Source organism: Dama dama, chromosome 22 (genome assembly GCF_033118175.1).
Source record: "Dama dama isolate Ldn47 chromosome 22, ASM3311817v1, whole genome shotgun sequence".
Lineage (NCBI taxonomy): Eukaryota > Metazoa > Chordata > Mammalia > Artiodactyla > Cervidae > Dama > Dama dama.
In genome coordinates this window covers 30,998,259-31,286,616 of record NC_083702.1, presented here as the reverse complement: position 1 = coordinate 31,286,616, position 288,358 = coordinate 30,998,259, and the positions used below count along the sequence as shown (strand labels likewise).

The 288,358-nt window shown below is 39.0% G+C and overlaps 2 protein-coding genes and 1 long non-coding RNA gene across 6 annotated transcripts; 2 read left to right on the top strand and 1 right to left on the bottom strand.

The window, feature by feature from the left end:
* The first annotated feature begins 69,260 nt into the window (after positions 1-69,260).
* On the top strand, positions 69,261-218,602 carry ABCC9 (ATP binding cassette subfamily C member 9). Of its 3 annotated transcripts, none has more exons than XM_061125119.1 (40): positions 69,261-69,770; positions 70,120-70,235; positions 74,738-74,899; positions 77,875-78,016; positions 83,857-83,978; positions 89,225-89,391; positions 90,461-90,676; positions 93,910-94,104; positions 96,258-96,410; positions 96,911-97,066; positions 97,636-97,770; positions 100,471-100,633; positions 106,187-106,227; positions 107,126-107,268; positions 119,426-119,534; positions 125,241-125,348; positions 135,822-135,894; positions 137,051-137,156; positions 142,904-142,942; positions 144,416-144,517; positions 147,478-147,562; positions 149,087-149,167; positions 156,293-156,430; positions 156,556-156,681; positions 163,757-163,853; positions 167,730-167,959; positions 168,897-169,045; positions 169,250-169,319; positions 171,385-171,542; positions 177,217-177,309; positions 183,682-183,784; positions 194,068-194,169; positions 195,081-195,201; positions 196,907-197,037; positions 197,783-197,861; positions 201,130-201,238; positions 205,632-205,735; positions 208,383-208,516; positions 211,096-211,158; positions 216,213-218,602. In XM_061125119.1, exons 3-40 carry the CDS (start codon positions 74,758-74,760, stop codon positions 216,348-216,350), a joined length of 4,623 nt encoding a protein of 1,540 aa, XP_060981102.1. In that variant the 5' UTR covers positions 69,261-69,770; positions 70,120-70,235; positions 74,738-74,757; the 3' UTR covers positions 216,351-218,602. The 3 variants fall into 3 exon arrangements, with proteins under 3 accessions (XP_060981102.1, XP_060981100.1, XP_060981101.1); XM_061125117.1 differs by having other exon boundaries at positions 90,434-90,676; XM_061125118.1 differs by lacking the exon at positions 69,261-69,770 and adding an exon at positions 69,820-70,014 and having other exon boundaries at positions 90,434-90,676.
* Positions 218,603-235,625: 17,023 nt separating this feature from the next.
* Positions 235,626-243,289, top strand: KCNJ8 (potassium inwardly rectifying channel subfamily J member 8). The gene is made up of 3 exons (XM_061125120.1): positions 235,626-236,004; positions 236,806-237,246; positions 242,218-243,289. The coding sequence occupies exons 2-3, from the start codon at positions 236,873-236,875 to the stop codon at positions 243,116-243,118; spliced, it is 1,275 nt and encodes a 424-aa protein (XP_060981103.1). The 5' UTR covers positions 235,626-236,004; positions 236,806-236,872; the 3' UTR covers positions 243,119-243,289.
* On the bottom strand, positions 243,064-284,121 carry LOC133043835 (uncharacterized). 2 transcript variants are annotated; one of them, XR_009689776.1, is made up of 3 exons: positions 283,949-284,121; positions 282,326-282,456; positions 243,064-243,192 (listed from the first exon to the last, which is right to left on the bottom strand). It is a non-coding gene; the product is annotated as an uncharacterized LOC133043835 (long non-coding RNA). The 2 variants fall into 2 exon arrangements; XR_009689775.1 differs by lacking the exon at positions 243,064-243,192 and adding an exon at positions 272,367-272,573.
* Positions 284,122-288,358: the final 4,237 nt, after the last annotated feature.

Genomic DNA, 288,358 nt, shown 5'->3' with positions numbered 1-288,358 from the left:
TCATGAGGAATACTGGTCTCTAGTTTTCTTGTGATATCTTTGTCTGGCTTTGGTATCAGACTGAAACTGGCAGCATAGAATAAGTTGGGAAATGGTTCCTCCATTACTGCTTTTTTGAAACATTTTTGCGGGACTAGTTTTAATTCTGTTTTTACGTACATCTGTATTCCTAAAGCTTATTTGAAATTCAGAAACTTTATCTGTCTATTTCATGATGTTGACTGCTCTGGATCAAATTTTCCTGAAAAGATTCATGTTTATTATTTCAGGACAGTTTTCTTGAATAATATAGCTTCAAATAACATATTATGTTCTTGGAGTTTTATTTTAGATGGGAATTTCAGTGATATGTGTGTTGCCTGACTATTGTCCTTTTTTCTTTATTTTTCTCTCATCATTTTAACTCTTCATTTTATTTCATTTTGTGGGCTTACCTTATTTTTTATCTTCTGGGCTTCCCAGGTGGCTCAGTGGTAGAAGAATCTGCCTGCCACTGCAGGAGGCATCAGTTCATTGTCTGCGTCATTGGGAAGATCCCCTGGAGAAGGAAATGGCAACTCACTCCATTATTCTTGCCTGGAGAATCCCATGGACTGAGAAGACTGGTGGGCTACCATCCATGGGGTAGCAAAGAGTCAGACACGACTGAGCAACTGAGCATACATGTAGGCTCCTATCAGCAGTACCTATTTTCCCTTGTGCTTCTTCCAACTTAACATTTTTTTATTTTGTCCACACTGTGAGGCATATGGGATCTTAGTTCCCCAACCAGAGACTGAACCTGCACCCCCTGCAGTGGAAGTGTGGAGTCTTAACCACTGCACCTCCAGGGAAGGTCCACTTCCAACTCACTTTTGTTCTGTGAATGATTTAATATTTTCTCTTCTTATTTCTCTCTGCTTATATTTCATTTCTAGTTCCTCGCAAAATCTTTGTTGAACTGCTTGATCTCTGCTCCTTATTCTTATTTCATAGAGGCAATCACTTACTTAGAATTTTCTTATTTATATTAACTGGTGATAATTTAAATTTCTTCCTTGGTGATATCATTTTAGTGAGTGTCCCTAACTTGTCAGTTGATTTTTTTTCCCCCGTTTTTTTCTTCTTCTCCTTCCCCTTCTTCTCCTTCTAATATCTTTATGTAGATCCTGAAAAGATTTCCTTTTTAAAATTTATCAAACATGTCATTTATGAAACAGGTCATTTCCTCTAGCTATTTGCAGGAATTTGGGAGAGTGCAGAAGAATCTACACTTTGTGGAAAGACCTAGACTTTGTGGAAGAACCTAGGCTTTGCAGAAGGACCTAGGGTTTGTGACAGAATAGCTGGAAAGACAGCCACAAAGTTCAACAGTTTAGCAAGGGAAAATCTCTCTTCCACTATTATGGAGACAAACTGCTTCATTAAAAACGGAGCAGTGTATGATTCCGTATTTGGCTTTGCCTGCACCAATATTTGGAACCAAAGTTCCTACAGTTGATGCATTGCTTCGCCAGGCGACACTCATGGTAAAGAGCCTGCCTGCCAAGTGCAGGAGATGTAAGAGACACTGGTTTGATCCCTGTGTTGGGAAGATCTCCTGGAGGAGGAAATGGCAACCCACTCCAGTATTCTTGCCTGGGAAATCCTGTGGACAGAAGAGCCTGGCGATCTACAGTCCATGGGTTTGCAAAGAGTTGGACATGACCGAGCACACACATGCAACCTCCCTCCTACTGTTGTTGACCGGGATATAAGATTTTGTACTTGGTGTGTACACTTCTGCCTCGTCATATGTACTTTTTACTCCGGATCTTTCAAGTTACACAGTTGCAGCAGCCCCTCCAACCCGCACTTTTTGGTGGGCCTTTTTCTGCTTGACCCTTATTGCTTTTGAAAGCCCTTTCACCTATTTTCTGGTTTGGAGTTTCAACTCTCTTCTAGTTTTGCCAAAAGCAACTTTGGTGTTTATATTTCTCTTTTTCCTTACTGCTTTTGGATGATTTCCATAAAGAGAAGGCAGAAATGCCAGCTTTGGAAACAAGATAGGTCTAGCTTAAATTTGAATACTTTTTTATCCTTTCTTTTTTCACTCTTGTCTTCTCTTTACATTTTTCTTTTTTTAACTTCTTATTTTATATTGGAGTGTAGCCAATTAGCAATGTTGTGATAGTTTCAGGTGGATAGTAGAGGGACTCAGCCATACATATACACATATCCATTCTCCCCCAAATTCTCCTCTCATCCAGGCTATCACATAACATTAAACAGGGTTTCCTGTGCTGTACAGAGTCCTTGTTGGATATCCATTTAAAATAAAGCAGTGCGTATGTCGATCTCAAACTCCCTAAATATCCTTTCCTCCCATCTTTCCCCCGTGGTAACTGTAGATTTGTTCTCTAAGTCTGTGGGTCTGTTTTGTAAACAAGTTCATTTATTTCATTTCTTTATAGGTTTCGCATATAAGGGATGTCATATGATATTTCTCTTTCTCCGTCTGGCCTACTTCACCCTGTATGACAATCTCTAGGTTCATTCATTTTGCTATAAACGGCATTATTTCATTCTTTTTAATGGCTGAGTGATATTCCCTTGTATATATGTTACATTCTTCTTTTGTAGTTTTTCTGTGCTGTTTCATCTGAATGAATTACAATTAAATTTTCATCTCTACCCTGGTTTCTGTCCTTCTGACTATCTTCTCCCTTGCCTGTTGTTAACTTCACATGGGTCTTCCTCAGGAACTCCTTTTATCATTGTCCTTCTCTATACTTTGAAGGGGCTTCCCTGGTGCCTCAGCTGGTAAAGAATCCTCCTGCAATGCAGGAGACCTGAGTTTGATCCCTGGGTTGGGAAGATCCCCTGGAGAAGGGAAAGGCTACCCACTCCAGTACTCTGGCCTGAAGAATTCCATGGACTGTATAGTCCATGGGGTCCCAAAGAGTCAGACAGGACTGAGCAACTTTCACTTTTACTTTCTTCCACTTTCGTACTTTGATATTCTTGATCTTGGTCAATGGCATCAGAGTTCTTTCTCTCAAGTAATTTAGCTGAAAATTTTACAATTGTGTTTGTACTTTATTTTGTCCATCCTGTGTTCAAAGTACCTCCAACCTAACCTTCTTTTTACTTCTGCTGATATTACTTTGCTTTGGACCCTACACCTGGATTCTGCAGGCTGTTATTCTTGGCTGTCTCGGGTGTATGCTTAGTTGCTTCTGTCATGTCCAACTCTTTGCAAACCATGAACTGTAGCCTGCCAGGCACCTCTGTCCATGGAATTGCCCAGAAGAATACTGGAGTGGGTTGCTATGCCCTCCTCTAAGGAAAATATTTATGATCCAGGGATCAAACCCATGTCTCTCACATCTACCTGCATTGGCAGGTGGGTTCTTTACCATTAGCACCACCTGTGCCAGAGTTAACATCCTTAAATACATCCTATCATATTATTCCTTTCCTCAAAACTCTCCATGGTTCACCAATATAAATGGAATAATCTCTTTAACCTTCTGTAAATTGACATCTGAACTCTCTACCAACATAAAGTTAGCTGTTGTTTCTTAAGACCATCCTTCATTATTATCATAACTCTGTTTATCTTTGTTCCTTTGCCTGGTAAGTATACTTCTTCATTTTAATTTGCTAATGTTTTGGCTGTTTTCCAAGACATTATGCTTAATAAATCCCTTTCAAAATATCCATTTGCAAATAATCTCTCCTTTCCCACACTCTTATAAATTTTTTAACCTATTTGTTACACACATCACATTATGCTGTGCCTATATTTGCCTTTCTCATTACTCTGAGCTCCCGAAGTACAGGAGCCAAGCCTTCTCAGCTTATATTATTCACATCATATAACATAGGTGATGCATGGCGGACACTGTTCCTTGATATGAATTTAAATAATGTGTGTTAATGGGCTTCCCAGGTGGTGCTAGTGGTAAAGAACCCACCTGCCAATGCAAGAGACATAACAGATGCAGGTTCAATCCCTGGGTTGGGAAGATCCCCCGGAGAAGGGCATGACAAACCACTCCAGTATTCTTGCCTAGAGAATCTCAAGGACAGAGGAGCCTGGCGGGCTACAGTCTATTAGGTCGCAAAGAGTTAGACACTAATGAAGTTACTGATCACACACACACATGCACACAAGATATGCTAATAGATATGTGTCTAATGGATGGAGATCTCTCTCTCTCTCTCTCTCTCTCTCATACACACACACACACACACACACACACACACACGGCTTCCATCAGGCTTGCATTGAGCCAAAGAGCTGCAAAGTCCCTTCCTGAAAGGAGGACAATTAACAACACCAATCCAGGTTTGGTGGTCCGAGGTGATGGCTGGAATTATGTGAAACTGGTAAAAATCCAGGGAGAAAATATTTCAGCTTCAGCCCATCCCGAAGTCTCCTCTGAACTGGTCTTAGTAGTAAAAACTCTCCATTTCCACAGGGGTGAACTGTGGCTTCTGGGCGGCTGACAGGGAAAGGTTTCTTGAGGCATTTATTTGGGACCTGTTTCACATGGCCAGGATCTGAGTCACTGTAATTGAAATCTGAATCCATTTTGAACCCTTTGGGTTCTAGCACTAAACACTTTTATGGTGTTTCTCATAGTTTGGACTGTTTCTTTGACAGTCTACATTGCAACCCACCACTGTCTTTTGAGTTTTGTTAACCTTAATTCACAGACCTTGTTGGCAGAAAAGTTACTAAGAAGCCTTCCTCAGAGATGATTACAAAATGTAATTACTGTATATATTTAGCTTCTGGATGGTACAACAGATTTTCTAATATTGTTCAGTTTTCTCAGTGAACAAAATTGTGCAAATCTTATATCTTTTTGTCTGCTTTTGATTTGATCTTTCAAATATAGGTACTCTTTTGTATGCCTCATACTCTTTGGGAAGGTGGGGGGTAGTTATCTCCTACTAGATTTCAGATAGCCAAAGAATTTTTAATCACAACTTTTATTTTTCTCATAAAAGTTTATGAATTGAAGATGAAAGCCAGCTTAGTAACCTGGAAAAAGATTTTATTTCATTCAATGGGATCTGTTTGAGAGCACTCATGAAGTGACTTTTTATATTTGAAATGATCCCTTGGGTACTATGATAGAGGGGTTTATAGACTAGAACATTTCATCATATGAAACATATATACTTGTATAAAATATAAATGATTGCATTTTGTGTATGTATATACACGCACACAGAATTTTGAATTGAGTGCATTTATATTGTAAGCTTTTAAAGGGCAATAGATGCTAAACAAGTCAGTCTGATTTGTATAACATTTGGTTGTAGGCAGATTAATTATGATTTTAAAGACTCAATCTATAAAAAAAGAATGTATATACATGTATTAATATAACTGAATCACTTTGCTGTATAGCAGAAATTAACACAACCTTGTAAATCAACTATACTTCAATAAAAAAGAAAATAAATAATAAACTTTTAAGACTAGAGTTAAAAAAATTCAATGTAATCAACATTTATTGGTTTTATTATGTAGAAGATACTAGAATGAGTAACAGACAGCTTTTATCTTCAAGGAATGATTGAAGGGCATTATGTAAATAGAGTTAACAGAAGGTGGGTGGAGAAACGTGAGTACCAAAGGATAAATAATAGAGCTTAGTATTTAAAGGGGAAGGAAAAGGGAAGTCACTCAGTCCTGTCTGAGTCTTTGCGACCCCATGGGCTGTAGCCTACCAGGCTCCTCCATCCACAGAATTTTCCAGGCAAGAGTACTGGAGTGGGTTGCCATTTCCTTCTCCAGGGGATCTTCTTGACCCAGGGTTTGAATTCGGGTCTCCCGCATGGCAGGCGGATGCTTTACCATCTGAATCACCAGAGAAGCCCAAAGGGAAAACTACCTCCAGTGAGAGCATCAGGAGACTTAGAGGAGGACACAGCCTTTTGGAATGAGCCCTACAAAGGGCAGGAGGGGACAGATGCAACCCAGCATGTGCTCTCAGTTCACTGTCATGACTACATTTCTTTTCCCCTGGCCCTCCTTTCAGGCTTCTTTCTCTTTACCTACTAAGAGGACACAGGTGAGTTTGAAAGCCCTTGTTTCTTTAACACAATGGAGTCTTAATGTGGGCTGAAGATGAGCTAGTTGGAGTAGAAATAAAAATGACCAGGATCTTCAACTTGTAATTCTGTCTCTGTCTTCTCCTTGCTGTTCCTGTTCCTATGATTCATTCTTATTTCCATGAACCATAGTTTGCTCACCATTGTAAACCCAGAGCCTGCACGTAGCAGGAATTCAGTAAATATTTGCTGAGTGACTGAACAAATAGAAAGATGGAGGAAAGGAAGGGAGGAAGCACTGTAATTTCTTCATTTGACTTTGGTAAAGTTTGACTTACCTTTAAAGTTTACTATTTACCATTCTGTAAATGATTTGTAAAATAATTAAAGTGTTGGCAAGTGAAGATGATAATATGATTTCCTTATAGATGAGGGGTGCTTAAAGCACAGAGAAAAGAGTAAACAATGATCTTCTACTATCATAAAAACACAAAGACCTATATCCTAGTGGAGTCTACAAATTGATCTTACCAAATGAATAAAATATTTCTCTGTTGATTCCAAAGGGAGAAAAAATAAGGAAAGAATAAGGAGAGAAGATGTTGAGTATAAAATACACTCAAGACAGATTAAAAACTTAAATGTAAGGCCAGAAACTACAAAACTCTTAGAGAAAAACAGAGGCAGTACACTCTTTGACATAAATCACAGCAAGATCCTCTTTGATCCACCTCCTAGAATAACGGAAATAAAAACAAAAATAAACAAGTTTTTGCACAGCAAAAGAAACAATAAACATGATTAAAAGACTGTCTTCAGAATGAGAGAAAATAATTGCAAACAAAACAACTGACAAAGGATTAGTCTCACAAAACTTATAAGCAGTTCATACAGCTCAATATCAGAAAAACAGCCTCCCCACAAAGTGGGCTGCTGCTGCTGCTGCTAAGTCACTTCAGTCGTGTCTGACTCTGTGTGACCCCATAGAGGGCAGCCCACCAGGCTCCCCCATCCCTGGGATTCTCCAGGCAAGAACACTGGAGTGGGTTGCCATTTCCTTCTCCAATGCAAAGTGGGAAGAAGATGTAAATGGATATTTCTGCAATGAAGACACAGAGATGGCCAATAAACACATGAAAAGATGCTCAGTATTACTAATTATTAGAGAAATGAAAATCAGAACTACAATGAGGTATCACCTCACACCAGTCAGAATGGCCATGATCAGAAAGTCTACAAACAATAAATGCTAGAGAGGATGCGAAGAAAAAGGAACCCTTCTACACTGTTGGTGGGAATGTAAACTGATGCAGCCATAATGGAGAACAGTATGGAGATCCTTTTAAAAACTAGAAATAAATGTACCATATGACCCAGCATGCTAGTAAAGTGATGCTTAAAATTCTCCAAGCCAGGCTTCTCAATACATGAACCATGAACTTCCAGATGTTCAACCTGGTTTTAGAAAAGGCAGAGGAACCAGAGATCAAATTGCCAACATCCGCTGCTGGATCATCAAAAAAGAAAGAGAGTTCCAGAAAAACATCTATTCTGCTTTATTGACTATGCCAAAGCCTTTGACTGTGTGGATCACAATAAACTGTGGAAAATTCTGAAAGAGATGGGAATACAAGACCACCTGACCTACCTCTTGAGAAATCTGTATGCAGGTCAGGAAGCAACAGTTAGAACTGGACATGGAACAACAGACTGGTTCCAAATAGGAAAATGAGTATGTCAAGACTGTATATTGTCACCCTGCTTATTTAACTTATATGCAGAGTACATCATGAGAAACACTGGGCTGGAAGAAGCACAAGCTGGAATCAAGATTGCCAAGAGAAATACCAGTAACCTCAGATATGCAGATAACACCACCCTTATGGCAGAAAGTGAAGAAGAACTAAAGACCCTCTGGATGAAAGTGAAAAAGGAGAGTGTAAAAGTCGGCTTAAAGCTCAACATTCAGAAAACTAAGATCATGGCATCTGGCCCCATCACTTAATGGCAAATAGATGGGGAAACAGTGGAAACAGTGGCTGACTTTATTTTGGGGGCTCCAAAATCACTGCAGATGGTGACTGCAGCCATGAAATTAAAAGACATTTACTCCTTGGAAGGAAAGTTATGACCAACCTAGACAGCGTATTAAAAAGTAGAGACATTGCTTTGCCAACAAAAGTCTGTCTAGTTAAGGCTATGGTTTTTCCAGTGGTCATGTATGGATGGGAGAGTTGAACTATAAAGAAAGCTGAGCGCTGGAGAATTGATGCTTTTGAACTGTGGTGTTGGAGAAGACTCTTGAGAGTCCCTTGGACTGCAAGGAGATCCAACCAGTCCATCCTAAAGGAGATCAGTCCTGGGTGTTCATTGGAAGGACTGATGTTGAAGCTGAAACTCCAATACTTTGGCCACCTGATGCGAAGAGCTAACTCATTTGGAAAGACCCTGATGCTGGGAAAGATTGAGGGCAGGAGGAGAAGGGGACAACAGAGGATGAGATGGTTGGATGGCATCACCGACCCAATGGACATAGGTTTGGGTGGACTCGGGGAGTTGGTGATGGACAGGGAGGCCTGGCGTGCTATGGTTCATGGGGTCGCAAAGAGTTGGACACGACTGAGCGACTGAACTGATTGACTGACTGAATGACCCAGCAATCCCATTACTGCACAAATACCCTGAGAAGACAATTCTAAAAGACACATGTACCCCAGTGTTTATTGCAACACTATTTACAGTAGCCAGGACATGGATGCAACCTAAGTGTTCATCTACAGATGAATAGACAAAGAAGATGTGGTACATATATGCAATGGAATATTACTCAACATAAAAAAGAACAAATTTGAGTCAGTTGTAGTGAGGTGGATGAACTTAGAGCCTGTTACATAGAGTGAAGTCAGTCAGAAAGAGAAAAACAAATATTGTATATTAATGCATATATATGGAATCTGGAAAAACAGTACTGATAAAACTATTTTCAGGGAAGGAATGGAGACACAGATATAGAGAACAGACTTGTGGACACAGTGGGGAAAAGAGAGTGGGACAAATGGAGAAAGGAGCATCGACATGTAAAACAGATAGCTGCTGAGAAGCTGCTCTATGTAACAGGCAGCCCAGCCTGGTGTTCTGTGATGACCTAGCAGGGCTGGATGCGGGAAGGCAGAGAGGCTCAAGAGGGAGGGTGTATGTGTATCGCTATGACTGGTTTGCGTTGTTGTATAGCAGAAACCAACCCAAAATTTTAAAGTCATTTTCCTCCAATTAAAACACAAATTAAAAAATTAGCTTTTGCTAAGTTCTGTGGATATTTGAAATGAACTGATAATACTTGAACTCAGGTCATCGTCTATTAAAGATGGGAAGAGTGTGTGTAACACACGTTAACAACAGAAATGTGTTCCTTGGTCTTCTCAGGGTGTCCACGTTTACAGACAGACCCCCTTCAAATCCTCCCCTTTTAAACATTTTCCAGTTATAAATGACCTTGGCTTTTTATACTTCAGTTTCATAGAACGTCTTTATCTCTCCTTAGAATGTTTTTATAAGAATATTTTTAATTTATACAACTCAAACTCAACATAATTTTTCACTCCTTTCACCTTATTTATTGGAATTGCTTTTCATATACAATAGTGCTGTATGGTTATGTTGGTGAATCTACTAAACAAAGTATATGTAATGAAGCTTTGCTTCTACTTCTGTTTCCTCTGCTCTAATCTCTTCTTCCTTCTACAGAATACTGCATTTAAATCTTTAAAAATAGTTTATCTGCTTGTTTTTAAAATAGCACATACATATGTGTTTATAATACACATTATAAATGTATATAATATGTTTACAATACATATTATAAATATAACAATACATAAAGTCTTATCCCTATTCTTAGAGAAGTTATAGCTTATACACAATTTTTTCTAATTTTCATTTAATGTTACACTCTAGTGATAATTCTGTAGTAAATATAGAACATTAAACAAATGATTAGAGGAAAAGCTAAGTTACATTTCAAAGAAAATTGGAATTACTTGTAGACTTTTGAAAAATTTGGCAACTAATATTACTGGATGCAAAGCAGTTGTTTATTAAATAACCAAGTCATTTGTTCAGTAATCAGAAAGTGACATTTTAAGCACTAATATCCTAACATAGTTTGTTTTATACGTGTGTATGCATTCATACATACACACATTTGTTTTGGGTTTTGTTACATTTTATAAAATTGGTAAGAATTTTGTCTTGATGTGTAATGTGTTAGTTGTAATTTTTCCTCAGACATATTTTTTGGATTACTGTTATTACACAGAATGTCTGATTTCCAGAAAGGGATTACTGATACACATATTTTATTTCTTTATCTTAATTCACGAGTATGTTATGATCTTACTACCAAACAGTAGATGGCACTCTAGGAAAGCACTTGTGTGTGTGTGCTAAGTCACTTTAGTCAAGTCCAACTCTGCCACCCTATGGACCACAGCCTGCCAGGCTCCTCTGTCCATGGGATTCTCCAGGCAAGAATATTGGAATGGGTTGCCATTCCCTTCTCCAGGGGCTCTTCCCCACCTAGGGATCAAACCTGGTCTGCTGCATTGCCTGGTAGGTTCTTTAGCACTGGCACCAACCTGGGCACCCCGTAAGTATGGACTCCTTAGAGACCAAATCAATTTCTGCTAAACTGCAGTGTGTAATTTATATTGTAATATTTGTGGTTGTTTACCTAATGTTCAAAATGGATTGTTGCCTGAGGTCTAGAAATATATTTCTCATATATTCAGAATTTTTACTAAAACTTTATTTGAAGTACTATCAGTTGTAACTACTAAGTGCTTTTGTGTAGATAAAGTTGATGTGGATAAGACTACACTCACGTCCTTATTTTGTGTAGATAAAGCTATTCCTTATTTTGTGTAGATAAGGCTATTCCTTATTTTGTGTAGATAAGGCTATTCCTTATTTTGTGTAGATAAAGCTATTCCTTATTTTGTATAGGTAAAACTATTCGTGTAAATCTATGGCTGATTCATATCAATGTATGACAAAACCCACTGAAATGTTGTGAAGTAATTAGCCTCCAACTAATAAAAATAAATAAATAAATAAAATAAAAAATTAAAAAAAAAAAAGAAGGAATGAAACTGAAAAAAAAAAAAAAAACTATTCCTTATTTTGTGTAGATACAGTTGACATAGGGACCTCTGTTGGCACAATAATGTCTCTGCTTTTCGATACACTGTCTAGCTTTGTCACCACTTTCCTGCCAAGAAGCAATTGTCTTCTGATTTCACAACTGCAGTCACCATCCACAGTGATTTTGAAGCCCAAGAGGAGGAAATTTGTCACTACCTCTACCTTTCCCCCTTCTATTTACCATGCAGTACTGGGGCTGGACGCCATGGTCTTGGTGGTTTTTTTTTTTTTTTTTTTTTAATATTTAGTCTTAATCTGGCTCTTTAACTCTCCTCTTTAACCCTCATCAAGTGGCTCTCTAGTGCCTCTTTGCTTTCTGCCATTAGAGTGGTGTCATCTGTATAGTCAAGGCTATGGTCTTCCCAGTGGTCACGTATGGTTGTGAGAGCTGGACCGTAAAGAAAGCAGAGTGTCAAAGAATTGATGCTGAAAGTCCTGAAAGTCCCTTGGACAGCAAGGAGATCAAACCAGTCAGTCTTAAGGGAGATCAACCCTGAATATTCACTGGAAGGACTGATGCTGAAGCTGAAGCTCCAGTATTTTGGTCATCTGATGAGAACAGACAACTCATTGGAAAAGTCCCTGATGCTGGGAAAGATCGAGGGCAGGAGGAGAAGAGGGTGTCAGAGGATGAGATGGCTGGACAGCATCAGTGATGCAATGGACATAAACTTGGGCGAACTCCGGGAGATGGTGAAGGACAGGGAGCCCTGTGCAAGGCAGTCCGTGAGGTCACAAAGAGTTGGACAGGACTAGGCAACTGAACTACAACAACAAAGTTGATATAGATAAGATTATACTCACTTCCTTATCTGCACTCACTTCCTCACTGATACCATCTAGGTTTACAGTTTTAAATACAAGGAAAATGTCCACATTTTAAATGGAGTTCAAAAGATTCCATTGTGTAAAAAAAGTCGCTTCATCAGTTTAAGGCTAACTGATGCAACCGAATGGGTGGCGCTAGTGGTAATGAATCCCCCTGCAATGCAAGAGGCAAGAGATGTGGGTGTGGTCCCTACATTGGGAAGATCCCCTGGAGGAAGGCATGGCAACCCACTCCAGTATTCTTGCCTGAAAAATTCCATGAACAAAGGAGCCCGGCAGGTTGTAGTTGGTGGGGTCACAAAGAGTCGGATGTGACTGAACCTGCCCGGGGGCAAGTAGGTAACCAAGTAGTGGTTGCTAATCAAGTTATAATTAAATTCCAAAAAATCATGGGATGTGTTGTTGTGGGTCATCCAAATTTGGTGACCATCTCTTTGGTGACAATGTTCAAATTAACATTTCAGGCCTGGACCTCCTCTCTGAATTCTATATTCAACTGTTTATCTGGAAATTCTACTTTGATGTCAAATAAAAATCTCAAATATGCCCAATTTTTTTTCCCATTTCCAAATCTCCATCTTAATCTGATTTATCTGTTTATTGTAGCTCCATACCCTTTCAGCTGACCAGGCTAAAACATTGAAAGTATTCTTGTCAATTCCAACCTGTCAGGAAGTCCTGTTGACTCCACTAACTTAAACATATGCCCAGAAAATGACCTTCTCTCACCCATTTCTGCTGTTACTGAATTGGTATGATCCATTATCATCTCTCACAAGAATTACTACAATAGCCTTCCAATCCATCTCTCAGCCTCCACTCTCACTGCATTATTTTTTTTAAAACTCTTGCATGTTCCATGCAAAAGCATTTGAACACACAATTGCCAAATCGCTTTATAGTTATTTATTTGGCTGTTCTGGGTCTTAGTTGCAGCATGTGGGATCTTTAGTTGTGGCATGTGGGATCTATTTTCCTGACCAGGGATCGAACTCAGGTCTCCTACATTGGGAGCATGTAGTCTTAGCCACTGGACCACCAGGGAAGTCCCTTTGACTCCTTCACAATCTATTTTCAGCACAGTAGCCAGGGTGGTCCTGTGTATGTGACTTTTCTGCTCAAAACCCTGCAAAGTTTCTACCTTTCACTCACAGTAAAATGCAAATCCTTACATTGAACTACAAGGTCAAGTGCAATCTGGCCGTCATTCACATCTTTGTGTTCGTCTCTTACCACTCTTTCTCTCCCTTGCTCCACTCCAGCCAAACTGACCCCCTTTTTTTCTCAAGCACAGCTGGTCCACCCCCTACCTCAGAGCCTTTGCGCTACTTACTCCCTTTGCCTGAAAGTCTCTCCCCTCTTTGTTTACATGGCTTGCTTTTTTTGCTTTTCACATTGATAAGCATATGGAGGGTCCTCTTTACAATGCTGAACCTTATCCCTCGCCCCAGCATCCCATCTCTTTTACCCTAGTCTCTATTTTTCTCCAAAGAACATAGCACCTTTGATACAGTATTTATTATATTATTTCCTAGGCTAATATATAAACTTTATATGGGCAGAGGTTATTGTCTTTGGGGATTACTTTTCTGTCAGTGCCTAGAACAGTGCTCAACTTATTGTAGGTAATCGATAAGTATGTGTTAAATGGCAAATGACCAAATGAATGCATGATGAGGAGGATAAGATACCATAATCTTGGCAATATTTAGGGTCTTGGCTTCCCAGGTGGCTCAGTGGCAAAGAATCTGCCTGCCAATGCAGGAGACGCTGGTTACACGAGTTCTATCATGGATGGGGAAGATCCTATGGAGGAGGATATGGCAACCCACACCAGTATTCTTGCCTGGAAAATCCCATAGACAGAGGAGCCTGCCAGGCTAGGGTCCAGGGGATTGACAAAAGAGTTGGACACGATTAAGCAAGTAAACAACAAACAACAAATATCACTTGTTTTTCACTTAGAAAGCATCACTTATTTTGAAGGTAAACTTCCGCTAAGAATAGATTTTTTTCTGGGTTTCTCTGGTGGCTCAGCTGGTAAAGAACCTGCCTGCAATGTAGGAGACATGGATTTGATCCCTGGGTTGGGAAGATTTCCTGGAGAAGGGAAAGGTTACCCACTCCAGTATTCTGGCCTGGAGAATTCCATGGATTGTGTAGTCCATGGGGTTAAAAAGAGTCGGACACGACTGAGCAACTTTCTCTTCACTTTTGAATCTGAGTGAAGCAATAGTGGACTCACTAAAATGAAATTCCAAAATATTAGACAGCTGGCCTAGTGAAAAATGTAATTCACACAATTTAAGGTATATTAGGTAGGTGCTAATATCTGAGGAATCTTTACTATCTTAAAAATCTAGATGTTCTAGTAAGGAAGGAAATTGACATTAATTGGACTGCTAACATATATACATACAATATATAACATAATACATATGACATAATAGGTTTTTCACATATACATTATCATTTATTCTTTGCAGCTTGGAGAGGGAGGTATGGGCATAATTCTGACTTGGAGGTTTTGACTGAGATCTAGACTGGGTGGGAAAGAATAAAATTACTTGACAAACATCACATATGGTAGCTAGTAGCAGAGCTGGGATTCAAACCCAGTTTTGATTCCTAAGCTCATGATCTTTTCATAACATTCACTACAATACCTCCCTTAATTTTTTAAGGGGAAATACATTCACACTGTATTATACCAGGGTTTCCCAGGTGGCACTAGTGGTAAAGAATCCGCCTGCCAATGCAGGAGATCCAAGAGATGCAACTTCAGTCCCTGGGTCGGGAAGATTGCCTGTAGGAAGAAATGGTAACCCATTCCAGTATTCTTGCCTGAAGAATCCCACGGACAAAGGAGCCTGGTGGGCTATTATCCATGGAGTTGCAAAGAGCTGGACACAAATGCAGCTACTGAGCGCGCAAGAGTGTATTATAACAAGACATGGTATAAATCAAACAGTATAAAAATCAGGCATGCTAAAAATCAAATAGTATAATGATTCTTGACAATTTATATCTCAGAGACGCCTCAGTTTCTGGTTCAGTTCAGTTCAGTCGCTCAGTCGTGTCCGACTCTCTGCGACCCCATGAACCGTAGCATGCGAGGCCTCCCTGTCCATCACCAACTCCCGGAGTCCACACAAACCCATGTCCATTGTGTCGGTGATGCCATCCAACCATCTCATCCTCTGTCGTCCCCTTCTCCTCCTGCTCTCAATCTTTCCCAGCTTCTGGACTCACCTCTAATTCCAACCTGGTTCAGAGGAGCTTGATTTTTTGTTGTTGTTGTTCACTCAATCATATCTGACTGTTTGTGACTCCATGGACAAGCATGCCAGGCTTCCCTGTCCTTCACAATCTCCCAGAGTTTGCTCACACTCATATCCATTGAGTCATTGATGCCATCCAAGCATCTCATCCTCTGTCATCCCCTTCTCCTTCTGCCTTCAATCTTTCCCAGCATCAGGAGCTTTTCTAATTAGCTGGCTCTTCACATGAGGTGGCCAAAGTATTGGAGTTTCAGCTTCAGCATCAGTCCTTCCAATGAATATTTGGGATTGATTTCCTTTAGGATTGACTGGTTGGATCTCCTTGCAGTCCAAAGAACTCCCAAGAGTCTTCTTCAACACCACAGTTCAAAAGCATCATATCTTCAGTGCTCAAGCTTCTTTATGGTCCAACTTTCACATCCATACATGACTACTGGAAAAAACCATAGCTTCAACTATATGGTCCTTTGTTGGCAAAGTAATAACTCTGCTTTTCAATATGTTGTCTAGGTTTGGCACAGCTTTTCTTCCAAGGAGCAAATGTCTTTTAATTTTATGGCTGCAGTCACCATCTGCAGTGATTTTGGAGCCCAAGAAAATAAAATCTGTCACTGTTTCCGTTGTTTCCCCTTCGATTTGCCGTGAAGTGATGGTACTGGATGCCGAGATCCTAGTTTTTTGAATGCTGAGTTTAAAGCCAGCTTTTTCACTCTCCTCTTTCACCTTCATCAGGAGGCTCTTTAGTTCCTCTTCAATTTCTATCATAAGGGTGGGGTCATCTGTGTATCTGAGGTTATTGATATTTCTCCTGGCAATCTTGACTCCAGCTTGTGCTTCATCCAGCCTGGCATTTTGCTTCATGTAACCTGCATATAAGTTAAATAAGCACAGTGACAATATACAACCTTGATGCACTCCTTTCCCAATTTTGAACCAGTCCATTAGTTCATGTCCTGTTCTAACTGTTGCTTCTTGATCTGCATACAGATTTCACAGGAGGCAGGTATGGTGGTCTGGTATTCCCATATCTTTAAGAATTTTCCAGTTTGTTTTTGCTGTGATCCACACAGTCAAAGCCTTTGGCATAGTCAATAAAGCATAAGTAGATGTTTTTCTGGAACTTTCTTGCTTTTTCTATGATCCAATGGATGTTGACTGTTTGATCTCTGGCTCCTCTGCCTTTTCTAAAACCAGCTTGAACATCTGGAAGTTCACGGTTCACATATTGCTGAAGCCTGGCTTGGAGAATTTTAAGCATCACTTTACTAGCATGTGAGATGAGTGGAATTGTGCGGTAGTTTGAGCATTCTTTGACATTGCCTTTCTTTGGAATTGGAATGAAAATTGACATGCTCTAGTCCTGTGCCCACTGCTGAGTTTTCCAAATTTGCTGGCATATTTAGTGCAGCACTTTAACAGCATCATCTTTTAGGATTTGAAATAGCACAACTAGAATTCTATCACCTCCACTAACTTTGTTCATGGTGACGCTTCCTAAGGTCCACTTGACTTTGCACTCCAGAATATCTGGCTCTAGGTGACTGATCACATCATTGTGGTTATCTGGGTCATTAAGATCTTTTTTGTATATGACTTTCTGTGACCTCGAGGACTGTAGCCTGCCCGATTCCTCTGTCCATGGGATTCTCCAGGCAAGAAAACTGGAGTGGGTTGTCACTCTCTTCTCCAGGAGATCTTCCTGACATAGGGATTGAACCCAGATGTCTTGCGTTGCAGGTGGACTCTTTACTGTCTGAGTCACTGGGGAAGCCCAACTTGATTTTATTTTAATTTAGATATAGATTAAAACAAAACAGTAGTGTTAGGTACATATATGTGTACACATACACACACACACACATATATATGTAGATATATATCCTAGATTTGGACAAATGGAGGTAGAATATTTCAAATCATGTTGCTCATTGAATACTTTGGTCTTTTCCTAAAAAATGAAGCAGTTCATTCCACACAGTAAAATTATCCTGACAAGGATACAGTTCCCCTGGTTACTCTGACCATTCTAATGAGCAATCTAGATTTATTTTGATTCCCATAAAACATCAACCTAGCTCTTGACCTAAATTTGGGTGGGAAAATAATAATAGAACAAAATACTTTTGTCTGAAGTCGATTCTCCTTCCGGTCCCAGACTCTGGATGATAATGAGTCAAAGGGCAAAGCACAGACAAAGTGCGTGCAAAGATCACAAGCTGTTCAGAAGTGCAGCGAGGTCACCCAGCACTCCCAGCTGCTCCCCACACCTGGGTCTCTGGAGACTGCTGACGGTCAGACAGAGACCACGTTCTCCCCATTTCACAGCAATACCACCAGGAAAAGTGTTCGTCCCCTGACACGTAAGCTAAGGTTGGGAGTCACAGAGAGTTCTCTCCTCTCTCATGCCCCGGTGTTAGTAGAGTGACTTTTAGGCCTGGAGATGTTTCACGTCACTTTTATTTTGGGATCCCATGTCTGGAGACAGCTGGTGAGTGTTAATGACCGGGCCACTGTGCTCAGGTCTGCACGTCCACTCTCCTCATTTCGGAACAAGGGAAACATCCTGCGATGTGGTTCTCACAACACAAAGGAGACACAAAAGCCTCGGATGGTCCTCAGTGGGAGAGGAGCTATTTTTCAACTTGGCTTGGGACCAAGTGCTGAAAAACGTGAGACCATTGTTACATATTATTCCTTTGGCCAAAAAAAATAGAAATTATACAAACATGTAAGAAAATCATATTATATTTTTCCCACATTCTTTCTTTTCCCCAGATATATTGTTTAAAATGTGAACAGTCGTACAAATATCCCATGGGAGTGACACTTTCCACAAGGACAGCTTCCTTGCTTGTGAGATTCAGTTCAATTCTCTGGTGGATGAGGGGCCAATTTAGGGCTTTGTTTTAACCATAGAAGTCCTGATGTGCCATTAGGTGGGGGAAGGGAAGGGAAGAATGATAAATGCCAAATCTCTGTAAGTTGATTAACTGAATTTAGTTGTCTTCGTGTTATGCCTGACTGCACCAACACAAAAGCCTGGTGACATAAGATAAAAGATAAAGAGATCTCAGACATGCTGTAATTCAGTTCAGATTTAAAAAACCACACATTTAGATCCATATTCTAGGAATTAATCTAGTTGCTGAAGAGCCCAAGATGAATTACATTCAGTCCCTGTCATGAGCTTTACCATCCAAGGGGAAAGAATGAAAGGAAGCTCAGTCATGTCTGACTCTGCGACCCCATGGACTATAGCCCGCCAGGCTCCTCTGTCCATGGAATTTCTCAGGCAAGAATACTGGAGTGGGTTGCCATTTCCTCCTCCAGCACATACATGGAAAGAATGGGCTAGAATTTAAACATGGTATCCCACAAACCACAAGAAAGGATCATACCTAGAGCAGGTAGATATGATTCATTACCTTACAGTTCCTTTCGACCCAATTGATACTACCCTTGTGGCTGCTGTCCATTGCAGGGATGAAAATAACGAAGAATTTCAGCTATGAAATTGCACTGACTAGATGAATGAACCATCCAAAGTACATTGAAAATGAGAAGCTGGGCTTCCCTGGTGGCTCAGTGGTCAAGAATCCACCTGCAGTGTGGGAGACACAGGTTTGATCCCTGATCCGGGAAGGTCTCATGTGCCAGAGAAAATAAACACGTGGGCCACACTACTGAGCCAGTGCTCTAGAACCCAGGAGCTGTAACTATGGAGCCCACATACCACAACTACCGAAGCTGCATACCTAGATCTTGTGCTCCGCAACAAGAGAAGCCACTGCAATGAGAAGCTCTCACACTGCAACTAGAGAATAGCCCTCACTTGTAGCAACTAGAAAAAAGCCTGCACAGCAAAGAAGACCCAGCACAGTAAAAAATAAATAAATAAATAAATATGTGTATATATATAAATATATATGTATATAATTGAGAAGCAAACTAACTGTAGTTTCAGGAGATAATTTATATTGTTGTGTAACTCTATTATATTCTTATAAAATTCAAATTACGCTCCCTTCTAAACAGAAAAAGATTTGGAATAGGGATACAATTGAAAAGGTTTAGGGAGATATTCCAGTTTTATTTTTTTTAATAACCTTTGTTGTTATTGTTTTAATCATTACTCTATCAGAGCTTTGTAGGGCTACAATCCTCTTATCTCTAAGAATGAGGAAGATCTGATTTCTTTTATGCTATGAAGACTTACTTTACACAAAATCTTGATAGCTCCCATTTGAGCTACAGATGTCAACCTACAGCAAAGCCTAAAAACACAGACATTTCTTGAACGTTACTTTACACCAGGCTCTAAGTTAATTGTTTGTCCATACATCATCTTATTTCCTCTTTGTAAAAACTCTCCAAAGAAGCTAACATTGCTTGTCTTATTCAAAGAAAGAAATTGTTCGAGATTAACTATTTGCCCAAAATTACTAATCAGCTAAGTGGTGGCATCAGGGTGCAGAGCCACAGTGTCATAAATAGTGGAACTTAATTGTGAATATGACATAATAAAGAAATTATGCTCAGATTTTCAAAAAAAATCATTACAAATACAATTTATCATTAAATAACCCTTTTGCTTTATATGTAATTGCTCTTTGAGAATATCTGTGCATTTTCCAGAGTAGCTTTGAACTTCGCAGAGCTTTAATTCAGCTGGAAAGAGCAGTTTATCCTTGTAACAAATAAAGGTCAAATATTTTTCTCAAACAAACAAATGATTTAGGGAAGAAGATTGCAAATTTAAGAAAGAGCTCTGTGTATGTTTTCTAATCTTTACTAGGAAATCAACCAATGCTTTCCTGTTGACATAATTTCTGCCTTGATTGTTAAAAGTACCATATATCTAGAATACATATGCTTTATAGAACAGATAAGGAAAGGGAGTAATTTAATCACAACTAAGTGGCTAAGCACGTTTGAATGGGAAACAGGAAACTAGGCTTAAAATAGAGTATGTGATTCAGTTGGCCTCAAAGCCTAAAACATGCTTTCTCTTTTGCGATCTTAATAGCTTTCCTCATTCTTTTTCCAGTGCATAAATTGCTTTTTGCCCTGTGAACAAAGTACTTGTTTGGTAAAAGTATAGGTGAGGATTAAATTTTAATACAGCAGTGAAATCCTACAGAGCACAAAATCCATAAAAAATGCACAATTCTTAGAAAGACAGAGAAAATAAAAACAAATCAGCTTCATGTCTGTGCTACATCACTATTTTATCTGCTTTCAGTACCCACTCAGGCTGGAATGAGGGTGGCTGGAAACCACTTCAGTCTCTGAACACTGGTTCTGGAGATCAATTTAGTTGTACCAATGGGTCAGATGGTAAAGAATCTGCCTGTAATGCAGGAGACCTAGGTTCAATCCCTGGGTAGGGAAGATCCCCAGGAGAAGGAAATGGCTACCCACTCCAGTATTCTTGCCTTGGAAACTCCATGGACGGAGGAGCCTGGCAGGCTATAGCCCATGGGGTCGCAAAAAGTCAGACACGACTGAGGGACTACCACTGTCTTTTTAGTTTATTATCTCATTTCACTGCTTCCATAACATCTGAAGAAAACAACTTCCTTTGAAGTCCTATAGCGATGAGCATCTGTGTGATAATGGTAACATTGACTTTTAATATAATTAGGTGTTTTATCTTTAAAAGAGATTGATTTGTGATATTTAAGCTGAGAAGAAGATTCTTTCCTTTGTTAGTAAAGCTGGGAGGGTGTGAACCTGCAGCTGCTGCAGGCCAGACGCCCTGCCATGTGTAAGGAGCTGGTTCCCATTGGGGAAAAGCAACATGACACAGAATGATGCAAGAATGAGAGGCAGAGAGAGACATATACACACTCTTGCCTGGCCCTGGATTCTTGTTTCCAGTCCCTGACAGCCGAAGCTACTTTGACTTCCGGTTTCCTGATACCTGGCTTTTCAGCTTTAATTCTGCAAGTGGCACCAATAGCTTTCCAGTAAATATCATTTGCTTTGTTATTGCTACTGTTGTTTTTATTGTGAATCTTGAGTAAGCTAGCTCAAGTTGTGTGTCTGTGACCTGCAACTGGCAGTCCGGATACACAGAGAAACATTTTCATCTCATGAGCTGAGGTATGATCTGGACTCCAGAGGTTCTGTGGCCAAGAAACAAAGGATCACACAGGCTGTTGCCCCGGCCAATGAAATTGTCTTCAGGGGCTGAAAATCAAAAGGTCTAGAAGAGTCCATGGTAAAATCATGCTGAATAAGATTCATGATAATAGGGCTAAATAGGAGGTAAAGCTATATATTGTGGTTTTCCTGGGAAGTCCAAGTTTATATGAATTGTCTTGGTCTCCTGTCTAGTTTAGCATTAGTCTCAGAGATTTGATTTTCCAAATTAAGCATTATTATTGATAGTTCCATTAAAATTGTCCAACATTGGTTTGTTAGAGTGCTGCCATTTTTCATTTCTAGCTTCTGCAGCACCTGCCTCATCAGGTAGTATGTGAGATGTGTGTGATGAAGATGCTTTCTAACACGTGATGAGGATGAAAGGCTTCCAGCAACGGCCTGTCTCTCTTCTCCTTATCTATCCACATGTAGTGTGACTCACGTGTCTCTTGAAATGGCAGAATGCAATGTGACTAAAGATACTTTTATTAACAAAGCAAACTAAAATAGCAAACTATTGCCAGTCTTTAGGGGTGGTTGAGAAATAAGCAAACTTACTGCCCTCACCAACCACTTAAAGGACTTGCCAGTTATGTCCTGGGCCATGCCATTGTCCAAGAGGCAGGAAGCTGCCAGGCCACAGGTTAAGGTACCAGGGTTACAGTGAACTGAAGGAAATTGTAGGTTGTGTGTGTGTGTGTGTGTGTGTGTGCACGCACATGTTCAATTGTGTTCAACTCCTTGCAACCCCATGGATGGTAGCCCACCAGACTCCTCTGTCCATGGGATTTCCCAGGCAAAAATACTGATTGCCATTTCCTTTTCCAGAGGAACTTCCTCACCCAGGGATTGGATCTGTGTCTCCTGCATTGGCAGGCAGAGTCTTTACCACTGAGCCTCCAGGGAAGCCCATCTATTATGTTATAGATTTTTAATAAATACTTGTGGACCGAATAAGGCAGGTCTTCTACAGGTCAGTTAGATAGATGTTTAATATCTTTCAAGAGCCACTACACTCTAGCAATTTCAAAGCTTGCTGGTGTGTTCATCAACTTGTGCAATGACAATGTTGAAGTCATTAATACCTGCTAGCTTAGAGATTTCACTACCTAGATTCTAAATATAACTGCAGTAGTTTCTTTTGCTGGTACAGATTATTTTGCAATGGTTACTGGCAAGTTTAAAGAACAACACAATAGCAATTGGCCTAACTCCAGGTTAAATTTAGGAATCCTTTTCTGTATGGGGCTACCATTTCAGGATCTTCTTGGGTGGTATTTTGTCCATAAGTAGGGCTGTATTTCAATTTATTAGATTTGCCTCAAAAAGTTCAATAAAAACCTAACCTTTTAATAAGTCTTCAAAATACAATGCTAATTTTTTGAAATTTCTTCTGTCAATCCTCTCCTTTTAGTGACCTGCAAATAAAAAATTACATGCTGAAAAGATCTTTAGAATCCTTTTAGAAATTCAGAAAGTCCTTTTATCATGCTAATAATTTCCTAATTTAATAGTTTTATGGGTTGAGTTATTTCTATATTATATCTTGCATGTCATTGAGTAAGGACTCAAGATGAAGTTTATCTTCTAAAGAAGTAAAAAAATTACATAAAGGTTCACTTTTCTTCCTAGTTCCAGCCTCTCTCTCTCTCTCTCTCTCTGAAGTGTATAACTTCAGACATTTAATGTATGTCACTCCCTAATTCTTTAGAAATCCACGGCAAGCTACGTTGAGGAGTGTGTTGGGCAATTTTCAATGAATTTAGTGAAAGGAAATAACTCAGGCTGATAATTAGCTAATAATTATCCTAAACTCATTGCCTATCCTAAAATCATTGCCTAACTCAACTGATAATTGCTCATAACTTTATTTTTCTTTGTTTAAATATTGCATATTTGACCCAAGTGTACCAAAATATGTTGCTGGTGGGGAGAATCGTACCCACTTTAGCACCCAAACTTGCTTTTACTCTTCCCCGTCAATGTAAGAAGCAATGATAATCAAGACAGAGGCTTAATTAGGTATTTCAATTTATCATCTTACTCAAGAAGAGCTATGGTCCGGGCAGGATATCACTGGCTCGTAGTTCTCTCCTGTATCCTCTACTCAAACCCTCTTCACAAAACCAAAACTTTCCATTGACGGTTCCTGCATGTGAAGGATAAAGAGGGAACATTTTCAAGTTAAGATAGCATTGTGATGTGGAAGCCTAAAACCTCACTCCCCTAATACCCACATGCGAGTAGACAAAAATAATAACGATAAGCAAAGCTAAGGAGTCACCAGAAGAAACCAACTACAGGACAAGATTGGGGCAAACATTTCCACCTTTCAACCGTTTTATTTTCTAATAACAGAAGCCAAAGAAGCTATGGTGGCCAGGCTTCTTTCTGAGCAGCCTCATCCAAGAAGCAAAAGGGGAACCAACAAGATCCTGAGAAAAACCTCTTAGATTCTTCAACTTGGAAAGAGGTTGGCTAAAGGGGCTGAGAAGACAGTGCAAAGCAAGAACCCATGCACAGGTCAAGCGAAGTCTCTCAAGAGTAGTGACCTTGAATGCCATTGGAAGACCTCAGTATAAGCTCCATGTCACTGAGTTGAGACAGAGGAAATGAGTCACAGCCCAAAGGGATCACCTCCTGTGTGGACAGAAGAGTCTCTGGTATAGAATAATTAAAGGGGATCTTAGAATATTAAACAGAATCCTTTCATTCAGTTCTTTCATTCATTCTCAACTGAGTTTTCCCACTTCCTTTCTCCATACACCAAGGCTATAGCCAGTATTGAGACTTTTGACAGACTATTGAGTACTTTAAGTGTAAAATATAAGGGGGTGGAGGGAATAGCCTGGAATAACTGGGGAGAATATTTTTCTATCCCTTTCTAGAAAAATTTCAAATTTATGAAAATGTCTTTCTAGTGCAGAAAGTTCTGGGATTGGCTTACAAGTTAGTTTCACGTGGACAAACAACCATAGGGAGAATTTTGATATTAGCTTTTTAAGTTTGGATGTTAATTCTTCAAGTAACCCATAGTTATTTTTTTCTAACCCCAAAGTGTATTAACACGCTTTCCCACAGTCATTTTGACTTTTCTGACGTTTCCTTTTAATCAAATTGTCATTAACATCTGTTTCAGGCAGAAAGACTTTCCCACGATAGCAAAACTATGATGATTTTTTCATATGGAGAATGTAATGGAAATGCGTGAATTGAGGAAAACAAACCAACAACTTGAAAAATCATGGGATGAAGGAAAAATTTGGTTGAAATATAAATTGAATATAAACTTTATTCTGTGGGGAAGATTATGAGAAAGATACGTTACTCACAGCAGGTTTTTCTTGTCTGAAAGCTTGCAGAGGACCAACCAATAGTCGCAGCATTTTGCTTTTCCTGGACAAGCCTCAACTAACTCTTCTGTCTTACTGCCCTTCCTGGGTACTTTCCCAAGATGAAAGAAGCCTTTGAAACAGTCTCTCTTATCATTAGTGGGTCTTTATTGTCATGAGCAATGAGGCAAGTCAAACACTTTTTCCTTAATAATACAAGGTAAAAAAAAATATACAAGATAAACCAAGGTGTCAAAAACTGTTGGATAAGGAAATTCCCTGGTGGTCCAGTGGTTAGGATTCCATGCTTTTAAGCTGGGGTTCGATCCCTGGGCTAGAAACTAAGATCTTGTAAGACTTGTAGCACAGCCAAAAACCAAATAAAACCATTGAATGATAACTAGTGGGGCACTCGTCTTTGTTATTATAGCCATTTAATGGCTAAAACTGTCTCTAACTCTCATCCCCACTGGCATAAACTTTTACCCATTTACCCATTCCCATCACCAAGAGAAGTACTGAAAAAGGGCAGGTACCACTGAACTAACTTTGTTCATATGTTCTTTTTAGAACAGGTTCTTGATTACTTTCCATGAACAACAGACTTCTCAAGCTCATCAAAATTTACCACAAGGCTCCTGGCTTCTTTTAAACACCATACTTGAGTATTGTACCCAAAACAAGTTTGCTTCAAAAAAGGCGAAGGAAGGATTGTTTAGCAAAAGCATTCTACATAATTGCCCTGAGAGGTTGGCTAACATTCTAGAAAATTCTTTATAGATTAAAAATTAAACAGATCAGAATCTTAGAGCTGGAAAAAATATCCAAGATATCTAGTTTCTCTCTCGCTCTCTAGTATACTGTTGTTTGATATGCAATTTTTCTTAATAACCTTTCTTCATTCATCTGTTCTACAGGTATTTATTGGTGGTGGTGGTTTAGTTACTAAGTGGTGTCTGACTCATAGTGAGATAGCCCACCAGGCTCCTCTGTCCATGGGATTTTCCAAGCAAGAACACTGGAGTGGGTTGCCATTTCCTTCTCCTGGGAATCTTCCTGACCCAGGGACTGGACCTGTGTCTCCTGCATTGCAAGTGGATTCTTTACCCCTGAGCCACCAGGGAAGCCGCAGGTATTGATTAATCTCTGTTAATCTCTGCTAGGTACTGGGTATAGAGGGCTGAGCAAAACACATAGTCTCTGGTCTTACGGATTTTCAATTCTCCTGAGAAAGACAAAACCAGATCATCATGCAAATAACTCTATAATCCCAATTTGACAAGTTTTGGTTGCTCCGGTTGTAAAGGATTTATTATTTTTATAGGTAGCTATTCTATTTATATAGTACTGACTATGAGAAAGTTCTTCTAAATCTATTTCTATCTCTTGTAACTCAGGCCATCATTTTTACATGCTTTGAGGAACCTTCGTAACACCATGTTTGCACCATCTTCTTCAGTCTTTGCCAGGGTTTTAAATCCTGTATGTCAGGAGGGTATTTCTTAGTTGAGTTCACTTCCACCCTTATTGATCGAGCACACTCAGAATCCAGCTCCAAATAGAAAATATGGTCCAAAAGAGTACATGCTCTCCACTATTCATTGCAGCACTGTTTACAATAGGCAAGGCATGGAAGCAATCTAAATGTCCACTGACAGAGGAATAGATCAAGATGTGGTACATATAGACAATGGAATATTATCCAGCCATTAAAAAGAATGAAATAATTCCATTTGCATCAACATGGATGGGCCTAGAAATTGTCCTACTGAGTAAAGATACGTCAGACAGAGAAGGAAAAATGTCATAAGACATCCCTTAAATTGGGAATCTAAAAAGAAATGATACAAATGAAATTATTTACAAAACAAAAACAGACTCACAGACTTAGAGAACAAACTTAAGGTTGCCTGGGGGAAGGATGGGGAGAAGGGATAGTTAGGGAGTTTGGGATTGACGTGTACACGCTGCTATATTAAGAACAGATACGGGCTTCCTTGGTGGCTTGGTGGAAAAGAATCTGCTGGCCAATGTGGGAGACTTGGGTTTGGTCCCTGGTTCAAGAAGATCCCACATGCAGCTAAGAAACAGCCTATGCACCACGACTGAGCCTGTATTCTAGAGCCCAGGCTCTCCACTCAGAAAGACTGAGACCCTGCACTCAGAAAGACTGAGACCCTGCACTCCAGCTACTGAAGCTTACACGCCCTAAGACTGTGCTCTGAAATAAGAGAAACCACTTCAATGAGAAACCCATGAAGCGCAACTAGAGAGTAGCTCCTGCTCGCCACAACTAGAGAAAAGTCTGTGCAATAACAAAGACCCAGCACAGCCAAAAATAAACAGATAAAAAAAAATTTTTTTTTTTAAAGAATGGATAATCAACAAGGTCCTACTGTAGAGCCCAGGGAACTCTACTCACTATTATGCGGCAGCCTGGAGGGGAGGGGAGTTTCAGGCAGAATGGATACATGAATATGTATGGCTGAGTTGCTCTGCTCTGCACCTGAAACTATCACCACACTGTTAATCGGCTACTGTTGTTCAATCGCTAGGTCATATCCGACTTTGCAACCCCATGGACTGTGGCAAGCCAGACTTCTCTGTCCTCTGCTCTCTCCTGGAGTTTACTCATGGTCATGTCCACTGAGTCAGTGATGCTATCTAAGCATCTCATCTGGCTGTATATAATCGGCTATACCCCAAAACAAAACAAAAAAAAGAATCCAGCTCCCTGGGAATTCTCCCAACTTCTGCTAGTACATGTTGGCTGGATGCTATAGCTCTGTCAGAGTGGAGTCTCTTTTCTTCCTTATCAGGTCCAACACATTCCAGCTGGGTTATAGTTGTCTTTGTGGACAGTGGGGGAAGTGGGGGCAGATCCTGACTATGTTTTAGACTATTTCACAGGAGGACATCTGCAGAAGTAAAGAGTGAAGTTCAGTCCCTTAATGGGAAGGAGTAGGCCATTCTGGGCTCACAAGCAGGGGAATCTAGAGACTTAAGAATTTCAGATGACCTCACCCATATGTCAGCATCTCATTCTTTGTCACAAAAAGCCTGATCTTGGCCCAGCAGGCTGAGAAGAATCTTGAGCTCGTCTCCTCTTAATCAATGCTGGGCCTGGTCCTCTGCTTTCATTGCCCACTAGCTATAGACATTACAACCTTTCATATGTTATTTATACAAAAGACGCCCTCGGGCTTACAAACTCAACTTTTCATTGCCAATTAATAACTTTCTGCCTTTGATCTTTTCCAATTTGTCAATCAAGCTTAGCACTCAATTTTTCCATCCTTATAGTTATGTTTACCTCTATTTCTCAAATGCCAGGAACATCACACATGCATGTGAAATTTCTTTCACCAGGATCCCATTTCAGGTCACCATCAGTGAAAGTTTTAGCTGTAGCCCAGTAAACTACTTCAGGGACTGTGTTTCAACTTCTGTCAGTGCTCCTCATTACCAGTTAGGGGCACATAATCTAATCCCCAAATCCCATTTTAGAGTCTACTTTCTTAGACTCTGTTTGGTACGGATAGTTGTACCATTGGGTTTCCCAGGTGGTGCTGGTGGTAAAGAATCTGCCTACCTATGCAGGAGGCATAAGAGACATGGGTTCAATGCCTGGGTCAGGAAGATTTCCTGGAGGAGGGCATGGCAACCCACTTCAGTATTCTTGCCTGGAGAATCCCATGGACAGAGGAGCCTGTGGGCTACAGTCCATGGGGTCGCAAAGAGTTGGATGTGACTGAAGCAACTTAACACACACATTGCAATATTAGTCCCCGAGGAAGCAGACTTCTAGACAGAAATTAGAGAGAGAGGAGTTTATTAAAGTGTGCTGTTAGGATGGTGACTGCAGACATGAAATTAAAAAACTCTTGCTCCCTGGAAGGAAAGCTATGATCAACCTAGACAGCATATTAAAAATCAGAGACATTACTTTACCAACAAAGGTCCATCTAGTCAAAGCTATGGTTTTTCCAGTAGTCATGTATGGATATGAGAGTTGGACTGTAAGGAAAGCTGAGCACCGAAGAATTGATGCTTTTGAACTGTGGTGTTGGAGAAGACTCTTGAGAGTCCCTTGGACTGCAAGGAGATCCAACCAGTCCATCTTAAAGGAAATCAGTCCTGAATATTCATTGGAAGGACTGATGCTGAAGCTGAAACTCCAGTACTTTGACCACCTGATGTGAAGAACTGACTCATTAGACAAGACCCTGAGGCTGGGAAAAATTGAAGGCAGAAGGAGAAGGGGATGACGGAGGATGAGATGGTTGAATGGCATCACTGACTCGATGGATGTGAGTTTGAGTAAACTCCAGGAGTTGGTGATGGACATGGAAGCATCACGTGCTGCACCATGGGGTTGCAAAGAGTTGGACACGACTGAGTGACTGAACTGAACTGAATTTAGGATGTACATCTATGAAATAGAAGAGGAAGAAGGGAGACAGGACTGTACAAAGGATATATTGGCCTTGCCATAGTCTCAACAAAGGCCTCAACTCATCCTGAGTGAAGTTCTGAAACTGGGATACTCTTTAGGGCTGTCCAAACTTGGGACAAGGGGGCTAGACTTTTATACTCCTGAGTCAACCCATCAGTGAGTACAGATCACCCTAGGAAGGCACCCTGACCTTGGGTGAGATGGGACTCTTCAGTGGAACCACTCACCAAAGAGAGAGCTGAAGCTGTCTGCTGGGCATTCCTCCAGCAGCTTGGGAAAGAAATCTTTCATTTATGAAGGTGGTGCATCATATCTATCGGGCTTCCCAGGTGGCACTAGTGGTAAAGAATCCACCTGCCAACGCAGGAGATGTGGGTTCAATTCCTGGGTCAGGAAGATCCCTTGGAGGAAGAAATGGCAACCCATTCCGGTATTCTTGCCTGGAGAATCCCATGGACAGAGGAGCCTGGCCGGTTACAGTCCATGGGATCACAAAGAGTCAGACACAACTGAGCCACTGAGCATGCATGCATCATGTCTATTAGAGAGAAAATGGGAGAACTTCTGAATTTCAAAGTCAGTAAAGTGGCTGGGGCTATCTCTAGTATTTTCTGTTTAAATATGCTTCACCCCCATTCTGGGCTTCCCTGGTGGCTCAGGTGGTAAAGAATCCGTCCGCAATGTGGGAGACCTGGGTTCTATCCTTGGGTTGGGGTGATCTCCTGGAGGGGGGCATGGCAACCCACTCGTGTATCCCTGCCTGGAGAATCCCCACAGACAGAGAAGCCTGGCGGGCTACAGTTCATGGGATCACAAAGAGTCGGACACGATTTAGCGACCAAACACAGCAGCAGCCCCATTCTCCTCTGCACTAACTGCCTCATGATACAAAAGTGCATCTGTATCCACGAAATAGTCTTTTCAAAATATCATAGAGAACCTGTTTTATTTCTCTTATTAACCTGTCTGAGCTTTATACCATCTTAAGAAAACAGATTTTTTTTTTTTAGTACTGAGAAAGGGTGTAGGAAGCTTTGAATCCAAAGGTTTTCTCTTTCCCCACTCTGTCTTTTCTAGTTGATAGTATTCCTTATGCTGCTGTCCCTAAATAATCTTTACTGTGAGTGATAGATATATAGTAACAATCATTCCATTGTCTGTCAGCCAGACTTGCCTTGTGATTTATAAATGCAATTTTGGAATTCAGGAATTCCTTTTCTCTTTATCAATTCTGGCTCTCAAACTCTCTGCAGAGTAGAAATTTAAAAATTAATTTGGGAGACTTCCCTGGCTGTCCACTGACTAAGACTTGGTACTTTCAGTGTAGAGGTTGGAGTGAGGGCATGGGTTCAATTCCTGGCCAGGGAACTACGGCCCCATATGCCATATGGCCAAAAATAAAAAAAAAGCAAAACAAGTAAACAAAAAAAATGCCCTGATGACCAAAGAAACTTTATAGCAACTCTGAATGCAGATCTTCAGTCCTCTTCCATATAAGAGAGAAATAAATTTAAAAATAAATAAATAATAAACATTTATTTGGCAATAATAGTTGACTAGGGAATTTATGGTTCTCCTAAAAGTCAATGTTTCAAAGGATGGAGAGTTTTAAAGAATTACTAATTGAAATGAATATAGCTGTGTTTAAAGTTTTCCCAAACACTAGTTATTATACAGTAGTGTTCCATGCTTTACATATATATTTGCATAATATATTTAAAATGTAAAAAATATTTGCATCTCATCCCTGTTTTTGTATCCATTGCTAAACTCCATTCAAGTGGTAGAAAGAATTTTTTATATGTACTTTCCTGAAGATTGGGCTGATACAACAAACAAGCCAATTAAATGCTTAATAGGATTTTTAAATCTATAGGAGGAACAAGTAATCTTGAAAACAAAGCTAAAATTTGCAACAGCAAGGCTCTATTGGAAAAAAAAAAAAAACCCAAGGATAAGTGAATTCTGACTTCTCTGAGCTGGTATAACCTGAAGCAGATTCAAAGGATACAAGATGCGACTTGCGTGCTCAGTCATTCAATTATGTCCAACTCTTTGAACCCCATGGACTGTAGCCACACTCCTCTATCCATGGGATTTTCCAGGCAAGAACACTGGAGTGGGTTATCTTGATTCAGTTCAGTTCAGTTCAATTCAGTCGCTCAGTCATGTCCCACTCTTTGTGAACCCATGGACTGCAGCATGCCAGGCCTCCCTGTCCATCACCAACTCCTGGAGCTTACTCAAACTCATGACCATTGAGTCACTGATGCCATCCAACCATCTCATCTTCTGTCATCCCCTTCTCCTCCCGCCTCCAATCTTCAATCTTCAATCAGAGTCTTTTCAAATGAGTCAGTTCTTCACATCAGGTGGCCAAAGTATTGGAGTTTCAGCTTCAGCATCAGTCCTTCCAGTGAATATTCAGGACTGATTTCCTTTAGGATGAACTGGCTGGATCTTCTTGCAGTCCAGGGGACTCTCAAGAGTCTTCTCCAACACCACGGTTCAAAAGCATCAATTCTTCAGCGCTCATCCTTCTTTATGGTTCAAATTTCACATCCATACATGACTACTGGAAAAACCATAGCTTTGACTAGATAGACCTTAGTTGGCAAAGTAATGTGTCTGCTTTTTAATATGCTGTCTAGGTTTGTCATAGATTTTCTTTCAAGGAGCAAGTGTCTTTTAATTTTATGGCTGCAGTCACCATCTGCAGTGATTTGGGAGTGAAAAAAAACAATAAAGTCTGCCACTGTTTCCACCGTTTCCCCATCTATTTGCCATGACGTGATAGGGCCAGATGCCATGATCTAGTTTTCTGAATGTTGAGTTTTAAGCCAGCTTTTTCACTTTCCTCTTTCACTTTCATCAAGAGGCTCTTTAGTTCTTCTTTGCTTTCTGCTGTAAGGGTGGTGCCATCTGCATATCTGAGGTTATTGATATTTCTCCCGGCAATCTTGATTCCATCATGTGCTTCATCCAGCCCAGCATTTCTCATGATGTACTCTGCATATAAGTTAAATAAGCAGGGTGACAAGATATAGCCTTGACGTACTCCTTTCCCTACTTGGAACCAGTCTGTTGTTTCATGTCCAGTTCCAACTGTTGCTTCCTGACCTGCATAGAGATTTCTCAAGAGGCAGGTCAGGTGGTCTGGTATTCACATCTCTTGAAGAATTTTCCACAGTTTGTTGTGACCCACACAGTCAAAGGCTTTGGCATAGTCAATAAAGCAGAAATAGATATTTTTATGGAACTCTCTTGCTTTTTCAATGATCCAACAGATGTTGGCAACAGATGTTGGATTATCTTGATACCGAAGTATAAATTAAACTACCCCCAGGAAAGATATAGGAACTTAAGATGAAAGAAGGAAATAGAGATGATGTATCATTGATGAGAGCTTAGAATAGTTGATTTTTAAGAAAAAGTTCTTTCCTACCTGTTTCTTGCATAGGAGAACTGAAATTCTAGATGGGTTTAGAAGTATTGGGGAACACATAGTCACCATCCTCTGGACTCCTGAAAATGATGTATGAGACCATAAACTTCACAGAGAAGTTTCATGTGTAACTTTACTGTACCTTAGGGATAGATCAGCAGTGACTTAGGGGGATGACTAGGCTGATGGGCTAGGGGTGGCCTTAGAAAGCCACTTGTAGCTCAAGCAGTAGACATTACACTTTTATCCAATACCCTTTCTCCTTCTCTGTCTCCCTGTTTGCATGTGCAAGAAACATTTCCCAGTCTTCTTGCAGTTAGATGGGACCATGTTCCTAATTGGGCCAATAAAATGTAATTAGAAGTGATGTGTCAAGTTAAAAGTTGAGTTAGTGAAAAATCCCAAGTTGATTCTCTAGTTCCTCTCTTACCCATCACAGTGACAGGGAATCATGTTGTCTAGATACTATGGCTACAACATGGTTAGTGAAATCTTCGGCATGGTACCTGACAGACTCTATGGAGCAGAGTCCTCCAGAAAAACCTCAGCAGGCATGCAGCATTAGTTAGAAACAAACTTTTGCGTGCTCAGTTTGAGCTCAGTGCTCAGTCACTGATATGTGGGATTAGTTTTCTTTCTTCCTCTCCTTCTTTCTTCTGTATCCTATCAATAGGTAAATAGATGAAAATTCTCAAAGTCCCAAATGGGGAGAATTCAGAGGGCCTTAACAAACTCAAGGTTAGAATGTAGAGGATTAGCATATATGTGGATTTGGGCAGTAATTCCTGTCTTTATGATGGCACCAAAAAGCCTACATGTGATATGCATAAATGCTAAGTTACTTCAGTCATGTCCAACTCTGTGCGGCCCTATGGACTGTATGCCACTGGTCTCCTCTGCCCATGGGATTCTCCAGGCAAGAATACTGGAGTGGGTTGACATGCCCTCCTCCAGGGGATCCTCTTGACCCACGGATCAAACCCACGTCTCCTTACGTTTCCTGCATTGGCAGGCAGGTTCTTTATCTCCTAGCACCACCTGGGATATGTGATATAGCAAAGGCCAAAGACCCTAATTCTTATTGCAGAATAATATGTATCATGTAAGTAATAATTACATAAGTAATATGTATGTAATATTTAAAGTGTTCTCTGAAAATATACATTTGCACTAAAGGAAAGGAAGAAGAATAAAGGTAAGAGGGAAATTTTTGAGCAACTGATTTTAAATACTGAATGGTCCACTTTTAAAATCGTATATAATGGCATTACCTTAAATGAAGAATTAATTGTTTTCCTGTAGTCCACAAAAAGTGAGAGCTCATAATGTAAGCTGAGTAGACCAAGCAGAGTCAAAGATAGTACCAAAAATCAATAAAAGGCAGAGTTGGCTTTGTAGAAAATTGGCCCGTGAAGAATACTTTAGAAACCTGAGCATGAATGAGGCACAATAATTAAAAAGAAGAGACAACATTAATTTTATTTCCAGATGATGAAATGACTTTCTTAATATTTATTTTTAATTGGAGGATAATTGCTTTACAATGTTCTATTGGTTTCTGTCACACTACGTGAATCAGCCATAAGTATAAATAGGGAGTGTCCCTATTATAACTATAATTGAACCTCCTATCAAACCTCCTATTGAACACTCCTTATTGAACCTCCCTCCCACCCTCCAACACATCCCACTCTTCTAGATTGTCACAGAGCCCTGAATTGAGTTCCTAGTTGATACAATTTCCTGCTAGCTATCTATTTTACCAATGGTAATGTATGTGTCTTAGTGTTACTCATCCCACCCTCTCCTTCCCTTGCTGGGTCCATACATGTGTTCTTTATGTCTGCGTCTCTATTCCTGCCCTGCAAATATGTTCCTCGGAACCATTTCCCTAGATTCCATATATATGCATCAATATACACTATTTGTTTTTCTCTCTCTGACTTACTTCACTCTGTATAACAGGCTCCAGGTTCATCCACCTCCCTAGAACTGACTCATTCATTCCTTTTTATGGCTGAGTAATATTTCATTTTATATATGTACCACAGCTTCACTATCCATTTAGGTCGATGGATATCTAACTTTCTTCCATGTCCTGGCAATTGCAGATAGTGCCACAGTGCACGTCGAGGTACATGTGGACAGAGGAGCCTGGTGGGCTGCAGTCCATGAGGTCGCTCAGAGTTGGACATGACTGAAGCGACTTAGCAGCAGCAGCAGCAGTTTTCTTTTGAATTATGGCTTTCTCAGGGTATATGCCCAGAGGTGGGATTCCTGAGTCAGATGGCAGTTTTATTTCTAGTTCTCAAAGGAATAAGATGACTAACTTTAAAAAGTCTGATGAGTCAGCAGCAAAACTATTAGAACAACAATAATCTCAGTAACTTATCTAATTTCAATACAAATAAGCATTGATTCAATACAAATGAAGCCACCAATTTCCCAAATTTAAGAAGCAGAAGTTATAAAACACAATGTTAAGATGTTCTATTCATACCTCTATATCAATTATGTATTTGTGTTGCATTTTGTTGCTAATTACAGAGTTTGGTAAGATGTCTAGCATTTAAATGATAAGTAAAATAATTTTTCTATATAAAAAAATCACAAGCTATGATACACAACTTTAAGAAATTCCCTTTACAATAGTGTATCAGTTTACGAAATGCACTTTGCTGCTTGGGACAGGGACTGAAACATAAAATCTGTGTGAACAAAATGGAAGCCCCTTTGCTTTTCAGTAAAAAACGTCTAGAGATAGATAGTCCAGGGCTAGTACGGCTCTAAATTTTCAGGCTTCTTATCTCTTTCTGTTTTGTCATCCTTGGAAAATGGCTTTCTATCATTAAGTTTGCCCCGTGTTAATTATGACTGCTGGAACTCCAGCCATCATGTCTATAGTCCCAACAGCAGGAACAAGAAGGTTAAATGGTACCCTTACTCTAGTTGTCTGTCCTCATTGTAATAAACCTTTCCAGGGGTGTCATCTGAAAGCTTTCACCCATTGGCCAGAAATTAGCCACAGGCTAGCTATAAGGGAGAAGGTGAAAGTGAAAGTCACTCAGTCGTGTTCGACTCTTTGTGACTCCACGGACCATACAGTCCATGGAATTCTCCAGGCCAGAATACTGGAGTGGGTGGCCTTTCCCTTCTCCAGGGGATCTTCCCAACCCAGAGATAGAACCCAGGTCTACACCATTGCAGGCAGATTCTTTACCAGCTGAGCCACAAGGAAAGCCCATAAGGGAGATAGGGGAATGTAATCTTTGTGGAAATTTCTTCAAGAGATGGGAATAACAGACTATCTTACCTGCCTCATAAGAACCCTGTGTGCAAATCAAGAAGCAACAGTTAGAATTGGACATGAAACAACAGACTGATTCCAAATCGGGAAAGGAGTACGTCAAGGCTGTATATTGTCACCCTGCTGATTTCACTTCTATGCAGAGTACATCATGCGAAATGCTGGACTGGATGAAGTACAAGCTGGAATCAAGATTGCCTGGAGAAATATCAATAACCTCAGATATGCAAATGACACCACCCTTATGGCAGAAAGCGAAGAACTAAAGAGCCTCTTGATGAAAGTGAAAGAAGGGAGTGAAAAAAGATGGCTTTAAACTCAACATTCAAAAAATGAAGATCATGGCATCTGGTCCCATCACTTCATGACAAATAGAAGGGGAAACAATGGAAACAGTGACAGACTTTATTTTTGGGGGCTTCAAGATCACTGCAGATGGTGACTGCAGCCATAAAATTAAAAGACACTTGCTCCTTGAAGGAAAATCTATGACAAACCTAGACAGCATATTAAAAAGCAGAGACATTACTTTGTCAACCAAAGCTATGGTTTTTCCAGTAGTCATGTATGGATGTGAAAGTTGGACCATAAAGAAGGATGAGCACTGAAGAATTGATACTTTTGAACTGTGGTGTTGGAGAAGACTCTTGAGAGCCCCTTGGACTGCAAGGAGATCAAACCAGTCAATCCTAAAGGAAATCAATCCTGAATATTCATTGGAGGGATTGATGCTAAAGCTGAAGCTCCAATACTTTGGCCACCTGTTTCTAAGAGCCGATTCATTAGAGAAGATCTTGATTCTGGGAAAGGTCAAAGACAGGAGGAGAATGGGAACAACAGAGGATGAGATGGTTGGATGGCATCACTGACTCAATGGACATGAATTTGAGCAAGCTCCAGGAGATAGTGAAGGACAGAGAAGCTTGGAGTGCTGCAGTCCATGGGGTCGCAAAGAGTCGGACAACACGGAGCTACTGAGCAGTAACAACCTTTTAACTGAGCACTTTACCACTTCGAATCAAACCAAGATAATTTTATTAAAGGAGAAAAGGAAAATGGATATTAGTTTTGGCAAGTAGCCATCTCTGCCATAAGAACCATTTGAAAGTGCATAATGTTTAGAATTATGGAAAATCTGTTCTCGGGCATGTAAAATAAGATTTGAATAAACCAAATTTCAGCGAAGTTGAAAAATATCTGAATGAAATTAGAAGTGCAAGGGTGGCCTTGGGTGAGAGAGACCTGAGGATGGAATGCATTGCGGTCAAGGTTCTAGCTTTTGTTCAGGGTGGCGTTTGCAAGTGCTTATTTCATTATTAAAAATTACTGGGCTTCCCTGGCCGTCCAGTGGTTAAGAGTCTACCTGTCAATGCAAAGGACACAGTTTCAATCCCTGGTCAAGGAAGATTCCACATGCCCTGGGACAACTAAGCCCATGCACAACTACCGAGCTCACATGCTGCAACTACTGAAGCCCTAAGTGCCCTAGAGCCTGTGATCCACCACCAGAGAAGCCACTCTAATGAGAAACATGTGCTCTGCAACTAGAGGGCAGCCTCCGCTTGCTGCAACTAAAGATAGCCCATACACAGCAATAAAGGCCCAGAGCAGCCAAAGGTAATACAATAAATTAAAAATAGAAAAATAAAACCAACTTTATTACAAAAAAGAAATCCTAGGAAAAAATTATTAGCTAATAGTAAATAGAAGCAGACCCCACATGAGCGAACAATAAGAGTGTGTCATGAGTCAACGTTTTGTTACTCATACATTTCAAAAAAAGGTGCAATTTTCAAATTTGAATTTTTTTAATTCAAAAACAACTTTAGAGTTAGAGCTATGCATGGATGAGAAAGCCAAGAAAACAATGAGAAAAGAGAAGAAAGAAAAAAATGTGCACTGTCAAAATTTTAATACTCCAAACACATTATTTTAGCTAAGCACTTTGCTTCTTGGAAGAAGGAACCAGATCCTAGTCATAAACCCACAGTGTTGTAAATTCACGGGTGACATCTTGTGTGTATTTTATTGGGAGTAATGGAAAGGAATTTATTGTTCATCTTTCTGCACCAAAGAAAGGTGCTCCTTGCTGTATTCATTCTACTACATTCTGCCATGACTCATCTAAGGATTTCAAGGTCTTTTTTTTTTTTTTTTTAATGCTGTGTCATTATCACCTTCTGCAAAGACTCTTAGTTACTTAGCCCAATATCCATCCTCTCTTTCTGCCTTGACCTTGTTCAGAACCACCAGTGGCATGGAAGTGAAAGCGTATAACTTCTAGGAAATTCTCTGAAAAGCATGCTCCTTTTGGCTTTTCTACTGTGTCTTCCCTCCTCCTGCCTAAAATGCAGAAATGATGCATTTGTGAGCCCCATGTGTGACTGAAGCATGAAGTCTGTGACTCCACAGAGCCCCTGTATCAGGCTCGGGCTGCACTCGCTGAACTTCCTCCAACACCAGAGCATAAACTCATGCTTTTCTATTTCCTTAGTAGGGTCTCTGTTATACGCAACTGAACCCAATCCTAACTGACAGTTACCTTCTCTAGGTTATTTGCATGCGTGCTCAGTTGCTCAGTCCTGTCCGACTCTTTGTGACCCCATGGACTGTAGCCCACTAGGCTCCTCTGTCTATGGGATTCTCCAGGCAAGAATACTGGAGTGGGTTGCCATGCCTTCCTCCAGGGGATCTTCCAACCCTGGGATCAAACCTAAGTTTCCTGCGGCTCCTGCATTGCAGGCGATTCTTTACCCACTGAGCCACCTGGGAAACCCTTTTCTTGGTTAGATATCAAGCAATTTTGTGTGTGTGTGTGTGTGTGTGTGTGTGTGTGAAGCAATTTTAAGAATCACGGGAAGCCAGCAGGAGAATGCTAAGCAGAATCTATATTGTGAAGCAGGATCTTAAAGACAGTGATGGGAAAGATTCTTTCTCCTGTGCATTGGAGAAGACATCCTCTAAGACACACACATATTACATTTTACTGTTCAGTTCAGTTCAGTCACTCAGCCATGTCCAACTCTTTGTGACTCCATGCACTGCAGCACACCAGGCTTCCCTGTCCATCGCCAGCTCTTGGAATTTACTCAAACTTATGTACACTGAGTGGGCGATACTGTCCAACCATCTCATCCTCTGTTGTCCCTTTATCCTCCTGCCTTCAATCTTTCTCAGCCTTCAATTTTTCCCAGCATCAGGGTCTTTTCCAATGAGTCATTTCTTTGCATCAGGTGGCCAAAGTATTGGAGTTTCAGCTTCAGCATCAGTCCTTCCAATGAATATTCAGGACTGATTTCCTGTAGAATGAACTGGTTGGATCTCATTGCAGTCCAAGGGACTCTCAAGAATCTTCTCCAACATCACAGTTGAAAAGAATCAATTCTTCAGCGTTCAGCTTTCTTTATAGTCCAACTTTCACATCCAGACATGACTACTGGAAAAACCATAGCTTTGACTAGATTGGCAAAGTAATGTCTCTGCTTTTTAATATGTTGCCTAGTTTGGTCATAGCTTTCCTTCCAAGGAGCAATCATCCTTTAATTTCATGGCTGTAGTCACCATCTGCAGTGATTTTGGAACCCCCAAAAATAAAATCTGTCACTATTTCCATTGTTTCCCCATCTATTTGCCATGAAGTGATGGGACCAGATGCCATGATCTTAGTTTTCTGAGTGTTGAGTTTTAAGCCAGGTTTTTCACTTTTCTCTTTCACTTTCATCAAGAGGCTCTTAGTTCCTCTTCTTTCTGCCATAAGGGTGGTGCCATTTTGCATATCTGAGATTATTGATATTTCTCCCAGCAATCTTGACTCCAGCTTGTGCTTCATCCAGCCTGGCATTTTGCATGATGTACTCTGCATATAAGTTAAATAAGCAGGATGACAATATACAGCCTTGACATACTCCTTTCCCTATTTGGAACCAGTCTGTTGTTTCATGTCCAGTTCTAACTGTTGCTTCTTGATCTACATACAGATTTCTCAGGAGGCAGGTAAGGTGGTCTGGTATTCCCATCTCTTGAAGAACTTTCCACAGTTTGTTGTGATCCACACAATCAAAGGCTTTGGCATAGTCAATAAAGTAGAAGTAGATGTTTTTCTGGAACTCTCTTGCTTTTTCGGTGATCCAATAGATATTAGCGATTTGATCTCTGGTTTCTCTGCCTTTTCTAAACCCAGTTTGAACATCTGGAAGTTCACGGTTCACTTACTATTGAAGCCTGGCTTGGAGAACTTTGAGCATTACTTTACTAGCGTGTGAGATGACTGTAACTGTGCAGTAGTTTGAGCATTCTTTGGCATTGCCTTTCTTTGAGACTGGAATATTTACTGTTATAGTCTTACAAATAGGAAAATTACCTCTTCCAAAGCAGTCTCTTCCATCTTAAGAGCTCTTATACTTTCAATGTGGAGACAAGATTTGTATTTACAAATATAAAATGGAATGTGAGTAAACAAAAATTATCTGGGATTAACTAATATTCATTACTCAAAATTAAATCTGCAGGCCAGAAAGCATGTTTGATGAAGTGTAAATTATCTATATAATACTCAGGCCCAGGGAAACATGCCATTCCTAAATGTTTGCACCTCAGCAATATTTTTTAATTTTTGTTGATTAACACAAGAAATAATCTTGTCCAACAACAAAAACAAGAGAAATAGGCTTATCCAATTCTTTTAGGTTGACTACTAGTCTGAAAGGTAGAAACCCTCAGTATAGTGCCACCTTGTTTTTTGGTATATACCCTTGTGACTAACCTGATATAATATTACCTGACTTTAAACTTTAAACTGGCCATAGAAGCCAGTTGCTGCCAATGCCAAGGCTTGCTCTCAAATGAGGGTTTGTAAATATTGGAGGGAAAGCTAAGAATTAGCCATTACTTCCATAATTGAAAGAGGCATTGAGAGTGACTTTAAACCTTATGTAAACATTCAGAAAATGGGCAGAGTAGAAATTACCAGAGATATTTTGTTCCCTCAGGGTTGTAAGAGGCTAAAATATTTTTATACAATTTCTGTTCTCCAAACCTAACAAACACATTTATGACATGAATTAAAACAATTTAAATACATGTATGTTCTTAACCTCTGTTTTACTTCTACCCACTTAAGTGGTACCAACTCTTTCTGCCACATTGCCTCTTCTCCTCTATCTCTGAGGAAAGTTTTGCCTTTCCCAGCTGGGTTACCCTCAGAAATAAGGAAGAAAATGATAGGCACAGGACAAATACTATGAAAGATTATAGAATTAAGCAAAGATGGAAAAAATAGAGGGGCCAGGTATACAGTATTTACCTTACAGTGTTTGTGGGAAAAAAGCAAAAACATGGAGTTATTTTGAGATTACTATTTTTGTATATGGATTGTGTAATTTTGAACTATTGCTCTGAGACTTTAATAAGGTAATGGACTTTAAGCCCTAATCTAGACCTGTATTTGTCGACTGTTGAAAACCCATGCTTTTTTAGATGCATATAAAACTAACACTGCTACCCTACTGCAGGGATGCTGACAAGGCCCCCCTAAGGCATAGTTGAAAGTCACCGGGTATCTACCAAGGCAAACTTGTCAAGATTTATTTTCTGTAGATTGAATTATGAAAACAATAGATGCTTTTTAAAGAATATAAGTATCCTGTTATATGTCAAGTGATATATGAGCTCTCATGCCAAAATTGGTTATGTCCCTTATGATCAAGACCATCCCCAAGAAAAAGAAATGTAAAAAGGCAAAATGGTTGTCTGAGGAGGCCTTACAAATAGCTGGGAAAAGAAGAGAAGCTAAAGGCAAAGGAGAAAAGGGAAGATATACCCATCTGAATGCAGAGTTCCAAAGAATAACAAGGAGAAATAAGAAAGCCTTCCTCAGTGATCAATGCAAATAAATAGTGGAAAACAATAGAATGGGAAAAACTAGAGATCTCTTCAAGAAAATTAGAGATACCAAGGGAACATTTCATGCAAAGATGGGTACATTAAAGGACCGAAATGGTATGGATCTAAGAGAAGCAGAAGATATTAAGAAGAGGTGACAAGAATACACAGAAGAACTATACAAAAAGATTTTGACCCAGATAACCACAATGGTGTGATCACTCACCTAGAACCAGACACCTTGGAAAGCAAAGTCAAGTGGGCCTTAAGAAGCATCATTACGAAAAAAGCTAGTGGAGGTGATGGAATTCCAATTGAGCTATTTCAAATCCTAAAAGATGATTCTGTGAAAGTGCTACACTCACGTGCCAACAAATATGGAAAATTTAACAGTGGCCACAGGACTAGAAAAGGTCAGTTTTCATTTCACTCCCAAAGAAGGGCAATGCCAAAGAATGTTCAAACTACTGCACTATTGCACTAATCTCACATGCTAGTAAAGTAATGCTCAAAATTCTCCAAGCCAGGCTTCAACAGTATGTGAACCATGAACGTCCAGATATTCAAACTGGGTTTAGAAAAGGCAGAGGAACCAGAGATCAAATTACCAATATCCATTGGGTCATCAAGAAAGCAAAGACAGTTTCAGAAAAACATCTGCTTTACTGAGTATACCAAAGCCTTTGATTGTGTGGATCACAAGAAAATGTGGAAAATTCATCACGAGATGGGAATACCAGACCACTTTACCTGCCTCCTGAGAAATCTGTACGCAGGTCAAGAAGCAACAGTTAGAACTGGACATTGAACAACAGACTGGTTCCAAATAGGGAAAGGAGTATGTTAAGGCTGTATATTGTCACTCTGTTTATTTAACTTATATGCAGAGTACATTATGTGAAATGCCAGGCTGGATGAAGCACAAGCTGGAATCAAGATTGCCTGGGGAAATATCAATAACCTCAGACACACAGATGACACCAACCTTATGGCAGAAACTGAGAGGAACTAAAGAGCCTATTGATGAAAGTGAGAGAGGAGAGTGAAAAAGCTGGCTTAAAACTCAACATTCAGAAAACTAAGATTGTGGTATCCAACCCCATCCTTTCATGACAAATAGATGGAGAAAGAATGGAAATAGTGACAGACTTTATTTTCTTTGGCTTCAAAATCACTGCAGAATGTGACTGCAACCATGAAATTAAAAGGCGCTTGTTCCTTGGAAGGAAAGCTATGACCAACCTAGACAACATATTAAAAAGCAGAGACATTACTTTGCCAACAAAGGTCCATCTAGTCAAAGCTATGGTTTTTCCAGTAGTCATGTATGGATATGAGAGTTGGATTATAAAGAAAGTTGAGCACCGAAGCATTGATGCTTTTCAACTGTGGTGTTGGAGAAGACTCTTGAGAGTCCTTTGGACTGCATTGAGATCCAACCAGTCCATTCTACAGGAAATCAGTCCTGAATATTCATTGGAAGGACTGATGCTGAAGCTGAAACTCCAATACTTTGGCCACGTGATGTGAAGAACTGACTCACTGGAAAAGACCCTGATTGATGCTGGTGAAGATTGAGGGCAGGAGGAGAAGGGGATGACAGAGGATGAGATGGTTGGATGGCATCACTGACTCAATGGACATGAGTTTGAGCAGGCTCGGGGAGTTGGTTTTGGAGAGGGAGGACTGACGTGCTGCGGTCCTTGGGGTCTCAAAGAGTCAGACACAACTGAGTGACTGAACTGAACTTACCGGCACTGTTACTTCAATGGAAAGGACTTGCTCACAGTCTAAAGTGAGAGATGCATGGATCCCAGCCAACAACCCAAAAGTCAAAGAGTGAAGTATGGTAGACTGGGGGATGGAGCTGCATAGATGTAGGAAAGTTAGGGAGGAGAGTGAAAAGTAAAGACTGGAAACAAATGGTGGACTGTTGAGTACAGAGTGCAGGATAACTCTTACAGGGCTTTGTTAGAAGCTACCTCCAGCTTTAAAGGATCATGTGATTCCTGGCTATTCCGTAGCTCTTAGCCTATGACAGGCAAACAGATTCCTCAAAAGTCTGGGGACTCCCTTGGCAGTACAGTGGTTAAGACTTCACTTCTAGCACAAGGGACAGGGGTTCCATCTCTGGTTGGGGAACTAGAATCTCAGATATCTCTTGGCCAAAAAAAAAAAAAAAAAATCTATGGGCACAATATCCAATGGTCAGAGTCACTTCTAGGTTGAAAACTGCTAAACTGCTTCTTTCCAAATGTATCTGAATCCTGTTTCTCATCCTTTGAAAATATAAAGCAATTTTTAAAGAATTAATTATTCCTTTTTTCATAGCTAGTTGGATAATGCCATTTTATGATAAGATGTTTCAAAAATGTGCCAAAAATAAAAGACATATCTTAAATTTAAGATGAAAAAAATAAAAATTTAAGATAGAGGCAGTCTCCATATTTTTCTGTTCTGTGAATATGTTCTCTCTGCAGTTTGGTTCAAAGGCTACTTGTTAGGAGTCTTATGCTGCATTCATTGCGGGAGACACATTGATGAATAGGATCATACCCCTGCCTTGCAGAAATACTTTCTATAATTCTGTAATTCTTTCTCCAATTACCTTTTTTATTCATTACTGTTGTTCAGCTGCTAAGTGGGGTCTGATTCTTATCAACCCCATGAACCCCATCAATCCACCACCCAGTGTGAAGAATAAATTAGGGTTAGGTTTAGGGTTAGGGTTAGGGTCTGCAGCACACCAGACTTCCCTGTCCCTCACTGTCTCCTTGAGTTTGCTCAAATTCATGTCTACTGAGTCAGCAATGCTATCTAACCAGCTCATCTTCTGTCACTTCCTTCTCCTTTTGCCTTCAATTGTTCCTAGCATCAGGGTCTTTGCCAATGAGTTGGTGTTTCGCATCAGGTGGTCAAAGATTGGAGCTTCAAGTTCAACATCAGTCCTTCTAATGAATATTCAGGAGTGATTTCCTTGACTGGTTTGATCTCCTTGCAGTCCAAGGGACTCTCAAGAGTCTTCTCCAACACCACAGTTCAAAAGCATCAATTCTTCAACACTCAGCCTTCTTTATGGTCCAACTCTCATATCTATTCTTTAAATAAGCAAAATGCTTATGTTGTCTCAGGAATACTCAGTCCTTTTACTCAGCACTAGAGGGAGCAACACTGCAGAAGAAAAACTGCGAATCTTTGAGCTTCCCAATCACTGTAGGACTATAGAAAATTACCAAGTTTCAGAAACAAATGGCTGAGAAGTGGTAGAAAATCTAACAATCTATGTGATGAGCAAATTCTGTAACCAGACAGGAAGGCACTTTCTAAGTGAAGTTAGTGAAAGTTGGGGATCCTGTTTTGGATTTTTAAAACCTTTTTCAGGAAATTTTTTCCCAAAGACTGAGACTGTTCAAGTCCATACATCGAACAGTATCCAGGAAACGAGGACAACACTCTTTAAGATTTTACTGCCCAGTTCTGCTAGTTCACAGGGATAAGGCAAGAATAATTAGGTAGAAAAGTGTTTGGCTGAGAGCAATACAAATATGTTGCTGTTGTTGTTCAATTGCCCAGTCGTGTCTGGCTCTTTGCAACCCCGTGGACAGCAGCATACCAGGCCTCCCTGTCCCTCACCATCTCCCGAAGTTTGCCCAAGTTCATATCCATTGCATTGGTGATGCCATCCAACCATCTCATCCTTTGATGCCCGCTTCTTCTGCCCTCAATCTTTCCCAGCATTAGCGACTTTTTTTAATGAGTCAACTGTTCACATCAGATAATCAAAATACTGGAGCTTCAGCTTTAGCATCAGTCCTTCCAACGAGTATGCAGGGTTGATTTTCCTTAAGACTGACTGGTTTGATCTCTTTGTTGTCCAAGGGACTTTCAGGAGTCTTTTCCAGCACTATAGTTTGAAGGCATTGATTCTTTGGCATCTGCCTTATTTATGGTCCAACTCTCACAACAATACATGACACTGGGAAGACCATAGCCTTGACTATACGGATCTTTGTCCACAGGGTAATGTCTCTGCTTTTCAACAGACTGTCTAGGTTTGTCAAAGCTTTCCTGCCAAGAAGCAATCATCTCCTGATTTCATGGCTGCCATTACCATCTACAGTGATTTTAGAGCCCAAGAAGAGGAAATCTGTCATACTTCTACCTGTTCCCCTTCTATTTGACATGAAGTAACGGGGCAGGATGCTATGATCTTATATTTTTTTTTAATGTTTAGTTTTAAGCTGGCTCTTTCACTCTCCTCCTTCACCCTCATCAAGAGGCTCTTTCATTCCTCTTCACTTTCTGCCATTAGAGTGGTATCATCTGCATATCTGAGGTTGTTGATGTTTCTCCTATCTGTCTTGATTCCAGCTTGTAACTCACCCAGCCCAGCATTTCTCATGATGTGCTCAGCGCATAGGTTAAACAAATGGTGACCGCAGACAGCCCTGTCATACTCCTTTCTCAATCTTGAACCAATCAGTTGCTCCATACAGGGTTCTAACTGTTGCTTTTTGACCTGCCAAGAGGTTTTCAGGAGACAGGTAAGATGGTCTGGTATTCCCATCTCTTTAAGAACTTTCAACAGTTTGTTATGATCCACACAGTCAAAGGCTTTAGTGTAGTTGATGAAACAGAGGTAGATGTTTTTCTGGAATTCCCTTGCTTTCTCTATGATTCAGAGAATGTTGGCAATTTGATCGCTGGTTCCTCTTCCTTTTCTAAACCGAGCTGGGACATCTAGACATTCTTGGTTCACATAATGCTTAAGCCTAGTGTGCAAGATTTTAAGTATGACGTTACTAGCAAGGGAGATGAATGTAATTGTCTGGTGGTTAGCACAGTCTTGGGATGAGGATTGACCTTTTCCAGTCCTGTGGCCACCGCTGGGTCTTCTAGATTTGCTGACATATTGAATGCAACACCTTGTTGGCATCCTCCTTGAGGGTTTTGAATAGCTCTACTGGAATTCCCATCACATCCACTAGCTTTATTAGCAGCAGTAAGGCCCACTTGACTTCACACTCCAGAATGTCTGGCTCTGTGTTACTGACCATACTATCCTAGTGCGTGCGAGCATGCTAAGTCGCTTCAGTCATGTCTGACTCTTTGTGACTCCATAGACTGTAGCCCACCAGGCTCCTCTGTCCACAGGATTCTCCAGGCAAGAATTCTGGCCTGGGATGCCATTTCCTTCTCCAGGGGCTCTTCCTGACCTAGGAATTGAACCTGTGCCTCTGATGTCTCCTGCATTGGCAGGCGGCTTCTTTACCACTAATGCCACCTGGGGTGCTCCGTTGTAGTAATCTGGTTCATTAATACAAATATGATTTGGTCATAATAAGTAGGCATCTGAACACTAAAGACTTTTTAAATGAATGATAATTCTATTTATATTACACAGAGAACATACTATGTTGCTCTTGATTTAAAACATTTTTTTAAAAAACTGAAAGTGTTCGAATCAAGGATAAAGAATTATGGGGAAAATATTGCAATATTGAAGACAAAAAAATAACTAGCATGTCCTAAGTGTCTGTCCTTGTGTTTTATATAAGTTATCCTTTAGGTTTCTCTATGATCCTAATGGGGGCTTCCCAGGTGGCTCAGTGGTAAAGAATCTGACTGCGAAGCAGGAGACACTGGTTTGATCCCTGGGTCAGGAAGATTTGGGGAGGAAATGGCAACCCACTCCAGTATTCTTGCCTGGAGAATCCCATTGACAGAGAAGCCTTGAGGGCTACAGTCCATGGGTCATAAAGAGTTGGATGCAACAGAGTAAGCATGCACACGCATGACCCTAATGAGGCAGGCAGTGCCAACCACATTTTTCAAATTAGAAAAATGCTAATTTGAAATGCTTTGTATAATGCTCCATACAAACCAAGCATTATGTTTATACTTAATTATGTGATCCTCACCCTATATTTACATAAAAATATGATCATAATTGATATAAAACATGGTTAACTTTATTTTGAAATTCTGTAAAAACACTAAAACTTTATTGTCTAAGAAAAGCTAATTGTTGGTGTTTGACATTTGGTAGAAAAATTAATCCTTCAAAAGTAAATTGTACAATTTATTACAAGAAGAAAAAGCTCAGCTCATATTGTTCTTGACTTTTAAATGTGGTGGTTTTAATCCTAACTTATTTGATCTGAGCATGTAATAGGATGTGTTTATAATCAGAAGTCACTAATACCCTGTAAAGTCTCTGTAATTCCTTATGACCATTCCAGTGGTGTTGATGTCACTTTCTTTTGGTGCTTTTGTATTATGAATGTGCTAACACAGACATGAGGATATGATGTACTGACTCAGATCCTTTCTAGTAATCCTGTGGCATTACTGACTGGTATGTGGGACTTCCTAAACTCATAATGGAGATCAAAAGATATTATGAGCTCACATTTTAAGCACAAAAAAATGTCCCCTACTCAATAATCCCATATCATTCTACCACTGGGTTTGCAAAGTAGTGGGTTCCCACAGAACCTTGGGTGAGGGGAGAGGAAAGTGATCACCCTCCTAGAGGATACAGTTCCTGAAGCATTTAGCTAATCCCCAGTCCCCAAATTGGAAGAGGCATTAGACTTGCATATTCTGAAATTTGAAAAAAGTGAGTGTTAGTTATTCATGTCCAACTCTTTGCACCCTCATGGACTGTAGCCCACCAGGTTCCTCTGTCCTTGGAATTTTCCAGGCCATAATACTGGACTGGGTTGCCATGTCCTTCTTCAGAGGATCTTCCTGACCCAGGGATCAAACCCGGGTCTCCTGCATTGCAGGTGGATTCTTTGCCGTCTGAGCCACCAGGGAAGCCCAAATGTCTCATTGCAGAGGAAACAGGTAGTACAAATGGAGATGCCAAGGCCCCATTACCAAACCCAACCTCAAGAACAGGCACAGATGGGGTTCAAACCCACGGTCTTTGGTTTACCGGACCAACGCTTTACCAATTGGCCACAGCACCTGACAGCTAAAGGTGAAGCACCTAGCAGTTAAAGCTGTATTTGGAGGCTTCTAAAACAGGGGGATGTTGTTGGCTTTTCATCTGGAGATTTCTGAAGACAGGAAACACGCTGATGAGGGGGTTCACTGGAGTAGGAGGCCGGCAGGGCAGGAGGGTGTCGAGTGTCATAAGGTGATATAAAAGGGAGGCGTGAGGGCCACCTTGTCCCTGTTCCCAGACAGCATGGAAGCCAGTGCTCAGGGCTCCACCTGCAGGAGTTCAAACCTGAGCAGAGTGACAGGAGCCGCTTAGACTGTGGTTCAGCAGAAGAGCTTGTGCACCACTGGTGAGGGCCTTGGAGAGACGCATATTGGCTAAGAAAATCCCACATGCCACTTCCATGGAGGCCCCCACATCAGTGGAGACAACTGACATCTGACCGAATCTCCTTCCTCTGAAAGGACCTCACTGTGACTTTGTCTTTGCTCAGGAGCTCCAATTCCTGGGCCAAACCAGAGTATGACATCAGCGGCCGAAGTCCAAGGAGAGGAACAGGATGGGAGATGGGGAGAGAAAATCAGGGAGGCAGAGAAGGAAGTCATGAGAAGAGGATGTACGGGACACATTTCATAACATCAGAGGACAAAGCTCAGAGTTGAATTTATCAGGAAGGACTGAGTCAGCAGGGAGCAGTGGTTCATGGACTTCAAACCAAATGGCCATGTTCAAAGCCTGGCTGGCTACTCCATTGACAAACTATGAGACCTAAAACAATTAATTGTCCCTGCACCAAGGTTTCCTGAGAAAACTTAATGAGTTAGAACAGTGTCTTGTACGTAAGAAACACTCAGTACATGTTAGATGTAATGATGATGTTGACAAGTTCACCACCCAGACACAAGTGGGCTCATGAAGTTGACCCTGATCAGGAGAAAATAAATTCTAAGTTTGTACATAATTGAGTTATCAATGCTTGATGTACACCTCTTTTGATGTTTATGTTTAAATAAAGCATGCTTTAAAGTTGTTGCTAATAAAATGTTCTTTCAGCATTTATATAGTTATGCAGTCATAAAATATTATGCTAATTAAAGTCACGTTCATAAAAATAAATTGTAACCAAAGAGCTTGTTTTGTTTAAACAAAAGAGAAACATTCTTTACTTTCTATAATCAAATCTCAAAACATGGATTTAAAATTACCATCTTGTGTTGAAACAAATGGCCAATCACACACAAGACTTACAAGATGAAATGTTAATTCCTTTGTGTGGCACACAGACCAGCTCCGATCCCTGCCTGCCTGTCTAACCACTTATTCTTCTATCATAAAATCCATTCTCTTGACTTTATGTTTTTTTTTCCTGATTACAGACACACAGACAGATACACACAGAGACACACAGACACACAAACACACACATCTTTGCTGTAGACAACTTCTTTTGTTTCCTTCAAATATAACTGTAACCATCCATGAATTCATTTCTTTGTCATTTATTTTTTACTATGGGATATAGTGGTGGGTCAGAGATTAAAGCATCTGACCACAATGTGGGAGACCTGGGTTCGATCCCTGGGTCGGGAAGATCCCCTGGAGAAGGAAATGGCAACCCACTCCAGTATTCTTGGCTGGAGAATCCCATGGACAGAGGAGCCTGGTGGGCTACAGTCCACGGGGTCGCAAAGAGTCGGACATGACTGAGCGACTTCACTTTCACTTTCATAGTCACTTTACAATGTTGTGTTAGAGTCTACTCTTCAGCCAAGTGAATCAGCTGTACGGATACATGCATCGCCTCCCTCTTGGACTTCCCTCCCAGCCCACCCTCATCCCATCCATCTAGGTCACCGCCAAGCTGAGCTCCCTGTGATACACAATAGGTTCTCACTAGCTATCTGTTTTACACGTGGCAGAGCACAGATGTCAATCCCACTCTCCCAATTCATCCCATCCAACTGCTATGTCCACACATCCATTTTCATTCAACATTCATTTTCACTCTTTACATTCATTCTTTTAACAACTATTTCCACAACACATAATTGGTTCAGGCAGCATTCTGCCCTTGAAGTAGAGTGATGAACAAGACAGACAAGGTCCCTCATCTCAAAAAGTGGCACATATGTGGGAATAGACAATAAATAGGAAGACAAAAAACTCAATAACATTGAACTTCAGATTGGTGATCAGAAGAGACTTCCTGAATAATCAAAGATGCCAGCTGCTAGGACAAACACTCAGTAGGAGCAAACTTTTGCCTCCTCTGCCCACTGCTATATCCCCAGTGCCTAGAACCGTTCCAGGAGCATAATTGAGTCTCAGTAAACATTTGTTTGATACAAACATGTATGTAATGGATACTTTGGGAAAGCAAGGGCAAAGTGATCCACACAGAGGAAAGAGGGAGTGCAAAGGTCCTCCAGGAAGAAGGAGCTTAGCATGTTTGAGGGAGACAAAGAAGACCAGGGAGCCAGAGGAAGAGCAGTAGGAAGTGGGGTCAGACAGGGAGACAAGGCTTTGCAGATCCTCGTCTGGAGTACACTTAGAAAATCTCACAGTTGCTGTCTGAAATGTCTTTATTTTCTCCTTCTTTAGTGATAATTCAACTTAGTTTAGTTTATTTTCCACTTTGAAGGCATTCTACTGCTGTCTTCTGGCCTCTCTCACAGCTGAGGATTATATGCTCTGGTGGTCTAATTATTGTTTATCTTTGGATAATCTGTCTTTCCCATCTGGTTACTTTTAAGATGTTCCCTCTGCTTTTGTGTTGTGTAATGTCTCTTTGCGGCCCATTGACTTTTTATTCATCCTACTGAGGAATCGGGTTGTTTCCGACCTTCCATGACTTCTGTAAGCCACTCTGACAATATTTCTTCCAATAGATCTTGCCCCTCCACAGCCCTCTCTTCTCATCTGAGGAGCTGCTACTATCCCTGTGGCAAACATTCTCATTGTTCCCCTGTCTTTCTTAAACTCTGTCATCCTTTCCATTTTTAGTTCTCTCCATCTGTATCCTGGATAATTTATATATTCTGTCAACTTGTTTTTCTATTACACAAAGCCCTGAGTAGCACTAATACTTCTGTTATGTTTTTGCAGACTATCTCAGAGTTTTTGCCTTGCATATTTTATCATTCTTTCTCTAGAGTGCTTGTCTTTAGAGGTGCTTGTTTGTTTTTTTGACAGAATTCCTTGGGAGTCGCGTTCTCTCAAACCAGACACTTGAGATGAAAATTCAGCGACCATGCTTATTAAGGAAGTGTTCCAGGGAAACTGGCAAGGGCGTGCGGGGAAAAACAGGACAGAGAAGAGGAGGAATGGGAACAAGGGTGTGATCTCAGGATGATCCTGCAAGAGACTCTGGAGTTTAAAGTTTACACCACAGAATTGTACCAACTGAGGCGAGATACTATGAAAACCATGGGGTGGAGATGTGTATTGGAGGGCAGGTCTCTGAAAAAGGAGATCCAGAAGGGGCTGGATGGGAAAGTGCAGCAAAGAGGGAGTCCCCCACCCCAAGGAACAGTCGAACTGGGTCTCGGGGATCTGGGTGAAGCACAGACATTGACATAGTCCACTGCAGTGTCTCCATGGGGTAATTCTGCATTTGATTCTGCCAGGCACTTGAGAGCATGACTGGCTGAGGACCAATATTTATGTTTGCTTCTCAGCTTGGTGATATCATGTAGGTTTCTATTCTGAAAAGTAAAGGCTCAGGGAACTGAATTATCGTTTAAGACTTGTTTTTGCCCTGAGTACAAGCCAAGCTGAGTTTGCAAAGTCAGTTCCCTGGGCAGCTGAGCCATTTTTTTCTTCCTTCTTTACATTAAGGGCACATCTGCAGGAAAGGCTTTTAAGCTAGGTTTCAGTTCCAAACCCTAATCTTCTGCTCTCTGCAAGGATTATGTTTCAATCCAAGTGTTAGCTGGTCTAACCACAGTCCTTCCAACATTCCTCCCATGTCACTCTTAGGTATAAACTCAATATAAACTGTCAACCTCTACACCTCTTTTTTTAAAAATTACTTCGGGACACCTGAATTACTGGTTTACATGTTTATTTTTATTTATCTACTTGACTGTACCAGGTCTTAGCTGTGGCACACGGAATCTTTAATTGCAGCATGCAAACTATTAGTTGTTGCAGTGGGATCAGTCCCCTAACCAGGGATTGAACCCCCAGGAGCCCAGCATTGGCAGCATGGAGTCTTAGCCGCTGGACCACCAGGGAAGTCTGTGCACTTACAACTCTTTGATTCTGACATTCAGATACTTCCTTTTCTTTTGGAAGAGCTTAGCTATGCATCTATCTTTTAAGTCTAGATTTTCTAGCAGATTGTGGTGTGGAAGATTTTTCACGTAAGATTTGTCTACCACCTTATAGAACTGAGAAGTCTTACTGTAACTTTTGCCGGTTATCATTATAAGAATAAAATGTAGGGAACTATGCTCAATATTTTATAATAATCTATAAGGGACATAATACACACATATATATAAAGCTGAATCACTTTGCTGCACACTTGGAACTAACACAACACTGTAAGTCAGTTACATTTCAATTTAAATAAATAAAAGAATATATTATACCCTCCTTGAGGGTCTACACTGTATTTTTTTTTTTTAACCTCTATAACCTGGGCCAAATAAACAGTCTTTGATAACTATTTTTCCAAAAATGACTAAGTGGCTCAGGAAACATCTACTTTTTTTTCCCAATTATTTTTATTAGCTGGAGGCTAATTACTTTACAATACTGTAGTGGTTTTTGCCATACACTGCCATGAATCAGCCGTGGGTTTACATGTGTTCCCCATCCTGAACCCCCCTCCCACCTCCCTCCCAGAAAACATCTACTTTAAGGAAACAAACACTATTTTGTTAATAGTCCACAATCGAGACCACAAAAACATTTAAATATGTATCTGTGAAAGGATAGGGCTTCTCAGGTGGCTCATTGATAAAGAATCTGCCTGCCAATGCAAGAGAAACAAATTTAATCCCTGGGTGGGGAAGATCCCCAGAGCAGGAAATGGCAACCCACTCCAGTATTCTTGCCGGAGAAATCCCATGGACACAGGAGCCTGGCAGGTTGTAGTCCATGGGGTCACAAAGAGTTGGACACCACTGAACGGCTGAGCAGGCATGCACACGTGGAAGGATAACACCAGGTGTGAACTAGCAGTAAAGGCATAGATTCTGGCACAGAAAAAGAACTCAGTGTTATGATTTTTCAGTCACTAGGTTAAAAATGAGTTGAAGATAAAAGTGTCTTGGTACTTTCCTCTCTACATCTATTACTAAATAGCTTCACTTTCTCATTAACTCAGAGTAACTGGATTCTTTAAGATACACATTGTTCTGTTAATAGCTCTGTCTCAGAAATTTAGGTCTAAAACCTGAGACAGCTTTTACTTTTTTCTCACTTAGCTCCCAAGTGTGTCAAGTCTACCCTTCTGAGTCCTTCCCTCTCAGCCTGACATCTTATTCTTATTTCTGGTCAGTGAAAACCAAGCCAGTCTCACAGCTGGTAGATGTCTCTGCCTCTAACAGGTCTCTTTTCCATCATCTAACATGCAGATACTATCAGTTTAATCTACCTAAAACACCATTTTAATCATGTCTTTTAATTGTTTAAGAATCTCTTTTATCTAAAGAGTACAGAAACATCACAATCCCTAGAATGTACGTCAGTATCATGATTGTTTTTATGAAACACTGATCCCTAAATAAAGAACATGATAAACTAAAAATAAAAAATTTCTAATCATTTCATGATGAAACAATGTATTTTCTAATCTGCCATTGAAAGTTCTCCTGGATTTGGATCTAACTCATTTATTTTTCATCTTTTCTTCTTCTCCTTTTTATTCCCCACACCATCCTCAACCCACACTCTGATCAAACTGAATCTTGTTACTGTTTCGATTACAGATCTTTTCCCTTTGCTGAGTTTAGTCCTTTTACTTGAATGTTCTTGGCTTAACCAGAAGTTTCAGAAGTTTCAGTTCAGAAGTTTCATGAAACAGAAGTTTCAGTTCAGAAGTTTCATAAAGTTTCAGTTATGCTCAGCTTTTTAATGAGCACATACTTTTGGCATTAACTGTTCTTTGAATTAAGTGTCAAGTCCTGAACTGTATATGATCCTTTGGCTAATTTGCCCTGCATTTATTTTATTTATTTTTTGCGGGCGGGGGGGGAACTGAAAAGAATTTTATTCAAGCCAAACTGAGGACTACAGCTCAGGGGACACAGAGTCAAGAAGCACTTGAATTGTGTTCCTCTGGACTAAAATATGGGAGCGGCTTGTATATAGGCAAAATCCACTAAGTTACATAAATTGTTTGTCAAGAATTAAGATTGGAACTGGCAAGTAATAGTGCTTGTGAAGCAAAAATAGGTTGTTTACCCTGCATTTAAATGATAGTGGATGTCACTGGATGTCATCTTTGTCTCCAAAGGTTTTTTGATATTCATTCGGCCAGGAGTTACTGTAACCAAAGAATGTTATATGCCATTAGCACCATTTAATGAGCTCCTGTTTTCACTCTATGGAGTAAAGCAAATTGACTGTCACGTTAAATGCCATTAGCACCATAGTAATGAGCTCCTGTTTTTCACTCTATGGAGTAAAGCAAATTGAGTGTCGATGGCCAAACATGTTCGCACTCTAGTCTGGATAGAGACTTGGGGCTGTGTCCACGAAAAGTCTCTTTTGGTTTTTCAGCTTATTTAATCCTTCAATTTTGGATCTTCTGTCTCTTTTCTTTCAGATGAGTTTTATTTGGAAAGAACTTCAAATTCAAACTGGCAGTAAGATTCTTGCCCCGCTAGTCTCAGTTTGGACACTAGGAGTCCTGAATGAACCCTAAATAGGTCCTGTTAAGCTCAGTGATGGAGAAAAACTGGAGAGAGGAAATAGAGATCAAAGAGTTCCAGGAACTGAAATGTGGAAAAGTTGATATTCCTGAGAAGGATAAACAGGAAGGACACGTCACCACTATAACCAGAAGTGGGGGTGGATGCATTTGTGTGCTCCATGGCCTACAGCTGTATTGTATTTCTTAGCATGAAAACAATTGGTTTAAATTGTTTTAATTAAAAAGTCTTAATTTTTATAAAGTCTTTAAAAAGTCTCTCGTTTATACCCTTTTTTTCCTAGAAAATAATATGTTGCCCAGCTGGTTGGAGAAACAACTGAAATAAAACTTTTCTTAGTTTTCATTTTATCTCAAAGAAACTGAAAAATCCCCGTTTGTTGACAGTTTGACAGGAATGAGACTGAAGTCTTGAATTCTGATTTCTTCTTCTTTAGCACTTTCTTAAAAGTACTGACATCATATTATCTCTTCTAGTTTTGCCCCTCCTAACATTGTCTTATAAGGTAACAAACAGCCCAAGGAAAGCTGTGTGAGAAGCATTTAGGTTTCCAGAAAGAAAATATTTTAACAAATGATTCAAGTGCACCTGACCTCTTCAGCTATGGTTTCAAAGTATTAAGCATTATTTTGATTTCCTCAAATGCAAGTAGTTGGGCTGAAAACATTCCAGCTTGTGTTAGTGTAACACATAGAAAAGTCAAATAAAAGCTTAAGAGTATTTATGAGGAGGGTTACTCATGATTCTGCCCAGCTTGGCAAACAGACTTGTCTCCATCCTGGCTATGGATGTCCTGTATGGACCTACCATTCTTGCTGGAAGGGGTTTTTTGACTTTTTATAAAGACCGAAAAAGGATTTGTTAAGAATAATTCTGTTTACGCCATAGATGATTGTTGTCTTCAATTTCTTACAGAGATTGCATGCATGTTCTGTCGCGTCCAACTCTTTTGTGACCCCATGGACTATAGCCCACCAGGCTCCTCTCTCCACGGGATTCTCCAGGCAAGACTCCTGGAGTGGATTGCCATGCCCTCCTCCAGGGGATCTTCCTGACCTGGGGATCAAATCTGCATCTCCTGGATTGCAGGCAGATTCTTTACTGTCTGAACCACCAGGGAAACCCCCTTACAGAGATTATGCTCTAGCAATTTTTCATTCTCTAATAACTGGAGAAAACTCTTAAGCAAATGCCCTGAGAATTTCAGCTTGCATCCTAACGTGTAAGAAGAGCTGCAAAAGGCTGGAAGGTTAGGAGTGCACTGCACAACCAGGAGTTGTTTTTCCTACTAAGGAAAACAACAAAAACAACAACAACAACAAAACTCCTAAGATAAGAGTGAAAATGAACACAGAGTCTGGTCAAAATCTAACGTCACTATCAGAAGGGGGAGTGTGTTTGCATTTGGCACTTAGATGATCAATCAGCCCAGTCTTCCTCAGCCTCAGAGGAAGGGAGCTGCAATGAAATAGGAAGCAAGATCTCAAAAAGCTGTACGTCTACAGATTCCATAAGAACTTGGGTCCTCTGGAAGTGACGACACTGGTGACACGGTGATAGAATGTTAGCGGTGTTGAAGCGGCTGCACTGGTGATATGGCTGATGGTGAAGGGCTGGCTTTAGCGCCTTCTGCTCCTGCCTATGGCTTCTGGTGACTCAGCAGTAAAGGACCTGCCTGCAATGCAGGAGCTGCAGGAGACACGGGTTTGATCCCTGGGTCAGGAAAATCCCCTGGAGGAGGGCATGGCAACCCACTCCAGTATTCTTGCTGGGAGAATCCCATGGACAGAGGAACCTGGTGGGCTGCAGTCCATGGAGTCGCAAAAGAGTCGGACAGGACTGAAGGAATTTAGCATGCACACACTCCTGCATATGAGACATCAGCATCCCTGACTCGAGATCAGAATTCTTAATCTTGGGCAAATTGGCATCATCAGGGGTACTTCCTGTGGGGCAGTATCTGGATAGTCATGCTGTCCATGGGTAAAAATGGCATAGCTGCTCTTCTTAACTTAGGTGTAATTAGACACATTCTCTTAGATCTGTACTGGGAGTTAAGAAAAACAGTAGGTTCCCGCATGGCAGTCAACAGAATGTCATTAGGGCTCATGTAAGACACCCACTGGATATTCTTAAATTTATTTGGGAAGATCTTCTGGAGGATAAATTTCTTGAGGGGTAAGTAGGATTACAGATGGGCTTCTCAGGTGGTGCTATTGGTAAAGAATCCACCTGCCAATGCAGGAGACATAAGAGATGAGGGTTCAATCCCCGGCTGGCGAAGGCCCCCTGGAGTAGGTACTGGCCACCCATTCCAGTATTTTTGCCTGGTGAATCCCATGGACAGAGGAGCCTAACGGGCTATGGTCCATGGAGTCACAAAGAGTCGGATATGAGTGTCTGAGCATCATCAATGTCAAGTAGGATTACAGACAGCTTTTTCTTTAAAAAGAGGTTGTTTTTGTAATCTTGTTCTTGGATCCAGACTGCTGTGATTCAAGAAATACAGGTGATGATCTTAAGAATGATCTCTGCTTTCTCTTCACTAGTTTTTCAAGCTCTGCTGCTCTTCCGTGTATCTGTGTAGACGCTAAAGTGAGCTGCTCAAGTCTCCCTTCCAAATGGTCTGCTGCCCAGCCATGACGAATGTAGGAGCTGATGGTCTCCAGCAATTGGCTCCCTTGGGATGTGCCTCAGTGTTTGAACAGAGGTCAACTTCTCAGAGTGCCCCTCCAGCCAGTGATGGAGCAAAGTGATGCTACAAGGTGGTACAAGGGCTTAGCATTGGACAGTCACTGCTCCAGAGAGCCCCAGTGGACTGGCAGAGTTTTGCCGTGTCTGTGACATGACCCGACAGCAACCCCTGCAAAATCCTACCTCCTCCTGTTTCCTTTTAAGGTATTATACTTGTTAATAAATCATTCACACACACAACTCATCTCAGTATCAGCTTTATAGAGAGTCCAACAGGAAGGGTAGCTCTCACTGTCCTCCTATCCTTTGACTAAGTTACTGTTTTGTTTTCTAATGTGGAGAGGAATTAGCTCTTGGTCTTTATAATTAATAGGCTGGATTTCAGATGTGAATTTTGCCCATTGGGTTATTTATTGCATTTCAAAAGAGAGATCTCACTCCATTTAGCTGCTTCTTTGTCTTTTAAAATAATTAATTGAAATATTTTCCCTGATGTTTTTCCATAGAAACAAAAATTTGGGAGAGACATAGAGAGAGGAGAAATACGGAAAATGTTTCAACTGAAGTTAGTTTTTCTTTTGTGCTTTTCACTTTCCTTGCCAAGTTTAAAACCATGAAATCTTGACTAGATACTAAATACAGCAAAGTCCCAAACAAACTGAACCTGGTTTAAGTATGTTTACGTATTCCTATATTATGTTTTGAGAAGGGATCTTTTCAATGTAATGAGTATTTATAATAAATAAACACTAAATAATACTAACATCTTATGATTTTTTGGTGTTTTACACTTTGCCAAGGACTTTCACTTTATCTTATTTTAATCTTGTGTAAAAATACCCCAAAAGGCTGAACTGTTCCTTCTAGACTTTCCAGTCTTCTTTATACAACACTAAGAAGATTGAAAATGTGTAATAGAACATTAAAATGAAAGTCTTGCTTAAGATTTTAAGACCACAGAGCCTAGAGACTCCAGACACACTTGGGACAGTCCTCCCCCAAAGAAATATATATATATATGTGACTTCCGTGATGGCTCAGTGGTAAAGAATCCACCTCCCAATGCAGGAGACACAGGTTTGATCTCTGGGTCGGGAAGATACCCTGGAGAAGGAAATGGCAATTCACTCCAGTATTCTTGCCTAGAAAAGCCCATGGACAGAGGAGCCTCAGTTCAGTTCAGTCGCTCAGTCGTGTCCGACTCTTTGCGACCCCATGAACCGCAGCACGCCAGGCCCCCTGTCCATCACCAACTCCCAGAGTCCACCCAAACCCATGTCCATTGATGCCATCCAACCATCTCATCTTCTGTCGTCCCCTTCTCCTCCTGTCCTCAATCTTTCCCAGCATCAGCGTCTTTTCAAATGAGTCAGCTCTTCACATCAGGTGGCCAAAGTATTAGAGTTTCAGCTTCCACATCAGTCCTTCCAGTGAACACCCAGGACTTATCTCCTTTAGGATGGACTGGTTGGATCTCCTTGCAGTCCAAGGGACTCTCGTGGACTACAATTCATGGAGTCACAAAGAGCTGGACATGACTAAACAACAATAATATATTAAATATATTATATATATATGATATATTAAATATATTAAAATATAGTATAAGAAATGAAGATATTTCTACCACTTAAATCAGTAAGCTTATTCTTAGTAATGCATAGAAAAAATAATCCAACACAAGAAAGTAGATGAGTACAAAAGATCTCTATATGGGTTTATATAAAATAGAAAAAAAAAAAGAACAAATCACTTAAATGTTCATCTGCTGGTTGATTTCCTACTAAAATTAGAATAAAATTCAAGATCTTTATTATGACCTTCCCAGGCCTTGCCCATCTGTCATCTCTGACCCTTCTTTGCCTTTACCACACTTTAGCCACTGGCCTTGTTAGTGCCTCAAAGGCATGCAGTCCCTTCCACCACAGGGCTTTTGCACATTTTCTCCAGGTTTGTTTTTGTTTTTTAAATTATTTTGTATTGGAGTATATTTGACTGACAACGTTGTGTTAGCTTCAGTTATACAACAAAGTGATTCAACTATACGTATACACCTATTCTTTTTTAAATTCTTTCCCTGTTTAAGTTTTTACAGAATATTGAGCAGAGTTCCCACTGTGTACAGTAGGTCCTTGTTGGTTATCCATTTAAAATATAGCAGTTGCACTTATTCTCCTGACTTACAACATGATTATCCTCCCTGACCTCTCTTCCTCTCTTCCACTGCGCCTGACTTACTCCTTCTCATTCTCCATGCTACAGCTGAAATGTCGTTTCCATGGGGAAATTCCCCTGGCTAGGTCAGGTCTGGCAATAACAAGCTGTCATCATACTTTGTATATTCTGTTTGTAGCACTTAGGACAGTTTTATCTTTAACAATGTTTCTTCTTATTTAATGGCTTTCTTCCTTGCTAGACTTAAACTTCTAGAAAGACAAAAGGCATGTCTATCTTATTTAGTGATATTTTCTCCTGCCACATGTAAGACACATAGTAGACCACCAGTAAATATTTATTGACAGAATAAATTAACCCAAGTCTTCATTCTCTTCATTTCAAGAAGCGAATGCTCTGAGGGCTGGTGGAACCAGGCATATCAACTGTGGATTTTCAGAACTTCATTTTCATCAAGCTCTAATGAATTGGACTGTTCTTTTGCTTAAGACAGATATCTTTTTTCTCCCCCTAAATGAATCATAAAAAAGGGAAATGCACTCTCTAAATGGTTCACGTTTGCAAAAGAATAAAAAATCTTTATTACGTGACTGGGCCAATGTAATCTTAGTGCTTATCTGAGTTTATTAAATGCCCTCAGGACCTGTTTCCCAGATTAGCCTCTGTGATCTGCTATTCCAGGAACAACATTGGATTTTTTTTTTTTTTTTTACTCTAACCTTATATCCTTTTATAGTATTTCCTAAGGAAGTTTGTCTGTATTCGCATCCTCAGTAGGAGTGTGTGAATATTCAGTATTACATGCACGTGTCTGAGTCTGTATTTCCAGATTTGCAAGACATAGTTATGGAGATAAAGATCTTACTCATGCCTTTACTTTTGTATAAACATTATGAATAGCCTTTATTCCTACAAACCATCTCTGGGAAGATGGTTCTCTGGTTTCTACTGCTCAACTCATGTAACTATAGCACAATTCAGAACAAAGCTCATTGTTTTATAAACAACACACTGGGTTCAAAATCCTGTTGGGCTCTTACCTGCAAGAATCCTCACTGATAACTCTCCGAGAACACAGCTCACCGCTCTTAACCTCTGTAATTCTTCCCTCATGAATCTCTGCTCTCATTTTAAAAAGACTTTAGGACAGGAGAGTATCAAGATGCCCATGAAGCTTGCTATGAGGTAGTGGGAACAAAAAAAAAGATACAAATTAACTTATTTACAAAACGTAAATGGAGTCACAGACATAGAGAATAAGCTTATGGTTACCAAAGCGGAAAAGGAAGGGAAAGGATAAATTAGGAGGTTGCAATTGACATGTACAAATTATCTGTAAGATAGATAACCAACAAGGACCTGCTATATAGCATAGGGAACTATACTAATGGGGTAACAAAGAATTGGACACAACTGAGTGACTGAGCATAAATGCACATAAGGGAAAAGAATCTGAGAAAGTATATATATATATACACACGTGTGTATATATACATATGTACATACATGCATGTACATATGTATACACACATGTATATACATTTATGTATACAAGTATATATGTATACACATGTGTATACGTGTGTGTGCACATGTGTATACATATATGTGTGTGCACACACATATATGTATACACACATGATATACACCTGAAACTAGCACAACATTGTAAATCAACTATACTTCAAAAAAATTTAAAAGATACTTTATTGTTAAAAAATGCTAACCATCCAAATTAACACATTTAAAAGCTGACTTACTAGAATTTGTGCATTCTAGATTGAGACCCAAGTAAGAGCAATGTTTTCTTCTGTGAATCAGCACATGCTTTTGTAAACAAAAGTTTGTTTCCCATTAAATTGATCTTGTACAGTTGACTGCTTTTGGTAACTATAGATGTGATGGGAATAGGGAAAAATAAAATATGGATAAAAATGGGGGAAAAAATGCTAACCATCATCCTACAGCTCAGGGTTGCCACAAACCGTCAATTCATAAAAAACATAACATCTGTGAAGTGCAATAAGGCAAAGCACAATAAAACCAGGTGGGCCTGTAAAAAAACAAATGTTTGATTAGAGTCCATTGGCCTTTTCTCATGTGTCTTCTGGATCATTTACACTTTGCAATTGAAGGGAGAAGGGAAGTAGCAGGAGACACAAATACTGCTGCCTCGAGGCCAGCTTGATCTGGGGAGGAGTGCTCGGACTGAAAGCAGAGCCCATGCTGTGTGTGTGTGCGGGGGTGGGGGGGACACTGCGAAGCCACACTGAAGTGGCGCCATGACTGCAGTTTCAGAGAGAAAGGGCTGTAGCAATCCATTTCACATCTCCTATGCGACAGTCACTGTACTCGATCCACAGGGGAGTGATGCAATTTATGAAGGCATTCGGAACGCAGGTTAGAATTCAAAGAGGGAAAAGGATCAAAGAGATCATTCAGCAGTTGCATAAGCAAAAGTAAGGGTTTTGAGGTGGTCAGAGCAGGGGGTGTACTGCAGCTATGTGTAGTTAGAGTTTGGTTGGAAAACAAGGGATTAGGGAGGATGAGGCAAGCTTTGCAAGGACCTTAAATGACAGAGTGAGTCATGAGAGATTTGGGAGTGTGGTTATTTTATAATTGAAGGTGCCCTGTAGGAAGATTCATATACTATGTATGTGTAAAATGCTTTAGGGTGTGAGAGGCCATAATTAAGTCTTAAGCCTTGAGTGGTTGACGTACTAACTAATGAGACTCTAAGATACAAAGGAGGCCGAAAGAAAGGAAAAGAGTCAGGAAAGTCATTGCTAAGCATAACTTAAGTGATTTAATAACTTTATGAGGATGCAAGATCGCACCAATGCTTTAAATCTGAGTTATTGGAGCAATTTAAGAGAGAATTGGGAGATGGGGCGAGTTTGGCGAAAGAGAAGGAATATTCTACAGAAAGTTTACATTTTGATTATGCCTACTGTGCTTAGTCACTCAGTTGTGTTTGACTCTTTGCGACCTCATGGACTGTAGCCCGCCAGCCTCCTCTGTCCATGGGATTTTCCAGGCAAGAATCCTGGAGAGGGTTGCCATGCCCTCCTCCAAGGGATCTTCCCAACCCAGGGATCAAACCCAGGTCTCCCACATTGCAGGTGGCTTCTTTACCGCCTGAGCCACCAGAGTTTACTTTTTGATTATGCCTGTAGTTCACTCTAATAGAAAAAAATCTTAGATTTTATCAAGTCCTAAAGATATGGAAACAAGTTTTCTGCCTAGTATCTTGGTTTCCCCTATAGCCCTCCAAAATTAAGTCTAACCCTTATGGAATTGTGAAGTGAGCATGTTGCATTTGCTTATTTACTTATTTCTACTCTGCAGTGTTCTCTGTGCTAGTCAAATCCCAGTTATATTCCCAGTACCAATAGATTGTTGGTGGGAGTGGCAAGAAATACATTTATTATCTTTTCATTCATTTCTTCAATAGATAAGGGATTGTGATATACTCAGCTGATACAATAGTAGTGAGGTTGAATAAGATGCTTAGTGTAGTGCCTGGCACATAGCAATTGCTCAAATTACCTGTCACTGTTGTTACTTCTCATGAATAAAGGAGTGAATTTTTGTGCCTTCCAAGGCAGCGCAGAGAGATTTTCTATTGCCCCCCCTCAGACTCCTTCTCTATTCAAATTATCTGTATTATTGTATTATTTCCCAATACTTTCTACTCTTATCTAAGTCATAAAGACGATTTTTTTTTTTCAGCTTTCTACTTCGAAAAGACTGGACAGAGAAAGCGCTGACAATTGGCAGAAAGAAGAGAGGCACTAACAAACCACCTGGGCAATGCAAAGTGTGGATTTGACAGTTTAAATAGTAATTTCATTTTTCCATGGTGAATTGAATAAGGAAATGAAAATGAAAGTTAAATTGTATTCAGTTCAGTTCAGTCCAGTTCAGTCGCTCAGTTGTGTCCGACTCTTTGCGACCCCATGAACTGCAGCATACAAGGCCTCCCTGTCCATCACCACCTCCCGGAGTCCACCCAAATCCAATTCCATTAAGTCAATGATGCCATCCAACCATCTCATCCTCTGTCGTCCCCTTCTCCTGCCCTCAATCTTCCCAGCATCAGTGTCTTTTCTAATGAGTCAGCTCTTTGCATCAGGTGGCCAAAGTATTGGAGTTTCAGCTTCAACATCAGTCCTTCCAATGAACACCCAGGACTGGTCTCCTTTAGGATGGACTGGTTGGATCTCCTCGAAGCCCAAGGGACTCTCAAAAGTCTTCTCCAACACCACAGTTCAAAAGCATCAATTCTTCAGTGCTCAGCTTTCTTTATAGTCCAACTCTCACATCCATACATGACCACTGGAAAAACCATAGCCTTGACTAGACGCACCTTTGTTGACAAAGTAATGTCTCTGCTTTTTAATATGCTATCTAGGTTGGTCATAACTTTCCTTCCAAGGAGTAAGCATCTTTTAATTTCATGGCTGCAATCACCATCTGCAGTGATTTTGGAGCCCCCAAAAATAAAATCAGCCACTGTTTCCACTCTTTCCCCATCTATTTGCCATGAAGTGATGGGACCGGGTGCCATGATCTTCATTTTCTGAATGTTGAGCTTTAAGCCAACTTTTTCACTCTCCTCTTTCACTTTCATCAAGAGGCTCTTTAGTTCTTCTTCACTTTCTGCCAGAAGGGTGGTATCATCTGCATATCTGAGGTTATTGATATTTCTCCTGGCAATCTTGATTCCAGCTTGTGCTTCCTCCAGCCCAGCGTTTCTCATGATGTGCTCTGCATATAAGTTAAATAAGCAGGGTGATAATATACAGCCTTGACCTACTCCTTTTCCTATCTGGAACCAGTCTGTTGCTTCCTGATCTGCATATAGGTTTCTCAAGAGGCAGGTCAGGTGGTCTGCTATTCCCATCTCTTTCAGAATTTTCTACAGTTTATTGTGATCCACACAGTCAAAGGCTTTGGCATAGTCAATAAAGCAGAAATAGATGTTTTTTGGAACTCTCTTGCTTTTTCGATGATCCAGTGGATGTTGGCAATTTGATCTCTGGTTCCTCTGCCTTTTCTAAAACCAGCTTGAAGATCTGGAAGTTCACGGTTCACGTATTGCTGAAGCCTGGCTAGGAGAATTTTGAGCATTACTTTACCAGCCTGTGAGATGAGTGCAATTGTGTGGTAGTTTGAGCATTCTTTGGCATTGCTTTTCTTTGGGATTGGAGTGAAAACCGTCCTTTTCCAGTTCTGTGGCCACTGCTGAGTTTTCCAAATTTGCTGGCATATTGAGTGCAGACTTTCACAGCATCATCTTCCAGGATTTGAAATAGCTCAACTGGAATTGTAATTACTGTAGCCTAAAAGGGTATTTTGGTATGATGACTCAGCATTATTATCTGCTTTTAGAAATATTTTCTGGGGACTTCCCGGGCGGTCTACTGGTTAAAACTCCAAACTTCCCCTACAGGGGGCATGGGTTTCATCCCTGGTTCGGGGAGCTAAGATCCTATATGCACCATGCAGCATGGCCAAAAAAAAATTGCTAGAGCTATTTTCTGGAAGTTATCCTGGTAAACAATTAGTTGTGAGGCCACTTTACCACCATGTTTCTAAAATGGGGATATGTGCACTCAACACTTGACACCACAGAGCAATCACGGAACATGTACTTAAGGCATGGATTTTGCTTGAAGATACACTTACTACCCCTACCCACCACCCCATTAATGTCAATTTGGATATATTACTTAGTCATTCAACAAGTATTTGCATTCAGGCAGAATGCTGTTTGCTGGGTAATACTGATTTAGAAAGCAGAGACATCAGTTTGTAAACAAAGTTCTGCATAGTCAAAGGTATGGTTTTTCCAGTAGTCATGTACAGATGTGAGAGTTGGATCATAAAGAAGGCTGAGTGCCAAAGAATTGATGCTTTTTAACTGTGGTACTGGAGGAGACTCTAGAAAGTCCCTTGGACTGCAAGGAAGTCAAACCAGTCAATCCTAAAGGAAATCAGTCCTGAATATTCTGAAGGACTAATCCTGAAGCTAAAGCTCCAGTACTTCGGCCACCTGATGAGAAGAGCTGACTTTCTGGAAAAGACCCTGATGCTGGGAAAGACTGAAGGCAGGAGGAGAAGGGGACGACAGAGGATTAGACAGTTGGATAGCATCATTGACTCAATGGACATAAGTTTGAGCAACCTCTGGGAGATAGGATAAGACAGAGGAGCCTGCTGTGCTGCATTCCATGGAATTGCAAGGAACTGGACGACACTTAGCGACTGAACAACAAAAACAATAACAACTGATTTAGAAAATGGATATGGCTCTTGGTGGTGGTGGGGATTGCAGGATAAAATGCAAAATTTTATACATTTTTAAGTCACAATATAAGATGACAAGAAATTTTGACTTTGTGGGGGACCTCTTTGGATTAAACTGCCAGGTCTATGAAGGTATACATTCACTTCCCTTAAATTTTGAGGATGACTCTAAGGAAAAGCTTGGCGAGTAAGTATGGAAAGCTGGAGAAGCATAAGAGAAACAAGCCCTGATAAGGTTTACTGAAGCAGACACAGCAGTATAAGTTCCCTATTGAGCTGTGAGCTTCCAAAACTGTGAGAGGCCAGCAGCCTTCAGGAAATAATATTTTCACTGAAACTAGTGATTGGTTTCTGACCCAAAGAATTCACTGTTCTTATGGCTTTTGATTTAGAAACCTAGACAAAGTATTAAAAAGTAGAGACATGACTTTGGTGACAAAGGCCTGTATAGTCAAAGCTATGGTTTTTCTAGTAGTCATGTGTGGATGTGGGAGTTGGACCATAAAGAAGTCTGAGCGCCAAAAAATTGATGCTTTCGAATTCTGGTTCAGGTCATTAGTGGACCACACTTTGAGAGATTGGGAAGGAAGGCCATGATTAGATCCTTACAAAGATAATTCTGGAAAATGTGGTAGAAAATGAGGAGGACAGTTCAGCCACAGAATCACCAGTTTGCAGGTATCAAAATAGTCTTAGCGAGAGACATGAAGATCATGAATTAAGGCAGCAGCAGTGAGATGGGGAAGGGCTTCTCAGGTGGCACTAGTGGTAAAGAACCTACCTGCTAATGCAGAGGACATAAGAGATGTGGGTTCGATCCCTGGGTAGGGAAAATCCCCTGAAGGAGGGCATGGCCACCCACTCCAGTATTCTTGCCTGGAGAATCACACGGACAGAGGAACCACAATGGGCTACAGTCCATAGGGTGGCAAAGACTTGGATATGACTGAAGTAACTTAGCGTGAGCATGCATATATATATATGCATATATATATATTTGTTGTTTAGTCGCTAAGTCGTGTCCAACACTTTGCAATCCCACGGACTACAGCACGCCAGACCTCCCTGTCCCTCACTAACTTCTGAAATTTGTCCATATTCATGTACATTGAATCAGTAATGTTATCCAACAACTCATTCTCTGTCTCCCTCTTCTCCTTTTGCCTTCAATCTTTCCCAGCATCAGAATCTTTTCTAATGAGTTGGCTGTTTGCATCAAGTGGCCAAGGTACTGGAGCTTCAGCATCAGTCCCTTCAATGAGTATTCAGCGTTGATTTCCTTTAGGATTGACTGGTTTGATCTTGCTCTCTCTATATATATAGATAGTCAACTTGATTTTGTGTGGTCACACTCAAGAGTCTGTCTCTTGGGACTATCTGCACCCCTCAATTCCAATTCGCTCTCCCTAGATGCGCTGGGAGCCTCTGGTCCCTCTAGTGGCTTCTTGACGGGGTCCCTGGGTTCCAGCCACACTCCCCGGATCCCATCCTGGAAGCGCGCTCTCTCCCTGCGCCTGCGTCTGGGCTAACAGCTTCAGGCTGAGCTAGCCGAGCTTTCAAAGTCCGCGGGACCGGAGTCTCTGGAGCCCTCCCGGGCGCCGCCCCTCGAGTTCTCGCAGACTCCTAGCGGCCGCGGCTTCCAGATTCAATCGCCGGCGGAGGCCAGGCCTCACTAGGGGATGCAACGACCTTCCGAGCCGAGGCGCCCGGAGGGAAAGCCCGGGGCTGGCAGGAAAGAGGACGCTCTGCTCCAGAGTCGGAGCGGTCGCCAGGGTTTGGGGTTCGGGTCTGGGGACCAGCTCCAGCTGCCCGCAGCCCTGGAGCTCTGCCCCTCGGGGGTTGCGCACAGAGCCCTGGAGGCCCCAGCTCCCTCCCCCACACCCACCACCTCCCACCCAGGGCTGACCATCCTTTATCAGATCAAAACAGTGGACGAAAACAATGGTTATTTCAAGTTGACAGCTCGATGACCCCTGATAAAAGCGAGTGTTAATTACAATAGTTGCCTGGGACAAAGTTTACCGCTTGCATAAAGAAGTGGGGGCGGGGGGGGGGGTTTAGATCTTGTGGGGTGAGTGTATTTTAAACACGTGATCGCCTTGAGACTTTGCGATCTCTCTGGGGGAGGGAGGGCAAGAGTGAGGATAACTGTCTGTAAAACAGTGGAAGGAAAAGCCCCAGTTTCGGGGGGCAGGTGTTAAGGGTCCCCTTTTGGGAGCGCGGTGCCGAGCAAAGAACACCAAGTTTCCCTAATTATTCAGCTGGAGCCCGCCCCGCAAGGGGAGACATTCTCACAGCACGAATCCAGCCCGGCAGCCGGCTGCTCCGGGTGAAATGAGCCCTTCATTTTCCCGATCAGCTCAGGAGGGGAAATAGTGAAACCCCCAAATCCGCTTCCTTACGTGGTTGCTAAAAGGGCACATGCAGAGCCTAGGGGGTGGGGAAATTACAAGTGCAAGTGACTTTGGGTATACTAAGGTTAGTGATTTCCCCCACCCCCGTTATCTGGGGATAACGGAATCGTAGGTTGTAAGTTTCAGTGTCTAATGAGTTGCGGGGGGCGCACATCACTCGTAAAGTCCTTGTCAGGCGCGCCCCAAGTTTGTGGCTCGGGCGCGGACGGCTGGGCCGAGCGGGGGTGGGGAGGGTCTCCAGTCCCAGGCATTGCGCTCGGGGCTTCTGCTCAGTTTCCTGCCTTGGAGTGGCCGCGTCCGCCCCAGCCCAGAGCAGTGTGTGCAATCCAGAAACTCGATAGGAGGCAGCAGCTGATCACCCACCGCCCTAAAAATAATCCGCTCGGCGCCCGGCGCGCTTCGGCCGGGGGAAGGAAAGCGCTGGCTTCGGGGTGAGTGAGTCCGTGTCTTTTTCATAAATCTCATTTCAAGAGTTTCAAGGATAACCCTCAGTTGTCGATTTTGATCTAACAGCAAGCGGAAGGCTCCCGCGTGCTCTCGCAGCGCTTCGCCGTCGCTATTTCTAGGATCGAAGCGACCGGGCCCCAGCCCTGGGGAAGAGAGGGCGTGGGGATCAGGTTTCCAGCTGGACTTAACAAAACTCTGGCCGGCTCCTGCTTAAACCAAGTGGATAGAGTGCGAGGAGTTAATACAATTGTGTTTTGTTTTTCCTTTTAGCTATTTCCCGTCTTGTTCACGAAGTAACTTTCTGCTTAATTTCTGTCCTTCTTTGCTTTGTAGGAGTTCTGCGTCCGGCTTTGAAATTTATACTTAAAGACAGAGTAGGAAGCTGGTGTTTTGAAGGTAAAGCAAGTGCACCAGTGGGGGTTTGAAGCAACGTCAAGCCATTGCCCAAGGTATCTATTTGTTGCTTTATTTCTACAGATTGCGATTTAAAAAAAAAAAGTCACTGGAGTGTCTGTGTAAGGAATCTTATCTACTTAGTAGCTCCAACATTTCCTTTGGTGTGCAACAGAACTTGGATGGGTGCGTTGAGATCAGACACTTAATCAGATGTCTGTCCTTGTTGCTAATGATTTCCTGCTTGGTTCTGTAGTTCATAGATAACTAGACCGATATCTTTTAATTCGTGTTTTATAAACCATGGACTGAATAACTTCAAATAACTTATTATTAAATATTAACATTGGTTTTCCTAAGTGATCCGATCCTGAGCATACCTGAGATGATGATAAAGCCCTGAATGAGTTCTTTGAAATGTCGTGTTTCTGTCTCACAGTGTAATTTGGTTAATCTCTGAATAGGTAAAGGATGAGTTATTTTGTGTGTGAGAATGAAAGCTTTTATATTGCATTTAGTGTGCTTTCTTCAGGGGTCCCCAGCTTGTTAAATTCTCTGTGATTACTCTTCTGTCAGAACTGATACTGTTTGCTGGGTGAACAGTGAAGAGTGCTAGTTTTCACTTTACTTTATATTCATCAACTGCATCCAAATGTTTTCAGTCCTGAGGGTGTGGAACTTTATAAGATGCATTTCAAGGCATCAGAACACTGAGAGTAGTATCCATGAAATCATAAATTTGGTCGCCAAGACTTGTAGAAAGTTCTGTTCTACAGACCATTATTGTAATCAGAGTTTCACTTTTGGTGTTTGTGTTTCAAGTTCACTCGGGCAAATTCTCCAACCCTATCAACTGTCATAAACACTTGAACGTCCTTCTGTGGATTTATGTTTGTGGGGAGAAGAATGTCCTGTCTTCTTCTCTGGCCTGCTTCCCTCTCTCTCCTCTTTGATGCTGGGGCCTGTCAGTGTTGGCTGAACTAGAAAGCTGGAAGGGGCGGGGCTGTAGGGTGTCACGTGATTTATCTGGGGAGAGCAGCAATTTATACCTTCCCAAAGTATCCCCAACTTAACCTGGGTTCCTGGAGGGAAACCCTGAATGACAGTTGGAGATTTAAGAATTAGTTTTAAAATCCTGATTGAATAAAATGCCTCAGGTGAACACAAATAATGTCAACAGGTCTAGAATAAGTTTACTTTTTCCCTGTCTTTATTCATGCTGAGTTCTAAGAAGAGTTGGCTGTTAAGAGTGTGCCACGTGCAGGCTAGGTGTCTAGAGGAGGGGGGACTAAGGGGCAAGGGGAAGAGGATGAAAGAAGAGGCAGAGGAAAAAGCAAAAGGAGAGATGCCGTGAGAGACAGTGAGCAGGTTGGGAGCCAAGGGGAAATGTGAGGTTTAAGATTATGGCAGAAGGAAAACATCATTCTAAAGTTTTTCCTCTACCCATATGCACTTTAATGAGATGATGTATTATTATTATGTATTTCCCAGTCTTTTGAATCATAACCTTTACGTTATACCAAGACCATTTGGGTTTTGTCTAGTCTGATTTATGCAGCCTAAGACCATAAGGACTGTTTCTGCCATGGGCACCGTTGAATTCCTGGTGCTCAGGGCATGGTCAGCATCAATAAATATTTTTACACTTAATTCATGCCTGAAGTCCCAGACATCAAGTGCATCGCTAAAAATGTTCTTGGATTTTTTCAGGTTATTGTGTTTCTCTGATATTTTCTTTGCACAGTTATACAGATTTATCCAGAGGTTACTTAATTGGTAGGTTTCAGGATTGATTAGACAACAGGCAGGCAGTGCTAAGCTAATTAAGTATATATATATATATATATATATATATATATATATATATATATATATATATATATGTTATATATATGTTTTGCAAATTCAGATTATGGTTTAGCAGCTGCCTTAATGATCATGATGAAATATCAAGTCTTAGCATTGAATATAGCACTGAAATATAGCACTGAAATACTATAGCTTTCAATAACATTATAAAATTAGTTTAAGAAAAATGGGAAACCCCAATGGCTCAAGAGGTAAAGAATCCACTTGCAGTGCAGGAGATGCAGGAGATTTGATTCTTGGGTCAGGAAGATCCCCTGGAGAAGGAAATGGCAACCTATTCTAGTATTCTTGCCTGGGAAATCCCATGAACAGAGAAGCCTGGCGGGCTACAGTTCATGGGGTCACAAGAGTCAGACACGACTGAGCATGCACATGCAACGAGAAAAAAAAAAGTAAGCAAAGAAAAAAATAAAGCAAAAAGAATTTCCCAGTTAGTTCTAGGAAACAGTTTATGCATGCCTTTCAATTAAGTGAGCTTAAAGTTTCCTTTTATCATTTCTATTAAGTAAAGGAAATAGTCTTAAAAATTCCATTACAAGCTATTTTTTCCAGTTTCTGTTTCCTCTATTTTTATCAGAAATATCTAACATATAATTATAAAACTCAGAACTTCCATTTTATTGATAGTTTAAAAACCTCAAGTCCTTTTGATTCTCTTATTAAGCTTCGAATCTTAACAGTTGGTAAGGTTTGGCAAGTGTATAAGCTGATCTTGAGGGGTTTTTTTTAATATAACATTTTTTTAAAAAGATGAAAAAAGGTCTCAACTAGAGAGCGTATAAAAAAGTATTTCCAGAAATAATGTATGAGAAGAATTCCATATGACTGTTGACAGACTGTCAACACACAGACTTTCTAACTAGTTCTATTCATATGTTTTATAAAAATTTTGTTTAAAATTTGGTTTCTCCAATAGTTTGCCTACTGTTGCCTATCTTTTCTGTGTAATACCCTTTGTTTTTTTCTAGGAAGCTATATGATTCCTGGCCATTGCTAAATCAATTATGAATGAAAGGGAAGAGAGAAGAGGTGCTACTTTAGTTATCCAAATTGTTGCCAACCTTGAATAATCTAATTCAGAATCCAGGGTGACATAAATATGGAAAAGAAACAAAGTCCAGGGAGGTTGAAATCATAAAATACTACTTATTTTAATATGAATAGATAAGAAGTTTCTTTAAAAAATATAAGTCGGGAGCTATATGATGGAGTGGAATGAACATGGCTTATAGTCAGACACATGTGGGTATGGCTTCCGGCTACTCTACTGGTTGGGAAGTTACTGAACCCATCTGAACACCCAGATCATCATCTGTAAAATTCGAAGAGCTCCACAGATACTGCTTCATTGTTCTGAGGGCTTAAACGGTGTATGCAAAGTTCGCAGAATTTAGTAGGTGCTAAATAAATAGTGCTGCAGTCCATGCGGGGGACTGCTCTGTCCATGGTGTGCTGCGGTCCATGGGGTCACCACGAGTCAGACACGACTGAGCGACTAAACAACAATAGCAACAAATAAATGGTAGGCATTATAAAGAAGTTTTCTGAATGCTAAAACTCTTGGTGGCATTTTACAGTAGTTTTTTTGGATGAAATAGACCCTTGCTTTTTAGACTGTCTGTTTCAGCACAACAGTAAGAATTCATTTAAAATGTAAGTCAGAGTTTGTCATGCCTCTCATCTCCACCAAGCCGGAGTAGAAGCTCCGTCTCCCACGACGGCTAAGAAGACCTCCGCTTCTTCCCCCAGCTTGTCCACCTCCCCTCTGATGGAATACAGCCTTCCAATAAAAAGGCATCCTTTGTTTCCAAACTTGAGTAGAGTGTGTTTCATGTAAAAATATTGTCTGATTCTGGGAGCTGTGTAGTTTCATTATCTTGTCATTTGAATTATATTTAATTGGTCTTAAACACTTGATTTTACTGTTGTTCAGAGAAAGGCTGTATGCTGGTGGCCTCCACATTGCTCCCTTGGTATTACTATTTCCTGCAGTGAATGAAATGCTACAGTAAATTGTGTTCAGCTGAAGCTGTTTGTGAAAGCATTTTCAATGAATGACTGTGGGAAAGGATTTGATATTGTAGCGTTTTGACTCTTCAGTCAGTTTCATCTTCCCCCTCCTTTTCCTGGATAAACAACCATTTTTGGTTCTTGATAATTTATTTAGACAAACACTCCTTGGAGGTAGCACTGTTGGTAGATATCAGTTATAATGTATTTTCCAAATTAAAATGGAATATTTTAATCAGGAAAAAAACTATTGACAAGTGGACCTTATGGGATGTATAAGCCCTTTCTAAGTAACTGTTAAACTTTGACCATAAAAGTTTCCTATTTCTTCAGCTACAAAGATAAAGGGGGTTGATTTTATGAAATAAAGCCTCTTTAAGGCTATATCCATCATAGCTCGGTTGGTAAAGAATCTGCCTGCAATGCAGGAGTCTGCCTGCAATGCAGTAGACCTGGGTTCGATTCCTGAGTCCAGAAGATCCCCTGGAGCAGGAAATGGCAACCCATTCCAGTATTCTTGCCCGGAAAATCCCATAGACAGAGGAGCCTGGTGGGCCACAGTCCATGGGGTCACAAGAGTTGGACATGACTTAGCAACTAAACCACCACCACCAAGGCTATAATTTAATGAAGGAGAATTTTGTAGTAAGAGGCTTTTCTTCCTTTCTCTCCCTTTTAGAGTGAACTATATAAGAAGAAATGAGCCTTTCATTCTGCGGTAACAACATTTCTTCCTATAATATCTATGATGGTGTGTTACAAAATCCCTGCTTTGTGGATGCCCTCAACCTGGTTCCTCATGTCTTCCTGCTGTTTATCACTTTCCCAATATTGTTTATTGGTAAGTAACATACTGTCCTACAGTTCACCACCTAATGGTTACTTTTTAATGGCTTGAGATTAGGTGTAACATTGATGTAGCTTCTCCAGTGTGAGAACTAGCATGTAAGTTTATGGGAAAAGAATGAGCAAGTGTTATATTTTCTGTTTTCCAATTACTTATGTTTTTGGCACTTGATATTCTATAGGTAAGCTTCCCTGTTTGCTCCTGCCTGTCAATGTAGGAGACTTGGGTTCATTCCTTGGGTGGGGAAGATCCCCTGGAGAAGGAAATGTCAACCCACTCCAGTATTCTTGCCTGGGAAATGCCATGGACGGAGGAGCCTTGTGGGCTATACAGTACATGGGGTTGCAAAGAGTCGGACATGGCTTAGCAACTAAAGAAAAACAAAATTCTATAGATAAATAACAAAATTATTATTTTTTTATTCTATTTATTTTTTTAACCATGAGGCATATAGGATCTTAGTTCACTGACCGTGGATCGAACCCAAGGCCCCTGCACTGAAAGCCCAGAGTTTTAGCCACTGGACAGCCAGGAAAGTCCCCACAAGCCTTCTTAGAAATGGACTTTAAGTAGCAGCAGCTTCTAAAAAGAGGGGAAAAAATTATCAGAGATAGATCAAAAGTATTTGTTGCATGCTTTCTTTGTGCTGGGTGAAGAGAATGGAAAATGGGTAAAACACAGTACCTGCTTGGAATAGTCGCAGGAGTTTTCCAGTGAGACAATAGGTAAAAAAATCAAAAGAAATGCCTGTACCACCTTGTAAACACGTTTACAGATACAGGAACAGATTATCCTGAGCTTTAACCCCCTGGAGCAACTAATTCTCAAGGCTGGTGGGGACTATGCATAGAGAGACATGTTTGGGGACTTGAAAGATACAGAGAGTGCATGTAAAAGTAGGGTGTGTTTCAGGTAAAAGGAGTACATGAGCAAACTATTTAGCAAGAAGTTAACAATATAGTTTGCCTATTTTAAAGTTTGAATGTTTATACACACAAAATCCAGTTATTTAGAGCACTTATGTATAATTTGTGTAACTTTTCCAAAACAACCAAAATAGACCTTAGAGCATTTTAAAATTATAAAATATTTTTTCATATATAAAAATGCATAGACTAATGTAACAAACATCTATTGACATTACCAAAGTCACTTTAAGGGATCTCATCCAATAAATACCATTTCCTGACCCACTTACTTTTCCCACATCCTCTCTTCCTATCCTTTTTCATAATGGAGAAATGATCAGACTGATTAAGAAATCCAGCATAATTTAAGGATCTGCTTTAAAGAAAGGTTTAAAAATAATTTGTAAGCTTCTTTTTCTTCATTGAACAAATCTTAATATAGAGATTACTATGAGCCTGGCATTCTAACAGTGACCAAAGGGTTTCAGTTATGTGACATACATTATGTAGAGGCTAACATAACTCTTGGTATGTAATTATTCACTGCAAACAAATGCATAGACATAAAATATATTGGGACCAGAGTGGCCATACACTTATTGTTGAATGTGTGGTGACAAATTTGTAACACATTAAGAATGTCCTCTGGACACAATTTTTGAGGCTCTAGCCTACTGTGTTCCCTCTTTGCCTGGCAAAGAAATAAAGCCACTCTTTTCTTCTCCATTAGAAAAAAAGAATGCCCTTAAGCCCAAAGTAGAGCATTATTTTTTATTGTATTTCTATGGTTAATAATTCCTTTTTGACATCCAGTTAACTTACTAAGAGCAGTTGTTATGGCAGTGTTGTTTGCATCTCTAGCATGGAACACAGAAGCTTGCAAAAGGGTATTTGAATCAATGGAATTGAAACTACCATTGTCAAAGAGAAATGGCTAAAAATGCAGACTATTTATAATGTTGGCTATTTGGGTTAGTGAGAAACCACAAATAAATCTCAAAGAAGTATCAGGTATAAGGAAAATACAGTGATGCAAAGAAGGCCAAAGCCTGCCTGCAAGAGTTTAATAGCATAAATTATAGTAGAATATGTTAAATGTAACTAATTTTCAAATAATGAAGTTCTTTTCGGAATAATTTAGAGGTGAATCAGTATTCTTTTCAAAGAATGCTTCAGGAGTCCATTTTGTCCAGAGACAGAAATATCTTCTTTCAGTACTTTTAGCACTCATACCCCTCCCAACCCTGTTCATTCTTGAAGTTTATGGGACTTCTCTATATTTGAAAAGTTGAGGGAAAAAAAAACAAAAAACAATGGTGAGAAGAGACACAGTAGGGTCTTGTCTTAGCATGTCATATATGAGTTGGCATTATGCTGTTTTTGAGGGGAAACCAACAAAATTTTCTAACATATAATCTGGTGACTTAATTTTTTTCTTCAATGAAGAGCTAAAGGTGAACCTGTAATGTTCTTGAGCCTCCTTAAAGTCTCATCAATGAACAAAGCTTTAGCTTTCTTTCAGAAAATATCAGTAGTATTGCTGAATGGTGCCAGCTGAGTCGTAGGTTATCATTTTTGTTCCATGACATGCATGTGGGTAAGAGTTGACATAGCGAGTGGGCCCTGTATCTTGTCACCAAGTGTGGCCATTGTATTTTTTTGGCTAGGCCTCCCACAGATCCCATCTTTTAAAAGATTTGAGACTTTGAATTGCTTTTATTAACATCATCACTAATTTATTTTTCTTTCGAATGAATGAGATCTGTCAATAAGAATTGTGATGAGCATTAAATAACCAGGTTGTCACCCAGAGTTTGTTATTCCTGAGCTAGACAACAAAGTTGATGTATTAACTTAGGCAAGCTTGGAAAAATCCTTTGAAATTATTCTTTTTTTTTTTTTCTAGCATGACAAAAATAGAGAAGGATTTCTGTTGCTACCCTGGAAAGAAATAAGGTTTCAGGACCCCCTCTCCCCTACCCGCAAAGCATATCACAATGTAAATTATTTCCGTGATTATAGTTGATTCCTTATTTCCTTACCTTTTCCTCTTTTTTTCAGGGTGGGGGAGTCAAAGCTCGAAGGTACAAATTCATCACAACACATGGCTTCATTTTCCTGGACACAACCTGAGATGGATCCTTACATTTGCCCTCCTGTTTGTGCATGTTTGTGAAATAGCGGAAGGCATTGTTTCAGATTCGTAAGTGACTCCACTTAGTTTATGGGATAACGCTATCCTAGTGGACATGTTGATATGGATAGTAGCTAAGAGCGTACCAGCCTTAACTTTTTGGTTATAACGTATTAGGCGCCACAGCAGTCACCCATTTTATGCAGTAAACATGCATATTGTCCTGTGTTCAGTACTGTATCCTTTCTCTGCTAACACAAGTTCAGATCCCTGGGGTCTGTGATCACTGCTATGCTTTCTGTTTCTTTATCTACATAGCGCTGGCAGAAAGTTTTCTCCATTTAAACACCTCAATGATTATCTTATTTTTCAAAACAAATATAAATGGTAAGAACGATTGTCTATATTAACATAGAGCTCTAACTGGCGTATTTGTTGTTCAGTCGCTAAGTCATGTCCTACTCCTTGCGACCCCATGGTCTGCAGCATGCCAGGTTCCCCCGTCCTTCATTATCTCTCAGAATTTGCTCAGATTCACACCCAGTGAGTTGGTGATGTTATCTAACCTTCTCATCCTCTGTCGCCCCTTTCTCCTCCTGCCCTCAGTCTTTAAGAGCATCAGGGTCCTTTCCAACGAGTTGGCTCTTTGCATCAGGTGGCCAAAGTATTGGAGCTTCAGCTGCAGCATCAGTCCTTCCAATGAATGTTCAAGGTTGATTTTCTTTAGGATTGACTGTTTTGATCTTGCCATCCAAGTCTAATATATTTATGTATAAATATATAACCAGTTCTCAGATATTTTGATTTATTTTGTAAAACTGCAGAGATAGATGAGGCAGGCATTAAAAGAGTCTGAGAGTCAATGAGGATATGACTACAAATTGAGGCAGAGTACATAGTTATTTCAAAATCATGATTTGTGATAAAACCCCCATTTTTAAAGGAATTTTGTCTTTCTTATTAAAGAAGTTTATATTAAGCAGTTAGAATGTAATGAATTCTATTTATAAAGCTGAACATAATGCATGATAATATTTTTATTACATAATAGAAAATAAACTCAAGTAATAGGAAAACTTCGATTATTATGCTAAATGGTGTATCTTTCATTGAAGAATTGATAGAAAAAGATCTTTGAAGTCTACGAAATGAAAGCTTCAAAACTCATTTTCTTCTCATCTAATAAGAACCTCCCCTGACATCTGTTTATGTTTTTCTGTTGTAATTAACAAGGAGTGAAACTTGGAGACTTTTGTCATGGAGCCATCTATTTTGTAATGTTTTATGACAGTTCTTTGCATACATGTGCACATCTTAGTTTCTGATTAAAAGGAAAATTAAAGACCCTAAGTCTCTCCAAGCATTTAGAAGCTTATCAGCCATTGTTTTATTGAGAATTGCTTACAACTCTTTGGCATATTGGTATTATGTTTTATTAGCATAGCCAATTTTAGTCTTCATTTTTTAATTCCATTACCATATGGGCTGACTCTCCATGTTGTTATGTGTTTGTATAAAGTGGAAGGTAGTAGAAGTCTCATGAGTCCTATGCTCCTCCTTTCCAGCCTCATGTTTAATGTGTAGGTTCAGAGACTTTAGGACAGAGGCTGAGGACATGTACTTATGGGGGAAACCTGTTTCACAGCGGTAGTGATGCAAGAGACCCATGCTTAAAACAAGCAGAAGTACCCTCTTGATCTTGTGTACCCTCTCCTGTTCTTTAGCTACAGACTCTTATCCTTGCCCTTTTCATACAGAACTCCTAAAAAGATGTCTTTCAGGGACTTCTGTGATGGTCCAGTGGTTAAGACTTTGCATTCCAATGCTGGGGGCATGGGTTCGATCCCTGGTCAGGGAACTAAGATCCCTGCAAGCTAGGGTCTTGTTAAGGCAAGAGTGGGGGCGGGGGGGAAGACATCTTCCAGTATTTCTGAATAACTGGAAGATTTAGTTTGGTTTCTCTCTTATCTTGTCCTAGCCTGGAAGCTGCTTCTACAAGAATGCTAAAGAACATTAATGACACTTTCGTGGGTATTTTTTCTTCTTTAACACACTTATTATATTAAGACCCTACTGATTATGCCTTCCTTCTTTCCTTCTTTTTTTTTAAAACAAAACTTTATGAACTATTTTTTACTTAAAATAGCACAGATGTTTACTGTAGTTTCCCTGTAAAGTGAAATAATGCAAAGACTTTCCTAATTGAATATTGGATTTTTTTTATTAATAGTAATACAAATATTAAAGCTATTAATTTTTCTTTTGAAACATCCTATTTTACACAGGTTTTCATAAGAAGTGTTCTCTTTTTTACTTCTGCCTATATAATTTGTCATTCTGGTGGAGAAACACTCCTAGGCCTAGGAATCATTTTTAGTTTGCTTTTCATATAATTTGATTAGTTTATTACTAAAGCATGTCATTCATTAAATGAATACCTTTGGGAATTTATTAGCATTTTCAAGACAGTCAAATATTTGGTTAATTAATAAAATTAACAAGCATTAAGAACTAATATATATTCTTTTTAGAAGACAAACTTTTATTGAATTTACTGATTGGATTACTGAAGTTCTTGTGTTGATTATTTTTTACTATTTAATTCTTCAAATTATAGAAGTGTGCATTAAAATCACTATTATTGTGTTTTCCTTTAGGTTTTTATTTTCCATCATTTTCTCTTTTTTGAAATTGTTTGTTTTCTGTGATAAATAGGTTTTGGTTTTCTCTTGAACTTTCCTGACTAAAGATTTTCTACCATAATGGGATGTATATGCTTCAATACTATATATCTACCATTTGATTATATATATCAGAATATTAAAGTCTGCAAATTATTCTCTAAAAATAGTAGTGTAGTGTAGTATTAGTTGTTCAGTCGTGTCCGACTCTTTGTGACCCCGTGGACTGTGGCCCGCCAGACTCCTCTGTCCATGGGATTCTCCAGGCAAGAACACTGGTCTGGATCGCCATTCCCTTCTCCAAAAAATAGTAGAGGTTAAAGGAAAGAATAGGGTTTGGGGCACCACTCAAACCCTATACCACTTTGTAAGGAGAGCCGTAACACTATGAAAGGAATCAATAAAAGCACTAGTATGGTTAAAGATCACTAAAAAAGAAATGCTATAAATATAAACCTCACTGTAGCTTCTGCTGTCTTTAGTAATCCTTCATTACTGCCTTCCTTACTGCTGTTTGTTACTCTTTTTCTAACATCTTGAATTGACTACTTAATTTATTTATTATAATAATTTCTTATTGAATTTGTTTAAGATTACAAACTTTCTTCTGGGTATGGTTTTAAACTGCATTATATAGGCCATCACAGATAATATGCTTATTTAAAAATTTTCTAAATATTAATTATTTTTTAAATTCTTTCTTTTCTTTAATAATTAAAGAGTATTAGAAGCATTTTAAATTTTTTACTGATGAAACATTTATTTTCTATTTTTTCTTTTTGATTATTTGAACTGTTTCTGGGAGGTGGTGGGTGGTTTGTAAGCCAACTCTTACATGATCATAATATTATCCCATTTTCATTATCCTGCCTGTATTCATAACTCCAAATCTCTGCATACACTTGCCTGTTAGACAGCTTCTTTTGCAGATTTATTAGAAACTTCACAATCCACACATTCCTGTTGAAACGTGTTAGCTTCCTCTCTCCAATGGGCTTTTCCTCTCAAAATCTTATTTGGTCATACCATCATCTACTCAAGCACCCTGGGGATTATTCACCCCATTGCCATCACCGTCACAGTCATACTCAAACACTGTTAAAAGTCCTATCCATGTTGAGAGTCTTTTCCAAAGGTATTATTTCCTCCATGTTACTGCTGCCAAAGCTTAACTTGGGCTTTCATCATCTCTCATCTGGCCTCTCCCCATAGCTTCCTAACTGCTTTCCTTCCTTTGTGTCTCTGCTCTCACCTCAAACACGTATTACCTGTCAACTCCATTATCGATACTACTAGTACCAGATTAATCTGTTTCTAAAACCCTAATCTGATGGCCCCACTTCCTTGTTAAAGTATTTGTGTTTTCTACAAGATTAGATTTCAGCTCCTTACCACAACACATAAAGCCTTTCATAATATATTCAAACTCAAACTTTCTATTTAAGGGACATTAAACTGCTTAGAATTTTGCCCATTCTATTCCCTGCTTATTAAGTGTTCTTTCACCAGTTTCCTGATGAGTGGATTCCCTTTTATATTTCAGTTCCCATTGTCAGCTATACCTCTCCTGAAATGACCTTCCCAAATTGTTTCTCTTTCCCGCATTCTCAAACTACTTACTTTCTTCTTAATATCATTTGTGTACTAATCCATTTAAATCATTTGAGAAAATGTAAATGTTTAGCTGTATGGCATTTTTAATACAAATGGAATTGAGGGCTATCTGCACATTGTCCTGGCATATTTCTGATCTAACTGAAGCTCTTTGTTGCCCTCAGAATGAAGTGTCGTGTCCTTGCAGTCACACTGAATTGCTTGAAGTACCCTTGAATGTATGGGCTTCCCAGGTGGCTCAGTGGTGAAGAACCTGCCTACCAATGTAGGAGACGTGGGTTCGATCCCTGGGTCGGGAAGATCCGGTGGAGGAGGAAATGGCAACCCCATTCCAGTATTCTTGTCTGGAGGACCCCATGGACAGTGGAGTCTGGTGGGCTACAGTCCCTGTGGGTGCAAAAGAGTCTGACACAATTGGACGACTAAACAACAGCAACCACAACTCTTGAACATATCTAGACTCTCTGCTCGGAACAGTCTTCCTCTCCTTCCTCTGAGTAGCAGTTCCTCATTCTTAAGGTCTCAGTTTAGAAGTCACTTCTTTCAGGGCTTTCTCTGTTTCAGGCACTAGTTCTACATGAATTCCCAGTCCCTTCCCTTATGTTATAATTTCCTGTTTCCAGTTGTTCTCAGCGGATTCTAGACTTGTGATCACAGACACTATTTCTTATCTTGTTCATTGTCGTATCCCACAAGCTAAGGCAGTGTCTGGACCAACAAACATATACGTGTGTTGAATGAATTAATGAACATGGAGAAATCATTGAAGACCATGAATGAGTGAGTGAGTGAGTGAAAGTCAGTCAGTCGCGTTCGACGCTTTGTGACTCCATGGACTAATACAGTCCATGGAATTCTCTAGGCCACAGTACTGGAGTGGGTAGCCCTTCCCTTCTCCAGGGGATCTTCCCAACCCAGGGATCGAACCCAGGTCTCCAACCCAGATCTCTCACATTGCAGGAGGATTCTTTACCAGCTGAGCCACAAAGGAAGCTCATTGAAGACCATAATGTTTGGGAAAACTATCAAAAGAATAAATGTATTTTCACATACAATAGCGTTCATATTCAGTTTATTGTTTTTACTTGCTTTAGGTTAAATTATTTCAGCAGTTCTGCCTTTCAATATAGGAATAGTTATCTATTTGCTTTTGTTGTAAGCATTGTAATGTCTTGTTTAGCTGTATTTATCCAACCTTCCATGTTAGGATAAACCCTTTCAGCAGAATTATATTTCCTTGGGCTTCCCTAGTGGCTCATTGGTAAAAAATCTTCCTGCCAATGCAGGAGGCATGGGTTTGATCCCTAAGTCAGGTAGATCCCTTGGAGAAGGAAATGGCAAACCACTCCAGCAATTTTGCCTGGGAAATCCCATGGACAGAGGAGCCTGGCGGGCTATAGTCCATGGGGCCACAAAGAGTTGGACACGACTTAGTGACTGAGCACTCAATGTAGTCTTCCTTATCTGTTCTCTTAGCATTCTGTATATAAAATACCTCATTCTGCATTTTAAATATTGGTAAGGGAGCATTTTAATGGAAAAAATTGGAAGCAAAAATGAGAAACTGTCTGGAACCTTCAGCCGTAGTCACTGACACTGTACCACTCTCTGTAGACGGCGGGAGTCGAGGCACCTCCACCTCTTCATGCCTGCGGTGATGGGATTTGTTGCTACCACCACATCCATAGTATATTATCATAATATTGAAACATCAAATTTTCCTAAGTTACTTTTAGGTGAGTATGATCAAGTGCTGTTCCCCCCCCACCCCAAAGAACTATTTGATTTTCTTTTTCCTCAGAGTAAATGCTCTCAGCACTGGTTGGACTGGAAGGCATGGGAAAACCAAAATAATTAATTCTCTTTAGTCTCCCATTCAATGTGGAGATGAAGTCAGCTGTTTATTGCTCTAGGCTGTGAAAACTCTGTCCCCTGAGGACATCTAATGAGCAAGTCATCTCAGCTATTTCTGTGTATTTCTGCCTCTGGCTTGGGAGTCTTGAGGCATTTCCAAAGACCCAGGTCTTTCATGATGGATACTGTGGGCATGTCACACTCTTCTTGGGATTTCTGTCCAGACAGATATAGGGGCACAGGGGGAGGCTCTTTGCAGCAGAGTGTGCTCCATTGTATGCTGACAACTATACTGTCCTGAGCAACAGCTGCCCCCAGGGCACAGCCCCTCACCTCGGCATCCTGCTTAGCGTTATTTTTTCTAAGCCTCTCTTGCCTTCTTGTCCTGTGGAAATCAGAGACTGTCTAAAGTTTTCCATATTCTGCTTTATGCTGAAATGATTGAACTCATCCCCAATAGTTATAATACTCTGATCCATCCTTGCATTCCTTGGTGGACACTTTCATACAGAAAGCTGAGATGAAGATTACAGAGCATGGATTATGCATGGGCTGCGGGGGCCTCCATGTCCTCTAAAATGGTAGGCAGGATTGTATGTGTTTGCGTGAATGTTTAGTTTTCTAAGGTTTATGGATTTGGTTTGATTGCTATTTGATGAAAATGACATCAACTACTGATATTGCAATTAGGAAAAGGAATAATTAAACCATGCAATTATTATTTTATTTGCCTATCCAGCAGGCATTAAAATTTGAAGTGAATAAGTGATAAGTGCTGTTTATTTAATTCTGTGTTGCATCACGTTATATGATTTGGTAAAGGTAATCAAACAAAGACAAGTTGTCAGAATTAAAAATTAATTTAAAAGCCTTGTCCAAATCATAATTATCTTAATAGAAAGCGGTTTGGTTCAACATGGTAGGCAGATATTGTCAGAGAAATCTTTTGATATAGATGCCCAGAAAAGGCACCAGCAAAAATAAATGTAACATTGGGAATTTGATACTCTGGACAATGTTTCTGAAAAACTGATGAGTATATAAGAGTTATAAGATGTGATTGGAAAGGAAATGTGCATTTTAATAGTATTTTGAGAATTTAGAGTCAAAATCCTGCTCTAAATTTTTATGTAGATACAAGGCAGAGGGCACAATCTGATCATGTTTCTGGAAGGACTTATAGAATTATAAGAATTATAAGGACTTATAGCTTATCTAACTTTTTATTTACTTTAGGAGAGGAATATTTGGATCTAGAAGAGTCACACATTTTTAGAACACAGAACTAATAATTTTGTCCCAACATTACATTATAAACACCACCAGACATACAGAAAATGGAAAGAATTATATGAATACTCATTTTCCTACCACCTAAATTCTTCTATTATTTTCTTCTATTTATTTTATCAAATATCTGCTTTCCTCTGTTCATCCACCAATTCATCCTAATTTTTTGATGCATCTTAAAGTATGTTCCAGGAATTGATATTCATCACTTCCTGATTATTTCAGCATGCACATTATTTACTAAAGTTAAATATTTGCAATTCTTTTTGTGAGATAAAATTTACATACCAAAGTACAGAAATCTTAGTTTACTAAATGCACACACCTGTATAACTCTGTAATGATCTAAAGTGTTGCGATCATCCTTGAAAATTTTCTTGTGCCCCTTACTAATCAGTCCTTTTTTCATCTCTGTAGAGGAGCATCTAATCTGATTTTTTCTCACTGTAGATTAGATTTGCCTGTTGTAGAGCTTCACGTAGATTGAATCATACAATTACATACAACTACATACAAGTGTAAACTCTTCTCTCTAAGACTACTTTCTGTCAGGAGCATTTTTGGAGGCTCATCCATAACGTAGTTTTAGTTGTATTTTGTTCTTGTGATTCTTGGGTCATATTCCATTATATACCACAAATATTCCATAAATATGCTACAGTTTTTCCATTCTCTTGTTAATAGACTCCTGGACTGTCTCCAGATTTTGACTATCATGGAAAAAAACAAGCTGCTATAAACATTCATGTGCAAGGGTTTGTGTGTGTGTGTGTGTGTTTGTGTGTGAATCTGTGTTTTATTTCTCTTGGGTACATACCTAGGAGTAGAATTGCCGGGTCAGTGGGTAAGTACATAAATGTTTATATTTGTGAGAAACTATCAAATCATTTCTCAGTGGTTTATTTTACACACACTAACAGCATATGGGAATTCCAGTGGTTTCACATCCATTTGAAGATCTTGATTTTCTAATTTAGCCATGCTGGTGTTTACTAACGCATTGTGGTTTTAATTTGCATTTCCCTGGTGACTAATGATCTTGAGCACTTTTGATGAGTTTATTGGCCATTTGTTATCTTTGTGAAGTGCCGGTTCATATTTCCTGCCCACTTTTTATGGGATTGCATTTTTATTATTGAGTTGTAGCAATATTTTGTATATACTAGACACTAGTATGTCATTAGACACATGTTTTAAGAATATTTCCTTCCCAGTCTGTGGCTTGCAAGCTCATTTACTTAATAGGGTCTTTTGATGAGCAGAAGATTTAATTTTAATGTGGTATAATTTATTATATTTTCATGTAAAATTACTGCCCTGTCTCTTAAGAAATCTTTGCTGTCCCTCAAAATATATTTCCCACATATACTCTTGTTTTATTTATTTTTAGAACCTTTATAGTTTCAGTTTTTATTTTAGGACTGTGATCCATTTGAAGTTGTGTGGCTGGTATATACGGCTGGTGTCAAGTTACTTTTTTTCCCAAATGTACGTCTATGTGTTTGAGCACCATTTGCAGAATAGACTTTCCATTTCTCATTGGATTGCTTTGGGACCTTTGTAAAAGATTAAAGCAAGTGACTGTTTAAATATAATCTATTTCTTGCTTCTATGTTTTCCATTCTTTTAATCTATTCATGGACTTTTATGTCATCACTATTCTGTCTTTATTACTATAACTTTGGAGGTCTTGAAGTCATGTGTTTGATTATATAGCTTGTTTTCTTTGTTTTTCTCCCAAGACTACTTTGGAGAGTTTAGTTCTTTTTCATTGCCATGTGCAGGTTAGAATCAGGTTATCAGTTTCTACTGAAAAAAAAAAAAATTCCTGGTGGGGTTTTGATAGGGATTGCCCTGAATGAACAGAACAATTTGGGGGAAGAAATGACATCTTAAAAATGTTGAGTCTTGCAGTCCATTCTCTACTTTTATAGATTTTTCATTTCTTGTAGCAATATTTTTTAGATTTTAACGTAAAGGTTTTTTATGTTTTACTAAAAATTATTACTAGCTTTTTTGTTTACCATTGCTATTATAAATGGAATTGTATTAAAATTTTTATTTTCCAATTGTTCTACCATTATATAAATGCAATTGGTTTTGTATATTGACCTTGCATCTTGCTACCTTGGAAATTCAATTAAAAATAATTAAAATTACTTTAACTTATTTCTCTGTAAGTTTTTTGGGATTTTCTATATAAACAAACATACCATATGAAAATACAGGCAGTTATATTTGTTCTTTTCAAACTTTATGCTTTCTTTTTTATTTTTCTTGCTGTATTGCACTAGGGAGAATCTCTAGTAAAATGCAGAATAAATGTGGTGAGAGGAAGTCCTTATCTAGCTCCTGATTTTAGAGGAAAAATAATCTTTTGTACTTAATTACAGAATTGATATAGACTTTTTATATAAGACTTTATCAAGTGAGTGAGTTTGCTGCTGTGGAAAGCTTTGCTTTCTCAGAGGTTTCTTTTTTAAAAATCATGAGTAGCTGTTGTAATTTATTGACAGACTTTTTTTCTGCATCAGTTGTAACTTATATTTCTGTTAAGGTGCTTCTGCTGATGTTCACTGATTGATTTTTCAAATGATAAAGTAACCACGCATACTGGACTAAGCCACATATGATCATGGTTTGTCTTCCATGCTATATGTTGCTACAGTTTATTTGTTAGGGTTTTTACATTTATCATGAGGGATATTGGTTGGGTTTGTTTTTTTTTTTTTCCTCAAAATAGTTTTGCCAGGTTTTTATATGTTGGGATACATAAATGAATTGGAAAATACTCGCTATTTCTATTTAATGAAGGACATTGTGTGAGATTAATTTTATTTCTTTCTTAAAAATTCAGGAAGATTCATCAGTGAAGTTATCTGGGCCTGGAGTTTTAACTCAGGAGGGATTTTAAATTATAAATTTATTTTTTTATTATAGACTCTTCAGAGTATCTGTTTCTGTCAGTTTTGGTAGTTACAGTTTTTGAGAAGATTTCTGTTTCATCTACATTTTTTGATTTATTGTCATAAAGTTGTTCAAGATACTCCCTGATTATCCTTTTTAAGTACATAGGAGATATAGGGATAATTTTCCTTTATTCCTAATATTGGTCATTTGTGTTGTTTTCTCGATCAGTCTAGCTGGGGACTTATCAATTTTCTTGATCTTTTAAAAAAATCAACCTTATTGGTTTATTTTCTCAATTATTCTTTTTCTGTTTTATTGCTTTTTACTATTATCTCTCATTTTTTAATTTTGTTCATTGTTTTTTCCCTACCTTTTTAAGGTGGAAACTTAGATCATTGATTTTGGATATGTCTTTTTTTTTCTAAAATAAATATCTAAAGCCATAAATTTTCCTCTCAGTATTGTTTTAGTTACAATTCCTAAATTTTCAATCTGCAGTATTTCCATTATAATTTAGTTAAAATATTTTCTGACTTCCTTGGTAATTTATTTTTTAACATGTGGTTAATTAGAAATGTATTGTTTAGTTTCCAAATGTTTGGAGATTTCTAGATATCTTAGTGTGTGAAAATACCCCTTCCATCACCTCTGGCTACTGTTCACACTGTATGATCCTCCACCCTTGAGTGTGAGTGGACCTCTGACTTCCTTCTAGCCAATAAGGTTTGGCAGTGATGAAGATACCACATCTGTTGAGATTGCAGCCTTTGTTCATATCTGGATTAATTCAAACAAGATTATCTGAAAATTGAATATCTTAAATTGTCTTTGTTATTAAAAAGTATTGTATTTATTTTGAGATTTCAGTAAAATTTTAAAAAATAGCAGTGACAGGTTGTATCTTTTCTTTTTCTGTTTAATTTTCCAGCCTTATTCCTGTATTGGGTAATGGCCTTTATCACAAAAACCATAAAGCTGGTCAAATATTGGCAGTCTGGTTGGGGAATATCAGACCTGCGTTTCTGCATCACAGGCATAATGGTCATTTTGAATGGACTCTTGATGGCTGTGGAGATCAATGTCATTCGGGTCAGAGTAGGTATCTAATAATTTTTGTTTAGTTACTGGAGTTCAGAAGCAAATATTAAAGATCATGGTCAGCTTGGCATCATTAGTATTCAAGAGCCTATACAATGATATATCATTTATATGTACAAATATAAAGTTGAGCAGTTACTAAGTTCAGACCATTAGTTTTCCAGAAATCTCAATATGACCCTGGAATCTATTGATTCATTCGCAAATATTGATTGAGTGCCTAGGATGTGCCAGACATTATGCTTAGTCCATATTATAGGTTAAACTGTTTTCATCAGGAAGTTCCATCACCTGTAACTGGTCCAAAGCAAACCTCGCTCAATCAAATTAGTATATTCTCAGAAATGTCAAGCTGATAAGAAGATAGCTTAATCCACTTTCCTCATTTCACTGATGAAGAAACTTCTGTAGACAGAACTCTAGCTTTATAAACAAATTAATATGATCAAATCTCATACCCGGTCTGTGATTACAAACCTATTGTACTTCCAGCCACATAACACTGCCTGTTACATTGTGTGACATACCAGTGATCTGTTTTTCAATGTTCATTTTCTGTCAGAGCACTCTGAATTTGCTCTGAATAGCAAGATGCATGTTGCAATGGATAGTGGAAACAGTAAACATCAGCCAGACCACAAATTAATAGAGAGTGACTCAACAATGCTGTTGATAAAACATTTAAGCAATCTGCACAGTGTAAAAATCTTCATTTAGTTGACTAAATATCATGAAATATCAGGAAAGGATATCATGAAAGACTGATTTTTAATGATAACTTTTTTTTAAAGAGATAATTGATTTTTTTTAACATTCGCCTAAGTGTATTAAATATGAAATTCTGGAATTTAACTAGAATCTAGTCATAATAAAAGGGAACTTTTTTCTCAAAAGAATATTTCAGAAAGGGATGGAAAGAAGTATGAAAATATAAAGATTGGCCTCATGAAATGAAAATGTAAAAAAGGTTAAAAATTTATTTTTACTATGTGGGAAAAGAATTAGGTTAATTGTTACTCTGGAATTTTTCTTACCACAGAGATATGTGTTCTTCGTGAATCCGCAGAAAGTAAAGCCCCCTGAAGACCTCCAGGATCTGGGTGTGAGGTTTCTCCAACCGTTCGTGAATTTACTGTCAAAAGCAACCTACTGGTGGATGAATACACTCATCATATCCGCTCATAAAAAGCCTATTGATCTGAAAGCAATTGGAAAATTACCAATAGCAATGAGAGCAGTAACAAACTATGTCTGTTTGAAAGATGCATATGAAGAACAAAAGGTAAGTCAGTAACTGTTTTTCATGCCCATGACTGTAGAGAATGGGCCTGTTAATACAAAGGCACTGAGCTTAAATAATGTTAAGCTTTTGTTGTTTAGTGGCTCAGTCTTGTCCGACTCTTTGTGACTGCATGGGCTGTGGCCTGCCAGGCTCCCCTCTCCGTGGGATTTCCCAGGCAGAGAATACTGGAGTGGGTTGACATTTCTTTTCTCCAGGGGATCTTCCTGACCCAGGGATCAAAGCCCTCTCCTGCATTGCTGGTGGATTCTCTTAAGTAATAGTAAATAATATTTAGGGAGAGCAGATTTTCTCCATCTGTCTTTCCCAGTAGTTTTGAGTCATGTTAACTGGACTGCTGGAAATATACTGGAAGAACCAAGAGGAGGGACAAAGAGTGTTGTCTTTTCTCTGGCGCCTAATGGAAAGTAAGAATTAAAATCAGTAGTCATGTATGTCAAATCCTTGTCACCATATAATATTAATAATCCACGGAGTTTTCATTGTTTTGTTTCAAGTATCTTAATAATTTTACTATTTAAAGGGAAAATAGATCATATCCATGAATAACTTTTGAGAAATGAAATTCTTAATTATTAATTCAAATTTGGACTCTGCATTTCAAAATTGGGGAATTAAATAAAGGGGCGTCATCTGCCTATTCCATATATCACTCTATATGTCTGGCAGAATTGATTTCTTCTGGTATTTTCTGCGGGTATTTATAACTGCCTTTAAAAATTTAAATATGAGACTCTTTGGATATTTTCAATTTGTCTTTTTATCATTCTGAGTAGTCTTGTGTGCTATTCACAGTGGAAGATGTATTTTATATTGCTGTCACCTACAAATATTATTGTAATTAAAATATGAATATTTACACCAACATTGGAAGGGAATACTGTATGGTGGATCAGTTAAAGAGTTTTTGGCTGTTCTAAATCTAGATCAACAAAGCATTTATGGTAAATGATGAAAATGACCTCTGTTCTGTGTCAAAAATGTGTGTTATGAAATTAATAATCCAGGAAATGGTTACTACAGATGAACCTGAGTCATCTCTCTGGTTTCACCTCTGGGAAAAGTATTGCATAGTTTTTTAAAAACTTCTAAATAAAGATTAATAATATAGTCTAAGCATAGCTTTAGTTTTCTGAATGCTCTTGATAACCCAGATTTGCTTAAATATCAGTAAGCTTTAAAATATAATCGAATTATTCATCTCACAAGGAGTTGAATATGAAACACAATTGAACTCTACTGCATTGAGTTAGCTTCTTTGCCAAGACAATTATGATTGTTCAGGTCTTGAAATCTTTTCAACAAATGATTATAGAGGTATGAAGCCACGAGTTGGCCTAAGCAGATATACCATTCTTCATTTTGCGTCTCTTTAAGTAATAACTAGGAAGCATAAGTCTAACATAACTTTAAAAAGTATTGACCGCATTTAATGGAGATAGGAAAAAGCAATTTGAAGCTGGAATTGATCTCAGAGGGAGAACCTGAAGAGACACGAGAGATCCTGAAGGGTGGGTTCCCTGCCCGGTAATTAAACCTGGGTAACCTGGATGAAAACCAAGAGTCCTATCCACTAGACCACCAGGAGTTAAAGATAGAAGCATAGTGGCCCTGGCTGTTGCCCCTATTTGAAAGTGAGAATGTTTCAAGGAGGGAAAAACTGTAGTAACCGGTACAAAGTTTATTATTAGAGACATAACACAATGCATGGGAGAGCATACAGGAAAACAGTTTGCTTATCTAACTCAGAACCAGGGCAGAGATACACACCCAGAGAAAAAGGGTATGGGCATCCTCTCTAGTGAGGAGGAGGGCAGTAAGTCAGAAGCTAGGCAGAGAGACACACCTGGAGAGGAGGTGGAGCATCCTGAGTGAGGAGGAGCTCAGTACAGAGGTGATGTAAATCACTTATATAGAACAGTCTCTCTGGGTCTTTGTTTACCTTTGGCCAATTACTTTATTTCTTTCTTCACCCCTGACTGGTCCATGCACCCTCCCCAAGATGTGTGAGCAACTTTTCTCTAAGGTGGATCCCACCGCAGAGGCCTATGTGTGCATGTCCACACTTATGGGGAGGGTTCCCCTCCCTTTTCAACCCCCAAGAAGCCTTCCGGCACATGTGCAGACAGGGAAGTCTTCCTTGACCTCAAGAGTGGGCACTTCATCTCTTTGCTTTAGCAGAGCTCAGCTTTTGCCACTAGCTTTGTCTTTGCAGCGTCTGGGTGAGAACAAAAGCTCCACTTGACAAACACCAGGTGTCTGGCCCAGAGGCACGTGGTCTCCTACCTCAGGATGATCTCTTTTGCTTAGCTTGTAATAATCTGATAAGTGAATCTCTTGTGGCTTAATATCTTAGATCTTAACTAAACTTCAGAAATCTTAACTAGACTGTCAATAACCTGTACTTTGTATTTCACTATTTTCCATACAGCATAGTTTGGTAATATTCATAACTGATATATTCATTTTCTAAATCAAAGGGAATTAAGCTTAATTTGGACTTTGGAAATTTAGGGTCATCCTTTGACAACTAAAAATAATACAAAATGTTACTCTTCATTCTCTTTCTTTCCTTAAAATGCATTCAGTAATGCATATTTATGGAATCTAGAAAAATGGTGATGAACCTATTTGCAAGAGCAAGAATAGAGATGTGGACATAGAGAATGGACTTGTGGACAGAGTGGAGAAAGGAGAGGGTAGGATGAATGGAGAAAGTAACATTAAAATGTATACCTTACCATGTGGGAAATAGAAAGCTAGTGGGAAGTTGCTATATAACACAGGGAGCTCAGTCTGGTGGTCTGTGATAACTTAGTGGGGTGGGATGGGGGTGGGTGAGAGGCAGGCTGAAGAGGCCGTGGATGTATGTATACTTATGGCTGACTCACGACCTTGTACAGCAGAAATCAACACAGCATTGTTAGGCCATTAAGAATTAAATACATATATTACATACATATAAAATTTTGGAATGTGTTCACAATTAAAATAACTAGCTAAATAAATGGAAATATATACTTAAAAATTAATTGTCTGTTGGTTGCGAGAATGCAGGGATACCAAACTATATGTAGTATATTGAAAGTAACTCAGTAACATTTATTTTTATCTTTTAAAATATAAGAAATACCAGAAGAGATTTGCATAGTGGCTAAGATTAATTGCCACTCTATCATTTTATTTTGGTTCATCAAATTTTTTTTTTCTTTCAGAAAAAAGTGGCAGATGACCCAAATCGGACTCCATCTATATGGCTGGCAATGTACAGAGCTTTCGGGCGACCAATTCTACTTAGTAGCACGTTTCGTTATCTTGCTGACTTACTGGGTTTTGCCGGACCTCTCTGTATTTCTGGAATAGTTCAGCGTGTAAATGAAACCCAGAATGAAACAAATAACCCAACAGGAGTAAGTTTGTGGTGCCTTTGAATGCAAATATATTATTGGCAAATTTCTTTTAATTGTTACTTTTTTAAAATGCAGTTTTATGAGCAGTGCAAACAATCTTATTAACAGAGAATTGAATGCTTTTTAAAAGAAAGAAAACTGTAATTTTTCTTGTAGAGAAAAACATTACTGTATGTATTCATTGAATGGATTTGGCCAACAAAATTATTTCTCAGATTCAGAGGCTATAAACATTTAATAGCATTTAATGTGTTCTGCAAATGATACTCAGAAATTTCACATTGGTTATTTTATTAGATCTTTTTAGCAATCTTGTAAAGAATTTTCATGCATGAGTCCTTGGGGGTGGCTGAGTCACTTTTTTTCCCCTGATGGCTCAGATGGTAAAGAGTCTGTCTGCAATGTGGGAGACCTGGGTTTGATCCCTGGGTTGGGAAGATCCCCTGGAGAAGGAAATAGCAACCCATTCCAGTACCCTTGCCTGGAAAATCCCATGGACAGAGGAGCCTGGTAGGCTACAGTCTATGGAGTCGCAAAGAGTTGTACATGACTGAGTGATTTCACTTTCAATGGCCAGTGATGTGGGCGATGTGATTTGATTTGGTTTCCTACATAGTGAAAGCCATTACCTTGTTTCATAATGATCAGGTCAAGTCACACTATATTTTTATTAGACATTATGTTACTATTGGGGACTATATAGTGTAAAATATTTGCTGTTATAAATTTACAACCTTATATTTTCTGTTCTTGAGAAAGTCTGCATCATGAGCTTCCCAATTTCCTTCTAAAATAAGAATTGATTTCCCTAGTTTCACGTGTAGAAACTCTAGTCCAGATGAATCAGTTTTCCTGTTTTATTGTCTCAATCTGATTTCCAGTCCTCTTTTTTTACCTATTGGAATTGTACGCATTCCTAAAGCCTTCAGCAAATGCTGCCTTCTCATTGACGCTTTTTCTGATTGTCCTTGTTGGTGGAATTTGATTCTCCTTGGTCATCTCCTAACACATTGTTCGCTTCACATTGGCACTTGCCATAAATGCCATTTATAATGAAGCATGTTAGCTATGGATATGCTTATCTTTCTAGGTTGTGAGCTCTCTGAAGAGAATGACTATGAAGTTCCCATTTTTGCCCTCAAAACCCAGTTCCTTGAATATATTAGTACTCAATTGTTACTAATGTGAACCAGCTATTTTACCACTGAATACATGTTTGTGATGTTTTATCCCTACTAGCCTGATTATATACAGATATTGAAATTCCACATAGTATCCAATCATCCCTTGTACTTACGTGTATTAATCATGTATTTTTCTGAGAAGGAAGAAAATTTACACATATGTGTATATCCCCCAGAAAGAGGAGGAAGGGACCAAAAGTATTTAGAATTTAACTGATCGAAACCATAAAAAAAAAGTGGCTCAATTGACATGTTGTGTTTATCTAACTGTTATTTTTCCCTCGTTTCTAACAAATAAGTGACCATATGCTACTGTTGCAAACAAAAAGCTATCAATTTGTATATCCTTATGATGACTTCAGTTATAATCTGACTGAAATAGTTTTTAAAGTTATGTTTTGTCACTGAAATTGTCTTGTGGGCAAATAGCCAATCTATGTTTTTTTACCATTTATAATTTATGTTTTCATTATATGAATTAAGATGAAGATCAGAAGAAGTCAACTGTGTATACTTTATTATTTTAAATTAATAAGGCTATGGAAATTGTATATTTATCCCATTGGTCTTGCTGACGTTGTAGGTTCTACTTCTAAATTACATACAATCTAAACTAACATCTGTCTTGGTTTACTACTAATATTTTCCAGTTAACCAAGGTAGACTGTATCTTTGTAGAAAATGTATTAACTTAAAAAAATTTAGATGTACCTTTTTTCCTACAATCAGGCATTTCCAACAATCTTAATGATCAATTTGAAATTTTTTATGTTCAACTGGTTTGTATTTGTATCTGTTGACATTATGAGGAAAAGCCAAAATTGCCTTGCTCTGATTCATTCTACTGCTGTATTATAAAGACATTGAATTTTTATATTAAGCAAGCATGTATTATTTGATAAATGCAACTACATACTGGTATATGAATAATTTTAATTTATATCTTTTTTTTTTTCCTTTTGGGATAAGGCTTCAGAAATCCTCTCATCAAAGGAGTTTCTTGAAAATGCTTATGTTCTAGCAGTTCTTCTGTTCTTGGCTCTTATTCTGCAAAGGACATTTTTGCAGGCTTCCTACTATGTGACCATTGAGACTGGCATTAACCTCCGTGGAGCCTTGCTGGTACGTACAAGCTCTGAAGGATCCTGACCACAAACCATTCAGTGATAGGAATAGTTGAGAATTCAGTTTTATTTTTCTCCTTCCATTTTCAGTTTGATATTATGACATCAGTACTTTCAGGATCTACTTAATAAAAAAAAAAACAACAACCTATAAAGCTAATTAATAAACCCACTGAATTAAAAATACTTCTAGTAATATATTAACATATTTTGAAATCTTGCATTTATTTACTTCTGTTACTGTTTGTTCCAGAGATTATGTTTAAATTTGAATGTATGTTGAGATTATATCATCAGGAAAAATAAGTTTGTATTTAGTTGAGGACTAAAAGTACCAATGCTGAAATGAAAATAATAGCTGACTTAAGATGGCATTATAAGAGTTTTTCCTTTTTTTCGGGAAATTTAAAAATGTTAGTTTTTTCTATGCAAATAAATAAGCATAGTGTTGATTTTAAAATTTTGAGCTTCAAATATGTTTTTTTCCCTTTTTTGCAGGCCATGATATATAATAAAATCCTTCGGCTTTCTACATCTAATTTATCCATGGGTGAGATGACCCTGGGTCAGATCAATAACTTGGTCGCCATTGAAACCAATCAGCTCATGTGGTTCTTGTTTCTGTGTCCCAATCTATGGGCCATGCCTGTTCAGGTAGATCAATATAAGTAAGATTCTTATTTGTTGAGGAAATAATAAGAAATTATCAGTTTTTAAATGTGTTTGCTTTTTCATTTGAAAAGCTAATATAATTCCAAGAAAATATGGAATGCTGATTTATGGTGGATGACAACGTTTTCCAGAAAAAGTTTGTGTCCTTTTAAAAGTTTGCTAACTGTTTCTGGTCAAAAGCGTCTTGGGACCCCTCTGCAACTTCATGTAGTAAATTGGTTCGACACCAATTGTACACATCATGTTGCTAAAAATAAATTCCTACTGCTTAGCCTTCCCCAGATAAATCATCATGAAATCCTGCTGTCACAGCTGAGTTGACTTCCAAATAAACTTAATAGTCCTTCAGTTGCTAAGTCGTGTCTGACTGTTGGCGACCCCATGGACTGCAGCATACCAGACTCCCCTGTCCTTCTCTGTCTCCCAGAGCTTGCTCAAATTTTTAAACTTAATAATTAAGAAATACTACAATTTCACTAAAAAACACTTCCTTTTATGCAGTGGTCCCCACACCCCTGTTCTTTCACCCCTTTCCTTGTGCTTTCCTTCAGATCATCATGGGAGTGATTCTTCTCTACAACTTGCTCGGGTCCAGCGCGTTGGTTGGTGCCGCCGTCATTGTGCTCCTCGCGCCAATGCAATACTTCATCGCTACAAAGTTGGCAGAAGCTCAGAAGAGCACTCTTGTAAGTAACATCTCTTGGAAACCTTATTAGGAAAATCTAGTAATGCGGTTTCGTTTTTAAATATATAGGAAATTAATACCACTCAGGGTTCTTTGGAAATCATTAGATTGAGATGAAATACCAATATTTCTTTTCCCTTCTTGGGCAGTGAATGTGCATGTTCTGTGTTGCACAACAGTTTTTAAAAGGGGATTTGACATCTAAGATTTAATGACCTTAAACGCTAAATACCACCACAAAGCCTAATGTTTTTACAAGTCATGACGTGATGATGAGGCTTTAGATCTTGTAGGTCACTTACTTACGCTTAGCATGTACCAAAGAATACACTTACTTGTGCATTTGATTACGTGTATATTGGATGTCAATTACTGATGTGGGATGAATGGATCAAGGAATAAATAAAGGGTCAGATTTAGTGCTTCTGAAATTAAATGCTCTCAGGGTTGACTCAGACCACGTGATGAGCTATAGAGTTACACTGAAATGTTTCAGTAGCAGCTGCTCTGCCTGAGTATGTTCATGGTCAACTTGGCAAGCAAGTAAAAGCTCAGTTATTGCCCCTTTCTGGCTTCAGTTGGGTTTCCCAGGTGGCGCAGTGGTAAAGAATCTGCCTGCCAATGCAGGAGATGCAAAAGATGATCCCTGGGTCAGGAAGATCCCCTGGAGTAGGAAATGGCAACCCACTCCAGTGTTCTTGCCTGGAAAATTCCATGGACAGAGGAGCCCGGCGGGCTGCAGTCCATGAGGCCGAAAAGAGTTGGACACAACTGAGCTCGTGCACACACACACACACACACACACACACACTGGCTTCAGTTTGCCATGAAATCATTTTATTTGAGCAAGAATTGGCTTCTTTTAAAGAAATATTTGCAAATAATTATTGACATCATGTTTAGAAATAAAGTTTGATTAAATATGAGCAAGTTTGCCTACAAGTCAGGCATGAAATGTAGAGATGCTGCCACTGGTGGACCATTTTCCAACCTGGTGTTTCCACTGTGACAAGCAAGTCCCTTGTCACGCAAATGGTTTTTATCACTTGTTTTTCTGCTGCTTCTGGTGAGCTTACCCATTACTCTAGGACGTGAATACAGAAAGGTGTGGAAGAGAGACACAAAGAGGGGACATGACAATCTAACATCTGACTCTCATGTTGCCATTCATACTGTCCTCATTCACTCACCAGCAATCATGGATAGGCAGTTAAGAGCCTCAGGAGACAAAAAGATGAATAAAATCAGATCATTTGCTAATGCCATTTGCAGCAAAAGGGATGTGACGAGATTATCATCATACTCAATGAAGTAAGTCAGAAAGAGAAAGACAAATATTACACGACAACACTTAGGTGTGGAATCTGAAATATGACACAAGTGAACCTATCTTTGAAACAGAAACAGAATCAGAGACATAGAGAACAGACAGGTGGTTTGCAAAGAGAAGGACTTGGGAGCGGGATCTAGTGGGAGGTTGGGGTTAGCAGATATAAGGTTTTATATACTAAATGGATAAGCAACAAGGTCCTCCTGTATAGCACAGGGAACTGTATTCAATATCCTATGATAAACCATAATGGAAAAGAACATTTAAAAATAATGTATATGTGTGTGTGTGTGTGTGTGTGTGTGTGTGTGTGTGTATATATATATAATTGAGTCACTTTGTTGTACGGAAGTAATTAACACAATACTAAAACTGTACTATACTTCAAAAAAAATCAGATCATGCGCTACTTTTGCTTTTTCCTATCTACCTTCTGCCACTCTGCGGCTCCTTTTAAGAGTTCACAGGTGATACTGTACTTTCCTAGTAAATCTAATAGAATTTGGAGGAAGCTGGAAGAGTAGACTAAAGAGAGGCTTTTGTATCAGCCATGTCTCTACAGTTAATCCAAGTTGTTAGCAATGAGTAAATCTAATTTAGCAATATGTGAGACCAGGTTTGATCCCTGGGTTGGCAAGATCCCCTGGAAAAGTGAATGGCAACCCACTCCAGTAGTCTTGCTTGGAGAATCCCATGGACAGAGGAGCCTGGTGGGGTCCATGGGGTTGCAAAGAATTGGACACACCTGAGCAACTAACACAACACAATAACAACAAAATCTAATTTAGGCTCTGTGACAGAGCTTATGAAAAAGGAGGTAGGAATCTCTTGAAGTTAAAGGTAATAGGCTTGGTTTCACTAAGTGTCTTATGAAGACTCACTGCGAATACACACAAAGTGTACACTCACATTCCCAAATCAATAGTGACCTAACTTTTTTTTACATTCATTGTTTCTCATCTCCTAAGCATGACTTATAGAGCTGAGGGGAGAATTAAATGATTTAGGTCTGAGAAGGCACCCTTGGAAGTCTCTTTATCAACTCCTTACATGTTTGTGTGTGTTATCTGCAGACATCATTCAAGGAAATCATATGAAACTTAAGACACTGCTTTTATTTAAACCAAAGCAACAGAGGCATAAACAGTTTCTAGGTGGAAAGAAATTGGAGGCCGTCTCATTCAACTCTTCATTTTCACGTTGGAGGCAGAAGCACAGAGTTTCACTGTTTCTCCTAGGAGTCTCACAGCCATCATTAGAGCCCAAGCCAGGCAGAAATCAAGTTCCTCTCAATCCATATCCAGTAATGGCCTTGCCTCTCTGATTCACTTGGATGCAGCTTGCATTGTTTTGTATTCCTTCCTTTTATAGGATTATTCCACGGAGAGACTGAAGAAAACAAATGAAATACTGAAAGGCATCAAACTTCTGAAACTGTACGCCTGGGAGCACATCTTTTGCAAGAGTGTGGAAGAGACAAGAATGAAAGAACTCTCCAGTCTCAAAACCTTTGCTCTTTATACATCACTCTCCAGTAAGTTGCTGTCGCTCTGAGGACCACCAAAAACATGTGGTCTGTTTGGTGTGACTTAGGATCACTGAGACATTCTAGACATCAGAGGAAGTACATTTATTTTCTCCATTTGTGAGGTTCTGTAGTCACTAGCTAAACAAGTTTATTTAAATTTAATTTTTCTTGATGTGGACCATTTTTAAAGTCTTTTTGAATTTGTTTTACGTTTTGGCTTCTGTTTTACGTTTTGATTTTTTGGCTGTGAGACATGTGGAATTTTAGCTCCCAGACCAGGGATCAAACCCACATCTTCTGCATTGAAAGGTGAAGTCTTAGTAACTGGACAGTCAGGGAAGTTACTATTTAAATTTAAAGAGCAAAGTCAGGATAAGCTTAAAGTCAAGTAGAACTGAATTTGACTCCTTACAAGTTTGTATCTTTGCCATGTTACTTGACATCTGAAATCCTTGGTTTCTTCATCTGTAAGCTGGGGATGGTAATGATTAGGAGTCTGATCATTGAAACCCTCATTTCAGTTGCAGTTGGGATGCATAGTGGGTTTTCAGTAAAAATTTGCTTATAGAGAATAGACTTGTGGACCCAGGAGGAGGAAGGAAAGGTTGGAACGAATTGAGAGGATAGCATTGAAACATATACATTGCCATATGTAAAATTAGATAGCAGTGAAAATTTGCCATATGGCACAAGGAGTTCAAATCCAGTACTCTGTGACAATCTAGAGGAATGAGATTGTCACTCCTCTAGAGGAAAGTGGAAGGTGGGAGGGTGGTTCAAGAGGGAGGGGACATATGTATACGTATGGACGATTCATGTTGATATATGGCAGAAACCAACACAGTATTATAAGGCAATTATCCTCAAATTTTCAAAAAATGTAAATTAAAATATCAATTGGAAAAATATAAATAAATAAATTGATTTGGCTATATTACTATTGATTTTATCCCCTAAAATCCTTAAATATTATCTGTGGTTGTCTTCCCTGTCTCTTGGGGGAGCTTATGATATTATATTTCCTTGAACATTGCACTTGAAATACCAGTTTTGGAAACTGAGGAGGAAAAAAAGTCAACATTTCCAGGTGAAAAACGCCAAACTGCATTTACATAAAACCCTCTTTTTCCAGTACATGCTTAAGACTTTTTAAATACAAAGCTTTTCCTCCACAACTCTAATTTTTAAAACATGATTGTTTCAAAAATATTGTTGTTGTCTTCCTCAAAGGGTGACACGGAGTGCTTGTAAGAAGAATGAGTTCATGTTAGTAGAATTCTTATGAACTTGGCCAAACTACTCCCACTAATGTTTGATTTAGTTTGTATGTCAGTTTTGCTCCTTTCTATTGTTCTCAAGGCTTTATTTGGAGCTTTATAGATGGTTTCCTCTTGAATTCTAAACTCCTTGAGTCCTTAGAGATTATAAACACTTCTTTTGTGAAATGGATGTAAGGAAAGTGTTTGGTTTATATAGCTCATTTATTTTAGCCCTGATGCTGGATACATTAGAAAGGAAACGGGAAGGAGATTTATATTCCAGCTCTGCACCACGACTCATAGAGTGTCAAAATGCTAGAGGATGAAATGATTGATATCTGCTTGCTTATATATGATAAAACTGTAAGCTGCTGGCCCCTAAAATCTATTTCTGTCTGCAGTATACTAAAGTTCTCATGGGGTAGATGGATGTGGCCAGAAATGGTGATGATGATAGTAATAGTAATTATGATAATAATAACAAAAACATTTTGAGATATTCAGTCAGTTTTGCTATAAGTGACTTTATATATATCGTCCTATTTAGTCCTCACAGCAGCCCAGTGATTTTGATTCCATTATTAACTTCATTTTGCAAATTAGAAGATTGAGGTTAGAGCTTAAATAACTTGAATTTCCCCCAAATCATCCAGCGGCTAAACAATAGAGGTGGGTTGTTTAACTCAACCCAGTTATATAAGATTTGGGTTAGTTTTTGAAAGTCAGAGACCAAAGAGGAGAGGACAGAGGAGACCATATTAGAAACAAAAAGCAAAGAAATCATGAAGGTCAAAGAACGTAGTCACTTTTTTATGATTGTACGCAGCAGGAATTCTTGGTGCAATGATGCGAAGTTCCACTTACACCATGTCCAAGTTTTATAATTTGATTACTTAGAGTGTTGGTGGTAGTGAAGAGCTTCCACTATGTGAGTTGAATACAGCTGGTTGTAAATCTCACCTTTGCCACTACATAGCAGGTTGACTTTGACCAAATCACTACTTCTGTTCTCCAAGCCTCAATTTTTTCATCCGTAACAGTGGATGATAAAAATCCCTATCATGTAGGATTGTGATAAAGATGACAATAGATTAAAGAGTGCTGCAGATGTTGGTTGACTTGTTGATTGACTCTATTCCAGGCAGTATGTCAAGTGCTTTGTACTCATTGTGGATAAAGCCCCTGGCAAGTGGGCTAGTGTTCAGTAACCTCACTCCCTCAGTTTCCTCCTCTAAGAATTGGTATAATAAAAATAATGCCTTTCTCAGGACTTCCCTGGTGGTCCAGTGTTTTAATATGTCACCTTCCAATGCAGACGGTGCAGGTTCAACCCCTGGTCAGGGCTCTAAGATCCTACATGCCTCGCAGCCAAAAAACCAAAACGTAAAACAGAAGCAGTGTTCTAAAAAATTCAGTAACATACTTCAAAGATGGTTCACATCAAAAAATCTTTAAAAAAAAAAAAAGAAGAGAGAGAATACCTTCTCACAGGCATATTGTGAAAATCAAATGAAACAGTGAATGTGGCACTGTTCTATAACTGTTAAAAATATTTTATAAATGGTATTTGCAGAAAACCATAAGAAAAAAAATGAAAGAAAAAAGTCAACCATACAACGTAGTGGGTATTGCTGGGTCTTGGAGTGCAGGCTGACCTGAAATGAAATCCTGCCTCAGTGCCTTGTCCACTCTGCACCCTTGGTCAGCGTTTGGTGGCAGCTCAGTTTCCTCATTAGGAAGTTGGGCTGTATTAAGCATACCTGGGGGAATTAAGTAAGATAATGTACATAAAAATGCTCAATCCATGGTATCAGAAAATATTGAAAAATAAAGTTAAACGGGACAAATGCTAATAGAACTGAAAATCCATCTCTATGAATCAGTGTTCTTTCCACTAGAGATGATATCTGGGGGCAAAAGAAATTCTGTTGAATCATTTCCTAATCTCCACTGCCAAATGGATATGTGCTGTTTATGGATTTAATTTATTGGCAAAAAAAAAGAATGAACGACACTTTTATTTTTTCTCCCTTCACTTTGATAGAGTTTTACATGGAGAAGTGGGAAGAACATGAAGCTTTTGACCAAAAAAGTGTGGGTTTTAATCCAAGCTGTGTCATCTCCTAGTTTAGAATCTTGCCTTTTACTCATCCTTGCTGTTTTCTTTATTGCGCGGGGGTAGTTGTCATCATTAAATAGGAGAATGCACGTGAAGGTGCTCCTATCATGGGTGAGTAATTGTGAGTTGCTGGGTAGTGGCAGAGCGAAGTGGTGGTGAGCACGGTCTGAGAAGCCCACCTGGGTGACCTCCTGCATCTCATTCTCATCTTTATGCTGAGATAGAAATAGTCCCGCTTCCTGCATTGGGTGCAGAGTGCCAGATAAGTAGTTTTTAATAAAATAGCAGCTGTTCTCGCTCTCCCTCATCCAGAGATAACTTATTTAAAGATATTTAGAATGAGTCATAAACAATGATATGAAGGAAAAGAAAGAAATACACTTAGAAAAAAATAAGGTAACACTAGGCAGAGAAAGATGATGGAAACACAGCTCTTCATCTGTACTATTATGATCTCAGAGCTGTGTTTGGATTGCTGGTACCATACAAGAATTCAGATTTGGTAGCTAAGCCTCTTCTGGACCTTTAAAAGCATAGGCTGAGTCTGTACGTGGTGGTAAGGACAGTTCATGAAAACAGATCATGAGAGCTGGTGGTGATTTTTGGATGGAATCTCTTTTTTATTAATTAATTTTTATTGGCGTGTAGGTGCTTTGCAGTGTTGTGTTAATTTCTGACCTACAGCAAAAAATGAGTCAGCCATATATACATACATGTATCCCCTCCTTTTTGGATTTCCTTCCTGTTTAGGATAACAAGGTACATTAAGTCGAGTTCCCTGTGCTATGCCATAGGTTCTTGTTAGTTACCTATTTTACACATAGTATCAATAGTGTATATGTATCAATCCCAATTTCCCAGTTCCTCCCACCCCACTCCTTTCCCCCTTGGTATCCATACATTTGTTCTCTATGTCTGGGTCTGTTTTTCTGGTTTGCACATAAGGTCTTCTATACCATCTTTCTAGATTCCACATATATGCATTAATATACTGTATTTGTTTTTCTTTTTCTGACTTTACTCTGTATAGATGGACTCGTCTGAGTGTTGAGAAAATTAGATTCTAGTTCTTACTCTGCCGTTGCCTGGCTCTGTTACCAACAATGCAGTTGCTTTGTGGTTCTCTGTCCCTAAAACTCTATGTTTTATGACAAAATAACTACAAATCATCAACTTGGCTTTTGATTTTTTTTCCCTATTACTTCCAAATGCAAGTATTTTAGCCTAAATCTGAGTTTTTCTTATTTCAGTTCTGCGTATCATGCTTATCAAATGATAGTGCACTATAGTCCTGGAGAGAGATTTAAACAAGCAGAGTGTCCAGGATATGGAGTTATTTTATCAAACAAAAGGTCTCTAAGTGAAAACTAATATCACTTCGGGAGAGAGATTTTTCACATAATGTCAAATTCTTGCTTTTTGTCTGTGTGTGAAAATAAAAGTGTTAACCGCTCAGCGTGTCTCTTTGCAAACTCATGGACTGCAGCCCACCAGGCTCCTCTGTCCATGGGATTCTCCAGACAAGAATACTGGAGTGGATTGCCATTCCCTTCTTCAAGGGATCTTCCTGACTCAGGGATCAAACCCGGGTCTCCTGCATTGCAGGCGGATTCTTCACCATCTGAGCCACCAGGGAAGCCCCCTTTATCTGTGTAATATCCCAGCTTTCATATTTTTAAATTAGTTTAGTGGAAATAAAATGTGGACTGTAAATACTCTGAAGAATGTGTATTTGTTAAATTCTAATAACTTAAGTTATTAAAGGATTATTTTATTTAAATTTTGCTCTTTGTAACATTTCATAAAAATATAATTGGGGGGGACGTCCCTGGTGGTCCAGTGCTTAAGATTCCACACTTCCAATGCAGGGGGTGGGGGTTCCATGCTGGGGAACTAAGATCCAGCTTGCTGTGTGGCTCAGCCAAAAAAAGAAATCGATGCTCAAAAATAATTTTTCAATAAACTAGAACATTTTCTGGTTAAGACTCATGTGTGGGAGTTTACAACTGTGAACCAAGAAATACCAACTGGGAAATGTTTGTGGACTCAAAGACAAAATGTTATTTAATGCACTCAGTCCTTGAATGTCTTCAAGGGAAGTTAAAATAATAATGATTAATTAAAGCTCCTGAAGATGTTTCACAGTTCAATGACACTAATGCCTTTGCTTTCTTTCCACAGTCTTCATGAACGCGGCAATTCCCATAGCAGCTGTTCTTGCTGTAAGACATATTTTCTTACCTTTAGAAATGGAACCAAGTCAGTGTTTAGAAATGACTTAGGAATAAGCATGTGTGGGTGGTAACATGTATTACCACCTTTTTGCTGTCTCCACTGGGACGGTTCTAATCTGGGGTTTCTCAACCATGGCACTATGGAACTTTGGGCTCAATAATTAATTCTTTGTGGCTCTGCATTAGGATGTCTAGCAGCATCTCTGGCTTCCACTTATTAAATGCCGGTAATACTATCAAAAATATCCCCAGACACTGCCAAATGTGCCCGGGGAACAAAATTAACAGAGGCTGAGAACTTACTGTTCTAACATCCATGACCTGATTCCTGGACATTCTTACAACAGGATTGTACTAGATCAACAACCCAAATATGTTAAATGATTACATTTCAAAAAAAAAAGGACAAACCCCGGAACTAGTATTACATTTAGAAATGTAAGTTTGCCTTGGATGCCAGTGTTGGCGATTTTAGGAGAGAGTCACAATAGGGACCCCCAAACAATGGAATTTTCTTTTTTCTTTCTCAAAAAATTTAGTACTGGTTGGAAAGAGCCTGACCAGGTGTTAAGAACTCTGGATTCTCTCATAGTTATTCCCCCTTTTCAGTAATTCGACAGAAGTCAGTTTTCTGATCTTTAGAATCTGTTTTGCCCTTTTCACAAGTTTACTGCTAGAACTAATGTAGACCATTAAGTACTCTAGTATTTTAGTACTTAAGTACTCAAGTGTTGTTTTTCTTAGGGAGTAATTTGGATGAAGTAATAGTATTTTTCAGAGTTGCCGTGGACCTGCTGGCATAGAAGAAGCTGTTTGGTTTGTGAAATGTAACATAAGTATTTGTGACACTTTCTCCAGCTTTCTCTAAAACGCTTTCTTTGCACAGACGTTTGTGACCCACGCGTACGCCAGCGGGAACAACCTCAAGCCCGCAGAGGCCTTTGCTTCGCTGTCTCTCTTCCACATCCTGGTCACCCCTCTCTTCCTGCTGTCCACCGTGGTCAGGTTTGCAGTCAAAGCCATCATCAGGTACGTGCTGGGATGTCTGGTGTGTTTTGCTCGATTTTACAGAAACACTACTTGCTCATGTTGGCAGTGGTTTAGGCACTTCTGTTGTGTCCGACTCTTTGCGACCCCACAGACTGTAGCCCAGTGGGCTCCTTTGACTACAGGAGTCTCTGGGCAAGAATACTGAAGTGGATTGCCATGCCTTATTCCAGCGAATCTTCCTGACCCAGGGATTGAACCTGCATCTCTTACATCTCCTGCATTAGAAGGCAGGTTCTTTACCACTAGCACCACCTTGAAAGCCCACATGCTCATGGTAGTAAGTTAGAAAATGTATAAAAAGAACATCTTAATCACTGCCCAGAGATTACTTGGTATCAGAGATAACTTGTTAAAACTTTGCTATGAGACCTTTCAGTCCCTTATTTCATGTAAAAATAATTATTCTAAAATAAAAATTTTGAATTTTTTGGTTATTTTTTCCCTCATTAAGACCATATGCATGATATTTACTGGCTACGTGATATTCCACTATTTGGAAGTATTTGAATTTACTTAACGGTTACCACTTCATTGGACATTTAGAATGTTTCTGTTTTCACCCTAACATAAATAACATTTGAGAGAAGCATCTCTTTATCTTTAAACTTTTCTCTGATTATTTTCTAAAGTCAGACTTCTAGAAGTGCCAACACTCATTCTGATAGTGTGCATCTTCTTAAGGCGTTTAATGAGTATGGCCATGTGGTTTTCCATTAAAGGAGATCTAGGTCAAAAGATGTAACAAGTTTTTAAGATTTTTTTTAATGAGTATGGCCATAATGTTTTCCAGCAAAGCTGGGCCAGTTTATATTTTTACCAACAGTGATAATGTTCACATCAACTCATATTTTCTGTTTTATTTTTGTTTAGTTTGGCAAAGAAAAAATAAATAAAATTCCAGACTCACAGTCTCTGCAAATGGGAAGACTTTGCAGAAAAGAGTGCAGTGTTTTGTTCACTTTAACTATACTTTTATAGTGTTTCTGATCAGTGTGGACCTCACCTTCAACTCACAATGTCCCATAATGCACAGCTATAAAAAGATGTGATCTGATAGTAACCATTTCCCCACCATTTTTACTTGTATTATATAATATATATGTTAGAAAACCATGTTATACTACACCGTATGTGCTTTAGTCTCCTATATTTGATAGGTATTCTTAAGATAGTATTTTGCTTTTTGCTATGAAGTTTTATAAACCTTATAAAACCTCAGCATGTTTCATAAACAGTATTTATCGTATTTATATCTGGCCTTTGAAAAAAAACCAAGATGTTGCAATACAGAAATGAAACTGGAAAATTGAAGCCTTAACTATACTAAGCGTAGTGTTGCCACTGCTAGTAATGTGGAGCATCTATCATAAGACCTTTAAAAATGAGTAAATTTCCCAATATTTATGTATTATTGGGAAAACTGGTATTAAATATTCAAAATAACAGAGACTCCAGTTTTAGGCAATAGTATATAGTGACTTAATGACTTAATACAAAATATCATTATGGTGTGTATAACTTGTGTTAGTTGCTCAGCCGTGTCTGACTCTTTGTGACCCCATGGACTGTAACCTGTCAGACTCCTCTGTCCATACTGTTCATGGAATTCTCCAGGTAAGAATTCTGGAGTAGATAACCATTCCCTTCTCCAGTGAATCTTCCTGACCCAGGGATCGAACCCAGGTCTCCTGTATTGCAGACAGATTCTTTTAGCATCTGAGCCACCAGGAAGCCCCAATGGTTAGCTCACTGCATTGTGCGGGAAATGAACCAAGGTAAATGCTTGGGTAGATGGGTGAACTTAACTCAGATGATCATTATATCTACTACTGTGGGCAAGAATCCCTTAGAAGAAATGGAGTAACCATCATAGTCAACAAAAGAGTCCAAAATGAAGTTCTTGGAGGCAATCTCAAAAACAACAGAATGATCTCTGTTTTTTTCCAAGACAAGCCATTCAATATCACAGCAATCCAAGTCTATTTCCCAACCAGTAATGCTGAAGAAGCTGAAGTTGAATGGTTCTGTGAAGACCTACAAGACCTTCTAGAACTAACACCCAAAAAAGATGTCCTTTTCATTATAGGGGACTGGAATGTAAAAGTAGGGAGTCAAGAAACACCTGGAGTAACAGGCAAATTTGGCCATGGAGTACAGAATGAAGCAGGGCAAAGGCTAATAACAGTTTTGCCAAGAGAATGCACTGGTCGTAGCAAACATCCTCTTCCAACACACAAGAGAAGACTCTACATATGGTTATCACCAGATGGTCAACACTGAAATCAGACTGATCATATTATTTGCAGCCAAAGATGGAGAAGCTCTATATAGTCAGCAAAAACAAGACCAGGAGCTGACTGTGGCTCAGATCATGAACTTCTTATTGCCAAATTCAGACTTAAATTTAAGAAAGTAGGGAAAACCACTGGACCATTCAGGTATGACCTAAATCAAATCCTTTATGATTATACAGTGGAAGTGAGAAATAGATTGAAGGGATTAGATCTGATAGACAGAGTGCCTGAAGAACTATGGATGGAGGTTCATGACATTGTACAGGAGACAGGGATCAAGACCATCCCCAAAGAAAAGATCAGAAGGAGGCTTTACAAATAGCTTAGAAAAGAAGAGAAGCAAAAATCAAAGGAAAAATCAAAGATATACCCATTTGAATGCTGAGTTCCAAAGAATAGCATAGAGAGATAAGAAAGCCTTCCTCAGTGATCAGTGCAAAGAAATAGAGGAAAACAACAGAATGGGAAAGACTAGACATCTCTTCAAGAAAATTAGAGCTACCAAGGGAACATTTCATGCAAAGATGGGCACAATAAAGGAGAGAAATGGTATGGACCTAACAGAAGCAGAAGATATTAAGGAGAGGCGGCAAGAATACACAGAACTATACAAAAAAGATCTTCACAACTCAGATAATCACGATGGTGTGATCACTCACCTAGAGCCAGACATCCTGGAATGTGAAGTCAAGTGGATCTTAGGAAGCATCACTACAAACAAAGCTAGTGGAGGTGATGGAATTCCAGCTGAGCTCTTTCAAATCTGGAAAGATGATGCTGTGGAGGTGCTGCACTCAATATGCCAGCAAATTTGGAAAACTCAGCAGTGGCCAAGGACTGGAAAAGGTGAGTTTTCATTCCAATCCCTAAGAAAGGCAATGCCAAAGAATGCTCAAACTACCACACAATTCCATTCATCTCACACGCTAGCAAAGTAACGCTTAAAATTCTGCAAGCCAGGTTTCAAAAGTACGTGAACTGTGAACTTCCAGACATTCAAGCTGGATATAGAAAAGGCAGAGGAACCAGAGATCAAATTGCCAACATTTGTTGGATCATCGGAAAAGCTAGACAGTTCCAGAAAAACATCTATTTCTGCTTTATTGACTATGCCAAAGCCTTTGACTGTATGGATCACAATAAACTGTGGAAAATTCTGAAAGAGACAGGAATACCAGACCACCTGCCCTGCCCTTGAGAAATCTGTATGCAGGTTGGGAAGCAACAGTTAGAACTGGACATGGAACAATAGACTTGTTCCAAATAGGGAAAGGATTACGTCAATGCTGTATATTGTCACTCTGTTTATTTAACTTATATGCAGAATACGTCATGAGAAATGCTGAGCTGGATGAAGCACCAGCTGGAATCAAGATTGTTGGGAGAAATATCAATAACCTCAGATACACAGATGACACCACCCTTATGGCAGAATGCAAAGAACTAAAGAGCCTCTTGATGAAAGTGAAAGAGGAGAGTGAAGAAGTTGGCTTAAAACTCAACATTCAGAAAACTAAGATCATGGCATCTTGTCCCATCACTTCATGGCAAATAGATGGGAAAACAGTGGAAACAGTGACAGACTTTATTTTGGGGGGCTCCAAAATCACTGCAAATGGTGACTGCAGCCTTGAAATCAAAAGATGCTTGCTCCTTGGAAGAAAAGTTATGACCAACCTAGACAGCATATTAAAAAACAGAGACATCACTTTGCCAACAAAGGTCCGTCTAGTCAAGGCTATCGTTTTTCCAGTGGTCATGTATGGATGTGAGAGTTGAACTATAAAGAAAGCTGAGCGCCGAAGAATTGATGCTTTTGAACTGTGGTGTTGGAGAAGTCCCTTGGACTGCAAGGAGATCCAACCAGTCCATTGTAAAGGAAATCAGTCCTGAATATTCATTGGAAGGACTGATGTTGAAGCTGAAACTCCGATACTTTAGCCACCTCATAGAAGAACTGGCTCATTGGAAAAGATCTGGATGCTGGGAAAGATTGAAGGGAGAAGAAGGGGATGACAGAGGATGAGATGGTTGGATGGCATCACCAATTCGATGGACAGGAGTTGAGTTAACTCCAGGAGTTGGTGATGGACAGTGAGGCCTGGTGTGCTGCAGTCCATGGGGTCGCAAAGAGTTGGACATGACTGAGAGACTGAACTGAACTAAACATCTGCTTGGAAGCAGCTATGCTCATGACTATACTGCCACACCTTATCTTATTATAAAGCAAATTCTGATTGGTTACACTAATTCATATCATGATCATTACAATCCTATTCTGTAAGATATGTCATTTGTAACAGACTCTGGAGCGGTTCAGCATTTAAAGCTCAGGCCCTCTGGACTCATCTGCCCTCATTTTCTTTGCTCATTGTTCTGCCTTCTGAAACACTTGTACGGATCACTGACTGATTTCTGTAGCACCACTTCCAAATTAGGCAGTGCCCTGGAAGAGAAGCCACTTCAAACAGTAAAACTGATAAATGGCCAGAGTCTGCTATTTTGGTTCTTATTTTCATTTTCTCCGTTTAATAGTTGCCCCTCTCATTGCTGCCTTCTTAATTGAATTTGACTTTGTGCTACAAGTAGAGATAGAAAACAGTTGATAACTAATAATAGATCACTCCTCTGAAATCAGGAGGTTGCCAGGTTGCAAGCAGTGAAAGGACTTTAACTATGTTATGAAAAAAAAAAAACTAATTAATCTAGGGGTGTGGGTTTCCCCAAGTCCACAGGATACATTCCTGCTGTAGTGAATCCTAGTGAAACTGAGAGTGGATCATAATCCCTGTGTATTTCTGCATTGCACTCTCTCTTCTGTATGTTCCAGGGAATAGGCATTTGCCAGTTTGATAAAGACCAGTCTGTTTTCAGGGCTCAGCTCCAGATTTCCCAAGCCATAGGCCAAATGGAATCAGCTTATAAAACCTTGCTTCTCTAAAGTGAATTTCAGTGGTTGATTTGTGGGTCCTAGGGAAATGACCAGTCAACAGAAGAGGCCAGTGCTTTTTCCCACTGTGTGCTGGTTCTCGGAACCCAGATGAGCATTTTTCCCAGTGTGGACTGGGCTCGGCATTTTCCTCTGCGCCTGGGATCCCATGACCAGTCTTGAATGCCAGTTGGCCCACAGCGAGTTGAAGCAGCCTGTTTATAATTGGAGACTTTGGTTAGCTGATTTTGAAACTGCTTCTCAGGACTGTAGAAGTCCAAGTTATTTGCTACATTCAGATGCATTCTGAAATTTGGAGGGTTAGAATGGGGTGCAACATGTGCATATAAGAGACGTGTAAACTTCTCTGCTATAGGAAAATTCTGTGCCATGGGAGATGTGTTGCCTCAAGAAAATTCTATGCTTTCTTTTAAAAATATTTAGCTTGTTAGATACAATTGTTTGTGGTGCTCAGTGGGTGGGACCTTTACATACATAATAAAATGGAAGAAAGAGGCAATTAAAGATTCAGGTTATCACTTCTTAACTGCAGCATTCCACATCATTTGAGTTCTTTCGACCTTTTACGATGACATGTTCCAGTCTGCATTTGCAAAATGGAAGGAAAGAAGTGAAGAAAAAGTAGGAAAGTCACTAATTTCTTAAATATTAAAATACTTGAATAAGAGTGATTTTTCTCTGGATGCTTGCCTTTCTTGTCTTCTTTGGTTTCTTTGTAAGAAAATAGTTAATGTAAATTGCTTTTCTGGAGGAAAATGTCAGTTGCTATGTTGTATCCTTTATAAATAATTTGAGTTTAGGTTTCTGGTATTTGAAGTATAATGCAGTATCTATGTCCAAAGATGTCATTTGCCAAGGAAAAAATGTGTAAAACGAATCCCTTGCTTTGTTGGAAGATAACTTTGTGTCCTTTCTCTCGTGTACCTCCCAGAGGAAAGTATATTTGGCTAGTCCACTGTGATTACCTTCAATCAAATAAATTGTTACTGATATTTGTCATAGAGCATGCTCACAGGTTGACTTGGTCTGCATTTACAAAACTTTCATGGTTCACATAAGAAAAACACGTAACTGCCAGTAAAAATAACAGTTATTCCCCCAAAACATAGTACCTGTCCGAGATTCTCCTGTGTGTATGTATGCTCAGTCATGTCTGACTCTGTGACCTCACAGACTATAGTCCCCCATCCTCTGTCCATGGGATTTCCCAGACAAGAATACTGGAGTGGGTTGCCATTTTCCCCTCCAAGGGGTTGAACCCACATCTCTTGAGTCTCTTGCATTGGCAGGTGGATTCCTTACCAGGAGTACCACCTGGGAAGCCCCAAGGTACTCAAACTGTATCTAAGCACCCAGATTTAAAAAGTGAAAAAATACCATGGGTGACATAAATTTAAATACACGGACTTCCCCGGTGGTCCAGTGGTTAAGACTTCACCTTCCAATATAAGGGTTGGAAATTAGATCTGTGGTTGGGGAGCTAAGATCCCACATGCCAGGTGGCCAAAAAACCAGAGCATAAACAACAGAAGCAATGTTGTAGCAAATTCAATAAAGACTTTAGAAATGATTCATATCAAAAAAATCTTTTTAGAAACCTTAAATACCTTTATGAATTACCTAGTCGAATAAGAAATTAGTGAAACGTTGAACAATGAAGGTGATGGAGGCAGGATAGGAAATTGGTTGGGATCAAATGTACCTGCTTGCAATACCTGCATAGCAACACCTGCATAGCAACTGTTCAACCGCAAGCACTGTTCAACTACAGGCGTGTTATTTGGTACCTCTGTGGCTCAGGTTCCTCACTTATCAGATGAGCATCATAAGGCCTCCTGCTTATGGAAGTTGGGAGAATTAAATGAGATGATACATGAAAAATGTCCAGCATATTGCCTAAATATATTAAATATTGAACAAATCTCCATTTTACTAATGTGCTACTATTTTACTAAATTCCATTCCATGCTTCAGAGAAGTGTCTTTCTGTGGGTCCACATTCAATTATTAAGTGGTTCAGGTATCTTGCTAAATGCTGGGGATGGCAGCGATGAAAGATGAAGTGAGATCCACAGCAGTCCACAGTCTAGCTGGAGAAACTGGGCAGGGAAGCTGGTTATACCATGGTGCATAATTCTGTGATAGAGCACGACACAGAATGCCATGGGCCATATATAAGGGTCACTGAAGCTTATCAAGAGAGAAAGGAGATAGTCTAGTCAGTACCTTCCAGGGACTAAACTTAATTGCATGTAGTGGGAGAAGGGTCCTGATGTGGCAAGCAATAGGGGATAAAGCTGGAGAGTAAAATCCCAGTGAGCAGAGAGAGGATGCCAATGATGCTGAAAAGTGCAGGGTGGCCATTTGTTATTTTAAGGCGAGGACTGTTTGAACAGATTTGTATTGTAAAAATACAACTCTGGCCGCGTGGTGGCAGTTACTTCACCCCTGGTCAGGATTCATGCATTTTCCATAGTTGTGTTGCCTCTGTGAGTTCTAAAAGGCCCTCATATGAACAGGAAATGCTTGTTGTATTATCTATTTATTCATTCACCAGGCATTTCTTGAGGAATTGCTATGTTATATTTTTGGCACTGGGCTAGATTCTGAAGATGAAAATCTTCTTGTTTTAAAGACTTCACAGTCTAGTGGGAGACATAGACAGTAACAAAACAAACAAAATAGCTGTTCAGGGGACCCTTAGCCAGAGAGCCTGGAATAATGGGGACAAGGGAGGGGAAATGGAGGGGGAGGTTCAGAAAAGTGCTAGTATTGGATCCGCTGAGGTTCACTAATTGGAGCTCCAAAGTGGGATCTTATGAAATGGAAAGACGGTTCTACCCATGCTCCAGTCACACTGGAGCATTGCTTCCTTACGTTCAGCAAGAATTGTTGTTGTTTAGTCTCTAGGTCATGTCCGACTCTTTCACGACCCCATGGACTGTAGCCTGCCAGGTTCTTCTGTCCATGGGATTTCCCAGGTAAGAATACTGGAGTGGATTGTCATTTCCTTCTCCAGGGGATCTTCCCAATCCAGAGATCCAACCCCTGTCTCCTGCATTGGAGGCAGACTCTACCTCTGAGCCACCTGTGAAGACCCTCAGCCAGAATGGGGCTCGTTAATTTCATAAAAGCTTCAGTAAGATTTGTATGTGTGCTAGAAATGGAAAATTGAGTCAACTGATCTTACTTGAATGTCTGAATCATTGGTTGATACCTTCTTTGATTGATTCAACAAGCATTCATTGAGTAATGTGTGCCAGGGGCTACTGGACTTAAAGTTACAAAGACACACGAACTCAGCTGTGTACTTTTGTATACAGAGACATAGTCTGAGGTTGTTTCAAAGGTATTCCTTTGATTGATAAAGCTGTGCTCCTTAAAATCCAGTCTTTTCAAGACATTAGAACAGAATGACAAAGTCTACAAAAGTGAAGAAAGGAGCACTGTTTCATAAGGCATTTCTACACTGTCTTTCAAGTCTGTGTGATCAGGCTTTGCTGTCAAAGACTTAAAGAGAGTGCAAAACCCAAAACTCTCTGTTTTTTTCTTTTTTTTGGTTCTGAAATTATTTTTAAAATATCAGTAATATATATATACAACATACAGTTTATCGTTTAAACCACTTTACAGTTCAGTGGCCTTCAGACTGCCATGTCATTCACACGGTCATGTAAACACTACCACAGTCCATCTCCAGAACTTTTTCATTTTCTCAGATTGAAACTCTGTAATCACTAAACAATAACTCCCCTTGTACCTCTCTTCCCAGGCCCTGGTGACCACCACTGACATTCTGTCTCTATGAAATCTGTGTATTCTAGCTACCTCATATAAGTGGAATTAAGCAATTTTTGTGTTTTTTTGTGTGTGCCTGGCTTATCTTATTTAGCATAATGTTTTCAAGGTTTATTATCCATGTTGTCATAATTCAAATATATTTGAGTCAAGAATTCCAGAACCATGGAGAAAAAGTATGGCAGATGCTCAAAAAATTAAACATAGAATTACCATATGATCTAGCAATTCCAGTTTTGGGTGTATACCCAAAAGAATTGAAAGCAGGGACTTGAATAGATGTCTGTACACTCATCTTCATAGCAGCATTAATCACAATAGCCAAAAAGTGAAACAACCCAAATGTCCATCAACAGATGAATAAACTAAATACAGCATATAAATGCAATGGAATATTATTCAGTCAAAGCTTTCCTTAAACATTTCTTTTTAGTGAAATCTAAAAAAATATTGGGTTGGCCTGAACATTAATTCAAGTTTTTCCTCAAGATGTTCCGGAAAAGCCTGAACAAATGTTTTGGACAACCCAATACAACAAACTTATGAATATAACAGAAAAGAGGTTCACAGATATATAGAGAGCTAGTGGTTCTCTATAGTATTGTAATTGCCATTGGGGAAAGGGAAGAAGGGAGGGGATACAAAGGCGTAGGGCATTAAGAGGTCCAAACTCTTAGTATAAAATAAGCTACAAAAGATATATTGTATAACACAGGTCATATAGCCAGTGTTTTGTAACTATAAATGGAGTATAACCTTTAAAAACTGTGAGCCACTTTACTGTACACCTGTAGCTTATATAATATTGTATCAACTAAACTTCAGTTAAAAATTATTTCTCATATGAAATTAACATGTACACACCACTACTGATATATATAAAATAGATAACCAATAAGGGTCTACGGTATAGCACAGGGAACTATACATAATACTTTGTAATAAACTACAAGGGAAAAGAATCTAAAAATATGTGTGTATATATATATAAATATATTTAGATAGATGCAGATATATATATCTTGATTCCTATGCTATACACCTGCAACTAACATGATATTGTAAATCAACTATTGTTGTTGTTTCGTTGCTAAGTTGTGTCTGACTCTTTGCAACCCCATGGACTGTAGCCTGCCAGGCCCCTCTGTCCTGAGATTTCCCAGGCAAGGGTACAGGAGTGGGTTGCCATTTCTTCCTCCAGGGAATCTTCCTGACCCAGGGATCAAACCTGAGTCTTTTTACTGCTGAGCCACCAGGGAAGCCCCAGGTCAGCTATGCTGCGCTGTGCTTAGTCGCTCAGTCAAGTCCGACTCTGCGACCCCATGGACTGCAGCCCGCCAGGCTCCTCTGTTCATGGGGATTCTCCAGGCAAGAACCCTAGGATTAATTGCCATGCCCTCCCCCAAGGGATCTTCCCAACCCAGGGATCAAATCCAGTCTCCCACATTGCAGATGGATTCTTTAGTGTCTGAGACACCAGGGAAGCCCAAGAATACTGGAGTGGGTAGCCTATCCCTTCTCCAGAGGATCTTCCCGACCCAGGAATTGAACCAGGATCTCCTGCATTGCAAGCAGATTCTTTACCAGCTGAGCTACAGGGAAGCCCCTGCGTCAGTTAAAAAAAAAATTTTTTTTAATTGTTTTCTGTAAATGAAATTTAGAAGTTAATAGATAGACTGCCCCAGTGGCTTTTATTTACCTTCATGTTTCCAAAGAAAGTATGCAGTTTCTATGGCATGCAAGGCTACAGGGCTTAAAGTTCATGGGCAACAAACTGAATTAAATTTACTTTTCTTTTTTATTATCTGTCTTTTTAAATTTTGTATTATATTGTCTTTTTAAATTTTGTATTGTCTCTTGTGTCTCCTGCATTGCAAGCAGATTCTTTATCATCTGAGCCACCAGGGCGTCACCCTTTATTAATAACCGCTGTACACCAAAGTAATTCAGTTATACATACAGATACTTTTCTTCATTGTATTAGTCTGTCACAAAAACAAACTACTGAGACCTACCTGGGGGTACTTGACTACCAGCTCCAGTGAAAAATAAAAAAGAAATCTCTTGTTTCAAGTATATGTTTTCTGGTTTCCTACCAATGACAGTTTTTCCTCTATAGGTGATGCTGCCTGTACCAAGCTGGTTTGTCTACTGTTAGCATCCTAGAGTGTTAAAAGGAGCATTTCTCATCCTTCAAGTTCACCGACTTTTCTTTAGTATATCATTTTATTGATGGAGGGGTGTTTTCAAATTATGTTATTGTTTTCTTTGATTCTTTCTTTTTACTTTGATGCTGTGTTGCTGGTTTGAGAAATTTAGAGTGGGTGGGGTCGATGGGGCAAGGGGTCTTGTGTCCAGCCTCTGGAGAACACAGTAAAGGATGTTTGTGAACTCCTCTTCTAGAGCAGGGCTTCTTAAACTGCATCATGCTTATGAAGCATCTCTGGATCCAATTGAAATACAAATTTTGCTTCAGGAGGTCTTGAAGGGTGGGGGGCTGAGATTTTCTGTTTTGAGGAAGCTCCCAGATGATATTGATACCACTGATCTTGGCTGACATTTTGAGGAGAGGGCCCTGTCTATGCAGGTTGCTGGAATATGGGCAATATATAAGTAGTGCTTATGCAAGGTTGTATAGTGGGTGTGGACCCTTGATCTCTGTGTTATATACTACATGCTTTTACTTACTTCTCTGTACCTTTTCCCCCCTTACTTTTAAAATTAGAATAATGATACTTCCTTTGTTAGTATTATTATTTTTTAGCCACCTTGTTTCAAGTTCCTCTGCAGTCCTTCTGTTGTCTTTGACAAGAAATACAGTTGCAAAAAAAAAGTGCAAGAGTGATTTGGTTGCATTTAGGTTCTGGTTTTTCTAAGATTCTTCCATTTTAAGTACTGAAAGGCCCAAGTCCCATGAGGCCATCAGTCCCTGGCATTCCCTAGCTGAATTCCCAGTGGGTGTTGAAAAATGATACTTAGAGCTGACTTACTTACCATGGAAATGGTTGGAGGAAAAGTTTGTTTACTTAGGTAGAACTTCTTTGGTGGTGGTTTTATTTTTAACCCGTATCGTGTGCTTGTTTGCCTCTTGTAGTGTTCAAAAGCTGAATGAATTTCTCTTGAGTGATGAGATTGGTGAGGACAGCTGGCGAACTGGAGAAGGTACTCTTCCGTTTGAATCCTGTAAGAAGCACACTGGAGTCGTAAGTGTTTTGCTTGTTACGGGAGCTGTGAATAAGGGACCATCCTGAGGATGGATGATTTAAAATGGGTGCAATTAGAAGAAATTGTCAGCTTTACTTGTAACCTATGTGAGGAAAAGGGGCTTCCCAGGTGGCGCTGTGGTAAAGAATCCACCTGCCAATGCAGGAGACTTGAGACATGGGTGAGATCCCAGGATTAGGAAGATTCCCTGGAGGAGGGCATGGCAACCTACTCCAGTGTTTTTGCCTGGGTAATCCCATGGACAGAAGAGCCTGGTGGGCTACAGTCCGGGGAGGTCGCAAAGAGTCAGACATGACTGAGTGAGCACACATGTGAAGAAAAATTACTACCTGCTTCTACAACAAACCTTATAGGTTTAGAATCAACAAAGAAATATGTAAGGCTTATCTTTATAAATCATCAAAAGATTATCCCAAGAGGGACAGCTCATGTTCAATTCAAAAGGAAACAGAGAGGTTGTCTACCCCAAGCTTTATATAAAAATAATACAAAATAAAACTCATGTATCATATTCTTATAATACCTTTAACTATATTATACTTTTCAGCTAAAAACTTGCTTTTTGATGCATTATATCTTTTGATTCATTTAATATATTACATTACCTATATTATTTTCTAGATGAATAGTTTTGTTTGCATGTTGTTTTAGAGTCATAAGATTGGTGACTGACAGAGCCAGAATTGGGTCTTCCCTGGTGGCTCAGTGGTAAAGAATCCGCCTGCAATGCAGGAGATGCAGGTTCGATCTCGGGGTCAGGCTGATCCCCTGGAAAAGGAAATGGCAACCCACTCCTGATATTCTTCCTAGGAAATTCCATGGACAGAGGAGCCTGGTGTGCTACAGTCCATGGGGGTGCAAAAGAGTGGGACACGACTGAGTGACTAAACAACAATAGTCAGAATTAAAACCCAAGTCCTGTGACTCCTGAACCAGTTTGTTCATCCGTTACACAAATATTTACTCATATCTCTGTAAAGCCTGGAAACACTGTTGATATTATTTTTCGTGTTTTACATGGAATGTTACAAGTATTATATATTAGCTTGTGTTTCCAGACTTAGAAACTGCCCTATGCATTGTGGCAAGACCCGTCGATGCAGCTCTGAGCAAGGCAGGCAGGATCTTTGTCGTCACAGGGTTTGCTGTCTTGAGGCAGGAGTCAGATGATAAAAAGTAAAAAGATGAGATCATTTCCCTGTGGGAAGAAAATTAAAGAAGGTGTTATAGAGTGACTGGTGTCCTCAGAGCAGGGTAGTCATTCTCCAGAAGATCCCTCTGAAGAGCTGGTGTTGGAGCTGAGACCTGAATGAAGAGTCAGTACCTCTTCTGCAGAGGCCTAGGAAAGGGGCCAGATCATTTCGGGGGGAGAACTAATAGATGCTGTGACCCTGAAGTGGGAATTAATTTGGTGTGTTCAAAGAGCAGAGGGACACTATGGCTGATGCCTGGTAAGGTAGGGAGAGATAAAATGAACTAGGAGCAAGGATTAAGTGCTAAAAGTTGCTTTGGTTGTGTCCAACTCCCTGCAACCCAATGGATTGTAACCTGCTAGGCTCCTCTATCCATGGGATTTTCCAGGCAAGAATACTGGAGAGGGTTGCCATTTCCTCCTCCAAGGAATCTTTCCAATCCAAGGACAGAACCTGCATCTCTTATGTCTCCTGCATTGGCAGGTGGGTAAAGAACAAGGACTGCAGGTCCTGTAAGCCAGGGAGAGAGTTTGGATTCTACTGACAAGCAATAGGAAGCCATTGAAGGGTTTAAAGTAGGGACACATATAATTTTGTTTATATGTTTAAAGGATCACTTTAACTACTGAGGGGAGAGTTGTCACTGGTGACAAGAGTAGAACAGATGGATCAGTAAAGAGGTCATTATAATGGCATAGCAAGAAATGGAGATGGTTAGAATTTGTTTTGGTTGCAGTGGACCTTGTGAGAAGTTATGAAATTCAGTGTATACTTTTTTGGGTGGAGCTGATGAAGGCTTGCTGATGGATTGAATGGAAATGAGGAGGGAGAAAGAAGACTCAAGGATGAATCCTAGGTTATTGGCTTGAGTACTGAGTAGATGGCAGAGTCAATAACTGAAATAAGGAAGCTGAGAAACGAGTAGGTTGCTGTTGAGGTGGAATCAAGAAGTATATTTCGCACATGATAATTTTGAGATATTTATTGACATCCAAGAAGAGAAGTCACCCTTGGAGATGTAAATTTAAAAGCCATTGGTCATTAGATAATACTTAAAATAATGGGACTAGATTACACCACTTTTGTGAAAGCTGTGTCAGAAAAATTCTGAAGAAAGTCTTTAAAATTAATATGCCTATTTCATAAGAGTAATGTAGAAAGGAGTTTGTCTAAAATTAGTTACAAGTTAATAATTATTCATTTACTATTAGAGAATATGTGACTATATCTACCATTTGTGTAACCAAACAAAAATGGACATGCAGTCTCCTGACAGGAAGGAGTTGAGGCTTGGAGAGCCTTCACAGGAAGTCATTCTGCATTAAGGTTTTCTTTACAGTGTGTTTAAGACTGCTAAAAATACTTAAGACAAGCACTGGGCTGTCTTAGACTTGATTTCTTCTGCTTTCCTGGAGTTATTTTCTTACTCTCTGTTGAGTTAGTTTGGTAAGCAGGTGTGGGTTTTTTTTTTTTTTTTTTTTGTCTGAGAAGGAACTACCACTCATGCTTGTAGATACTGGAGTGACAAAGTCTGAGATGCCTGTGTGCTCTTGTGTGGACATGGACACCAAGATGGGAACACGTCACAGAGCATTTACAGTTTGAGGTAATAGGAAACTCAGGCATTTGGTGAGAACCAACCTTGTCACCTTTTGGGTGATAGTTTCCCAAAGAAATTATTAGATCATCTTTCAGAGACATGGGGATGAGTGGAGGGAGATGACCTCAGGAGAGGGGACAGAGGAGGTCAAGTGTGCAGAGTGAGGGGATTCTGAAGACTCTTTTGCATGAGAGGAGGGGCGCATGAAAAGTTGAACTGAGTGAAGGTTGGAAGGAAAAAAGGATCCCCTTTAGATGCCTCCAATATCTTTGGGGTTATTGAAACCAGACTGGACTTCTGATGTCTTTTGGGGCCATTCATCAACTGCCGACGCGCCAAACCACAAATGACAAACTTTTAGAAACGGAGAGAAAAAAAGCTGTGTGTTTGAAAAGAACGCGAATGGAAACTCCTTCTTGAGAGTGCTTAAGAAGCTATGTATTCTGTAAAAGCTTAGAGCTAAGTGGTTTTGGCTGCCAAATCTCCATGGAGAATTAGTGACTTTCTAGTGCCAGAGTCTCTTCAAATTACATCTGTGAGATTCGGACTCAAATCTCTGTCAACACATCTCCTCCTCCCACCCCTCTCCTTAGGTTTGTGAAGAACATGAAGTCATCCCTTTTGGACCTCTGGGGCCGATTCTACTATAGAAGTTAAGACTCTAGAAGACAGCGAATATATGTACAGATGTAGACAGGTCTTGTGTGGGGAAAATACTCAGCTGAAAGGAGAGTTAGTGGCTCTACCCCATCCCCTGTGAGGTTATCTGCGAGGACTCTGAGAAGAAAAACAAAACTAAAAATGTTGTGAACATTCTCTCTTTTTCTCTCTTTCTTTTTTAAGTTTAAAATGCATTCAGCAATTTCTGTGTGACGGAACCATTGCTAGTTCTTCTCAGTGGCTTTTTAATCTGTGTATTGATTGGCATGTAGCCTAGCATGTGTTATTTAATTAGTTTGATTATGATCTGAGCCACCAGTGAAGCCCTAAAGTGAAAGTGTTAATCACTCAGTTGTGTCCAACTCTTTGCAACCCTGTGGACGGTAGTCCTCCAGGCTCCTCTGTCCATAGGATCCTCCAGGCAAGAATACTGGAATGAGTAGCCATCCCCTTCTCCAGGGGATCTTCCCAACTCGGAGATTGAACCCAGGTCTCCTGCAATGCAGTCAGATTCTTTACCATCTGAGCTACCAGGGTAATGTGGTTGATACACTAATGGATGTAAACTGGATGGCGTTATCCTGTTGGGATTAAATTGCTGGTTATTTGAGGTCATGCATGATTCTCATAATAGAACTCAACAGATTGATCAAAAAAGCTAAACCTAATGTTCCAAAGCCAAAAACATGTTTTGCAATTATAGAATCTTTTGTTTTATAGCTTATTTGATAGTTTTGAAGTGTATAACTATTTAGCTTTGATAGTCTCTATAAGTACTACAGATAGTTATTTATGTTAAAATAGTTGCTTACAAGATTTCTGGGACAAATTTTGAGCTTATATATTTTATGACTTAGAGGTTAACAGAGCTGGATTTTCTACCTTCTCTTCAACCATTTGTCTCTATCTGTGTGAAATTAAATTCAAAATTAGAGAATAACAAAAGCTTCTAGTCATGACCTAATTCGAGTTTAAGTATAGGAAGATTATCTAGCCTTAGGTGACAACCTCCATATTTTGGATGCTTTAGTACTTTGGCTCAGAACAATAATGCTGTAATATCTGAGAAAGACTAGATCATTCTATAGTGCTTATAGATTTCCTTATGAAATAATATGGGTTTCCCAGGTGGTTCAGTGGTAAAGAATCTGCCTGCCAGTGCAAGTGGGTGTAGCTCAGAGGTGGAGCACATACTTCACATGTACAAGGCCCTGGATTCATCCCTCAGCTCCTCCATCTGTGTCTTTGGGGCTTCCCTGATGGCTCATATGGTAAACAATCTGGAATGTGGGAGACTGGGTTCAGTCCCTGGGTTGGAAAGATCCCCTGGAGGAGGGCATGGCAACTTACTCCAGTATTCTTGCCTGGAGAATCCCATGGACAGAGGAGCCTGATGGGCTACAGTCCATGAGGTCCCAAAGAGTCAGTCATGACTGAGCAACTAAGCATAGCACAACAGTGCAAGAGATGCAAGTGACGTGGGTTCGATCCCTGGGTCGGGAAGGTCCCCTGGAGGAGGAAATGGCAACCCACTCCAGTATTCTTGCCTGGAAAATCGCGTGGACAGAGGAGCCTGGCTGGTAACAGTCCATGGGGTCGCAAAGAGTCAGACATTACTGAGTGACTGAGCACACATGAAATAATATACATGTTTGAGCAAAGTAATCCTAGATCTTTATGCTTTTTCTCATTCCACCATGGATCTTCAGGTGACCTGTAGACTCGTCTGATTTATGTGAGTATATCAGACTCAAAATCCTCTTAATTCAGAGGGTGACCAAAAATGTACTGTTGGAACATTTACAAGCCTGATGGCCTAACAAGTAGACTCTAGTTTAACCTAAGTTAGCCTGCTTGCCTTTTGCCATGACACACACTTTTTTTTTAATCGCCTGGGTCTATTCATCTAGAAAAGTAGAGAAAGAATAGCCAGAGCCTAGTTTGGTGCTCAGCATTTTAACTTCCATCATTTGCAAATATCATATCTTCATATTTTCATTTTTCTTAAAAAGTTTCTGAATTAGGTTTAAAATGAGTGTGTAACACTTTTTTATTATTGTTTGCTTTGGGGTGGAGTGGGGGGATGCCATAGAAATAATTAAAATATGCCGTTCACTTTACTTCTTTTTCTTAGACTCTAAATGGAGCAGCAACTTTGTGAGTTAATGTTCAGTAAAACCTCAGTTTTTTCGTAGCACTTCAACTTGTGTTCTTTTCCATTTGGAATGCAGCAGCCAAAAACTATAAACAGGAAGCAGCCTGGAAGATATCACCTGGAAAACTACGAACAATCAACACGACGTCTGCGTCCCATGGAGACGGAGGATATCGCAATAAAGGTTATTTTATGTCCCGAATTTTTACATGAATAGAAGCACTGATGTTACCATTTTATGGTGACATTCTGCCAAGTGTCCCATGTCGTGTCTTTAAAGTCTCTCTAGAGTGGTCACTCATCCTCATAACATTTTCAGAAAATATTCTGCTGAGTTTATAATTCTCAATGCTGCCTAGCCTCCCAACCACAGCTTTGCTCCAGGAGTATGTTTAAATAACTGGAAGATGAATCTTTCTTCTGAATCTGTGGTACACTGGATACACCTAGTATCCAGTGTACTTCCTCTCATACTCTTATTTCATCTACTCTACATTCATCTCTATAAATTAATTTATAAAGAATGCTGATATTATAGGTCCAGTTTTTTTTATTGCTTTTATTTATTTATTTTTTCATTTATTTTTATTAGTTGGAGGCTAATCACTTTACAATATTGTTGTGGTTTTTGCCATACATTGACATTAATCAGCCATGGAGGTCCAGTTTTTAAGGAAGTAGATTACATAGCAATTATCTTCAACCAGGAAAGGCTTAGACCAGGGCTGTGTGTGTCCACCCAGCTTCCCAATATGGCCTTTGACTCATCTCAAACTCAGACTTTTAAAAAAATTTTGTTTTATCAAGATATAGTTAATTTAGGCTTCCCAGGTGGCTCTAGTGGGAAAGAGCGCGCCTGCCAATGCAGGAGACTTAAAGAGATGTGGGTTTGATCCCTGGGTCGGGAAGATCCCCTGGAAGAGGGCACGGCAACCCACTCCAGTATTCTGGCCTGGAGAATCCCCATGGACAGAGGAGGCTGGCGGGCTACAGTCCATAGGGTCACACAGAGTCGGACACGGCTGAAGCAATTTAGCATGCACGCACACCCACGGTAGATTTATAAAGTTGTATTGATTTTTGCTGTCCAGCAAAGTGATTCAGTTTTACACACACACACACATATATACACATTCTTTTTTACATTCTTTTCCATTATAGTTTGTTACAGAATATTGACTATAGTTCCCTGCACTATATAGCTCTATATTGCCCAGCACAGGTAGAGCAAGAGATGCTCAGGGAGGCGTACAGTTAAGCCAAGAGCCACATAGGGTTCTCCTCTCTCTCCTCATTGCCTGATGCCATACCTGTCCCACAATAGGCACTTAACAATTGGAGTAAATGTGTTATTGGATGGAATAAGCTAATGCTGGCTTTCACTTTGTCATTAATTTGATGTGACTTTTGGGCAAAGTGCTTGTCTAAGCCATGGTTTGCCCCGTTGAGGTGGGGATGCCATACCTACCTCAGGTATGAATACTTTGAGGATAACATATATCACCTGTGAATTTCAAAGAGCTGTAGTGATTCTTAACCTTGGCTGTATGTTAGAATCACCTAAAAGTCTTTATATATGTAAAACCTGGGCATCATATTTGAAAACAGCTCTAGTAGTTCCCTAGACAATTATAATTTACCAATAGGATTTGAACTAAGCTATGCAAAAGTAAGTAATGAGACTAGAAAGGATTCTCTATGCTGCCAATTCACAAATATGCTCAGAAAACAACTAATATATTAGTAACTAAAAATCAGTTTTTTAATTGGCATTTTCTATGCAATATTGTGGGAACCTAAAATATACATATTTTTCCATGTGCCTTATTAAATTTATTTTTGTTTTGAATGGGCAAAAGGGAGGCTATCATGATTTTTTTCCTGCAGAATTGACCTTCCATGCACCAATTTCCCCCTCCAAAAAACTGGAAAAAAACCCTGCATATCAATGACCTAGAGTCCCCTGAATGGGCACAATAATTTCAAGTACCCCTGCAACCTTGAATTCATTGTTTATTCATGGTGGAAGTAGCCAATTGGTAATGAACTCATTTGTCTTTTTGAATGTTTTTTGTTGCGAAATACGAAAGTAAATATAACATATATGTACTGTTAAATGAAAAAGTAAACATTTGTGCAACTATCACTCAGTAAAGAACATCACCAACTTCCTCCAAAGACCCTCCAACACACCCTGAACTTCACTCTCTTTATTCTTCAAAATATAATTACCGCTTTGACTTTTATGGTCATCATTTCCTTGAACATTTTTGCTATGTTATGCCTCCAATATTCTTGGGCTTCCCTAGTGGCTCTGACAGTAAAGAATCCGCCTGCATTGTTGGAGACCTGGGTTCCATCCCTGGATTGGGAAGATCCCCTGGAGGAGGGCATGGCAACCCACTCAAATATTCGTGCCTGGAGAATCCCCATGGATTCTCCCCAGAGGAGCCTGGCGGGCTACAGCCCACGTGGTCACAAAGAGTCAGACAAGACTGAGCGACTAATCATAGCACAAGCATAGCTCATGCCTCCCTAAAGACGTACTTCAGCTTTTTTCAAGTTTGAATATATGCATGTATATGTGTGTATTTTTCTTCTGCTGCTCAGCATTATGTGGGTATAATTCACCCATTTTACTGTGTGAAGCTGTACTTCATTTATTCTCATCATTGTGTAGTGTTTTGTTTTATGAATATCCCAGAATTTATTAATCCATTCTACTTTTGATGGGCTTTTGGTTAACTTTTATTTTGAAGCCATTGTGAAGAATTGCTGAGTCATAGGATCTGTACACCCTCAACTTTCTTTCATAATGGCCAGCTTTTCTCCAAAGTGATTGTGCCAGTTTACACTTCCATTAACAGTGACTGAGAATTCCAGCTGGTCTTCATCTCCCCCAGTGCTTCCAATATTTTGTGAAAATGCGTGTTTTGTGTTGGGAGGCAGTGCTGTTGTATCTTGCTGTGGTTTTTATGTGCGTTTTTCTGATTTCTAATGAGGTTGAGTACCTTTTCCAACATATATATTGGCCATTTGTGTATGGAGCTCCTCTTGTGAAATGCCAGGTTATTTGTTCCTCTTTTTTTAAAAAAATTCTGAGTACTACTAATACTTCTTTGGCAGTTGCATATGTTGCAAAATTCTTTTCCCACTTTGCAACTTGGCTTTTCACTCTATGGTATTAGAAATTCTTAATTTCAATGTAGTCTAGTTTATAGAGGTTTTCCTTTATGGCTAGTGCTTTGCTTTTTGCCTCTTTTAAGAAAACTTTCTCTACCAAAAGTTATAAAGATGTTCTATATTGGTTCTTAAAAGTCTTTGAAGCTCTACCTTTTGCTTGTATTTAATTGATTTAGAATTGAGTTTTGTGTTGGTAAGAAGTCAGGTTGAGATTTAGCAGGGGAAATCAGTAATAAATAATTTTAGCCGTAAGTTTAGCAGTAATAAACTTCCTGGTAGTAATTTTACTACACTCAGTAGCAAGTCAGTAAGGTCAGACTTAATTTTTTATGTGATGGTGGGTTGTCCTCTATCAGTGTATCATGTATCAATGATACCATGTCTGAATCACTGTCTCCACTGACTTTTAGTACGATCTTATCACACACATTTCCTTGTTTATTTTTCTCTGATTTATTTGTCTGTTCAGTATTCCACTGCTGTGATTATTACGGCTTTCTAATAAATATTGCCATTTTTTTGGACAAGTTCTTACACCTTATCTTTTTTTTTCTAAAGTGTCTTAGCTGTTCTTGGCCCTTGTGAGGGGAAAGAAGCTTATATCCTCCAGAGCTTACATTTCTTTTTGTACTTCTCTTAATACTTTCACTAGACATTTCCTTACTCCTTGATTTAATGAGATTTTTTTACAAGCTATATTTAATGCAGCATCTTTGCTTCTTTTCACTGGGAGGAAATGGAAATGGTGTGTGTAAGGTCCCACCTTTAAATTTTTAAACAATTATTTCATATTCAATATTCTGTAAATAAAACCATAAGAATATTGAAAGGAATATCAGAAAGAATACGCATATGAATATATAACTGAATGATTTTGCTAATACACCAGAAACTAGCACAGCATTGTAAATCAATTATACTTCAAAAAGAAAACAATTGTTTCAACTGAGGTGAAATTCACATAGCATTAAATTAACCATTTTCAAGTCAACAATTCAGTTGCATTTAGATTTATAGTGTTGTGCAGCCATCCCCTCTATCTGGTTACAAAATATTTTATCACCTCAAGAGGAAACCCCATACCTATTAATCAGTCATTCCCCACATCCCCCTCTCTTGTGCCCCCACCACCTCCAATCTGCTTTCTGTCTCTGCAGATTTACCTATTCTGGATATTTCATATAAATGGAATCATAGAGTTGGTGACTTCGTGACTTTTTGTGTTGTCTTTATTTCTGTCTTTACATTTTTTTTTCTTTTTTTAAAATTTTGGCTGTATGTGAGCTCTTTGTTGTGGTTCCTGGACTTTCCCTAGTTACGATGTGCGGGCTTCTCTTGCAGCGCACAGGCTTAGTTGCCCTGGGGCATGTGGGATCTTACTTGCCCTACTTGGGATCAAACCCACGTCCCCTGCCTTGGAAGGTGGATTCTTAACCACTGGACCACCAGGGGAGTTCCTGCCTTTACATTTTAATTCATTCTTTCCCTTTATCCTGTTCCTCATGCCTGTATCCCTTCATCCCTCCTAACACTATGGTGCTAGCATAATGTGCTCCATATATGCACTTAAATATACTTACATCTTTGTAAAATATGTATTATTGTCATGAGCATTTATACTTTCAGTTTCCTGAAATTGTTTGCTCCTTCTAGCTCCACCACTGCATTCTGCTGTACACATACCTGCCATTCATTTGTCTCCTAATGATGGCTGCTGGGTTGGCCTCCATCCCCACTCCATCGCAGACCATGCTGTGATGACCATCTTTGTACCTATCCTTTTAGGAAAGTTTGCAGTAATTTATATATTAGCTGATTTTCCAAGGTCAAACAGCTAGTTGGGGAAACCAGAATTTTAACTCTGCTGGTAGAGAAGTAAGATGATTTTGTAAAAGGCAAGAGAGAATGGAACAGCCAATCACAGCTGGACAAATTCCCTTTGACCCTCTTCCTTCTCCTCACGTGGATGCTGTTCTGCCTTATACTTCTTTTGGGGACCAAAGCAGGAGATGGCCCTATATTCTTCTGATTCTTCCCTGCAGTTTTCTAACCAAGTCTTTCCTCTCTCACACTCCTGTGAAGGTATAGTGTGTTCTACCTTTCTCGTGTCTATGAGTAGAGGACTTAGTCACTCCCCCACCTTCACTGAAGGTTTGGGTGCCTGTTTCCGAGTCCAGCTTTCTGCCTTAATAAGTGCCACACGTGGATGTGATTTCAACTTCCAGATTCACAACCCATCTCTTAACAGTATGTGTGTGTGTGTGCTCAGTCATGTCCAGCTCTTTGCCACCCCATGGGCTGGAGCCTGCCAGGCTGCCCTGTCCTTCACTGTCTCCCAGAGTTTGCTCAAATTGTTGTAGTTGCTCAGTGGTGTCCGACTCTGCACTCGCATGGATAGTAGCCCACCAGGCTCCTCTGTCCATGGAATTTTCCAGGCAAGAATACTAGAGTGGGTTGCCGTTTCTTTCTCCAGAAGATCTTCCTGACCCAGGGGTCAAACCTACGTCTCCTGCATTGGCAGGCAGGAGCTTTACCCCTGAGCTGCCTGGGAAGCTCCCCGCATTTAGTATCCCAAATCCCTCAATCAACCATCACTTCCTTTCCACAACCTCACCTGTGTTCACACTTGGCCACCACTTGGATGTGCAGCCTCCGTGGCATCTTTTAACCTTTGTTATCCCAGCAGTCACCGGCAACACAACCCTATCCTCCAGCTCTCCCAGACCTTGTCCTTCACTGGCATTGGCTTTTAAGCTCCTTGAAACCTACAGTCTCAAGCCCCACCTTTTTCTCCCAGCACTTTCACATCCTCCTGGAACAGTCCAACTTTGTGACTTCTGGGCTCCTATACCCAGGCCGCTGTGCTCTCTGGAGGAAATGACTCAATGGTACAAGTTGGCATGGCAACAGCCTCATTACCTCCACCCTCGGCTGACCCTTTTGTGGTCCTTGGCAATCCTTTCCCCTGGCTTCCCTCAGTGATTCTCCATCTGCTGCAGTAGCTCTTCATCTGTTACAGTCTCCTCATCTCCTTCTCTCTCCTTCCGCCTCCTCTGTCTGAAGATAACTTCCCTCCCAATCCACTGAAGACATAAAAGCTGTCATGTAGGGCCTCTCAGTTCCATGCTGACCCTCTCACCAGCTAGTCTGTATTTGCACCTTGTTTAGGTCACTGTCTACTCCCGCCGAGAAAGAGGGTTTCTCAGCTTTGGAGACCATAGATTTTCTTTAAGCATCCTTTGTCACTTAGTCACACCTGGTGGGCTACAGTCCATAGGTTTGTAAAGAGTGAGACATGACTGAAGAACCTAGTATACCTGCACACTGTATCTTAAACCTCTGCCCCAGCCAGATCTATTCATTATTTCCCACAACATATTTTATGGTTTTCTGATCATGGGCCTGTTCTCATTGAGCTCTTTATGTTGAATTTCAGCATATTTTCTAAAACTAAGTGACCTTCTTTTCCAAAATGTTTCCTTTTTTTTTAATCTCTGATGTCAGTGATTTTCCTTATGAACTGCTATTACACTTTTGTCTGTTCATTCATGTTAATTGCTCAGTCGTGTCCAACTCTTTGCAACCCCATGGACTGTAGCCTGCCAGATTCCTTTGTCCATGGAAGTCTTCCAGGCAAGAATACTGGAGTGGGTAACCATACCTTTCTCCAGGGGATCTTAATGACCCAGAGATCAAACCTGTGTCTCCCACATTGCAGGCAGATTCATTACTGTCTGAGCCATGAGAGAATCCCCAAAGAACCTGTTCTTAGCAGAGGATGATTATGATCCATCAACCCCTGAGTTATGGCCCCAGCATGCTCCACAACATGCCTCTCTATTTGTTACTTAGCCCATTTTCTCATGTCTTGGTTTAACTATACAATTGACTATAAGCTCCAGGAAAGCAGGGAGAATACATTATACCTTCTTTGTAGCCCACATCAGTCCTAACACAGAGCTTCACATAGACTGAGTGCTCAGCAGATATTTATAAAGTGATCAATAATTCAGTCCTTCCAGGCTATGCTCCTTTCAGGACCAATTTCATGAGTATTTATGTAGATATTAATTAATTTAATATTACTAATGTTATTATTAAGATATAGATTGGATATTACTAAATGCCATACATTTTCCAAGCTAAAGAAAACATACACGGAAAAACATGGCCTAACCTTTTCAGGTAACTTTTGCACTCTTAAGTTGTTCATTTTCAGAACTTTTAAAGGATTTTTTAGTTATAATTTAGACATTACCAATTTATTCTGCAAAATTCCTAAACAAAAATATGCTTAAAAATTTCATTACTTGGGGCTTGGAGACAAAATATTAATTTATGAGCAAAGTATAGCCTTACTGTAGTTTCCTCTAATGTTTCAGGAACTCTCTCTCCTCTCATCTGCCACTATTAACTTTTCCAGTTCTTGGGTTCTGTTATACTTCTTTTGTTTCCCATTTTTATAACTAATAAGACCGTCAAATTTTCTTAATGCTTATTAAAACAACTGAATGCTGAGGATGACTCTAAGATCTTTTTTTTTTTTTTTTTTTTTTGCTGTCTTCCTGATTGTTGAGGTGAACTCCTTATTGCCAAATTCAGACTTAAATTGAAGAAAGTAGGGAAAACCACTAGGCCATTCAGTTACGACCTAAATCAAATCCCTTGCAATTATACAGTGGAAGTGACAAAAAGATTCAAAGGATTAGATCTGATAGACAGAGTGCCTGAAGAACTGTGGACGGAGGATTGTGACATTGTACAGGAAACAGGGATCAAGGCTGTCTCCAAGAAAAAGAAATACAAAAGGGTTGTCTGAGGAGGCCTTACAAATAGCTGAGAAAAGAAGAGAAGCTAAAGGCAAAGGAGGAAAGGAAAGATAACCCCATCTGAATGCCGGGTTCCAAAGAATAGCAAGGAGAGATAAGAACGTCTTCCTCAATGATCAATGCAAAGAAATAGAGGAAGACAATAGAATGGGAAAGACTAGAGATCTCTTCAAGAAAATGAGAGATACCAAGGGAATATTTCATGCAAAGATGGGCACAATAAAGGACAGAAATGGTATGGCCCTAACAGAAGCAGAAGATATTAAGAAGAGGTGGCAAGAATATACAGAAGAACTATACAAAAAAGATCTTCATGACCCAAATAACCACAATGGTGTGATCACTCACCTAGAGCCAGACATCCTGGAATGCGAAGTCAAGTGGGCCATAGGAAGCATCACTGAGGACAAAGTGAGTGGAGGCGATGGAATTCCAGTTGAGCTATTTCAAATCCTAAAAGATGATGCTGAGACAGTGCTGCACTCAATATGCCAGCAAATTTGGAAAACTCAGCAGTGGTCACAGGACTGGAAAAGGTCAGTTTTCATTCCAGTACCAAAGAAAGGCAATGCCAAAGAATGCTCAAAGTACTGCACAATTGCACTCATCTCACACGCTTCCCTGGTGGCTCAGAGGGTAGAGCATCTGCCTGCAATGCAGGAGACCTGGGTTCAATCCCTGGGTCCGGAAGATCTCCTGGAGAAGGAAATGGCAACCCACTCCAGTATTCTTGCCTGGAAAATCCCACGGACAGAGAAGCCTGGTAGGGTACAGTCCATGGGGTCGCAAAGAGTCAGACATGACTGAGCGCTTCACTTTCACTTTCACAGGCTAGCAAAGTAATGCTCAAAATTCTCTAAGTCAGGCTTCAAAAGTACGTGAACCACGAACTTCCAGATGTTCAAACTGAATTTAGAAAAGGCAGAGGAACCAGAGATCAAATTGCCAACACCTGTTGGATCATAGAAAAAGCAAGTGAATTTCAGAAAAAAACATCTGCTTTATTGAGTATACCAAAGACTTTGTGTAGATCACAACAAACTGTGGAAAATTCTTCAAGAGATGGGAATACCAAACCACCTTACCTGACTCTTGAGAAATCTGTATGCAGGTCAGGAGGCAACAGTTAGATCTGGACATGGAACAACAGACTGGTTCCAAACTGGGAAAGGAATACGTCAAGGCTGTATATTGTCACCTTGCTTATTTAACTTATATGCAGAGTACATCATGCAAAATGCCAGGCTAGATGAAGCACAAGCTGGAAGCAAGATTGCTGGGAGAAATATCAATAACCTCGGATACGCAGATGATACCACCTTTATGGCAGAAAGTTAAGAGGAACTAAAGAGCCTCTGATGAAGGTAAAAGAGGAGAGTGAAAAAGCTGGCTTAAAACTCAGCATTCAAAAAACTAAGATCATGGCATCCAGTTCCATCACTTCATGGCAAATAGATGGGAAAACAATGGAAACAGTGACAGACTTTATTTTCTTGGGCTCCAAAATCACTGTAGATAGTGACTGCAGCCATGAAATTAAAAGATGCTTGCTCCTTGGGAAAAACGCTATGACCAACTTAGACAGCATATTAAAAATCAGAGACATTACTTTGCCAACAAAGGTTCATTTAGTCAAAGCTATGGTTTTTCCAGTAGTCATGTATGGATGTGAGAGTTGTACTAGAAAGAAAGTTGAGCACCAAAGAATTGATTCTTTTGAACTGTGGAGTTGGAGAAGACTCTTGAGAGCCCCTTGGACTGCAAGGAGATCCAACCAGTCCATCCTAAGGGAAATCAGTCCTGAATATTCATTGGAAGGACTGATGCTGAAGCTGAAACTCCAATTCTTTGGCCACCTGATGGGAAGAACTGACTCATTTGAAAAGACCCTGATGCTGGGAGAGATTGAGGGCAGGAGGAGAAGGGGACGACAGAGGTTGAGATGGTTGGATGGCATCAGTGACCCAATGGACATGAGTTTGAGCTAGTTCCAGGAGTTGGTGATGGACAGGGAGGCCTGGCGTGCGGCAGTGCATGGGGTCGCAAAGAGTTGGACATGACTGAGGGACTGAACTGAACTGAACCACCGAGCACTGTTGCTTCATTTCTGTACTTTTTTCCTTCCTCCCCTCTATTCTTTCAAGATCAGTGAATAGCAGTAAGTCCACATAGTTCAGGAAATTCATTCGTTACTAAGCCTTCATCCTTAGCTAACAAGTCATTTGTTGCAATAATTTGTAGTTATTTCTCTTCTTGACTTTACATCACCAGGTTTCTGGCGATTGCAGCAGTGAGAGAATAATCCATGTCAGGGTTACATTGGACAATATTTGAGTGATTGCTTTTTAAGAATGTTCACATATAAACGATCCAGTAATCACATACTTTCAGGGAAAATTATTGTAATTTTTAGCATTCTTCATAATACCACTGATTTAAAGACCTTCTCCCTTCCATTCTTTTTTGTTTTTCATCTATGCCTCTAAATAGTCATAACTCTAAATTAGAATTTTACCACTGTGTGTTCTACTGTGTTGAAAGTCTTCCAGTGCTTTATAAAGAAAATTTATTTTAATTGGACTTATCCTGTGATACCACATATTTATGTAATGTTATAATTAAATTTCTGTACTCTTATTTTCTAGGTCACAAATGGGTACTTTTCATGGGGCAGTGGTTTAGCAACCTTATCCAATATCGATATTCGAATTCCAACAGGTAAGAATCATTTATTACTAGTTTGTAATTGTTTTTTTTAAGGAACAAATTTATTTTTGTGAATTCAGGGCGAAAACGTTTGTCACCTCCAAAGCGTTAGTTCTTTCATTTGACTAATTCATCATGAAATAATATAAAGCCACATTGTGAACTAGCATCAAGTTTGTATCTGTTCATTATCATGACCGTGATTTTCCAAGATAACTGAGCCTAACAAAAGGAAAGACTTTTTAAAGACAAACATTACTGATCGTTATCTGTTAGCACTGTGAAGCTCATGAATCCCTGTATCCCTGAGAGAATGACTGGGAATTATAAGACCTGCCTATCACTACAGAGTGGGGACCTTGAACAAACTATTTACCATCCAAATGAACTGTTTTTAGTTTATTTGTTGATTTGTGGCATTTAAATAATGGAGTAGTTGATTTCTCATTTTGTTGAAGAAAGATTTTAAAGAAATAGTGTTTGAGAAAATAGTTTTCTATCCCCAAAGAAAACTGATGACGTTTTCAGATATTTAAGACTCAAATACCCTGTAGTTTTTACTAAAATGTTTGGATAATTGAATATAAATATTTTTTGACTTGGCCTCATGGTCAATAACTTGGAATTTTTCTATGAAACATGCAAATCAAAGTAAGAACTGATTAAAGTGATTAATCACTTTAATCTTAATTATCTGTTTTAGTCAAAATTACCTTTTTCTCCAGAATGAATTGAATAATAAAGGTAATACTAATCTAGGTGACTTAGGCAAGTATTTCACTGCTGCTTCTACTAGAGTCCGTTATTCTCATAATTTAAAAATAATACATCAAGGGACTACCCTGGTGGTCCAGTGGCTAAGATTTCAAGGGCTGAGTTTGATCCCTGGTCAGGGAACTCAATCCCCCATACCACAGCTAAGACCTGGAACAGTCAAATAAATAAATATTTTTTAAAATAGCATATCAAGACCTATAGATTTTAATTTTCCTTCCCTTTTCCAGAAACCTTATGTATCAGTAAAAGGAGCTGTTTAGAATACTATTGCTGGGGACCAAAACTGGGCCATAGATTGTGAAACCTCAGCGTTTTCTAAATGTGTTTTGATTTTTATTTTATAAGTGAATTCCTTTTCATCCTGTTATTATCCTTTGTTTCTTTTCTCTAGGTCAGTTAACCATGATTGTGGGCCAAGTGGGATGTGGGAAGTCTTCTCTTCTCCTCGCCATCCTCGGAGAGATGCAGACCTTGGAAGGAAAAGTTCACTGGAGCAAGTATGTGTATTTTTAATCAGTCTCTGTTGGTCTGTCACACATCCGATGATCTCCCAAGGGAAGGAATGAGAAGAGTAGATTCCCATGTTCGAGGTCTGAGGGCCCCTTGGAAATAAGTACAGCTTTAAAAAAGCAAATCAGTGGAAACTTTAAATGTTATAAGTGAAAAAAGATAAAAGAATTCACGATAGAGCTTTATAGTATGTATAAACTAATATATTGATTTTAGCAAGATTGGGATCGTAAAGGTAAATTTTGAAAGTTAAATGGATAACACAGATAAATAAAGTTTAAAAATTTATCCTATAATTAAAGAAAATTTGCATTATTTATAAAGTTTAAATACACACAGAGCCTTAGTGGTCCAGTGTTCAGAGAAGAAATATCAAATAATCTTTTTGAAACTCTTCCTAAGAGACTGAGAAATCATCCATTTCTCTTTACATCCAACTTAAACTAGACAGTTAAAGTGTCTAGTTAGGGATGTGGCTGTGTCAGACTAGTGTGTTGTGCATCCACAAAGACATTGTGTTTCTTCTGAATGTTTGAATCTTTGTTTTGGATTCTTCAAAAAACATCGTAGTAATAAGGTTACTCCAGACCATACTATTATATAATTGTGTAATAATGAATAAGTCATATTTATTTATTTAGTTTGATCTATCTGGTAGACAGACTTCCCAGGTGGTGTTAGTGATAAAGGACCCGCCTACCAATGCAAGAGACAAAAGAGACTTGGGTTTGATCCCTGGGTCGGGAAGTTCCCTGGAGGAGGGCATGGTAACCCACTCCAGTATTCTTGCCTGGAGAATCCCATGGACAGAGGAGCCTGGTGAGCTACAGTCCATGGGGTCACAAAGGGTAGGACATGACTGAGCAACTTAACGTGCACACACACACCTGGTAGACCACCCCAACCCCCACAGTCATTATGGAGAAATTGCTAACAGCTTATCTATGATATTGGACTGTAGACAGTCTACAGAAAATCACTGCAGTGATTTTCATCCAGGTTATCCCCAGGGAACACTGGACAATGTCTAGAAACATTTTTTGGTTTTCATACTAAGGGAATTGATTTGCTTACTGATCTAGTTGATGGTGGCCAGTTCAGTTCAGTTCAGTCACTCAGTCATGTCTGACTCTTTGCGACCTCGTGAACCGCAGCATGCCAGGCCTCCCTGTCTATCACCAACTCCCAGAGTCCACCCAAACCCATGTCCATGAGTTGGTGATGCCATCCAACGATCTTATCCTGTGTCATCCCCTTCTTCTCCTGCCCTCAGTCTTTCCCAGCAGCAGGGTCTTTTCCAATGAGTCAGTTCTTCACATCAGGTGGCCAAAGTATTGGAGTTTCAGCTTCAACATCAGTCCTTCCAATGAACACTCAGGACTGATATCCTTTAAGATGGACTGGTTGGATTTTCTTGCAGTCCAAGGGACTCTCAAGAGTCTTCTCCAACACCACAGTTCAAAAGCATCAATTCTTCATCACTCAGCTTTCTTTATAGTGGCCAGAAATGCTGCTAAATATCCTCCAACACAGAACAGCCCTCCACAAGAATCCCCCTTGCAGGAGACCTGGGTTCTATCCCTGGTTGGAGAGATTCCCTGGAGAAGGAAATGGCAACCCACTCCAGTATTCTTGTCTGGAGAATTGCATGGACAGAGGAACCTGGCAAGCTATACTCCATGGGGTCGCAAAGAGTTAGGCCCAACTGAGCAACTAGCAGACACATCCTCCAATACACAGGACAGCCCTCCACAGCAGGGAATTATCTGGCTCCAAATGTTCCTTGTGCTGGGGAGACCTTGCCCTAGACTTGCACACGTCCATTTAGTTCTTATCATTGTAGGTTCCATTGTGGCTTAATCTACTGTTAACATACACAGACATCTCTTCAGAATGAGTCAAAACTATTTACAGGCATTTTGAGAATAGATTCTATTTTAAACTCCAATTAAGAGACGGAAATGCTTGGATGTGAAATTTGAGCTGGAAACAGCAGAACTGTAAATCCTATTTTTGGTATCATTGGTGAAAGAAGAAAGCTGAGAAATGTGGTGGGTACAGTTTATTCCTGTTGCAATTGTATACATGAAACTGTGTAGTGTGTATCCAGCAGTGAGCTCGGTGAATAACTGCCCCTTGCAGTTTCATTCACGAGGGGGTCCTGTTGATCACTAAAGCCAGATGCTATGGACGTGTGCCCTGCCACCACCACCTTCCATCTTGGATGGATGCAGGTTTTGAGGAGCAGGTTTTACTGAATTAAATTATATCATGTGACATGTATGGCCATAATGAAGTTACTTGGGTTTTGTTTTTACCTTGTTTCATTAGTATTAAAACAGAAAGAATTAGAGACCATGACAGAAAAAGCTTGAGATTTTATTTTCATATCTCTAGAATGTTTCTATGATCTAGTCTTCTCTAGTATTACTCTACCTGGGCCAAATTCACTCCCAGTAGTATCATTAAGAACTATTATCATTTTGTTAATGGATAAATAGATGATTTGGGAATTAGAAAAGCATTTTACATAGTCTGTTTATTTATTGAGTTTTCTAAACAAGATACACACGTGTATATATGTATACATATATATATGTTATATTTTAGGCAAATTTATACCATTTATAGCCTATCTCATTTCTTAAAGGTAGTAAGGTATTTTATTTAATATAACATACTATAATAAACCTTGAAAAACAAAGATATCAAGAAAGAAAATAAGGTTTAAATAATAATCTGAGCAGTTAATAGGTAGAATGCATGTACTGGAGTCCTGCATATTTATAAAACATAGGCCACAAATTCTACTCTGAGTTCCATGGAAGCCAGTCAAAGAGGGACGTATGAGATAAAATCAGACATATACTTAATAAAGGTTAAGTTTTTTTTTAAGAAATAGAAAAGAAATATCTCCCATAAATCCTAATTTTAAAAAAGGTAAGAAAAGGTTATATCTTAAAGTCAGAGTCAATAAAATGAAAATATGAGAAAGGATTTAAGAAAATTCTAAGTATTTATAAAATCACTATAATTTAAAAATCATCTCTTTATGAATACTTGCCTTAAGAATATCCCATCTCTTCATAGCAGAAAGGGCTAAATTTTTCTTCAAAAATATTTGGGTTGGCTCTGACACACACCCAATAAAAACTAACCCCTAAAAGATTGGATAAGCTAATAAAAAAATTCTATTTTTCTTATTTACAAGAACTACTTAATTTTTTTCCATGATATCCATGATTATCTGATAAAATATATTTTCAAATCAAGAATGCTTGGAGGATGCTGACCTTTTTTAAAAGAGTTATTTGCAATAACTCTTTATTCTGGGAAAAATAACTGTTGCACCTATTCCAATAAGGAAAGTTATACAAATGTTATTAGAATAAAGCTAGCTTAAAAATTATCCATATTGACAGGTTGATTTTGTGTAAATGCTGAGAAGTACTTTACCTTGGAGTGAATTGTTTGCTGTTTTTTAAAGCTCAAGACAAAATAAAGTGAAACAGTAAAGGGTATGGTGAAGTACCAAGCACCTTGCTGTCATTCTTTCATCATTGCCTGTATCTCTGGTTGCATGAATTTTATTTTTAAATGTGCCCTCATGGTTGGCAGGAACAAAGCCCTGTAAAGTACCCTGTCCTATTGCAGGAAGAAATATTTACTTTGGACGGGAGAGAAGGCCCTGGTCCTCATGCAGGACAGACCCACATGGGTAGAACTTGGTACACAAAATCCATCTAAATATAGATGCCTCCTCAGCAATTGCTACCTTTAATGTAGTCTGACATGCAGTAGCCCCAGTAGAGAAAGGAGAGAGCGGTGAGGGAGGGACTGAAAAATTTTCCAAGCTTGTTGGAAGGCCAAGGGTCTTACTCCTGAGTCTACTGTGCTCTGTATTTGTTGAAAAGCAAATGTTCTGCCCAACTGAAGTTGTCCTTTCCTAGTCGTCATGATAAATAATAATTCCTACTGACATCCCAGGAATTAGAACAAAATAAAACGCTTCACCTGTTGGATGGTCCAGGGAGGGAGTCCAGAATATGTAATAATCCCGGTAACTATATAAGACATAACCATCATTTATCTCTGGCTTCCCTTGCTTTTTCTTCCATCTTGCTCATGCCATCAGCCATCCTGTCAGACCCCATCTGTTGTGATGGTCTATTTTCTGATGTCTTAGTGTAACTGCCTTTATAGCAGTGGCTCAATCACTCTAAGACTTTGCCTGGCATGAGGGGATAATAACACAATGAGTCAGCTTTCCTGGATCAGACATGACATAGCATGTTTGTGTTCACATCTAGCTTCCCCTTTTCCAAATACTGTTCCTGATTTCAGCTTGCAGAAGTCACTCTTTCCCATTCCATAAGATACCAACCATGAACTTGGAAGCTGGTAGATTACCAAGTTCTAACTTTTACTGTTGAAGGAAAATACACACAAATCCTGCATGCAAAAGTGAAGTTGGATGCTATTTTCCAGAAGGGGATTTTCCATCTGACATGTTTTGAATTCAGGTGTTTCAGAAATGATGGAGTTCACCTAAAATATTAAAATTTAGAATAATAAAATCAATAAGTCCTTAGGCATATTTTTCCCCTTGGTATAGGTATAACTAAATTTAATTAGTCAAATGCCTCATTTTACATTACTCATATAGATCAGTAATTAATTATACCCAAATGTTACAATGTGACCTATATACAGGTCTGTCTTTCTTTCCAGTTCCTTAAGGGCCAGGCTGTGTCTCAACCCTTCAAGTTTAGAGTATAAAAAGTATTTCTTCCTCTCTTGCCTTAGGGTAACTAATAAGAAATTTAAATAGATTAAATTTGAATTTTAACGGTAGGGAGTGCCTGGAGATATCAAATTCTAATACAGACTAGGAAAGTATTCCATAAAGATTATCCAAACTTACACAGCTAGTTGGAGCAAAGTTGGGGCTGCTGCTGCTGCTGCTAAGTCACTCAGTCGTGTCCAACTCTGTGCAACCCCATGAACAGCAGCACGCCAGGCCTCCCTGTCCATCACCGACTCCCAGAGTCCACCAAACCCACGTCCATCGAGCCGATGATGCCATCCAACCATCTCATCCTCTGTCATCCCCTTCTCCTCCTGCCCTCAATCCCTCCCAGCATCAGGGTCTTTTCCAATGAGTCAGCTCTTCACATCAGGTGGCCAAAGTATTGGAGTTTCAGCTTCAGCATCAGTCCTTCCAATGAACACCCAGGACTGCTCTCCTTTAGGATGGACTGGTTGGATCTCCTTGCAGTCCAAGAGACTCTCAAGAGTCTTCTCCAACACCACAGTTCAAAAGCATCAATTCTTCAGCGCTCAGCTTTCTTTATAGCCCAACTCTCACATCCATACATGACTAGTGGAAAAACCGTAGCCTTGACGAGACAGGCCTTTGTTGACAAAGTAATGTCTCTGCTTTTTAATATGCTGTCTAGGTTGGTCATAACTTTCCTTCCAATATGGCTATTGTGTGAACCCAAATTTTATATGAAGAACAGTGCTGTCTTTTGGAAGCTTAATTATTTCCTAGTTGATGAGGATATAAAAGAAGACTGTCATTTATCTGGTTTGTCTTTGGGATTAGTATCAACAGCCATTTGAAAGTGTAATTATTTAGTATATACAATGTTTATCTCTTATCTGATTTGTACACGCATTCATCCTATATTTGTATTTCATAATTAATGAACATTGTTTGCCATACTTGCAGTGTAAATGAATCTGAACCTTCTTTTGAAGCGACCAGAAGGTATTATTTCTATTTTAATCTGCGTTTAATAAGAATAACTACCTTCCTCAGACTTTTCCTGATATTCCACCTCTTACTCTTAGTCATTTTATTCATTCTGATAATGTACAAAGTTGTTTATTAAAATGGACTAGTAAATTTCTGATCGCAGTAGTTCCCAACATCTGGAAGCTGCTGAAAGAATTAATTTGCTGAACTAAATGGCCCATCTTATCAATTGTTGCCTTCTCCATGAGCCACACAGATCTCAACTTTGACTAAAACTCAAACAGTTCTTAGCAAATTGGATTTGGTATTTCATAAAATAAAGATGAAAGAATTATTATGTATATTATTTATGAGTTAAACAGTGATGAAATCTGCCTGTAAACTAGAACTGGAGAACCAAGTACTTCATCTATTTAAAAAAAAAGAGAAGAAAACCTTAAAGAATGGTGGTGGGGGAAGGAGGGAAGCAGCCATGCCAGAGACTGGGAACCACTGTTTTAATGCACAGATGGTTATCTAAGAGACCACTGGCATACTATATATTATGCCATGATACATGGCACATGATACTGTATATTATCATGCCCTCTAAACTCCTAAGATGTAATGTTTCAGGATGATCACTGAGCATTTCTAACTACCTTTTTCCTACACTTTATTCTCTTTTAACCTTAATTCCTAAATTAGTAGTTACAGAACATAACTAACTGTGAAAGTGTGAATTTTAAGCTGACCCCTTCCCTACCCCAAGCTCATCATCCTCTTTATCTTCAACTCACATGCATTTTCCTAATTACTGCAAGTTAAAATATGATGTATAGACATCTGGTAGAATTTGCAAGCCAAAAAGTGGGGCACAGGGAGGAGGCTATCATTTTTTAAAAATAAACAAACTGTTTCAATATGTATTGAAATACGTGGTTTTTAAATGTGTAGTTATTTCATTGTTGAAATGGACTCCTCAAAATTATTCTTTGCTTTGAAATATTTGCATTATCTATTCCCTTAAAATATGTTCATGTGAATAAAGCACAAACACATAATTACGGTATCAGTTCACATCCTCTTTAAAGGTATTCCTGTAAAATTCATAGTTAATGTATAGTGCTTTTAATATGAAGTAAAATATCTGTGGTTATTAAAGTTAATTGTTATTTATATTTAAATTATTGTAAAAATTGTAGTCATTTTAGAAAATAAAATTTTAATTAATAGTTCATACCTCAAAATATTTCTTTAGCATAGCAAAATCAGATTTGCACGTTGTGTGTTGTTTTAGTTAAGTTCTAATCCCTTTAATTTAGTGGAATATTTAACCACTAATTAATAAGGTTGATGGTCTTTAAAATATTCTTTTAGAAACTCTCCATTTCTGTCTTTGAGATATTTTTTCAACTTTCATTTTTCTTAGTTATACAAAAGTACAGGTACAGCACAGCTCTCTTGAGTAATTTTGGCATTTTGTTTTTCTTTTCCATTTTCCAGTAGGAACAGGTATTCTGTGGCTTATGCAGCTCAAAAGCCTTGGCTATTAAATGCTACGGTAGAAGAAAATATTACCTTTGGAAGTCCTTTCAACAAGCAAAGGTAATTTTGAATGTATAAAATTTAGAACTAAAAAGAGCAACTATTTCTGATCCCTCTGTTTTGTTCACAGTTTCTGGAGTCTTTTCTAAAAAAAATTTTATTGGAGTATAGTTCATTTACAGTGTTGTTAGTTTCAGGGGTACAGCAAAGTGAACCAGTTTTAGTATACATATATCCACTTTTTTAAAGATTCCTATCCCGTATAGGCCATTACAGAGTATTGAATAGAGTTCACTGTGCTATGCAGCAGATAGTTGATATCTGTTTTATGTATAGTAGTACATACATGTCAATCCCAATATGCCAGCTCTCCTTCCTCCCACCCATCCCCTGGTTCTGAAATCTTTATATCAGGACTGCCTTTCTTCTCTGTTTGCCCTGCTTCTGTCCTCATCACCAGATCTACTAAGTCAACTTTTGTAAGAGAAGCCTCACTGGGATTCAGCCCATTATATGCACTTACTGAGGACAATTTGTACAGCAAAAATAAACAGCCGAAACAGAAGTTGTGTGTGTATGGGGGGCGGGGGGTGCAGGGTGAGGGTGGTGCTGAGGTTGTTGGTAAACAGAAGAAAAATCCCAGTAAGTTGCAGAAGGCGGGTTAACCATGGAAAAAGAAGAGAAGGAATATGGGATCTGAGAGGTCTGATTACTCAGAGCAGCCAGAGTATGTCTTCTTTCAATCATCTTCTAAACACCCATTGGAGAAGGGAATGGCTACCCACTCGATTATGCTTGCCTGGAGAATTCCATGGACAGAGGAGCCTGGTGGGCTACAGTCCTTGGGTCTCAAAGAGTTGGGCACAACTGAGCAACTGACACTTTCACTTTCACTTCCAAACATCCACTGGAGTGTACAAAGGCAAGACCCTTTCCTGAAGCCGCCTTCATGAGAGGTAGGGGGTGTCCTAAGACTCAAAGCAGGGTCCTGAGAGTTAAGGAGAAGTAGATTTGGGGAGAGGCATGAGGAAGGGGAGGGGAGAGGAAAGTGTGGGAGGAAAAATTCAAATTACATGGGATTGTTTGGGGCCTGGAGTAAACCAGACAGAAAGGGATCTGTGTACATTGATGGTGGCAAACTCCATTGTAAAGGAAGGCTGAGATGGGCAGTAAAGTGCTTTCAAAGCCAACCGGTATGAATCTGAATTTTCCGGAGGCCCAGCAAAGTGTTAGAAAGAGGACTCACAAAGTAAATGTAATCTGCCCATGTCATGATGGATTTATATAAGGTGAATCTGAATTAGGGAGCAAGAAGACATTTAGAAGGTGTTGGGCTAATGATCTGGACATGCTGTGTTTGTTGCCTGTACTTAGCAGTGACTGTAGAAATGGGAAAAAAAAGAGATGGTTGACAGAGAGCATTCTGAAATAAGAATGGGAGAAGAAAACGGAAGAATCACTTGGAATCTAGAAAAATGGTACAGATGAACCTATTTGCAGTACAGGAATAGAGACTCAGATTTAGAAAACAGATGTGTGGACACAGTGGCGGGGAGCTGGGGGATGAATTGAAAGAGTAGCACTGACATATATACACTACCATGTATAAAACAGATAGCTAGTGGGAAGCGAGGAGATCCAGCCAGTCCATCCTAAAGGAGATCATTCCTGGGTGTTCATTGGAAGGACTGATGTTGAAGCTGAAACTCCAACACTTTGGCCACCTGATGTGAAGAGCTGACTCATTGGAAAAGACCCTGATGCTGGGAAAAATTGAGGGCAGGAGGAAAAGGGGACAACAGAGGATGAGATGGTTGGATGGCATCACTGACTCAATGGACATGGGTTTGGGTGGACTCCGGGAATTGGTGATGGACAGGGAGGCCTGGCGTGCTACGGTTCATGGGGTCGCAAAGAGTCAGATAAGACTGAGCAACTGAACTGAACTGAAGTGGGAAGCTGCTATATAGCTCAGGAAGCTCAGCTTGGTGCTCTGTGATGACCTAGATGGGTGGGATGGAGGTGGGGTGGGATGTAGGGCCAAGAGGGAGAAGATACATGTGTACACATAGCTGGTTCACTTTGTAGGACAGCAGAAATTAGCACAACATTGTACAATTAAATTAAAATAAAATAATTACTCAAATTATTAAAATAATAATAACTCAAATATTTTAAGAACAGGTGATTGAGAAAATGAAACCATTGATATTTTCCCCAGAACTCCCAGTCTCCATGCTTCCTTGAATGTCTAGTCCACCCAGTTTCCAAATCCAGCCTTAGGTCAACTTTATGTCAGTCCTTATCGATTTCTGTTTTCTTCTCTCTTCAGCATCATGACTGTGGACACAGATTCCTCTCCCCTGTCCCCACTTCCCCCCGCCCCATAACCGATACTCTAGCCCCAGTGAGGCTCCTCTTATCCTTCACACATACCATGAACTTGTCCACTGTCATACAGTTCCTTTCTCTCTCCCCTTATTGTCATTCCTGGCAAATTACAGTTCATCTTTCTGCAGACACCTCACAAATCGCCTCCTCTGCAAAAATATCACTAATTTCTCAGTCATTCCTTCCTGCATATTCTAGGAGCACTTTGTAACTACCCATCTATGGTACCTAACAAGGTACATTTGTTTCTGTGTCAATTTTCTGCTGCATTTAATAGTTGTGTTAAAATTTTTAACCATTTTTCATTGAAGTATAATTAATTAACAATCTCATTTTGAGTATACAGCAAAGTGATTTGATTGTACGTATATCTATTCTTTTTCAGATTATTTTCCATTGTAGGTTATTACAAGAAATTGGATATAGTTCCCTGTGCTATACAATAATTTTACAAGAGTGGGAACCAATATCTATTTGTCTTTGTATCTACAAGCCTAATGTAGAGGCTAGAATATACTAAATTCTTCAATAGGTGTTTTATTTCAGCTTCTGAGACATTGAACCTGGAACTTGGTTTATGGGCAGTATATTAATCATGATTTAAAAACTCAAAACCACCTCTCCTACAGGTACAAAGCAGTCACAGACGCATGTTCTCTTCAACCAGATATCGACTTACTACCATTTGGAGACCAAACTGAAATTGGAGAGAGGGTGAGCTATGTGTGGTATAATTACACAATGAACACAAATCCAGAAAAGTCTTCCAGTTATCTTTAACCTTTAATGGAAAATTTAAAAATCAGAGAGCACCGGAATTATGTTTTCCTAGTGACAAGTTCTAGAAACAGAAGCACAGGAATTCTTGATGCTACTGTCTTAAGGATGTGTTGAGTAACTAGCATGAACTTCACATTTTGCTAGCCACTCAGTTCTCAAGGGAAAGGAACCAGTCCCTGCCTTTGATCAAATGTATTTTTACTTAACTTGGAGTTTACTTTAAATTGGTTTGGAAACCGAGATTGCTTCCGACAACTTTTTCCACTCTTGTCAACATCCATTTATTCTTGTTAAAGTGTTCTTTTTGCTTTGTATAAACAGGTCTTACATTGGCGTCATACTGTTCCAACTAGCCGGAAAATATTTATATCTGTATATAATCTTTATAACAATGTTGGCTAAAGTGTTTGACTCTTATGGGGTCAAGTACTAAGCAAAAGGCTATATATATATATATATATATATATGCATTATTTGCTTTTACAACAAATCTGTTACATAGGTGTTTTGTTATCTGCGTATTGTAGCTGAGAAAACCAGGGCAGAGAAAGGTTAAAGAACTTGCCTGGTCAGAGTCACTGGGACAGTTGAGATTGGTCCGACTCTGTCGTCTGTGTTATTCATTGCTGTTTTTTATTGCAGCATGGTATAGTGTTTAAGAACATGACCTGAACTTCTCTAAGCCTTAGTTTCCATGTGGAAAGCAATACATTGAAATTGCTATGATAAGAGAAATAAGGAATGGAAAGCCATACACAGCAGCCTGACACATTTTACTAAAGTGTTAGTTGCTCAGTCATGTCCAACTCCTTGCAACTCCATGGACTATAGCTCATCTGTGCAAGGAATTTTCCAGACAAGAATACTGGAGTGGGTAGCCATTGCCTTCTCCAGGGGATCTTCCCGACCCAGGATTGAACCCAGGTCTCCCACATTGCAGGCAGATTCTTCACCATCTGAGCCACCAGGGAAGCTCATCACATACTAAGTGCTCAGCAAATAGTAGTTTTTCACATTTGTATAATTAGCACTTCATTATAAAAGCATACTGCTGTATAGTTCACTTGAACACAACTTGTAATATTGAATTTAAGAGACATGTTAACTGTTAAGCATACTACAGACACAATTCATGAAACTAGAAACAATTTCAAGATTATTTCCAGTCTTCAGCACTCATTTTGGTTTTTGTTATTAATATTTTTGTATAGTGGAGCCCTCTACTAGAGTGAAAAGAAGATTAATGTTATCAGTCAAAGATGATCTTAATATAATTCAAGTGTTGACCACTAGAAAGCTCGTGTTTTATCTTCCCAGTGTTATCACTGTTTAATTAATAAACTACCATTAATTTAAGATTTTTAAAGAGAAGTTTGTATTTTTAGGGATTTTTTTTTTTTAACCAGCAGATTATTTACTACTGTAAATGGTGAATGTTAATGGGTATTTCTTCTCTAGGGCATCAATCTGAGTGGAGGTCAGAGGCAAAGAATCTGTGTGGCCCGAGCTCTCTATCAAAATACCAACATTGTCTTCCTGGTAAGAATATATGGTATTCCCTTTCTACTTGATCTTTCCCTCTGGACAAATGAGTCTTTAAGGGGATAAGTAACTCAAGGAAAGATGGTTTAACTTGTGAAATCACAGAGAATTAAGGCAAAACAAATCCTCAGAGTACAAATCAGATCAACATGTAAGATGAGCGTGAAGGACCCCAAGGGACTGAGGTTCCCAAATAATTGCTTATATGCATTCTTAAACCATGAGGATCATTGATGAAAGGGTGTGGATGGTGCTGGATGAACTGGACAGGATCATAGATCTTCTCATTTATATTTGCTAGTAGAAAGCTTGGTGGGCATAAGGGTTAGTAAGGATGCAACTCAGAGTGTGGTTAAGATTTATGTGTAAAGTTTCCTGAAATTATTCTTAGAAATCTTGATACCAGCCTAGATCTACTAAATCATAATCTGTAATGGCAGAGTCTAGAATCTGTATCTTAAAAAAGCTTTGTAGATTATTTTCTAGTATATTCTGGGTTGATAACCTATGGATGTAGAAATAAAAATGGATGATTATATTGACGATGAATTTGCTCTAGTTTTATTCCTCCAGCAGATTGTAGCAAAAATCACTTAGCATACAACTAGACAGTGCCTAGAGATCAGCAGGTTATATAAATCCATCCTCCCACTGCCTTCTCCTTCAGTGCATGTGTTAACCATGTATAAATCTGGTTCTCAGACCTTTAAACTTTTCACTCCATCTAATGAACATCTTCAGAAAGTAGCTTGATTTTAGAGTTTTCCACTCCAAAATTTTGGATCCATTACTGGGTATGAAAGTAGAAAATGAAAGTATTGCTGGAAATGCACTTCAGGTTAATGTCTCTAAGAATTCCTGCCCCCAAATTTTCCATAAAACAACACTATAAAAGACATAGCAGGATCAAGCAGTAACCTGTTAAAACTCAACGTTAAAAAGACTAAGATTGTGGCTTCCAGTCCTATCACTTCATGGCAAATAGGTGGGGAAACAATGGCAACAGTGGCAGATTTTATTTTCTTGGGCTCTAAAAATCACTGTGAATGGTGACTGCATCCATGAAATTAAAAGACGCTTGCTCCTTGGGGAAAAAAAAAAGCTATGATAAACCTAGACATCATGTTAAAAAGCAGAGACATTTCTTTGCCAACAAAGGTCTGTCTAGTCAGAGATATGGTTTTCCCAGTGGTCATGTATGGATGTGAGAGCTGGACTATAAAGAAGGATGAGTGGCGAAGAAGTGATGCTTTTGAACTGTGGTGTTGGAGAAGACTCTTGAGAGTCCCTTGGACTGCAAGGAGATACAATCAGTCAAGCCTGAAGGAAATCAACTCTGAATATTCATTGGAAGAACTGATGCTGAAGCTGAAGCTCCAATACTGTGGCCACCTGATGCAAAGAGCCAACTCACTGGAAAAAACCTTGATGCTGGGAAAGATTGAAGGCAGGAAGAGAAGGGGACAACAGAGGATGAGATGGATGGATGGCATCATTGACTCAATGGACATGAGTTTGAGCAAACTCTGGGAGATAGTGAAGGACAGGGAAGCTTGGCGTGCTGCAGTCCATGGGGTTGCAAAGAATTGAACACAACTTAGCAACTGGACAGCAACAACAACCAAAATGTGAGCACATGTTGGAGAAATGGCACAATAGACTTGCTGGACACAGGGGTGCAAACCTTCAAACCTTCAATTTGAAAAAAAAAAATGCAATTGCTGTGAATCACAATAAAATGGATTGCAATAAAATGAGATATGCCTGTATCTGCAAAGTTCCATCTACCGTTCAGATATCATTGTCACAGGTTCTGGGAAGTAGAATGTGGGCATCTTTGGGGACCATTATTCTGCCTGCCTCAGATAGTTCTTATTATTGGAAAGTTATTTTGGGATTAAAATCTGCTTCTGTATATTTTCCATTGGCTTCCATTCTGCTTCTGCAACAGCAAATATATTTCTTTTATATGGCCATAGCTCAATATTTTAATGTTATTGACGTAACTTGCCATAATTTACTTTTCTCTAGGCTGAGAAAGCTTAATATTTTTAATTCTTCAACAGTAATGTTATCTTTATAACTTTTCTTAATTCTGGGTATAATAGTGTGTGTTAGGGTCCCTTTGAAAAAGCGTGTTCTAGATGCATTCTGATCAACTCAGCTAGTCTTAAAACTAATGGAGCTTATGATCTAAATATTATACTTTCTTCATAGCAGCCTAAAATTGAATAATGTTTTAGCAGCAACAAAATACTGTTGATCAGTCAGTTCAGTTCAGTCGCTCAGTCGTGTCCGACTCTTTGCAACCCCATGGACTGCAGCACGCCAGGCCTCCCTGTCAATCACCAACTCCTGGAGTTTACTCAGACTCATGTGTTTGAATAATTTCTCCTAGATAAAAATATTTCACCCTTGGATTGTTTAAAAATTCACAGAGCTCTTTGAATTGCAGTGTCGTCTCATTTGATTCTTATGATTGTGCTGCTAGGGTAGATGGTTTCCTCATGAAAAGAGAGGAAACTTATACATAGGTGGAATGCCCTACCCGAGAATTAATGGCTAGTAAGTGATGGAGTATGAGCTAAAACTTCATATCTTTTGAGTACTTTTCCTTTTTTTCTGTTTTTGTGATCAGCTGTTACTTTTTTTTTTAATTATTACTCTCAAGTGACTCTGTTGTCTTTTGCTTTCTTTTTGTCTCCCTTCCTCCTTTCCTTCCTACCTCCCTCCTTCCCTCCCTCCCTTCCTTTCCATCCATCAATGTTTGAGTGTCATCAAAGCCATCTTCTATGCTGGGTACCAAGGAGACAAAGGAGAAAGAGACATTATTGTTATCTTTAAAGATCTTACATGTACAAATAATTAGTTGAAAGGTTTTATATTTTGCTGTAAACTCTAATTAAACTTTACCAAATTAGCCTTTACACCTCTATACTTTTTTCCATGGTGGCTGTAACAATTTATATTTCCAACTACAATGCAAAAAGTCCTTTTTCTCCACATTCTCACCAACATTAGTTATTTCTTGTCTTTTTGATAATAGCCAATCTAACAGGTATGAAGTGATATCATTGTGGTTTTGATTTATATTTCCCAGATAATTAATAATATTAATATTAATGATAATTAATGATGTTGAGTACTATTTATGTACCTTTTGGCCATTTTTTTTCACTTTTTTGGAAAAAATATCTATTCAGATCCTTTGACCATTTTTTAAATTGGATTGTTTGGATATTTTGTTATTGATTTGTATGAGGTTTTTATATTCTGGGGGCATTAAATGCTTATAAGATACATGATTTACAAACATTTCATCCATTTCCATAAGTTGCCCTTTCATTTTGTTGATGATTTTCTTAATGTACAGAAATGTTTTAGTTTGATGTAGTTCTATTTATTTTTGCTTTTTCTGCCTTTGTTTTTGGTATTAAAATTTTAAAAACATTGCCAAGACCAACGTCAAAGAGCTTATCCACTATGTTTTCTTCTAAGAGTTTTATGGTTTCAGGTCTTAGGTTCATGTCTTTAATCCACTTGAGTTCATTTTTGTGTATGATGTAAAATAGTGGCCCAGGGTTTGTTTTTGGTTTTTTTTTGCATACTGCTGTCTACTTTCCCCAACAGCATTTATTGAAGAGACTACTCTTTCCACATTGTATCTATACATAGAGACAGTTTAACTTCTTCCTTTCCTATTTGGATGCCATTTCTTTTTCTTGACTAATTGATCTGACATAGTACTTCCAGTGTATGTGTCCCCAGTCACTCAGTTCATTTCAGTTCAGTTCAGTCTCTGAGTCGTGTCCGACTCTTTGTGACTCCATGCACTGCAGCACGCCAGGCTTCTCTGTCCATCACCAGCTCCTGAAGCGTGCTCAAACTCATGTCCATCGAGTCAGTGGTGTCATCCAGCCATCTCATCCTCTGTCATCCCCTTCTCCTCCTGCCTTCGCTCTTTCCCAGCATCAGGGTCTTTTCAAATGAGTCAGTATTTCACATCAGGTGGCCAAAGTATTGGAGTTTCAGCTTCAACATCAGTCCTTCCAATGAACATTCAGGACTGATTTCCTTTAGAATGGACTGGTTGGATCTCCTTGCAGTCCAAGGGACTCTCAAGAGTCTTCTCCAACACCACAGTTCAAAAGCATCATTTCTTTGGTGCTCAGCTTTCTTTATGGATGTCCGACTCTCACATCCATATATGACTACTGGAAAAACCATAGCTTTGACTAGATGGACCTTTGTTGGCAAAGTAATGTCTCTGCTTTTTAATATGCTGTCTAGGTTGGTCATAGTTTTTTTTCCAAAGAGCAAGTGTCTTTTAATTTCATGACTGCAGTCGCCATCTGTAGTGATTTTGGAGCCCCAAAAATAAAGTTTGTCACTGTTTCCATTGTTTCCCCATCTATTTGCCATGAAGTGATGGGACCAGATGCCATGATCTTACTTTTCTGAATGTTGAGTTTTAAGCCAACTTTTTCACTCTCCTCTTTCACATTCATCAAGAAACTCTTTAGTTCTTCTTCACTTTCTGCTGTAAGGGTGGTGTCATCTGCATATCTGAGGTTATTGATATTTCTCCCGGCAATCTTGATTCTAGTTTGTGCTTCATCCAGCCTGGCATTTCGCATGATGTACTCTGCACGTAAGTTAAATAAGCATGGTGACAGTATACAAACTTGACATACTCCTTTCCCTATATGAAACCAATCTGTTGTTCCATGTTCAGTTCTAACTGTTGTTTCTTGACCTGCATACAAATTTCTCAGGAGGCAGGTAAGGTGGTCTGGTATTCCCATCTCTTGAAGAATTTTCCACAGTTTGTTATGATCCAGTCACTCAGTGGTGTCCAATTCTTTGGACCCTGTGGACTATAGCTCACCAGGCTCCTTTGTCCACAGGATTTCCTGGGCAAGAATACTGCCCAGGAATACTGTGGGTTGCCATTTCTTCCTCCAGGGGATCTTCCTGACCCAGAAATCAAACCCACGTCTCCTGCACTGCACGGCAGGTAGATTCTTTATCACTGAGCCACCTGGTAAACCCCATAGTATTAAACTTTCAGTACTGTGTTGAATAAAAGTGATGAGGCTGGGTATCCTTGTCTTATTCCTGATCCTACGGGGAAAACTTTCAACTTTTCACGATTGAGTGTGGTGTTAGCTGTGGGCTTGTCATATATGATCTTTATTATGTTGAGGTATGTTTTCTTTATACCCATTCTATTCAAAGTTTTTATGATGATTGAATGTTGAATTTGGCCAATGTTTTTTGTGCTTCTATTGAGTTGATCATATGATTTTTATCCTTTATTACTGTGGTTATCATATTGATTGATTTGCAGATATTGAACCATCCTTGCATTCCTAGAATAAATCCAACTTATTCATGGTGTATGAACCTTTTAATGACTATTGAATATGGCTTGTTAAGATTTCGTCAAGGATGTTTGCATCTGTGATCATCAGAAACACTGGTCTGTAATTTTCTTTGTGTGTGTGTCTGTGTCTTTGGTATCAGGGAATCATCGGTTTTAATATCAGGGTAATGCTAGCTTTGTAAAATGTTTGGAAGTATACTTTCCTCTTCTATTTTTTGAAAAAGTTTGAGAAGAATTGGTTTAAATCCCAGTTTAAATGTTTGATTGAGTTCACCAGTGAAGCCATCTGGTTCTGGGCTTTTATTTGTTGGGGTGTTTTAGATTACTAATTCAATCCCCTTACCAGTAGTTTGTCTATTCAGCTTTTCTATTTTTTCATGATTCAGTTTTTGTAGATTATTTTTTTCTAGGAATTTATCCATGTCTTTTAGATGTCCAGTTTGTTGGTGTTCATAGTAGTCTCATGAGACTTTGTATTTGTGTGGTCACAATTGTAATGTTGCCCCTTTCATTTATAGTTTTATTTGAATCCTCCCACTTTCTTTGGTGAGTCTTATTAGTGAAAGTGGAAGTGTTAATTGCTCAGTTGTGTCTGACTCTTTGTGACCCCATGGACTGTAGCCTTCCAGGCTCCTCTGTCCATGGAATTCTCCAGGCAAGTATACTGGAGTGGGTTGCCATTCCCTTCTCCAGGGGATCTTCCCAAGCCAGGGATTGAGCCTGGGTCTCCTGCTTTGCAGGCAGATTCTTTACCATCTAAACCACCGTGTATCTAATGAGTCTTGCTAAGGGTTTGTATATTTTACTTATTTAGTTTCATCAATCTTTCCTTTTGTCTCTTTAGTTTATATTTTATATATTTCTATTCTGGTCCTTGTTATTTCTTCCTTCCATGAACTATGGGCTTAATTTGTTGTTTATTTTTCTAGTTTCTTGAGATGTAAAGTTAGGTTGTTTATTTGAGATCTTTCTTTTTTCTTAATGTAGGAATTTATTGCTATAAAATTCTCTTAGAACTGGTTTTGCTGCATCCCATAAGTTTTGATGCGTTGTGTCTCATTTTCATTTGTTTCAAGATATTATTTGATTTCCTCTTTCAGTTTCTCCATTGGTTGTTCAGGAGCATCTTGTTTTATCTCCATGTATTTGTGAATTTTCCAGAGGTGGGGTTTATGATGAGAATGTGTCTCAACCTTTCCTACCTGTTTTGATGTATTTTTCTGTCACCTAAAATGTAGAAATCACTCCGTTTCTGGATCTCTTCCAAAGGAAATTGCTCCATGTGCAGCTGTATATCAATGTATTCATGGCAAGAGGGAAATTCAGGAGCCTCCCATGTTGCCATCTTGGTCCAGAGTCTGTGCCTGTTTTTATTCGTGTCTAAAGTGAATCGATATCAACTTTAACTACTGTCATATTCTTTGTTTTGGTTTATTGTTATAAGTTGTCAAGTAATGTTGGCTTTTGAACTTGGAGATACTATATATAAGAATTCAAACCACTCCAAATATTGTTATTTACTTTTAACACTATTTTTAAGGTGAAAGAGAAAATAAAATCTTCATTTTTAATTTAGTAACTTTTTGTCATTTAAAGCTATTCAGAGTCTGTTTATTATAAAGTGAATTTTGTGGGATAATTTGCCTTTAGTTATTTGTATTTCTGTTTTCTGGAGGAATTTCATTACAAAGAAAATATGAAAAATTTTCATTATCTCTCCATTTTACTTGTTGTAGGATGATCCATTTTCTGCCTTGGACATTCACTTGAGTGATCACCTAATGCAGGAAGGAATTTTGAAATTTCTCCAAGATGACAAGAGGACACTTGTTCTTGTGACTCACAAATTACAATATCTAACACATGCTGACTGGGTAAGAGTTTAAAAGAAATTAAAAGAATTTTTATCTTAACAGCTATATAAATGCTTCCTGAGATAAATATAATTCACTTGGCCAATTATGGATTTTGTTGTAATTCTAATATATGCTTTCCTTAGATCATAGCCATGAAAGATGGAAGTGTTCTAAGAGAAGGGACTTTGAAGGATATTCAGACCAAAGATGTAGAGCTGTACGAACATTGGAAAACACTAATGAATCGGCAGGATCAAGAACTAGAAAAGGTAATTGCTCAGATTTAGAAGAGTTCAAAGTTCAGTTAAGAAGAGTCAGAAATACAGTGCAAAATTACTAAAAATACTTTTAAAGAAGTATTACATTTAATTTTTGATTATATAATAATCTCATCTGAAAATGAAATAATTGTATATTTATATACCATTAATTGATAAACTACTTTGAAACTGAGAAAATTCTAATGATATCTTTTACTATCAGGCCTTTAGAGGATTTTTATTTGAATTGGAGGCATATTATAATTATATGTGTGTTTAAAACAATCATATGCAGTTAAAACTTGCTCAAGCATGCTCTTTCCTCATTTTATCTTATTTTCCCTTATGTATGTCCTATTTTACTCACCTTCAATATGAGTTTTTCATTCATCACTTACAAATGGAGGGTTGTGGGCAAAACAAAATCTGATATGATTTTGAAAGAAAGAAGATCTGTTAGCTGTGGGTATAGTGCAAAGTATGCCTGAGGTACAGTTGAGGGAGGTGAAGGAAGGTAATCATAAAGAAATTACAATGAAATTTTATATTTAGATAGTTTTTAAAGTCCATAAAACCTTTTTTATATGATCTCTTTTAATTCTCACAAAATAAGCAAAAAATAGGAGAAATAAGCAAAGAAAATATGATCTCACTTTTACAGATGGGAAAATTGAGGCTCAGAGAGGCTAAGTAACTTGCCTAAACTTGTACAATATATATAATGTTTTGTACCAATTGGATTTAAACCTAGGTTCATACCAATGTAATGTATTTATATAATGTAAATATAATATTGAATGAAATGATAACACAGTTGAAAACCAATTGAGTATGATGAAAGAAAAACCATTCATGGTTGAGAGGTAAATTGTAAATTTAATTAGTAAATTTTCAAAATGTTTTCTCTTGAGTTGTGGGACTAGAAAAGGTCCAGAATTCAATAGGTCCTGGTCAGGAATGAACATTATAAAATGAAAATGTTTATATAAGCAGATTTCTGAAAATGTCAAGAAGTTAAAATGCATTATTTCTTAAAGGAAAAAAAAATCTTGTTTCAATAGCAGAAGAAAGATAAAAAGTCAGACAAACCATCGGATTGCTCTGTCTTCTGTGAGCTTGCCAAAGATATCAAAGGCCAATTACAAACGTCTCAAAATAAGGAAGAAAAGCCGTATGTCAGTGTCTTAGTAGAGTAGGACAAATCATAGAACCTTTGAAAGGAGGATATTCATCAAAACATTACAGTGTACAATTGGCAAGAGCTCACGTAGAAATTATGCAGTGATATGCTTGATAATAAACTTACTGGGATGACTCCAAATGACATTTTTTTCCGTGGTCTAGGTGCCAGGGACAAAAGAATATGATGTAAGCTTAAGGAGTGGACCATTTATGGTTTACTTTGAAAAGAAAATATGGAAAAACCACAAGAGAGAAAGGGGGGTGCTTTTGGCTTGATTTTGAAGTAATACTGACTACTGAGCATGCCAGGAAGAAAGTCTGTTACATTGTGTTTAGAAATGAAGTGATCACTCAAGAAACCATAGCGCTATAATTAAAGAAACATCACAGGGTTATAGGGCTTCCGTGGTGGCTCAGACAGTGAAGGATCTGCCTGCAATGTGGGAGACCAGGGTTTGGTCCCTGGGTCTGGAAGATCCCTTGGAGAAGGGAATGGCTACCCACAACAGGGGAGCAAGGGCTACTGGCATCTAGCGGGTAGAGGACAGGGATGCTGCTAAACATACTACAAGGTACAGAACAGCTCCCACAACAAAGGATTTTCTGACCCAAAATGTCAATGGTGCCAAGGTTGAGAAAAGCTGGCTTGGCACCAGAGCAGATCAAGCAAGTGGAGAAGGAGGTGAAACTAAAGGACTCACAAAACATCCCATCTTTGGTCTTTAGACAGATCAGTCAGTTTAAAGGTTCAGGAACAATGGGAAGGTATGCTAAAGAGGATAGTAAGACAGCTTTGAGAAGAAGTTGATAACACTTTTAGCTGATTTAAATGTTAAAAATTCTGCCTTGGATGGTATCACCCATTATCTTCATAATATTATTAAGCAAAATAAAGTAGCATCTTTGGATGTTTCTTCCCTCAGCCTTCAACCCTCACTTTGATTCAACTTTTCCCAGGCATTCAATAAATATGCATTTAGTTGTTGTTGTTATTTAGTCGCTAAGTTGTGTCTGATTCTTTTGTGACCCCATGGACTGTAGCTTGCCAGGCTCCTCTGTCCATGGGATTCTCTAGGCAAGAATACTGGAGTGAGTTGCCATTTCCTTCTCCAGAGGATCTTCTCCACCCAGGGATCAAACCCACACTTCCTGCTTGGCAGGCAGCTTGCTTACCACTCAGCCACCTGGGAATCTTTATGTATTAGATAAGTGAAACTAAATTTGTATTTACTTAATCCATATGTCAAAACAATTTAAAATATTTAATCTCAGATGAGCTTAGTGTGAGCATTTTACTCATAAGGAAAATGACTAAAGATTAAAGTCCCCAAGATGATAACTCTTTTGCTCACATAGATTGGCAACTTCTGTTTATTTCATTTCATTACACTATCCAAAAATATCAGTTCTTTTTTAATTTTGTTTACTCTCAAAAAATAGTTTACACTGTACAAATATGGCTTTTCATATCATTAGGCACAATTAAAAGCTAATGTGAAATTATCTCTGAAAAATACTATTCAAAAGACACTTTTGCTTCTACTTTTTTTAAAAAAACAAGAACTTGGAAGCAACAGAGCTTTCTAGAATAGCAAGTTTCCTAAATCACACATTGTATGAGGCCAAACAAACAAAAACAAAATAGGACCACTATCTAGAGACTGATTATCAAAGAATTATTGGTTTATTCCTATAACAAACAGATTTTTTTTTATATATTAGCATGTACAGGAAGCTCTTAAATTACTGTCAATTCCAGAAGTCAATGGGTCAGTTATTTGGAACTCGGAATGCATTTCCCCACAGAAACAGAGATACGGGTAGTTTCCCAGACTGTCCTGCGGAAGCTGATTTAACCCACAGTGTAACTGAACTGATACTACTAGTCCAGTTCCAAAGCCAAGAGGGAGGAGTGTTGGAAGCAGAGAACTGGAGAAAACAAAATGCTTTTCTCTTTCTTAGCACAGGATGAGTCTGGAGCAACCCTTAAAATTTTGCAGTTTGTTTTTGATGTTTTCCCTTCTCTCCTTTCCCATTTACTTCAAAAACCCGCCTTCCTCTTGTTTCTATTGAAGTCTCTTTCTTCCATCCCCTGAGTTAGATCCTCAGTCAGAACCTCATCTTGATTTGATAATTCATAATAGTGTATGACTGATAGTGCTTTAACCAATCCAGAACTACATGCAGTGTTAACATTGATGAATCTTTAGAAAAATTCAATCAGTTCAGTTCAGTTCAGTCACTCAGTTGTGTCCGACTCTTTTAGACCCCATGGACTGCGGCACGCCAGGCCTCCCTGTCCATCACCAACTCCTGGAGTTTACCCAAACTCATGTCCATTGAGTCGGTGATGCTATCCAATCATCTCATCCTCTGTCGTCCCCTTCTCCTCCTGCCTTCAATCTTTCCCAGCATCAGGGTCTTTTCAAATGAGTTGGTTCTTCGCATCAGGTGGCCAAAGAATTGGAGTTTCAGCTTCAGCATCAGTTCCTCCAATGAATGTTCAAGACTGATTTCCTTTAGGATGGACTGATTGGATCTCCTTGCAGTCCAAGGGGCTCTCAAGAGTCTTCTCCAACACCACAGTTCAAAAGCATCAATTCTTCGGTGCTCAGCTTTCTTTACAGTCCAACCCTCACATCCATACATGACTACTGGAAAAACCATAGCTTTAAATGGACCTTTGTTGGCAAAGTAATGTCTCTGCTTTTTAACATGCTACCTAGTTGGTCATAACTTTTCTTCCAAGGAGCAAGCGTCTTTTAATTTCATGGCTGCAGTCACCATCTGCAGTGATTTTGGAGCCCAAAAAATTAAAGTCTGTCACTGTTTCCATTGTTTCCCCATCTATTTGCCATGAAGTGATGGGACCAGATGCCATGATCTTACTTTTCTGAATGTTGAGTTTTAAGCCAACTTTTTCACTCTCCTCTTTCACTTTCATCAAGAGGCTCTTTAGCTACTTTTCAATTTCTGCCATATGGATGGTGTCATCTGCATTTCTGAGGTTATTGATATTTCTCCCAGCAATCTTGATTCCAGCTGGTGCTTCATCCAGCCCAGCATTTCTCATGATGTACTCTGCATATAAGTTAAATAAGCAGGGAGACAATATACAGCCTTGATGTACTGCTTTCCCTATTTGGAACCAGTCTGTTGTTCCATGTCCAGTTCTAACTGTTGCTTCCTGACCTACATACAGATTTCTCAGGAGGCAGGTCAGGTGGTCTGGTATTCCCATCTCTTTCAGAATTTCACAGTTTGTTGTGATCTACACAGTCAAAGTCTTTGGCTTAGTCAATAAAGCAAAAGTAGATGTTTTTCAGGAACTTTCTTGCTTTTTCGATGATCCAACGGATGTTGGCAATTTGATCTCTGGTTCCTCTGCCTTTTCTAAATCCAGCTTGAACGTCTGGAAGTTCATGGTTCACGTACTGTTGAAGTCTGACTTGGAGAATTTTGAGCATTACTTTGCTAGCGTGTGAGATGAGTGCAATTGTGCAGTACTTTGAGCATTCTTTGGCATTGCTTTTCTTTGAGATTGAAATGAAAACTGACCTTTTCCAGTCCTGTGGCCACTGCTGAGTTTTCCAAATTTGCTGACATATTGAGTGCAGCACTTTCACAACGTCAGCATTTAGGATTTGAAATAGCTCAACTGGAATTCCATCACCTTCACTAGCTTTGTTTATAGTGATGCTTCCTAAGGCCCACTTGACTTCACATTCCAGATGTCTGCCTCTAGGTGAGTGATTACACAACTGTCATTATCTGGTCATGAAGATCTTTTTTGTATAGTTCTTCTGTATATTCTTGCCAGCTTTTCTTAATATCTTCTGCTTCTGTTAGGTCCATACCATTTCTGTCCTTTATTGTGCCCATCTTAGCATGAAATGTTTTCTTGGTACCTCTATTTTTCTTGAAGAGATCTCTAGTCTTTCCCATTCTATTGTTTTCCTCTATTTCGTTGCATTGTTCACTGAGAAAAGCTTTCTTATCTCTCCTTGCTATTCTTTAGTTAGTTAAGTAGCTCAGTCATGTCCAACTCTTTGTGACCCCGTGGATGGTAGCCCACCAGGCTCCTCTGTCCATGGGATTCTCCAGGCAAGAATACTGGAGTGGGTTGCCATTTACTTCTCCAGGGGATCTTCCTGACCCAGGGATCGAACCCTGGTCTCCTGCATTGCGGGCAGATGCTTTAACCTCTGAGCCACCAGGGAAGCCCTGCTATTCTTTAGAACTTTGCATTTATATGGATATATTTTTCCTTTTCTCCTTTGCCTTTCGCTTCTCTTCTTTTCTAAGCTATTTGTAAGGCCTCCTCAGACACCCATTTTGCCTTTTTGCATTTCTTTTTCTTGGGGATGGTCTTGATCCCTGCCTCTTATACAACGTCACGAACCTCCACCCATAATTCATCAGGCACTCTATCAGATTTAATCCCTTGAATCTGTTTCTCACTTCCACTGTATAATTGTAAGGGATTTGATTTAGGTCATACCTGAATGGTCTAGTGGTTTTCCCTATATTCTTCAATTTAAGTCTGAATTTGAAAATAAGGAGTTCATGATCTGAGCCACAGTCAGCTCCCAGTCTTGTTTTTGCTGACTGTATAGAGCTTCTCCATCTTTGGCTGCAAATAATATAGTCAGACTTATTTCATTGCTGACCATCTAGTGATAACCATATGTAGCGTCTGCTCTTGTGTGTTGGAAGAGGGTGTTTGCTATGACCAGTGCATTCTCTTGGCAAAACTGTTATTAGCCTTTGCCCTGCTTCATTCTGTACTCCAAGGCCACATTTGCCTGTGTTTCTTGAATTCCTACTTTTACATTCCAGTCCTCTATAATGAAAAGGACATCTTTTTTGGGTGTCAGTTCTAGAAGGTCTTGTAGGTCTTCATAGAAGCATTTAACTTCAGCTTCTTCAGCATTACTGGTCAGGGCCTAGACTTGGATTACTGTGATATTGAATGGTTTGCCTTGGAAACAAACAGAGATCATTCTGTTGTTTTTGAGATTGCATCCAAGTACTGCATTTTGGACTCTTTTGTTGACTATGATGGCTATTCTGTTTCTTCTAAGGGATTCTTGCCAACAGTAGTAGATATAATGGTCATCTGAGTTAAATTCACCCATTCTAATCCATTTTAGTTCACTGATTCCTAAAATGTTGACGTTCACTCTTGCCACTTCCAACTCTTTGACCACTTGCGATTTGCCTTGATTCATGGAACTAACATTCCAGATTCCTATGCAATATTGCTCTTTATAGCATCGGACCTTGCTTCTATCACCAGTCACATCCACAACTGGGTATTGTTTTTGCTTTGGCTCAGTCTCTTCATTCTTTCTGGAGTTATTTTTCCACTGATCTCCAGTAGCATATTGGGCACCTACAGATCTGGGGAGTTCATCTTTCAGTGTCCTATCTTTTTGCCTTTTCGTACTATTCATGGGGTTCTCAAAGGCAAGAATACTGAAGCGGTTTGCCATTCCCTTCTCCAGTGGACCATGTTTTGTCCACAGAAAAATTATGAGTATATGAAGATGATATAAAAACAAAACAAGGAGCAATGGTGGGACCAGGTTTAATGCTAGAAGAGGTGTCCCCCTGCCCCTGGGGTTAGCTCCATCACATTGTTACTACTTTTCCTGGCTTCTTACTGCCCTGTGCCTCTGAGCTCTGATACGTTCCCCAAAGGCCTCAAGTGTTACTTCACACCTTCTCCTTTGATAGGAGTTGTCCATATGTCTGCAGTTGTCCATCCATCTTGAGCAGAGAGCCCCAGACCCAGAAAGGTAACTAACGGTTGGTATTTGGTACATGTGGGTCATTGACTGTAAGTAGAATTTGCCTGTGGCTGTGAGCTCCTTGCATGACAGCTCCATGTTTCCTGTAGGATATGGAAGCTGACCAAACAACTTTAGAGAGGAAAACACTCCGAAGAGCCATGTATTCAAGAGAGGCCAAAGCCCAACTGGAGGATGAAGACGAAGGTAGATCTTTTAAAAAAAAACATTCCAATGGGTAATAGGATATGGAAGTCCTCTTTGGCAATTGATGTGTGTCTATCTCCGTGCAGAATGACTAGCCACCTTGCAGAGCAGTGAAGGCAAAGTCAAACACATGAAACTGAAAATGGACAGAAGGGGAGTGAAATCAATAGGTGTATATAGATGTATGTAAACATGTGTGTGCTGTCAAATGAGGCATCTTGAGGGGTTCCCCACAGTGTGTATCAGTGTTTTTGTGTTGTATGTATGAGAGCTGACAGGACAATGGGTCTAGACCCTTGTTCAGATAAACTGGTAAGGTCTAGTATAATAAAATGTCAGTCCTTGGGAAATAAACAATACATGGGGAATGCAGTGAAAATACTGCTTTGAAAGATCTATACTTGAGTCTGTAAGTTTTTACGGGGTTCTCCTGGTAATATAGCAATGAAGAATAAGAGAATTAGAAAGCTGTTTGTTGTGTTTCAATTTTCTGGATCTAATAAAATATAGTGGGTGAAAAAGGTTTACTGGAAATTTGAGGAATAAAATGAAATAGTTACATTGCTTTGACATTTGTTGCCAAGACATTTGTAAGATAAACCATAAGAGTCCATAGAGTAAGTGTACTGTACTTCAGTCTTCCTACATGGATTTTGCCTAGGACCACATTTCCACGGGCCAGTTAAGAAAAGATTATCATTTCGAACAGAAGGACACCAAAATGGGCCATCTTTACATTTCAGATGATAATTATTCTGTGTTTCAGTAAATATCCATTGAGTAAACGAATGAATGAATGAAGTTTTCACTCCCATTTCTTAGATTTTAAAATGTTTTAAAAGAATATTTGGGGACTTCCCTGGTGGTCCAGTAGTTAGTGTTTTCACTGCCGTGGCCCCAGGTTCAATCTCTGGTCAGGGAACTAAGATCCTGTAAGCCCCATGGGGCAGCTGAAAAAAAGAGACAGTTTGGTACTGTAAACAGATAGCCTTTAGAACTGCAGTTACTCTCTCCAGTATGTCAGTAGTAAATGCAGCATGTGAGGGGCTGACTCTGTCCCGGGCTTGCTGTGTTAATTCAATTGTTCATGTGTAAAATAAGATAATGATACTTTGGTTTCAGAGTAAAAGAAGAAATGAAAGATCCTAGTACAGTACATATTACCTGCTAGGTTACTGATGCTATTATCCTATGTCTGTTGAATCCGCCAGGAAGGGAAAGAAAAGTAGTTGCCCATATTGTTTCTACTACTAACCATTGGCTAGATCATCGTGTGGACAGATTAAGTTCTGAGGAAGTGAAGAAATGCTGGCTTTAGTTGGGCAGCCATAGGCAAGGTAAAATTTCAATTAATATAGAAACAGAAAATGGATATTGAGCAGACAGGTAGCAATCTGCAAGTGTCTACCTCTTTGATCATGCAAATTTCTAACTCTGTTTCACTCACAGACCCACCCTCACCAAAGGGTAGATTATCTGACACCTGTTCTTTTTTTTTTTGTTTTTGTCCTTGAATATCTGAAAATGTCTTTATTTGGCACAAAATTCTAGGTAAAAACTGTTTTCCCCCAGATATTTGAAGGCTCTACTGCCTTCCAGCTTTGATTGATACCTCCTGTCTGATAATAGTGATCTCATGACTCTTTCTTGATAACATGCCTTTTCTCTCTGAAAGTGTTTACAATCTTCTCTTTGTCCTTTATGCCCTGAAATTGCAAAAGGATGTGCAGCTGTGTATACTTTTCATTTCTCCTTTTCAGTTCTGGTCTTCCCTGGTGGTTCAGATGGTAAAGAATCTGCCAGCAATGTGGAAGACCTGGGTTTGATCCCTGCATTGGGAAGATCTCCTAGAGAAGGGCATGGCAACCCGCTCCAGTATTCTTGTCTGGAGACTCCCCACAGACAGAGGAGCCTGGCAGGCTACCATCCGTGGGATCCCAAAGAGTCGGACATGACTGAGCATCTAAGCACAGAATTTCTCAGTTCTAATGCTGAGATCTGTTTCTCTTTTGTATCTAGCTCAAATATGAAGATCCTTGATGATAGATCAGTCTTCCCATCATATCCATACTTAGATCTCTGTTGTCTGATAATTTACAAACCAAATTATCTATCTTTCCTACTCACAGCCTGCTCATTCTACAGTGGTGGAGTACATACAAGATGACTACAGTGAAAACTGTCTTTGGGAAAAGAAAGGATGGGAAATACACCACAGTCACTAAACCATTTGTTGTTTAGTTGCTAAGTTGTGTCCAGTTCTTTGCAACCCCATGGACTGTAGCCCACCAGACTCCTCTGTCCATGGGATTCTCCAGGAAGAATACTGGAGTGGGTTGCCGTTTCCTTCTCCAGGGGATCTTCTGATCCAGGGATTGAACCCATGTGTCCTGCATTGCAGGCAGATTCTTTACCACTGAGCCACCAGGGACGCCCTCACTAAACCGTACAAATGACCAAATTTTACTGCTCAGGAAATACCATAGTTACCTGTCCTTGTAATGGAATATGTTCTTAAAATATTCCATTTAAGAAAATATTCCATTCCATTCTGTCTAGAAATTTCCCGGTGGTTTAAACAGCTGAGAGGAGCTCCCTACCTATTGTCCTCTGTCCCCTGGCTTTGCCTTCAGAAAGGTTCCATTTTGCTCATGCACCTCCATGACCACATTTAAAAAGAACCACAGAGATTATGGATTATGCCCTCTTGAGCTATGCACAAATTTCAAAACCTACTTCCTCCTGGTGCAGTTTTACAGATTCAGAAATATAAAGTTCAAAAAATTATAAATGTTTGCAAGTCTGGCATGTGGTTTTATTGGCACACAGTTCCTTCAATAATGTAATAAACTTCTAGTCTGTAATTCTAGCTAGTTTATTGTAATAAATTAACAAGTTTTCGCATCCAAAACATATACTTTATTTTTTCATTTATTCATTTTCACATGTTTTTAAATTTCTTTTGTATTGAGGTGACATTGGTTTATAACATTGCGTAAGTTTCATGTGTACAACATTGCATTTCTACTTCTGTAGAACCAACAGTATGCTCAACACCAAAAATGTATTTCCGGTCTGCCACTATACAGTAGATCACCTTAATCCATTTCATCTTCCCCTCCACCTCTTTCCTTTTGGTAATCACTACCCTGTTCTCTGTATATCCACGTGTGTTTTTATGTGGTTTGGGCTGTTCACTTGCTTTGTTTCTTTTTCTTTTTTTTTTTTTGGTTGTTTTTTAAAATACACATATGAGTGAAACGGGACAGTATTTTGTGTTTGTCTGACTTGTTTCACTTAGCATAATGCCCTTATCAAGATCCATCCCTGTTGCATATGGCAAGATTTTGGTCTTTTTAATGACTGAGAATTATTTCATTGTATATATATACCACAGCCTCTTTATCCATTCATCTGTTAATGGGCACTCACTTATTTTTTTAAAATGTTTATTTATTTATTTGACTGTGTCATCTTAGTTGTGTCACATGGGATCTTCGCTGAAGCATGAGGGGTGTTTAGATACGGCACACACGGGCTCCTCTATAGTCATGGCACATGTGCTCTGGAGCATGTGGGCTGAGTAGGGCTGGTGCATGGGCTTCATTGCCCCATGGCATGTGTGATCTTAGTTCCCTGACCAGAGACTGAACCTGCATCCCCTGCATTGAAAGGCGGATCCTTAACCACTGGACCACCAGGGAGGTCCCTCACCTGTTTTGTTTTTTAAATGATGCTTTTCTCTGCTAAAAACATTTAAATTTCTAAGACTTGTATTTCTAAAATTTGATGAAGGTTTGTTGGTAGGTGGGAATAATACAAATTCTATATCTACCTGTTGCCTGTCAGAAGATTAAACAAGTGCTTCTTATGCAGAGGAAGAAGAGGAGGAAGATGAGGATGATAACATGTCCACGGTAATGAGGCTGAGGACTAAAATGCCATGGAAGACCTGTTGGCGGTATCTCACTTCTGGAGGATTCTTCTTGCTCTTCCTGATGATTTTCTCTAAGCTTCTGAAACATTCCGTCATTGTAGCGATAGACTACTGGCTGGCCACGTGGACCTCAGAGTATAGTATAACCAGTACTGGAAAAACTGATCAGGTACTGTAGGTTTTGCTTTTACATTATCTAGGAAATGTTGAGATGATACTCTTATCTAGTTAGATACAAATAGCTCAGATGTCACAGGAATTCTGTGAGGTTTTTTTGTTTGTTTTTATTTTATTGGGGCATAGTTGATTTACAATATTGTGTTAATTTCTGCGGTACAGCAAAGTGATTCAGGTATACATTTTATACATTCTTCTTCATATTCTTTTCCATTGTGGCTTATTATAGGATACTGAATATAGTTTCCTGTGCTATAGAGTAGACCTTGGTGTTTATCCATTCTATGTTTAATACTTTACAGCTGCTAATCCTGAACTCCCAATCCATCCCTACCCTACCTGGCTCCCCCTTGGCAACCACAGGTCTGCCCTCTGTGACTGTCACGGTACTTTTGTAATGATTCAATAGGTTAATTAGGGCAAGACCTGAAATATAATAAGAAATATTTAATGATAATGCTTGGGTTTGGATTCAAGGGAGTTATATACATGATGTGTGTGTGTGTATGTGTGTGTATAATATGCACACAGGACTTTTGTTCTTGTTCTGATGGTATCTGATTTTAACTGCTATACCAATGAATCAGCTGGTCATTCTGAGATTGCAGATAGAAAGAATTAACTTTATGATATTAAAAAGTCAAGAATATTTCAAACCAGAAAACTAACTCTAATGCTTCATCTACCCTTTGGCAAACCCTGAAAGAGAGTGAAGGGAGTGAGCGGGAACTCGGTCATGGGATTATGGTGGGGATACTGCCCTGAGTATCCCCAGGAGTATCCCCAGGAGAGCTACCCTCCTTCAACTGTGTAAATTAATGTGAGATAATAGAAGTTGACCATATTGCCAGACTGACATTTGGTGTCCTAGCAAGAGAAAACTCAGTTGATAATGTCATCTGTGCTTTTTTGTATTGGTTGCTTTTTAGACCTACTATGTGGCTGGATTTAGCATACTTTGTGGAGCAGGTATTTTCCTCTGCCTTGTTACATCTCTCACTGTGGAATGGATGGGTCTCACAGCTGCTAAAAATCTTCACCACAATCTCCTTAATAAAATAATTCTTGGACCAATAAGGTAAAAAAGTAGTTATTTATTTTACAAGATCATAAAAATATGCATTTTACATTAAAGTGAAGTGTGAAATTTTAAAGAATTTATTCAGTCTTTCAGCAGATGAATAGGGATAGTTTCATTTTTATGACACCAAGATGTCTATTAGCAGTGTTTAGGCTCCAGATCATTTAGAATTATAATACATCCAATCTGTTTATTGCCTAGATTCTTTGATACCACACCACTGGGACTGATTCTCAATCGCTTTTCAGCTGATACAAATATCATTGATCAGGTGAGTACCTGAATTACTTCCAAGTTCAAAAATAAATTTATCATTGTAAGCTAAACAACATTTTAAGATAAATCATGATTCCTGTTAACAGTAGAGGATTTCTAGAACCTAAATAAAAGCCTATTTGCATTCATATCAATATTACATATATACATAAATTTCTAGACTATGCAGTCTATGAAATATGCATAGATTTCTAGAATGAAATCTTAAAGGAAATAGATCAATTCAAAATAATTTATCCACATAGAAGAGGATACTTAGAGAATCAGCATGAAATAGAAATAGAAAAGAATGAACATTAAGTGTTTTTATTGTAAAAAGAAGTGATTTTAATCAGTGTTGTATCTCCATTCACAGTAACGTTCTTAAAGTTTGGAATTAATGCAGAGTGTCTCCCAGAAGTAAAGCATGGAATACCAGGTTGTCTTAGATGTCCTTTACTTTATTAGGTTGATGTGATATTACATGATGGGATATTTTAGGGAATAATTTCAAGGATGCCCAGTTTAGTCTTAGGTCTTTAGGCCTCCAGAAGTTTGTCCTGAAATTAAAGACCTCAGAGTCTGAAATTGGATCTCTCTATGAACAGACTCTTTAGGGTGATTGAGTGAGGACTTAGCAAATTCAGTTCTTTCCTTTTCTGATTTTCCAAAGTGGCCTTAAGAACACCTAAATTACCATCAATTAAGGTAAAGAATGATGCATGCAACTGACTAAAATGTATGTTTAAAAATTTTGATGTTTTCACAATATTGGTGTCAGATTATGATGCATCTAAAACACTTCCTAAGGAGTATATATTGGAAAAGAAGAGACAGAACACTCCTTATTTGGAAGATGACACTATTGCTCCCTAGAGAGTTGGTATGGAAGAATCAACTAGGAAGTTCAGCAGAGTATTTACATTAGATATGTGATACAAAAGCCAGTAACTTTCTCTCCACCAATTAAAAAATTATGTGAAAAATACATTTAACCTATAATAACAGCAAAAACTATAAAAATAGAAATAAGCCTAGTATGAAGGAAAGTGATTCAACTATCCTGGAAATCATAAAACTCCTGTGTCTGTGTGTGTGTGTGTTTACTTTCCTTATCAGATACCTAAAAAATACTGTGAAATTAAAACACTCTGATGATTACAGAAAACAAGTTGATCAAAAGAACAAAATTGAGAACTCAGAAACACCAGTCTATCTTGAATCAGTAATAATGGGAATGTTTTTTCAGTAAAGGGTGTTGGGACAATTAACTATTTATAAAATACACAGCAAATTCACATGTAATAAAGGAGGCCATCTAGTAACATTAAACTATAAAATAAAATGTAGAAGAATACTTTGAGAAAACATGGGAAGTGTCTTTATAAGACACAAAACTCAAAAACAATAAGAAAAAAAAGCCAACAGAAATGGCTCTAAAATTTTAAATTTCTATTGATGTAAAAGCATCATATTTAAAATATAACACATCCTTTGGGAGAAAAACTGACAACTCATGTAAAGAAAGAGGATAAACATCCATGATATATAAAAATCATCTAAAAATCAATAAGGAAGATAAACAATCCAGTTGAAAAGCATGCAAAGAATATGAAGTAGCAATTAAAATTATTAGAGGGATAGCTAAAGAGTTCTTTAATACTATGCAGCCCTTAAAAAGAAATAGATTCGTATATAGTGGCATGGGAAGATTTACAATCCATCTTATTCAGTCAAACAAAGCAAGCAAATGGACAAATGAGGTTTAGAGTTTATGTTTATGCTATTTGTATAAAATAGTTTATGCTATTTGTTTAAAAATCCCATAAGATATTAATAAATAGGTAGATAGGTAAATAACTGACCACTGGTTAAGCAGATAGGTAGAAAGATGGATCAATATACTAAACAATGGGAAGTGAGTGAAATCGAAGGAGTGATGAATTGCTTACAATGAAAATGTTTATATATTAATTTTGGGACTAATTATGTAACTTAATATAAAATTAATGTGTTGTTGCCTTATTACCCATGTTTTATTTGAGCTAAAACATTTTCCTTTCAAACTGCTTTCTTAATAGCATATCCCGCCAACTTTGGAATCTCTAACTCGGTCAACACTGCTCTGTGTGTCTGCAATTGGCATGATTTCTTATGCCACCCCTGTGTTCCTAGTTGCACTAGTGCCTCTTGGGGTCGCCTTTTATTTTATCCAGAAATACTTCCGAGTGGCCTCTAAGTAAGTAAAACACTTCTCTGTTCATCTTCAAAAGCCTGTATATTTGATTGACTGTGATTCAGATTTGCTATAATGTTTTGGTGGCTCAGGTGGTAAAGAATCTGCTGCAATGCAGGAGACCTGGGTTTGATCCCTAGGTCAGGAAGATCCCCTGGAGAAGGGCAAGGTTAGCCACTCCAGTATTCTTGCCTGGAGACTCCCATTGGCAGAGGAGCCTGGCAGGCTACAGTCCATGGGGTCTCAAAGAGTCGGGCATGGCTGAGTGACTTTTACTTTTCTCCAATTAAGATGTGGAATTTGGAAAAGAAACTTAATTTAACTTGATGAAACCTATCCTGATATTAAGTTTCATTTAGAGAGATATTTTGCTTCCATGGCTTCCCTGATAGCTCAGTTGGTAAAGAATCTGCCTGCAATGCAGAAGATTCCAGTTTACTTCCTGGGTCAGGAAGATCCCCTGGAGAAAGGATATGCTACCCACTCCAGTATTTTTGGGCTTCCTTTGTGGCTCAGCTGGTAAAGAATCCACCTGCAATGTGGGAAACCTGGGTTCAATCCCTAGGTTGGGAAGATCCCCTGGAGAAGGGAAAAGGCTACCCACTCCAGTATTCTGGCCTGGAGAATTCCATGGACTATATAGTCCATGGGGTCACAAAGAGTCGGACATGACTGAGTGACTGTCACTTTCACTTTGCTTCTGTAATTGGTTGTCTGAGCCTTTACATAGTCTTAGACTTATGTGAACAAGTTGATTGATCTGGTTGAGTTTTAAGTCCACAGAATATGCCCAATTTTTCATTCCATGGTCCTTTCTCTGAACATGGCATTGACAGAAAATTTATGAAACCAAATATAGCCCCAAAGAATAAGTAGTTTAATATTATGTTCTGCAAGTGGGGAAATAAAAATATTTTCAAATGAGTAAAATGCACTCTGTAAAAGATTAGTAGAAGTAAAAAAAGTTAAAGGGATAAATCAGAGTGATAACTATAAAAGTAGAGAATCTTGAATGTCTGGTAAGAGTACTGTAACTTTAAGAGGTTGGAAATTTCCAGATTGGGTTATTTAACATGCCCTTGAATATCCAGCCAAATAAAAGATAGCCGTGAATTTTAAATTCTTCTGCTAATAAAAGATTTATCATTTTCTGAGATGTTGAATAATTAAGTGAAATATAGTACTAGTTGTTTTGAAATTTCCAGTTTAACTTTGAAGTTCTGCCTTAATAGTACTGTAAATTTTATATCATTGTGGTAATCTCTTTATTTCAACAAACACTTATTAGGCATTTAGTGTGTTGTAAATAACTGCACAAGCCATGTGACAGAGGAAGAGATCAACATGGCAAGAAGCAGTTCTCAAGAAATCTAGTTTCTTGGGAAGATAAAACATAAATAAGGTAACCCTTAGATGTGGATTAAGTGCTGAAATAGGAAGCCAGATATAGAGTTTATTCAGTAAAATGAAAAGATTCGATAGGACTTGATTGCAGGGATAATGAAAAAATTATATGTGTGTGTATGTGTGTGTATATATATATATATATATATATATATATTTATCAGGTAACAGGAAAAAGCAGGATTAAGATTGGGAATCTCTGGACTATATCTGCAAATTTTTTTTCTTGCTACATTTCATTATTCATTCAATTTAGAGGCAGGCTGATTTACCTTTAATCTCTGCAGTCTTGTCTTTTACAGAATGTGACATGATTGGAATCATATAGTATGTGGTCTTGTCAGATTAGCTACTTTCTCTTAGAAATAAGCACTTAAGATTCATCTGTGTCTTTTCATGGCTTCAAAGCACATTCATAAAATAGAATATTATAAAAATAATTTATCATTGAATAATATTTATTTTATGAATTGCCATATTTTGTTTATCCATTTACCTATTGAAGGACATCTTAGTTGCTTCTAGCTTGGGGTTATAAATATTATGAATATGTGTGTGCATACATGCTCAGTTGTGTCTGACTCTTTGCGACCCCTTGGATTGTAGCCCTCCAGGCTTTTCTGCCCATGGAATTTTCCAGGCAGGAATGCTGGAGTGGGTTGCCATTTCCACCTTGAGGTTATCTTCCCCACTCAGGGACCAAACCCACATCTCCAGAGTCTCCTGCATTGACAGGTGGATTCTTTACCACTGAGCCACCAGGGAAGCCATTACTATTACAAATAAAACTACTGTAAATATTTGTATGGAGATTTTTGTGTGGACATAGGTTTTAAAATTGGTTGGGTAAAAAATATAAGTAAATAAAATAAAATTGGTTGGGTAAATACATAGGAGCATGATTACTTGATAGTATGGTAAAACTGTTCAGTTTTATGAAAAACTGAAAAATTGTCTTCCAAAATAGTTGTTCATTTGCAACATTTCTGGGGAAAAAAAAGTTGTTTCTCCCTTGGGGCTATAAATTAGGATCCTTCCAATGTTAGGGACATATGTCAAACCTAGAGTGCTTTTTGATCTCGAGCCTCTTCTCTTTGCTCATAGAAAATTCAGACCAGAAGGAAGAGGCTAGCCATTACATTTGCTCTTTCGTTTCTTCTGGTATCACTGTTGATGTTGCATGCTGGAGGGGCAGAAAAGTTCGGTCACTTCCTTTCTGCTGGCTGTTTCCAAATCTCCTCTTGCCTTCTCACCACTGATATTCAACAGTTATGTTTTACTTCAGACTCATGCTCATGTGGACCTGTTTTCATCCCTGGGCAATAGAAGTTGAGTACAGAGGCCAAGCAAATAATCCTAGTTCTTTACAGATTTGAATTGCTAAGTCTTTTCATCATAGTAGATTATTAAAATATGGAAGGGATGGTCACTTTTAAAGAATGAACTTTGATAATGGATTATAAACCATTTTTATTTGAAATTCTCTGGCCCTTTGCAAATAGGACCACATGATATTAAATCTCATCCATAAAAAGACACCTCTCGATGCTGAGGTTCTAAATAAAACACTCATACTGAAAATCTTGAGCAATTTAACACACTATTTTGTAAACACCGAAGGGAATTAAAGTGTGGGACTTATTGTTGTTCAGTCGCTCAGTCGTGTCCGACTCTTTGCAACCCCATGGACTGCAGCACGCCAGCCTTCCCTGTCCTTCACTGTCTCCTGGAGTTTGCTCAAACTCATGTCCCTTGAGTAGATGATGCCATCTAACCATCTCATACTCTGCCACCCCACTCTCCTCCTGCCCTCAATCGTTCCTAGCATCAGACAGGAAATGCCATTGAATTTCGAACATCTAACATCAAAGACCCCTGTGTGGCTAGCTCTGTAAGTAAGCTTTCCTATTTATAAGAGAATAAGGTCAAGCTGTAACCTCACCTTCCTGGTTTCATAAAACACAGTCCTGTAAAAAGAGGTTCTTCCTTCCTCATCTTTACCCCTTCATGTCAGACCTCAGTGTAGTGACCACTTGTTGCTTGTGTCAAATTTACAAATAGCCACTGAGTTTTCTGTTTAACAATTGCAGACTCTTTACATTCCTTCATATTCATCCTCCTCTTCACCCCTCTCCTTCCTTCCCCTCATTGAGTTTCTGAAGTGAGAAATTCATTTTAGAAACTCACAGAAGGACTTTGCCTTTGGTCATGGGAGAACCCAGGCAGTCCCAAAAGATCTAAGATTATTTAACTGTTGAAGATTATGTAACAATGTAATCAGTTCCATTGACTGACAGGTGAATATCAGCACTGCTACTCTTGATTCCCTCCACCCCCAAAACCTAAGAAAGACAGAAAAAAGGCTGAAAAGAAAAATAAAAGCATATCTTGAAACGTGTGATAGAACTTTTAGCCTTCTAGAAAGGCTAGCTTGTGTGATTTACAAAGTTGTCTAGTGTGTGCATCTTTATAGAAAGGGTCTGATTCAGGCATTTGTCCACCAGCCATTCACTGAGCACTTTATTTACCTAAAAATATATATTGACACTTGGAGGACCAGTGAATGCCAGTTCTATTTAGGGAGGAACTCAATCTCATTGTGGCTGAAGCCAAACTCATTATCTGTCTCTCCTGATATCTTTCTTCTCTGTCTCTCATCCTGGTAAATAGCACTGTCATCTTCCAAGTCTGCTAAGTAACAAACAAGCCATATTTGACTCCCCTCTCTTTTTAAACTTATTTTATTTTTAATTGAAGTATAATTTACAATATTGTGTTAGCTTCAAGTGTAGAGCAAAGTCATGTCAGACTCTTTGTGACCCTATGAACTGAAGCCTACCAGGCTCCTCTGTCCATGCGATGCTCCAGGCAAGAACTCTGGGGTGGGTTGCCATGCCTTCCTCCAAGGGATCTGCCTCACCCAGGGATAGAACCCATGTCTCTTACGTCCCCTGCATCAGCAGGCGGATTCTTGACTGCTAGCACCACCTGGGAAGCCCATGCATGTGTATGTGTATACGTACACTTTTTCAGATTTTTTCCACTGTGGATTATTGTGACACATTGAGTATAGTTCCCTGTGCTATATAGTAAGTAGGTCCTTGTTGTTTACCAGTCTATTTAGTAATTTATATATGCTAATCGCACATTCCTAACTTCTCTCTTCCCAATTACCTTTGGTAGCCATAAGCTTCTTTTCTGTGTCTGTGTGACTCTTCTCTCTTATTCACTCTGCTACAATGAGTTGATTGTAGCAGTTTGGAAGGCTACTTCTAATAAGCTATCTCACAGTCTCCCCCTATATTAAATTGTACCAGCATCACACCTAATTCAGAATTTTTAACAAGTTCTGATAAACTATCCTTACTCATTCTCTTCCATCCTTTACACTGTCTCCAAATTATGTTGCTTTAAGCAAGCTCTGGGCATTTTATTTCTAGTCCCCAGTGATTTTTTTCCCAGCCCATTCAGGATCTTCTACAGTCTAGCCCCTCCCCCCATTGCTTGTCCAGCCTTTTCCCCTGACAACATCCCCAAAGGACTCTGGTCACCAGCCAGATTGAATTCGCCAGTTCTTTAGTCTTCTGTACTTGCTTTGGTTTGTTCCCTTAGCTGGAATGCACTTCTTGTCTGTTTGGTTGAAGCACATTGCTCATGCTTAAGGTTTGGCCTAAGTAACACCTGCTCAAAGAAAACATTTCCCATCCCCTACATTAATTGCTCCTTCCTATTTGTTCCCATAGAAGTTTACTTTAACTGTGATACAAAACTGATGCTTTTGTACAACATATAACATTCAGCCTAGACCCATGTTTATTATGTAGTATTTATTTTTCTCTTCCTCTTTAGATTATAAGCTGTTGGATTTTTGTTGTTGAATGTTGGAGGAAAATATGTGGGTTGGCCAAAAAGTTTGTTCAAATTTTTCCAAAAGATGGGAAAATCCAAATGAACCTTTTGGCCAACCCAGTAGTTACTCTGACAACTAATAACCTTAATTTAGAATGAACAAAGCCCCCAGATCAGACAGGAAAGAATCTGCCTGCAGTGTACAATATCTGGGTTCGATCCCTGGGTTGGAAAGATCCTCTGGAGAAGGGAATAGCAACCCACTCCTGTATTCTTGCTTGGAGAATTCCATGAACAGAGGAACGTGGCAAGGTACAGTCCTTGGTGTCTCAGAGTTGGAAACGACTGAGTGACTAACACACACACAGTATTCTTTGAGTCTGAATGAGTGCAAAGTTTATTTCTGTACTTTTCTCTGTCCTAGGGACCTCCAGGAACTTGATGACAGTACCCAGCTCCCTCTGCTTTGCCACTTCTCAGAAACTGCTGAAGGACTCACTACCATTCGGGCATTTAGGTAAGTAAACATATTTTCATTTTGTTGATTAGGCAGTTACATCATCAACAAATATTTGCCTACAAATAACTGATCATTGCTACCATTTTCCGATGCCCCACTGTGTGTGTGCCTGTGTCCTAAACTAGTGGTAAGAAAAACATGGCAATAAATGATCACAGAGGGCTTCCCACGTGGCTCACTGGTAAAGAATCCTCCTGCCAGTGCAGGAGATTCGGGTTCAATCCCTGGGTCAGGAAGATCCCCTGGAGAAGGAAATGACAACCTGCTTCAGTATTGTTGCCTGGAAAGTCCCATGGACAGAAGAATCTGGTGGACTACAGTCTATGGAGTTGCAAGAAGAGTTGGACATGATTTAGTGACTAAACAACAACAACAAATGATCATAGTTATTTGAAACTTTAACGAGAATAAAGAAAGAATTCAGCATCATGTTGGATAGATACTACCTGTGTGATTTAGACTAGGCTTTTGAATTCCCTAACCTCATCTGTGAAATAGGGAAAACCATTTTGCTTTTTAGGGTTGTTGGACTAATTGATATAATGCATGTAAAGCATTAGGGATTTCCTGGTAGCCCAGCTGGAAAGAATCCACCTGCATTGCAGGGGAACCTGGTTCAATTCGTGGGTCCAGAAGATCCCCTGGAGAGGGGATAGGCTACCCACTCCGGTATTCTTGGGTTTCGTGGCTCAGATGGTAAAGAATCCATCTGCAATGCAGGAGGCCTGCCTTCGATCCCTGGATTGGGAAGATCCCCTGGAGAAGGAAATGGCAGCTCACTCCAGTATTCTTGCCTGGAGAATCCCATGGACAGAGGAGCTTAGTGGGCTATATATAGTCCATTGGGTTGCAAACAGTGGGACAGGACTGAGTGACTTTCACTTTTCATTTAAAGCATTGGCTTCCCTAGTGGCTCAGTGGTAAAAAATCTGCCTGCAGTGCAGGAGACAGTGGTTCGATCCCTGGATTGGGAAGATTCCCTGGAGGAGGCAATGGCTACCCACTCCAGTGTCCTTTTTGGACAATCCCATGGACAGAGGAGCCTGGCAGGCTACAGTCTGTGAGGTCACAAAGAGTTGGATGCAACTGAGCACACACACCTAAAGCATTAACCACAGTGATTAGCAAAGAAGTAATATAGAAGCTAAAATACATGCATTAATAATAATAATAAAAGAAATATTATTACACCAAAGTTACTTCAGACTTTAAATAGTTTTTCTTCAATGTTGGTAAACATTGAAGTAATATCCCAAGATTTTCATCAAGAGAGTTTACCTAATACTCAAAAAATTACCTGGCTCTATTTTCCCTATTCAGGTAAAATCAGAAAAGGAGGTAGCATCCTTGAATGTTATATTTAATCTAGAAAATCAACTTGTTAAAATGTTATATCTTTCTGCAGCGCTAAATGCAAACCTGTAGTGATTTCAATCAGAGAGTTTTCTAACCTGAGAAATATTTAAATCACATAAAAGTGTGTATATAATGGAGTCAAAAGTAGAATATAAAGATACAGCCACTGTCTACAACATGTACCACAGAATTTCTGCATAAATCTACAGTGGAGCATTTATACTTTTCACAGAGATGTGTTTTCCCATCAAAGTGTGCAATACCTTTTATTGGAGATGGAAGAATCATTGATTGACTTTGAATGTAGGTATTAAGACATAAAAGACCCTGATGCTGGGAAAGATTGGGGGCAGGAGGAGAAGGGGACGACAGATGATGAGATGGTTGGATGGCATCACCAACTCAATGGACATGGGTTTGGGTGGACTCCGGGAGTTGGTGATGGACAGGGAGGCCTGGCGTACTGCGGTTCATGGGGTCGCAAAGAGTCACACATGACTGAGCGACTGAACTGAACTGATTAAGACATAATTTGTGTTCTAATAGTAGCCAGCAACGCCCAGTGGTACTCATAAGTACACCATGTTAAGAATTTCATTTTCTCAGCAAAGTCCTTTCGAGTTAATTTATCTGAGTTTTGAACACATGCCAAGTGCTAGTCTTGCAATGAATATAGAAAGACTCCAAAGATATGGCCTTTTATTTCTACCCCAGATAAATACCACAGGGGAAATGGTTGGGATAACATGGCAGGTAGGGAACAAGCAGTGGCCTGATTCAGGCAAGCTGGCAGGTGAAACAGAAATCAGCCTCTGTCTTCTCCCTGAATAACAAGTGAGGTCATTCACTGAGAATGATGAGGACTGGACCATGTAAAACATCTTGAAGATAATGAGCACGGTCTCAAATGAAAGAGAAGCTTGACCGAAAGTCAAGGTTTAGATTTTTCATTTAATCATCTATTCTTCACTAGACATGTGAGCAGAATTTGGCTTGACTGTTCCTAATTTTACATCAGGATAATTCTAGGGCGCTCTAAGAAGGACAAACTATTACATATCACCTAAGACTTGAATGAGGCTTCCCAGATGGCTCAGTGGTAAGGAATCCACCTGCCAATGCAGGAAATGCAGGTTTGATCCCTGGATCATGAAGATCCCCTGGAGAAGGAAATGGCAACCCACTCTAGTATTCTTGCCTAGAAAATCGCATGGATAGAGGAGGCCAGTGGACTACAGTCCGTGGGTCGCAAAGGGGCAGACACGACTTAGCGAGTGAACAACAGTTTAGAATCAAACACATTCTTTTCCATCTGCTTCTTCCTCTCTTTCAGGCTAGTAAGAGTCCCCAGAGTCGTCAGCTCTCTGGAAAGTTTGTATTTACTGATTAGGCTGCTTTCCTCCCCTGCGTTCAGGGTTCACGGTGTACTCAGAGGCAGCATGAACTAACATCAAGTAGTTTACCACCAGAGGATCACAGTTAAATTAGACTGAGATTTCAGTGACCTTTCCTACTTTTTTTTTGGTCTGACAGAATAAAGGTCTAAGAATGTTCAGAAGATGAGCTGGATGTGGATGAAAAGATACAGACTGAGTGTGTCAAAGTTTCCATTAGGAAAACAGAAGGGTTCTTGCCAAATAGAAACACACAGAAAGAATGTTCGCTGCATTTCCACCCCTCCCCTTTCACTGCTGCTTCAGACTGTTGCCAGCTCCATTTACAAACTCTTTAAGAGTGTATCTGCAACAATATCCCCAAACTAGAGGGAGAGGAAGAAGAGTCCCAGACAAAACACTTTGTCACAATGAAGTGTTGGATGTTCGTCTCAAGTGGAGTCCACAGGCTTTGGTCCAAGTTTCCCCCTCCCCACATCTCTCCATCATCACAGCCCTCTGGGAAGGGGGACCCTGACTCCAGTTCCTGACCTTGTTTTCTCATTTCTGTTCCTTAGTTCATGTTGTTGCCGATAATTGTTGCCGATAATTCCAATGCTTTTGTCCCTCCTTGTCCACCTGAAATATTCTGTGAACCAGTGAAGTTGCTCAGTTGTGCTCGACTCTTTGTGATCCCATGGACTGTAGCCTACCAGGCTCATCCATCCATGGAGTTTTTCAGGCAAGACTGCTGGAGTGGGTTGCCGTTTCCTTCTTCAGGGTATCTTCCCAACCCAGGGATCGAACCCAGGTCTCCCGCATTACAGGCAGACGCTTTACCATCTGAGCCACCAGGGAAGCCCTAAAAAATTCAGCCCATTTCTTAAAACCTCATTCAGTCCGTCTTCCCAGCCCATCCCAGAGATGGTTTATCCATATCTCCCCACCCTCCACCCTAATCCCTGCCACTCTGGTCTTTTAGCCAGTGCAAACCTTCACCTTCCTTTATATTCATGTAGCATTTTTCACATAGGACCATTATGATTGGCTTCTGTGTTGAGCCATCTTTACTTGCTCATACTAAAACAATACCATGCTTACCTCTTTTGCTGGACAATGTGCTTCTCTAGGGCAGAGGTTGTGTCCTGTTCATACATATATGTTGTACTGTCTCGCTTTGAGTTCATGCTTGCTAAATGTTCCTGAATGAGTGGGTGAAAATCCACCCAATAATGCAAATGCAGAATTGGATATATCTGTTCACCGTTGAGATCCACTATCTCAGTAAACCCTATCACTCTGTGAGTCATCCTGTGTTAATTATTTACTCTGTCCCTGGTGGCTCAGCTAGGAAAGAATTGGCCTGCAGTGCGGGAGACCTGGGTTCGATCCCTGGGTTGAGAAGGTCCCTGGAGGAGGGCATGGCAACCGCTTCAGTACTCTTGCCTGGAGAATCCCCATAGACAGAGGAGCCTGGTGGGCTACAGTCCATGGGGTCGCAAAGGTCGGACGTGACTGGGTGACTAAGCGCACATCTGTATGAGGGTCATGATGAGGCTAGTCTTGTTTCACTGTCTGCTTGGTCCCGCCCAGTGTGTTGCTATTCAGCACAGGTCCTCCTATGCATGGCATTTGGGTCAAGGCTACATAACTCAAAGTGAGGTAATTATTTGGCTCTGATTGTCAAATCCTTTGATTATCGTAGATCAGATGTTGCTGTCTGACTCAATTATCTGATTTTTCTGGTTTGGCATGTTGGAGTGATCAGATTGACTGGATAAATCCCAACTATCTGCTTTATATTGGCCTGTATGGATGGCTTCACGGGCCAAGTGAACACCCTACCCCAGACTTCTTCATTTTTGACATAGTGATAGTTTATTGTAAACTTTTGCAAATTGATTGGAAGATTTGGGGCGATGGTGGGGGGGCGGGGTACTTGGAGCAGTCTTTTATCAACGAGGAATCACCATCAGGCTGTCAGATGAAATTTGGTTATTCTCTGCAAACATAACACATAGACAGGAGGTCTCTGTAAGATAAGCCGAAGCCACAGAAAGTTGAATTTGGCACTTCCTCCAACCTTCCAATCAGTTATTTTGTTTATATGATCCAGCTTTCCATTGTTTCTGTTACCCAGGGAAAATAATTGAAAAATAAAAAGAGACTATTTTTGTGATGTAGAAAAGATTTATCAACATGGAACATGAGTTTCTGTGAGAAGTAGCTCCCATGTTCAAATGGATGAAGTTTCTTTTTTAAAAATATTTATTTATTTTTCTGCATCAGGTTTTAGTTGCAACATTTGGGCTTAGTTACTCTGTGGCATGCAGAATCTTAGTTCACTGCCTAGGGATTGAACCAGCATCCCCTGCACTCGCGGGAAGATTCTTAACCACCAGACCACCAAGGAAATTCCTGGATGAGATTTTTATTAGAAGTTTCCTTTGTAACAAAGGTTACACAGAACTTGGTCTGATTACGTTGATCACCAAGAATGAACTTAATTTGACCCAGCATCAGTATCTAAACTATATGTATCATGTTGTTTAATTGCTAAGTCATGTCCCACTCTTTGCAACCCCATGGACTGTAGCCCACCAGGCTCCTCTATCCATGGGATTTCCCAGGCATGAATACTGGAGTGGGTTGCCATTTCCTTTTCTAGGGGATCTTCTCGTAGTTCCAGGGATCGAACTAGGAGTCTTCTGCGTTACAAGCAGATTCTTTACCATTGAGTCTCCAGGGAACATGTGTATGTGTCCTGCTGCTGCTGCTGCTAAGTCACTTCAGTCGTGTCCGACTCTGTGCGACCCCATAGACGGCAGCCCACCAGGCTCCCCCGTCCTTGGAATTCTCCAGGCAAGAACACTGGAGTGGGTTGCCATTTCCTTCTCCAATGCATGAAAGTGACAAGTGAAAGTGAAGTCACTCAGTCGTGTCCGACTCAGATCCCCATAAATACTACACACCAAGAGCTTCTTTCATGCAATGACCATTCTTACAAATAATTCGTAACTTTGAGGTGTAAGATACCTTGCTTAACAAGGACATCTGCCGTTCCCAAGGACCCTCATCCTCTACCTCTTGCCACCTCATTGTCCTTCTTTGATTTCCAGAAACTGAGCGAAAAGAACATTTTTAAGGTATATATTTGCCTGTTACAAACCCATATTTCCTGTCTTTCATGAGTCTCTTCTAGTTCCTTCTACCCAACTCCGACCATGCCTTGTGGAAAAGTAAGATACATGCAGTAAAATCTAGGTCAAGTGTATTGCATTTCTGTACAACTTCTTCTGGGTTATGTAGGGCCCTTGAGAAATCGGCCATGCTTGTTTTCACGGCTGCTATCCTTATGTAGAAATTTATGAAATGATCTTTAGTAGGACTTTGTCGTCGGAAACATTCCTTTCTGTAGCAGAGGTTGAGAAAGGAAGGAACTACTGCCCCATGCCATCTCTCAGGAAGGGTGCGGGAGAGCAGTAGCAGCTGGCCTTTATTTGTAAGTCTTCCGTTCACTAGTCATTCCATCCCACCAGTTCGTCACCGTGTGGAGTAAATAATGTAGTAGGAAGTGTGACTGTTTTTTATTATTTCTCCTGTTGTGTGGCTAGCATCATAATATTTTTGTTTTCTGCAGGCATGAGACCAGATTTAAGCAACGAATGCTGGAACTGACAGACACGAACAACATTGCCTACTTATTCCTCTCAGCTGCCAACAGATGGCTGGAGGTCAGAACGGTACGTTCATTTCATGATTTCGAAATGGAAACCACACAGAGAACAGGCCTGATGCAAAGAGGGAGACAGTTGTTAAAACTAGGCTTCCACTGAGATTCAGCACTCACTCCACATTTTCTGGACTTTAGCTCAGGTTTGTTTATGGTACGGATGAAATTTGTCATGATGTTTTTAGCTAATGGCAAGACAGATAGCCCCAAAAGCAAAAATTCATTTCGTGTTCATTAGTGGCCAGATGACATAAGTTAATGGAATAGCAAATATTTGTATAACTTCAGGTGTTTTTTTTTTTTTTTTTTCCAAAATTTGACAAGTGAACAGATGTACTCACTTCTACTGAACCGGACCAGCCTGGAAGAGATGGCAGCTTTCTATTTTAAGCCAGTGGAGGGTCATGTTAGCCCAAATGTAAAAACTTGCAGTTATTCATCTGTTGCCTTCTTCTGTCCTGTATAAAGGAGGAGAATGGGTATAAGCTTCGGCATTGTACAGACTTGGTCTAGCAAGTTAACAAATTTATTTGGGTCCCAGTTTGCCATTTGTAAACTAGGAGTATGACCTCATGGGTGTGTTAGGTTTAAAAATAGTAATATAAGTCCTGTAGCTCACTTATTGGCAGGTACACTCAACAAATGTCTTTTGAATGGATGGATGCATGGATGAGTGAATAAATGAATGGAAATGGTACCTGCCTTGGTAAGTGGTTAATAAGTCAACCACTCCTAATAAATGAAAGAGGAGATAGGTTAGACCCAAGTTCCAGAGAGAAGGAGATGTTGTTTGCAGACTGGGCTGTGTAATCTACAGTATGAATAAGCAATTTTGGTAGAAATGATGAGTTGACTGTCATCTTTTCTTTAAAAATAATTATCTATCAGTTTGTGAAAAGGAAAAGGAGGTTTATCTGCATTATTGTTAAGAACCTCACTTCCACTGATTAAGCATCCCTGCCATATGAAGGCTCTTTTTCAAAACTCAGTGGATCAGAGAGGGCATCTGGGAATGGGAATTTGATAAAGTGGAAAGGAAGGAGCCCAAATTAAAATCTGAGTTGTTGATGGATGGATAACATATTGATAGAGAATCTCGGGTCCCCCTGTAAGCTGTAGTTGTCATAATTTGTCACTAATAACAGAGATTCTCTACCACTATACTGCATTGTGTTGTGTTGTTGTGTAGAAATTATCCAGCAACATAACACAATTATATTTCACAAATTTTAAATAGATAAGAAATTTCTTCCAGATCACTGTAGGGGTTGGAAGGGGGCAGGGCAGAGATTTTCTAATTACCTATAAGTAACGGAAAGGCAGGCAAAGTCTTTGGGATTTATAACAGAAACAAAATACTATTCCTAGATCTTACCCAGACCCTAAATCCTTGCTTTAAGCTTCTGTGTGTTTGCTCAAATCTGTTTTCTCTGAGGAAAAGAAATCATATCTGAATAACAAAACTAGTGATGAAACAGCTTAATCAGAGAATGTCCTAAAATCACAGGGGGTGAAATGTCAGTAGTTTCCTTTGGTTTGATTTTCCTGATGTTGAAGATCAAGTGTGTTTTTTAGGGGCGAGTGTGTTTGCTTTGGACTTGAGGTGAGTGTCTGACTTGACTCCTGCTTCTCCTCTTTAGCACTTCCTACTGTCAGGTTAATGGACAAACGTTTAACAAGAATCTTCAAGCAAACCATATGTTCTGCTCTTGTAGCCAGAAGACAAGATATTAGAGTGTTCAGACTGCCAAGAAAGGGAAGTTCAGGAAAAATTAGAGAGAAATAGCAGCCAGATTCAGGGTGGGTTAGTTTAGCTTGACTCATACCCTGCTACTTAACTCCCCCATTAAAGGCAGCTGGACCTACTTGAATATAAATGAATTCTAGTTCCACTTGTAGAAATCTAAAAAAAAAAAAAAAAAGAAATATGATATTTGAAAAAGGAAGGGCAGAATCTGCCATTCATTCTGTTACCTTATAACACATCTGTTTTTGTGTCTTTTTTTCTTTTCTGTGTATTATAATCTTTCCACAACTTGCTGTTTGGTCTCATTACCAGATCTGTCCCTTAAAAACCAACACAAAAAAGTTATAGAGTCCTTTGCTCTGTTTCTGATGAATAAGTATAAAATTTGGTAAGAAACTTGTTGATTTATTGCAACATTCCAGGCATATCGGCTGATAGAACTCAAGGTCGAGAGTCTTTTGTGGATGATTTTGTCTCTTTCATTTCTCATATTTGTTTATCAATAAGTTTATGTGGGTATAAAGAACCTGCCTGCCAATGCAGGAGACATAAGAGATCCTGGTATGATCCCTGGGTCAGGAAGATCCCCTGGAGAAGGGAATGGCAACCCACTCCAGTATTCTTGCCTGGAGAATCCCATGGACAGAGGAGCCTGGTGGGATACCGTCCATGGGTTGCAAAGAGTTGGACGTGACTGAGGCAACTTAGCACATACACATATACACAAACACACACACACACACACACACATACACAAACACTCACATACACACATTCCCTTCTAGACAATCGCAGAAATCCAACTTGAAACCAGTCAGATTTATTCTCCTATTCTGTACACTGAAAGTACAGAGTTTTCATTAGAACCAGAATATTTAGAATATTAGAATGTTTATTTGAATATAAATGCTATAATCCAAGAACATATGTTCCACAATAGGAGTGTTGAATAAATAGAACAGATAACTCTAATTAGGAAATAACCTTTCTCCCAATTGTACACATGTAAATGACCTCATTACTACTGTGCATTACTGGAGACACAATTTCAGTTTGAAATAAATGGATCTTATTTCAGAAATATGAGAAATATAAACGTTCAGATATAGGACCTTGGAGACTGGGGTGTGAACTGCTCTTTGAACCTCGCAGCTGGATGTTTTCTGTGTTGTAAGTCATTTACAAGATAAATAATGAAAACCTCTATCTGGCCCACTGATGCTGCATTGATCTTATCTACAGTATCAACACAGCTGCCTCCATTCCCTATTCTTTGATATGTTAACCAGCAAATTAACAAAAATATCTCCTTATCGCAAATAATCTGGGAGCTCCCATAACAGAAGCACAGCCAATTGGTACCAGGACAGGAGCAACCTTGGGAAGAGCTCAGAAAAGGCCAGCGGGTCTCCTGATGCGGATCTGAGGAGCTCACCAACTCAGCATATTCAAAAGCAGAGACATCAGTTTGCTGACAAAAGTCCATCTAGTCAAAGCTATGGTTTTTCCAGTAGTCATGTTTGGATGTGGGAGTTCCTGACCATAAGGAAGGCTGAGCGCTAAAGAATTGTGGTGCTTTTGAACTGTGCTGCTGATTCTTGAGATTCTTGAGAGTCCCTTGGACAGCAAGGAGATCAAGTCAGTCCATCCTAAAGGAAATAACTCCTGAATATTCACTGGAAGAACTGATGCGGAAGCTGAAGCTCCAATACTTTGGCCACCTGATGCAAAGACTTAGTTCTTTGGAAAAGACCCTGATGCTGGGAAAGATTGAGGACAGGAGGAGAAGGGAGCCACAGAAGCTGAGATGGTTGGATGGCATCACTGACTCAATGGCCATGAGTTTGAGCAACCTCTGAGAGATAGTGAGGAACAGGGAAGCCTGCCGTGCTACAGTCCATGGGATCGCAAAGAGTGAAACTGATGACTGAACAACAAAATGACCTCCATGGAGAGAAAGAGGAGAAAGCTTATCATAGTTTCCCGTGACTGTTTTTCCTTTTTTCTTCATTCTCAATTTTAGTTTTCTGGAGCAATGCCACTGGATTCTGTGGACAGACGATCTCCAAGAGAAGTAAGGGATAAAAGGATAAAAATACCTTTTTTGAATTCGGGAAGATCCCCGAGCCCCATCCAATTTTTATTATCTTTTTTTTTTTTTTTTTCAAATATATGGCTTTCATTTCTTTTTCTGGTCATGCTAGATAAGTGTTAAGGCAATTACAGAGGCTTCCCTGGTGGCTCAGTGGGTAAAGAATCTGCCTGCAATGCAGGAGACCTAGGTTCGATCCCTAGGTCAGGAAGATCTCCTGAAGGAGGGCATGGCAACCCACTCCAGTATTCTTGAGAATCCCCATAGACAGAGGAGCCTGGTGGGCTACAGCCCATAGGGTCTCTAGGAATCAGACAGGACTGAGTGACTAACACACATAAGACAATTACAAAGTATTCCCTTTTTCTGGCTGAAGAGTGTTAGCCATATAAGATGTAGCCTGCCCACCATGTTCATTTCATGCTTATTCTGAACTGGGGGGGAGAAATAAAGGTCACAGCACATAGCACTCAGAAAAGGACAAGAACCTCAAAGAATAATTTGGCTGGTAGAAAAGTAGCCAGACTGTGACCACCCAGGTTCCTTTGGCAGGGGAGGGGAGTGTTTCTCCTCTGGGCACCGAGTGAAGTGGACCACAGTCGTGCAGTGTGTCACCGCAGCCTAACCTTTGAAGGCTGCTTACGTTCTTTCGTTCAGCACAGCATTTGCTGTTCATCCCTCTGCACTAAACAGTTCCAGTTCTTTGGCATTGGTGTTTCCATTTGCAAAAATTGTGTAACTCTATCTAAAGGGTGTCTTTCCAAGGCTTTGTCTTGCTGTGTGGTGAAAGGATAAAAGAAAAATCACATCGAGAAGCCAAAAAAAAAAAAAAAAAAGTCTTTAGAATCAACAGGCTAAAGTGAAAATAATCTTCAGGGTGAACTTGTATGAGAGTCTATTTTGTGAAACAGTACAGAGCTGTTCTGAGTGTTTACAACTCCATTATAGACAGGTGTGCGTTGATCTTTTCATGTGAAGACCCAGACACTCGGTGGAACCATAAACATTGACTTTTTGTTTTTAGACATGGATTTCTGAAGACTATGAAAAAAGAGAGAGATGGTAATCCTATAACTACTTATGAGGTTGTTTTATGGAAAATTATTATTTTCACTATAATCGCACATAGAGATAGAGGTCATTGAATCAGTAGAAATCTGACCAGAGGCCTCTCTTTTGACCTGGGGATCAAAGGCTTCCCTTCTGGAGGGAAGTGTTGAGTTCCCAAACTCAATGGAAGTTATAATTTATCACTAATATACAAATGTCCTGTGGTTGGGTCCTCTTTAAGAATGGAAATTCACATGTGTCGTAGTTTCTGTTTCCTAAGCAGAATCTCTGTTTCCATTGTATCATTTTGACTGAAAGTGTTTTATTCAATGAATTGATTGGGTAGGATCATAGAAAGCCTTAATGGGAGGACATGTGCTGCTTGCACATGAGCTAATTCAGATTATCTGCTTGTCCCTTCTTACTGCTTTTAAGCCATTTTGTTGTTCACATGTATTTTTGCAGTGGAAAGGAAAGGAGGTGTGGAAAGGTAGAATCACTGTATAATTCATTAAACTAGTTAAGTTTAATGGTAAAGGAAGTGGAAATGGGGAACTAACATAAACTCTTATATTATCTGTCAATTTCACATGCCTGTTACTCTTACAGTACTATTGGAAGGGAAGTGATTGGAATTGAGTTATTTTGCTATGAGATTTCTTGATAAACATGCACAAAGGGGCTTCCTCTCTTATTCAGATCAGGTAAAATTCTGATCAAATGCCTCCAAAAAATCTCCAATTTCTCAGAAAAAAAACATTATTGAGCAGGGGTGGTAATCCAGGAATGAGCTGGAAAGTATCTCACTGATATAACTAAAAGACAACACAAGTAGCACTTTTTTAAAAAAAGAAAGAAAATGATAAAAAATATTTTTTATAAAAAATAAAATAACCTTGTTTTAGATACTAAACTGCAGACCTATGCCTGTGCTCTAGGTTGCTTCAGTAGTGTCTGAGTCTTCATGACCCTGTGGGCCGTAGCCCACCTTTGTTCAAGGGATTCTCCAGGCAAGAATACTGGAGTGGGTTGCCATATGCCTTGTCCCAGGGCATCTTCCTGACCTACGAATTGAACCTGAGTCTCTAATGTCTCCTGCATTGGCAGGCAGGTTCTTTACCACTAGTGCCACAAACCGTAGACATACTGGTTTTTAAACTCTTGCATCTATTTGAATTTACTAAATTATGGAATTTGGCAATGGATTCATCCCCTGAAAAATCTGCTCTGACTTCAAAAAGCTATGCCTTGGGCACTTCCCTGGCGGTCCAGTGGTTTAACACTTCACCCTAACATTTCAGGGAGTGCTGATTCCTTAAATGGGTCGAATGTAGGGGTGAATTGGTGGGTTGAGGAGGAAGAGTAGCTTAAGTGGTCTGCCCACCCCTTTGATGGTACTGTGTGCAGGGATCATGCGCAGTACCATGCTTCTGTTCCTGGCACCTTGGAAATGGCAGTTGATTTACAGCCTTTTTGTATCTTATTTTAAGTAATGACCCCAACGGCGCATGCGTGCCATTATTTTTAGTCCCTTTGAGTTTCTTTGTACTCTCTTGCTGGAGGATTCGTTTGTTCAGGTTCAGGCACTGCAGTAAAGGGTCCCAGGTCCCAGTTTATCTGACCGAAGACAGGCAGACCAGCATAATTGGAGCACAGTGAAGGAGTAGGAAAGGAATCTCAGATAAGGTCAGAGGAGGCAAGGTCTAGAACCCACACTTTGCATCATCTGCGGCTTTGTAATTCATCAGAGTCTGAATTCATTATAAGTTCAATAGGAAGACATTGATAATTATAAACAGGGAAGTTATATATACCTTTAAAAGACCACTGAATGAATGGAAAGATGGGATGAATGAATGAGGCCCTTCTGAGGTCATCTAGGAGGAAGTGGAGAATAGAAACTAATAAAACATACATTGTTTCAAACCCTTAAAGCGGGGGTCCCCAACCTTTCTGACACCAGGGGCCAGTTTCATGGAAAGCAATTTTTCCAAGAACCAGGGAATGGGGAGTGGTTTAGGGGTAATTCAAGTGCATTACATTTACTGTGCACTCTATTTCTATTATTATTACATCAGCTCCACCTCAGATTATCAGGCCTAAAATACTGGAGATTGGGGGCCCCTGCCTTAAATTGTATGTTGCCCACAGAAATTTCTTAGACACTGACTGGAATGTTTCTTTGTATCATGCTGGGATTATCTTGCTGGAAGTATCTCCTAGTGCTAACTTACTTTCTGAGATTTATCACATAAACTCTTTATGAGTCTCTTTAGAAAAGCTAATATTGGGAATAACAAATTTATAACATAGCGTTAAAAGTATTAACTTTAATGAGAGCGTGGGAAGGAAAAATTCATATTGTCATAAATGTTTTAGAAGAATTTGGGGAACACATTGGTGTTTATAAAATATAAAAAAGCAGCCCAGGCTGGTTAGATTCTACATTCATATAGTTGTTGCTTCAAATAAAGGAGGGTCTGATTGGAAAGTGACAAGCTGTTAATAAATGAATACACTGGATACACCGGAAGGAGCTATCAAAGGAGTATTTACTAACTCTGTGGAATTTGCTACCTCGAGGGATTAAATCTCATGATTTCTTTCTTTATTCTTTGTAAAGACCATGGGAATCATGACAGAATTAAATTTTAGTGCCTGTTTCAACCTTTGATGTTTTATGATGCACATAAGCTTTTAAGCTTGCTTCAAACATTTGAAAATCATCCAGGGGGGAAAAGGACATCCTGTTACATGGAGGTGGGAAAATCTAACTGATTTTTTTTTTTCCTTTCAAAATCCCTGTAAATTAGGTACTATTTCTATTTCCCAAAGAAGAAACTGAGTTTCAAAGAAGAAACTGACTCATTTAAGTGTATTAGCTGGTAATTGACAAAGGCATCATTTGAACCCAGACCTGTGGTTCCAAGGCTGGGATCATTGATTGCTCCCCAACAAGTTGATCTTTGGTGCTAATTTAAAAGTTGCAGAGGGACTTCCCTGGCTCTCCAGTGGTTAAGACATCACCTTCCAGTGCAGGAGGTGTGGGTTCGATCCCTGTTCAGGGAACTAAGATCCCATGTGACTCGTAGTTAAAAAACCAAAACATAAAAGGCAAGCGGTATTGTAAAAAGTTTGATAAAGAGTTTTAAAATGGTCCACATAAAAAAAAGAAATCTTTAAAGAAAATAGAAATAAATAATTAAAATAGATGCTGGATGCACATGTGTGAGCTGATTTGAGAAACCATTCTTGATTTCAGCATGTTAAACACTCTCTTACTGTCATTAAAGTCTTCTCACCTAATTACTAGTTATTTTTTTAAGGTATCAGAGGTGTATCTTGCTAGAGAAGATCATCACCAGTAAGATGAGACTTGAGATAATTCTAGAAAGTGTTCAAGCCTGAAATTTGACCCGCTTCTGGCATGTGTGACACCTCAGCTTGACAAATTTTAATGATTCTATTGACTATGGGCAATTCCATTAACATTTTGTTAGCATTTATATTATCTTTAAGAAATAAATAAGAAGTAAACACATAAAATTTATATAATGTTTTATAATTTAAAAATCCTGCTGCATATTTTATGCCTGGCATTTTTTATTCAATGTAAAATGATGACCATTTCTCATTATTAAAATGTTTAAAACATTATTTTTAATCACAGCAAAATATACAATACCATCACATATCTGTATGATGATTTATTTATTGATTCTGTGCTTCCCTGGTATAGGTATTCTAGGGCTTCCCTGGGAGCTCAGCTGGTAAAGAATCTGCCTGCAATGCAGGAGACCTGGGTTTGATCCCTGGGTTGGGAAGATCCCCTGGAGAAGGGAAAGTCTACCCACTCCAGTATTCTGGCCTAAGGAATTCCACGGGCTGTATTGTACATGGGATCAAAAAGAGTTGAACACAACTGAGCAACTTTCACATAGTAGGAAAATTTCTGTTTTTTTTCAATTTTTTCCAATAATAACAGCACTGAAATAAATCTCCTGATATACAAATCTTAAAAAAAATGAAATTTCTTTTTCAAAGGATAAGACATAACAATGCCTAAGAATGTTGGGAAATGGAGGCAGAAGAGGGTGTAGAAAATAGACAGGTGCCCCCCATCTTTCCTTTGAGTTTAAGGTTGACCTTAATTAATTTTTAAATTATCTGGAAAGAGTTTATCATTGAGTCATAATCAATTCAGATATTCTAAAACATGTTCATATTTCTAATGTAGGGAGAAAAATTACACGTATTCCTATTTCTATGCAATCTGTAGATTTAATGTCCCAGACTCTGAGTCCATATTATCGACAAAAAGTTCAGATATTGATACAAATCCCAACAAGCTAACTAGATACAAATTTCTGCAAAGGCCTTGAATTAGCATTCAGTTCAGTTCAGTTCAGTCACTCAGTCTTGTCTGACTCTCTGCGACCCCATGAACCGCAGCACGCCAGGCCTCCCTGTCCATCACCAACTCCCAGAGTCCACCCAAACCCATGCCCATCGGGTCAGTGATGCCATCCAACCATCTCATCCTCTGTTGTCCCCTTCTCCTCCTGCCTCCAGTCCCTCCCAGCATCAGGGTCTTTTCCATTGAGTCAACTCTTTGCATGAGGTGGCCAAAGTATTGGAGTTTCAGCTTCAGCATCAGTTCTTCCAATGAACACCCAGGAGTGATCTTTAGGACGGACTGGTTGGATCTCCTTGAAGTCCAAGGGACTCTCAAGAGTCTTCTCCAACACCACAGTTCAAAAGCATCAATTCTTCAGCGCTCAGCTTTCTTCACAGTCCAACTCTCACATCCATACATGACGACTGGAAAAACCATAGCCTTCAGTAGGCAGACCTTTGTTGGCAAAGTAATGTCTCTGCTTTTTAATATGCTATTTAGGTTGGTCAAACTTTCCTTGCAAGGAGTAAGCGTCTTTTAATTTCATGTCTGCAATCACCATCTGCAGTGATTTTGGAGTGATTTTGAATTAGCATACAAGAGAGCTAATCCCAACCCTGGTATAAGCGCACATGAAATTCAAGGTAGAAAGTTAAGTTAAAAATAATTGCTTGTCTGGTAAAATGCAGTAGATAAGAAAAAAAGAAAGAAAGAAAAAAGAATCTTGCATCTGATCCTGGTCGTGCCAAAAATTATAGCTTAATTTCTGACCAGGTATTTACCGTCTCTGAAATGCTTTCAGATATAATCAGAGCCTTGCATCACTTCCTTTCCAGTCCTAAGACTGTGAGTTATTATTCTTCCCTACCTTCTGTAACCTTGTTCTGAAACCTCACAGGACACACAGTGAATAACGTCTATTCTGTTAGTGATCATCTGGGTTGAATGAGATCCTCGATTTTAAGAACTTAGGGGAAATCTTTTAACATTTTTGTCACTCTTTTTTAGGATTATCTGGGAGCTTGCATTGTCCTCACTGCATCTATTGCATCCATTAGTGGGTCTTCCAATTCTGGATTGGTGGGCTTAGGTCTTCTGTATGCACTTACGGTAAGTATGGATGAAAACCTCTGTCTCTCTTTGTACCGCACTTGAGGTGCTTTCTGTAGTCATCATCAACTCTTATTCACGGATGTTAGAGGACTAGTTAGAAATTCATAACAAGATGATAGCCTGCAAATAATAGTAGATTTGGGGCTAAACCCAGCATTTTAGGATGGCATGGATTCATTTCTGACATTTTGAACCAATTTTTAGAAACTCCTGAAACACTGTGGTCAGAGTTCTCCCAAGGTTGTTTGGGATTCTTGTCCTGAGTTGCTCACCACCCATGTAGGAACACTAACTCCCGTTTGGGCCTCCCTTATACCTCAGCTGGTAGAGAATCCGCCTGCAATGCAGGAGACTCCGGTTCGATTCCTGGGTCAGGGAGATCCGCTGAAGAAGGGATAGGCTACCCACTCCAGCATTCTTGGGCTTCCCTTGTGGCTCAGCTGGTAAAGAATCCGCCTGCAATGCAGGAGACCTGGGTTCAATCCCTGGGTTGGGAAGAGCCCCTGGAGAAGGGAAAGGCTACACACTCCAGTATTCTGGCCTAGAGAACTCTATGGATTGTACAGTCCATGGGGTCGCAAAGAGCTGGATACGATTGACTTTGACTTCACTTTCACTTCAACTCCCATGTGAATATACATGAGGTGAGTGGAAGCATACAACTATCCACTGGGCAAGGAAGTCAGGACAGTCCGCAAATCAATGACGTTAGAGGACCATTGAAGAAGAGCAGATACCTACTTTGCCAACGTTGGCCCATGACATCCTCTCTGATCTCTGATACCCTGTAGCATTTATGAACTGTACCCACGTGAACAGTCCCAGTCATCCTATCCCCTGATATCCAGTGTTCACAAAAACTGTTACTTTATTTGCTATATGCTCATTGTTTTTGTCACCTGACACAGATAACCAATTATTTGAATTGGGTTGTGAGGAACTTGGCCGATGTGGAGGTCCAGATGGGCGCAGTGAAGAAAGTGAACAGCTTCCTGACTATGGAGTCTGAGAACTATGAAGGCACCATGGGTATTGTTCTGAATATTATGGTGTTTCACCTAAATAGTTACTTAAGAATATTAGTTGTGTGTCAGGCACATTGTCATTTTTGCTTTTGTTTTCCATTTCAATAGCCAGAGAATCCTCTCTCATCTTGACTTTGCCTGATAAGATCCAACTGCATCTGAAAAGATGTAATTATTTAGGCCTGAAAAAATCTTAGATACAACCAGAGTCCAAATAGATTTACTTAGTAATATTTAGAGAGAAATTATAAAGACACTTGCTTCCCAGGTGGCATAGTGGTAAAGAATCCGCCTGCCAATGCAGAAGCCTCTTGGAGGCTTGGGTTCAATCCTTGGGTCGGGAAGATTCCCTTCAGAAGGAACTGGCAACCCACTCCAGTATTCTTGCCTGGAAAATCCCATGGACAGAGGAGCCTAACGAGCTGCAGTCCATGGGGTCACAAAGAGTCAGTGACGACTAAGCATACATGCAATGGCATAAAGATATTTGAACTTTATTATATTAATTACCAACCGCAACTATGAACTGTTGTATTCTTTTTCTCAAGAGCTTATTAATTTAGAAGCCAAGGAGTTTAGGTCTTAAAATAACCAAGATTCTTAGCCTTACTAGAATAAAACCGGCAGGAAATTCAATCCTGAGGGCAGAATAATCTTCCTTAACTGCAAATCTCATCCTTAATATGCATTCTGTTGCCTAAACCCTTCAATACCTCTTCAGCTCTTCAAGGACATGCAACCATTCATTAGTCAATCCTTCCTCACCTATCTAGTCCCATCTTTCATCATCCACCTACATACCTTTCACTCTGGCCATATCAATATGCTATGCTTTTTTTTTATCTTTGTTCTTCTCTCTCTCTCTCTCTCTACATATATATATATATATATATGTATGTATACATAGATATACATACATATATATATATATATATATATGAAACAAATTTCCCCACCTCTTATCCTTTAAGATTCATCTCAGGCACCATCTCCTCTTGAAACCCTGCTGGAACTCCTGGGCTGCCACCATCTCTGCTCCCAGAGCATCTTGGCTCAGCCTCCGTCATGGGATTCTGCATGCAGTCCTATAGGCGCTAACTCACTTGCATGCGGTTGCCTGGAACACACTGATCACCTTGAGGCATGTCTTCCCTCTCAGCTCCCTGCATAACCCCTCTCACATCTGAATCACTCAAATGTTTGAGGGCTAGCTGACTGAACAAATGAATTCATTGACAGATGAACCAGCGGGAATAGAATTGAGCAATAGAGTGCTGAGAGACATGATGCCCGTTAATGCTCCAAAACAAACACACAAAAACTATTTTTAAAGTTCTTAATCAAGAGACCTTTACTCTGAATGTAATGTTAATTAAAAGGAAAAAAAAAAAAAAAACGCGTATGGGAATTCCCTAGTGGGCCAGTGGTTAGGGCTCAATGCTCTCACTGCCAAGGGCCAGGGTTCAATCCCTATTTGGGGAACTAAGATCTTGCAAGCCAGGCAATGCAGCCAAAATCCAAATAAATAAATAGAATCTTTTCATTAAAGAAATTTTAAACCCAGAAGTAGGCTTAGTATGACCTTAAATTTAGAAAACAATTATTATGTGTGTATGTATAAATGTATATAAGTATGTGTGCTTTTCTTTCTACCTCTTTCTGTGTCTCTCTGTCTCTGTCTCTTCTTCTACTCCATCTCCATCCTTCAGATCCTTCTCAAGTTCCAGAACATTGGCCTCAGGAGGGGGAGATCAAGATTCATGATCTGTGTGTCAGATATGAAAATAACCTAAAGCCTGTTCTTAAGCATGTAAAGGCTTACATCAAACCTGGGCAGAAGGTATGGAGTTTACTGTCATTTGATTTAATTCATACAGAACCTCAGATGGAACCACCCCATTACCACTTGAGCTCCTTAGACGTGCCAGCCAAGGATCTTCTCACTGGGCTCCCATTATATTCCTTACACTTTATAGGTCAAATTATGTGCATAAAAGAGAAAAGGGAGAGAGTGGATCCAGATAAAATATACATTCTCTAAACTGTATTGCCATTCATTCATCTCCCATGAAGATTAGAAAAGTGAACAATAGGCATGTTTTTCAAAATTTCTAGCTTTTGGCTCATGCCCATTCCAGATGTTCCCTTGAGAACCTTTGTGTTTTTACTAGCTCTGGCCCCACAATGATTTATTTTAGTTATTGTAAAAAGAGCAAGTGTGCAGAAAAATGGGCTCATTTTACTTTTTGTTACATAATAAAATCATCACTTCTGAGACAAAGTGGAGTACTTGTTTATTAGGTCAATGATATACTAAATGGAAAAATGAAGCCACAGAGGTAAAAAATACAACCATATAGAATTAAAAAAGAGTCCTAGTGGAATCATTGAAGATTTGAAGACCTTGTGTTATCTTAATAATGATAACTCAGAAGGGAGACCTGAGAAGAGAATGACAATTTTAATGTAACTGTTTAAATAGAGTTGCAGTTTTATCATGGTGTCTTATCTAAGTTAAGAATGCTTTGCCTACTTTTTTATTTTGTCTGAGTCCTCTTCTCTCTGAGTGACAGTTGCTTTCTTAGGTGGGCATATGTGGTCGCACTGGCAGTGGGAAGTCATCATTGTCTTTGGCTTTCTTCAGAATGGTGGATATATTTGATGGTGAGTTACTAACTAAACTTTTTCATTAGCCATGTGATACTCTCTCTTTAAAAAAAAAGCAACATCTACTTACCTAGTCCTGCAATAATATATTTATTATTTTATTTATTTATTATATTATTTATATATAAAGTTATATATTTCTAAATATATTTACATATTTATTATTATATATAATTATATATATATTATAAAAATATATTTAGAATGACTTCAGTATTCTTGCCTGGAAAAGCCCATGGACAGAGGAACCTGGTGGGCTACAATCTATGGGGTTACAAAGAGTCTGTCACGACTGAGCACACATTACTACTGCTATAACTACTATTGTGTCCTACAGTCCATGATTTGAGGCAGGTATTCCAGATAAATAGGCTTCCTGGGTGGCTCAGTGGCCAAGAATCTTCCTGCCAATGCAAGGAGATGCAGGAGACATGGGTTTGATCCCTGATCCCCTGGAGGAGGAAATGGCAACCCACTCCAGTATTTTTGCCTGGAGAATCCCATGGACACAGGAGCTTGGCAGGCTGTAGTCTGCAGGGTCACAAAGAGTTGGACACAAGTGAGCATGCACACATCCCAGATAAACAGTTTAGGAGTAAAGAAAAAAAAAAGGAACTGGAGAAATAAAATAATTAGCCCTAAACTCAGCTCTAGAAATTACTGTTAAAGAATTTTGTTAAATTAGTAAAATGAAAACAAGGCCACTCATTATGAAGAACAGCAGATGGAAGTGGCATTTCAAGAAGGAAGAGAGAAAAAGACTGTCTAGTTTCCTGCAAACTAAAAGCACATTTCTTTCCATTAAAGGAAAAAAAAGGAGATAAATAATCTGAATTTTAATTTTAGTGCATGACTCTTATTATCATCTTCTTAATAACATGGTTTAATGATGTTGGATGTTTTGGGAGGAGGTGACCATTGCTAATAAAGTGCCGAGGACATGTTGACAATATACAAAAATATTTATTCATCTGCAAAATTATTAATAGTATCATACATGGAAGTAATCTAACATTTGTTTTAGAAAAAATATGTCACATTATTTAGTCTATTAAGTGACCTACAAATAGGCCAGCACATATGCCATCTTGACTGAAAGGGGAGCCATCAACTCAATAATTGCTTAAATATTATTATCTCTAATCATTGTGATAATAGTGATAGTATTTCACATTTTTATTATACTTGACAGGTTACACTATTTAATCTACACAACAACTCAGTGAAATAAAGAGGTCAGTTTATGAACAATGAAGTTGAACTGTGGTCATTGCAGGGTTTGGGACTTAGATTTAGCAAAGAGATAGCTATCCACCTCTAGATGAGCAGCTCGCTCTTTCCATGGCTGGTAATGATACACAGATCCTTTAAGGATTTTCTGTGGGATTTGCATTATAAGCCAATTACAGGATCCAAGACAATTGATTGAAACTTTTCATTAAAAAACTGTCATTATGATGGAACATATTAGATTAGCCATAGTCTCATGAGTTCAGAAACATCATTTCAGCCCCCAAGAGGACTATGATGACTGATTATCTTTTTAATACCATTAGGCAATTGAGATTTTAATAGATAATATATTATACCCAGAAGAAAGTTTAAGCTAATCACTTTACCTGCTCTTGAATCTAAATCCAGCAGAAAAGGGACTCTAATTGCCATCCTTCTCTTAGCATGCTTATCTCATAGAGCAATATTATCTTTGCACAAAACAAGATCATAAAATCAATCAATCAAGGTAAGGAAAAGTCATCAAGATTGCACAAGTTCATGTACAGTGAAATTTACTAAGAGTTGATGCCTATAGAATTTACGATAGAATTTACTTTCTTACTTGTACTGTACTGTGCTCCTCAATCAATAAATGAGCAAAGAGACTTCTCTGATGGTGGTCTAGTGGTTAGAAATAAACGTCCTCACCATTGTGGCTCAGGTTTGTTTCCTAGTCAGGGAAGCCTTTCTTCTTGGGACTTCCCTGGTGGCTCAGATGGTAAAGAATCTGCCTGCAATGCAGGAGACCCAGGTTCGATCCCTGGATCAGGAAGATCCCCTGGAGAAGGGAATAGCAACCCACTCTAGTATTCTTGCCTGGAGAATTCCATGGACAGAGGAGGCTGGCAGGCCTCCTGCAAAGAGTTGCAAAGAGTTGGACATGACTGAGCGACTGACATGGACAGTCCAGTGGTTAAGCATCTGAGCTTCCATTACAGAGGGCACAGATTCCGTCCCTAGTCAGGAAACTGAGATCCTGAATGTCACTTGGTGTGGCCAAAAAATAAATGAAAGACAAATATTAAAAATAAATAAACACAATACTGTTAATTAGCTATCCCCCACTACAAAGTAAAAATATTTTTGAAATATGTAAGTAAATAAATGAGTGAATAAGACAGACAAAAATGCCCATCTTCAATAACCTGATATTCTAGTTTGGGGAGAGTGCTATGCTTAGTCACTCAGTTGTGTCCGACTCTTTGTGACCTCATGGACTGTAGCCTGCCAGGCTCCTCTGTCCATGGGGATTTTCCAGGCAAGAATACTGGAGTGGGTTGCCATGCCCTCCTCCAGTGGATCTTCCCAACCCGGGATCGAACCCAGGTCTCCTGCATTACAGGTGGATTCTTTACTGTCTGAGCCACACGATTAAAAAGATTTGTGGTGGTGGTTTAGTTGCTAAGTCGTGTCCAACTCTTTGCAACCCCATGAACTGTAGCCTGCCAGGCTCCTTTGTCCAGGGGATTTTCCAGACAAGAATGCTGGAGTGGGTTGCCATTTCCTTCTCCAGGGGATCTTCCTGATCCAGGGATTGAACCTGGGTCTCCTGCATTGCAGGCAGATTCTTTACCAACTGAGCTACCAGGGAAGCCCCAAAAAGATCAATAAATGTGTATAATAGAACGTCCTATGAAACAAAATAAAGCTGGGAACAGTATAGAGGAATACTGTAAAGAAGACCACTTAGGGAAAAGAGTACCTTTGGTTCGTATGAACCATGTAAACAGTAAAAAGTAGAAATCCCTTTAGGAGAAAATAAAAGAAAGAAAGAGAATAAAGAAAGAAAGTAAAAGAGAGAAAAAAAAGAAAACATCACCAAAATGCCTGTTTTTCTTAGAGACATATCATGATGTTTTTAAGACTTACATGGAAAGCATCATCTTCTGAATTTCAATCCTGAACTAGGAAAGCACTTCCAATTGGTAAACAAATATTATTTTACTTGTGGTTTTATTACAGGCCTGCCATTTTTGTTTTTCTTTAACAGGAAAGATTGTCATTGATGGGATAGACATTTCCAAACTGCCACTGCACACACTACGTTCTAGGCTTTCAATCATTCTGCAGGATCCCATACTCTTCAGCGGTTCTATTCGGTAGGTCATGTATTCAACAGAAACTCATGTGCCTCAGTATTTACCCTTTGGCTCATAGGAGGGTTTTACTCAGAGTTGCTTTTCAGGTAGGTGTGAAAGGTCGTCACCAGGATGATGAGGTCAGATGTTCTGTCCCACCGTTTGGATTGAGGCACTTAGAATGGCTGAATTAATCTAAAGAACCCCACCCTTTGTTGATGTTGCTCAGTCGTTCAGTCATGTCTGACTCTTTGTGACCCCATGGACTGCTGCATGCTAGGCTTCCCTGTCGATCACCATCTCCTGGAGTTTGTGCAAACTCATGCCCATCTTTTGTGTCCCCCCCAAAGTTCATCTCTTCTGTTCAACTCCACAAACACCACCCTTCCCTCTGTACCTGAGGACGGTGATTCTTGGCAGACATTGCTGAGGTGTCCACCCTACAGATGTGCTGCCTGTCTTTTGTGTGTCTGGCTTGGGCTCAACAGATACTAAGTTTGGTAAATACCTTGCTTCTCTTCCACCCCTCACAATTTTTCTTTCCACCAAAATTGCTCTGAAGAAGCTGCCACATTCTTTCCCATGCCTGGCTTGCTGTTTCTCAAGAAAGAAAAGAGAAAGAGAATGGAGGCATCTCCTCTTGGCTGAGTCCTCACAGTGCTGCTCAAGGGTTTATATTATTGTCCCCATTTTACAGACGAGGATTTTCAATCTCAGAGAAGCTGTGGCTCAGTCAAGTTCACACACTTACTTGGTGGTAGAACTGCCATTCCGAATAAAGTTTGTCTGACTCTAGAGTTCACTGTTACTGTCCATTAGATCATGTCTGTTATTCCATCCAGTCTCTTTTCTCTCTTGTTCCCCTGCTTCATCTATTTCATTGCAAAATGTTTGTCACCTTTTACTGAATATGCCTTGTCTCAAAGAGAAAATGTATGTAAGATTGTTTAATATTTAATTGTAAAGTTGTTGTTATTTAGTTGCTAAATTCTGTCCGACTCTTTGTGACCCCATGGACTGTAACACTCCAAGCTCCTTTGTCCTCCACTGTCTCCCAGAGTTTTCTCAAATTCTAGTGCATTGAGTCAGTGACACCATCCAACTATTTCATCCTCTGCCACCCTCTTCTCCTTTTGCCTGCAATCTTTCCAGCATCAGGGTCTTTTCCACTGAGTCAGCTCTTCACATCAGGTGACCAAAGTATTGGTGCTTCAGCATCAGTCCTTCCAATGAATATTCAGGGTTGATTTCTTTTAAGATTGCCTGGTTTGAGTTCCTTGCAGTCCAAGGGACTCTCAAGTGTCTTCTCTAGCACCACAATTTGAAAGCATCAGTTCTTCAGCACTCAACTTTCTTTATGGTCCAACTTTCACATCTATACATGACTACTGGAAAAAACTATAGCTTTGACTTTGTTGGCAAAGTGATATCTCTGCTTTTTAATATGCTGTCTAGGTTTGTCATAGCTTTCCTTCCAAAAAGTAAATGTCTTTTAATTTCATGGCTGCAGTCACCATCTGCAGTGATTTTTGGAGCCCAAGAAAATAAAATCTGCCACTGTTTCCCCATCTATTTGACATAAAGTGATGGGATCAGATGCTCTGATCTTAGTTTTTTGAATGTTGAGATTTAGGCAAGCTTTTTCACTCTCCTCTTTTACCCTGATTAAGATGCTCTTTAGTTCCTTTTCATTTTCTGCCATAAGGGTGGTATCATCTGCACATCTGACATTGTTGACATTTTTCCCAATAGTCTTGATTCCAGCTTGTGATTCATCCAGCCCAGCATTTTGCATGATGTACTCTGCATGTCAGTTAAATAAGTAGAGTGACAATATACAACCTTGACGTACTCCTTTCTCAGTTTTGAACAAGTCCATTGTTCCGTGTCTGGTTCTACCTGTTGCTTCTTGACCGGCATACACATTTCTCAGGAGGCAGGTTAAAGTAGTTTGGTATTCCTATATTTTTAAGAATTTTTCCACAGTTTGTTGTGATCCACACAGTCAAAGGTTTTAGCATAGTCAGTGAAGCAGAAAAAGATATTTTTCTCAAATTCCCTTGCTTTCTCTGTAATCCAGTGGATGTTGTCAATTTGATCTATGGTTCCTCTGCCTTTTCTAAATCCAGCTTGTACATCTGGAAATTCTCAGTTTGTGTACTGTCAAAGCCTAGCTTGAAGGATTTTGAATGTTACCTTGCTGGCATGTGAAATGAGCATAATTGTACAGAAGTGTGAACATTCTTTGGCATTGCCTTTCTTTGGGATTGAAATGAAAACTGAACTTTTCCGGTCCTGTGGTCATTGCTGAGTTTTCCAAATTTGCTGGCATATCGAGTGCAGCACTTTCTTTTTTTTTTTTTTATTAGTTGGAGGCTAATTACTTCACAACATTTCAGTGGGTTTTGTCATACATTGATATGAATCAGCCAGCACTTTCATAGCATCGTCTTTTAGGGCTTGAAATAGCTCAGCTGGAATTCCATCACTTCCACTAGCTTTGTTCATAGTAATACTTCCTAAGGCCCACTTAATTTCACACTCCAAGATGTCTGGCTCTAGGTGAGTGACCATACCTTAGTGGTTATCTGAGTCATTAAGAATTTTTTTATAAAGTTCTTATGTGTATTCTTGCCACCTTTTCTCAATCTCTTCTGCTTCTCTTGGGTCTATACTGCTTCTGTCTTTTATTGTGCCCATCTTTGCATGAAATGTTCCCTTGGTATCTCTAATTTTGTTGAAGAGATCTCCAGTCTTTCCCATTCTATTGTTTTCCTCTATTTGTATTATTCACTTAAAAATGCTTCCTTATCTCTGCTTGCTGTTCTTTGGAACTCAGCATTCAGTTAAGTATATCTTTCCCTTTCTCCTTTTCCTTTCACTTATTTTCCTTTCTCAGCTATCTGTAAGGCCTCCTCAGACAGCCATTTTGCCTTGCATTTGTTTCTTGGGGGTGATGTGGTCACAGTGTTACAAACTTCTGTCCATAGTTCTTCAGGCACTCTGTCCACCAGATCTAATCTCTTGAATCTCTTTGTCACCTGCACTATAAAATCATAAGGGATTTGATTTAGGTCATACCTAAATGGTCTAGTATTTTTCCCTGAAGAAGTGAGTGAAGTGAGTGAAAGTCACTCAGTTGTGTCCAACTCTTTGTGACCCCATGGACTACACAGTCCATGGAATTCTCCAGGCCAGAATACTGGAGTGGGTAGCCTTTGCCTCCTCCAGGGGATCTTCCCAACCCAGGGATCGAACCCAGGTCTCTTGCACTGCAGGTGGATTCTTTACCAGCTGAGCCACAACAGAAACCCAAGAATACTGAAGTGGGTAGCCTATCCCTTCTCTAGTGGATCTTCCCGACCCAGGAATCGAACTGGGGTCTCCTGCATTGCAGGCGGATTCTTTACCAACTGAGCTATCAAGAAGACTTTCTTCAATTTAAGCCTGAATTTTGCAATAAGGAGTTCATGATCTGAGCCACATTGTAAAATTACTTCAGTTAAAACTTCTAGGTGTACCAGACTATTTAGCAATATGATAGAAATCTCTATCTCTGAATATATTTATTATGAATACTATTACTGTGGTTTGTACAGCATAACTCATCTGAAATAGCATTGTATATTTCCATATAGATTTACATATTTAACATTAGTTCCATAGGAATGATTAGCTAGATACTATTCAAATTACACTGAACAAAATATGACTTACTTTACTCTGTGTAAGTCTCTAGGTCCATCACTGTCTCTGGAAATGACACAATTTCATTCCTTTTTATGGCTGAGTAATATTCTATTGTGTATATGCGCCACATGTTCTTTATCTATTTCTTTGTTGATGGACATTTAGATTGCTTCCATGTTCTGGATATTGTAAATAGTCCTGCAGTGAACATTGGGGTGCATGTATCTTTTGGAATTATGATTTTCTCTACTCAGTTCTGTGTGGTGAACTAAATGGGAAGTTAATCTGAAAAAAAAGGTATATATACATATACATATACTTGATTCACTTTGCAGAATCTAACAACATAATAAAGCAACTGGACCCCAATAAAAATTTTTTTTTAATAAAATAAATTTAAAAATATTTCTTAGAGATTTTCCCAAAAAATGTAATAAGAAAGTGGATGAACCTAATTTAATGAATTTTATCAAATCATATCATTAATTCAAACTTACTAATTATGTCATCAGAAAACCATTGCTCATAAAACTCAGATCATTCATTCACCTACCAAGCATGAAGTGAATGCCTGTTCTATCCTAAGCACTGTTGTAGATTCTGGGCATACAGCAAGAGCCAAAACAAATAGGATTACCATCTTTCGGGAAGAACAGCAATAAGCAAGCAGATATTAAACAGTCATTTTTAAAATTTATTCACTAACTGATGTTTTTTCCTACAGATTTAATTTAGATCCAGAATGCAAATGCACAGATGACAGACTCTGGGAAGCTCTTGAAATTGCTCAGTTGAAGAACATGGTCAAATCCCTACCAGGAGGTCTAGGTATTTTTTCTAAATGATGCATTTATTTTTTTATATATGCAATGAATTCTACATATCTACATTTTATCCTAGAATCACATAATTCTAGCACTAAAGCTCCATGTATTTATTTTTGTTTATTTTTGGCTGTGCTGAGTCTTTGTTTCTGCATAGACTTTTCTCTAGTTGTGGCGAGTGGGAGCTATTCTCTGGTTGTGGTGCTCCAGCTTCTCACTGCAGTGGCTTCTCTTGTGGAGTATGGACTTTAGGGTACGAGGACTTTGGTAGCCACAGCTCCTAGGCTGTAGAGCACAGACTCAGTAGTTGTGGCACATGGGCTTAGTTGCTCCATGGCATATGGAATCCTTCTAGATCCCTGATATGAATTCAGCCCCAGAGGTAGCATCAGTTCAGTTCAGTCACTCAGTCATGTCTTATTCTTTATGACCCCATGAACCGCAGCACACCAGGCTTCCCTGTCCATCACCAACTCCCGGAGTCCACCCAAACCCATGTCCATTGAGTCGGTGATGCCATCCAACCATCTCATCCTCTGTCGTCCCCTTCTCCTCCTGCCCTCAATCTTTCCCAGTATCAGGGTCCTTTCAAATGAGTCAGCTCTACGCATCAGGTGGCCAAAGTATTGGAGTTTCAGCTTCATCAGTCCAATGAACACTCAGGACTGATCTCCTTTAGGATGGACTGGTTGGATCTCCTTGCAGTCCAAGGGACTCTCAAGAGTCTTCTCCAACACCACAGTTCAAAAGCACCAATTCTTCAGCTCTCAGCTTTCTTTATAGCCCAACTCTCACATCCATACATGACTACTGGAAAAACCATAGCCTTGACTAGACGGACCTTTGTTGGCAAAGTAATGTCTCTGCTTTTTAATATGCTGTCTAGGTTGGTCATAACTTTCCTTCCAAGGAGTAAGCGTCTTTTAATTTCATGGCTTCAGTCACCATCTGCAGTGATTTTGGAGCCCCCAAAAATAAAGTCAGCCACTGTTTCCATTGTTTCCCCATCTATTTGTCGTGTAGTATAATTTCTGGCAAATAATTGATGACAAAAACAAAAGAACAACATGAATAACAAAAGAAAAACATGATTAATGAAACAAGGGAGAGTTCATGATATAGTCTTTCATTCATGAAAGTGAACATCTGTAGTTTTGGACTTCTGTTTCCTTAAAATCTAAACTCATTTAAGAAAGCATCTGAAAGATAATGGTTGATATTCTAATTTTAATGCTTAATGTGTAGTTGCCAAATTGTATTGTTGCCATCTAATTTTTTTTAATCAACCTACAGAATAAAAGTATATTTATTTGTTAACTTATTTGGGAAGTGGGGCCTCTCAAAAACAATACCTTTTATGATTATAATTCAGTCCGAAGAAAAAGACATCCACAACAAAGTGGAGACAGCATGTCTTTAAGGATAGTTTTACTGACCTTGCCAGTGTCAGACAATGGGAATAATTCCAGAGGTCTGGATGAACTTTCCCATAATAATTTTTGATGTCTCCTCTGGAAAGTCCAGCAAGCACTTGAAAAATTGAAAAGTCTACTTGAGATAATGCTTGTAGATCTTTTTCCCCTAGTGATTTTCAGACTCTGCCCTTCCCCCATTAGTACTTGGAAAGATAATTATATCTATATAGTTCTCCTCACTAATATGAGACCTGACTGTACCTGTTTTGAATTGTGGGCATAGTATTTGGGAATTATGGGACAGTGTAAGCAACAAGGAATTATATTTATGCTCTGTAATTGAATGCTGTTTATGTTCATTGTCTTAATAAAGATTGCTTCAATGGTTTGATAATGATCTGGTTCAGACCAGTTCTAGTGAAGAACATTCATCATTCCATGCTTCCTTTTTATTTTTTATATACATTAAAATTTGGAGAATAGATGCATAGTCTCCAAGCATGAGGAATTATAAGAATTTGAAGCAGTGAGACAATAATCAATAGAAATTGCCCCTTGGAGCCCTACTACAATGTCTGTGAATCCTAATTAAATAGGTCATCTTGGAAATAGAATTTAAGCTAAACTCACAGCAGTAGTTTATAAAATGTGGTTGAAAACCAAAAAAAGGAAACTATAATGAGGACATAATTCACTTATCCATGCAACAAGGTTTTCTATTCAGGTGCTATGTCAGATGTTCATTGATAAGTACTGGGGATTCATTAATAAGTCCTTACTGACTTGGAGCTTAGAGTCCAAGGGGACGATATAATGGAAAGAGAATAGGTATTGGAGTTGAGAATATTCTGTTTCTCACTAAGCTCTGCTACCAGTTATCTGTATGATCTTGAGCAAGTCACTTCATTTCTCTGGGCCTTGGATAATTACATCAGATAATTGAATCATCTTGAAGGTCTTCCAGTCTTTAAAATGTTTAACAGCATTTTATGTCCTACTATAAGGAGACAATTTACCACCTACTGTCAAACATAAGATGGCCCAGGATCATCTTCATTTTCCCCAAGTAAAGTTCCTCTTTGCTTTTTCCAAAATGAAATCCTTGCACCAGTACAAAGTGATATCAATAGGTTTTTATAGGACATCATGTGTTTTCCTCTATGTTGCCTAAAGAAAGTGTTAATATCATTTCTTTAGTGAAGTCCTTGCTTTTTTTTTTTTTTTTTTTTCATTTAGATGCAGTTGTCACTGAAGGTGGGGAGAATTTTAGCGTTGGACAGAGACAGCTGTTCTGCCTTGCCAGGGCCTTTGTCCGCAAAAGCAGTATTCTCATCATGGATGAAGCAACGGCTTCCATCGACATGGCCACGGTGAGTGCATCATCTAAGCTGCTTTCAACTGATGAGTCGAAGAAATGCGTGCAAAAATTACAATTTATTTTTCCTGACTGGGTTCTGAATATCCTCAGGACTATTGTTTTCAGTGTCTTCTCAACTACCTCCTTGATCAACTAGTGGTATAGCACGTTGAGAATTTCAATAAAGGAGACTTGACTCTTGTTTTAAAGAAGCTCCTGTTGTCCAATAAGCATCAAATAAACTTGCCATCACTTTTTGATTAATCCTCAAGAGAGTAGAATTCCAGGGCTCAGTTGATGAGACTGCTGTCCTGTATTCAAGTATTCAGGTGTGTTGCCATGGAAGTTCTAAAATGAAGTATGCAAATCACTGTTTAATAGAATCTATTGATAATCAAAACCAATCATTTTCTAATGGAATTTGAAGAGGAATTCACTAAATTAATACTGGCTAGAATTAATAATGGCCCTCTCAATGTATTAATGGTAATAAGGCAGAAACTTTGCCTTTTGAAAGAGATCATTTAAAAGTGTCAAATGAGGGGAGGGGTAAATTAGGAGTTTAGGATTAACATATACACACTATATATATAAAATAGATAATCAAAAAGGACCTACTGTATAGCACAGGGAACTGTATTCAGTATTCTGTAACAACCTAAAAAGGGAAAAAATCTGAAAAAGAATGGATATATGTATATATATATATAACTGAATCACTTAGCTGTATACTTGAAACTAACACAACGTTACAAATCAACTGTACTCCAATACAAAATGAAAATTAAAATCTTAAAAAAACATCAAATATGTCCAAGAAGGATCTGTTTGAAGGTTGTGACTGAGTGGGGAAAATGTCACATTGAACTGCAAATGTTATGAGCTATCTATTAATGTTGTTCTTATAAAAGTGAACTTGATATTAAAAGTTTGGCATCAGAAAGGACAAAAAAACCTTACTTCTTTTCTTGCTGTATACTTTAGATTGAATAAAACTATCCAGAAAGATGAAACAGCTTCAAGATTATTAAGAGCCAATTATATATGGAGATGTTAATTTGACATCATTTCTTTGTGTTGTTGTTGTTGTTGTTGAGTCACTAAGTTGTGTCCAACTCTTTGTGATCCCATGAACTGCAGCACGCCAGGCTTCCTTTCTTTGTATTAAGTAAGACTAATTAGTTAAACTGGGCTTCCCTGGTGGCTCAGTGGTAAAGAATCCACCTGCAATGAAGAGACAAAAGACACATGGGTTTGATCCCTGGGTAGAGAAGATCCCCTGGAGGAGGAAAGGGCAACCCACTCCAGTATTCTTGCCTGGAAAATCGCATGGACAGAAGGAGGCTGGTGGGCTACAGCCCATAGGGTCGCAAAGAATCAGACCGAGCAACCGAGCATAGAGCGCAATCAGTTAAAGTATCTATACGAAGTTATATATCTTCTCCAAGTTAAGATAATTTAAAGCAATGAAGCTGTTTCTAATGAAGCCATTTTGCTAAATCTAACTACATTAAAATTAGTTTTAATTACTAAGTTCTTATAACATTGTGGGTTATTATAAGGATAGTACTGCCTCAACAGAAACGAGAGAGAGAGAAAAGGGGAGAATAAGAATGAATTAATTGGCAATAAGTCATGTGATTGGAAGAAATAACAACTTCACATAAAGACTTCGGTAACTGAGCCTTTTTATTGAGGAGAGAGGAAGAAATATCTTTTAAAATATAATAACAATTTGGACCATAAAGAAGGCTGAGTACTGAAGAATTAATGTTTTCAAACTGTGGTGCTAGAGAAAACTCTTGAGAGTCCCTTGGACTGCAAGGACATCAAACCAGTCAATCCTAAAGGAAATCACCCCTGAATATTCATTGGAAGGACTGACGCTGAAGCGCCAATATTTTGGCCACCTGATGTGAAGAGCCAAGTCATTGGAAAAGACCCCAATGCTGGGAAAGATGGAGGGCAAGAGGAGAAGGGGACGACAGAATATGAGATAGTTGAATGGCATCACTGACTCAATAGACATGAGTTTGAGCAAACTCAGGGAGATAGTGAAGGACAGGAAGCCTGGCATGCTGCAGTTCATGGGGTCGCAGAGTCAGACGTGACTTGGCGACTGAACAACAACAATGGTTTGTGGTGGGAATAAAAATAGTTCCTGCCAGGAATGTACTTTTATGGGTCAAAATCCAAATTTTTGGCATGTATTTTATTTTCTCCTTTTCTGACCCCAAACTTAACACTGTTTTAGGGTTTTATTAGTTTTGAATACAAACTTTTTGTGGCATAACCTTAAGTGAGCATTTCCCCACCCATTTGGTTTCATTTTCCTCATTCATTTTCCTGGCACTAAATCTATCAGTCATTCCTAGTTAATCAGCCGAGTTTTCTTTACATTTTTAAGACACTACAGAACCCAGCCTGAGCTCCCTGCTGGGCACTGCTCCCTGTTAGACCTTCTGCAAAAGATAGGAGTGAGAATTCTCAGAAGAGATTGGGCATGTTGAAGCATTGTTCTTGGGGACAAAATACTTTGGCAACGGAAAGGAGTCCAGAGAAAATTCAGACTCTATTTTTATTTTTTGGCAGGAAAACATTTTGCAGAAAGTGGTCATGACAGCTTTTGCAGATCGCACCGTTGTTACAATAGCTGTAAGTATAGGAGACAACGTTGATTTACTCCTCTTTGGTTGATTTTTGAAGATTCAGTATTCTTTATTTGGGGGCAATTAAAAGTATACTTATGTTAAATCATGTATTTCTCTGCTAATATTTCTGTATCCGTGCAAAAAAAAGAAAAAAAAATTGCCATGCTTTGAAAGCCATTACACTGTTTTTTCCCCAAGCTCTCTGCTCTACTTTCCTCTCCTAGTTTACAATGAAAGAGCAGAATTCCAGCAGGTCATGGCCTGTACTATTTCACCAGATACAGACGGTAGTTCATATGGGATGATTCTTGTTTGAATAATCGAATTGTCTGATGATCAGTTTCAGAAGCAAAATTCATCAGTTTGATTGCTGATACTATTTACACTTAATTTCTGTGTTCCTGTTTACTCAGCTGTTTGCAAAAAGAAGTCCGTGAGTTACCAGCAGATACTTTCTCTGATTTTTAGATAGCCCCGATCAAATTGAAGACTTGCTTAAGTGTTTGCAATGCCCATTACAAGTTACTGCAAAGAGGTCATGGTTTTGTCTCTGCCTCTTTGCAGATGGATGGGTTCTTACTGACAGGCTTAAACTTTAACAAAAGTCTTTTTAAAATGAATTGCTTGGACATTTCCCTCTTGCTGATTCTCTTCTCTCCTTTCCATTTTTCTTTTCTCTCCAGCACCGTGTCTCTTCTATTTTGGATGCAGGCCTTGTGTTAGTCTTATCTGAGGGTATATTAGTAGAGTGTGATACTGTTCCAAACTTGCTCGCTATCAAGAATGGCCTCTTTTCCACTTTGGTGATGACCAACAAGTAAACATCACGAGCTACCCTGCCAAGAGTCCCATTCTCTGGTAGTTATCTTAGCCACCTCCCCCACAGTAAGGCAAGAGGAATGCAGATTAAAGGGGAGGGATGGGGGAGGGAACTAACTACAAGGTGTTATTATACAAATCAGCTCAACTGGGTGCTTCTTTTGTGCTCAATACCAATGAGGCATTTGCATATATTTTCAAATGTATCAATGCACCAGAGAGAGTGGTCTGGCAGAAAGTGACCTTGACAGCTTTTGCAGACCAGATCATTGTTACAATAGCTGTAAGTATGAGAGAAAACCTGTACCCAGATTTACCTCTGTCCTAAGGACCAATTTCACTATTCCTTGGAGATGTTCTGTAACTGTCCTTAAAGTACCAAACACATTCCTTACCTGCCCTAAAGAATGCCTTGCTCAATAATTAAGTTTTTAACAGTTGAGTCATAGGAGTTATGTGTGAAGTGCTCGCTTGTGCTTCTGGTTTTGTGAATGATGCATGGGAGAAAGTATACCCTTAGGACTTCCCTGGTGGTCCAGTGGCTAAGACTCCATGCCCCAAATGCAGGGGACCCAGGTTCAATCCCCATTCTGGGAACTAGATCCCTATTCTGCAACTAAGAGTTTGCATGCCACAACTAAAGATTTAGTGTTCTGCAGTGAAGGTCAAAGATCTTGCCTGCTGCATCATAGACCCAGTGCAGCCAAACAAATAAATAAAAATATTAAAAAAGAAAGAGCACCCTTGAAGTGCAGCTTTCTCAAGGTAGCTGGAAACGATTCCCCATCAGGGCTCTCCTTCTGTAAACTGGGCCTAAGTAAAGAGATAGCACTTTCTTTCACTTTCCCAGTGAACTCTGTGATTCCTTCTGCCCTGGAGTTGCCTACAGGGAGACTTGAGAAAATTGGCTAACTTGAAAAACAATTTTATAACATTTTCAAGAATTTTCTCACTGGAGAGATGAGGAGAAAGAGCTTCCTGCTCCCCTTAAAAAGGCAGGTTAAAAGGGGGAAAAGCAGACCCTTGCCTACTCCGAAGACTATTTTTCTCTGCTCTGCATGAAGCATGGTACTGATGGGTGGTCCCATTTAGTTGACAGCTGGAAGATTTCTTGAGCATAATTTGTATATTTTCACCAAAAAATTATGTTATCTCACCTGAGTTCTGCTTTTCTACATTCATTGAATACTTTTCTGTTTACTTGTATGTCTTTCACCCATTCTTCATTTCAAGACCACCCAGTGTGGAGGTGGCCACCAGGATACCAAGAGCTCTTTCCCCAGACACAGAAAATTGTGGGAAAGGACCAAATGCTGTGGGCCCAGCTCCTTTTACCAGGCTCATAAGAGGGAGAGCCAACTTGTGGTACATCCCTTGTATAATACTCCTCAACCCTGTTAAAAGCTTCATCAGCTCTGTTGGGCTTTCCAGGTGGCTCAGTGGGAAAGAATCCACCTGCCAATGCAAGAGATGTGGGTTCGATCCCTGGGTTGGGAAGATCCCCTAGAGAAGGAAATGGGAACCCACTCCAGTATTCTTACCTGGGAAATCCTATGGACAGAGGAGCCTGGTGAGCACGGTCAATGGGGTTGCAAGAGTCGGTCATGACTTAGCAGCTAAACAACAACAACTGTTAAGAGTAATTGGGGCTTTGCTGGTGGCCCATCAGTTAAAACACTGACTTCTAACAAAGAGGGCACAGGTTCGATCCCTGGTCAGGAAACTGTGATCCCACACACTGTGTGGTGCAGCCAATAAATAAATACATGAATTTATTAAGAGTAACTATTTTTCCTTCCCTGATAAAAGTTGTTCTGTTACTTTTGTTAACTGCCACTGAAAATTGTGGAATAACTATAGAAGATAACTTTCTCAAGTTTCTAAAAATAAGTCCTCATGCCCCCAAATAGTGTCATTTTTTTTTTTTGCTAATTGAATCTTGGCTTATGTTTTTTTTTTTTTTCATTTATTTTTATTAGTTGGAGGCTAATTACTTTACAATATTGTAGTGGTTTTTGTCATACATTGACATGAATCAGCCATGGATTTACATGTATTCCCCATCCCAATCCCCCCTCCCACCTCCCTCTCCACCCGATCCCTCTGGGTCTTCCCAGTGCACCAGCCGTATCGTTTTTTAATGGAAGTAATCTATACTTCAGTCTTGTTGAGGTTTATTTCTCTGGAGCGTTTTGAAAATTTCATCAATGCTATGGCAGTTGACACTTTGTCAAGCAGAAATTAATTTGGAGTAATGGAATAAACACCAGATATATTTACTTCTATAGGCCAAGTTTTTCAACATTTAAAAAAATAAGCATCATTTTAGAATATCAAGGCAATATTTATAATATCCTATTTATGGGTTTGAAAGCTAAGTTTTTAAAAATATCTGTAATATGGTTATTGAAGAACTAATTTTTTGAAGGAAATGAACAATGGACATTAAACAGCTCATTAAGTTTATTTTTTTCTAAATGCCTGGAGATGCAAGGGGCTCTGGGCCTTTCTTAAAGATAAAAATTGTCCTTTAAAGTGTGATATCTTAAATATATACCATTGTTTGTCACTCAGTCATGTCCAACCCTTTGCAACCCAATGGATTGTAGCCTGTAGCCTGCCAGGCTCCTCTGTCCGTGAAATTCTCCAGGCAAGAATACTGGAGTGGGTAGCCTTCTCTAGGGGATCTTCCCCACCCAAGAATCAAACCCAGGTCTCCTACATTGTAGAAAGTTTCTTTACCATCTGAGCCACCAGGGAAGTCCATTAATTACCAGTATTTAGTGAATGATACAGGTTTGTCTATGGATGTTGAAACTAGTGGTGCATGTCCTAAGCTGGCATCTTTATCACACTCCATATATGTACTGCTTTGCCCCTTAGTTGTGAGTTCCAACCAAGACGGCTTGCTTTTCTGAAAGCATGAACACTGAGTCTACCCCGTCTTCAGGTCCAGGGCAAGGGATAAGCTTTTGCTTTGGGGATCGCCCTAGGTTGAACTTTGGGTTGTTACTGACATACATTACTAAAACAAATTCCACCTGTTTATTTGTGCTTGTAAAATATGGCTCCTAAGAGATTTGAAATTACATGTGCCGCCTATTTGTGGCTCACATTATATTTCTATTGGACAGCACTTAGCAAGAGTAGCGAAAAGGCTCACTGCAAAGACAAAGTGCTGAATTATTTTTTCATGCATTATCTCATTTGATCCTCACCACCATTCCCCAGCCATCATTTTACTGATGTGAAAGTTAAGGCATACAAAAGTTAAGTTTGTTCCTCAAGATTGCACAGCTAACAGGTGGGGAAACCAAAACATGAATCCATTCTGACTTCGGAGCTTGCCTTCTTAACCATGACGCTAATAATGACAGGTGAACAGCCCTCTGAAGGACCAGATCCTCCCAACAGAACATCCTATGGCAGAGTGGAAGTAGCTCCGAAATGAATGAGCCTGGATTGGATGTTGATTCTGCTACTTACTATCTGTGTGATCTGATTTTGCTTTATTTATTATGAACCCCAGTGGTCTCCCCCATAAAGTGGAGAGAGATTAACACCCACATTTGTGGAATGTTCTGATGATTAACAAGTATGCGTGCGGAGTAGCTAATGTATAATATACGTTCAGGAAGTGGTAATTTTTATTATGATTAATTACTAACACTAGAGCTTCTTTCCAAAAGGTACCATGTGGGAAGAGAAAATGACTGAGTGGGTGGCAGTGATCTCTAAAGACAAAAAGACAACATGCCGACCTAAAGTCTTGGATAATACCTTTTAACACTGCATGCCAGAATGGACTTCCCCATATGGTTTTCTCAGAATTAAACCACCTTCCGGGGTTCTTCAAATTGTGTGTTATCCCAGGGAATTAGTTGACTATACTAAAAAGCTAATTTTAGTCTAGACTAAACTATAACCAAACTGGTTCACAGTGACTCTTATCATTTAATTATTTGACAAACATTTGTTATCCTATTCACAATTCTGTGAAAATGATGAAACTACTATATTAGGTACACTCAATCTAATACAGCCTATATAAGACCCAGTCATACTGGCTGGTGTTTAAAAGTATGTAAATAAATCATACTTTACATAAGAAAGAAAAAGAAGGGCTGTGCCCAAGATAAAGAAATGCCCTTGTATAAACAGTGAAATATGCATTTTCCATTGCTTTGGCTGGTGCCCTGAAATTTATAACGAATACATTTATTCTTTTCTCACTCACAGCATCGGGTTCACACTATTCTGACGGCAGACCTAGTTATTGTGATGAAGCGAGGAAATATTTTAGAATATGACACTCCAGAAAGCCTCTTGGCCCGGGAAGATGGAGTATTCGCTTCTTTTGTTCGTGCAGACATGTGACGGAATGTCTTAAAACCATGCTTGTATTTAAAACAATGCTCTCATAACCTACTTAATGGATCATCAGGTTGGCCTTTGGAAAGTGGCATCTTAAACTTTTACACACTTTTGTGAAGTTTAATTGTTATGTTGTGGAATTTGTAATTAGTAACAATATCACTGTACCAGTGAATATTGCATTTTCTATGATGTTTCTTCTTCCTGTTTTCTTTGTTTTGCTTTGTTTTCTAATCTGTGACTGCTTATTATGTTTATTACTGATGTTTTTCTAAAGATTAAGCTACAGAATAACAGATTGTATTCAAACAAGTAAGCTACTCTAAGTGGTAAATCAACTATTCTGCTTAAGTCTGGAAAATATCTCTCAAGCATAGAAGTTACAATTAGCATTCAGTATTATTTTACTCTTATTTGTAAGAATATATTTCCTTTTTGTTGGTGTTTCCAGATATTATTGGAAGAAATTAAAAGGAGGACAGGTTTTCTAATCAGTTAGAAAATGAAACACTCAAATTCATTATTTACTGTCTGAGAATATGTTCTGTATTCATCAACATTAATAATACTGACATTTCTTATAGAAGCCTCTTTTTTTTCATCTAAATTGTTTCTGGTCACCAAGACTAGAAGTTATTATTACATTTATAATAACTCTGTAAATCTAAAACCTTAAAATGATCTTTCATAAGAGTTTGAAATTTTGACAAATTATACCCAAGGTTCCATTTTTCCTTATCTAGTAAGAGAAGAGTTCTTAAGATATCGAGCATAATGTGCTTTTCCAGACTGAAGTTCAAAAAGTAATAAGGCTCAACCCTTCAGTGACAGGTCACTACAGCTTTCCATGGTTTAATTAATCATTAGATGTGTTTATAATCATCAAGCCCTAAAATTCCACATTATTCAAGACTGGAGAGCATAAATAAGCAAGTGGCCTTATTTTCACAGGATATATCTATACAAACATACATACATACATATATAAACATAGGTAGACATACACATATATGTAAAACATGTGTCCATTTCTAGGTGGAAGAATGCCTATTTCTTGTAAACAGTTATGCCCAGTGGTGTAACACAGGTATATATTTGCTCCTGCTGTAATTTTAATGTACATGTAAAGACTATATCAAAATTTTATTCTGATTTTAATGTGCATATTCAAGGTGCATCAAAATTTATGGGATATTAGTGTCATGCTTTCTTAAATGTAAATTAATAAATTGAAAAAACACTAAAAGTTACTTTCACTGTCATGCTAGCAGCCAAAGATTTATACTGCAGTTTTGTACATTTGATACATTTGTATCAATATTGATTTTCACATGAGGGTCCATGTGCATTGTAAGGTTTGAAGAATTATAACTGATGGAAAAAGAGAATGTAAGCTCCCTTTCTATAGTTCCTGTGTTCAGTTTATTGTATTGTGTATTCATGCTTGGAAAATTTGTATACTTACTCATACAGAACTTATGCCTGGGCCTTCACCTGAATTTAGAGTCTTGATGTCTACCTAAAATAAGTTTCACAAGGATGGACAAAAGTGTTCTATGTTACTTAGTACAAACTGTCAACTCGTTGGATATATAAAACTTCATTAGGAGAAAAATCCTCTTAATTCTTCCCTGAAAGTTAAACAGAACAGAATCAATAACTGTTGATTTGATCTTCAAAATATTTTCTAAATGTTCCACCAATCTACTCAAAGTGTTTCTAGCATGCAGATGCTTTGTAAGGTTGAATTTCTACGATGTTTTTAACCAAGTTATATATTCCGGTATCACAGAGAAAGGGCTTCCCAGGTGGTAATAGTGGTAAAGAACCTACCTGCCTAGGCAGGAGACTTAAGAGATGCAGGTTCAACCCCTGGGTTGGGAAGATCCCCTGGAGGAGGGCATGGCAAGCCACTCCAGTGTTCTTACCTGGAGAATCCCATGGACAGAGGAGCCTGGTGGGCCATGATCTATCAGGTCACAAAGAGTCGGACATGACTGAAGCTTCTTAGCACCCACACACAACAAGAGAAATGAGGATTTACCCACTGAAATAATCCCTCATGATATCTGTAAATATTCTACTGCTATCCAGGCAGTGTCAGCAGAAGCATCTCTAATTACGCTAAACAGAAAATCACATTTACCATTTTTACAACTCAGTAGTCACTGGTTTCCTCATAACTTGCAGTCACTTCAGTGTTTAATTGTTTACAAAACTAAATTGACTGAATAAAGTCAAGGATGATCTCTTAAGTTGTTTAATCATGTATTGTGTTATATGTATGAGCTATTGAATATGGAAATGATTCATCTTGAGATAATTTTTTATTAAATAGGTATATATCTATAAAAGAAGACCAGCCTTTACATAATCAAATTTCACATCACAAATTTCACATTTAATTAACCAAATCATTTTTACCAATTTTAATTCCTTAATATTTGTGAAGAGCAGTAAATACCTAAAGCTTTATATGAAAATAGGATACTGATAATGTTAAAAGAGAAAAAAATTCTTCTCTTAAAGGACTGTGCACCCTCTACTTCTAAGCGCTCCTTGTGATCAATTTAAAAGTCAACTTCGCTCTAGATTAGATAGATAAGAGAAGATCCTTCCAAGTGACTGGTTCTTGAGGTCTGGGACCATGTCCTGTTTGTCTCTGTGCCCTTGGCATATAATACAAGTACCTGAACCACAGCAGGCCCTAATAAGGATAGTTGATCGGTCCACTGATTAATTTTACCACTAGCCATGTGCCTATAGCTTTTCCCTCTCTGTGTTGTGTTTCTTCTACTATGAACATTTGCTGCTTTGGTATTATATAATAAATTACTTTTTTCATTTGCTTAATTTAAAAGGATGATTATTCTTTTACTTACAATACCATTGGGCATCAACCAGGACTGATCAATAGCTGTAAATTAACACAAGTTGACAAGACAGTACTTGATTATGCTTTGACAGTTTTGTTTCACACCTGTCACAGTCACAGACTCAGTTTTATATATAGGCTTTTGGGAGGTTTACATCAAGTGGAACAACTATATCTATAAATTTTGTTACATCTCTAATTAAAGAGTTGGATGTCTGGACTTTTCTCCAAGGTTTATTGATTAGTCTTTATGGTTGTCTTCCAATATATGTTAAATGACTATTTCGTACTCCATTCTTTGGCGGTCTATGATTTATAACATTTTAATAATTCCCTAATTAATCCCTTATCCAAAGTTAAATGCAGTCTTCTAATCTTAGCCTTTGATAGTAAGAAACTGTAGCCAAGAGGCTATATTCTGTAACTTGAGTTTAATTTTTTTCTTTAGTAACTACACATCATTTTCAAGATTTGCTCAGGCATTAGTAAGATTCCTCTAGCTCAAACTCCCCAGTGAAAGGGTTTATACCTGTATTTCTAGCAAATGCTTCCAGATGAGATTCATAATTAGCCAGGTTTGGGAATCGTCAGTCTACCTTGGTCACCACTCTCATTTCTTTTTATTGTGCATAATGTGGAGCCATAAGATGCTGGAGGTGATATTCACTTGCTTCCTAGCTTTGCTGACATTGACCTATCCTAGGCTGCCAGAACAAACCTCTTGGTGTCATTGAATCAACTGCCTTAGTTTGTCATAAAGGAAACAGTGAAATGAACTGAATCTCAGAGGAGAAGATGTAAACAGGGATTCTGAACACTGTTTTACTTTGTGTTGTAGTTTAATCAACAATGTGTGATCTAAAGGGGAATTTTTTGGAAAAGAGACAAGCTTTTTTAACCCACATCTGAATTCCCTGTTGAGTTATTTGCATGTTACCCTATTGAGTTTGAATTCATATTTTCAAATGTTTCTAGTGTGTAAATGTGAGTAGTTTTGCATAGGTTTCACTATTGATGTTTTACAATGTGGAAGGATGGCAAATTACCTGTGATAATTATTCCCCTTGCCACCTTCACATTTTTCCTGTTGGTATCATCATCACTGACATATGAAATTTGATATATTAATTCTACATATTCACTACATGGGATTTAAAATTTTTTTCTTTTTCTATGGGCTGGAGCTCATTTCCCTTAGTCATTTACACTATGGTCACCAATGCCCTTTCTAAATTGACAAAGATCAAGGGAGCCATACCTGGCTAAATAAGTTAATTGGCTCCAAGAAGAAAGCCTTCTGTGATCTCAGTGCTATCAACCATCACAGACCATCTCAAATATACGCTACACATTAATGGCAAAAAGCATTGCTTTCAGATGGTGATTTCTATCTGCCCTTGGCATAAAATAAGTAGCTTGTCCATAAAACAACAGTACAACACTGGCTAATGCTGCTTTGTTTGCATTTTTCCCTTAGACAGGGCTACAGTATGTGCTATTTATACACGTTATCAGTTTTAATTAAGTGAAAGACTATTGACCTTTAGTATTATCAGGGCCATGTGGATTTAGGCCAACAGTTTCATATCTAAGTATTTGTACTTTGACTAATAGTAGTTGGAGCTTTGTTCCAATGCTACTTAAGCAAAGAGCATGCTTCCTTGATAGCTCAGCTGGTAAAAAAAAAAAGTCGCTCAGTTTTGTCCTAGCAACCCCATGGACTGTAGCCCACCAGGCTCCTCCGTCCATGGGATTTCCCAGGCAAGAATACTGGAGTGGGTTGCCATTTCTTTCTCCAGGGGATCTTCCTGACCCAGGGATCAAACCCAGGTCCCCCACATTGCAGGCCAAACGCTTTAACCTCTGAGCCCCCAGTGAAGCCCTAATAGTAGTTGGAGCTTTGTTCCAATGCTACTTAAGCAAAGAGATGCTTCCTTGATAGCTCAGCTGGTTAAAAAAAATCCACCTGCAATGCAGGAGACCTCAGTTTGATTCCTGGGTCAGGAAGATCCCCTGGAGAAGGATAGCCTACCCACTGCAGTATTCTTGGGCTTCCCTGGTGGCTCAGATGGTAAAGAATCTGCCTGCAATGCGGGAGACCTGGGTCGATCCCTGGGTTGGGAAGATCCCCTGGAGAAGGGAATGGCAACCCACTCTAGTATTCTTGCCTGGAGAATTCCCCAGACTACAGTCCATGGGGGGGGGTCATAAAAAGTTGGACATGACTGAGTGACTTTCATAATTTAAAAAAAAATTCCTAATCTCTTTCTTTCAGATACCCAAAATATTCATCAATCCTTTGAAAGCAGGCATAAATAGAATCCATCAAGGAAGTTTACTGTTAACCCTTTTTCACAGGTTACAATCTATCTCCTGATCTCTCAATATGGTTGGGTGCTCCCTTCCACACACAAACATCTGAGTATGTACATTCACATCTATCTTAACTGCCTTAAAGAAGTGTATAGTTGCTATAAATTTTTACAACACATATTAACATGATGCATACATAAGTCAAATACAAGTTTTTAGAATGGATGGCAGAAAGATGCCTATAATAGTCTTTAAGTGTTTCTTCTAGACAAAAGAGTCACCTTTAGGAATAAGTTTTAGATAAATTGTGAGATATATTTCCACACTTGGTCTTAGCCAAAAGGCTGAGAAGTGATAATAAAATGTATTTTCAGTGATAAGAAGTTCAACCCACCTTTTCTACCAGTTTTTAAGATAACAATGGCAATACATTGCTGAGTTATAGTGGGCAGGTTCTTTTTAGTTCAACAAAGGGATGATCATAATTGTTATGGGGACTTCTCTGGCAGTTCAGTGGTTAAGTCTCCAGACTTCCACTGCAGAAGGTCATGGGTTCAATCTCTGGTTGGGGAACCAGGATTCCATATGCCATATCATGTGGTCAAAAACTTTTTCTAAATAAATAAATAAAATAATTTTTATGAAAGCTAGTGAACTGGGCATTTTTGAAAGATTGTTGTCCCCCTACTAAAGGAGGTTGCATGAAAATAAACTTCAGTTATTTCATCTTGATTGATGGCATTTGTTTAGTATCTGCTAAGTGTCACTTTTGAGTGATAAAGTGTGATTCAGAGAGAATATTTGTCAGAGTAGTACAAAGCTTTCTAGTATATTAAAACTAGTATATAATCTTCTGAAATATTTTCCAAAGATTTTTCTGAAAAAACTATTTTTTTTTTTCATTGTACTTAGGTTACAGATGAGAAAGCTGAGGCTAGAAGGTAAATGAATTACTCCCAAATAGTTAGTTTAATCATTGATCTCTGTCTGACTCCCGAGATGGCACTTCTGTTTTTGGAAGTATATATTTTTATTAAGAAAATAGTTTTTACTAAGAAATACTGTATTATATCCTATATAATAAAACATAGTTATCCTCTAAATTTTATATCTAAAGTGGCAAATTAAATAAAAAATTAAAATTGAGCTCCAGAGATGGTACTTGCAAACACCAGAGAAGGGAGTAGTAAGATCGGGGTGTATTGAAGAGAGACTCATGCATTAGAATTTAGGAAATGCAGAATTATTGGGCCTCAGCAAGAGTGAGGATGGGGTCAGGTCTAGAGACTCTCCACTCTCTAATACTATTTCTGTCAAGTTTCTCGGCTTCATTCTTCCCTTCAGAGCTGTCATCTCCACCCCTCTGTCCACTCCTTCCTCATCTTGCATGTAGACTTTCTGACCATCCTTATCTCAGATGAAATCCTGGAGCACCTTCACCCACAGTCACTTTCTTCACTTCTCAGATTGTCTATTTCCAAGTATCAAGAAAGGAATCTCCTATGTCCAGCTCATCCTTTGATCTTACATATGACTGGACAAATTTACACGACTTCACTTTGGGTCAAGGATCAACCCTTGGCCTAAAAAGCTGTGGCCAGAAGGTCTGAGCCAATTGAAAGTAATATCTTCTGCTGAGGGGAGTTTCACAGTCTGGAGAGTGACATGAAAATCGGAATACAAATTCAAATCACAACCAATAGTTCCAGAAAAAAAGAGTGATGGGACTGGGCTGGCTACTGATTCTTTGGGGGGAAAAAAAGAAAAATTGGAAAGAGGGAGGGAGAGTCATTCTTCAATTACTTGAGTGAGGTAGCTGACTAAACTCTTGGGCATTCCTTCTATGTTCAAATCCCCTACCTTTGCTCCAGAGAGAAGGGAAGTCCAAAGAAAGATACAATTTTCTTTAAAAAACAAGAAAGCAAGACAAAATCTCCTGCCATAAGTAATCACTTCCAAATATTGACTTTTTAATCCCAAGTTTTATTTCCCTATGGAATGACTGCATAACACACAGCTTGTGAGACACTTTCTCCCACTGCCCATTCAAAATGAGCAGTAACACTCACCTAGAATTGCACCATCCTGCTCATTTCAGGATCCCCAACACATACGACAATCACAAGCACGCTTTAGATAGAGGCACCCGTTTCTCCCAGTGACCTATCACTTCCAAGTGCCAAGGACTTGGCCCAGACACAGAGTTTGCTCTGTCCTTGACAAACAGGAGAGAGAAAGTGGCAGAAGCTGATTTAGGAGTAACAAGATTTCACCTGAAAATACGAGCTTCTTTTCTTTGTTCCCACTTGACAATTTCCAGCCTACATTAAATGCAGTATAACATTATATATTGGAAACACAAAAGTATAACATTATATTAGAAACACAAGGCATCTAGGCTTTTGGCCAAAAATGTAGGGAAAAAATTAGCAAGCCTAATATTTCATGGAAAATTCTTGGCTTATATAATATTTTAATAAAGCTTAGTTACATGTGCCAATAAGGCATAGAGATGACAGAATGATTTATGATTTAAATATCATATAATCACTGTAGTGTCTAGTACTGTCTTGTATCAGACAACATGAGAGAAGAAAATTCCTGGGGGCAAAGAAGAGAGAAGCAATGCAAAATCAATGCAGATATCAGTAGAGTGCATATGGCATAAACCGTCTCATTAAAAATCTGATGAAAGGATAATAATAGCTAACACATACTAAGAAGATATGAGCTTTATAAGTATACTCTCATTTAATCTTGACAAAAATTCTATGAGGCAAGCATTATTACCTCCATTTTACAACTGAGATCCAGATTGGCTAATGTGCCAAAGGTTTAGTTGAATTGAGATGCAAACTCAGGCAATCTGATTTCCAAGCTCATGCTCATGCTCGTAGCCATGTGCTATACTAGGCTACTAATGTAAGTAGTGAATGAGTTAACTTCTCTTGGGATTAAATGATTTCTATGATATGTGATCTATAACAACAAGGAGTTATGTCAGTCTACATAGAATATATTGGAAAAAAGGAACTGGGCTAAGAATTAAAAGAGTTGAGTTCTAGTCTTAGTCTGATCACATATTGAATGTATAGCCTTGGACTTATCATTGAAAGCCTGAGTTTCCATTTCCTCATTTGCAAAAAGGAAAAAAAAAAAACAAGAAAGCATGATAACAACTGCCTGCTCGCGTCACTGAGTTTTTGTGAAGCTCAAATTAAATGATTTTGAAAAAAATATATAATTTGAAAAGCACGTTCTGATATGAAACATTAACATTGAGAACTCACTACATATATCACATCTGAATAGTATTATAGGGATTCTCTGGTGGCTCAAACAGTAAAGAATCCACCTGCAATATGGGAGACCTGGGTTTGATCCCTGGGTTAGGAAAATCTCCTGGAGGAGGGCATAGCAACCCACTCAAGTATACTTGCCTGGAGAATCCCCATGGACAGAGGAGCCTGGCAGGGCTGCAGTCCATGGGGTCACAAAGAGTTGGACATGACTGAACAATTAAGCACAATATTATTATAAGGCATTATTTAAGTCAGAAAATCAACTTTTTCTGAAAGTTTAAAATTTGATACAATTTTAAAAATTTTGATATGATTCCAACTTTACAATGTTGAGATCATATATTCAAGCTGAAATATCAAGTAAAAATGGCTCCAGAACATTGAAACCCTTGGAATTCTGGAAAGGGCAAATGTAAAATCAGTCTGCTGAGGTACAACCTCGATCTCCTGGGAAGGATGAATAAAATCAGATTAACTCACATTCAAAATTAAAATCACCAGGATAGGAATCAAGAGACACAACAAATTATAATATTAGCACAAAAAACTAGAAAAAATTAGACGATCTATAAGATATTAAAAATATGTATGTTTTTCCAAAAAAGATGTGAAAATGTGCTCAATATCATTTTTAATCAGGAATGCAGATAAAAGAACAGCTACCTACCCACTAAAATGACTAAAACCACAAAGACTAACAATACCAAGTGTTGGTGATGGTGAACTGTCCCACGCTGTTGTTGAGAGCATAAATGGCACAACCAATATGGAAAACTGGCTGCTTCTACCAAGGCTAAAAATATGCGCCTCTGCCAGGACTCAACATTTCCACTCCTGGGCACATATCCAAGAGAAATGAGTGCTTATGTCCACAAAAAGACTTGTACAGAAATGTTAAGAGCAGCTTTATTCCTAAGAGTGAAAAGAAAACAAAAACAGCCCAAATCCCTGACAACGGGAAGATGGATGAATAAATGGTGGCTAATCCACACCAGGAAATAACTATTCCTGGTATATGGAACAACATGGCCAAAGCTCACAAATATTATGTTGAGTGAAAGAACACAGATACGGAAGAGTATCTTTATATGTGATTCCATAAGAGTATCTTTATACATGATTCCATGTATACCAAGCTAAGCAACAAGCAAAACAAACCAATAATAAAGTTAGTCATAATAAAATGAGCTCTGGTGGGGATCAATTACAGTCTGGAAAGGGGCAGAAGGAAATTTTCTAAAGTGATAAATATGTTTCATGGTCGATCTGTGATCTGTATGGCAGTTACATAGTTGTATACAAAGGTTTTTTTGTTTTTAATATTACATTTCTTGTTATATTCTATACATTCCTGAGGCCATGCTAATTTTTTTCAGTCTCTTTTCTCATTTTTTAAATAATGTTATTTATTTATTTTTGGCTCTGCTGGGTCTTTGTGGCGCTCAGGGTTTTTCCCTAGCTGTGGCAAGTGGGGTCTACTCTCTAGTTGCGGCATGGGTTTCTCATTGTAGTGACTTCTCTTGTTGCAGAGCACAGGCTCTAGGTGTGTGGGCCTCAGTAGTTGCAGCACATAGACTCAGTAGTTGCAGCTCCTGGGCTCTTGAGCTCAGGCTCAGAAGTTGTGGTGCAGGGACTCTGTTTCTCTGTGGCCTGTGGGATCTTCCCTGATCAGGGATTGAACCCAGGCCTCCTGCATGGGCAGACAGATTCCTTACCACCAAGCCACCAAGGAAACCCCACAAAGGTTTTCTAAAGGTAAGAAAAAGAGCAAATTAATTTAAAATAATCAAATAGGGACCTTCTAGAAAAGAAAAAAAGCCATTAAAATTAGCAATTCAATGGAGAGGTTCAACAGCAATTAAGCTTAAATTATGAAAGACTTCTTTGCACTGGAAACAGATCTAGAATGTAGCACAGAAAAAACTGATAGAAAATAAAAACACTGAAATGTAGAAAACTATTTACCAGTGGGAAGAGGGAAGGGGGTAGGGGAGGAAGAGATACAACTATTACGTATAAAATAAGCTGCAATGATATATTGTACAATACAGAGAACATAGCAAATACAATAACTATAAATAGGGTATAACCTTCAAAAATTGTGAATCAATATATTACATGTGCATGCATGCTAAGTCACTCCAATCGTGTTCAACTCTGCAACCCCATGGGCTGTAGCCCACCAGGCTCCTCGGTCCATGGGATTCTCCAGGCAACAACAGTGGAGTGGGTGGCCATACCCTCCTCCAGGGGATCATCTCCACCCAGGGATCGAACCCATGTCTCTTATGTCTCCTGCTTTTGCAGGTGGGTTCTTTACCCCTAGCACTACCTGGAAAGCCCACTATACTGTACACCTGTAACATATAATAATGTACAGCAAATATACTTCAATTAAAAAACAAAAGGACACTGAAAAGATATGGAGGATAGATTTAGATCATCTGAAAGAAAGATCCCAGAGGGGAAAACTGAGCATGAAGAGGACTCAGAGAGCCAAGAACTATTCCTAAAAAATTTGGACTTGGATGATTTCAGGAAGTACCTAATCCCTATTCTATTTAAACTATTACCATCCATAGAGAAGGGATATGTATCAATTCTTTCTACAAACACTCATAACAATTATCCAAAATCAGGCAGAGATAACACAGAAACAATAATACTAACTCACTTAAAGCTATCAGTGCAAATATCCTAAGTATATATCAGGAAAAACAACCCAGTATTATATTAAAATAATAACTTACCATGACCAAGTGAAGTGTATCACAGGCATGTAAAAATAATATGACTTTTTTAACCTAGTAACTTAATTCACCCTATTAACTGGCCACGGAAGAAAAAAAAAAAGGTCACTTTGGTATATGCTAAAAAGGTCTCTTATGTAATTCTTCATTCCTTATTGATTTTAAAAATATAGAAAAGTTAGACTTCTCTGATGCTACAGTGGATAAGAATCCTCCTGTCAATGCAGGGGACATAGGTTCGATCCCTGGTCCAGGAAGACTACACATGCCACAGAGCAACTGAGCCTGTTCACTACAACTACTAGTCCACATGCCTAGAGCCTGTGCTCTATGATTAGAGAAACCACTGCAATGAGAAGGCCATGCACTGCAATGAAGAGTAACCCTCACTCAGCACAACTCGAGAAAGCCAGCCCACAGTAATGAAAGCCCAGTTTGGCAAAAAAAAAAAAAAAAGCTTTAAAAGAAACCCAGAAAGGTAGAAAAAGCACACTACCTCAAAATGATAACCATGTGAACTATATATTCTGGAAGCATTTTCTCAAAATCACTAAAAAGAAAAGCATGTCTGTTAGCATCATTATTTACTATTGATCTGAAAATACCAACAAATGCAGGCTAAGAAAAAATACACAAATTAAAAATTAAATACTAATTAAAGAAGTAGCATGAAAGTTATAATTATTTTAGAAAATATTATGTGTTAAGTGTAATTAGCCTGTGCTAAATCCTTTTACACACTTACCTCATTTAATATAAAACTCTTGAGAGGCAGATATTAGCGTCTTCATTGTACAGAAGAGAAAATGATGCTCAGAGTGATTGTGTTCCTCAAAGCCATTAACCAAGGAAATGGCAGAATTGGTCACTGATCCCACATCTCTCTGACTCTAAAAGTATATGAATTTAAACAAAGGGTATATTTCATGTGTGAATCAACTGCATAATAAATTTCTGTAGATTTACAGAGAGGAGAGTATTTTATTATCCCATTTATTCTAACAATAAAAGAGGGGATTTGACATTTTAAATTAGCAGCAAATACCGAATATTTCATTCTAACTTGAACCTGTTTAGAAAAACAACCTTGTGAAAGCTTTTCTGGCATAGGTCATTTTTACCTAAAGGAAAATTCAGGCTATTTAACAGCAGAAAAAATCCTGGTAAATGATCACTGGGACCAATGAATCTACATGTCACTTTAAAATGTTCAACTTCTAAATAGCCCTTCTGCAGCAGGCATTTTTGAAAGGTGGCAGTAAGGAGTACCCTCCTGAGAGAGTTCTGGAAAATATCAGGTTCCCCTTTCCAAGAACTGCATGAGTCACTGATTTTTTAAAACATAGTGACGTGAAAGCTTAGCAATGGATCAAGACATTGTTGGGAATTGCTGTCTCCCTAAGAGCTTCAGAAAAGCCTATATCAAGACAGACCTGAGGCTTCTGCAAACTTGCCTCTCTCTGGCATGAGAATATCATGGCAAAATTTCACAGCCTGCAAACTTTCACAGCCTGCAAAATTTCTATTCTCCATCTTCTATTAGAAGATGCTAGTACCAGCTTCATTTAGTACTAGCAATTTTCACCCTATCAGTAGAAAATAATTATCACAGGGAAGGTCTACTTGACTGATAAAAGCACTTTTCTCTTGGAGACACTATTACAGTAAACCAGACATGCTGATTTCTTGGGTCTCTATTTTATTACCCGTATTTTGGCTGACTCACTTTCAGTCACGTGTCTTGATTAAATTCAAGAGTTGAGGAGATGCCAGTATAAATGCTGGGCAGTTGGGATTCTGAAGGTTGGTGGGGGTCTTAAAAATAATACTCAAACTGACCTTTATTAAGTACTTACAACAGACTGGTCACCAAGTGCTTTGTATGGATTGTGTCATCTTGTTCTCATAATAATTCTATGAATTTCTTAAACCTAAGTGGGCAATAGATTCTCCAGGGGCATTCTTAAATGTACCTCATTAGAAGTGTTTATACCATCTCACGAAAGATATTTCAGTCTGGGGGCCAAAGATATTATCTTATTCTATCTTTCCTTCATAAAAGCTTGGAAGAGCATAAAATAAGGTAACCATGTGTCTCTCATGTAGCTGGATCACAGATTAACAATCCTCACTTTGAGATATTGTTCATAAAAAGGGTTGAGGATTACGGATCAGATGTTTTAGGGCTTCCGTGGTGGCTCAGATGGTAAAGAATCTGCCTGCAGTGTGGGAGACCCAGGTTTGATCCCTGGGTCAGGAAGATCCCTGGAGAAGGAAATGACAACCCACTCCAGTATTCTTGCCTGGAGAATCCCATGGACAGAGGAGCCTGGCAGGCTACAGTCCATGGGGTTGCAAAGAGTTGGACACAACTGAGTGAGTAACACATTTACATCAGATGTTTTGCGTATGTTGTAGCTTTCCACCTGGTAGGTATTTGACTCAAATAGACTCTTGGGTAAGATCAGGAAAATAACCTAATTCTCAAAAAGCTGCCCAAATAATTAACTCAATGTATTCATCACCTAGAATATGCAGATTCTGAATCTTTATTCACTGGGTAAATGGAAAGATGCATGGATCAGTGAATGCACTTCCCATTTTCCCCATCTCATCTCCTGTTTTTCCTCATTTCCATCTGATACATTGATCTTGTTACTATTCTTCAAACACACCAAGCTTCTTCCCAATTCAAAGTCTTTATACTTGTTCTTAGGCTGCCTGAGTCTCTGACTGATTTCTTTTTTCAAATTTAGGCTTCTTAACGAGGGTTTTGGGGTTTCCTAGGTGGCGCTAGTGGTAAAGAACCCGCCTGCCAATGCAGGTGACATAAGAGACATGGGTTCAATTCCTGGGTCAGGAAGATCGCCTGGAGAAGGGAATGGCTACCCGCTCCAGCATTCTTGCCTGAGAAATCCCATAGACAGAGGAGACAAGAGGGCTACAGTACAAAGGATGGCAAAGAGTTGGACACGACTGACGTGACTTAGCAGGTACACACACAAAGAGGTCTTTTCTGAACTCTATGTAAAATTGCCCATCTCTGGCCCCAGTTACTCTCGTTCTTTTTCCTGCTTTACCCTCTTTATAAATTTCAACACCACTGATAATTATAGAATGTATTACTTGTCTATTTGTTGGCTAACACCTTCCTCTCTAAGAATGAGTTGGAGCAGGGGCTTTGTTTTGTTCACCTGGTTGTATATTAAAAGATAGTCATTGTCATGAATGCCCCCTTCCTGGCCCACAGATTCACACCTGTGAGCTGGCAGAAGTTTGAGGTGTTCACATGCAAGCCGCATGGAAAATTTTTTTTCACTGATGGCTCTAATGGATATCATTGAAGAAACGGGTAGCCTAATTTGGAGAGTGAGGTTCTTTTGCACATCATAGATATATATCTCAAAAAGAAATGTTCTCTGAAATCATTGGAACAGATAAGTACCAAGGGTTATATTGTCATTCCCACTTCATGATAACTCCAAAAAAGTGAGTGTATAACATGTTGTTTTGATTACTAGTTTATGTAACAGTTTTATTAAGTTGATTCCAAAGCATTATGTTCCAAAGTGGTTTATATGAGGACACTAATAAAGCAGCAGACCAAGCAAATAGACGAACTGTTATTTGGGCTGCTAACATTAATCGTTTCCATTGTCATTTTGAAGACTCTCCAAATTCTAAAATCTAATAAGGTTCAGACAAACAAAGAGTTCTAAATTAACAAGTCAAATCAAAGGCAAAGTCATCAAATGCAAGGCCTTTACCTTTTACCTGAGATAAGAGGGAAGTTCAAGAGGGAGGAGACGTACGTATATCTATGGCTGATTCATGCTGAGGTTTGACAGAAAACAAAATTCTGTAAGGCAATTATCCTTCAATTAAAAAATAAATAAATTTTTTAAAAAAGGGTCCTTTCAAGGACTTCACTGATTTGTATTTGATAATCAAAGCAGCAGACAAATGGGGAAAGCATCAGCCTTTCTTGTTTGAAGTCACCCGACCAACTCTGTTTCTTAGGAGAATGAGAACTGCAGAAATTTTTTTATCTGCAAATAAAATGCACATAAAGTCTAAAAGGAATCTAACCAATGTTTACTTATAAGTGAATAGCTATCCTTAAATTGTTTCCCGATTACTGGATAAATTTCTCTGGGATGTAACATGAGTAGATTCTTACTGGATTCCTAAAGTCAAGAAAATCATAAAATTTAAAGTTAGCTCTGTTCATTAGAGGTCTCCTCTGGGAGTAACGCACAAATCAGTCTTCACTCTTTAGCAATTAGGGCATTATAGAACAGTTAAGAAAATTTTAAGTGGGTGACAGCAAGAGTGATTAAATAAGCAGACCAATAAAATAAGCCTGAAGTAGTAAATATGTTCTTGAAAAATTGATTTCCTTCACAAATTTCTCAGAAGTAAATTTAAATGTTCATTATTTGGCCTATAATATGAGAAAAGGGGGATCATAGGGGAAGAACTAGAATCAATTAATAATAGATATTTATCTAGCAGCTACTTGTGTCCACAAAGATCTCTGGGGATACAGATATATCTCCATTAGGTTCAAAAGTTGTCAAGAGAAACATAGCCGGCAAATGCCAAGTTTAAACAAGTTTCATATGTAAACAAATGTAAGTACTGGGGACCTGGAGCAGTGAGGACAGTTGCTGAGGAAAGAAGGAGTTTGAAGGGAAGAGAAGGAAAAAATAAAGAAAGAAAGGAGAGATGATAAGTAATGAAATCTTTGCAGACAGATATGGCCCCAAACTTCAAGGAGGGCTTCCCAGGTGGCTCAATTGTAAAGAATAAGCCTGTCAATGCAGGAGACACAGGTTCAATTCCTGGGTCAGATAAATTCCTTACAGAAGGATATGGCAACCCACTCCAATATCCTCGCCTGGAGAATCCCATGGACAGAGGAGCCTGGCGGGCTACAGTCCATGGGGTCTTGAAAGAGTCAAACTGAACTTAGTGACTGAACAGTGACAACAATAAAGACTTCAAGGAGACCCCCAAGCTTCAGATTACCTATGTGAGCTATGAGAAATGGTTGTAAATACACAAAGAAAGATGAGAGTTAGAGTAAGTGCAAGACAGAGAGAAACACAGTGTTGCAAGCACTATTCCTTCTTTTCTTCATTTGACGAGTATTTATTGAGTACCCATTTCCAGGAGCTAGGAATAATTCCAGACACTGGGTCTGTGGTATTAACAACAAACTATGTGTCCTCATGCAGCTTCCATTTAGCATAGAAAAATTAGTTAAAGGAAAAAGACATAAAGATTTGGTTTAAAAAATGTCAGGAAGAAAAAAGAAAAAGAAAGCCTGTGATGTTTTTATAGTACACATTCTCCATCCGAATGGCTGCTATTTGTTTTTAGGCATATTATTGCCAAAACTTTGCTTATCAATTTCTTAAAATTAACCTTTATTGTGTGTATTCTTAGTGCTCTTATTTTGAATTAATTTGAAGCACTGACTACTAAAAAATAGGGTACAGAGTTTATCATTCCAAAACAAGTCAAAACTTGAAACTGCGTATTTGGAAGAATTACATCTCACTAGGAAAAAAAAAACTGAATTCTAAATATGATTATTATCACAAAAGGCCAGAATTTCCATAACATTCCGATATGGATTTGTGGCCCATTTTCTCATAATTCTCCTCAACAGTTCACCATTTCCCATCCAATTTCCCTAATATTTCTCTCTCATCACAATGTCACAGTCCTCTGTGACTTTACCCTCCAAATATTGACTCTGTAGCTTTCCTTTTGTATACATTTGTATATTGTCTACTGACATTGTTTATTAGCCCCAGACCTCACTCCTTCTCTAATTAACACAACAGTCTCCAGTGTCCCCTTCTGCCGATCACAGCATGTTGGAGCCTGAAAGGACCCTTAGCAATGCAAGCTTCAAAGCCATCTTGGCCTCTTGTTCCTGATCAACCTTCCTAAAGCAGACACTTCTGGTGTTCTCTAATCAGATTCCTTCCATGGCTTACCACTACCTCCTAAAGACTGTCCAGACTTCTTTTTTTGAGCATTTAAGGCTGTCTGGTGTTTTGTTTTTTGTGGTTTTTTTTTTTTTTTGAGGTATCAGCATGGTTTTCAACCTTACCTTTCCCATTCATTGACTCAAAAGTATTCTTTGAGCCCCTCTGACATATAGGCCGTGACATTGAGTCACAGCCCTGCTCTCTAGCAGCCCCCAGTTTCCTGGACTGCGGGGAAGAGTGGAGAAGGCATGGGACAAGGACAGGAATAACTCCTTAAGTGTTCAGAGCGGTGGTGGCAGAGGTTGTTCCGGGAGCACTGGGCCCACGCATCCAGCCCCGCTCTTTTGCCTGTGTTGCCGCATCAGTGCTGATCAGTTTGTTACTAAAACATGGCTCACTCTTGTCAATCCTCCCTCACACTCTTCCTTCCTGAGAAAAGTGGAATGTCTTTTCTCAGTTTTGCTCCAAACCCAAATATATCTGGGCTTTCAAAGACTAGTGATCATGTCCTACTCTTTTTGACCCCATGGACTGTAGCTCGCCAGGCTCCCTGTCCATTGGGATTCTCCAGGCAATAATACTGGAGTGGGTTGCCATGCCCTCCTCCAGGGAATCTTCCTGACCCAGGGATCGAACCAGTGTCTCCTGCACTGCTGGCAGACTCTTTACTGCTGAGTCACTGAGGAAGCCCCTCAGACTAGACCAGATGCCAAATAATCCATGCCGATTTCTTTCCTTAGTCTTCTAGTCTTAATATATCTAGATTAGTTCTATTTCCACTCGCATTCTAATCACATCCTTGCTAGTATTAGAGTTTATTATCAAATCCATGTCTTTTACTACAACTCTCTCTTAAGAACAGCAACTGTGATTATATATATATATATATATATATACACATTCCTTGCCCAAATAGGTATTTGATGAATGTTATCCCAGCTAAAATAACAGGGAATAAATTGTACACCAAACAATTGCAAAATGGAATAATGAGGGGATTAACTGTACAATTGGATCCCCACACATTTGTAGTAAAACTACTGCGCAAATTACTGTAAAAATTCACAACAGTGGAGAACAGAGCTACCACCAATAGACTAGGATCCCCAGGCTTGAAGGGGTTAAGCAGGTCTATCCAGGAGGAGGAAAAAACGATTCTTCATTTGCCTTCATTAAAGACTAATTTTAGGTCTCTTGGTAATTAAATGAACACATTGTTTATGCTCCATACTGCTTTCTGCTCTGAGTCTTGGAAAATAGATGAAATTTCCAAGAATTAAAGTTTCCATTAACACAAGTGCCAAATCAGGAGGCCTGACCTGTGGGAGAAAGCACATTTGTCTTTGCTGGCTCTTTTTCAAAAAGCTATAGAAAGATATTTACTATATAACCTTTCTTGCGCACAACTGCTCTGTTCTATCATCCAGGACTTCTACACAAGAGGGAGAAGCTGCAACATTTCAGAAAGCCACCAATTACTGAAGACGACGGTTTGAGTTCTAAAGTGTTGACAGCAGTCCCTGTTTGGGATAAGTTTTTTTTTTAATTGGAAGAGACTTTGAGTGGTTTTTTTTCTTCTACTTTTTTTTTTTTTCGTCGCAGTTGTATGTATGTGCGTGTGTTTAATTCCCTGAGAACCAGCTTTGGCTGGTGAAGAAATAAATGAAGTGGGTTTCAGAACATCTTCTACTTGTATCATCCCTACCAGACGGAAATTTAATGTAAATAATCACGTGAGCACATAGCCCGGATGCCTCTGAGGAATATTTGCTGAGCTCTATCTCTGGTTTTACTGGATCTGAAGTAGCACAGTTACCTACTCAGGTTTAAGAAGAAAAAAAAAAAAATCTCTTTACGTCAATGCACTCGAACTCCAAGTTCTCTCTCCTAAGCTGGGAGCCTTGCAAATTCTCGCTGGCGTCAGGGGGTCTCGGCTACTGGGGAAAGAGCCGGCTCTGCAGGCCCCGCCCTCCCCCGCCGCCCCTCCCCCAGGCTGGTTCCCTAACTCGCCCGGACTCGCCTCCCCCCGGCGCCCCCTCCCGCCCCCATCTCGGAATTTCGGGTGCCTCGGAGGGCTGGCGCGCGTCAAAGCCCGAACTGGGAGTCTGATTTGTGGCGCATCACCCACAGCTCCTCTCCCCGCAACCCCTCCTCCGCCCCCGGCCGCAGCCCAGGGCTACAGCCGAGCAGGGGGAGGGGGGAAAGCTTCCTCCAGCCCGCCCCAGCGGGTGCAGATTCAATTGCACCTTTTATTACTTTAACTCTTCTCCCTAGGACACGCGGCCCCCGATCGGTCCCTCCGGCAGTCGCAGTTACCGCTCCCGAGGGCGGAGATGGGACAGCAAGGGACCTGTCCGCGGCGGGCCGGCGAGTGCGGGGACTTGCGGCCGCCCAGCCTGCGGCCGGGAGTCTGTAAGTTTCCACACTCCTCCGGGGAGAGGGGGGGAGGCTGAGCGCGTACCCGCAAAAGATTTAAAATGCAAAACACCGGCGAGGTTGACAGCGTCGGAGGGATTTTCGGGGCACATTCTTTTAATGAACTCTTTACGCAGCCGGCAGGCTGTTATGCGGCTTTTTCCTGCAGCTTGTATGGTTGATCCCTTTGTCATAAAGAAGTTCAAGTTATTACATTATGAGTTCAAATGGGAATTTTTTTTTAATGCAACTCATACTTCTTTGAAATGTAAAATACCTCTTCGTAAAATTACATTACACAGTGCTTATTATTTTGTCGAGTTGTTATTTATACTGTGCAGGAGTGTCCACGGCCTTTTCTTTGCCTACTTCTAAAAAGAACAGAAAAAGAATCCCCCTCTGTACTTTTAATATTGCTACATCATGTGAGTAGTTTACTAAATAGATCGTGATACCAAGCTGGCCTCAGTTTTCCTCGCGGTCGCGGTGCGCTTGGGTTTTGGCAGTAATCTCCAGACGCGGGTAATCTCAGAAATATCATTAAAGCTGCTGTTTACAGGAAGGCTCCGGGTTTTAATTAAGGCTGTGCCCTTAAGTGTTCAAAACGATAAGGGCTATTAAAACAGTTCTGGTTCAGACCAAGTAATTTTCCCGAGATCTAAGAACTCATGCACTATAAGATCATACCTTTAGCTTTGCACGCCACCTGTAAGGTATAGACACACCCCTCCATGCAAGGACGGAAGAGTCGAAGAAGGGGGAGGTGGGTAGTTCTGAATCTTGGTTTCCCTCCCGCAGGACCGGTCTCGAGGGAAGGAGAGGCAGGTCGCAGACAGGTGCCTAGGCTGGCTATGGTGACGGGACGATGTTGGCCAGGAAGAGCATCATCCCCGAGGAGTATGTGCTGGCGCGCATCGCGGCGGAGAACCTGCGCAAACCGCGCATCCGGGACCGCCTCCCCAAGGCCCGCTTCATCGCCAAGAGCGGGGCTTGCAACCTGGCGCACAAGAACATCCGGGAACAAGGACGGTTTCTCCAGGACATCTTCACCACCTTGGTGGACCTGAAATGGCGCCACACCCTGGTCATCTTTACCATGTCGTTCCTCTGCAGCTGGCTGCTCTTCGCCATCATGTGGTGGCTGGTGGCCTTTGCCCACGGGGACATCTATGCTTACATGGAGAAAAGCGGGATGGAGAAAAGCGGCTTGGAGGCCACCGTGTGTGTGACTAACGTCAGGTAAGAAGGCGTCGGGCTGAGGCGGGGTGGAAGACAGTACAGAGAAATAGATGAAACTGCCCTTTCTGTCTTCTCTCTGTTGTTTTGTTGACAATGAACTATATTTTAGTACGTTCAGAAGCAAAAACATAAAATAGCAAAAACAAAAAACGAATCTGATGTATTAAAAAATTTTGGGGGTGCAGCCTTGGATGAGGAGTCTTTGAAAATGTACAGTTTCAATCCCTTGGGCTAGCCTTGAAAATATTTTACTGGTTATTTAAAAAGCATTTCACTTAGTTCCTTGCTCAAAAAAAAAAAAAAAAAAAGCACACATTTAGTTTTCCATCTGAAAAAGCTGCTGTCCATAGTTCCAGTATCCACAAGGAAATATCTCAGATCAACAAAAAATGTTGTGCAAATGCTAGTAATGTTCCATGACTTCTCTTCCCCATGACATTTTCAGAAATAATGGAAAAAAAGAAAAAATAAGAAAACCCTGGTGGAGAGGGGATCTAAATTAAAAAAAAAAAAAAAAATCCACCAGAAATGAAATCTATATTAAGCTTTTCTTTATCAAGATGATCTTGAATAGCTGATTGCTTGCTTTAATTCCAAAATTAAAAGTTATGTTAACATTCAGAACTAGAAAAAAACTAATCTTTGATAGAAATTGGTCCAAATTTTTGATGGAAGAGATTATGTAGAAGTGATTTAACATTGTGGTTTTCTCTAAAAGGTTTAGTAGGATAAGGAGGCAGTTCCTAAATTGCCCTAATTTTTTTTCTTATATCATAAATATTTCAAAGATAAGTGAATTTGGTTTCAGTGATTCTCTTCTCATATTTTCACATGGCCTAAGAACATTTACTTGGGGGTGATTTGTCTCTTAATTTTGTTGTTTAAAGATGGAAAAAGATAACATCAATTGCAAAAATATTCACCCTGTAGAGAAATATTTGTAATAATACAAATAATTTTTCCAGGACATTTTCCAAATAATATCCCAAAATCACAGGATTCATAAAACAAAGCAACTTGAACAGGCACCGTTCTGTCAGGAAACTGGAAAGAATAAAACCTTTACTGATCCTGAAATGTCAAATTAGCTTACCACTGCAAGAAGCAGAAACACAGACTGTAAATCTGCCCATTCTTCCCTTCCCTGAGTAGTTGAGATGCCAGCTTATCAAAATGGGCATGCAGTATTTGTCACAGAGATCACATACCACAGATTTCAGCTCAGATTTTGAGGAGAGAAAGCCAAATTGAATTGATCCATTGCCTTTATCATCGAGTTAGATATTATTTTCTTGTCTTAAACTTGTCACAAACTATTGTCTCAAAGAAAATACAGGTAAAAAAATGTACGTGATCATCAGTACACCAAATATAAAGGAAACAAAATACTATGTTTAACAGATATGTATAGGTCAGGTATCATTATAATATTTATCTTTAAGAAGTTTATTGGCACTGCTATTGGTGAATCATTTTCCTATCGAGGTACACTTTTAATAAACATGAAGTAGACACCCATAAAATGAGATAAAAGAAACAGAAATAATAAACCTTGAAAAATAAATGACAGATTTTATTCTGTCATTTTATATTTATAAAGCCAAGATGAATATATTGGCTTTCCTTGTGGAAAAAGTCATTAGGCAATTGATTAAAGATATGTCATTACAAGGGAGATATTTTCAGTGATTTTGTAAAAGAACTTGACAGAGTACTCTGGTTATTAAAAGCTGTTTTACTGCTAGCTTTTATTGTTCAACAAGATGTGTTTTGAGATATGTTCATTCCTCTGATGGTTTCCTGCTGGTGTGAACATTCAATTCACTATGAGAAATAGTGTTGCAGATACAATGAAACAAACTTGATTTTAGCAATGTGACAATTTTAGCATTTTATTTATTTATTTTACATTAGATGATTATCTAAACATTTTTAAACTTTTTATTGAAATATAGTTGATTTAACTTTAGCATTTTAAATTTTACTTCTTACCTAAAAAATATTATTGGACATCTTCTAATGTAAAAAATTTACTTATTTTAACATTTTGGTACTATGTATACATCAGTGCAATATAAATTTTAATCATAACCAACTGTACATAATACTTTTTTACCAAAGAAAAAGTAGAAACAGAAAACTTTCTATTTTTTTCCCAAAGGAGATTTAAAACATGACTAATAATACGTCTAATTTTTTTGCATTTCCTTTCCTTTCATAAGTTCAATGTCCCACCTTGTCATCAAAACTGAAAATAACTTATTATAATGAACATTCTCTATTGTATCCAAATAATATTTAACATTCTTCTTCTAGGCTGGTTCACCTTCCCTTTCAGGTCGATGACTTTCTAACATGAGTCAGAAAGTAAACCAGCGTATTTCCTCTTCTTATTCAGCCTAACTCCCTCTGTAGCAGAACAAACCAGAAGCTAAACACTTTGATCTCTTGAGGTTGTTTAGCACAACAGGTGTTCATTAAAACACTGAGTCTTGCACCATATAATGCTTGGAAACAAGTTCTTTCATAAATAAATAACATACACAAATCGCATATGAATAGTCTCTTAAGTCATTAAAATGAAACATCTGGGCATATTCATCATTACACTGCTCGCTGAAGCATGTATGTTGTTTAGTTGCTAAGTCGTGTCTGACTCTTTTGTGACCTGCATGGACTACATCTTGTCAGGCTCCCCTCTTCATGGGATTTCCCAGGCAAGAATACTGGAGCGGGTTGCTGTTTCCTACTTCAGGTTGTTATTTCCTACTTCCTGACCCAGGGATCGAACCTGCATCTCCTACATTGGCAGACAGATTCTTTAGCACTGAGCCACTGGGAAAGCCTGAAGTATGTACACATTATCAGAAATCACTGTTGTGTCCATGCCCCTTCTCTGGGATCTCTTCTTATTCTTTGCCATGGTTTTGGTTTGTACAGTATATCTTGTGTGTAGCTAGTGCAAAAAGCAATCATTGTGGTCTTCCATGAATCTTTTTAACAACAGAATGGATAGGAAAGGCACTTTTTCATTTAAAAGTTAAAGGAATCATCTGCGACATCAACTATGCTTCAATTAAATAAAAAACAAAAATCCCTGATTATGAGCCCAGTAGGAAAAAAAAATCATCTTACGTGTGTTTGCTTACCATTCATGGTGTCCCACCAAAATATAGTATGTATACTCAGTATCCGAATATTTAAACATTTTGCTCACTCACTGTGTGGCATTAAGAAACAGCTAATGCTTTGACAGTTGACCTATCATCTATAAAATTAGAGAAGTTTGAAATTGGAGTGGAGGGCAGACATGACTAAGACTCTTTCTATTAAGAAGCCACAGCAGTAAGGGTTATGTACTTAAGTGAATAAATTAAAGAGAAAAATGACCAAATGTGGTGCTTCTCAATTAGGGAGATAAATCTGAGTTATCTGCAAGCTTTTCGAAAGTCTTGTGCAGGCCCACCCTAAACTACCAAATCAGTGTTTACACTGAGATCAGGAAGAAAAGCACAGTTTGAAAAATCTTCGCAGGAAAATCCTGCCACATGTTGGCCCCTTCCTTGTGTCTCTTTCAGAAACTAGGCCAGAAGTGAGAGGATTTGTGCCCTTATTAATTATGATCTTGACACAGCCACTTAATAATCTTTACCTCAAACCCTTCCTGTAAAAGCTTCAGTATTCTCTAGCTCACTTAGAGAACAAAAGGAAACAATCAATGAGAAAACATGTTTGGTTCCAAATAGCACAACATTCTTTTTTTATTTAAAAATACTAGTATTTTGAAAGGCATGTTTTACACCACTCTTTAGCACTGTGCTTTCTCTATATAAGGTACATAGTGTTCACTAATGAATATGATTTTGAAGGTTGTAAACAATAAAAAGTTCACTCATGACTCAGTATGTTCCATATAACTTGAGTCACTTAAATACAGCTTGGCAATAAATAATAGACATCGACCTGGAGGAGTTTAACAAAATAAACTATGCCTTTGTGAAAGTGAAGGGCTTCCCTGATGGCTCAGTTGGTAAAGAATCTGCCTGCAATGTGGGAGACCTGGGTTCAATTCCTGGGTTGAGATCCCCTGGAGAAGGGAAAGGCTACCCTTTCTAGTATTCTGGCCTGGAGAATTCCATGGTCTATATAGTCCATGTGGTGGCAAAGAGTCAGATACGACTGAACGATTTGCACTTTCACTTTTCACTTGTGAAAGTGAAGTATTTCACAATGATACATGCAGATAAGAGAGAAAATGAACAAGTGCTTGTGTTTAGAATAGGGCATTTGATATGTTAAGTTAGCTAGTGTTTCCAAAAGTATTTAATAGCCTTTGGACGTGAACAGGTGAACGGATAAAGAAGATGTAGTATACACACACACACACACACACACACACACACACACACATATATAATGGAATATTACTCAGCCATAAAAAAGAATGAAATAATGCCATTTGCAGCAATGTGGATGGACCTGGAGATTCTCATACTAAGTAAGCTAGACAGAGAAAGACAAATATCATGATATAGCTTATATGTGGAATCTAAAAATATGATACAAATGAACTTTTTTACAAAACAGAACTAGTTTCACAGATGTAGAAAATCAGCTTATGGTTACCAAAGGGGAAAGGAGGGGAGAGGAATAAATTAGGAGTTTGGGATCAAAATATATATACTACTATATATAAAATGGATAACCAACAAGGAGCTACTGTATAACATGGGGAACTATACTCAATATTATATAACCACCTATAATGGAAAAGAATCTAAAAAAGAACATATATAACTGAATCACTTTTGCTATATACCAGAAAGTAACACAAAATTGTTAATCAACAGTAATGAAAAAAAAATTTAAATAGCCTTTGAAAGAAGAGCATGAAAAATTCAACTTCACGTGTTATTTCATGATTCAAAAATCTGAACTGATGGCACTCTTTTCTGACCTCATTCCTTACAGGTCTTTCACCTCTGCCTTCCTCTTCTCCATTGAAGTTCAAGTGACAATTGGATTTGGAGGGAGAATGATGACTGAGGAGTGCCCTCTGGCTATCACAGTCCTGATTCTACAGAACATTGTGGGTTTGATCATCAATGCGGTCATGTTGGGCTGCATTTTCATGAAAACAGCCCAAGCTCATCGAAGGGCAGAAACCTTGATTTTCAGCCGCCACGCGGTAATCGCTGTCCGAAATGGCAAACTGTGTTTCATGTTCCGCGTGGGGGACCTAAGGAAAAGCATGATCATCAGCGCCTCTGTGCGTATCCAAGTGGTCAAGAAAACCACAACCCCGGAAGGCGAGGTGGTACCTATTCACCAACTGGACATTCCTGTTGACAACCCCCTTGAGAGTAATAACATTTTCCTGGTGGCCCCTCTGATCATCTGCCATGTGATTGACAAGCGCAGCCCCTTGTATGATATCTCGGCCACTGACCTGGCCAACCAAGACCTGGAGGTCATCGTGATTCTAGAAGGAGTGGTCGAAACTACTGGCATTACTACACAAGCTAGAACCTCCTACATTGCTGAGGAGATCCAGTGGGGCCATCGCTTCGTGTCCATTGTGACCGAAGAGGAAGGCGTGTATTCTGTGGATTACTCCAAATTCGGCAACACCGTGAAAGTAGCTGCTCCAAGGTGCAGTGCCCGAGAGCTGGACGAGAAGCCTTCCATCCTTATCCAGACCCTCCAGAAGAGTGAATTGTCCCACCAGAATTCTCTGAGGAAGCGCAATTCCATGAGAAGAAACAATTCCATGAGAAGGAACAATTCCATCCGCCGGAACAATTCTTCCCTCATGGTGCCCAAGGTGCAATTTATGACTCCAGAGGGAAATCAGAACACTTCCGAATCCTGACAGCAAGACAACAAAGAAAGTCTTTGATCCGCTGTTGAAGAGTTTCTGCAGGGCATGGACAGATTGCACTGGAGCTGAAACACAATAATTTGTCCTTGTTTATCTTATTACACTAAATAATATGCATATTCCAACAGCAGCACTTTCTGTGTCAATAAATGGTAACTCACACGGTGGAGGGTTCCTGTCTCACACTTGTTCCACCCTTGCAATATCACCCTATCACCCTCAGTGATAGGCTTAGGTTATGCAGAGGAAATGCTCTCATTTCTGTCCATTTGAAACACAAGAATTACACGAATAGTAATAGACCCTGAATACAAAAGTGGGTCAAGAAATGATACTGCTTGAAATGCTTAAGGGGTGACACCACAGATGTCTGTTCCTATGGTTCACCTTGGAAAAGAGATAGAATGGGCAAAGGGACCCAAAACTATGTTTTTCCTATCTCCCTTTCCCTCTCTTTTTTAAACTGCACCAGGTAAAAAGCTTGAGGCAAAAGCTGCTTGGTTCCTTTTTTATTTTTTTGTTTATTTTGCTGATTAATTTTTAAATATTGAATTTTATTTTTTTCTCAAATTGTATATTATGAGGAGAAATAGTATTAGGAAAATTGCACTAAAATGTTAGTCAGGAACATCTGTGAAATTGGAAAACAACAACTAAGTTCAATTCTAATCATGTTCCTACATGAACATAATGAAGTTTAACTAGAAACCAAAATTCCTATTCTGTTAAATCAGCTTATTGCAGTGTAAGGCTCAATGTTTCAAAGCTAGAAATCACCCCACAATATGATTGATGAATGAAAGTTCCTGTTAACTTCTCATTCAGGGTCTTGAAAACATGAACAGAAACAGAAACTCATTCAGGGTCTTGAAAACATGAACATAATTTATTTTTGGATTTCCCACAGAAAAACTGCTTAGTTCTAATCACTTCTAAGTGGATTCTGTTCACTCACTTTGTTCTTCACAGTGACCTCCAGAGGTTTCTTTGTCCCTTTCATGGCCACCTGTTGGCAGAACCAGGCAGAGAGCTTTGGAGAATAGCTAAGAACATTCCTTTCTCACTTAGGACTGAATTCCCCCAAAGGACATCTACTTCTTTTGGCTTCTTACTTCTTAAGAGCCTCCATTATAGTGAATATTTTATTAAAATATTTTCTTTGTATTTACTGTAGTTTTGCAGTTTCTCTTTCACAAAATTATCCCTAATGAACGCTCAAGGAAAAAAACATTCATTTTTAGAGTCATGTGAAAGAGACATCACACATGTTGATACTCACTTCTGAGGGCCCCTCTCTTTGAGATCTGTTATTCCAAAGGAACTATGTTTTTAAATTTTCATGTTGATTTCATTTCATTCCAAGTTTTAGAATGTTCTGTGGGCTTCCCTGGTGGCTTAGGTGACAAAGAATCTGCCTGCAATGTAGGAAACCTGGATTTGATCTCTGGATTGTGAAGATACCCTGGAGAAGGAAATGGCGACCCACTTTATTCTTGCTTGAAAAATCCCATGGACAGAAGAGCCTGGCAGGCTTCAGTCCATGGGGTTGCAAAAGAGTCAGACACGACTTAGCACCTAAACAACAACAAATCTTAAAAGACTCATGCATCTAACCAGATGAATGGAAATTGTTTCTCAGGTTACCAAATTAATCATCTCTAAAAAATTTTAACTACTCCTTTGAATTCCAGACTTGTATATCAAATAGGTACTTGAAGCTCCACTTGGATACCTAATACACATTTAAAAGTTACCATTTCTAAAACAAGTTTTCATTCCTACTAGCAAAACCTGCCCTCTTCCCACAGCCTTTCTCCCGGTCACTCAGGCCAAGACTGGGAGTCCTACTTTATACCTCTCTTTAACATCTCACATATTCTCCATTAGCAAAATTTCATCCAGAGTATGACAAGTTTTCTATATCTCTACTGCCTCCTTCAGTCCAGTCTGGGTACTCATCACTGAGTATATAGGGATGCAGTGTACCAGTTGCTAGTATATTGAAACATTTCTATATAGTTGGCTAAAGAAAAATCTACCTTAAATAAGGCTTAGCCCACCAATGATTATGGAGTTGAATATCAGACCTCCTGGCAGTTCTGAGTGAGATACGGGTCCCCCATTCCCACCCCAGGGCGTTTGAACAGACCCAGAAGGCAACCGCTGCACCAGCAAGAACATGCCAAGTACTTGCCTGTTGCTCCATGTGGTGGCAGCTCCACGTTTGCAAAGGTGACACGGGCTGCGGAGCAGGTGATGTCCTGACATAAGTGAGTGAGGCCGAGATGCAGGATTCCTGAGGCCAGGTGAGCCCTGGCACCCAGGGGCAAATCAAGCAATGGAGTAGGAATGGTTTCCCCAGCCACCTTCCAGCTGCAACCAAAGACCCCTGCCAAGGACATGACGGGGAAGTCAATGGAATAGTTTGGTGGGGCCCATGTAGCAAGTCATGGCTCAGACGGGGACATCATCTAGCTACTGATAGCCACATCAAACAAACGGCCACATCGATTTCTAAAAATCCGCAAATGTTTTAGAACATTGCAATGATTGCAGAAGCTATTTTTGTTGAAATATATTTAACTGGCTAGGCAGTTTCAAAACTACCTTGTTTTAGAAAATAAGATTTTTTATGTGTGTAAAAGTCACACAGTCGTGTCCAACTCTTTGTGACCCCATGGACTATACAGTCCATGGAATTCTCCAAGCCAGAAAACTGGAGTGGGTAGCCTTTCCCTTCTCCAGGGGATCTTCCCAACTCAGGGATCGAACCCAGGTCTCCCACATAGCAGGTGGATTCTTTACTGGCTGAGCCACAAGGGAAGCCCAAGAATACTGGAGTGGGTAGCCTATCCCCTCTCCAGTGGATCTTCCTGACCCAGGAATTGAACTGGGGTCTCTTGCATTGCAGGTGGATTCTTTATCAGCTGAGCTATCAGGGAAGCCCCCTTTATGTGTATGTGTGTGTATAATTTTGACTTATGTATTGAATTTAGACTTTATTTGATATTAAATATTTCAATTCGTTACTTGCATCCTAGTCACCCTACAGCAGCCACAATATTCTTTTAGATCATATTACATCATGCCTCTGCTTAACACCCGCCTACGGCTTTCCATTTTTCTAAAAATGAAAATAGAAACCCTTCCCAGCGCCCATAAGCCACTACATCTTATTGCTGCCTCTTCCCCTGGAGCATTTCCACTCCACTGCAGTGGTCTTGCTGTTCTGTGAAACAGAGCCATACATACTTTCATATCATGAGTTTGCTTCTCTGGAACATTTCTCTAGAAAGCATTCTGGATCTCCCTCTGTGATATTTTAGGATCTCTGCTCTAGTACCATATAATGAGACAGTGCAGTATAGTGGTTAAGAAAAATAGACTTTGGAGCCAGAACTCTCTTGGTTTAAATTTCAACACTTATCATCTATGAGGTCTTGACAAAATTAATTTTTTGCACCTCATTTTCCCAATATGTAAAATCAGAATGATCATAATACCTACTGCATAAGTTGTCGTAAGAACTAAGGGAGCTAATGTGTATAAAGGACTTAAAATAGTTTAATTCAGTCACAAAAGACAAAAGCTTGAAATGAAGGACTGCCTTGAGATTATCTGGACTCTTAGTAAATTACTAACTCAAGGCATTATATTTTCTCAGGACAGAGGAAAAAATCTTTGCAACATGAATCTGATCTCTTAAAAATTCTGCAGCAGAGACTTTATACCTGCCCAATTCAGTTACTCACCTACCAACTACCTGTCATCAGATAGTATTATGTGTAGAATACTACAACGTGTAAAGACAAACATTTTACATACAGAAGATATTTCTGGTTTCTTGTATCTATCATTCATTTGTTCATTCACTAATATATACTGAACTTCTACCATGTCTGACATTCACCATCTGGCAAAAATGACTAATTGTCTTTGTTTTCTTTATGAAGGAGTAGAGATTTATAAGCAGGGTAGATGCTGATTCTGCACTCAAGTACTCTGAGATGGAAAGCATCAGGAGAGAAAAACTGGCTTAGGTGTCAGAATTGGAAAAACCAAATCTGAGGCCTACCCTTGGTTACTGAGCAGGCATGGAAAGACAATGGAAGATACAGAGCTTTCCACAGATAGCTTTGCAGGGAGCTGGGTAAGAAAAGAGAACACTGCTCAATCTTAGGACTATCATATTTTCCTGTTCTAACTTACCCCAATCCCACAATTGTATTCAATTCCTCATCACTTTCCACTTGACTCAAGACTTTTCTCTGAGTAAAAAATGTCTAACTATCTGGCCAAGTGTTCTGACACCCAAGTGTCTCAGAACCAGAAGTGACTTAAAGAAATGACCTCAGTTCCCAAAGTCTAACCCCCAGAGAAGTTGTTGTGCATGTGTGCTAAGTTGCTTCAGGCGTGTCCGACTCTTTGCGACCCTGTGAGCTGTAGCCTGCCAGGCTCCTCTGTCTATGGGATTCTCCAGATTTGAATACTGGAGTGGGTGGCCATGCCCTCCTCCAGGGAATCTTCCCAACCCAGGGATTGAACCCACCTCTCTTACATCTCCTCCTGCATTGGCAAGTGGGTTCTTTACCACTAGCGCCACCTGGGAAGCCCGGATGTTACCCACTTAGTAAACATGGGGCACAGCTTTTCCCTCTCCATTGGTTGGAATCATTTTTTTTTATTGTTGCTCAAAGATTTGGCATTTATGGAACAAGAAATTTCCTCACTGATAATAAAATAATTACAAACAAAGAAGAAAGAATGAAAAGATATCTCTAGGGATTCCCAACCTCAACTTTTGTCATCTTCATCATGTCACAAGTAGAGGCAGAACTGAAATTCGTGTCTCCAAGGACCAATGCATTAAAATAACCATAACAAATCCTACAGGCTGTTTAAGAGGAAACCCAAGGGCCACGCTCTTCCCATGATCTTTATGCACAGTTCTCATCAATGGTGATGGGAATTCCCCGTGGACCTAGGAAGGAAGTGACTCTAATTACACCCCCTTGATAATTTCCCGCACAGATTCAAGTTCATGAAAAATATTAATCAGCCTTCAACTTCAGATCAAGATACTACCTCAGAGCCCGATTTCATTTTAGAGTGTTTGCATCTTCATTAGTATTCGTTTTCAACTGTGTTCCCAGTTCTCATGGAGATTCTGTTGGTTGTACTTTATGATACCCCTCCCCTAACTCTAATACTCTCAGGTTATTTAACCGAAACTCTTATTTTTCACAGTGTTTATTTTAATCACTTGAGAAAACAAAAATGTTAAGGCTGGATTTCCACATACTATTGGAATACTTCAGTTTGTTTTGAATAAATATTGAAAAAGTGGAGGATAAAATAGTTACCTGTAAAGCTTAAAATGTACTTTTTACTGAAACTCTACATATTAGCAGATTTTTTAGAAGTTTTCAATTACTTGCCATTGACTATTGAAAAAAGTCTATGTTCTTTAAGCATGATAGTCCAGGGTCTTTGCAGTTTGATTCCAACACACTTTACAATCTTGCTTCCTAAACACTTCAAATAGTGAGATGTGTAAAATACTACAAGGTATAACATAGTGCTTCAAGTTCACTGTTTCACTCATATTCTGTCTCCCATACAAGTTTGAAAGTCTCTGAGGTTGAAGCTCTGCTTTCTTTTATCTACCAAAATTATTGCTTTTACAAAGCCCTCTCAAATCCTCCATCTAAATTACTTCATCTCTATAATTTGTACATTTGTTGATTGATTATTTCATAATAACTGGCTCTATATCATATATAACTCTTTGATATCATATGCATCTTGATATTATATGCCTAAAATAGATGGTGAGCAGCCTGATTGTTATCGCCTCTAAATCCTCTCTTCCTTTCTTTCACAGCAACAGAGTTGTTTGGTTAGAGATACATTTTCCTGCTTCTAATGCTGTTAGCTGTGGCCAAGGGCCTGATTTGGGGCCAATGGCCCATGAATGGAAGTCAAATGGACCACTTTCCATTCTTGATTTTAAAAACTCTGATTTTAAAAAACCTGTTTCTGTACCTTCTTTCCCCTCGCATGGACCAGACACATATGTGGTGGAGACCAGATGGGACCATACTGATGATGTAAGAAAATGTGGTATATGCAAGTCTGTGTGTGTGTGTGTGTGTGTGTGTGTGTGTAGGAATATTACTCTGCCATAATGAAAAAATAAGCAGAGTGGATGGACCTAGAGAGTATTATCCTTAGTGAAATAAATTAGAGAAAGACAAATACCGTATGACATTACTTACATGTGGGTTTGAAAGAAATGCAAATGAATGTATATGCAAAACAGAATTATGCTCAGAAATGACAGAAAATACATTAGGGGTTACTGGTGAGGGGAGGGAGGAGGGTGTAAATTAGGGATAGGGGATTAAGAAATACAAATTACACAGGAATTGCTTGACAGTCCAGTGGATAGGACTAAATGTTTTCATTGCGAGGGCCTGGGTTTGATTCTCTGGTTAGGGAACTAAGATCCCACAAGCTGTGTAGTAAGGCCAAAGAGAAAAAAGAAATACAAACTATTATGTGTAACTTAGGGCTTCCTTGGTGGCTCAATGGTAAAGAACCTGCTTGCCAATGGAGGAGGTATGGGTTTAATCCCTGGGTTGGGAAGATGCCCTGAAGAAGGAAATGGCAACCTACTCCAGTATTCTTGCCTGGGAAATCCCATGGACAGAGGAACCTGGCGGGCTACAGTCCATGGGGTCTCAAAATGTTGCACATAACTGAGAGACTAAAAAACAACAACAACATAGATAACATAGATAAGCAACAAAGATATATTGTACAGCACAGGGAATTATAGCCATTATTTTGTGATAACTTTTAACGGGTATAATCTATAAAAATACTGAATCATTATGCCGTACACATGAAAATAATACAGCACTGTAAATCAGCTATGAATGCATGCTAAGCCACTTCAGTCACGTTCGACTCTTTGCAACCCTATGGACTGTAGCCTGCCAGGCTCCTCTGCCCATGGCATTCTTCAGGCAAGAATACTAGAGTGGGTTGTCATTTCCTCCTCCAAGGGATCTTCCTGGCCCAGAGATCGAAACCACATCTCCTGTGGCTCCTGCATTGCAGAAGATTCTTTACCACTGAGCCACCAGGGAAGCCCCAAATCAACTATACTTCAATTTTAAAATGAAGAAGAAAATATGGAAATAACCTAGGACACTAAATGGCCTTGATATATAGTGGGATAGAGATATATCAGCCTGGACTGTCTAGTTTTTAGGCAGTTACATAAGAAAGAAATATATATTTTACGTTAGTGTCATGCCAGTTTTTTAAGCTGTCTGTACTTCTTGTTGCTAGACTACAGCTTAGCATTAGATCAAATGGAAAGGCAATGTACAGAATGGCAGAAGACATTTGTCTTTCTCATATTCTACAAAAGATGCATATTTATAATTCAAAAGGAACTCTTGCAAATCCATAAGAAAAATACAGATAATCAAATAGAAATAATTGACAAATAGCATTAAAAATCACATTATAAGAGTCCAAAATGCCAATACACATATCAAAAGGTGCTCAATGTCACTAATGCAAATGTAAATTAAAACCATGATGCAATACCATTTAATAACACCAGAATGGTTAATCCAAAAAGGATAAAAGCAAGTTTTGGGGAGGGTGAGAATCACAAATGTACTTACTTCTAGTGAAAGGGTATATTGCCTCAATCATCTGGAAAAACTGTTTGACAGGGTCTTTAAAACTAAATATGGCAGATTCTATGATGCAGCAATTCTACTTTGGGTATATACTTAAAAGGCTTGTATAAGAATGTTTATAGTATTATTGTTACAATAGCTCCAAACTGGAAACAACCCAGATATTCATCTCTAATAAGGTGGATATGTGAATTACATTACAGTTATACAAAGGAATACTGTAGAACAATGAGAATGAAGCATTCACAACTACTTACGTTGGTATATACTTCAAACACACTATTGAGAAATCAATAGTTAAAAACAGGCAGCACAACTGTGTGGTGTTTACTAGTCAGGACATCATTTATCCTTGGAGGGCCAAGGGTAATACCTGGAAGACAGCATGAGGAGGCTTTGAGGGTTCTGTTTCTTGAACTCTGTGCTAATTACTCGGGTGTGGTCACCTTGGAAAAACCCACTGAACTGTATATTATATCTTATGAATTATTTTATATGCACAGCTTTTTTAAGAACATTTAAAAGAACTTAAGCAAATAGTATATGTTAAAGAGAGGAAAAGGAGTGGTAAAAAAATGAATCACTTAAAACTAATCAACTAATAAAACTACTTTTCTAACTGTGATAAATGTATTAAATTTTCTCATATTGATTATTAAGTGACCCCATCAAATTAATGCCATTTAAAATGCAATGATCTGACAATTTTTAGATTTATATCTCATGTAGGAGCATAACTGTGATCATTCATTTAATGATTATTTTTTAGCAACCATTTCTGTGCCAGGCACTGTGTTAAATTCTGGGAATACAAATTATAAATCAAGTCATCACAAGGTGCCTAGGGACTAACAAATTAGGCTGAATTATATTATTGTACATGCAACATATATTGTGATAGCTATATTACATATGTAATACACATATATACATAATATAAAATGTATATAATTATAGATAATATACATTTAGTGCATATATTATAATAATATAATGTATAACATATTCATTTTTATATGTTATATATAGTGTTTAGTCTATACATATTATTATATGTTGTATATTAATATTTTATACCATGTATTATATATACACAATTATATATAATTATAATATAACAATGGTTTATTTTACATAACATATGCTCCATATAGAGGGTGTGTGTGTGTGTGTGTATTCAGTCATATGTGACTCTTTGCAACCCCATGAACTGCAGCACGCCAGGCTTCCCTGTCTTTCACCATCTCCTGGAGCTTGCTCAAACTCATGTCCATTGAGTCGGTGATGCCATCCAACCATCTCATCCTCTGTCATCCCCTTCACCTCCTGCCTTCAATCTTTCCCAGCATCAGGGTCTTTTCCAATGAGTTGGTTCTTTGCATCAGGTGGCCAAAGTATTGGAACTTCAGCTTCAGCATCAGTCCTTCCAATGAATAATCAGGACTGATTTTTAAATAGGATTGACTGGTTTCATCTCTGTGCTGTCCAAGGGACTCTCAAGTCTTCTCTAGCACCACAGCTCAAAAGTAGCAATTCTTTGGTCCTCAGCTTTCTTTATGGTCCAACTCTCACATCCATACATGACTACTGGAAAAACCATAGCTTTGACTAGATGGACCTTTGCCAGCAAAGTAATGTCTCTGCTTTTTAATACACTGTCTAGGTTTGTCATAGCTTTTCTTCCAAGGAGCAAGTGTCTTTTAATTTCATGGCTGCAGTCACCATCTGCAGTGATTTTGGAGCCCAAGAAAATAGTCTGTCACTGTTTCCATTGTTTCCCCATCTATTTGCCGTGAAGTGATGGGACCAGATGCCATGATCTTAGTTTTTTGAATGTTGAGTTTTAAGCCAGCTTTTTCACTCTCCTCTTTCACCTTCATCAAGAGACTCTTTAGTACCTCTTCACTTTCTGTCATAAGGGTGGTGTCATCTGCATATCTGAGGTTGTTGATATTTCTCCCGGCAATCTTGATTTCAGCTTGAGCTTTATCCAGCCTGGCATTTCGCATGATGTACTCTGCCTACTGGCATCACTGACTCAATGGACATGGGTTTGGGTAGACTCTGGGAGTTGGTGATGGACAGGGAGGCCTGGCATGTGCGGTTCATGGGGTTGCAAAGAGTTGGACACGATTGAATGACTGAACTGGAACTGGAAGTCTGCACATAAGTTAAATAAACAGTGTGACAATATATAGTCCTGACACATTCCTTTCCCAATTTTGAACCAGTCTGTTGTTCCAGCCTATGCTATACAGTAGTCCTTTGTTGATTATCTATTATATATATATATGTGTATAAAAATATATGTATACACACATATATTTATTTAATATTGGGTAAAGTAATGGCAACCCACTCCAGTACTCTTGCCTGGAAAATCCCATGGACGGAGGAGCCTGGTAGGCTGCAGTCCATAGGGTTGCTACGAGTCAGACACGACTGAGTGACTTCACTTTCTTTTTTTTTTTTTTCATTTATTTTTATTAGTTGGAGGCTAATTACTTTACAATATTGAGGTGGTTTTTGCCATATATTGACGAATCAGCCATGGATTTACATGTGTTCCCCATCCTGATCCCCACTCCCACCACTCTCCCCATCCCATCCCTTTGGGTCTTCCCAGTGTGCATTGGAGAAGGAAATGGCAACCCACTCCAGTGTTCTTGCCTGGAGAATCCCAGGAACGGGGGAGCCTGGTGGGCTGCCGTCTATGGGGTCGCAGAGTCGGACATGACTGAAGCAACTTAGCAGCAGCATATTTATTTAATATTAGCATATGTTTGTTAATGCTAAACTCCAATTTCAGCTGAGACCTGCAAGATAAGAAGTTGCAAGAGGAAAGGCAATAAGAAGGAGGCAAGCCTGAGACAGGGCTTATTCAGAGGAATAAGACAAAGGCCATATGCCTAAGGGGTGAGCATTTGAAGAGTCAGAATACTAAAGGCCTCCACTTTTACTCTAGAAGCAATGGGGAGATATTGAAAGGATCTTGGCAGGGAACATCATGTAATTTATATATATATATATATATATATATATATATATATATATATATATATATATATATGTATTTAGAGTTTATTATGGTAGCTGCAAGTAAAATAGAAAAGAAAGGGACCTGCTTGAGAACAGCAAGAAGGAGTAAGATGAAGTCTTGATGGAGGAAATAAATGGGAAAAAGGATAGAAATTAAAAGATTAGGGTCATATTATGAAAACTTTTTATACACTTCATTAGGTTCTCACAGCAGGTATACTGCGGTGGTTTGCCATTCCCTCTTCTGGTGGATCACATTTTGTCAGAACTCTGCACTATGATCTGTCTGCCTTGGGTAGCCCTACACAGCATGGCTCATAGCCTCACTGAGTAATGCAAGCCCCTTCGCTATGACAAGGCAGATATACAAATGATACCACTTTAATGGCAGAAAGCAAAAAGGAACTTAGGAACATCTTGATGAGGGTGAAGGAAGAGTGAAAAAGCCAGCTTTAAGCTAAATATCAAAAAAAAAAAAAAAAAAAACTAAGATCATTGCATCTGGCCCCATTACTTCAATGCAAATAGAAGGGGAAAAGGTGGAAGCGAACAGATTTCTTTTTCTTGTGCTCTAAAATCACCGCAGATGGTGACTGCAGCCATGAAATCAGAAGACAATTGCTTTTTTGGCAGGAAAGTCATGACAGTGTGCTGAAAAGCAGAGACATCACTCTGCCAACAAAGGTTTGTATACTCAAGGCTATGATCTTCCCAGTGATCACATACAGAGCTGGACTGTAAAGAAGGCAGAGCACCAAAGAATTGATGCCTTTGAACTGCGGTGCTGGAGAAGACTCCTGAGATTCCCTTGGACACTGAGGAGATCAAATCAGTCTTAAAGAAAATCAACCCTAAATACTCATTGGAAGGACTGATGCTGAAGCTGAAACTCCAGTATTTTGGTCACCTGATGCGAAGAGCTAGTCCCTGATGCTGGGAAAGATTGAGGGCAGAAGGAGAAGAGGGCAGCAGAGAATGAGATGGCTGAATGGCATCACTGATGCAGTGGACATGAACGTGGGCAAACTCTGGGAGATGGTGAGGGACAGGAAGGCCTGGTGTGCTGCAGTCCATGGGGTCATGAAGAGTCGGACACGACTGGGCGACTGAACAACAACAACATGAAGACTTTTAGTGTTTGGGTGGGAAGTATGGATTTAATTTAGAAGGAAAGAAAAAGTTTAAACAAAGGATGTGATTGTGGTTTCACTTTATGAAAATGATTTTATTAACAGTATGTTGGACAGTCCAGAGAACAGAGAGGCATGAAGATCAAATTGGAGGTAATTGTCTGAAGTGAAAAGTGAAAACAACATAGGTAATGAGGGCTTTGTCTAGGACGAGAGTAAGAAGAGTGTAAAAAACAGACATGTGTGCACAGAACACTGTAGGAGAGGAAATCTCTAAAATTTGGAAATTTACTGATGAGAAAACAACCCCCTATTGATGACTAGGGGATCAAAGAAGAGTAATTATGCTTTATGTTGGGTTTTTCATCAACCAAAAAATGGATAATAAGGGACATATGTGTGTGTGTATGTGTGTGTGTGGCATCTGCATAGACAACTCAGATGACACCTCAGAAATGGATGCCAGAAGAGAGAAGAAAGAATGCCTAAGTCGATAGAGAAAGAAAATATGCTAAATTTCAGAGAGACAAGAAGAGGGAAGATTCTGTGGGAAAAAAAATATACAAGAAAGGGAAGGGAAAAACCTGGAAAATTTATCACAGAAACTCCAAAATAAGAGAACTCTCCAAAGGATAAGTAAGATCAATAGTATTAAAGTGACAGAGAAAGAAAACAAATCTCTTGCGTCACTATGGCTGCTTTTCAAACCCTATTTTCAGTTTAGTTCAGTCGCTCAGTCGCGTCCGACTCTTTGCGACCCCATGAACCGCCGCACACCAGGCCTCCCTGTCCATCACCAACTGTCGGAGTCTACCCAAACCCATGTCCATCGAGTCGGTGATGCCATCCAACCATCTCATCCTCTGTTGTCCCCTTCTTTTTAAGATGATTTAATATCCTGACTTGATTCAGCTGTATATGAGTCAAGAAATACCCTAGTCATGCTTCATCAGAGGTTACATAGAGGTGTTGACAAACTGTTGTCAAACGTGTGGGAATTCCACGTTATATCAGTTGGTTGCACATCAGTGGACAAGGATAGTTCTTGGTGCTTCTCAGTTATTAAAGCATTTTGTTACAGTTCAGACCCTAAAAGTCCTGTCCCAAAGAATCCTTTAGTTCCCGAGCCTCAGACTCCTTGGCTTTGGTCATGCATTACTCATTTAACAAAGAATCTAAACTTGGTGAAGATATACAGGATGTACACGAAACAGATTAATTATCCTGTCCTATGTTTTTGTTGTTCAGTATCTACTTGCTACATTGGTTCAGTCTTGTCCAACTCTTTGTGACCCTATGGATTGTAGCCTGCCAGGCACCTCTGTCCATGGGGTTCTCCAGACAAGAATACTGGACTGGGTTGCCATGCCCTCCTCCAGGTGATCCTCCAGATCCAGGGATCAAACCTGCATCTCTTCTTTCTCCTGCATTGGCAAGAGGGTTCTTTACAACTGGCACAACCTGGGAAACCTAAGAAGAGTATTAGGTGGGCATTTTTCTAAAGCCTTCTCACCATCAACCTAGGTTGATAATCCAGGACTCTTTTTCATTTTTTAAATATTCACTTTTAATTGAGTTATAATTGCTTTGCCATGTCGTGATCCAGGACTCTTGTAGCTGATCCAAGTACTGGTCCCTTTTGTACCCTACTGTATTCCATCTTCAGTTCACATTTTTAAAAAAATGTTTACATTTTTTTAAAGGTGGTCACTTGGCCCAGGGTCCTACTGAGATGTAGGCTTTGCACTTTTGTTCATGCCCACTCTATTCTGTGTCTATTCATTCCCCTAAAGCAAAGGAATCTTCATCCACTTCCAAATCCTCAATTATTTTACGACTCTGGAATCTGAGCCTGGATCACATCATTTTCACATCCTTATATTTAAACACTTTAAGTGCTTTCTAGTAGGGCAGGCATAGGAGAGCTTAGAAATGTTGATTTATTTCTCATGTGCCATAGAAGAATGAAGAATTATAGATTCTTAAGTAGCGCCCATTCACCGCAACTAGAGAAAGCCCAAGTGCAGCAGCAAAGACCCTGTGCAGCCAAAATAAATACATAAATTTTCTTAAAAAGAAGAATTATAGATTCTTAGGATGTTAAGATTACAAGGGAAAAAAAAAAGATTACAAGGAAATTCTGAGGTTATGTAAGGCAACACTCTTCATTTTGTGAGTGAGCATCCGAAAGGCAATGTTGTTTAAAAGAAAGTTGAATCAATTTGCCCACTTCTCCTTCCACCGTACAATATAGTTGTTTGGGGGGAAAAGGGCAAAAATATTAAAGCCACACCATCTCTATTACAATTACATGTATCACATATATTACACAATTTAAATCATGTCATATATATGAAGTGATTTTAACTGTTAGTTGCTATATTTTTAAACTGGCTTGAAAGGCTTTCCCAATTTTGTGTATGATAAGTGAATGGTGCTACTTTGTTTCAATGAGCATTGAAATCAGACCACTCAAACAATGCTTACAGAAAGTACTTGCTTCTCCTGTTTCGATGCTTACTGAGAAGGTGAGAGGGCAAGTGAGTCACCCAGAATCTGGGAAAAGAAGCTTCTCTATTGCATCTGCCAAAAGAGAGACTCCATTTTAGTTAATAAGAAGTCTGCATTAATTCAACATTTGGATGAGGCCCAAAGTCAGTTGCAGTAAATCTCGATAACTACTGCTCATTTCAAGCCAGAACCAGGCAGTTTGTTTATTTTAAACGCTTGCTCGATGGGTTACTCCCCTGGGAAAATGACCTTATTTTCATCTCAGGCTCAAGGGAAGCTTCTTATACTGTGGAATCTTCTTCTAGAACATGTCTGGAAAGTTGAAAGTTATAGCTTATACTCAGCATCATAGGGTTCACTTCATTAACAAAGTTTTTTTATTTTGAAAAATAAAAGTAGGAAGACTGATAATATTGAAACCCTTCCTACTCCCTGCCCCCACCCCCAGTCTGAAATCAGACTAGAGAACTGCTAAATGGGCTTCCCAGGTAGTGCTAGTGTTAAAGAACTAGCCTGCCAATGTAGGAGACTAAGACAAGCGGGTTCCATACTTAGGTCGGGAAGATCACCTGGAGGAGGGCATGGCAACCCACTCCAGGATTCTTGCCTGGAGCATCCCATGGACAGAGGAACCTGGCTGGCTACAGTCCATGGAGTTGCAAAGAGTCAGACATGACTGAAGCAACTTATCACACTTGCATGCAAATACCATCTACCTTAGGGCATTCTCTTTACTTGCAGTGTCCCAGAGGGGCTAGGATCAGCTTTAAGAGTCCTCTTATGGGTAAACTCAAAGGAAACCTTTATTTTCAGCCCCAGAGGTGACAGAGGTAACAACCCTGTAAAGCGAAAACAAACTCAAAGGTTTCTATGGACTGTGGGTGGGTGTGAAGCAATGTAACAGGTAAACTAACAGCAAAAGACACCAGCTTCCAGAGTGGCAGGAGGTGAGTTTGGAGTGATCTTGTGTAAATGTGAGACCTGTTTTCACTCTAGAATTCCCCCTCCTCCCCATCTTCTCCCTCCTTCTTCCCCCTTCCCACTCCTCCTCCCTTTTCCCACTTTCTTCTCCTCCCCCACCTCTTTTTCTTCATCTCTGTCTACAAAATTACCAGCTAGGCAGGTGTTTGTGGTGCTTGCCTTTGGTTAGGAACCAGGTCTCTCTTGCCTACTCATCTAAGTTGTAAATGCCCCTTGGAAGATAACAGCTTATGTTATCTCAGTCACTAACACAACTCTGTGCCTTGGTTAATTTTTTGACTTTTCTTAAACACCCAGCTGAGGAAAGAAAACTGCAGAAAAGGAGCTTTGTAGTTGGAAGTGAAACACCATAAGCACAACTCTGGAGCATCTGTCTTCACCTCCCTAAAAGGTTGAATAGGAAACCTATACAAACATAGATGTAAGCTATGATCTCACCATCCTCAGAAATCCTTGGGTCTGGAGAGTGGGGGTGATGGGCGGGGGAAGGGAAGGGAAAGACGAGATAACAAAAGAAAAAGGGAAAAGAGTGAATAAGAACATAGTGGTGAAAAGATTGGATCACCATCTCGCTCAGAACCACCAGGCCATCAAGTTTACACCTTGTCAAAAATCACTCCATTTCTGGAGCCAGACTTCCACTGCATGCTCAGTCACTCAGTTGTGCCCGGCTCTTTGCAGTGCTTTGAACTGTAGCCCACCAGGCTCCTCTGTCCATCAATTTTCCAGGCAAGAATATTGGAATGGGTTGTCGTTTCCTCCTCCCAGGGGATCTTCCCAACTCAGGGATTGAACCCAGGTCTCCTGTGTCTCCTGTAATCTCCACAATACAGCTTCTGCACATACATACAGCCTCTATACATATATACAGCCTCTGCACATACATACAGCTTCTGCACATACACACAGCCTTTGCACATACAGCCTCTGCACACACGTACAGCCTCTGCACATACAGTCTAGTCCCCCATCTGAGGTCACAAAAAAAATCATTTTGACCAGGATGCTTACCAAAGATACATTGAGACTAGACACCTTGTCCAGAATCATGGTGAAAACAGGCTCCTAGTGACAATTTCAAGATGCCTCAGTATGTCAGGTAAAGCAACACAGGCTGGTGAACGGCAACCTGTGCAAGATAGAATCTGTCGATATGCCAGGCCAACCCTGCTTCTTCTGCTGGTGTCTATTACAAGCCAGAAGCAGAAAAGGAGAATGGAAAATGAGAGGTGACCCCATAAAGCTCTGTGTCCAGATTCATAGACTAACCTCCCTAATCACTCTTCAGATACCCTAGACACAAAGTCTGTACAAACAAACAACACCCCCACCCAGATATATATATATTAATAGGAATTTTTTTTCCTAGTGCTCCATTCTCTCAGAACATTTACTCAAGACATCTTGGTTAGAATAATAATCAGGAATTAAAAACAAGTATAAGTCCCTTCTTTGCATAATCAAAAAGTTTCCCATATGAAAAGTGCACTACCTCTCCAACAATATTGGGATATGCTGAAAAGGAGATAGTGTTTTCTTGGCAGAAAAGATTTTCAAAAGCAAGTGTTGCCCTCCTTCATGTTCTATATTCACAGCATTCAGTGTGAACTTTATTAAGTTCAAGGCATTAATAAAAAAATAGTGCGTTATAAGAATTCTTCAGTAAGCTACCCATATTTTTTCAGGGTCTAGGCAAACCACTTGGTGACCTATGATTTGCCCACTAGTAACTGAGATACCAAATAAACTTTGGCAAGGACCTAACCAGGAATCTATTGCTGAAGCCATAATTGTATCCATGTTTAAAGTAATAGTAGATGACAGCCTACCTTGGTTTTAAATTTCATAATGCTTGAAAAATAGCTCAATAAAAAATTTGCATTTAAGCAGTTGTTTAAAAACACTTTGCAGTTGTACATTTTATGCAAGAGAGGTTTTCCCAAATGGGTAGAAAGTATAGCTTGATATAGAAAATACTGGCTAGCAACTTCACTTGTGGTTTCCAATATGTAAAGAGAACAGATCAAAGTGCTGGGAATATACTATGCTAAGACTCTGCTGTTGCTGCTGCTGCTAAGTCGCTTCAGTCATTTCCAACTCTGTGTGACCCCATAGATGGCAGCCCACCAGGCTCCTCCGTCCCTGAGATTCTCCAGGCAAGAACGCTGGAGTGGGTTGCCATTTTCTTCTCCAATATGCTAAGACTCCAGTGTTACTAATATAGGTTTAGGTTCCTCAGAGAGACACAAACAGCAGGAGGCAATGAAATTCCCATGGTGGTATATTCAATCTTAAGAAAAATAAACTTGTAATATCAGGGATTTAAAAAACAAATTAATTTGAGGTGACCATTCACTATACAAAAGACAAGCCCATATAGTGACCTAAGCAAGATGAGAAACTAAAAAGATCCAGGCCCTCCTTCCTTCACAGAAACACTGAGTTAACAATGATATCAGACCAGAATACTTATGTGAGAACTCTAGAGACCAGCTGAGAAGCTACACCATTCACACCAGTGTAAAACCAAGAAGGGATTTCAGGGAAATGGGTAGGTTGAGAAGTTTGCCAGTTTTGCAGGTCAGTCCATGCCTCTCCCACTATGTGGCATAATGCTACTGAAGGGCAACTCTGAGAAAGCTTCCCATCTGGGACTTCTCTCCTCTCTCTGGACAGAAACAGAAGAATAGGCCAAGCATCCAATGTTCTAGCTTGCCTGGGGGATACCTGAGAGCCTGGCTTCTGTCTCTCCTGACTCCAAATGCTAACTGGACTGGTGGCATAATTTGGAAGATGCTGAGAATAGGCCAGCAACCACTCACGTTAGAACTATAGTTCCACATGCAAATACCAAGAAGAATAAGCGATCAGAAAATGTTTGAAAGGTCCTGGATCCTCTAGCCAGGGTGACTGGTGAAGGTCTTCTCCTCTAGAGAGCCACTATGCAAAAATTAGGCAAATCAGGTCTTTTTTTTTTTTTTTTTTTTAATGCCCAAATCTCAGCAAAAGATTAAGAGGAACACAAATAAACAGGAAACCCTGGCTCCATTAATGGAACAAAATAAAACTCTATAAACTAAATCTAAAAAGATATAGATCTTTGAGCTGCCTAAAAATGAATTTAAAATAGTTGTCAAAATAATATTCAGTGAACTAAAAGGGAATATAGATACACAGTGGAAAAAAATCAGGAAAATTATGTATAAACAAAATAAGAATATCAATAAAGAGATAGAAACTATTAAAAAGAATCAAATGGAAATTTTGTAGCAGGAAAAAAACCATAATTGGGGTGAAATATTCACCAGAAAATTTTAACATCAAACTTACCAGCCAAAAGAAAGAATTAGTGAACTTGAAGAAAAGTCATTGAAATCATCAAGTCAGGAGCAAAAAGAGAAAAAAGAAGAAAAGTGAAGAGCACCCACAGGACTCATGAGACACTATCACGTGCCCAGAGTATGAATTATAGGAATCCTAGAAGGATAAGAGAGAAAATGGCAGAGAACTTATTTGAAGAAATAGTGACTGAAAACTTCACAAATCTAAGCATAGAAAATAAACATAGAAATTCAAGAAGCTTAGGAAAAAGCAGAATCTTAAAAACAGCAACATAAGCACCTTGTCATAGAAAAGGGAATGTCCATATAATTACCAGTGGATTTGTTAGCAGTATTTTGCAGGCCAGAGGTAGTGGGATAATGTGTTCAAAGTGCTGAATTTAAAAAATCTGTCAACCAAGAATACTGTATCTAGAAAAACTATACTTCAAAAATAAACAAGTTAAGATTTTCCCAGATAAACAAAAGCTGAAGGGATTCCTTAATACTAGACCTGCTATATAAGAAAAGCTAAAGGGAGTCCTTCTAGTTGAAACAAAAGATAGGTAGATGGCTACATAAAGCCACATGAAAATATAAAGTTTCCTAGTAAATTAAATATACATTTTGGTGTGTAGAATTTAAATGACAGAAGCACAAAAAGTAGCTCTAACTACAAAAAATTAACCATGTCAATTGGTATACAATAAATAAAGATGTAATTTGTGACACCAATAACATTGCCAGGGAGTGGAGAAAAACATTCTAAACCCCAAAATAACACCCTGGAAAAAATAAAAAAGATTAGAGCAGAGATAATAGAAAATAGAAAAAAAAATCAATGAAGCTAATAAAAATTTTTGTCTGTTAAATTCATAAACCCTCAGCTAGATTCATGTCAGAAAGTAAAGAGAGAGAGAGGAGACTAAACAGTTAAAATCAGGACCAAAAGAGGACATTACACATAGGCAGGGAAATCACAACTCTTCTGCTTTCAGGTAATCACAGAGTAAATAGTTCAGAACTACCTTCTTGCTGAGAACAAGAAAAAATTGGGAAAGTATTTGAAAAACTGTTTGAAAGCAATAGAGAGTTAATAAGCTAGTAAAGAATGATGAGACAAAATCCACAGAAAGATAAAGGCTTAAAAAGGTGAGCTAGAATTTAGGACCACTTTTCTTCTGCAGGAATTCTTAAATTCTATTCAGGTGATGATAACACGATGACACACCAGGAAATAAGATAATATGAGTTAACCAGCAGAAACAACAGACAGTAGAAACAGATCAACAAAAGCTCCAGACACTGGAGTTATCAGAGGGGTGCTTTAAAACAACACTCACTTGATTCAAGGAAATGATGAGATTAAAAATTTTAGCAGTGAGCTGAAAATAGGCATATTTATATAATAGATGAGAGCTTCCCAGGTGGCACTAGTGGTAAAGAACCCACCTGCCAATGCAAGAGACAGGAGACATGGGTTCAATCCCTGGGTGGCAAAGCCCCCTGGAGGGGGGCATGGCAACCCTCTCAGAATTCTTGCCTGGAGAATCCCATAGACAGAGGAGTCTGGCAGGGTATAGTCCATAGGGTCGCACACAACACAAGCAACTTAGCACGCACGCATATAATAGATTAGAACTCAAAGAGTATAGCAGCAGGTGTGGAAAGAGTGAGATAATTAGTGAACTGAGGGATCAAAACCCACAAGTCCATAATGAAACGTGAAGAGACAAATGGGTGGAAAACCTAAAAGAGAAACTACAAGACAGAGGACAGAGTAAGAGTCAACAAGTAATAATACTTGTGCTTGGAGTTCCAGAGAGAGAGAGAGAGAAGAAAATGGTCAAAGGCATTGTTTGAGGAAATAGTGGCTGGGAGCATCTCAAAATTAATAAAACCACAGATTCTAGAATCCCTTACATAGTCAAACAGAGAAGTAATTAATCGACCTTCCAAGGACAAATTTGTGAAATGTAAGCATACTTTTGGAAATATTATCTGTAGAACTGAAATAATACCACTTCACGGGATTGTTGTATGGCCAAATGTGGTAACATATATGCACACCATAAATAAGTTAATTGTTATTTTGACTATTTTAATAGTCTAAACTCTTTCATTTACTAAGCTAAAAAATCTTGTAAAAGCCTTTATTTCATACGTCTTGAAAATACTAGGTTACATATCCATATAACTTATAGATTCGACTCATATAACAACACCCATTATAATACATGAGTTTCACGTTAACTATTCTCCCTCTTGGGGTTCCAGGTAGCTCAGAGGTAAAGGATCTGCCTGCCAATGCAGGAGACGCTACAGACACACATTCGATTCCTAGGTCAGGAAGATGCCCTGGAGGAGGAAATGGCAACCCACTCCAGTATTCTTGCCTGGATAACTCCATGGACAGAGGAGCATGGCAGGGCTACAGTCCATGGGGTCACAAAGAGCTGGACACGACTGAGCCCACACAAACACATTCTCCTTCTTAGCCTTTATAATTTTTGAGTGTAATATTTATCAATCTTAAAAAGTTGCTGGAATGATTTGGAATTACTAGAGCCAAGTGTGGTTTTTCTGGCATCGAGGAAGGAATGTGGAAGAAAACCAGAAAGCTAAACCAAAAACTGAGCTTCAATAGTCCTTCAATGACTGTGGTATGGGATCAATATTGGTTTATATGCTTGTGAAGATAAAGATCATGAAAACTCCATGGTTTATGTGACGCTCAAATAAATCTTTTTTAAAAATCCATATCTGATTCTTAAAAACTACTGTAAGATAAGTACTGAACATTTATAATGCCAGGGAGTTGGGAAAGCAGAAAACTTGAAACTCATAAACATTTTAATGACCTAATAAGAGTTATTTTCACCTACAGCTATTGATCAAACTCCAGGAGAAGGGAGATTATTCAGCCAAGTTTACTATCCTCACATGACCTATGTTGGCTATTTATCTTTTTTGCCCTCTGTTGAAGTTCAAATCAAGACTTTCATGTTAAAATAGGAGGATAATTTACTGAGTGAATTAAAGGAATCGACTTGCAGAGCCAAACAAACAAGAAAGCATCACAAACATTTTGTTTTTTTCTGGGATGTTTACTTTCAAAATCGTAGATATATGTACTTTAATAAGAAATTATTTAACCAATAGCAAATCATCTACCCAGAGTTTCACTGTCATAGTAGCTTGCACTCGGTCCAGGAAGATACAATTTTCTCTCCACATCAGATGTCATGACAATGTTTTCAGCTGGGGCCAAGTTTTCAAAAATGAAGTACAACAACCAGGAAAGTAAACAACTATTAGTATAACTACAGAAAATTAATAAACTTTAAACAGAGTCAAATAAATTTTGAATTAATTTGTTTAGCAAATATGTATTTGGAGATCAACTACAGAAAGACAAGGACCAGAGGAAAAGATGAGAAGATACAGGGCAAACCTGAAGGGTTGTACTCTAGAGATCAGCACCCATGCAACCCACAGTTAGAGTTGTTCAATAGCTAAGATGCACAGTTTTTGCATAAGATATTATGGAACCATAGTTACAGGTATTTCTAAGTATTCTTGGCAAAATCCACAGAGACTTCAGAGAGGTCCACCAAAAAAATTGAGAGTGAGGAAAAGGGGGCAGCATTCTAGTCTGTAAGAATAGTTTGTGCAAGTGAATTACATTAAATGCTTAAGCATAAAAACAACAACTAGGGAAGAGTAGTAAATGAGATTAATTAGGTAACAGGGGGGCTTCCCTGATAGTTCAGCTGGTAAAGAATCCGCCTACAACGCAGGAGACCTGGGTCGGGTAGATCCCATGGAGAAAGGACACACTACCCATTCCAGTGTTCTCGGGCTTTCCTGGTGGCTCAGACCACAGAGAGACCGCCTGCAATGCAGCAGACCTGGGTTCGATCCCTCGGTTGGGAAGATCCCCTGGAGGAGGGCATGGCAACCCACTCCAGTATTCTTGCCTGAAGAATCCCTATGGACAGAGGAACCTGCGGACTACAGTCCATGGGGTCACAAAGAGTCAGACACAACTGAGCAACAAGCACAGCACAGCACAGATATTCAGGGACTAGATATTGAAAGAGTTGAGACTTCAACCAACAGGCCAGTTGTTTTCGAAAGAAACCAGTGGTTCCCAAAACCACTCCACTCTGTGGAGTCCAAGAGACCAAGTAGATGGCCCTGCAGGCCAGGCCTCTTGGAGTAAAATGATGTCACTTTATATATTGAGGATTCCAGAAACATTTTAATTGAAAATCACTGCTGAAAGCAATAGGAGCTACAAAGGACTGTTACCCAGGTTTTCTCAAGAACTGAACTAATTAAAATATATTTCGCAGAATTCGTTTCAAATTATTTCAGTATATTCCTGTTTTAAAAGCTACATCATCCATTTTAAAAAGACAAGGAAAAATGACAAGAAGCAGAGGCAGGGACCCAGAAGATGGCAGAGAACACCTGCTGAATTCTGATAATCTGCATTTTGCTGTGTTAGATCATCTTTAAGCGGGTTGGCAACACACTTAATATGACACACATCATCTCTTCCATTGAAAGTTGCCATGTCTGACAATCACAGATACAAATGATAGCTCGGTTTAGTGATGATACCTTTATGTCTTACAGTTCTTAAATATCCTGCAACATATAGGAAGAATAAAGAAGTTACTAACAGCAGACTATCCTACCTTTAGGTATAATAATTCTAAATTCCAAATATTGTGTGAAATTGATCAACATGAGCTTTAACAAAACTAGATTCTCACTTAAACAACAGAAGTTCCGATACTTGCGGGTATCCCAGGCATTAATCATTAAACAAAATCAATAGGGAGAGACAGCAGCTGCTTATCCCCTGATAACTATACCATGAAGACACTCTTTGTTAAAATGTAGTTGGTGTGAAATTGACTTTCCAAACCCTTAAACCAAGCAGAGTATTTCTAAAATATTCTTTATTGTATGATTCCCAGAATGGTTCCCCTTTGGTTATTTTGAGAAGCTGTGATTTTAAACAAAAATCTCCATATATATCTCAAAATTCATTCTGCTATTATTGATGAAAATATAGAAACTAGAACAACCACATGGAAGACTGTCGAGACAAGAATGCTGGGGCTTACGACTGAAATAATTTATTATTTGCTCAGAGCCAGCAGTATGCTTAGCATGAGGCAAGACAGCCAGAGAACAGGATCCTAGCCATTGGTCTCACAACTTAAGCCAGACACACAAACAACCAAATCATAAATCAAAACAGCTAAAAAATGGTATAAATTTCACAGGCATGAATTTTGGTGTTGATATACTTTCTTGGCAATAAAAAATTAAGAGATACCAGAAATAATCATCATAAAGGTTGTCAATGCATGTTATTAATCCAGTCCCATAATCAACTACCTGACTGAATTATAAAAGCATATTTTTGACATTTATATGCAAGCATGGAAATGCATATTTTTTGCAGCAGCACTTATAAAACATTTTATTACATAACGATATGAAAACAAATTATACTTCAGGTCCTTAACTTCTTGTGTGTACATTCATTAGTTTCCACTTTCCATTCTCTCTTGCCTTCATGATCAGTAGTCTTTTTTAATAAATAGGAGGGAGCAGTAAGCCAATAAGATTAATATTTTCCCTGCTTTTTTTTCCTCTTAGGGTAAATTTTTATACCCAGTCACATGGATATTAATATCACTGTGGCTCAAGACATCAGAAAAGCATGAACGAGGGACTTCCCTGGTGGTCCAGTGATTAAAAATCCACCTTGCAAGTCAGGGGATAAGGTTCAAGCACTAGTCCAGAAACTAAGATCCTACATGCTTTAGAGCAACTAAGCCCACACGTCACAACTACTGAGCCTGCACGCTCTGGAACCTGAGTGCCACAACTAGAGAGTCTGCATACTGCAACAAAAGATCTCACATGATGCAACTAAGATCTCATGTGCTGTGACCAAATAAATATACATTTTTTAAAAAGAACAAAAAGCAAGAACATCAAATATTTTCCCTGTTGTCACCTTTCCAAAGAGTGACAAAAATCTTGATAAATAGCTTTGAGATGAGAAACCTACACTTGGGTACAATTCACAAATTTTCTGTCTTTATCCTTCTGTAGAAATTAGGTGATATTTAGGTTTTGACTATCATAGAACACCTTTGGACCTCTGTTTCCTCACCTGTAAAATGGGAGTCGGTATGCACTCAATAAAAGGGAAAAGGAGGTTAGGCTCATAAAGATGAGTTTGGGGGGATAATGTGGGAAGGAGAGTCATTTTTTTTCCTCTTAGCAATGGAAACCCTCAACAAAGGACTGAAGAGCTCATGACTCTGCTGTGGTCATGACGAAGTTCCGCAGCACTTGGTCTCACCATGGCCTCTCAAGGCCACTGTGGCATGTACTTGAGATGGATCCCCTGAGTCCTTGGTCCCACCCTGCCCACTCAACATGCCTTTTATTTTTTCCTTTTTGGTGCCTACCTCTGGGCCTCAGCAGTGAATTCTGTTTCTTCCCTAACTCTCATCTTTCCAGCCAGTTGTTTCATTTCAGTCCGTTGCAGGCACTCCAGCTCACATCACTTCACATGACTAGCTAGTCCATAATAAGCACACTGCCATCTTACTGTGGCCCTTGGCACAGATCAATCTACATCACCGGACTACTACCAAAACACACACAGCATTTATTTTTTCATAACGTCAAGCAAAATCATAACATGAATTCTACTGTCAAGTAAGTGAGCTGAATCCGGAGGCGAAAGTTGTTGCTAATTACCTAGAAATTTGCATCCTGTATTTCACAAGGAAGAGAACACAATTTAGAGAAAGGAAAAAAGCCAACAGTTCACAGTACACGCATTACAATAGGACGCTAAATCTCTTCTACTGTTTCCCAAGTTATACAGTTCATTTTCATTGGCTCATATAAACACTCAAGTCTGTTAAAGTTAGCAGTGTGACCAGTACTAGGCTAAAAGTAGACTGGAAAGAATTTGCTTATATACACAACTACAATAATTTGAGAAGCTGTGATGAGCTATGCATTAGCCTATCATTTACTCCCTCCATCCCCCCATAATCTTTTTCTGCATCCATTTGAAAGAGATTCACCCTTTTTCTTCCCTGGGACAGATCTCAGCAACTAAAGCTCCAAGTCTCTAAATTATTGAGCACTCACTGAAGAATAGGCCCCAACAGAAGGGGGCTATGTACTGTGCTTCATTTAAAATCACCAACACCCTGGGGAAGAAGGTGGAAAAAAGCTAAGCTCAGATCAGGCAAGTAACTTGTTCAAGGTCACACAGTTTTACGAGTGCCTAAACCAGGATCCTGGTGGGCTGCAGTCCATAGGGTCACAAAGAGGATGACATGACTGAGCATGCATGCACACATGCACACAAGCCAGGATTAAACCAGACAGATGGAGGATGCTAGAGCTTAAGATTTTAACTATATTCTCCATGTTCTCAAATGTCAATCTTGATAGGAGGGCAGATCAGGCAGAGGAAGGCAGTGTCCTCCTGACAGTAATAAATGGCTTCCTTTCTGTGGCCAACATTTGTTATTTGTCTTTTTTCCCCCGGTCATGGAAGCCTGATGTTGTTAGGTGTGGGAATGGAGCATGTGTTCTCAGTCGTGTCTGACTCTTTGAGACCCCATGGACTGTAGTCTGCCAGGTTTCTCTGTCCATGGGATTCTCCAGGCAAGAATATTGGAGAGTGGGTTGCCATTTCCTTCTCCAGATCTTCCCTACCTACCCAGGGATCAAACAGGCATCTCCTACATTGGAAGGCAGATTCCTTTATCACTGAGCTATCTGGGAAGCCCAAGGTGGGATGGGAATGTGCCTAGCTAAATACATTTTCATCTTTCCTTGCACCTAGAGATGGCCACATAACTCATGGCTAAAAATATGTAAATTAAATTCTGCTAGGCTGTTCTGGGAAAGGTTGTGGTTTCAAGCTTTCCCAGAAGGAAACAAAGGACAAGCTTAATTAGAATCTTCCCTCCTCCTTCCTTCCAAACCCAAATGTGAGAAAAAAGGCTGGAGGAGCTTGCATTTGTCATTTCAAAACTATAAGGGAAAATCTAAAACCAAGCAAAGACACAAACTCATGGAGACCTTGGCAATGAGATTGAAACCAGACCACCTCCTCAAGATAGCTTGTAAAAAGACAAGACCTTCTTTCTATGCTCTGCTGCTGGCCGGGTGCTCTGTTTCTTGTAGGTAGATACTGGCAGCCAACACAGGCTGTTAGAGACTAGCGTACCCTAAGTTGGTGCTTCTCTATGTGGTTACTCTTCCATCCCAAACACATATTACCAACCAAAGATTTAAATAATGTACAAACTATAGAATCTATGTTTAGCTATGTACCTTGAGGTCAGCTGTGTCCTTACTCCACATAGATGCAATGATTTTCTTTTCTGTCATTTATTTGTTCACTTCTCATTTGTTTTCTTTTCTTTTTTTTTTTTTTTAATATTTATTTATTTGGGTGAGTTGGGTCTTTGTTGCAGCATGCGGGATCTAGTTCCCTGACCAGGGATCAAACCGGGGTCTCCTGCACTGGGAGTGCAGAGTCTTAGCCACTGGACCACCAGGAAAGTCCCCTCATTTGTTTTCTGTGCATATGTTTGTTTCCGTCCCCTAAATATTATATTCTTCCGGGACAATGGAGGGTTTTGCATGTGTGAGGAATTGATAAATACTTGTCAAGTGAAATGCAATAAATCAAAGGGTCACTTGTTACACAAATTTTTGCTGAATTTTATCATCTCTTTAAAGTTCAAAACTTGCTTTCAGGCTGAGGTTTTATTTTTTTCCTACTGCATGGAAGAGTTATGTGAAATACTTGTCAGCGTTATCAAGTAGCAGACTAATATTTAAAATCAAGTAATGATCTCTAGTCTCTATCTTCCCTTGATTCTCATTTAACTAACTGAATCAAGGAATATGTTGTAATTTAGTTTTGAGTTTCCTTGGTTCAACTCAATGGAGGACCATGCTCTGACACAACATTTTCAGGGTGGCCAAGGTAGAGGACAAATCCAGTCTAGTGAGAGATATTCTTTCCCAGAGTTACTGGAGCTGTCGTTCTGAAATCATCCATCTGTACCTGCTCTGGACATCAATAGTGAAATGACATCACCAAAAAGTGAAAACAGTTTTCAGAGATGAGTTGTGTTGTAACTTAAAGCCATAGTATTGGAGTGGGGTCCCCAGACTTGCACCATCAACATGCTCTGGGAACTTGTTAAAATTTAAAATTCTCAGGCCTTAAAAATCTGTATTTTAACAAGTTCTCTAGATGACTGTGGTAATGCTAAAGTTTGAGACCCACTACTTTTTTTTTTTTAACTGGATTAACAATAGAAGGGACTGACCTGGCAGTCCAGTGGTTAAGACTTTGCCTTCCATTGCAGGGGATGTGGGTTCAGTCCCTGGTCAGGGACTTGTGGCCAAAAAACCAAAACATAAAACAAACAGTATTGTAACAAATTCAATAAAGACTTAAACAATAAAAGAAGGAAATAATTAAAGTGCCTTTGAAGAATCTGGAAAGAGAAGAGGAGATGTGAGAAGGAGAAACAGGTAAGTATGTTGGCTGATCACTGTGGGACATTTTTTCATGATTATCCCCCATACCACCTTAACAAAATGTTTCTGTGAAATCTATAAAAGGTATCACAATGGCTTTTGGGGAAATTGATGTGATAGAATGTGTGTGTACGTGTAGAATCTGGTCAGGGTGGGGACCAAGTTCTGGGCATAGGTTGATATGGTGGGAGAGGGAGGGAGAAATTTCATGATCCAACAGAAGGGACAGGAAAGGCCTCATTGACTTCTAAGTTATACGGGGAGTTTCCCTAAAGAAGTTATCCTAGTGACATCTGACACAGAATCTACATGTGTTGCAAACACTTCCCTTCCCGTCCTTCTTCTATCTTGGCACCCCTGCATAAGTGCTCCGCCACCCTATATACATAAACACACAGAGATTTTCCTAGATGTAGGAAAACATCCATATTGCTTCAGCACTTCTTTAATTGGACATTTTTATCAACTTTTATAAACTCCTTGCTATCAAGTCTTGATGTAACATCCTGATATTGTTTTTCCTCCCTGATCACCCATCAGAGTCAAGGTTCTTCCTGGAAAGTGGATTTCCTGTTATCTTTAGGGAATCTTGGGAGGAAAATATACTCTTGAAAACAGTTACAGAAATCCTCCTTCGGAAGTTTTGTCATTTATTTTGAATTTTAACCTTCCACCTAGATACAATTTTCACTCTTGCATTGATTTGTGATCCCCTCCATCTAGCCTGTGAGCTTCTTTCTATCTCGGACTTGGTGTTAATTCATCTTTGGGTTCTCAACAACTAGTAATAGTGCCTGATATAGAGTGAATACTCAGTAAATAGTTTTTTAATTTTATTATTTATTTATTTTGGCCACACTGCGAGGTGCGTGGGATCTTCAACCAGGGATTGAACTTGAGCCTTCTGCAATGGAAGCATGGATTCTTAACTGCTGAGAAGTTCCTCAGTAAATGCTTGATGAGTAAATGAACGATGTTGTCAATAGATGCTAACCCTTCTAAGGCCTCAGCTTTTCCCACTGGACTCCTGTGCTGGATACTTGCCCTCTGCCCCCTCCACTCTCTTATAGTTTGACCCTTTGATGGCTTTGGCCAATGGAGATCCATGACAAGAGATCTGGAGGGAAAGAAGAGGGTTAGATCAGAGTGTGTATTCCCTTGCTGCCTTCTTACCAGTGGAGCCACCTTGAACTGGTTCTGTCCCTTGACCTAAGGTCACTACTTCTTTCAAGGTAACATCCTCCATGCTCTTAGTTCTCATTCTAGAAACTTCTTCCTGTCGTTCCTTTGGGATAAAGAATGGTAATAGCTCTCCTGACCCTAACCAGGTTGACTAGTCTTTGTGGTTGTTCTGTACCTGACCCACATCCCTGTAAATAGACCCATTATTAAGCCATCCTCAAATTACCCTGTTCTGAATGAGCCATCTGTTTATTGTTGGAACACTGACTTACATAACTGTCAAATATAAAAATATTGGAAACCCTTACATACCTTTAAATATTCTCCAACAACTGGCTTGTTCTCAATACATGTTATTTCTGCATAAATATGCTATTTTAGATATTTCATAAGCATAACACTTTACACCAGGGGAGTTATGAAACTTACATCCTCTCTAGCCTCTTGGAGAGGCAGTGAAGAGGGGCTCTGAGCCAAGTTGAGTCTGTCTATAAAATGCTCTAATAAAGCCAGGATTCCTGCAAATAACTTCACACAAGTAAAGGATTTCAGAGAATGCACAGATATACATGTAAAAGATATTTCATTTGGTTTTCACATGCATAATACAATTTTTCCTGTGGGTATAATATCTTTGACATATTCCTTTTGTTTTTTTGATTTCTTAGAATAGTTATATCTTAAACTTTTCTTCTTAGCAATGAAATCACTTATGAAACTTTTTAAAAATGTACTTTGAAATCTGTATTTCAAAATACTAAAAACTTCTAAAAGGTCATCAGATGGTTCTGACTGGAACCCAGAGTGGTGCCCCAGATATATTATAGAGGTACAGGGCTGGTATTAAATATTTTTGACTCTTTGATTTTTTATATCCTTTTGTAAATGTCATACTACAGTCCAGGATTGTAGATAACCCACATTCTTGTCTTTGCATACAAGAGAAATGGGGAAGGAAGTATCCTGAGAATCAGAGACCCTTACTTGTCCTACTTTGTGGCTGCTGTACCTGGTAAGAAAGTGAATGTGTTAGTTGCTTAGTCGTGTCTGACTCTTTGTGATCCTATGGACTATAGCCTGCCAGGCTCCTCTGTCCAAGGAATTCTCCAGGCAAGAGAGTGGAGTGGGTAGCCATTCCTTTCTCCAGGGGATCTTCCCAACCCAGGGATCAAACTCAGGTCTCCTGCATGGCAGGCGGATTCTTTCTGAGCCACCGGGGAAGCCCTAACTTACCTATAAATAAAACAGTTGCAGTTAATGATCTCTAGAGTCATTTCCAAATCTGTAAAATCTTATCCTGGTGTCTTTAGGGAAAAAAAAGGAATGTTTCTTTTCAAAACTCAGTATTGGGCTTCCCTGGTGGTACAGTGGATGAGAGTCCCCCTGCCAATGCAGGGAACATAGGTTTGATCCCTGGTCTGGGAAGATCCCACATGCAACTAAGCCCATGCACCACAACTATTTGAGCCTGGGTGTTGCAACTACTGAAGCCTATGAACCTAGAGATCCTCAACAAGAGAAGCCATCACAATAAGAAGTTTATGCTCCGCAACGAAGAGTAGTCCCACCTCACTGCAACTAGAGAAAGCCCACAGGTGGCAACGAAGACCCAGCATAACCAAAAAAAAAATATATATATATATATAAAAAAAAAATGTCCACCACTCAGGGCCTTAAAAAAACAACTCAGTATTGGGACTTCCCTGGTGGCCCACTGGCTAAGACTCCATGATCCCAGTGCAGGGGGCCTGGGTTTAATCCTTGGTCAGGGAACTAGATCCTACATGCTGCAACTAAGAGTTCTCATGCCACAACTAAAGAAGCTGTGAGCTCCAACTAAAACTTGGAACAATTAAAAAGATAAATAAATATTTTTTTAAAGACTCAGTCTTCGTAACTGTGTCCTAGCTATATAGAACCCCAAGTGATTTGAAGCCCTATATTCATTATCTCCAATGAAGGGAAAATTAACTATGCTGTTCAACAAATTCTCAAAATTCTTTCTGCCTATAATTTCTGCTTCATTAATTACCGCAGCTAAATTAATCATTTCACATAATTATTGAAACAACCCCTTCCTCAAATCTCACCCTCCAGCACTCCTGACCTCATGTTACCATTATGGGGAAGGAGTAGGACTGCCCATAACACCTTCTGTGTGCCTTACTGGGTCTATGATATCCAAATATGTTCCTTAAAATCTCATGATTTTAAGTAACCAATGTACTCCACCAGGTCACTCCCCATGGCTTTCCTTTTATGATTTGGATTTACAGAAGACCTTCTTCAGTCTGGTGGCTCAGACAGTAAAGAATCAGCCTGCAATGTGGGAGACCCAGATTCAATTCCTGGGTTGAGAAAATCTCCTGGAGAAGGGAATGACTACCTACTCCAGTATTCTTGCCAGGAGAGCTCCCATGGACAGAGGAGCCTGGCGGTTGACAGTCCAGAGGGTTGCAGAGTAGGACACAACTGAGCGACTAACACTTTCCCTTTTCCTTGATCTATTCAATCTAGCCCTCTTGAAATGGTTCTTATTTTGAACTTCTTTGCCAAATCTGTGTCTGAAAACATACCCAAGTTTGGCGCTTTTTCCTGTGACTACTGCTTCCTCCATAAAGCCTCCTGGGGCCAGAAGACCAGTTAACACCTCTGTGTCCCCTTCAATGACAGCAGGACCTTAGCAACTCCCCCCCTTACTCATCCAGCAGTCCTGTTGAGCACCTATACCAAGGGAGTACTCCGTGCATCACTCACAAGTGCTTGATGTCCTTTTACACGTGAATATGAAACCTTGTTATTCATTGACCAAATAGATAAATATCTGCTTGTGCTCACTTGTATCAGCATAGACCTATGAGGATATGGAAATAACATCTGCTCACTGTAGTACAGTCATGGCATCAGTTGTCAAGGTCACACTGCTTGTTCCTTGAAGGCGTACTAGGCTTCCAGAACCCTCCTGCCCAGGCACCAGTAAACACCAAGATATGCAGCTCATATTCTCTTGCTATGATGAAGGACTTTCTACCCTTAATGCCAAGAGTACTGCCTGCCCACAGCCCCTCGGGTCAGCCTCCTTCAAATATTGCCTTGACCGTACAATTCTTGCCCAAGTCAATTTCTCTTTGAAGATGACCTGTATCTAAAAACTGTTTGGCCTGGGAACAGAAAGATCATCTTTCTCCTTTCAATCTAAGGTAGCTGTGAAGTCCTTTAGAATTTCCCACAGAGCTGGCTGAGGCTTTTGCTGAAACTGTCTGGAAGTTTGACTTTTTCCTCCATTGAGTTCTGCTTCTTACTCTCTCTTTCAAAAGCGTTGCTCCTAAGAGCCTCCATAAAATCCCTCCTGCATCTTGATCTCCATGTTAGATTTTGTTTCTCAGGGACCTCAACCTACAAGACACATAATGGTCGAGCAAAAGTTCCTACCACTAAAGGAGTAGGAATTCAGAGGGAGAGCACACCTACAGCAGATAAGATCTCAGTTTCCCAACTTCATTTAGGTTGGGAACCTCATTCCCAACCTAACTGTCCACTGACAGATGGACAGGTAAAGAAGATGAATGGAGACACACACACAAAATGGAATACTCCTTAGCCATGAAAAATAATGAAATAATGCCATTTGCAGCAACATGAATGGACCTAGAGATTATCATTCTAAATGAAGTTAGTGAGACAGAGAAAGACAGCTATCCTAAATATCACTTATATGTGGAACTTAAAAAAATGATATAAATGAACTTATTTGCAAAGCAGAAATAGACTCACAGACATAGAAAATGAATTTACAGTTACCAAAAGGGATGAAGTAGAGGGATAAATTAGGAATTAGGAGTTTGGGATTAACCTATACACACTTTTATATATAAAACAGATAACCAACAAGGACCTACTGTATAGCACAAAGAACTATATTGGATACTTTGTAATAACTTGTAATGGAAAAGAATCTGAAAAAGAATAGATTTATATATGTGACTGAATCACTTTTTTGTATACCTGAAACTAACACAACATTGTGAATCAACTATACTTCAATAAAAAGTAAAAAAAAAAAAAAAGAATGAGATGCAGTGACTAAATAAACTGGTTCCAGAAAGTATCTGTACTTTTCAAGTCACTAAATTTAGTAAGTAGAAATAAATGTTTAGTGAGATATGATTTTTTCCTCACGAAGTATTTTATATTCATAGTAAGATTTAAAAAATATGAACACCTAAATATTACTATATCCCCCAAATAACAATAATTTCTTAAATATTCTAATACTCAATCTATATTCAAATGTTTCCAGTTGCCTCAAATTTTTCTCTTACAGTTGATCTATTCAGATGATAAGAATCAAAAAAGTTCATAAACTGCATGATTGCTCTCTTAATTTACTTTAGTCTACATAGTTCCCCTACCTCTCACACTACTGAATTTATTGAAATAGTCAGATTATTCATCCCTTATAGAATTGTACCTCTATTCTAGCATTGAATAATTGTTTTTCTGTGATTTTTAATCAGTATTTTAACTGAACTATAGTTGATTTATAGTGTTGCCTTAACTTCTTCTGTAGAGCAAAGTGATATATATATACATTTTTTATATTCTTTTCCATTATGGTTTACCATGTGAAAGTTAAAGTCACTCAGTCGTGTCTGACTCTTTGTGACCCCATGAATAATATGGTCTGTGGAATTCTCCAGGCCAGAATACTAGGGTGGGTAGCTGTTCCCTTCTCCAGGGGATCTTCCCAACCCAGGGATCGAACTCAGGTCTTCCAGATTGCAGGCAGATTCTTTACCAATTGTGCTACCAGGGAAGCCCAAGAATACTGGAGTGGGCAGCCTATCCCTTCTCCGCAGATCTTTCCGACCCAGGAATCGAACCGGGGTCTTCTGTGTTGCAGGCAGATTCTTTATCTGCTGAGCTGCCAGGGAAGCCCATGGTTTACCATAGTATACTGAATATAGTTCTCTGTGCTATACTGTAGCACCTTGATGTTTATCCATTCTCTATATAAAAGCTACATCAGCTAAACCCCACCTCCCACTCCACCCCTCCCCTAAACCTCTCCCCCTTGGCAACCACCAACCTGTTCTCTATGTTTATGAGTTTTTCTGTTTCATAGATAGGTTCATTTGTTTCATCTTTTAGATTCCAAATATAAATGATATCATATAGTATTTGTCTTTCTGACTGACTTCACTTACTATGATAATCTCTAGTTGTATCTATGTTGCTACAAATGGCATTATTTTGTTCTTTTTTTATGGCTGAGTAGTATTCTATTGAATATATGAACCACATCTTCTTTATCCATTCATCTGTTTATGGACATTTAGGACATTTATGGACATTATTTCCATGTTTTAGCTATTGTGAATAGTGCTGCTATAAACATAGGACTACATGTATCTTTTAAATTACAGTTTTGTCTGTATATACACCCAATAGTGGGATTGTTGGATCATATGATAATTTTATTTTTAGTTTTCTGAGAACCTCCATACTGTTTTCCATAGTGGCTGCACCAACTTGTATTCCCACCAACTGTGTAGAAGTGTTTCTTTTCCTTCATACCCTCTCCAGCATTTATTGCTTGTAGACTTTTTAGTGATGGCCTTTCTGACTGGTGTGAGGTGGTACCTCATTGTAGTTTTGATTTGCATTTCAGTGAGAAACTGTTATGTTTTGGGCATATTGCCCACATTAGTTCATTCAGTCTTTATGGTTACTCCAAAAAGGCTAATACACTCAAACAGTTAAGGTAAGTTACCAAATATCACACCATTAATAAGTTAGTTAAAAAGATCAGATTTTAAATACTACAGAAGATAAATGGATATAAGTTTTCAACTCTTAAAAAAAAGAAGCACTAACTAAAATGTCTCCTTTCTGTATAACTCTTTAATACAAAGTTTTAAAAAGATTTATGCTCTCTGATCAAAGGGGAGACCATGTTGCTAAGTTTGCCTTTCGAAGCCACATTGGAAGCTTCTGCCAGTGCTTGGTTAGATGTAGAGAGAAAAGAATTCTTCTTGCTCCTTGTCATCTACATACTTGACAGAACAAGACCTTTACAGTCAAGCATAATCACTCTTTGAGGATGTCAATGCTTTTATCTACCAAGAATAAACTAGTGTTGGTACATGTCAAGTAATTTTGTGAAACACAAGGTTTTGGTAACTTGAAGATAAATGGTATTAAATTATACTTTCCCCCGGATCAACATATCCTTCTCTGGCTTTTTTTTTGTCGAAGACCATCCCCTAAATGTGCTCTTTAAACTCCTGTGAGGGCTTATTTAATTTATGGCCCAGAGAAACGTGTTAAGTATTAGAGAATTGTGCCAAGAGACTGCTTAACGGGGTTTTTGTTAACTGACCTGAAATTTTCTGGGCCTTTTACAAGACTTGACAATTTCAAACTGAATTTATTTTTGTTTATAATAGCCAGAAGAATCAAAGTGAAAGGGACCAAAGAGACCTCTGGAGCTAAGGTCTCTTTCTCATGTAGACAGTTTAATAGCTGCGTGTGAAATAACAGCATGCCATTAAAGATACTTTGGGAGGGCCGGTTTCACCCATAAAGCAGTAGATTTCCTGAGAGTATTGCAGAATGTTGCCATTGGCTCCTCACCGCTGGAAGGCTCCTCTTGGAATCCTACAAAACTGGCTCTCTGTGACTCCTCTTGAGCAAAGATTACATTCAGCAAATCGTAGGAAGGGACAATAGGTCACTGGCTCATGAAAAAATAGGTCTCTATCCTAGTGGTGTTCATGTCTTAAATAACTTTGAGCCCTTAAGGAACAATCCCTCTTTTTTTTTCCCAACTTCCTGCCAGACTCTTTATCAGAGGAAATTAAATACCTATCCTTGCAATCTTTATGTCCTGAGTAAACAGTGTCCGGAAAATTGTGAAAAATCATAAAATACCAATTTTTCCAATGTTAGGAATTTTTGTGCTTCTTCACACATGACTTTTTTTATTTGAAGTTCAGGTTTTTTTTTTTTTTAAAAATTAAACTATAGTTGATTTATAACGTGCTAATTTCTGCTGTACAGCAAAGAGATTAAATCATTCTTCTTCATATTATTTTCCATTATGATTTATCATAGGATATTGAATATAGTTCCCTGTGCAATATACACTTCCCAAGTGGCACAGTGGTAAAGAATCTGCCGGCCTACACCAGAGATGCAAGAGACACGGGTTTGATCGCCGGGAGGGGAAGATCCCCTGGAGTAGGAAATGGCAGTATCCGTGCCTAGAAAATTCCATTGACAGAGGCGCCTGGAGGGCCGCAATCCATGGAGTCGCGAAGAGTCGGACACGACTGAACACATACGCACTTGCACACTCATACTATCCAGTATGACCTTGTTGTTTAACCATTCTATATAAAAGAGTTTGCAACTGCTAATCCCAAACTCTCAGTTCATTCCTCCCCAACCACCTACCCCCTTGGCAACCCCAAGTCAGTTCTCTATGTCTTACATTGCTTTTAATTCTTCTAATAATAATATTGACTAAGAAAACAGTAAATTGCCCCGGTTAAAGTGGCTATAAATTATGGATATTGATAGTGACTATTGTGTCAGTCACTCAGTGATGCCAACTCTCAGAGACCCATGGGTAGCTGTTTCCTTCTCCAGGGGATCTTCCCAACTCAGGATTGAACCTGGGTCTCCTGCATTGCAGGCAGATTCTTTACCATCTGAGCCATTTATTAAACACATACTAATCGGAGAAGGCAATGGCACCCCACTCCAGTACTCTTGCCTGGAAAATCCCATGGACGGAGGAGCCTGGTAGGTTGCAGTCCATGGGGTCGCGAAAAGTTAGACGTAACTGAGCGACTTCACTTTCACTTTTCACTTTTATGCATTGGAGAAGGAAATGGCAACCCACTGCAGTGTTCTTGCCTGGAGAATCCCAGGGATGGGGTCGCACAGAGTCGGACACAACTGAAGTGACTTAGCAGTACTTAACAGTAATCCTCATTATGGGCCAGGTACTAATGGTACAATTGGTGAACATATGACTTCAACCACCCTGAAAGATTTTAAAAGATTGGGAGAAAAGGAAATACAATAAAACTCAGCCCCATTTATGACTCACTCCAGATTATGATTTTAAATCATTGAACTGTTCAGCCTTCCCAAAATGAAGCTAGAAGACAAGAAGTGACCTCTTTTCTCCTTCCCTTCTCTAGAAATGCTATTTACAATCCTCTCACAATGCAAGAGAAGATGGGAGCTTAATACAGTCATATTTTATCAAACAGTGACTTTGGGAGGAAAGTAATGAAACTAACATCAACTCCTGGCAAAATTCTTACACATACAAAGCATATTGCTTATTCTCTTTTGCTCTTATCTGATAGAGAGTTAGGTGGATAGATAAATAAATAAATGCACACATATATTACAAACTACATATAACATTTAAATTATTACACATATATGAAAACATATACCAAAAAATTCTATAATGAAGGAATATTACATAAGCATTTATGGAGAAGTTACAAAATGTTTTCAATGGAGGAATGTATATTTATTAAGGGAACTCTGCCAAGAGCATTCATATTCTATTAGTAGTTGAAAGGAATATATTTTGATTCCATTTTATAAATGAGTAGCCCGAGGATGAAGTCTCTGGCACAAGGTCCCATGGGTACTAGAGCTAATCATCTAAACTAAAGCACCCTCTCACATTCTCAAATTGTCAACTTTCTTATCGTAATAACCTCACCATTTCCGGCTGATTTCCAACAGCTGTTTTTGTTATTGTTCTCGATGTTGTTTTCATTTCCTGCTCCCCATTTATGTAGAGATATTTTCAGAATAAATCTGCCTTTTCGCCAAGATCAATTTGTCCTACTTTAATTCTCACCAAATGGTATAATACAAGGTTGACTCTATTGTAATAGCTGCCAAACTCTGCTGACATTGAAATCACCTAGGAATCTGGAAAGACACACTCATGTTGTGTGCCCATTTGCAGGCATTCTAATTTAATTAGTATGACTTGTGCTTGGGAAATCTGGGTGTTTTAAAGGTTCTATTTTAAAGTTTTAATGTAAATTGAAAAAAAAAATAAAGTTTTAATGTAAATTGATACAGTCACTATGGGAAACAGTATGGAAATTCCTCAAATAACTAAAAATACAGTGCTATATCATCCAACAACCCCACTCCTGAGTATGTATTCATACAAAACTGTAATTTTGAAAAGAGTCATGCACCCCAGTGTTCACAGGAGTGCTAGGTACAATGGTCGAGACATGGAAGCAACCTAAATGTCTATCAGAAGAATGGATAAAGAAGATACACACACACACACACACACACACACAATGGAATACTGCTCGGCCATAAAAAGAATGAAATGATGCCATTTGCAGCAGCATGAATGGACCTAGAGATTATCATGCTAAATGAAGTAAGTCAGACAGAGAAAGACAAGTACCACATGATATCATTTATATGTGAAATCTAAAATGTGAAAGAAATGAACTTACCTACAAAACAAAAACAGACTCACAGACATCGAGAACAAATTTCCATCCTTGGCTAAATACCACTCCCCATCTAGTTTCCATATACACCAAAAGAGGAAAGCAGAGCTTTTTTTAAAAAACAAAAAAACAAAAAAAAGCATCCAATCATGGTGATGGGGCTTACCTTAAAATAGGACCATCGACCGTAAGTACATCCTTAGTGTGGCCAGTAGAATTCTACTCATTTCCTTAAAATTCATTTCCTCATCCATTTTCCTAGTTTCTCACTTTGAACTGATGACTGACATACTTGTTCTGTAGAAAAATGAGTCAAATTGAGAGACAACATCTACATGGGTCTACCACCAATCCTACCACACCATCTTTTTGTGTGTTCATATGCTTATCTTCATTCATGTGCCATGGATGAAGCTTCCACTTACATACTGAATTCCACCCCTCTCACTTACTTAAGGCCCTCATGCTGGTAATGTTCTTTTTTAAAGAGATTATTTCTATTAGCATAGATATTAAAATATTGATAGGTCCTATTTAAAGAAAAAGAAAATTCTCTCTTGACTCCATGTCTCCCTCTAGCAACTGCCTCGTTTCTCTGACTTCACTGAAAAACTTCTCAAGTGTTGTTTATTCTGTCTTCATTTGCTCCGTAGTTACATTATTTCCTTGAATATCCCATTATTCTCTTGAACCCACTCTAGTTGGGCTATTGTCTCTGTACTGAAACAGCCTTTTACCTGGTCCACAAGGACATCTCCATTTCCAAATCTGAAGTTCAAGTCTCAGTCCTCATTTTGACCTCAGCAGCATTTGAGACAATACATCTCCCCTTCCACCTTCAATCAGCTTCTCCACTCAGCTTCCAGAACTCCACATTCTTCTGTTTCCCTCCCTACCTTCCCAGTTACACCTTCTTGGTATCACTGTTGGTTCCTCCTCACCATCTTACACATGAAACTTTGGAATTCTTGTATTTCTACACTACTATTTTTCTCTGTACATTTATTCACAGGTCATTTCAGTCAGTCTCAGTTTATAATCACTATGGCAAAATGATTTGCAAATTTTTGTCTCCAGCCTGGGCTACTTCCCTGAACTCAACTCAGATATCTCATTGCTGACTCGACACTATCACTTGGATGCTCATAGTTGGATAGTAATAGCCTTCTCAGGCTATTTGCATGTTCAAAGCAAAGTCTTGGCAGCTGTGGATGTATGTCCATGAGGCCTACATTCCCGCACCTGGACTCAGAGGGGAAGGGCGAGAAGAACTGGAAGCTTTAGGCTAAAATGAAGGAGAAAAAAGATGAACCAGAGATACAAATAAAGTGTCTTGAAATTGACTAGAAGCCATGGAGTAAGATATGAGTTAATTATCAGCTGCTGCTCTAGGAACTGCTTCTGTGTCTTCACCTATTCAAAGAGCTTTTTTTTTTTCCTTTTTTTTTTTTTTTGGTAAATCTCTATTCCTGATTTATTAAACTAAAAATAAAAGCTATGAAAAGATATAAATAAATAAATCTTGGTTCCTTCCAACACCACCTACTCTTCCTGTAGTCACATCTCAGTAACCTGCATTATGTTTCTTTCATTGCTTGGAACCAAAGCTTTGTCTATCTTTTTCTCCCACACAGCACATCCAGTCTATCAGCAGATGCTGTTGGTACTCTTTTACTATGCATCTTGAATTTAAGTACTTATTACTTGCCCTACCACCACCACCCTGGTCTAAGCTACCATGGACTGCTGCCATTAACCCATCTGAGCTTACCTTTCCCACCACACTTACCCTTCAGTTTAACTTCCACCGGTGGCTGGAAGTCTCTTATTAAGATAGAAGATAAACCACGTCACTCCTCAGCTCTGTCCCTCCCGGGGATTCAGTCTCACTTAGAGTAAAAGAAAAGTCACTATATGGATGGAGAAGCTCCTCCATTAGCTGCCCTTTTGTGATCTTTGACAACCCCCCCTCACCACTCTCCCCCTCCCTCAACAGTCTTCAGCTTCCCTCCTCTTCCTGCTGTTCGTCACCTCAGATGTGACAAGCACTCTCTCATTTGATTTCACTTCCTCTTCTCTTTGTCTGGGTTTTTTTCTTGCAAATCTACAGAGTTCTCTTCCTCACTGTCTTCAGGTCAATTCAGATGTTACTTCCTCAAAGGCACATCCCTGATCATTCTACATGAAAATTTACCCTGCTTTTTAAAAATCACTTATAGACACCAACACAATGCACCAGTCAATTTTTCTGTAAGGGCCAGGTTGGAAATATTTTAGGCTTTGGGAACCAAAGTTTTTATGCCGTCTTAACTACTTAACTTTGCAGTTAAGGAATGGGCATATAGTGAGAAATGGGCATGACTGTATGCTAATGAAACTATAATTACACAAATATGTGGTGGGCCAGGTTTGGTCTATGAGCCATAATTTGTTAAGACATGCCTTACATAGTACTTATTTCTTTCCTAAGTTCATCTTTTAGAATGTAAACTCATTGGCAAAGACTTCTCCATTTAATAGTGAAAGTGAAAAGTGTTAGTCACTCAGTTGTGTCTGACTCTTTGCAACCCCATGAACTGTAGCCCTCCAGGCTCTTCTGTCCATGGGCTTTCCCAGGTAAGAATACTGGAGTGTGTTGTCATTTCCTTCTCCAGGGAATCTTCCTGACCGAGTGATCAAACCTAGGTCTCCTGCATTGCAGGCAGGTTCTTTACCATTTGAGTCACCAGGGAAGCCCCCATTTAATACAAGATGGTCAATTAACATTTTAAAATAAATACTAAATGTGGCATAAATCTACTTTTTAAAAATTGTTGCATCTCTTTCTGTGATATTCTGTCATGAGTTGATCAATACCAAAAGACAATATTTTCATCATTCAAGAGGTGCATGTTTGGGTAGAAATTTCAGCAGTCTCTACCATGGAAATGTATTGTTAAAAAAAGAAAAATCAGTTAGTGGTCCCTGGTAGATTTTTTTAATAAAAGTATAAAATCAATTCTTTGCATGTTTTCTGGTTAGGCACACTATTTTTATCTGGCATCTTCAAATTGCACTTTCTTAAAAAGCAAAAATTGAATTGGATAATAAGCTGATCTATGTTTAATGTTCTAGAATAACATAAACTTGTAATTAAATATTAGCAATAGCAATCCATTTTTCTGAGAAAAGTTGTTTTCCCTCTAAATAAGGAAAACAGTCATTATTTCTAATTTCACAAACTGTAGAAGATGCACATGAGCTCAGCCTGTCAGATACACATCATGCCTGGAAATCAACACCAGTCTTGATATAGATGTTTCCAGTGGAAGACTGCTCCAAATACCATCAGAATTCCACTGCCATGAAATTCTAAATTGTTAGCTCAGAAACAGAGGAAACGCTTATGAGACTTAGCAACCAATCCTACTAGTTTGTTTGTATGGTCACTGTTTAATGGTCAGGATTGCCTCCAAAGATAGATTCAGACTAAAGTCTATAATTTACTCAAGTTGAATTTTTCAGTAACATAAAAGTTTTCAATTTTTCAACTAATCCTGAAACTAAAGCAAAATATTTTCTTCCTATGGTTATTTGATTTTATTTCCTATGTGTTCCTAAATTATGTTTTTTAAAAAAAGACCTTCCTGGTATTCCTGACAGAAGCTGTTATGAGAAGATGTCAAGATAACTTATTTTCTTAAATTTCATAGAAAATGTGAGAAATTTTCATAGACTGTGAGTTCCCAAGACACAAAGTACTTCAGCATTTAATACTTTCCAAGTATACACAGCCATCAGTTAAATATTTTTGATTTGCTATTAGATCATTACTCATAAGAACATAAAATAAGAATTAAGAAAAAGGTTTCCTTCTTGATAAAAAGCTGTCTTTGCTTCAAAACTGTTGCTCAAAAGAAAAATAAATAAGTACACAGAATTATCCAAAATAATTGAATTGTTTTCTCCTCTCAAGGTGCTGTTCCCCACGGTCACTTTTGGAAAATAAAGCTGCTTCTCTTGCACTATCTCTGAACCTAAAAACTCTCTATCTAGGCCTTGGATTATCATCTTATACTTTTCTAAAAACAAACATCCACTCTCTCAGTTTATAATACATATTTCTAAAGGAAAATAAACACATTTCATTCAGATGTTTGTGAAACCAACACAGACACTGTCATCCAAAGAGCAGAATTTATGGGAAAAAAAAAAAAGAAAAGAAAAGATGGTTCTGGGATCGTTCAAATCCCAAAGGAAGAGAAAGACACATATCACTTAGCAAAAATTCCCACCAGAAATAAATACACATGTATTTGAGACAACGAAAAGCTGAATGAAGCCCAAAAACAATAGACAGATAAGGAGGTTCAGATGAGTGAAAACTATTTTTTGTCATTTATATTATATAATGTTACATCTAGATTCTGGGGGCAATTTTCCAGTGATAAATTTTTAAACTTTTGTCAAATATGAAAGTTGTTTAAGATATTTACTATTTTAATAAATGTTGGCTTAATGAGGGCCACCAATGTGTTAAAATGCATCAGAATTAAAATACGTGCTTCAGTTTCTGGCTTTTGTTTTGAGATTTATTGATGAGAAAAAGCTCATGTTAGTATTCTAAAGAAAGGTAGAAGATGCGTAAAAGAAGAGCTGGTAAAGCTACTTTGGAAAGCCATTGTCAAAATGTTCTTTGCAGATGTAGGTCACCACCAACTGGACACCCTACTTGCACCCTTGGACTAGGGTACAGGCTGGCAGTTAGCTATCTTTCAGCAAGGTTAGTCTAACTTGAAATAAAGAACATACAGAATGTTATAAACTTTTTCTTGGTGCATCCCAAATAATCCTAAAGGTTAATGCAATTCTATGCAAGAAAGAAAGAAAGATAGCGCTAAGTCATGTCTGACTCTTGCAATCCCATGAACTGTAGCCTGCCAGGCTCCTCTGTTCATGGGATTCTCCAGGCAAGAATACTAGAGTGGGTTACCATTTCCATCACCAGGGGAACTTCCTGACCCAGGAATAGAACCCAAGTCTCCCACACTGCAGGCAGATGCTTTACCAACTGAGCTGTATTGGAACCCCAATTCTATGCAAAATTCTAAACAAATATTTTAACTTGACAAATAATTCTAAACTTCCATAAAATTGAAATGGACACACACACACACACAAACCAATGAATTTTTATAAAGAAAAAATACTAACATGATGACTTTATCTCAGCATGTGTGAAAATTTACTATAAATTTACTATAATATATTTTCTGAAATTTACTATAATAATCAAAACTGAGGAGTTAAAACAAGGATGGACAGATCAGTGAAACACAATAGAGAGCCCAAGAATACATGTAGTTATATAAGAAATTGGTGTATGATACATGTATGATGAGTAAGAAAATATGTCATCAGCAAAAAAACTGCAAAAAATTTTAAAAAATGACAAATAGGGAAAAAGATTATCTTTTTGATACTCGTTTTTTAATAACCCATCATGAATATTCTCTTACAAATATTCACAAACATAAATAAATGGTTCTGGAAATTGATCAATTATTTGGGAGAAAAAAACAAATATTATTAATGATAACTCTAAGTGCATTATAAAGTTAAATATTAAAAATCTGAAGTAGAAATATCAAAGCTTTGAGAAAATGTAAATAAATATTTAATGCCTTATATGGTAAAGCTCACAAAGAAAAAATTATTAAATTCAGTTATTTACAAATTCAGTACTGTCAAAAATTTACATCTATGGGTTCAAATAATGTCCCTAATATATAATGAATTCTTATGAACTTGACAGCAACATATCACATGCCAAATTAAACTGGGGAAGAATTACAAATGGACAGTTCAAAGAAAGAATTTAAATGTCTATTAAGTAAAAGAAATCAATATTCTCCCTAATAAGCAAATCATGTAATTAAAAATAAGAAAAATTTTGCTTATAAAAAATTAAAAATATCTATGTACTCAATGACAATACTCGGAGCTGCAAAATGGAGTGAAAGAGCACTGATAATTTGTTAGAATTATAAATTGGTAAATATTTTCCAGAAGAAAGATACACAGATAAAACATTTAAGAAAATAAAATCACAACTGGAATAACTTAAATGTCCACCAAAAGGTAAATGGTCATTTATCATTAAATAAATGATCATTAGCAAGACTGTGCATTTGAATAATATTTCATAATAGAATATTCA

Bases quoted from the DNA above. Each gene is read 5' to 3' on its own strand.
- ABCC9 (XM_061125117.1), top strand. From the start codon at position 74,758: ATGAGCCTTTCATTCTGCGGTAACAACATTTCTTCCTATAATATCTAT. The intron at 156,682-163,756 runs GTAATTGCTCAG...TGTTTCCTGTAG, and splicing joins AGGATCAAGAACTAGAAAAG to GATATGGAAGCTGACCAAAC. The intron at 195,202-196,906 runs GTATTGTTCTGA...TCCATCCTTCAG, and splicing joins GAACTATGAAGGCACCATGG to ATCCTTCTCAAGTTCCAGAA.
- KCNJ8 (XM_061125120.1), top strand. From the start codon at position 236,873: ATGTTGGCCAGGAAGAGCATCATCCCCGAGGAGTATGTGCTGGCGCGC. The intron at 237,247-242,217 runs GTAAGAAGGCGT...CATTCCTTACAG, and splicing joins GTGTGTGTGACTAACGTCAG to GTCTTTCACCTCTGCCTTCC.